This window comes from Bubalus kerabau, chromosome 1, assembly GCF_029407905.1.
Source record: "Bubalus kerabau isolate K-KA32 ecotype Philippines breed swamp buffalo chromosome 1, PCC_UOA_SB_1v2, whole genome shotgun sequence".
Classification (NCBI taxonomy): domain Eukaryota; kingdom Metazoa; phylum Chordata; class Mammalia; order Artiodactyla; family Bovidae; genus Bubalus; species Bubalus kerabau.
Window position 1 is genome coordinate 136,683,353 of NC_073624.1, and position 287,240 is coordinate 136,970,592.

At 48.6% G+C, this 287,240-nt stretch overlaps 3 protein-coding genes and 1 long non-coding RNA gene across 12 annotated transcripts; 2 read left to right on the forward strand and 2 right to left on the reverse strand.

Moving 5' to 3' along the window:
• The first annotated feature begins 12,049 nt into the window (after nucleotides 1-12,049).
• On the forward strand, nucleotides 12,050-67,729 carry RET (ret proto-oncogene). The gene is made up of 20 exons (XM_055589409.1): nucleotides 12,050-12,300; nucleotides 35,927-36,190; nucleotides 37,953-38,240; nucleotides 40,575-40,816; nucleotides 42,100-42,295; nucleotides 43,629-43,828; nucleotides 46,236-46,494; nucleotides 47,206-47,331; nucleotides 48,829-48,939; nucleotides 49,735-49,857; nucleotides 50,801-51,057; nucleotides 53,510-53,657; nucleotides 55,064-55,171; nucleotides 56,355-56,569; nucleotides 56,652-56,774; nucleotides 60,104-60,174; nucleotides 61,446-61,583; nucleotides 62,619-62,718; nucleotides 64,185-64,332; nucleotides 65,638-67,729. The coding sequence occupies exons 1-20, from the start codon at nucleotides 12,231-12,233 to the stop codon at nucleotides 65,793-65,795; spliced, it is 3,345 nt and encodes a 1,114-aa protein (XP_055445384.1). The 5' UTR covers nucleotides 12,050-12,230; the 3' UTR covers nucleotides 65,796-67,729.
• A 2,058-nt stretch (nucleotides 67,730-69,787) lies between these two features.
• CSGALNACT2 (chondroitin sulfate N-acetylgalactosaminyltransferase 2) lies at nucleotides 69,788-129,564 on the forward strand. 7 transcript variants are annotated; one of them, XM_055589438.1, is made up of 10 exons: nucleotides 78,140-78,308; nucleotides 99,482-100,411; nucleotides 102,527-102,743; nucleotides 104,129-104,230; nucleotides 105,840-105,935; nucleotides 107,427-107,605; nucleotides 109,214-109,308; nucleotides 116,933-116,988; nucleotides 119,361-119,442; nucleotides 126,365-126,503. In XM_055589438.1, exons 2-9 carry the CDS (start codon nucleotides 99,652-99,654, stop codon nucleotides 119,407-119,409), a joined length of 1,554 nt encoding a protein of 517 aa, XP_055445413.1. In that variant the 5' UTR covers nucleotides 78,140-78,308; nucleotides 99,482-99,651; the 3' UTR covers nucleotides 119,410-119,442; nucleotides 126,365-126,503. The 7 variants fall into 7 exon arrangements, with proteins under 7 accessions (XP_055445399.1, XP_055445413.1, XP_055445419.1 ...); XM_055589424.1 differs by lacking the exons at nucleotides 78,140-78,308; nucleotides 116,933-116,988 and adding an exon at nucleotides 69,788-69,936 and having other exon boundaries at nucleotides 126,365-129,564; XM_055589419.1 differs by lacking the exon at nucleotides 116,933-116,988 and having other exon boundaries at nucleotides 78,142-78,308; nucleotides 126,365-129,564.
• On the reverse strand, nucleotides 71,839-78,474 carry LOC129658547 (uncharacterized). The gene is made up of 2 exons (XR_008717400.1): nucleotides 78,335-78,474; nucleotides 71,839-72,000 (listed from the first exon to the last, which is right to left on the reverse strand). It is a non-coding gene; the product is annotated as an uncharacterized LOC129658547 (long non-coding RNA).
• An 8,751-nt stretch (nucleotides 129,565-138,315) lies between the features above and the next one.
• On the reverse strand, nucleotides 138,316-228,890 carry RASGEF1A (RasGEF domain family member 1A). 3 transcript variants are annotated; one of them, XM_055589462.1, is made up of 13 exons: nucleotides 228,873-228,890; nucleotides 147,220-147,420; nucleotides 144,802-144,924; nucleotides 142,697-142,834; nucleotides 142,142-142,363; nucleotides 141,585-141,659; nucleotides 141,191-141,283; nucleotides 140,663-140,765; nucleotides 140,499-140,578; nucleotides 139,675-139,866; nucleotides 139,222-139,345; nucleotides 138,751-138,823; nucleotides 138,316-138,518 (listed from the first exon to the last, which is right to left on the reverse strand). In XM_055589462.1, the coding sequence occupies exons 2-13, from the start codon at nucleotides 147,412-147,414 to the stop codon at nucleotides 138,494-138,496; spliced, it is 1,443 nt and encodes a 480-aa protein (XP_055445437.1). In that variant the 5' UTR covers nucleotides 147,415-147,420; nucleotides 228,873-228,890; the 3' UTR covers nucleotides 138,316-138,493. The 3 variants fall into 3 exon arrangements, with proteins under 3 accessions (XP_055445437.1, XP_055445427.1, XP_055445433.1); XM_055589452.1 differs by lacking the exon at nucleotides 228,873-228,890 and adding an exon at nucleotides 175,140-175,279; XM_055589458.1 differs by lacking the exon at nucleotides 228,873-228,890 and adding an exon at nucleotides 174,774-174,793.
• Nucleotides 228,891-287,240: the final 58,350 nt, after the last annotated feature.

Genomic DNA, 287,240 nt, shown 5'->3' on the forward strand with positions numbered 1-287,240 from the left:
TGACCTCATTTTAACCTGATTATATCTGTAAAAACCCTGTTTCTGAATCAGGTCACATTCTGAGTTACAGAGAGGCCTCCAATATATGGATCTGGGGGGGCACCATTCAACTCCTGATACAATGAAAATAATATTTGAGTTCATGTTTCTCCCTTTAGTAGGATTGAGGATGACTGCACGGTAGCCTAGACCAGCATCATGGGTGATTTGGCAGGCAGAGGGCAGAGGGCACTGCCCTGGGGCCAGGAGGCTGGCTTTACCGTGTGGCCTTGGCCAGTTTCGGTGGAACCTCAATCTTTCCGTGATGAGACTTAGACCGAGTGGTCCCTTTGGGCCTTTCTGTCCCTGAGATTGCTCAGGGTCACTTGTCCCTGGCTTTAGGTCACATGAGGCATGGAGGCCTGTGCTGGGCCCACTCAGTATGGGTGTGAACAGAAGTGTGGTGGCCACCAGGGCACTTGGCCACGTTGCTCAGGATGGGCATGCAAAGGAGACACCAGTAGGCCTCCCCAGGAAAGGCCAGGTTCTTGTGGCATCAAGAACAAGGAACCCGAGTTTCCCTTTCCCCCAGACATTCCTCACTGCCAGCCGTACAGGAATTTCCCTCGGGGGCTGTATGGTCAGAGCAGCAGATGACACTCCTGAAGGGCAATGACTAGGGCTTAACACTAGAGTAGAGGGCTGGGCAAGGCAAAATGAGAGGCTGGTGCCCCTTCCCCCGGCAGCTGCTGCAACTCCAGAGTAGAGAGTGTGGCTGAGGGACCATGGGAGGCTTGGCAGGGAGGGGCTGAGGAGTAAACACTTTGTCTTCCTTGCTTTGGCCTCTTCCCGGGCCTCCACATTGAGAGCCAGATGACAGGGTATTCCTCTGCCCACCCCTCCACCCACAGGAGCAGCCTGGCTGGCCTTGACACCAGCTGGTCCAACCCACTGCCCAGCCCCTGCCAAGTGTGGCTGGTGCACACTGGGCAAAAACTGAGCAGGCACAGCCCTCACCGTGGAGGAGTGGGGATAACTCATGGCTCACCTAGCACAGCAGGGAAGCCAGCCCTGCAGCAGCGGTGAGGCCCGTCTGCTTCCAGGCACGAGCCCCAGCCTGAAGCTCCCTGCAGAGAAGCACCCCAGGAATGCCCAACAAGAGCTTAGATCCAACAGCCGATCCTAAGTCTGGGACAGTGGGAATAAATAGTTGCTTAGGCCAAGTTTCACCCTAAACCAAGACTTGGGGACAGTAATTCTTGCAGAGCAAAGATGGCTGTGTGATTGATTACTGTCAGGAGGTTCACCCAGGCTTCCAGGGTTGGGGTGCGGGTCCCACTGCTCTCATCTTGGGAAGCACCTGGCTTAGCCTACCCTGCCCTCCTCTCCCTAGGCCGCCTCCTGTACACCTGGAGGAGTTGGGCACAGGGGTAAGGACCAGTGGGACCATGCCATGGGCCAAGCTTCCAGAAACACGTGGGCCACAGACCTGGAGCTCACCAGGGAGGCAGAGGAAGGGGAAGAAGGGGTGGGCGGCTCAGATGGGCTGTTGCTCCCAGCAGCCTGCAGGGCTGCCCTGTGCCCCCTCGGTTACCCTCCCCAGCCCTGCGGGCAGGCACGGCCGGGTGGCCCCATTTCTCATCCCTATCGATTATGCCGGCAGAGCCCTGCAGCACAGAATGTAAATCATCATCCCTGGGGTATTTAACCCAGGGAGGGTTAGCTGGAGGTGGCATCCCTTATAAGTCCTGCATCTGATGTTTTTATATTAATTCCTATAGTAGCCAGATTAATTTTTATTCCACTGACTATTATCTCTTCTTCATTGACTAGGAGACATTTCTGAGCAGTGCATATCTTGTGGAGTATCAGTCATTTAGTGGGGTGCTTCCTCTGGCTGCAAGTTTTTCATTAATGTAAAAGGAATGAAAATTCCTTTGCTTCAAAGACTCCGTCTTTGGAAATAACAATGCGCAGGCCAGCCAGAGTCACTGCTGCTGGCACTATCACTGCCATATATGTGCGCTGTCCGGAGGGGCCTGCGAGCCCCCGACTAAGGGTGCAGAGTCCCCTGCCCTCCTCTCTTTCCTCAGCTTCCCCAGTCCCCCTTGGCCACGCACAGGACCTGAATCAGCCTCTGTCAAGTGACCATGGCTTGGCAAAGACCGGGTCCCTGAGAGCCAAGCACATGGTCATCAGGATGATGGCAATAACAGTCTTGCTCTGAGGACCCAGTTGAAGACATGGGTGTTAGGGGAAGAAAGCTGTCTGGAAATGCAGGTGGGTCCCTGCAGAGGAGTGGAGCAGGCATATTCTGGGTGATGGCGACAGCCCACTTGCTCGGCAAACGAGAGAATCGTGTTTGCTGGAGACTCTCTGAAGCTCCACCTCGTGCAAGAGTTGGATGGCAGTAGAATCCAGCCCAATCAAAGAGATGACCACCGTTTACCTGCACGGTGAGTGTGCTGGATTGCCCAGTGGACTCCACTGGGTCTGAGTCTCCCATGAGAGACCCAGCTGAAAAAACGAGTGTTAAGAGGAGACAGCTGTCTGCAAACACAGGTGGGTCCCTGCAGAGGAGCGGAGAAGGTGTGTTCTGGGCAGGCTCCCAGCAAAGGGGGGCCATGGCCATAAACCGGGGACAGATGGAGGCTGTGGACAGGGAGGAGACACAGAGAAGGGGAGGCTCGCTGGGAACAGGGCATGCAGGCAGCAGAGTGAAGCGAGCACCTTCCATTTTGAGATCCTCACCTATGTCTCTCCCGTTGCACCATGCTCTGGGGCAGTTGATCCCCACCGAGTGGGCTGGGTACCAGCAGCATCAGCAGCCCCTGGGATCTAGTCCCAAGGACAGCCTGTCGCCCTACCCCTACACCCAGAGTCAGAACCTGGGGGGCGGGCTCCCAGTGTGTTTGACCAGCCTTGCACTAGAATTTGGAAACGGGGAGCACAGTGAAGTGAGGGCAAGAAGCCCAGAGAAGGAACAGCTGGGTTTGCACCTCAGCGATCTGCCTGGAAAATGGGGCACTGCTCCTACCCAGGAGGGTGCTGTGACCCTGAATGAGTTAGACGCTCCAGTCCAGGGCTGCCCCCACATAGGTTCTCCACAGCCATGAGCCATTCCCACTCGTGCCCACTCAAGGCCTGCCTCCTCTTCTAGGAGAGAAGATTCGGCCTCAAAGCTTTGCCTCCCAGGGAAACCTCACTCAGCTTTTCTTCTAGGGGTCAGACATGCATAATTCAACCTTTAGGATTTTGAGATTGCTGATAAATTACAGATACAAATGGGTAACCAGGCAAAGCCCCTCTGCAGCCTGGGTATCCACCTGGGAAATAAAACAGAGGTCATCCCCTCCTGCCCCCCGCCACAGGCAAGGTCACAGGAGCCCCCAAAGACGACACATAGTTTACGGGCTGCTTTCATCTGCGGGCAGCTGCTTCCAAGACAACCACGAAGGAAACAAAAAAAGGTTGTGAATGGTGTTAGAGAATCAGCCGAATCCAAGCGTCTGGATCCTGTAAGGAAACAGTTCTGAGGCAGGAGTGAAGCTTTCGAAGATCTGAGGTGCTTCATCCAAACTCTTCTCTTCCATCCCTGAGGTGGACTCCTGATGAGGGTCTGGGCAAGTCCCAGGGGGCCTGGGGCAAGGGGTGAGGGGGGAGAGCAGGCACCCAGCTCCCTGCTCAGTCCCGGCCTCTCTGCATCAGTCTCCCTGTTCATTCATTGCCTGACACAGCCCTGGATGAAAGGACTAGGACAGGGAGTGATTAGTCATTTAGATAAATACATCTTTGTGGACCAGCCATCAGATTCCTGTGGATGGGAGCAGGGATTGGGGAGGGGAAGGAGAGTTGCTGTGAGTGAGGAGGATGCTTCTAAGCTTCTGAATCAGCTTTCCATGAGACCCTGGGGGTCTGGGGCAAGGAGAAGGTCTGAGACAGGCCTCTGAGGGCCAGGGCTAGTGGGTGGGAACTGGAGGAGCAGAGTAGGAGGGCAGAATTATCCACAGACATGGAAAAACCAAGGTTGAGTTTCTCAGTTATAGCAGTTTCACAGTTACAGGAGTGGTTGAAAATGTGGTTCCAGGTGTCCTCAGAAGTCATCTATGGGAAACGAAGGGCCCTCCCTGATATCAGTGTGGAGTCTTGGTGTATTGATTGATTAGAACCTTACTCCTGCCCCCGGGAGATGTCCTGTGTGGAGAACCGCACAGACACAGCGGTCCCTTCTCTCCCATCCCGCACCATCCCAGTGCTCATCTCACAGCCGTACTAGGAGGTGGCCTGCTGTGCCCACCAAGTTCACATGGGCTTCCCTTCAGTTCCATTCATGTGTTTTCTGCGAGCCAGGTCGTGGGCCTCCCTGTGTGCCCCCAGCCCATCCTCATCCACGCGTGGTGGGAAGACAAGCCCGAGTTCTGCCTGGCTCAGCCAGGGGGCCTCCCCGTGTGGCCCAGAGTCACAGCACAGACGATCTGCCGTGAGTTCTTCCATGCTGGCCTTGTTCGAGGACGGGTTGCAATTCGTGGAGGTTGCAACTGCGTCCACCCCCTCACAATGCAGCCCCTATCTTGGGGGGCAGGGCAAGGACTGAGCAGCACACACGGGGTAGTAGAAGCAGCCCCACCAGTGGCTGCTTGGTGTCCGGGCTGGAGCTGGGCAGAGGGCAGCCGCGAGGCTCCCTGGAGGTCCTGGGGCAGAGCCCAGGATGGGCAGGTGGGGGCCTGTCTCTAAGCCGGAAGAGAGAAGCTTCCAGACATGATTGCATCTGACCTTCTCCTCATGTCTCCTCTCTCTGGCATAGGGCCTGCAGTGAGCTCAGCTCCTTCGTGCTCCTGGGCTTCAGTGTGGGGGAACTTTGTAAAGTCTCCAACCCACAGAAAATTGTCAACCTCTGGAGGCTTGAGGGGGACCCACGACCTCCACACAGAGCCCTTCTCATCCCTGTGGACCTCTGTGGGAGGGAGGAATTGGGGGTGGGGGTGGGAGAGCTGCTCTGAGTGAGGAGGGTGCTTCTAAGCTTGTAAATCAGCTTCCCGAGAGACCCTCCACCCCCCACCCTGCTGGCCTGGAGCACCGAGGTCTTCAGAACCTTCCAGAACATTCCTCAGTTGAGCAATCCCGGCCCAGGGCCAATCCCCAGGGAACCTGGAGAAAGAGAAGCTCCCCTTGCTGAGGATCCCTATATCCTTCTGTTTAAAGGGCCAGAGGGAGGAGAAGGATTCTGAGCTTTTAAGAGAAGGTCTTTCAACAAAACACTTCCTGATGCTCGTCTGACACTAAAAACCTATTAAAGTCATAAACTTCTCCTGCAGAACACGTCTCAAAAATGTATTTATCTAAAGGGCATCTGTGTTTGGTCTCAAACTCAAACGCTCCAAATGTCAGGCCCCGAATGATTTATTTGGGGCGTCTTGTTCCCTCCCTGTGAATTGTCTTCCGGCTCCAGCCCTGCTCCTGTCGCCCCTTCTGCTGATGTTTACAGACTCAACAGGCTTCTGTTCACGCCGAGGAGGCAGCCCAGAGGAGGAAGGGGCACAGAGGGTGTGAGTGTGCACCGGTGAGGACTCATGCTGTCACAGCAGATGGCCCTGCCCCACCTCCTGCCTCCTGAATGCACCTTGTGCCTCTGCCCAGGCTGTCTTCTTAGCTTCCAGGGCCAATCCTCACAGCAGGTCATCCAACTAGCCCCCTGAGTCCTCACCATGTCCCCACGGAGAGGGCCGGGAGATAAATCCAGCACAGTTAAACCAGGAAGCAGGACTTCCCTGGCTGTGTAGTGGTTAAGACGCCATGCTCCTGATGCAGGGGAGCTCCTGATGCAGGGGACACAGGTTTGATCCCTGGTTGGAGAACTAAGATTGCACATGCTGCAGGGCGTGGCCAAAACAACAACAACAAAAACCCAGGAAGCACACCTCATGCATGTGTGTGTGCTCAGTTGCTTCAATCGCGTCCAGATTCTTTGCGACCCCATGGACTGTAGCCCGCCAGTCTGCTCTGTTGGTGAAATTCTCCAGGCAAGAATACTGGGGTGGTTGCCATATCCTCCTCCAAAGATATTCCCAACCCAGGGATCAAACCCACATCTCCTGTGACTGTTGCAATGGAGGCAGATTCTTTACCACTGAGCCACCAGGGAAACCCAGGGAGCATACTTGGTTCCCTTCAAATTGTTTAGATGGAGCCTCTGAGTATCGGCTGGGGAGAGGGGTATCTTGGAGCCCAGACTTCTGAGTGACGATTAAGAGTTGAACAACAGAGGGGACCAGGAGCAGGCAGAAAGAGCTTTCTAGACAGAAGGAACAGCCGGTGGAGGTCAGTGGCCAGAGAACACGTGGGGAGTCTGAAGTCACTGGGGACGGGGTGGCTTGGGAGCAGAGGGATGTGGGCCCTGGAGAGGGGCTAGATGCTGAGTTCCCAGCCCCAGTGATCAGGCCCTTGGGTCTCAGGCTGCTGCACAGAGTCCCCTGACAGCCCTTCATCACCACATATTAATATGCACGAGCTCATCAGCCCTTTTCCAAAGAGGCCCCTGAGAACAGGGCCCTCCAGCGCCCACTCTGCCTACAGGAGGCAGGGATTTCAGGAGACATGGTCAGGCTTGGTGCTGGGTCTGGAGGGGAACAGAAGATTCCCCAGGATGAGAGAGAGTGTGCCCAGGGGGAACCCCAGCAAGACTGCTGCTGTTGGGAGTGGGGGTGGGGGCTCTGGCACTTTCAGTCTACCAGGAAACAGAGTGGAAGCTGCTGGATCAGAGCGCCCACTGGGATTCAGCAGGCTCTGGCTTCTCTGCTCTCGCCACAGTGGGGGCGGTTTGGGCTAAGAGCCTGCCCAGCCCCCCAGGAGCCCCGGGGAGAGGCTGGGAAGGTGTTTCTTAGAGCATCAGTGCCCAATAAGTGCACTAACCATGTATGACTACTTAATTTTACATTATTATAAATTCAGTTCCTGAGTCGCACCATCCACAGCCACACTTGGCTAGTGGCCATCGCATTGGATGGGACAGAAGAGGAAGCTGCCGCCATCACAGAACCTTCTGTGGACAGCACTGGGGATGAAGGCCAGGCTGTCCAGCTTCCCAGTAATCAGGGGTGCTGAGGGGTGCCCACAGGGACTGGGTAAAGGGTCAACAGCAGGGCTGGGAGCTACCCCCCCTCCCCCCGCAATTACCTAGGTTCAGACAGCCACCTTTAGGGAGGTGTTGGAGAGGAAGCAATGGGGGCACCCTAGCTGTACCCGAGACAGCACCCACCCCGCACCTGGGGCTGCTACCATCGCTGAACAAGGTCTTTAGGAGCACTTCCTGGATCGGGGTAGGAGCCCGGGGGTCAGTCAGTGCCCTGCTGCTCGTGGGCCTGTCTGTAAGCACAGGGGGCTGGGGGAGCCACCCAGGTTGTGCCCTCCCACAGGCAGGTGGCCGGCCCCCGTCCCCATCCCTTCCAGGGACAGCGGCAGCCCCCCACACACTGTCTCAGCACCCGCAGGCCTGAGATGGATGTAGAAGCAGCACAGCGTGCTGGAGCTGCACCCACCCCATCCTGGGCAAGGAGGCCTCGGAAGCCATTTACAGGACATTAAGTCAATGGACTTCCTATTTGTCAGCACACCAACAACACAGCAGGCTTTTTCCGCTCCGAAAGATTGCCTGGGTCAGAGCACTCACTGTGCCAATCCTACAGGCTGTAACCCTCTCAGAGACCAGAACTGCACCTTCTAGAGGGATGGGGTGAGGCTACCGAGGAAGTGCTTCAAGGGGAGACAAAGACCCCTTATCCCTCCTGGGGCGACAAAGGAAACCCAAGGGCCACCCTGTCACCTCCCCACTCCCTGTGGGCAGCACCCAGAGCTCTGTCTTCTTTGCCCAAAGTCAACTCCTCGGGACATCCGCCCTGACACCCTGCCCCGTGTCCCTCCCCATCTGGGGTCACTTGTGAATGCTCTGTGTGTCTCTGCCTTACCTGTTGGCGATTGTCCTTGAGAAGTACCCCAAAGGGAGGGTCTTGGCTTAGTTCACTATAGTTTGAAAAGAGTGCCGGGAAAACAGTCAGTGCCTGGCAAATATTTATTAAATAGATGAACTTTTCAAGAAGAAGAGCAAATGATAAATGTGCAGATCGGGTGAAATACAGACTCAGATATGAATTTTTGAGCAAAAATAAGGCTCAACTTCATGCTTGTTGATCATTTTAGGTTACATGACCAGGGATGGACATCCAAGGCTCCTCCCTGTGGATCCTGGCTAAGTAAGCAACCCTGCCACAAGGCAGACCTCCCTGGCTTTGTGATTCTGCCCTCCCAAAGCACATGCTACCCGTCACCAGTTTCGTTTTGTTTTTCCACTGTGGGCCACAGACCAAATCGAGATGCATCATCCATCTTACCTGAAGGTTTTGCCATTTCAGTTTGGAAACCGGAGAAGTCATAAATATGTTTTGCGATGGTAAAGGTAAGCTTAATTTTTCATTCGCCTCTAGCTAGTAACTGATGGGGAGGTTTGCCTTCGCTTCTAGAAGCAAAAGGGAAAAGAAAAGGCTTCCCAGTGACAGGATAATTTGTCAGAAAGTTATGAGTGAGCACAAGCAGGGCTGTATAGGAAGTGTGTATTGAATGATATGACATACTGGCTTCTAATTGCTGCTGCCTTTCTGATCAATAATACATGTTTTCAAAAAGCCTTCTGTTTGCATTTACACAATGGACTGTAACTACTGCAAAGGATCCATTAAGACCTATTTTAAAAAGTGCATTCGTAAAAACTTGTCTAAATCTGCATTACGAGGCAGATTATGAAACTGCCCTGGGAGATGTTTTTTTCTAAAGAGCATTCAGGCCATATCTGTCGGACTGGCCAATTCGAGCTCCCTGTTACTGCTATGGCTTGCTTGTAAGCCAGGACAGGCCTTCTCCTTGGTGTCCTTGAGGCAAGAGGCAGGCACTGCCAGGCCTGAGGCCCCATTAGGTTCCAGCAGTCTTTGGCCAGTGGTATCCTTGGGCTGGGGACTTGATGTGAGCAAAGCCCCCAAAGCCCGGGTGAGATATGAGCATAAATCAACCCACCACTCCCGAATGTGTAATTACACGCTCAGATAAGTGCTGTGGTGGTAAAGAGGACTCTGGGGTTCTAGGGCTCTCTCTCCTTCCACTGAGAAAGCTGTAGGTCCTGTGGGGAGGGCTGGAGACAGGCATTGGCTCCTGCAGGCTGGTATCTTTGGCTGCCATTCCCATACAGGTAACATACTTGTTAACTGTGCAGGTGGGAAGCCAGAGCTAAGGGCAGCAGACAGCTCGTTTTAGGGGCCACCTGTGTTCTGTGCTACCTGAGCAAGGTCCACTGACCACTCTGGCCTCGGCCTCAGCTTCCACAGCTGACGGGAATCAGTGATGACCAGGACAGCTCCTGCCCATTGCCGCGGATTCACCTGTCCTCAGGCACCTAAGGGGAGGGAGCTCTGCTTTCCTGAGGCCCAGAGATGTTGCAAACATGCTGAGGTCACACAGACTAGAGACAGACAGCTGGGATACAATTCAGAGCCCACCTACAACCTTCACACCAGGTCGCTGCCCTCAGCCTAGCACCTAGACAGCACCTTGGACTTTAGAGGACCCCTGGAAGAAGAGCCAAAAAAAAAAAAAGAAAAAAAAGCTTATTTTCTAGAAAGCCAGAAACTGTGCTGATTCTGTCAAAGCTTCATTTGGGTTCAGCCTCACAGCACTTCCAGGTAGTTAGTTACTGTATTATTACTTCCATGTTCTAATACATGATGAAGACCCTGAGGCCCCAGTGATGCAGCTAGCCTGGTTCTTGTGCTGCAGGGAGGAATGGAGAAGGGATTCTTCCAGAGAAGGGGGAGGGAAGCAGGCGAGGGAGGAAAACGAAGAACAGAGGAAGGAAGGGAAAAGAGCAAGGTGGGGCCAGAAATTCAGAGGAGAAAAACAACTCCATTGAGGTGGCTCATGGAAGGGTGATTGGGCCAAAGAGTTGACATCAGGCTTTCTGGTGGAGGTGGGCCTTGTTTGGGTCTCGTGGGTGTCTCATGGATATGCAGGACCCGAGGCCAGAAAGCCCAGCGCTTCACCTCTGCCCTCTCCTGGATGACTGTCTGGTCGGGTCTCTGGGCATATACATGGGGGAGAGTGTGCATCCGCGTCCCTGTACATGCTCATGCATACACGTGTACATACACAGGTGGGGACAGAACTGCACATAGGCGGCTCCCTGGACTTTTTTCTAAGAAGAAGGCAATACCCCCACCATAGTGTCAGATGTCCTCTCAAGACCCCCAAGGGTGGTGGTGGAGAGGGAGTGGAAGGGCCTGAGGGGATCAGGCAGGAGCACAGTGTCCAACAGGCCCTTGAGATGGTCACCCAGAGCACGACTGGACATTCGGCCTGACCAGTGTCAGCCAAGGCTTGGCCGGGGCGGTTCCACAAGGGTGGGGCCAGTTGGAAGAATGCGCCAGGCTACCCCTCTTCCTTCTGCATCCTCCTGCCACAGAAGCCTGTAACAAAGAAGTCTCTCTTGGGATCTCCCTTCCTAACTCAGGTCCCTTCACTGTGCACAGGCCTGAGCACTCAGCCTTGGTGGATATTATTAGCACCAGAGGTAGGGCCGGTCCACACCCAGGGGAGTCCCCCACAGCCAACTCCAGCCCCAGAGGTCCAAGGGCCTGAGGCCCTGGGAGGGTGAGGCAGGCAACACCAGGTCTGGTGGCCGCAGGGTGGCTCTCCTGAGCTGGCAGCACTGTGCCCTGGCCTTCTGCCAACAGGCCGGCTTGGACATCTCGGCTGGCAGAGCCCCCAGCCAGCCTGTCTTGGCAGCTCCTCCTCCTGACGGCGAGTGACTTCACTTTGACTTCATATCTGCAGTGATGTGCACAGCTCTTACTCAGCCCTGAGCTCAGCCAGGCAGGAGGGCGTGGCTCTGTGCACAGCAGGAAGAAAAGACCCTGAAATACGGGCACCTCAGGCCTAGGGACCTGGGATCCTCCCACCCCAAGGTCCAATGTGCTTCCCATTCCTCTGCGCCTTGTTGGGGGCCAGACCTCAAAAGGCAGCTGGGAGGCGGGAGGAGAACAGTGGACTTTTCCCACAGGAGCCTAGCACTCACCTACCACCTCTCCCCAGGACCTCCTGCGTTAGGGATCCAGAATCTTCCCTCTTTAGTATCAGATGTGTTTATGGGCATCATTTCTTGGGGCAAAAATTTAATTCCTTTGGGCTCCAGTTCCTCCTTGCTACTTGCTCTGCTACCCTGTCAGCCCCACATCCTAAGAATTCTAATGTGTGGTGGGGGAGAAAGGGTACTACCCTCCAAGCATCCCGTTAAAGCCAGCTCCCGTCTCTTTGAAAGGTGTGCCCAGTCTGATTCTTGTTTTCATTGGCTGGACCAGTCCTAAAGAGGGGTTCACAAACTAACGCTTGGGCACCCCCGAAGGGACTACGGAAGCCACGCGCCAGGCGCACCCCTGGAGTGCGCAGAAGGCGCGCCGGCTCGCGGTCGCTCGTGGGGGCTCTTCCCCTCCTCCCTCCTCCTGCCCCAAGAGAGGCCGCGCTCCCACCGCACCTCCCCCTCCGAGAAATGGCGGAGGATGCGCGCCGCGCCCGGAGCCTGGAGGCGGGGCGCTTGCCTAGTCTGCATGTCCGCTCCCGGCGCACCCCCAGCCGGTCCGCCCGGACCCCTCATCCCCGCCTGGTTCCCCTGCCCTCTCTGGGCGGCAGGGAAGGTCGAAGCGCAGAGACAGCGAGAGGACGCACAGGCTGAGGAAGAGTGACTGTGCGTGCGGAGGTGCGCGGCTTGGGCTGCGGCTGCCAGGCCGGTACCCGGGTCCCACACCTCGCCCCTACTCGCGGAGCTGCACCCCGAGTCCGGCTCTGGTCTCCTAACCCTCGCCCCGGGGGAACCGCACCAGGCATCGCCTGGGGTGGTACCCCGCGCCCCGCCCTTACTCCCGCACCCTGGCCCCTCCCGCCCCGCCCCCAGCCCGCCCCCCTCACCGCCCCGCCCCGCCCCTGCCCTCGCCTCGAGTGCAGCCCGCGCCCTCCCCACCTCAGTCCCGCGCCCGGAGCCCCGCGCACAGCTGCGGAGAGTGCCTGGGAGCCGGCGCCCCGACGCTAGGCGCCCGCAGTGTTCGCCGCGTCCTCCGCTCCGGGACGGGCATGGGGCGGCCCGGCTGAGAACCGCACCCCGCCGCTGAGCCCCCCAGCCCAAGGAAGCGTCCCTCTCGCCGCGGCCGCAGCGTGCATCGGCGATGGCGAAGGCGACGGCCAGCACCGTGGGGCTGCGGTTGCTGCTTCTGCTGCTGCCCCTGCTCGGCGAAGGTGAGTTCTGTCGGGGACTGGTGCCCGCGGCGGCCGGGGCGAAGTTGGCGCCGCGCGGTGGAGTGGACGCGTTCGAAAACGCCCTTCTGTTTGCGGCGGGCAGCGGGCCACGCAGTTACTGGCCTCCTGGGCTCCACTGGGAGTGGGGTTGTGTGGCGGGCAGCGCGCCTCGGGCCCCAGGCTGGGCGGGTCTCGGGCCGGAGCGGGACACGGGCCGGGCGGCCAGGGTCGGTGCCCAGGGCCCAGGTCGCAGCCGCTTTTGCCTGCCTGGTTGCGCCTCGCGCCACAGCGGCGTCTCGGGGCGAACCGAGCGGGTCTTGGCGGCGTTTCGGTGCAGGTGGGGGAGGACGGTAAGGTAGCCCTAGAAAGCCTGCCACTGGGGCAGGAGGACTTGTGTTTCTGTAAACGATTGCTCCGTCTTGGTTTCCTTTTCGCACTCCACGTCGGTGCGTTTCTCCTCCAGCACTGATGTCTTCTCTCAGGTGAGAGCGGAGATCTGCTCTTTTTAAAACGGTTGCTTATCCCTTGTGCGTTCTTGCCACCCTACTCCTTAAAAATCCCCCAAGCCTGTGGCCTCCAGGGAGGCTGCTCTCGAGGGCCCGCTCGGGCTGGCCCAGCGCCTCCGGCCCTGGGTCCAGTCCCACCTGCGTCTTTAGAGTCTCCTGCTGCTGCCCCGCAGGGGCACCTGAAGGTGTGGCCTTTGGTACCAATTGACGGTTCGGGGCCAACCTGCACCAAGCGCTCTGACCATCCTGGAGTGGAGGAGGGTTGTCTGCCATCAGCATCAGTCCTGGGAGGATTCGAAGTGGCTTTGCAAACGCTGGTCACTGCCCCCACCTCCAAAACTCTTGACAAGATGAATGAACCCCAAGGCTGTGGAATCTTTCCTCCTTACCCCCGTGGCCACGAATTTTAGTCTCTCTCAAATTGTCCCCGATTTCTCTTTCTTAAATACTTAAATGTATGCACCAAATTTCCTTCTGAGAGTACCCCCGCCACCCTCCCCCACCTTTCCCTGCGGCTTTTGGGAATACAAAAGGTTTCCTGCTTCTGGCCCTGGGTCCTGCATAGACCGTGGGTTCACAGGCCTGCCCAAGGTTTCATTTGTGTGACTGGATCCTAAGCTCAAGAGGCAGATACTTAGACTAGGATGGGCCCCCAGCCCATCACAGGAAAGGCAGGGGAAAAATCCTTTCCATGCCCAGGGGAAGAATGGGGGAAACATTGGGAGTCTGGGGTCAAGATGCTGTGAGGGGGAAACAGGCAGGAGAAGGCTGAAGACAGGGCAGAAGTAAACACAGACAAGGTGTTCAGATTTCTTGTTAACTCTGCTTTGCAACTTTGTAGTGATGGGCGGGTGATCAGGTGAGAGCCGGAAGCCAGGATGGGCTGGGCGGCCTCAGAACCTAGCAGAGGACTTCCCATGCCTTTCCTATGTTTAGCCAGGGTGTCCAGCTGAGGCTAGGAGGACTGGACTGGGAGCGGGGCCACTAGCATGGACCTGTGACGCTTGGTAGGAATGCAAGTGGCTTTTTCACAGCCTGGACTCACGGAGTTGGGTGGTGGGAGAAAGGCCCTCCAATCCAGGGAAAGCAGCTTTCCTGCCCCACCCACCCTTCCAACGGGATGAGTAAGAAACATGATTGGTGACACTGAGAGTGGAGAGGTGGCCCCGCGGTACCCAGGAGGAGACAGCAGGGCGTTTGGAGAGGCCTGCAGGCACACTTTACTCAGAGTGGCAGTCCTGGAGCTCTCTTGGTGTGCTCCAGCCTGCCGCTAGTGAGCCGGGGCCACTGCTCCGGGACGCGCCCAGGCTGGGAGTAGCCCGGCCTCGGGGCGCCCCCTTGTGGATGCAGCCCTTCAGTGGCCTTCCTTCATGGTACCCTCCTTCCTCAAACGAGTTACCTGGGGGATGGGCTGGGTCTCTAGGGGATGAAAGCCTTCCCTGCTGGCCTAGACCTACCTCCCCCGAGACCGGAAGCTCTCTTCTGTGCTGGACGGCTGATGAGAGGCCGGGTAGGGAGGCAACCAGATGGAGCGGCGATAGCCTGGACTCAAGTGTTGGGGAAGCAAAGCACTGCCTCAGGGCTGGCAGGGATGGGCTAGAGGGCTCAGGGGTGCCCAGAGCAAGGTCATAGGACATCACCAGACCCCTAGGGTGTGACCCCCTCCACGTGTGCGCACTCTCATTGTGTAAGAATGCGCACGCCTTCAGAAAAAGGTGCCATCCCAGACACAGACTTCCAGAGTAGGGCAGGACTGCTCACCCACACTCTGGAATCAGTGTGAGGGCACACATGGGCACACACACGCTCCTGAATCCATGCTCACACACTCTCACACTCACTCTTGGCAATTACTGAGACACCACTGCCCTTTCTCAAGGATACGTGATCATGAGACCTGTAGACACACTCACGCCCATGCTTGGCTCCTCACACTACACCCTCATCTGGGAAACCCAGCCCCCCTCCCTGCCACTCCCACACACTGGGACCCCCGTGTGTATACACAGGGACACCTGCCCCTCCCTGCTCACACTCAGGGGGCACAGCCCGTCCACCTGGGGCATCCTGGATCCAGGGCTAAAGAACTCCCATCTAGAAGTTGTTCTCAGAAGAGTGTGTGGCCTTTGGCTGCTCCAGTGCAGGTACGGCGTCCCTGTGGCGTGGATGAAGAAACTGAGTCCCAGCTTCCAGGGCTCGCCCTGAATGTCTCAGGCTGACCACTCACCCAGCACCTTCTCCCTGACCCCCTGCTCTTCCTCACTAGGCCTCATACCTCCCATTTTCCTGGCCTGGCTTCTGGGGTCCCATTTTGCTCAGCACCTCAGCCCACTAGGAGGGACCTGCCCTCCGTGCCTGCACGCCCCTGGGGCCTCTCACTCCCAGTACTGGCCATGACTTACAGCCTGCTCTCCAGGCTGCGGGCCCTGCCCCTCTGCAGTTGGACCTGGGTGTGCCACTTCTGCCCGGACCAGCGGGTGCCAGCACAGCCCCTCAGCCAGGAAGGCTGCTCTGCGGACCTCTTTGTTTCTCTTTCCGCCCCTTCCCTCTCTGGCCAGGGACGAATGATGGTGTGCTTCACCAGGCTCACCCGGGTCCAGCTCCTTTCTCCACCTCCTAAGCCCTTCTGGCCTCTGGGAGCTGCCTGCGCCCCACACTGACTGTCCTGGGCCCTAGCAGAGTCCAGCCTTCTGAGGGAGCAAGGGGTTGGGTCATCTGGTAGGCTTCTAAGGGTGGGGTCTGCGAGCAGAGAGCAAGTGGGGAAGTTTATGGAGACCATTGCAAAATTGCCTTTATTCTGCAGAATTGCATTAGGGATGGCTAAGTAAATCACTGTTTCCTTGGTGGTGTGAAGAAAATGGGATTCTTTCACCTAATGGGGTGCTAATGGCCTTTTAGCCAGGGGAGGAGAAAACAAATTAAAAATTATGGTATCTGTTAAACTGGAGTATGGGGTGCCAAGGGGAAGCGGGGTGGGGGGCAGGAAACTGCTGCCTCGCCTGAGGGCTTCTCCCCCTGTGACTCGAGAGAGGTGTCCTCTGCCCATTGGTCTTAACTAGATAAGGTGATGCCAGCAACGGCCAGCCCAGGGGGCCCACGGCCTGCTGATCCTGTGCTCAGCACCGCCTGTCTGCTACTCACTGTATCCTCCAGAAACCCTGAGGGATGTGGCCTTGTTTTCCCATTTCATAGGTAAGGAAACTGAGGCTCCCACAGCCTGTGTACCTGAGCCCATGAAGAGGACGTCATGACTCTGCACCCCTGGTCCTCTGGTTTTCAGCAAGCCCCCTCCTCTGGGCCAGCGGCGGTGGGGACCTGCGACAGGGCTCAGGAGGCGTCCTGGCAGGAGAGGTGGCCCTGAGCCTGCTCACCCGCTGGTCACCCTCTGGTGGGGTGCTCCAGGGGCCCGAGGGACAGCCTGGCCTGGGTCTGGGAGGGAAGTGTGCTGCCATGCTCCCCAACAGCTGAGTCGGGAGCCCCCAGGACTCTGGCTGATTCTCAGGTGGGACTGCTGCTGCAGCTGATGTCTGGGAGTCCTCCGGGTCTAGGAGCTGCCTCCAGGTGGGGTCCTGTCGTAACTGGCCCCAGGGGAGGGGGCGCGCTAGTGGTGTAGGCTGAGAAAGGGACCCTTGCACCTGCCTCTGCCTGGGGACCTAGAACCTGACAGAAGCCACTGTGCTGAGGAGTGGGAGTAGGGGGCAGGGGCTGGGCTGCAGGGCGCATGGGTACGACTGTGTCTCCTTACTTGGACTCCAGGACATGCTGGGAGAAGAAAGTGCCCACTGGGCACCCCAGGAAAGAGGCAGAGCTGGAGAAGTGCCCCCTGCAACAGTATTGCTTCCTTCTATTCTGAAGAAGTGGCTAGTTTCCATTGTGGAGACCCACCCCCTTCCTGTGGATGTGGGGGAGGACACTTCCTCTTGTGGGGGCTGTGTTCGGGCTCCAGTCCCTCATCTCCTCCTCTTCATTTCTTTCTCTTCTTCCTCCTGGTTTCTGCAGCTGATTTTCTGAGAGAGTGACTTAATAGTAACAATACCACTACTGGTGAGCAGCCCACAAACACCCTCCGAGGGTCCACCTGCTGCCCAGGGAGCTTCTCCAGGACTAGGGTGCACCCGGGGAGAACGCAGAAGGTGACTTTGACCTCAGAGGTGTCTCCCTCTAGGAGAAAGGGGCAGTAAAGGAAGCGCCAAGCGGTCACTTATCTCAGATGTGTGTGTGTGATTTCAAATGGAAGTGCATGGCAGAAGGCAAGCGGCGGGGTGTGGGGTGGGTGGGAGGGGCGATGGTGGGCTGCCAGGCAGGAAAGGGGCCCTCCTGGGCTTGGGCCACAGGGTGTGATGGCGGTGGAGGTCATCCCCCTCCCTCCCTCCCTCCCTCTCACTTGCTTCCCCTGGGTCTTCACCTGCCGAGTGCTATGCTTTATGGGTGGGCGCGCTTCAGCCCCTGGAAGGCTGGGGGGTCGGTATGACTCAGAGAGATCAGCCCAGGATGTCCCTCTGCCATGACCTGGGTGGTCTCAGGGGGACTGTAAGGGCTGTGAAGACTCAGGCCTCCAGAGCCCACACGGCTTTCCCTCCCTGCTCCAGAGCAGAAGAGTGGCAGCCCAGGCACCCCCTCCCCGACCCCTGTGTTCCCATTCTCAAAGGAGGCTGTGGCTCCTAAGACAGGCTCTGCCACACCTCAGAGGACCTGAGAGTATTGTCCTCTTCGGGCCGAAACCCTGGGAGCCCCTGTGGACAGAGCCTACCTCCTGCCTGGCTTCGCCTCCCAACCCTCCTCCCATCCACCTTGCCTGAGCTCTGGGCCAGATGAGACCTGGGCTTCCGTCAAACTTTGGCCTCACAGCTGGGTAATGTGGGAGCCCCTGGCACCTGTCCCTGAGGCTGGCGGCTGTAAGCCAGTGGTCCTGTGAGCTGTTCACTCCGAGACCCTGGGCAAGGTAGGGCGGGGCGAGAGAGGGCAGGGAGGCAGAACTGACTCCCCTAGAAAGCATGGTTGTGGGGGTGATGACGCCAGCGGGACCTTGGGGAAGGCAGTTCAGGCACCACCTGGGCCCTCAAGGAGAGCAGGTGGCCAGCCCTGAGCAAACACCTCTGTTTGCATTTGCCTGGTGAGTGGCTCCACAGAGTATAGCAGCCAAGGCACCGCTGTAGAAAGGTCACCTGTGCACCTGGATAGGTGTGTGCCCACCTGTTGGTCTGACCAATGCAGGCTTTCCATGACATCAGCGATACCTAGTGGGGCTGGGGGGCTCTGTGGCAGGCAGGGCCCAGTCCTGGGACCAGCTCAGGGAAGATGCCCCTGCCCCTACAGACCCAGGTCCTGGGGGCCTCAGCCCACCGCCCCCAGATTCAGGTATTGTGACTTACTTTATCCCCATCTTAAGCCTTCACTCTTGTGACCTGGGAGCTACTGTCTGGGTTCCACAGAGCTGTGGGCTCCAGAGAAGTGCCCAAGGGGCAGGGTGGCCGGGAGAGCGAGGCAGAGCTCCAAGCTGTGCCCTGAGTACCAGCTCTGACTGCCCTGTGATTGGAGAAAGGATTCTGCTTCTGAAACAATCAGAACCTCCCTCATTCCTGCCTATGGGATTGCCAGAAATTTCCAGTGGTTCTTAGTCTTAGCAAACGGGGAAAAGACACCATCTAAGTTCTTAAACTTTAATTAACAAAAAGAGGAAAAGAGAAAGTATACGTTCCTAAGCTTTAATGAACAGCCTGGAAAATGCTTGGGAAGATATACATTCTGTGTGCCAGAACCTGAGAGTGAGACAGGTGTGGGGGTGGGGGCGATCTGGGGTGCACAGCGTGGTGGTGGGAGTCCGAGTGGAGGGAAAGAGGTTATGGAGTTTCTTCCTCAAGTTTTTCTGCCCCTGAAACAGTCAAAGACACAGATGCAGTGAAACAGGAAAAGACCCAGAAGCTGAGGCGCTGGTCCTGAGTGGGCTTTCTCCTTGCCTTCTCCCCCATTCTGCCCTTCCAGCATTGCCCGTGGCACATCCACTGCTGTCTCTTTTTCTTCTTTCTGGGAAGGAGAAAGGATGGAATCAGGGCTCCATTCCGCCACCTCTTAGCCATGACATGGGCGCAAGGTTACCATGCACTCTGTGCTTTGAGCACATGCTTTGCCACTGGGTTGAGCCTCCTCATCAGATTGGCACCTGCAGGGGATCTTTACAGGAGACCACGTGTGTGACTCCACGGAGCCTTGAGAAGTCTCACCTGGGACCCTCTTGAATCTGCTTCTGCAGCCTCCTATCCCCCGTACCTATATGAGCAAGAAAAACTATGAACTTGGGGGTGACAGAAAGCCCCAGTCTCAACGTCTCAACACTGTTCGTCTCCTGCTCCTGGCCACCACCCACCCTTGGTAGCCACTCCCCACCTGACTGTGTGCACAGGAGGGCCCCAGAGCTCTGAGGAGTCAGGCCTGTAGGGCCCTGGGCTCTTTGCCCATGTCCACAGGCTGGAATCCCATCACAGGGTCCTTCTCTCTGCAAGAGAAGCTGGTGTGCAGAGGAGAGCATGGTGGTTAGGTGGGATGCACACTGGGGCACCTGTGCAGGCTCCTGGGGTCCCCTCTGGACTTGTGCCCCTGCCTCTTCCAGGGTGGTCTTTCCTACAGAGATGGGGGAAAGAATGGGGTGGTAAACAATTAAAATTCACTTCTTTTGAGGTAATTCACATAACTAAAGTGAACAACTCAGTGGGATTTAGTACATTCACAGCATTGCGTAGTCATCACCCCTGTGTAGTTCCAGAACGTTGTTGTCAACCCCCCAAAGGAAACCCCATACCCTAGTCCCCCCACACTAGCCCCTGGTGATTGCCACTCTGCACCTATCTGCATGGACTTGTCTGTTTTGGATATTTAATATAAATTGGCCTTTGGTTTGTATCAGGTTCCTTTTACTTGGTTGGAGGTTTATCCACATTGTCGCATATATTGGTATTTCATTCCTTTTTAAGGGTAATATTCCATTGCATGTATTGGGTTGGCCAGGAAGTTTGTTTGGGTCTATGAACTTTTGGGCCAATGCAACATGTTATCACATTTATTTATTCATTCATCTCTTGGTGGACATTTGGGTTGTTTACATCTTTTGACTTCTGTGAATAACGCTGCTGTGAACATTTATGTGTGAGTATCTGTTTGAATCCCTGTTTTCAGTTCTCTTAGGTGTTTACTTTGGAGTAGAATTGCTGGGTCATGTGATAATTTTAACTTTTCTTTTTTGAGGAACTGCCAAGCTATTTTCTGGTAACAACTGAAACATTTTACAATTTTATCAGCTGTGTGTGAGGGTTCTAGTTTTACCACATCCTCACCAACACTTGTTACTTTCTGTTTATATTTTTAAATTGTATCCATCTTCTTGGATACAGAGCAGTGTCCTTACCTATGGTTTTGATTTGCTTTTTCTTAATTATCAGTGATGCTGAGAGTCTTTTCACTTGCTTCTTGGCCATTTGTATCTTTTTTTGGAGAAGTAACTATTGTGCCCCTGTTTTAATTGGGTGAACCTTCTTTAGTTGTTGAGTTTACTTTGCTTTATCAGATTTCCACCAGGTGTTGCCAAGAAGCAGTTTTTGGCCAGAGACATTTCAGTGTCTGAACCCCAGGTCCCTTTTGAAGAGGACGTGGGTTCATCCAGTGTCCTTCTGTGGGGTTGAGTCACTGGGACCCTAAGGGATAGTCTCAGAAGACACAGACCCTAAAGCCACTTTGAGCTCAAGTGTCCCAGAAGCAATGGTGTCCCTTCTTATATGTGAGATGCCGGTGGCCAAGGACCCTCATGGCAGAAAGTGAAGAGGAACTAAAAAAAAAAAAAAAAGCCTCTTGATGAAAGTGAAAGAGGAAAGTGAAAAAGTTGGCTTAAAGCTCAACATTCAGAAAACGAAGATCATGGCATCTGGTCCCATCACTGCATGGGAAATAGATGGGGCAACAGTGGAAACAATGGCAGACTTTATTTTTGGGGGCTCCAAAATCCCTGCAGATGGTGACTGCAGCCATGAAATTAAAAGACGCTTACTCCTTGGAAAGTTATGACTAACCTAGATAGCGTATTAAAAAGCAGAGACATTACTTTGCCAACAAAGGTCCGTCTAGTCAAGGCTATGGTTTTTCCAGTGGTCATGTATGGATGTGAGAGTTGGACTGTGAATAAAGCTGAGCCCCAAAGAATTGATGCTTTTGAACTGTGGTGTTGGAGAAGACTCTTGAGAGTTCCTTGGACTGCAAGGAGATCCAACCAGGCCATTCTAAAGGAGATCAGTCCTGGGTGTTCTTTGGAAGGACTGATGCTAAAGCTGAAACTCCAATACTTCGGCCATCTCATGCGAAGAGTTGACTCATTGGAAAAGACTGATGGTGGGAGGGATTGGGGACAGGAGGAGAAGGGGATGACAGAGGATGAGATGGCTGGATGGCATCACCGACTCGATGCACATGAGTTTGGGTGAACTCCAGGAGTTGGTGATGGACAGGGAGGCCTGGCGTGCTGCAATTCATGGGGTTGCAGAGAGTTGGACACGACTGAGCGACTGAACTGAACTGAAGGACCATCCTGAAGAAGATCTGGGGCTGGGGAGGAAGGTGGGGGGTTCTGGGGACCAGTGACCTACCCAGCCCACTTGACAAGGCAGGACTGAGCAATAGAAGAACCCAGGGCTGTCTTGTCTTACTAAACCTCAATCCAGACTCTAAAAATAACCAGGCAGATCTGGGGTAAGTTGATTACCGTAATTGCAGCTGTGTGATGTCGTGCCGCCAGTCCCTTGAAGCTGTTTCCTGGGACAGCAGAATGTACCAAAGCAGTGCGCCCCACCCCTCGCACCCAGAAGCTGCATGAGCGCTGGGACCCTGCTCAGGGTGGGATGGCCTTGACCGGGGTTAGCAGGAAGGCTTTGTGGGCCCAGGGAGGTCTCATTCAGCAGTCAGGGAGGAGGCGGCTCCTTGCCAGGCTGTCCCGTGGATGCTTCTGGGACTTTGTATGCTTCCTTTTTTCTTTCTCTTCCCACACAGTATCTGGGAGATTTTTGCTCTTTATTCAGACTGCTGGCTATTTATTGCAGGTTGGCAAGTGCTTGATTTGGAAATGAAGGGTAAGGCTGGAAAGGAGGAAGCCGGTTGGAGACATGGTCTTCCTGACCTTCCAGAGTCTCAGCATCCTCTCTCCCTACCTCTGGGACCTTCGTGGTTTTCCAGGAGGTCCTGGCTGGGGGAGCACTGAGCTCTGTAACAGGACTGGGTGTAAGGGAGAAATAGGGTGTAAAGACCCCAGTAAGGGGCAGAAACACACCTCCTCCCAGCAGTCGGGCTCGCCCTCGTCCCAGAACTTATCTGCTGGTGGTCAGCCCCTGCGTGATCCCTTCACAGCCCGAGGCTGGGGCCCCAGCCTGTGACCCAGCAGACACTGACCAGGACCCCAGTGCATTCCCTCTTGCCTGTCCCTCTGCCCTCCTCTTTCCTGGGACCGTCCTCCTTGAATCACTGCTTCTCATTTGCCTCAGTGGCAGACCTGGGTCCAGAGCCCTCTCCTTGACCTTGTGATGAAGGTCAAAAGAGCACAGGGGCCATACCCAGGTTAGACTGAGTTCCCCCAATGAGAGGATCTTCCTTTGGCAGTTCCTCTTCCCAAGACTCTCAAGGGAGGTGCCAAGAGACCCCGAGACTCCAAGGCTTTCTCCTGGGAAGCTGCCCCTAGGACTCTGGACACTGGGCTGAATGAATCCTGTTGGTCTCACTCCAAGGGTCAGAATGTTAGTCTGCTTTTATTTTTTCATCTGTTTTGTTCTTTGAATAAATGCTGCTGATGACAAGTTGTCTTTAATAAACCATGTGTTCTTTGTTAAAAAAAAGAAAAGAAAAGAAAGGCGGAGAAGTGGCTCTGGCTCCCAGCAGTAGGCGTTTGGTCCCAGCAGCCCTTCCAGGGAGGGTCCCTGTCCTGTTCACAGCTGGGAACAGACGCAGAGAGGCTGAGCACTGAGCCGGCATGCGGCAAGGCAGAGAAGGAGCGTGGCCTGGGCCTGGCTCTGCACTTGTCTCTCTGCTTTCATGAGTCATGCTGAAATCTCTCCTTTGTATCTAGACTCACTTCTCAAGGTGAAATGTGTGTGTGTGTGCGCGTGTGCATGTGTGTGTTTGTGTGTACGCGTGCATGTGCACGCACACATGCTTAGTTGTATCCTACTCTTTGCGACCACATGGACTCTAGCCTGCCAGGCTCCTCTGTTCATGGGATTCTCCAGGCAAGAATACTGGAGTGTGTGGCTATTTCCTCCTCCAGGGGATCTTCCTGACCTGGGGATTGAACTGGCAATAGTAGCATCTAAGAGTGGCAGAGAGAAGGACCCCTCAAGGCTCACTCCTGTGTCCAGGGGCCATGGGCACATCAGGCGCCCAGCATCCCCAGGTGCCTGCACATTCAGCAACCTTGACCATGTTCATCTCTGTTGGACAGAGCTGGCTGAGCAAACTCCCACCTGGTCGCGCTTTCCTGGGCCTTTGCTCTGTTTCACTGAGATATGAAAGAGCAAATTTCCATGAGGAGACTTTTAGGGGCACCTGCTTTTTCGAGGAGGCTGAAGAAGGCTATGGAGGATTATTTAGGTTGCATTTTTCACCTGGTCAGCAAGCAGGTGGATGGGTGGCCTGGAGCCCCAGGTCATGGTTCCCTGGCTTTTCTGCATGTGTGTGCACAGCCTCCACTGAGCAGAGGAGCCTGGTGGCCATGCACACTTAAGTCCTGGCTCACTCACTCTGTATGGCCTTGGGCAAGGTAGCCTCTCTCTGCCTTGGTTTCCCTGCTCTAAGACAGGAACCGGAAATTGTCCTTACCTCTGGCAGTTGCCGTGTCCATTAGTAGGGTGAAGCACTTGAAGCATTTGGAATAGAGCCTATCAGGAAGATGCGTTGGCTTGCCAAAATGTTCGTTTGGGTTTTTCTGTAATATCGTGTATAAAAACTCGAACGAACTTTTTGGCCAACCCAATAGAAGTTTCACCTGTGCTTAGTCAAATCTAACTCTTTGCAACCCCATAGACTGTAGCCCACCAGGCTCCTCTGTCCATGGGATTCTCCAGGCAAGAATACTGGAGTGGGTTGCCATTTCCTCCTCCAGGGGATCTTCCCAACCCAGGGATCGAACCCGTGTCTCATGTGTCTCCTGCATTGCAGGCAGATTCTTTACCTGATGAGCCTTTGTGGAAGCCCTTGCTGGTTAATGTTAAACCTGGGCTGGGCGAGAACGATGCTGGGGGGAGGGGCAGAAACAGGCAGGACCATGGCTATTCAAGGAGATCCAGCAAGGTGACAGATTTGTTGAGATCTGAGTCATAGTGCCCTTCTGGGTGTGAGGGGGACAGAGTCAAAGCGGGGATGTCATGACCTGTCGCCCCCACCCCAGGCCAGGGCTGACACACCTGCCGTTGGCTGGGGCCACAGAGCACAGGAACCCCAGAGCCAAGGGAGCCTGGTGACCTGCACACAGTCATCAGCAGGCCACTTGGGTGGCCAGTCTTTTTCCAGCCAGGCCTTGCCCTGGGTAAAGAAATTAATTGTAACCTAATTGGCTGTTTCCTTTGCATAGAAGCCGGAAGGAACTGCCAGTGAGGCTGGTGATTAACTCAGCGGCAGCTGGGAAATCACATTTGGGCAGGAGTGTCCATCATCTGAGCGAGGCTGTTGCAGCTGGTCCGGGCGGGTGGGGACGTGGGTGGTGGCCGCGGGCGCTTGCTGGGTGCAGCCTGGCCCCCAGGCCTCTGGGAGCAGAAAGTTGGGGCCTGGGCTCAAGGGAGGAGTTTGGGCTGCTGGCTCCATGCAGCTGGGCTGCAGACTGTGTGTGCACACCTCACTACCCCAAACTTCAGCCACAGCCTGACCCCTTCCCTCCCATCAGCAGAGGACTATGTGGATGGCATGGCAGAGGAGGGGGTTGTCAGGAGACCTAGGCCAGGTCGCAGTTCCATTCTGAGAGCAAGAGGTGAATTCTCTTTCCCAGAACTGGGAAACAGACGGGGAGAGTGAGGTCTGCAGTGAGAGCTCGGGCAAGGCGGGCAAGTCAGAGCTTTTCACGTGTGGAGGAAGGTGCCTGTGTGTACAGGTCTGTGGTGCCTCTGAGGCAAGGCCTGCTCCTCGGGTCTCTCCCCCTCTCTCCACCTGCTCTTCCAGGCCCCCAGCCACCCTGTCCAGGCAGGGCCCAGGCAGACAGGTGTGTGGGGAGACACAGTACCCCTGCATGGGGTCGCCTGTCCTGCCCACCGTGGACCACACAGAGGCTCAGTCTGAAGGGATGATGGAGGGAAGGCCTGCAGAGCTGGGCTGTGTGTGAAGCCCCTGACCAGACAGGCAGGCAGGAGCCTGGGCTCTGCGCTAGACAGAATCCTCAGGAGCGTGGAGAGCCCCAGGCACCCAGGGTGTGCCAGGGTGGCTGCTCACTCCTCCTTGTGTGCCAGGCCATCCAGCTGGCCCTTGTTGGTTGCTCAGGCCAGACCCGGAAGGCCACTCCGCCTTGTGGCCACAGTGGCACACAGGCTCCCCACTGAGGGCTGCTGGCAGCATTTGGGAAGAGGGAATTTAGGACTGGAATTGAGGCTGCCCTCGTGGTGACTAGTGTTCTCACAGGGCACCAGGTAAAGTAGCCAGCCCTGGCTTTTATTCACCACCCACGTATGCACTTAGCTGTCCAGCTTTGGGAACACCTGCACAGGCCAGAGTTTTCTCGATGATTTTGTAGACAGAAGCTTCAGTTCCCAGCATCAGGACTGGGACAAGCTGTCATATTCCCTGCAGGGAGGCACTGGCTTGTGAGCACTAAGCTGAGCCCAGGACCCGTGAACAGAGGTGGCTGGCTGTCCAAGTGAGGTGTCCGTGAACCATCAAATTACTGAAGCCAACCCAGGCCTTCCCTTCTCGCCTGCTCTGTGTCGGGCATCAGGCAAGGTTCTGGGAACGCAGCAGTGAGCAGGACAGGCCCAGGGCTGGCCTGGTGGGTCTTTCCAGTCCAGCTTTCTTCCCACATCTTATGTGGGTCAAACCTCAGAAAGCTGCTTCATTTGGTCAAACCTCAGAAAGCTGCTTCCTTTGGAAGCCTCTGGATGCCTGGCAGAGGGAAGATGCTGATGATGGTTGGACGGTGGGCTGATGGTGGCTGGTGAAGCTGTAGGCGTGGTCAGCAGTGGTGCTGAAGGTGGGGGTGAAGGTGATGGTGGTCGTGGGGAGAACAGTGGTCACGGTGTAGCTGGGGTGGTGATTGGGGTTGGGTAATGGAGGTGATGGTGGTGATGGTTTTATGGCCACACACAGGAGGAACGGAGCATCCCATCAGTCCCACTTACGGCCACAGTGGGGCTAGCCTGCGGGGCCCGCTCTGCGCTCATAGGCACAGGCTCTCCTGATCTGTGCTTTTTTCCTAAAAAGCAGAAATTACATTACAATCCCTTGCAAAACTAGCCTCCACCTGGGACAAAACATGGAGATTGTAGGGTGTGTGGAGCGTCCTACAGGGTGACCCTGCCTGTGAGTGCACACACACGTGTGTGTGTGTGTGTGCACATGTGTGCCGTTCTGCCTAACGTCTCCCTGTTGGCAGTGTTCCTCAGTTACCGGGTCGTCATTTCCTGAGCTGTGGTCAGTGATTTCGTTCTTCGCTTGTTTGCTCAGGGCTTGTTTGCTCAGTGCCAGCTCTGGCCTCACCCAGGCAGGTCGTGCACTAGAGGCCGCTGTGTGCCCCACGCGAGCCTCATGAGCATTTTGCCCGGGGTGGGGGCATCTGCAAGGCTGCATTGGGCTCATCCTGCCACTGGCCACCCAGCTGTGGCTCCCAGTGCCTGTCAGACCAAGCCAGGGGTCTGGGCCAAGGTGATCTCACCCACCTCTCTGATCCCCTACCTCCTCTCCTATCCCAAATTCTCACTGTTTTCCAAATTTGCCCAGCCGTTACCCTCCCCTCCACCCCCTGCCACTCTGTCCATGAAACCATTTACGTATTAGTTTGTTCCTTCCTAGATCATTTGTTGTTTCACTCACTAGTTTGTTCCTTCAGACAGTTCTTTCAGGCAGATTGTGACATGATCTGACTGACCCTGGCTGCTCTGGGGCAAGGGGCCTCTGGGGTCAAGAGTGGTCTCAAGGAGGGACTTCCCTGGTGGTCCAGTGACTAAGACTCTGTGCTCCCAAAGCAGGAGGCCTGGCTTCAGTCCTGGTCGGGGAACTTAAATCTTGCATGCCACAGCTAAGATCCAGTACAGCCAAAAAAAAAAAAAAGAGTGGGCTCAGGGAGGCTAAGTGGTCCTCTAAGCTGAACTGAGATGAGGGAGAGGGTGGAGCGAGTTGGTAGGGATGTCTCTGGTCCTCGGGAGGAGGTCAGGGCTGGTGAGCGTGGCAGTCCTTGGCCCAGAGGCAGCCGTTCGAGCTGTGGGACTGGCTGCCGTGTGCTTAAGGAGACTCTGGAGAGAACACCTAGAAGATAAGCTGAGACGGAGGAAACCCACATGGGGGCGAGCAGGCTGGCTCATCAGAGTGAAATAGGAGAGCTCCAAACACAGGAGGTCCTGAAGCAACCAGAGGGAAGAGAGAACCAAGAAGGGACCATTAGAGCGAGTACAGAGCTCTCAGAAGCAGGGCAGCGGAATTGTGCTTTTGAAGGACAGAATAACTGACCTGTAGAAGTCTCAGGGCTTCCAAAGTGGGCTTCCCAGTTGGCGCAGTTGCTAAAGGATCTGCCTGCCAATGCAGGAGATGCAGGTTCAGTCCCTGGGTCGGGAAGATCCCCCTGGAGGAGAAAATGGCAACTCACTCCAGATATTCTTGCCTGGAAAATTCCATGGACAGAGGAGCCTGGCAGGCTACAGTCCATGGGGTCACAAAAGAGTTGGACATGACTGAGCACTCATGCACACACAGAATTCTCTGCCCAGAAGTGCCTTTCAAGAATGAGGTAAAAGTGATTTAAAAAGAAGGGCAAGGAAAACACAGACCCAGATTCATGTTTGCTGTGAGTGGATGAGGTGGAAGGGGGGGTGTGAGAGGGGCAGCACCGTTGCTAAATGTCCAGTTAAGTTGTCCGCGGGATCATGAGTGTCTGTTGCAGAATACTATTTTGACATAAATGTTCTGCAAAATATACTGTTTGTACATATCAAATATTCAACTAGAATAAAGAGAAAACGTGAACAGGATATGAGAAGAGGGGCGTGGGGTGGACGAGGAGGGGGTAATGGTGCCAAAAGTTGTTGTCTGGGCGGTGGGGCTGGGGGGACCCCCCACAGGGACAGCTGGCCCTCAGGGAGAGGGGCCGTCCCTGGGGAGGAGTCCATGAGGTCTGCTTCCTGTTCCCAGCGAAGATGATGGCATTAGGAAACCGTCTGTTAAGGAGATTGTGCTGGGCCATAATAAAGCTGTCATCTGCAGGATCTGGTGCTCGTCACAGGCAGGAGCAGGGCTGCCCGGTGAGTGGATTTTGCAGGAAGGTACTGCCTTGCACACAGATGTGGGTACTATTGTCGCCCCACTCCGTTCTTAGATCAGACCATCTTGCCATGTGTTTTTTTCTTGAGAGCCCCAAATTCTGGCTTTTACATTGCAGTCCTAGGATATTCGTTGTCCGGGGCCTTGTGTAGGATGACCATGGTGACTGCCACTCACTCTGATTAGTCAAGGGTGCCCAGTTAGGAAGCGCCTGCCTGGATCTGGGCTGGTATGGTCAGACTAGCAGCACATTCTCTGTCGAGGGTAGCAAGGAGGTCGAAGGAACCTCAGGGAAGCTGTGCATGGCCTCTCATGGCCAGGGCTGACCAGGGGGCACTGGTGAGGTGAGCCTGCAGTCAGGGCTGATAGGCTCAGTATGTCTCACTAAATGAGCAAGAGGATGGGGGAGGTGGGGCTGGGTCTACAACAGTGTGAGAGAGAGAACGTGCATGTAAGATGCTAAGTGTAAGAGAGATGTGTGTATCAGTCTGAGTCCAATCCAGAGACACCCACACAGCGACTGGACCAGAGGAGGTTAACATAAGAGTTGATCGGCAGTGATGAGTGTAAGAGAGCTCTGTGGGCCACCCCGAGGCAGAGGGCGGGAGCTCGGGCAAGGGGCTCCCTTCCCAGAGTAGGGTCACAGCTCACTGCATGTTGAGAAGTTCGCTGGGTTGCAGGGGCCAGGACTGGTCTGCAGCCTCGGGGCCAGCGGGAGGTGACCCTCCAGTACACGGGAGAGCTGAGGCTGGTGCGCAGAGGCTGTCAGTGAGTGCATCTGGGGGCTGTGGGAGGTGGTCACGGGGCAAGGGCGTGGGCTGCACTAGCACCAAGGGGCTGCGTGCATTTGGCGTGGACTGAGGAGGAGCGTGCAGGATGTCCCCACACCCTGAGCTGCAGAAGTGAGGGATGACAACCAGAAACCCTAGTCCACCGGCATGGCCCTCTACCGCACAGGAGGGGGCTTACAGCGTCTGTGTAGGTCTGAGAATGTGTGCGAGTGTGACCGGTGTGGGTAGGAGTGCACGTGTGAGTGTTCACATGGGGCTGAGCTTGTGGACGGTTGAATGAGTAAAAGTGAAGTAGAGACTTGGGCCTGCTTCTCTCTGCATACAAATGTGAGTAAATGACACATCCAGCCAGGTGTGGAACATTGAAGACTGCCTTTCCGGGATACCAAAAGGCTGGCGACTGCGTGCGCTGAATGAGACCATCCGTGCCTGATGGCTCTGCTTGTAAAGATGCTGGAGGAGGCCCTGCTTGGAGCGGGACAGCCCGTCGTCCCCACTGACCATTAGCTGCACATCTTCTCCGGCAGGGGTGGGGCGGGGTGGGGCAGGGTGGGAGCGATGGGATCTTGGGCCACGTGCCTGTCTCTCTTTCCTGCTGCACACTTGTCCGTACACACTCACGCACATACACACTCACACACATACACACACAGGCCATGAAGGGGGCCTGGGGTCTCTGCAAATGCGAGCAGCAACCTGGGCCTTTGGCAGGTATGTCATGAGCAGTGTGGGTCCCCTCCCCGCTCCTGTGAGAGCAAAGCCCAGCTCCTCACTCCCTGGTGTGATGCCAGAGCAACTTGAGGAGCCAGAACCCCAGGTGGTGCTGGCCACACCTGTCGAGGCAGAAACGTGAGACTAAGTGTGGGGGGAGGACTCTGTCACCCAGCAGCATTCGTGGGTAGAAGGCGTGGGTGGGACAGGTTTTGCAAGTCCTGCTGTGTCGACCTGCCCCAAGTTCCAGGGGAGGCTCTCATCAGAGGTTGGTCAAGAAGCCCTTCCTGGCAAAACGATGCTGGCAGGGAGAGGTGGTCAGCTGGCGGGGCCTGGGGCTTCCCAAAGGGGACGGCGTCTGCTCTGGTCCTGAGCCCCATCGCCGCTTTGTTAGTCATCGTGTCAAACCCCAAGATGCCCAACCCTCCAAGATGTCAAACCCCAAGATGCCAAACCCCAAGATGCCAAACCCCAAGATGGACCTGGGAAGGCGTCTCACCTTCCAGCCTCTGTGTTCTTACCTGTTTACTGGGGCAGTGAAGGGGTTTGCCCAGTGATTATAAATCGGAAGTGAAAACTTCATACCGTGTGTACCTGTGCAAAGGTGAGGCCTGTCTGCACCTGCCCCAGCTCCTTCTCTCCCCAGCCTGCCCTTCTCTTGTTCACAGTCAGAGAAAGCGAGGCCCAGAGGAGGCCAGAACTCTACAAAGGCTGCACAGCCCAGGAAACTGGACACCTCTGATGGCCCATTCCGGGCTCTTCTCCTTCACCCCCTGGGGTTGGCCCCATCATCTGTGGGGCCCAGCATGGCATGCAGATTGTTCTAGAATTATGAATTATTTTAGGACAATCACAGGAGAGCATTAAACCAAGCATGGGGACCTGTGGTCTCCCCAGGCTACACCCACCTGAGGCCAGCCCTGCCTGCACCCACACCCTCATTCCCTGACTTGGACCATGTGTTTTTCCATCTAAAAGTGTCTGTGACAAGGAGGAGCATTAAGGCGGCCATGCCCTGAGCAGGGACCACCTGGGAAGCGTTTTAAGTGCATTTAAGACTGTTTCTGTTCACAATCAACGCCCAACCCACAAATCCCTTTTGGCAGCAAGAGACCAGGCCCCACATGGATTCCGCAGGACCTGCTCAGAGATGAGAGCAGGCAGTGTTGCCATCCTGCGCGTGAGGCCTGTGTGGTGGGGACTGGACCGGCTCGGAGGTGGGGGCTCCCTGGAGCTCAGGCACCTCCCAGCCCCCCGACCATTGAAAGTGCATGTGCTCAAGGGGGCCCAAAGGGAGGAGCCCCATTTGGATCTGCTCCTTGCTACCTGGCAGGTGGAGTGAGCATCTCACCCCCCTTAGAAGACCCATCTGCAAGGTCCCCCCGCCACGTGTGGCTCCCAGGGCTGCCGGCGCTTGCACAGCTGACCAAGGCCACAGGTGTTATATCCTGAGAGAAGAAGGAGGCAGAAGTCATGATACTCCTCTGATGTGGGTGCAGGCGTCCCACAGTATCCTTCCCAGTACTCCGGGGACCAGAATGCAGACCTCACTTCTCCACAGAGAGCTCTGGCACACCAAGGAGAGCTGGTGGCCAGGCAGGCTGGGAGACACAGGCTGCCCTCTGCTGCGTGCCATCTGGGGGACCCACCCTGGGCTCACCCCCCTCCCCACCAGCCGAGTCTCCTGCAGCTCTGGGGTTGGGGCCCTGCAGGCAGCATCTCAGGTTGCTAGTGGTTGGTGCTCACCTTTCTGCCAGGATGAGGAAGAGGCTGGCAGCACCAGCCGCAGCCGAGCCCCCTTCCCACCCAGCATGGTGTCACGAGCCTGGACTGCCACCAGGCCACCACCCTGTCAAGCCACTGGGAAATCTCTCATTCTCTTTGTGGCCAGAAAGTCAAGCTTCCCGAGAGACGGTGTGCCCTCAGGGACTGCTTTCTACTGCAGGCCAGCATCCCTGACTTGCGGTCACCACTCAGGGCTTGGGGTGGGGATGGAGGGTGGGCACAGTAACCGTGGGTTCCGACCGTGTGACATGGGGTTGAGCAGGCCGGTGAGGTCTGTGCCACTGGAAAGACAGCCTTCGGAATCCCAATCCCCTGGCTGGCTATGCGTGTGCCCTCGAGCATACAAACAGCTTTCTTCCTGTCCTGCCCCGGTGCCTGCTTGCAAAGCAGTGATCCCATCAGCAGCTCCATCTGGGGCTGTAAGAAAATGGAGGGTCACATGTGCACGGGGCCTGGCCTCGCACTGTGTGGGTCCACCTGGCCACGCTCACCCCACTCTGTACCTTTGAGAGGCGGGGTGGGCAGATGCGGTGGGCCAGGTCCTCTGGAGAAGGTGGCAGTGGAGGGAAAAGCAAGCCACTCCTCTTCCTGTCCACTGGGCCGTGAGCATCATCTTCCCCGCCCCTTCCCCAGCCCCCCACAGCCCACCCCAGAGCTCCCCCAAGACCCTCTGACTTGGAAACTTCATGGAGCGTTGGAGGGAAAGGAAGACAGGCTGCTGCTTATGAATCAGGCACTTGTCTTGGGGCAGCAGGGCTGGGTCTGGTGTTGACCCCCACTTTGAATCTGCCTTCCCAGATCTGGCCTTACTGGGGCGGGACAAGGGGCCGCTGTGGGCTGGGAGCCCTTCTGATTTCTGTGAGGAGGGAAGACCCAGGGTTATTATTCTACCAGGCAGTGCAGTGGGTTCCAGTGCACTACAGGCGGGGAGCCCCTCTGCGGCTGCCCCTTCCTCCCGTTGGCTGAGGAAACACCACAGGGGCACTCCTGCCTTTGTCACAAGAGCAGTGATGAGCAATGCTGTAGGGTCCTCTGTAGAAGTGTATGTACTTCTCAGGAAGCGTGAGCCAGTGGAGTGAATCCTAGCTGTGCAGGAGGATCGATCTGTCAGCTGCGGCCCATCACTCTGCCCAGCTTGCAAAAGGCCTGCTCCGAGCTGGTGCCATTGGCCGCCCTTTCACAGAAGCAGGGACAAGGCCAGTCTTGAGGCCATTTAGGGCTGACACAGTTCTCTGAGCTGCCAGCCGTCCCTGCTAGAGTTGGCTGCTGCTGCTAAGTCACTCAGTTGTGTTGGACTCTGTGCGATCCCAGAGATGGCAGCCCACCAGGCTCCGCCGTCCCTGGGATTCTCCAGGCAAGAACACTGGAGTGGGTTGCCATTTCCTTCTCCAATGCATGAAAGTGAAAAGTGAAAGGGAAGTCACTCAGTCGTGTCCGACTCTTAGTGACCCCATGGACTGCAGCCCACTAGACTAGACTTCTCCATCCATGGGATTTTCCAGGCAAGAGTACTGGAGTGGGGTGCCATTGCCTTCTCCGAGAGTTGGCTACTAAATCCCAAAGAAATGAGCATCCTGAGTGCATCTGAGAGGAAGCCCATGTCTTCGTGGCCAGTTGGGAGGCTGTGGGACAGGAGGGAGGCATCCAGCCATGTGTGGGCGGCTCCTGTCGTGGTCTCTACCAGTGAGACCCCCGGCAGGGGAAGTCAGGTCTCAGCGCTCCCTCCCCAGAGTTCCTCAGGGTGACTTCTTCTGGGGCTCCTGGAACTGCCACCCCCTTGGATGGCAGGCAGCATGATGCTCTGGGTGGATCCCCTCCCCCAAGAGGTGGCGGGGCAGGAAGGCCACAGTGCCGAGCCCAACTTGGGCACAGGGCCAGCTCCTTGAAGTCCAGCTGCCCTTCCCAGCGCCTCACCTGCAGAGGCCCAGTGATTCTGGGTCCCACTCAAGGGACAGTACTCCTAGGGAGCAGTTTTCCAAAGGTCTAATAGGTCAGCGCCTTGCCTGCAGCCCCTTCCTTCCATCTCTGTCTTTAGTCGCGGGTGTGCAGGGCCAGACCTTTGACTACTGGCCAGAGCATCTCTTGCCTCCATCCTCTCCCCCTTACTCCTTACCCCTTACCCTCCTTTGTCTTTTCCCTCCTTCCGTCTCTCTCCCTCTGTTTCTGTTCCTGTTCCCTCCTTCTCCTGCTGGCTCCGTGGTCCAGGCCTGTCCGGCAGGGCAGCACCCACTCTGGGTGGGCGGGACCCAATCAATGCGCACTTCCCTCCAAGTTGGCATTCCCAGCCGGGCTGCCTTTGAAGTCATCCTTGGGAAACCTGGCACAGTGCTGGCAACCTTCCAGTTTTCTTACTCTTTCACCACTTTGGGATCCAAAAGGTCTTAACCCGTTCTCCTCACCTGACTCCACTCGGCACTTGTTTCCCACACACAAGTGTGTCTTCGAGGACCCAGGCAGCCCCAGGGTGTCTTCCACTGTGCCGAGCGGACCAACCACTCACCCTGGTGGCTGCAAAAGAAGCAGAATGTAGGTGGAAACAAATTGATTGAAAAGAGAACTTGTACTTACACACAAGTACAATGTTTCTCATGTTTGCTTTGTGGAGTAGTATTTTTTGTGCTTTGTAGAGAATATTGGCAGGTTTTCAATGGTTTTTTTAAGCATCGCCTGCCCATTTATCCATCTTTTTAAAACTTCTTACTATTTAAAAATAACTTTTTATGATGCAAAATGTTGAACCTACACCAAGTCAAGAGAGTAGTAGGCTGAGCGGTCCATGGGTTCACCCAGCGTGGCCATGGTCAGCACCCCTCTTCCTCATGGCATTTTGCAGCTCTCCCACAGCCCCTCAGTGATCAATTTAGGCCACATTTACATAGGCTGAAACGCAGAAATCTTCGCTGTATGTTGTTGACAAATGGATGTGCCTGTGTGACCCCATCAGGATATGAAACCTGTATGTTTCCCAAAATCTGCCCCCTGCTTTTCTAGTCTGTTGCCTCCCCCACCCCCAGCTGGTTCAGTTCAGTTCAGTTTAGTTCAGTCGCTCAGTCATGGCCGACTCTTTGTGACCCCATGAATTGCAGCACGCCAGGCCTCCCTGTCCATCACCAACTCCCGGAGTTCACTTAAACTCATGTCCATCGAGTCGGTGATGCCATCCAGCCATCTCATCCTCTGTCATCCCCTTCTCCTCCTGCCCCCAATCCCTCCCAGCCACCAGGGTCTTTTCCAATGAGTCACCTCTTCACATGAGGTGGTTGAAGTACTGGAGTTTCAGCTTTAGCATCAATCCTTCCAGTGAACACCCAGGGCTGATTTTCTGTCACCTAAAATCAATCTGGAACGGTGCCATGTGATTCTTTTGTGCTGCTCCTTCCACTTGGCAGGATGTCTATGAGATGTGTCCAGGCTGTCGTGTGTATCAATAGTTTGTGCCCCGTCCTGACTGCATAGGGTTCCATGGTATGATGGACCGAGGTTTGTTATCTGATCACCTGCTGGAGCACATCTGGGTTCTTTCCAGTTCTTGGCTCTGTGAATAACCCCAGCATTTGTGAACAAGTCACTTGACGGACATATATTTTCATTTTTCTCAGATAAATGGAGTGGAATTTTTCGGTACTATGGTAGAAGCGTGTTTGACTTTAGATGAAGATTTTGTTCCTTATAAGGGCTTCCCAGGTGGCACAAGTGGTAAAGAACCCACCTGCCAATAAAGCGATGCAGGTTCGATCCCTGGGTCAGTAAGATCTCTTAGAGGAGGGCGTGGCAACCCACTCCAGTATTCTTGTCTGGAGAACTCCAAGGACAGAAGAGCCTGGAGGGCTACAGTGCATAGGGTTACAAAGAGTCGGACACAACTGAAGCAACTTAGCACGCACACACGTTGTTACTTATAAAGTACTCTAGTTCATCTCTGGGGACCCTTGCCTGCTCTGCTTGTCTGGCAGCATCTTGTACACTTGAAAACTCTGGCTCCAGGTGATGTGAGCAGAAGCCTGGGTGAAAGCCCAGTGGTTTACGTGCTTATCTATCTTGGGTAATTGAGGATGATTTTGTAGCTGTTAATGCTTCCTCACTTCCTCCTCTTTCTGTTTTAAAGCAGTGTATTTGCAGCTAGTGTTTAGCTATACAGATAACTGTGTGTTGATGTTCTTAGGACTACAGATGAGAAAGACCTACTTAGATCAGAATTTTAAATTAGTGAGGTTTTCTTTTTCGGCCCACAAGGAAGCTATAGCTAAAATGTGAAGTCAAGCCGCTGGGAAAGCTGATCTGCCTGGGAGGGCTGCTGGGCTCTGCCATCATGGTCACCGTGGTCATCCCTCCCTCCCTCACGTGTTTCCCTGCCTCCCACAGCCCCGCTGGGACTCTACTTCTCCAGGGACGCTTACTGGGAGAAGCTATATGTGGACCAGCCGGCCGGCACGCCCCTGCTCTATGTCCACGCCCTGCGGGACGTGCCGGAGGAGGTGCCCAGCTTCCGCCTGGGCCAGCACCTCTACGGGGCCTACCGCACGCGGCTGCACGAGAACGACTGGGTCCGCATCCAGGAGGACACGGGGCTTCTCTACCTTAACCAGAGCCTGGACCACAGCTCCTGGGAGAAGCTCAACATCCGCAGTAAGGGGGCGGCCCTGACCCCACCCCCACACGCCTCACTGCCCACGCCCCACCCTGCCCTCTCCTTGTCCCTCCTTAGCGCCCATCACACAGCTCCTAGGGAGTGAGATGGTGCTGGCCTGTCTTCTTTGTCCAGCCTGTGAGGGAGCCAGGATGAGCTTGAGGACCACTGACGACCCTCAGGTCTTCTGAGGCTGTTGGGATTTTGGAGAACTTAATGTATAGAACTTAAGGGGCTCTCTCCATGCTGGCTCCAAATGTCTTTTCCAGTTGGATTAACAGAGATGTGGGGTTGTGAGAGAAGAGTTAAGAAAGGCTAGAAAAATCCCAAGATCTTGATTTAGCGGATGATCTGGAACTTGGTGGAGAAGCAGCTGTTTGCACAGAGAACCCACCTTGCCATCAGCAGCAGGCTGCCCTTGGCACCTGGTGAGGACTGGGGCCTGGTGCCAGGGAGGAAAGTGGAGCAGGAGGAAGGCCTGGCCGGCTCCTCAGAGCAGGGGTCCAAGCTGGAGTGAAGCCCACGTGTGCCCTGGCACTGGGAGGAGGGTGTTTGTGGAGCAGAGTGCTGCCTTGTGGCACCAAGTAGTGGTCACAACCCCACCTCCTGCTCCATAGACAGGGCCTCCCTGGACCCTCACGCCAGCCCTGAACTCCTGTGAGTGCTGTGAACAGTACTGCCAGAGTGGAATTTGCCGAGGGTCTGAGTTTCATAGGACGCGTATTCTGTTCATAATTGGAGAGTGGCCCCATGCACCTGCCAGCTCTAGTCAGGAGAGAAATCATGGTAATTAGAACAGAGAAAGTTTATATGGAGAATTATTAATCACAGCAGGGGACTGGAGCAACAGAGGACAGGCTAGGAAGAAGCAGAGGACTGATGAATATGGGAGGAGCAGATGTGAGGCAGGGACACTTCCCTAGGGCTGAGATAGAAGGCCCAGGAAGAGCCCCCGCCCCAGATGAGATCCAGACGGGTTGGAGGGGGGTTGCTATAGTGCCTCCATGATGGAACTTGCCAGAAATCCCCTCTCTAGGTGCTGGGGAAGTCTGTGTCTCTGCAGAGATGGCATGGTATTCCCTGGGGGTCCAGTGGTTAGGACTCTGCACTTTCATTGTTGAGGTCCTGTGTTCAGTCCCTGGTCAGGGAACTAAGATCCCACAAGCAGCAACACGGGCAAAAATAGAGTAGAATAAGTATTTTATTTTTATTTGTTTTTAATTGAGGGATAATTACAATATTGTGTTGGCTTCTGTCATACATCACAATGAATCAGCCACAGGTACACATATGTCCCCTCCCTCTTGAACCTCTCTCCCACCTCCCACCCAATCCCACACCTGTAGTGTTTTTAAAAGTGAGAAAAGAAAGAAAGTGCTTGGGGAAGTGGGTAAGAGAGGGAAGGGAGGTCGCCTGAGGTGCCAAGAGCCCACCTTGGGGAAGCACTCCATCTTAGACCCAGGGCTCAGGGCACCTCTCCAAGGAAGGGTATTTGAACTGAGTCTTGGAATAACCAGAGAGGTGGCCCTGTGAGGACAAGGGAGCAGAGCCACAGGGCCCTGAGGCTGTAAGATCCCAAGTCCAGGGCCGTAGGGGGCAAGCAGGAGGTGGGGGCCAGGGCGGGGTGCCCAGCAGAGCCCTGCGGGCCTTGGTGAGGGCTAGGCTTTGCACCAGCCCCGAGCTCCTGCCCTCTCCCCATTCAGGTCCCAGCTGGGCAGGTGTGGCTGATGCCCCAGTGGGGCCTGACTTGTCTCTCTGCAGACGGCGGCTTCCCACTGCTTACCGTCTATCTCCGGGTCTTCCTGTCACCCGCGTCCCTTCGTGAGGGCGAGTGCCAGTGGCCGGGCTGTGCCCGTGTGTACTTCTCCGTCATCAATGCCTCCTTCCCGGCTTGTGGTGCCCTCAAACCCCGGGAGCTCTGCTTCCCCGAGTCAGGCCTGTCCTTCCGCATCCGGGAGAACAGGCCCCCCGGCACCTTCCACCAGTTCCGCCTGCTGCCCGTGCAGTTCCTCTGCCCCAACGTCAGCGTGGCCTACAGGCTCCTGGGAGGTGAGTGCCAGCCGCATGGAGCCTTCCTCGATGCCTGTCGAGTGCCAGGCACAGCACTGCGGTTCCTCTACATGAGCTGTCCAAGTTGACTCTGCACCACCCCATCATCCATTCATTCAGAGGTCCGTGTGTATCTCATGTATGCAGGCCACAGGCCAGGCATGGTTCTAGGGACCAAGGATGAAACAGTGAACAATTCAGGCCCAAATCCCGCCTGTCTGGACCTTCCACGCCCATAGCAGGTGGAGCCCACAAGGGTGCTAAGGACATTGGGTGGCCTCTGAAGGGACTAGGTGGGAGGTAAAGCTGAGAGGGCATAGAGTGGTGGAGACCACTGTCCCAAGTCAGGTGGCTGGAGCAAGGTAAAGGAGGGTGCCCAGCAAGCAGGGCGAGCTCCTTTGAAAGTGCCAAGGGGGAATTGTAGCTGGAAGGGAGGGCAGAGGCTGCTGAGGGCAGAAAAATTCAAGGGAAGGGGCAGGACTTCCTGGTAAGGGGACTAGGAACCCATAGAAGGTATTTGCAGGGGTCGGGGGGAGGGTGTCATTGACAGGATATAACCTCCCTTTAAAAGGTTTGTCTGGCTGATGTGTGAGAAATGATTTGGGGTGAGTGGTTTGGAGGAAGCAGGAAAACAATTAAAAGGCAGGAGAAATCCTTGAGTGAGAGGATGAGGACTGGGGTTGAGGGTGGAAGCCTTTAGGCCACAAGAAGCAGGCAGGCTCTGGGCATGTTTTTGCAGGAAGATCCAGCAAGATTTCCTGGGGAGTTGAATGTGGGGTGTTGAGAGATTCACGAGGGGACAAACCATGGTTCCATGATTCCACCTGAGCCACTGTAAGGACAGTGGACCTTGTCACAAGATGGTCCTAACGTACGATGGCCCTGGGGAGGCCATATGAATATGGGGTAGGGGAAGGGCACTGGATTCGAGTGGAGATGAGAGAAGGCAACTGAGCCGCCATGTGTGAGGTGCCATTTAAGTTTAAAGGGGACACTTACTATGCTGGTCGGCTAGGAAAGGAAGCCTGGATTCCCACCAGGTTGATGGCACCCACACATGGTCATAATGTTAGAGGAAACCTCAGTAGTGTAAGGAAAGTAGTCATTCACATTCCCAGCATCCTTTCATTTATCCTGCAACAGGGATGGATGTCTTTGTACAAAATTGTCCCCAAAGCTTATGCTTTAGTGTGCTGCCTTTTTCACTTAAAAGAAAAATAAAAGCTGTTTTTGTAACCATAAGCAATAGAGGGAAACGTGTAATTCACATGTAATATGTGGCTTTGATGTGATTTTTCCACCAAGTGGAGTTGACAGTCCTCCTGAGGTTGGCTATGGGGTGGTCACTGTTCACCTTCAAGCCTTCAGCTTTTCCCCCTTTCTGGGTCGTTTCTGGAGGACGAATTCCGGGACAGGCTTGGGTTGAAGAGTATATTGTTATTACGGGTCCTCCCCTCACCACGTCGCAGTGAGTCATTGAACTTACGGCAGTGTCTGGTGACAAACACACACAGCATCTCATCTTCTGGGGCTTCCCTGGTGGCTCAGCTGATAGAGAATCCGCCTGCAGTGCAGGAGACCTGGGTTCGATCCCTGGGTTGGAAAGACCCCCCCCCCCCGGGAGAGGGGAATGGCTACGCACTCCAATATTCTGGCCTCCATGGGGTCACAAAGAGTCAGACACGACTGAGCAACTTTCACTTCACTTGGTCTTCTGGCGAGGAAACTGAAGCACAAAGAGACAGAACCATCACCCTCAGGCCACACAGCCTGCAGGTGTATAGGGCAGGGATCCAAACCAGGCAGTCAGAAATATTTGTGTGTTAATGTGAAATCACACCAAATGTCCCCCATGTTGGTTTTCAAGTGGTGGAATTGTGGCTTTTTTCTCACATTCTCTAAAATGAGCATGTCTTGCTTCCATAGTTAAGGAAATTCCTAACAGTTTTTCGAAAACCAGCAAACGCTAGGAGCTGGATCTCTGGGCTGCAGCCTGACTGGTGCCAGCCCTCGCCACAGAGGAGGCAGGCAGGGTGTGTGAAGGGGTGTGCCCCTCCTAGGTGATCAGGTTGAGGACCTGAGGCAGACCTCCTGGTTCCCTCTCTTCCCTATCAGCACCAGTGCAGGCTGCAGGCACAGTGATGCTCAGAGCAATGTCTTCACTGCAAACTGTGCTTGGAGGCTGTGCTCCACTGTGGAGCTGAACAGGGGCCGCGGCCCAGGGCCAGCATGCACCCCAGCTCTGTCTCCTCTCCTGTGGGCCCCTGAGGAAGGCAGCTCGCCCTCCCCGCAGCTCGGGGTCATCCCGGGGTTGCTGGTCTGCTTGGTGCTCAGGTGAGAGTCTGCCTTTCCGCTGCGATCCGGACAGCCTGGAGGTGAGCACGCGCTGGGCCCTGGACCGCGAGCAGCGGGAGAAGTATGAGCTGGTGGCCGCGTGCACGGTTCGCGTGGGCGCGCGCGAGGAGGAGGTGATGGTGCCCTTCCCCGTGACCGTGTACGACGAGGACGACTCTGCGCCCACCTTCCTCGGGGGCGTCGACAGCGCCAGCGCCGTGGTGGAGTTCAAGCGGAAGGAGGTGCCTATGCGTTTGTCTGGTGCTCGTTTAGTGTTTCGTCTCTCTGTTGGGCATCTGGGTCCCTCCATTCGTCATTTGTTCCTTGGTCTATTCAGCTGTCCATCTAGCCATCCAGTCATGTGGCTGACCACTCTAGTTATTCGTCTTTCATTTGTCCATCAGTCTGTCTGTTGGGGTTTTGTTGGTTTCCAGGACAGCTGAGGAGGAGAGAGGACCAGTCCCACTGGCACCGAGCTGACCCCTGCCCCGGGAGGAGGGCGAGGGGAGGGGCTGGGGTGCCGGTGGTTGGGGGTAGGGGTGCCCAGCCTCTGACTCAACCGGCAGGACTCCCATCAGAGGGGCGCGACTGTGCTGCTGCACAGGCGGGGCGCGCTGCCCCAAGGAGACGGAGAGAACATCTGCCAGGAGGGCCTTCCCTTCTTCGGGCTGTCAGCCGCTCAAGGGAGGGCCAGTGAGTTCAGGGAAGGTACCCCGGAGTGGAGGAAGACAGGCCAGTGGATCTGACAGGGATGTCCCTGCGCCGCTCCGCCCATCGGGCCCGTCTTCCTCTGGCCCGCGCAGGCGGAGCGTGACTGCCACCTGCTGGGCCCTGGGCTCTCCTGCAGCCGGCAGGCTGGCGGGAGCAAGGGGAGGGTCGGAGTCGGATATGCGGTGGTTGCCTGCTTCCCTGGGCACCCCGGGAGCAGGTTTGGTGGATGGATGGGCAGGAGGAAAGCACATGGCGTAGGGAAATGTCTCATGAGCCTTGCAGGGCAACTCCATGGTGACACTGTGGAGCCTGGTCAGTAGTGAGAGCAGAGATGACCTGTGACTTTACTCAGAAACCCCCCTCATGACCCCCTCCAGCCTGGGGTACAGAAGAAGCTTTAGGAGAGACACTGGTGGACACTGTCCTTAGGTCCCAGCTCTGTCGTCTGTCACTCCATGACACTGAGCTAACTCCTCCACTGTGCAGGGTCCAGCTTCCTCGAAGGAGAGCGGGGGTGCGCGCTCTGCACTGTGGGGACCTGAATGAGGTCTTCCACAGAGCACCAGGGCGTCTGTTCTAACCCATAATCATGGGAAGTCTGGAGATGCCATTGCACCTGTTGCAGAGGTGAGGTGCAGTGGCCCAGGAAGGGTGACGAGCATGCTGGCTGGGGGCCCCTTGCAGCTCGAATCCTGGTCAGTCTGACCCTGGAGCCAGCTCTGACCGCACACACCTGATCCACCTGTGGGGCACGGGGAGCCCTCCTATGGGCTCTGGCTTTCGGGGCCCTGACTGGCCCCCGTATTCTTTGCAGGGCACAGTGGTAGCCACGTTACGTGTCTTCGATGCAGACGTGGTGCCAGCCTCCGGGGAGCTCCTGAGACGGTACACGAACACGCTGCTCTCTGGGGACCCCAAGGCCCTCCGGACCTTCCGAGTGGAGCACGCGCCCAATGAGACCTTGGCCCAGGCCAACGGCAGCTTTGTGAGGGCAACCGTGCATGACTACAGTAAGAGGGGACCAGTGTGGCCTGACGGGGCCCCCTGGGGAACTGGCAGCCCACTCTCTGTGGGCAGGGCAGCACCCTGCACACGTAAACACCTATCCTGGCTCTCTCAGCCCAGGTGGCCACCCCTTCCAACCCTCTTCCCAGCCTTTGTCTCTACTGGGCTCACCTTGGCCACCTTGGTGGGTGTTTACAGGCTGTCCTTTCTCCCTGAACTGCCCCAAGCCCGAGGCCGACCCTGGCAGGACCCAACCACACTACCCTGTGCTGACCACACCAGGGCTCACTGCAACACCTATCTCCCTCTGGCCCCTGGCACCAGCTGTGCCACCTCCTAGGTGCCCAAGTGCTCAGGGATCCTTGACCCCCCACCAGCAACTCTCTGCTAACAGGAACTGATGTCCAGTAGCAGCTCTGTGCTCTCAAATTGGAGGGTTCTGGGATGACTGTCCCGTCTGGCTTCTGAAACGTGCCCACCCTCAGGGCTAAGCACCATGTGCCCCTGGGGCTCACCTGCAGGATGGGGTGTCCTCATCAGTTGCCAAACCCCTCCTCCCTCGCCTGCCTTCCTGCCTGTGTTTTGTAGGATCACTTTTCAAATATGCCCCTTGTGCTTGGATCCTTATTTGGGGGCCTGCTTCTGGGGAACCCAGGATCACTGGTGCCTTTACCCCTTTCTGCTTGGCCTGATCCTGTTTCCCGTCTTCTCCTTCCTCACCAAGCCTCTGATGACCTCTGTTCTGTGCAAGGGAAAATGTCATCCTTGCCCCTGCACACTCACTCTGTATGCCATGTGCTCCCAGAGATCCTCGCCTCCTTTGTGCTCCACTAAATGGGGATCTTAGCCTTGGCACACGGTGACTGCTCAGGAGTGGAGAAGCTCCCGGGTGCTTGAGGCCTGTGGAATCTGAGGGTCCACAGGAGGCTGGTGCTGTTGCAAGAAGTGCTCAGGGGCCAGGACAGTCTTCCTGGGACCTTGAAGGTGGTGATGGTGATGGTGGTGGTGGTGGTGGGTCTTTACCTGTGTGTGCTTGCCCCCGACACACATCTTCCTTATACACAGGCGCGCGCACACACACACACCTCGCTGAAGTTACCTCCCAGCTGAGGAGGGTCTTCTGGGCTCAGCTCAGCACAGTGACTCATGTTTAAAATAGTTCAACCTTAGTGCCTCCTGCCAGGTCTGTTGTCTGTGTACCACGTGGGTAGAAGTACCTGTTGACACACATATGCCCATGTTTTGGAATGCTTTGCAGGGGAGATGTGCAGCAGCGTGGGGCAGTGGTCTCCACCCTCGGCAGGGCCCCTGCCCATCATCACATGTCTCCACCCGCAGGGCTGGTTCTCAACCGGAGCCTCCCCATCTCGGAGAGCTGGGCTGTGCAGCTGGCCGTGCTGGTCAACGACTCAGACTTCCAGGGCCCAGGGGAGGGTGTCGTCCTCCTCCACTTCAACGTGTCCGTGCTGCCCGTCAGCCTGCGCCTGCCCAGCGCCTACTCCTTCTCGGTGAGCAGGCGGGCCCACCGCTTCGCCCAGGTGAGCCCCTGGCCTCTTGCCAACCTGGGGAGGGGAATGGAGGAGCAGGGACCCTCAGGATGGGGGTCATATGGGGGACATGTGTGGACACCCCCTCCCTGAGCACACAGAGTGGCCCTGGGGAGCAACAGGCACAGAGCCAGGGAGGCTAAGGCCGTGGGAGAATGGAGCAGTCATGAGAGGGGCTGGTGGGCTTTGTGGGCCCCTCTTTGCCCTCTCCCTTCTCAGCATTTTTACATTTTTACTAATGAAAGAGCAGTGCCAGGTAAATCTATGCCAACTTGAAAAGACGTTCCTGATGAATGAAGTGGGAAAAAGTACTTTGCAGAAGTATTGGTCTCAGGTGGCTCCATGTGTTCAAAACCAAGTCTTCATTGCAGGAAATTTCCAAGTGTGCAAACACAGGCATTAGTGGAGACCTCTGCAGGGAAAGCAGAAAAGGCAATGGCACCCCACTCCAGTACTTTTGCCTAGAAAATCCCATGGACAGAGGAGCCTGGTAGGCTGCAGTCCGTGGGGTCGCTAGAGTTGGACACAACTGAGCGACTTCACTTGCACTTTTCACTTTCATGCATTGGAGAAGGAAATGGCAACCCACTCCAGTGTTCTTGCCTGGAGAATCCCAGGGACGGGGGAGCCTGGTGGGCTGCCGTCTATGGGGTTGCACAGAGTCGGACACGACTGAAGCGACGCAGCAGGAGCTGCAGGGAAAGACAGGGAGTGCTTCTACTCTCTTCTTTCCTGCAAGTCTGTTTGCTAGAGCTTATTTTGCATTTGTCATCAGAAAATAGTGATTAGTAGTAGGGAAAAAAAAGGAAAAGTAGTAAGAATTCGTCAGAAGGATATAAGGGATAGACAGGAGCGATCTTGTTTCCTGATATCAGCCAGTGTTTAATGTTTTGGTGCAGTTCTGTCTAGAATGTTTCTCGGAAGCACTTTTTAAAGTTTACTTGTAGTTACGGGACGCGTATGACTTTAACATACTGCATTCTCCTAATGGCATTGCTGTGGCCATGTCCCCTTTAGAATGTCCCATTTAGGGTCATCTCCTACATAGGACAGCAGCTTTGCCAGTTTCTGTGGTTGGTTCTGGTGCCCTCTCCGCTCCTGGCAGCCACTCAGGACCCAGCACAAGAAGAGTCCCACCCTTGGGCACAGCCAGACTCTCCACTTGCCACCCTTGCCAGGCCTTTCCTGGAGGTAGAGGGCAAGGGTGGTGAGAGGTGATGAAGCAGAGGAGCCCGAGGGGTGTCCAGGGGGGCTGAGGTGGGCACAGGCATTGCCAGGCAGAGCCAGGCAGTGGGGAGGGTGATGAGGGCTGAGTGGGAGTGGCATCTGGGAGGGCGGGCCCTGCCAACCTCTGCGATGGCCCCCAGCCCTGCCCACTAAGTCTTTCCCTGAGCCTGGACTCAGGAGGGTGCAGGGATCTGAGTCCCATCCTGGCCTTACACACATTGCAGTCTCTCACCAGCACCCCCTTAGTATTCATGATTATAAATTGAAGGTGGTGACCTCAGGCAATCTTGAGGATCACAGGAGAAAGTGGAAGTGAACCTATCGTGTACAAGGAAGTGCTTAGAGCCCAGGAGGCGGTTTTGTTGTGGTATCAGGAGTGGGCTTGGTGGAGCCTGGCTCTGCCCTGGGCCTGAGCAAGGCTGAGCAAAGGCCTGTGGCTGCAGGCAGGGGGCCCTGTGCCTGCCTCCAGTCCCCCAGCCCTCAGCCCTGACTAGTCAGAGCTTCTGATTTCAAGCCCTAGCAACCCTAACTCCAACTTGGGTGGTGAGGGAGGGAAAAGGAGAGTTCCAGGCCCCAATGACCACTGCGGCCATGAGGCATCCCTAGAGAAGTATCCCTTCTCTCCCAGGGGTTCCGGCCCAAGTCTTAGGAGGCTCCGGGTCCTGGGTGGGACAGTAACCCTGCTGTGTGAACTGTGGCCCAAGTGCCATGCTCTGACTGACCAGGCAGGTGACCCAGACAGGACACTAAGGATGGACCCTAGTGGTCTCCAGAGCACAACGGGCCTGCCCAGAGGAGAGGGAGGTGTGTGGGAGGCATCCAGGCTGCCTTTGCGCTTGAATGAGGAAGCAAGTGAGGGGTGAGCCAGGCAAGCCGGCAAGCGCCTCCTTGGAGGGCCAGTCCCTAAACCAAAGCCCGGAACCCTGTGTTCTTGCCACCTCCGCCTCCCAGGAACAGGAGTGAAGGGTGGTGTCATGGCCTGGGCTGGGCCAGGCCAGGCAAGCAGATGGGTCTACAGACTCCAGGGGCCTGGAGGATGGGGAGATTGGGGGCCGCCATCTCTGGGCTGAGTGGGAAACTGTCCTGGGACACAAGCTGGCACGGAGCCCCTCCAGCCACTGTCCCAAGTGGTCCAGCCACCTGGCTAAGGGTTCCCTGATCCCATGCCTAGATAGGGAAAGTCTGCGTGGAAAACTGCCAGGAGTTCAGCGGCATCCAAGTGCAGTACAGGCTACAGCCCTCCAGCGCCAACTGCAGCGCCCTGGGGATGGTCACCTCGGCCGAGGACACCTCGGGGACCCTGTTCGTGAATGACGTGGAGGCCCTGCAGCGGCCCGAGTGTGCCCAGCTCCAGTACACGGTGGTGGCCGCCGAGAAACCAACCCGCCAGCAAGCCCAGGCCCCGCTGTTCGTTAGCGTGGAAGGGATATGTGAGTGCCCGGGCTGCGGGAAGGGTTGGGGTGGACGGGGTGTGGCAGAGCCTCGGGCTGTCCCTGTAGAAGGGTGCGGTCCTGTATCCTGTCACTGACCGGTGGGCTTCCTTGAGCCTCCTCCTCTGTAAGATGAGAAAACAGCGCCCAGCTGCGCTGGAAGGATGACGCGGGGAGGTGTGACACAATTTAGTTCAGAGTGACAGCGTTGTGGGTGGCCCCTGCTGCCCGTCGTCTCTGTCAGCAGGTCCTACCTGTGCACTCGTTTTAGGGCTGCCAGGTACAATGTAGGATTCGGGTTGAGAGTGAATTTCAGGAAACAACAAGCAATTTTTGTGGTGTAAGTACGTCTCATGTAGCCTTTGCAGTGTGTTAGAAGACAAACTCCCCCATGTCCCTGTGATGTTAGGGCCGTGTTTACGCAAAGCAGGTATTCACTGTTCTCTGACGTTCAAGTTTAACTGGGTGTCCTGTGTGTGGCTGAGTCTGGCCACCTCCCATCCCCACTCCATACTCAGCCCCCTAGCTGCCCCGCTGTGTGAGTGTGATGCCACCCTCCCCCAGCAGCCCCCTCACTACCCCGCGGCCCCAGAGTTTAGTGACTGCCTCCCCTCTGGGCTCAACTCGTGGGGACAGCTCAGCCAGTGCTGCCTGCACCCGTGGGTGCCCGTGGCAGGCTGGCCCCCCGTGACTGCTTTCTGCCACCCCTAGACGTGCCTGAGGAGCCTGGCTGCCCCCTGTCCTGCGCGGTCAGCAAGAGGCGGCCCGAATGTGAGGAATGCGGCGGCCTGGGCTCCCTGACGGGCAGGTGCGAGTGGAGGCAGGGAGACGGCAAAGGTAGGCCCTGGGCAGAGCCAGGGGTGGGGAACGTGATGAGGGCTGAGTGGGAGTGGGGTCTGTGCGTGCGGGCCCTGCCAGCCTCTGCGACACCTCCCACCCCTGCCCATCGAGTCTTCCCCTGTGCTCAGTCCCTGCCGTGGCTCCTGATGCCGGGAGACGATGGTCACGAGCGCAGGGAGCAGGGAACTTTCCAACTGTTTATCCTCGATGGGATCACAGGCGCCTGAGCCTGAACTCGCTCTAGACTTGAGAAGGTTGGGGCCAAAGTTGAGATGTGTGTGTTTTCTTTTTACTTTAATCTAAAATTCTGAATTTCTGTATTGGTGCCCAAACCAGATGGTAATTAACATGTGTATATCCATTTCTCTACCCATATACACATAAATACACATGCAGTTGTGAATGTGAAAGTTAAAGTGTTAGTCGCTCACTCGTGTCTGACTCTTTGCGACTCAGTGGACTACAGCCCGCCAGGCTCCTCTGTCCATGGAATTTTCTGACAAGAATGCTGGAGTGGTAGCCAGTTCCCTTCTCTAGGGATCGTCCCAAGCCAGAGATCGAACCCAGGTCTCCAGCATTGCAGGCAGACTTTTTACTATCTGAGCCACTGTGTTCACCCAAGGCCTTCTTTTTTTGAACTTTTTATGTTCTATTGGAGCATAGTTGATGGACAATGTTGTGTTAGTTTCCAGTCTACAGCACAGTGATTCAGTTATACATATACATGTATATATTCTTCTTCAAATTTTTTTTCCATTGAGGCTTTTTTTAGAATATTGAGCAGAGTTCCATGTGCCATACAGTAGGTTCTTTTTGGTTATTTTAAATATAGCGTGTGTACATGTATATCCCAAACTCCCTGACTATCCCTTCTCCCCAGTCTTCCCCCCATTCACCCAATGCTTTTAGACACATAGTTCACAGCCCCTTTTCGAAGATCTCTTGGTAATATTACTGTGCATCCAAGAAGTGGAGGAATTAAGGTAGGCTACACTGTTGACATGTCATTTGTAGTTGGCTTTACTTCATGAAAACACAAACCTTAAAATAATTCAAAATATCCAAAATGGTCTTCAGAGAGGCTCTACCCGGGAGGTCCCAGCCCACGGGACGTGGACCCAAATAGGAGGGACCTGAGCAGGCTTGGGTGTGGACAGTGGCTGGCTGCCAGCTGGGTCCGCCAATCAGAGGGTTCCACCCACAGTGCAGCCTGGAGAGGGTCCCAGCCTCGTCTGGTCTCCCTGGCACAGCTCTGGGACTGCCTGGCTCCTCCGGCCCTCACCATCCTGGCTGCCCTGCACCTCAGGGATGCCCCGTTGGTGGGGCTCTGTGTGTGGTTCTTCTTTGCTCAGATCTCAGTTTGCTCTTCCTTGTAGGGGATGGGGTGGGGTACAGGGTTGACCTGGAAGGCCCTGGGGTGCGACCCTCCTGGCTCTGCAGTCCGAACAGGGCAGCTGCTCCCTTGTGGTCATACCTGCCCGCTCTGTGTTGTAGGGATCACCAGGAACTTCTCCACCTGCTCCCCCAGCATCAGGACCTGCCCCGATGGCCACTGTGACGCCGTGGAGAGCAGAGACCCCAACATCTGCCCCCAGGACTGCCTCCGTAAGCAACCTGATGAGTCTGCACCGTGAACCTGAGCGAGCAGGAGCCTGGATGGGTGGGGAGTAAGGACTCTCACCTGCACTTCGGCCAGACCAGCCGAGTTCCTGGGTTTTGAGTGCAGAGCCCTTTCCTAACATTTTATTTGAATAAAGGCACTCCTCCCCCAAAACTAGAGCTTGCCGGCTTGACCCACATTCTCCAGTGTTTCCCTGGCCAACTCCTGTCCATGACTCCCTGTCCCTTGTTTTGCTGACTCCCAGCTGCCCCCACTACCCCTTTTCTGTTTCTGAAAAGTAACCAAGTGTGGACCTTGGCCAGGGCCCAGGGCAGCCTGCAGGTTCCTCCTCTCACCCAATGCGGCCAGGGAGCTGGTTTGGAGGCCCATCATTCTGCGACTGGGGCTTCCCAGATGGCACTAGTGGTAAAGAAACCCACCTGCCAATGCAGGAGATGCGCGGGTTTGATCCCTGGATCGGTAAGGTCCCCTGAAGAAGGGCCTGGTGACCCACCCCAGTATTTCTGCCTGGAGAATCTCATGGACAGAGGAGCTTGGTGGGCTACAGTCCATAGTGTTGCAAAGAGTTGACATGACTGAAGCAACTTAGCACACACACATGCGTGCTGAGGCTCCTGCCCAGGGTGACCCAGACTTCTGAGCTCACTGTGCTCCCTGGGCCTGAGAGTGCTGACATCAGGTGGGGAGGGGCCTCTCAGGACCCTGTCTGGTGGTCCTGGCTGGCCAGGTCCCCCTGGAGGCTGAGAGTGGGCTGCTGAGTGGGTGATGTCTGTCCTCAGGGGGCGGCAGCATCATTGGTGGGCACGAGCCTGGGGAGCGCCGGGGGATTAAAGCTGGCTTCGGTATCTGCAACTGCTTCCCTGAGGAGAAGAAGTGCTTCTGCGAGCCGGAGGACAGCCAGGGTGCGTTGGGGGCGGGGTGGGGCACAGCTGGCTGGGATCCCCATGCCTCCCTGAGCCTCCAGGGAGCGAGGGAGAAGATTGCAGGAAGAGATACCTAGGAGAACTTCCTCCTTCCCTGGGGTCTTGGTTCCCCTATGTGTGCAGACAAGGAGCTGGCTCAGGGCTACTAAGTGGACCTTGTGGCTTGAAGTTCCTTTTTTTTTTTTTTTGGCCAAGGCTTGTGGGATCTTAGTTCCCCAACCAAGGATTGAATCTTGGCCATGGCAGTGAAAGCTCCCTGTACTAACCGCTGGACCACCAAAGAATTCCCTGGCCTCAAGTTCTATAATAAAGATTGGACTGAAAAATTAGTTCTTCCACCAAATAACTCAGCATCTCCTCAGACTGTCCCTGTGTAGAGCCTTTCCTGGGCCTGTGGCATTGGCCAGCTGGATCCCCCCTCCCAGCACCCTCCAGGTGCTTCTTCTAGAACAGGGGGGCCCCACTGAACACATGGGGAGTTTTTCTGTCATTTGAGTGGTCATTGCACAGCCCAGATCCTGGGCTACTTGTCTTTCCTCTCCACTATGTATCGAACATAAAGAAAATACAGACGATATTAGGAGCGCAGGAGAAGAGCTTCTCCTCCCACCCCCAGAGCCCCTGGGCCTCTGGCTTCAGTGCAGCATTCCAGGGTCAGGGGTGGTGGGGTGCAGGGGTGCACAACCTCTGGTGTGTGACCTCAGGCAGGCTGCTTATAAGTGCCCATTCCTTCCAGAAAAGGGCAATAACAGTCTCCTGTAGCAAAAACATACGAACAGTACCTGCCACGGGTCCGGAGGGCTGGCAGGCAGCTCACAGTCAGTCACGGCAGCCACTTGTGGCTGTCACAGGTGTGGCTCTGTTGGGAGTTGGGGGTCCCCCTCCTGGGGTGTCTTCTCTCACGGCCCCCGCCTGCCCGCAGACTCCCTGTGTGATGAGCTCTGCCGCACAGTGATCACGGCGGCCGTGCTCTTCTCCTTCATCGTGTCTGTGCTGCTGTCCACCTTCTGCATCCACCGCTACCACAAGAACGCCCACAAGCCGCCCATTGCCTCGGCCGAGATGACCTTCCGCCGGCCCGCCCAAGCCTTCCCGGTCAGCTACTCCTCGTCTGGCGCCCGCCGGCCCTCTCTGGACTCCATGGAGAACCAGGTCTCGGTGGACACCTTCAAGATCCCGGTGAGGTTCTCCAGGTGGCAGCAGGGTCAGGGAGGCAGGCCTTCCAGGGAGCCCTGTGGGTATCTTATCCTCTGGTCTAGGGCAGCTGGGGAAGGGATGGCGGCGGGGACAGAGGGTGCAGGGCCCCCCCGGGCTATTGCACCCTTGCCCGCTGGGAGGACCCTGTGAGCTTCCAGCCGTCCTCTACCTCCACCGAGCTGCCTTTCAGGGAGGGCAGAAGGCAGGGGTGGGGCAGAGAGTGTGAAGCAGGGTGGAGAAGGATGGGTGCTGATTTAAATGAGGGAGATCTGGGCCGTTAGGCTCCAAGAAGAGGGCAGGCCACGCTGTATCTGCCTGAGATCGCTCCTGCGGAGGCCCCAAGTGCTAGAGGACGAAGTCTGGGGGGAGGCCCTGAGATGGAGTGTGAGTTTTATTATCAGGGTAGGACCACCCTAGGGCTGGAGGCCACCGTTCTGCCTTCATTTCCACAGGTCGCTCTGTTGGGGAGCCTGTTGGGTAGGAGCCCCGTGATGAAACACTGTCCCCACCCAGGCGAGAGAGACTGGCAGGTGGGGGGCTTGGCCATGGTGGCAGCAGCCGGGAGGGGAGTCTGTCTGTGGCTTGGAGAGTGGGGGCGCTGAGAGGCCTCTCAGGCATCTGCAGGGGAGCCTGGCCTCAGGACTCAGTGACTGGCCTGCCAAGCGGGGAGAGTCAGCCCAAGCCGCCTCCTCCAGGGCATGGTCTGGGCCTGCGGTCAGTGCAGGAGCCTCAGACACCACCTCCTGCCCGACCAGGCCGCTCCTCTGCGTGTCTGCCCTCCACTACGCTTGCTGAGGAGACTGAAATGCTACGGGGACTGGGGGCTGCTGAGTGATTGGAACCAGCCAAGTCAGGAGGGAGGCCCCTGTGGCCACCACATCTGGGGATGGCCCTCGTGGCCCAGGGATGAGCCATTTGATTCCCTTATATGCCCTGGCGGTTTGTGCTGAGATGCACAATGAGAGCGGTTCTTCTGTCGGAGGGCCACGGACCATTTTCGGCCTCCAGCCCAGAGTGCAGAGAAGCCAGAGCTGGGCCTGAGGCCCAGGGGCCACACTGATCAGCTCTGAGGTCTTAGACACATTATTTGACCCTTTGGCCTTAGTTGTGTTTTACATAAAGTGGGGAGGACACTTTGGGTTTTTAGCACTTTTAAAGAGAAACAAATCCGTGATATCCCCTCTTAGCCCAGTCTCTGCGTGCAGGCAGCCGTTATCCAGTGTGGTGTGGACACCAGGGCGGTGGTGACTGTTTCACCTTTGAGCCTGGCTGTGGGTTCTTGGTGGAGGAGGAAATGGGAACCCACTCCAGTATTCTTGCCTAGAGAATCTCATGGACAGAGGAGCCTCGTGGGCTACAGTCCATGGGAGTCAGACACGACTGACTCTTGCAACTTAAAGAACAAACAAAATGGGTTCCTGGGGAAGCTGAGACACCAGGACGCCTGGGGAGCTGGCTGGAAGGCGCCCCTGGCCATGGTGCTGAGAGGAGGCTGCCTCTGCTCCCAGACATAAGAATACAGGGCTCTGGTCCCTGGGGGGCAGTGGGTCCCCAGTGGTGGTGTGTCTGTGGGTTAGGCGAGCCTGGCAGACACATCATAAGCAGCCCCTGGAGCCACGCCCACACCCAGCTGCAGCGAGACTTGGGGACCTGGGCACCCAGGGCTGACGGGAGGGCAGGTTCTAGACAGGCTTCAGCATCCCCAGAGTTCAGGTCTTCGAACCAAGCCTCGGGGTCTGGGAAGGCCCCACCCCAGAGGAGTCTTCAGTGGGCGTGGCATGTTGGGAAGGCTGGTGTGTGCAAGTTCTGGGCAGTGGCTGGGCTGCGGGGGGAGCAGACTCTTCCACATGTTGGCAGGAAGGGGTGGGGGGGTTTCTGAGGGGCACAGTGGTAACTTTCTAGAGGCTGCCACACCAGGAAGGTGTCCTTGACACTCCCACCTGTAGCTGGGAGTCCAGGGCTGGTAGGCACCTGGGGCCACAGGTGCCGCCTGAGTTCTCTTTGAAGTCCTGGAGCCTGGGCCGCTATCAATGCCTGATGTCCAAAGCAGAGGAGGCGCCATGAGGCTTGGGCCTGACTCCTGGGGAAGAGGCTGTGCTCCCCTGTGAGCACTGGGTCTCTCACTGGAGATACCAGGCCCTGGGCCTGGGGTGACCCAGGGCATCTGCAGTAGATGGAGGCCAGTGAGGGTATGAGCATACGGAGTCCAGCCGGTCTGTGGCAACGCCTTCCTGTGGGGGGGGACGCATCTTGTCATGACACCTCAGGGCTTGACTGTGGGGTCTTGCCCTTGGACATGGTGACTGTCACCTGTCACTTCAGGTGACAGTCGGTCATCTGCACACTGGAGCTTGTCTGCTGGCTCTTGCCTTCTTCCTTTCCTCTTACCTTCACCATCTCTCTTCTCTCTCTTCTTCCTTTACACCCAATGTAGGAGGATCCCAAGTGGGAATTCCCACGGAAGAACTTGGTGCTTGGAAAAACTCTGGGAGAAGGCGAATTTGGAAAAGTGGTTAAGGCCACAGCCTTCCGGCTGAAAGGCAAAGCGGGGTACACGACTGTGGCTGTGAAGATGCTGAAAGGTACCTGACTGGGCAGTACACAGAGGGGGCTCTGCCAGTCATCACACCTGCGGTGGCCCCAGTGGGTGGATGAAGCCCTAGTGACAGCCAGGACTCTGGCAGTCAGCCTGCTGCCTCCTGAAGAACCAATCCCCCACCCCTGCTCTTCTTGAGCAGCTGCAGTCTAGGGACCCCCCCACCACGGATGATGTGGGCTGGTGTGGTCCCTGGAGAAGCGGGGTAAGGCATTCCTCCCTTGAAAGATTCCAGAGCCATGCTGCTTCTGTTGGGTAAAGATCGGAGTTTAAAAACCCTTTAGTTCAAAACTGACAGCTCTCCCCACCCCAGTATGCCACATTTATTCCTTTCGCCAAGCGTCCACTGAAGTCCTGGTAAAGAGACCACCTGTAAGGACTGGCCCCTGCCCCCCGGGGCCCTGCCTTGCCCAGTCCCCCACCGGCCCTTAGCGGGCCAGCACTGCTCCAGTCTTGGCACAAGCTAGGTGTCTTCACTGCTGCTTCTCAGCAGGGACTGTGTAGACGGTCCTCTGCTATGGCCCAGCTCTGGCTCAGCTGGACCAACTGAGGGCCCAGTGGCCATGTGGTGGGCACATTTTGGGCTAATGCACACTGATCTTCAGCAGTTGGGGAGCCATGCATTGCCAGGTACTTCTGTGTACTTACCCAGGCCCTCAGACTGGGGTCACCCCTTGCCTATGAGACCCCAGGCCCTAAGAGGGCACAGTGAGACTGACCCTGGGTCACCTACGTGTGGTCCAAATGCCCCATCTCCCAGCTGTCTTCTCATTTCCAGACAAGTCTTCAGCCAGAAGCAATGGCACAACTGGGTGGTGGGATATGGGGCCATGACCCAGGAGGACGGTTTGGCCAGGAGACCTCCACACCCAAGCTCCTGAGCACAACTCTCTTTGCCCTTGGGACTCACATGCTCAGTGTGGTGAGAGGACTTCCATGAAGTCTCATGGCCTTCACCTTTCTCCAGGGCCTCACACTGCCATTGCCAAGTGCTTGAACAGCAGGTGTTTGGGGACACCAGGGAGTCCCTTTAGCTCCCCAGAAGGGTTAATGGAGGGGTATCTTTCTGCACCACTGTCTTTGAGAGATGGTGATTACAGGGAAATAATGCCATTTGCGTGCATAGCCCAGCCCAGAAGGCTTTCCATGGAAAGATCTGCTCACATGAAAGTGCGCTCCTCCAGTTCTTACTCCCTGGAGGTACTTGAGGCCCCTGTTGACCCTCCATGGGCTGAGAGTAGCCCCAAGCAGTGAAGTCCGGCAGGCCTCAGTTTGAACCTGGGTAGGATATCTGGGAAGGAGTCAAGTCTGTGTAGACCCCTCGTGTACATCTGTGACCCAGCAAGGTGGTAGCAGGGGCTTTGCAACCCGCTTTGTTTCTGTGCGTTTCAGAGAATGCCTCCCCAAGCGAGCTGCGGGACCTGCTATCAGAGTTCAACCTCCTGAAGCAGGTCAACCACCCGCAAGTCATCAAGCTGTATGGGGCCTGCAGCCAGGACGGTAAGAGCGGCCAGGGACTAGCAGCTGCCGGGCACAGGCCAGGGACTCCGGGCCGCTCCATTCTGCATTCTCCCTCTTCCCCATCCTTTTCTTCTCTGGCCCCTGTCCTCTCTCTTCCCGGAAGCACGGTCTCTGACTCTGGCCCTTGCCTGGAACTTGTGTGTCAGTGGACCATGAGGGGTGCCACAGGAGTGTTCCCTGGGCCTTCCAGGGCTGCAATGAGGTCTCTGGCAACATCCGGGTTGTCAGCACCCTGTCCCAGGCCAAGCCCCTAAGACAGGGAAGTCCAGAGATGAGCAGTGTCTCCTGGGCACCTACTGGGGACTAGATATGCCATAACCTCCAGGTGATTTCAACCCCACCCCAGCCTGGGGTGGCAAAGGTGCGTCACCACTTTTCACATAAGAGCATCTTGCCCTATTGGTCTTCCAAAACTGCTTTGCCACCCTGGGGGCCTCCCACTTTGTGTGTGGAGGGGGGGTGTGAAGGAGATGAGAGGCCGACAGGGAGAGAGCAGCAGGGACACCGGTCAGCACCAGTAGCACTCAGGGCCGGGCCTCGGGCAGGACTGCGGCCCAAGAGCAGACAGGGCAGGGAGAGGGTGGCCACGGGCAGTCCAGAACCTCTGCCTCCATCGGCCTTCCCCAGGCAATACTGTGGCAAGACCAGGGGAACAGAAAGGCCTGACATTTGAGCAGCAGCGGTTATCTCCCGGGGCAGCTCCAAATGCAGTGACTGCTTGCCCTGGACACCCAGGAAAGAGGTTGTGGTCAACCGTCGAGGCAGCTGGCTTTGGAATCCAAAGCCCCTGCAAGATGGAGGAGCTTCCCAAGTGGCACTAGTAATAAAGAACCTGCCTGCCAATGCAGGAGATATTAAAGACTTGGGTTCAATCCCTGGGTCAGGAAGATCCCTTGGAGGGGGACATGGCAACCCACTTCACTATTCTTGCCTGGAAAATCCCACGGACGAGGAACCTGGAAGGCTATAGTCTATAGGGTCACAAAGAGTCAGACACAACTGAAGCAACATAGCGCTGCAAGGTGGAGAGCAGAGTGATGTGAGAGTGAGCTGGGGCTTGAGTCCTCAGGCTGCTGGAAGCGATTGCCCCATGCTGGCCCAACTTCTGCCTGCCCAGGGCCACCTAGGCAGCCAGCCCACGTACCTACCACTCTACCCCCAGGGCCACTGCTCCTCATCGTGGAGTATGCCAAGTACGGCTCTCTGCGGGGCTTCCTCCGAGAGAGCCGCAAGGCGGGGCCTGGCTACGTGGGCAGCGGGGGCAGCCGCAACTCCAGTTACCTGGACAACCCGGAGGAGCGGGCCCTGACCATGGGCGACCTCATCTCCTTTGCCTGGCAGATTTCACGAGGGATGCAATACCTGGCTGAGATGAAGGTGCGTGCCACCCCAGCCCCGCGCCCGCTCTGCCGGCGATGGGCCCGGGTTTCAGGGGTCCCTGCTGTTGTCTTCCCCACAGCTTGTCCATCGGGACTTGGCAGCCAGAAACGTCCTGGTAGCTGAGGGCCGCAGGATGAAGATCTCAGATTTTGGTCTGTCCCGAGATGTTTATGAAGAGGATTCCTATGTGAAGAGGAGCAAGGTACCAGGTCCTGGGGTGTGTTCACCTGAGGGCAGAGGGCAGTGGTCAGGGTGCCCACGGGGTGGGGACAGATTTTGATCTGAAGAAGATAAAGCAGGTTTTTATTTTTTTTTAATTTAATTTTATTTTATTTAACTTTACAATATTGTATTGGTTTTGCCATATATCAAAATGAATCTGCCTCAAGGATACATGTGTTCCCCATCCTGAACCCTCCTCCCTCCTCCCTCCCCGTACCATCCCTCTGGGTCGTCCCAGTGCACCAGCCCCAAGCATCCTGTATCGTGCATCGAACCTGGACTGGCGACTCGTTTCCTATATGATATTATACATATTTCAATGCCATTCTCCCAAATCATCCCACCCTCTCCCTCTCCCACAGAGTCCAAAAGACTGTTCTATACATCAGTGTCTCTTTTGCTGTCTGGTATACAGGGTTATTGTTATCATCTTTCTAAATTCCATATATATGCGTTAGTATACTGTATTGGTGTTTTTCTTTCTGGCTTACTTCACTCTGTATAATAGACTCCAGTTTCATCCACATCATTAGAACTGATTCAAATGTATTCTTTTTAATGGCTGAGTAATACTCCATTGTGTATATGTACCACAGCTTTCTTATCCATTCATCTGCTGATGGACATCTAGGTTGCTTCCATGTCCTGGCTATTACAAACAGTGCTGCGATGAACATTGGGGTACACGTGTCTCTTTCCCTTCTGGTTTCCTCAGTGTGTATGCCCAGCAGTGGGATTGCTGGATCATAAGGCAGTTCTGTTTCCAGTTTTTTAAGGAATCTCCACACTGTTCTCCATAGTGGCTGTACTAGTTTGCATTCCCACCAACAGTGTAAGAGGGTTCCATTTTCTCCACACCCTCTCCAGCATTTATTGCTTGTAGACTTTTGAATCGCAGCCATTCTGACTGGCGTGAAATGGTACCTCATTGTGGTTTTGATGTGCATTTCTCTGATAATGAGTGATGTTGAGCATCTTTTCATGTGTTTGTTAGCCATCTGTATGTCTTCTTTGGAGAAATGTCTATTTAGTTCTTTGGCCCATTTTTTGATTGGGTCATTTATTTTTCTGGAATTGAGTTGTAGGAGTTGCTTGTATATTTTTGAGATTAGTTGTTTGTCAGTTGCTTCATTTGCTATTATTTTCTCCCATTCTGAAGGCTGTCTTTTCACCTTGCTTATAGTTTCCTTTGTTGTGCAGAAGCTTTTAAGTTTAATTAGGTCCCATTTGTTTATTTTTGCTTTTATTTCCAATATTCTGGGAGGTGGGTCATAGAGGATCCTGGTAAAGCAGATTTTTAGAGTGTAAACTTCCAGTCCACATCCCCTAACTCTTCGCTAGTCCTGGGTCTCCAGAGACCCAGAGCAGAACTCAGTCCTGAGCCTGTTCCTTCTCTTCCTCACAGCCACATGTGCTGTTTCCGAGCTGCCTGCTGCGGAGCGGGGTTCCTGCAGCTTCTCTTGCTTTTCATCACTATCACTTCTAAAGGTCACCTACCACTGCAGAAATAACAGTCTTCTTGTCTGCAGTTGTTCCTCTCACTGCTGCAGAGTGAAGGTCACTGTTTTACTCCTCTGTGTAACTTTAGTCCTTCGCTTGGGAAAAAAAATGAATTAAAACCAAGCTTGTTAGTCATTCTTCACAGAAGGGGATGAACCACTTTACAGCAGGGTATGCTCCTGGTCCAAGGGCCTAGGAAGCGCTGACTAAGCGAGTTTGGAAGGCGATCAGGAGGGTCCTGGAGACAAAGTCTGGAGTCGCAGGGTAGAGATTTGGGAAGCTTTTTCCAAGTCACTGAAACAGGTGGTTCGGGGCCCTTCTTGGGAAACCTGGTTCCCTGGTGCGGTCCCCTTCCCTGTGACATTGGTCTTGACTCTCTTGGTGCTGTTATTCTCTCAACCCCTCTCCAGTAGCTTCCCTGTGACAGACTAGACAGGGCAGATCACAGGCCCCCTCAAAACACACAGCTAAGCTGGCATTCAGAACAGATGCTGCTCAAAAAGAAAAACACAGAAAGCCACGACATACACTTCAGCTCTGTTCTGAGGGACGAGAGAAGCCCAGGTGGTCCCGGGGCTGTGAGGATGACGTTTGATTTCTTGTTGGGTTTCTGCTGTGACAGCATGTCTTAGAAGTGCTGAAGGGGAAGTGGAGAGGGGTGCTCTGTACCCCGTGGAGGGGGTGGATGGGACTTCCTGTTGATGCACTGGTCCTCGGGAAGGCCCTGTGTCACCCAGCGAGGAAGCACGAGGTGCCCAAACTCGGCCCCTGAGAGCACAGCCTGCGGGTGGCATTGTTAGAAACACACACCCTCGAAGCAGTCACACTTCATGTAGGGTGTGAATCCTAAATAGTACTTTTTTAAAAAAGGAATTATAATAAGTGCATTAAAATCCAAAGCAAATGCCTTTTTTTAAATTGATTTGTGCCTTGAGGCTGACCTATTTGTTGTTGTTTAATCGATCAGTCATGTCCAGCTCTTTGCAACCCATGGACTGTAGCCCAGCAGGATCCTCTGTCCATGAAATTCTCCAGGCAAGAATACTGGAGTGGGATGCCATTTCCTCCTCCAGGGGATTTTCCTGACCCACAGATCAAACCCGCATCTCCTGCACTGCAGGTGGATTCTTTACCACTGAGCCACCAGGAAAGCCACCTGATCTATTTGTACCAAAAAGCTCTTTCTTAAGTTGCATTAGAGAGGATTTGTTAGGTTGAACCCCAGCCTCTCCATGGTGGAGGGCAGTCTTTCAGAGGATGCTAAAAGGGCCCTGGGATAAAATAAGTGGGAAAAACCAGACTCAAGACACTCACACTGATTTCTTCCCTCAGAGCTTCTCAGAAGGGCCTTTAGTGTGTTCATTTGTGTCAGAAATTGCCAAGATGGAAACACTGGATGTTGGTTTCCCAAACTCCTTCACCCTCAGATATCAGGGGAGATCTTGATGGAAGTGCTTCCAGCCTACACACTGGGCAACACTCAGGGTGCCCCTGATCTCCCCAGAAGTAGCCACAGTGGGGCCTGGCTTGCACTCAGCATCAATCCCTTGGGAAGTGGTGCGTGACCAGCACACCTTGTACAGCTGTGGGCAGGCCGACTGGCTCTGTCTGGTGTCTCAGCCAAGCCTTGGAAGGTGGGGCTGGATCGCCAGCCCCTGTGAGGCTGTGCTGCTGGTCTGCACCTAGGAACACACTGCAGTCATTACTCAGTGTCCCCTCAGAGCTGAAAGAGCCTGAGACATGCCCCCCCCACACCAGGTCCCAGGATCTCAGAGCAACATTAATGCCTTTCTTTCACTCCCTCCTTAGGGTCGGATCCCAGTCAAGTGGATGGCCATTGAGTCCCTCTTCGATCATATCTATACCACCCAGAGTGATGTGTGAGTCTGGATGTTGCCTTCCTGGGGTGGAGGTTACACGTATGCACCTGTCTGGGCAGCTCCGCTGGGGAACAGAGCTGCCCTGAGTTCCTGTCAACTCATTCCAACCATCCAGAATGACCTCCCCAAACTCGGGGGCTGCGGGTGGGGGAGCTTTGTGTACTCACACAGCAGATGGTAAGGGCCCAGGCAGTAGTCCTGAGGGCCACCGTGGAATGCATGAGGGCGTGAGCCATGGCTGCAGACCGCCTCGCCTCCCCGCCTCCCCTGCCCTCTCTTTGGACATCTCAGTGACACACAGTCCCAGCCAAACAGTTCCCTCTCTGTGGGCCTGAGTATGAGCTGGCTTCAAGCAGGTCCCCGGGGACTGGTCCCCACCCAGAGACAGGTTTAGGGTGGGGTGACCTTGAGTGGGTTTCCGGTACCCCAAACTGCTCCAAGACCAAAACTCAGTCTTCCAAGTCCAACTACATTCTCGATTGTTTTCAAAACCACAACAGACTTGTTTCCAAATGCTCTGCTCTAAACAGCCTTGCATATTTTGAATAAGATAGGCTGTGAAAAGGCAATTCTTTACACAGTTTTAACAACTCTGTTCTGATTACCAAGTTGACTGTAAAACAACTGGAAATGCAGGGGAAAGCATAACGAAGAGACTAAAAGTCACTGGGACCCCTCCATCCCTAAATAACTAGGGCCAGCCCTCACAGGCCTTGCCTAGATTTGTCCGTGGCATGCAGGTATATATTCTTAATTACTGTAAGCGGGCTTGTGTGATAATGCTGTTTTTGTCCCCACTTCACAGTAAATTTTTCCCTCACAGTTAGGTATTTTCCTGTTGCAGTGTTTTTTCCTTTTAACATCTTACGAAAACTTCCAAGCACACAGAAAAAGTGAAGGGGTTTTGCAGAGTGCCCCCGGTGCCCCATGGCCTTGGTTCCACCTGCTTTTCACTGTGCTCGTTTGCATTCCCTGTGCCATCTCTGATGCTACAGAGCTTCACCTCAGGGGTCAGCCACCTGGCCCTTCTGGGTGTGGGGGCTGAGCTTGGGCAGCAGCTTGTTGGGGGGTCAGGGCGGGGCAGGCAGACACCTGGTCCCACCTCCATTCCACTTCCATCTGTCTGGTCAGCCCACGCTGAAACCGTGGGCACTTGGACCGATCTCTATACGGGGAACTCGTTTCCTGTTGCTGCTCAGGGGAAGGATATCTGGGGTGCTGAGGGTGCCAGAGACCCAGTGCAGCCACTCATTGGCCCTCTGGTTCCTCAGGTGGTCCTTTGGCGTCCTGCTGTGGGAGATTGTGACCCTAGGCGGCAACCCTTACCCTGGGATTCCTCCAGAGCGGCTCTTCAACCTTCTGAAGACAGGCTACCGGATGGAGAGGCCGGACAACTGCAGCGAGGAGATGTGAGCATGCTTTCTCTGGTCCAGCCTCCCCAGATACTGACGCTCCGGGCTTTGGCGGGGGGGTCACATGCACTCATCCTTTCCCGCTGCTGGGCAGCCCTGGGTGCCAGCCCCAGACGAACTGGGCAGCTGGAGACAAAGGCACAGATGACAGAGAACCGCCCTTGGGCATGATGGCAGGTGCTGGGGACCCAGATTCCACTGGGGGCTGGGTGGGCCTCCTGGGGGGACTTACAAGGCTGAGGGGGAGCAGGACCCCAGGAGAGGAGGTGGAAGGATGAGGGGGTGCTTCAGACTGAGGGAGCAGCCTCAGTCCAAGGCTGAATACCTGTCCCAGGGTGCTTGGGGAGGGGCAGGTAATTCAGAATGGCCCCAGGGGTGCATACAGGGGAGCACCCAAGTGGAGACACCAAGGCAGGCAAAGAGCAGGCAGGTGGCACCTGGACTTCAGCTCGAGGGCACCAGAAGCCTCTCATCAAATGGTGGTTCCATCAGATGATCCTTGGAGGACAGGTTGAAAACACATGAGAGGGGGTCGTCCATGGGCGAAAACACAGTGGTCCATTCATTCTACAAGGTCTGTCATGCACCTGCCATGTGCCTGTGGGAGTGCAAGGGTGAGTAGGTGCTGCTTCCCTGGGCACCCTGGACTGGCAGGCAGAGGCCCAGCACTCACCCACAGGGTGGCCCCTGCAGCCCTGCCAGAGCCCCAGGGCAGGGAGGGAGGTGCAAGACAGAGTGTGCTTGGCAGGTGTTTGTGTTCATACCCAGTTCATCCTTCATAAGAGTTTTAAAAGGACTGGCATTTCTGCATAAGCTCCCATAGGGAGCATGGCTGGACCACAGCGCCAGATACTGAGCCCATGCTGACCCATCATACCCTGGCCCAACTCAGAGGAGGGTGTCAGTGACACAGGAACGGCCTTGGGGTTTGGGAACAGAGCCTCTGGGGCCCAGGGTGCACTGTACTGGGTGTGTGGTTGTGACTGGACAGTCCTTGCTGGATTGTCACCACCCACCTGTTGGTCCCACCAGGTACAATCTGATGCTGCAGTGCTGGAAGCAGGAACCAGACAAGAGGCCAGTGTTTGCCGACATCAGCAAAGACCTGGATAAGATGATGGTTAAGAGCAGAGTGAGTACCCGGAGCCAACCCCTGGTGCCACCTCCCTCACCCTGGTGCGTGGAATTCCCAGTGCAAAGACAGAGCGTGGCTGTGCAGAGTGAGATGGTCGTGTCGTCTCCAGGTGGGGAGGGCGGGGGGCGGGCACGAGCCTTTATCCTTAATCCAGGCCTCTTGGACTTCTAGGATTTTTACCTTGACACTTAGGAAGAGCCCTTCCACAGACAGGGGTGGGAAGAAGATATTCCAAAGCCGAACAAAATTATTTTCAATAATGGAACTTGAGAAAGTAGAGTTGGAATGAATGTGTCCTAAATTCAGATTCTATGAAGGATCCGGCTAGAGGTGGGAAGTGAAAGCAGCAGTGGAAACTGTGACAAATAGCAGCCCACCAGCTGCCTCTGAAGGACCTCTGACCATAGACACATGTAACCTGTAGGAATATGAGTGCCAGCATGCCAGGGCTTTTGAATTTTCAGGGATGTTTGTTTCCCAGTTTTTATAGCAATTTCCAAAAGCTCAGTGTGGGCCAAACAACATATCTGTGTGCCTCCAGTTTACAACTCTAGGTGACGGAGGAAGTCAACAGTTTCCACTAATATTGATTGGGCAATGGGCTGCCTCCCTTATTCTGCCTTAGATGCTGGGAATGCAAGTAAAGAAAATAGACACAGACCTTGCTTGCCCTCTGGTGGTTTCATCCTTATATTAACACAGTTACTGAAAGTTGTCATTTCTCCAAGTATGGAAAGCAAGATGCATGGACTGGGCCCCTTGGAATAAAACCCAACCTCAGTGTATCGTTTGGGCAAATCCTATGATTCACCCTAAACAGAGGTAATAGCTGATGCCTACAGACAGCTTTCCTAGAACAATGCTGAGAACCAGCCAGAAACACACTGAAAGCATTCTTGACACCTTTAACCAGGGCAGTGGAAGTAGCTGGTCCTCACAAATCATCCTGCTTGGGAGCTGAAGCCTCTAGCAGCGTCTTATCCAAAACCCACACCGATGACTCAGATTTCTCCGTCCTGACTTGATGTTGGAGATGGCAGGAGTGCCTGGAAAGAAGCCGGAAAGTGTGGAGCAGACAGGGAATGTGTCTTGGCCTTCCCACATGAGTCACGGGGCTGCAATCCCAGAGCCTCAGGTTTTATAAACAGGCCCGTTCTCCAGTGCCAGGGCTGGTGCCCCCAGCGCTATAGAGAGAGGACCAGGACAATGAATGAACACCTTTCTGCCTCCAAGGAGGTGATTCTCTGCGATGAGGACCACAGAGCAGGGCTGGATGAGGCAGAGGCTGGGGGAACTCAGTTCTGGCAACTCTGGCCAGGGGCTCAGATCTCGCGAGAGGTTGATAGGTGCAGGGTGGGACTCAGCTGGGACTTCTGCTCTCAGGCAGGGTGTGGGTGGGGGCTGGGGTGGGCGTGTCCAGCAGTGGCCAGCTCCAGGGGTGACCAGCTGTCTCTCTCTTCCAGGACTACCTGGACCTGGCCGCGTCCACCCCATCTGATTCCCTGCTGTATGACGACGGCCTGTCAGAGGAGGAGACGCCCCTGGTGGACTGTAATAACGCTCCCCTCCCTCGCACCCTCCCCTCCACGTGGATTGAAAACAAACTCTATGGTAGAATTTCACATGCATTTACTAGATTCTAGCCACGTTGTTCCTGCTCTCTGCACTGTCCTTACTCTCTGTAATGCTTTTTAAGAGTTTCTGGTTTGAATGAAACCAAAGTCTGCTCTGAACCTTTTTGTTTGTAAATGTCTGACTTTGCATCCGTTTACATTCAGGCATTTTTTTTTTTTACAACTATGTTTTTTTTAAAGGATGTGAAAATATGTGTGATGACCACATCGCCCAGCAGCTTAAGATGTTAGAGGAGAGGGCGGGGCGGAACTCTCAGGGGCTATTGAGAAATGATGACTCAAATCATTTCCAGGGTGGGGATTTAGTCATGGTACTTCTAATTTAACTACTGGGGTACATTTTCCTGACCTGGGGAGGCATTTAATCTAGAAAGGCAGAACCAGCACTACCCTGCCTGCACAGAGAACACAGCCGGCATCCCCCAGGCTCTGTCTGGGTGAGTGGGGGTGGGGGGGCTTGGGGACCACCACTGGCGGGAGGATACACACAGACTACTGTTTTCACATCCTTTGTATCACACACTGTCATGACAGTTTTCACTTATGAAGTCAGTGCTAAAAGCTGGAGCAAAATGCTTTTTGAAAGAACGTAGTCTGTGGTGCTGTGGTCTTGCAATGGACAGTAAATGCGGTTCTTGCCAAAACTCCTTCTTCTGTCTTCAATACTTGAAATTTTTTTCCTGTTTCCTAACTTCATCATGGAATGTTTTGAAATCTTGGAGTCTGAAGCCTTTTTCGGCCGAGGTTGTTCCTTTTGCATGCCTCCTGGGTCATTGATTCCTTGCTGGCTAGTGTTTCTTGCCATTTGTCCCGTCGACGCTGTGGGACTGGGCTGTGTGCGCCCTTGATTTGGAAGATCCTCTCCTCTGTAGTAGGCTGGGATGGAAGACAAGTAGGCTCCTTTACGTTAGAGCACTTTTTATAGAAGCTTCCTGCTGCAGTAAGCCAGGCAGTACAGCAAGGTGCTGATGCTTTATGCTGCCTTACAGAAAGAGTTAAACAGGTCACCAGAGATTGATCAGATTTGAGAGTCCGAAGCTTATAAAAGTCAAAATTGGTAGTTTCTGGTAAGCTACAGTTACCAAGAGAACATGTGATGTTCCCCCCTTCCCCCAAACATTACCCATGTTTTGGAAACCTGGAGCACGAAACCCTGCAGGCAGTTGGCCCAGAAACCAGAAGTTTGGTTTGAACCTCAAAGGGAGTTTTGCCAAGGCCTTACTGTCTGCACATGAAGTTTGGGTTCTTCAGCGCAGAACAAATGATCTGTTTTCATTTTTAGGCATGTCAGACCCGAACTGGCCTGAAGAGAGTCCTGTACCACTCACGAGAGCCGCTGGCACCAACATTGGGTGTCCGAGATATGCAAATGATAGTGTTTATGCTAACTGGATGGTTTCACCCTCAGCGGCACAATTAATGGACGCGTTTGATAGTTAACATTTGTTTGTGAAAAGTAATGGACTCGCGAGGGGAAGAAACATGCTGAGAACAGAAGGTCTGCCGGCCCCTACTTGCACATTTCACACTGGCTGGCGGGCTTGCCACCCAGCAGATGTAGCGCGCTGGACGGTGCAGGTGTTCCTTCTTCTTCAGCCCTCGGCAGCGCCCAGCCGGTGCGTCCGTGGGCATCACGCACTCCGCGCTCACACGTATGGGTCCCTCACTCACTACCTGAACTGTTTGATTTTTTTCTGGTTGCCTCCAAACAAGGCCACATGATTTAAACATGAAGCACACACACCAAAAAAGGCAGCAGGGGAAAAAAAACCTGGCCCAGACGACCTGTTCTTGTTCAGAACAAGAGCCCGGCCAGGCCGCATAGGGATGTCAGAGCCCAACCAGGGCTAGAGGGGAAGAGGGGACTTCTGGACAGGCCTCACTGCAGCCTTCAATATCCTGTTGTTTTTTTTTAATCATGTAACCTTTTCTTAGGAAGACATTTGATTCTTATTATGATTAAAATGATCCTTAGGTTTAGCACAATGGAGAGACGTGATGCCACATTTAGTATGTAGGTAGGTGGTGTGAGGGGAGGGGGCTTTTAGGACACATTTGTCCACCTGGCTGAGAGATCACACCCCTGTGATGAGAAGCGTATGGAGGAGGGGGCCTTGGAGTGGAATGGACTCATATCCAAGGATTGCTGACCACAGAGACTTGGCTGCCGCGAACTCCCCAGCCTCCCCCACCACAGCCTTCAGTACCCACCCATCCAGTGCCCCAAAGTGGCAGGGGCTCATCTCACACGTTCGTAGTTGGGACTTGTGCTCAGTCTCAGCTAGTTAGGTTAGAAGTAGGGTCGACAAATGACCAAGGACTGTGACACCTCTGATGACAATTCTGATGGGGAAACAACAGTGTTTTGGCTCTTATAGAGCTTGTGTGGAAAGGTACATGTGTCCATTCTTCCTGTGTTTGTAACGCAATGCTGCCATGGCAAGACATTTTTGTTCTTAGGTTCTGACCATGACTCATAAGCTTCTTGTCATTCTTCACTGCTTGTTTGTGGTCACAGACACTCGGCACTCCTCCCATCCTGCGGGGGTAGCTTTCGGGAAGTCCCGGGGGCTCTTCTTTCTGTCCCATCGCTGTCACTTGGCAGGAGAGGGTTGGTTGCCAAAACACTGCCTGGTCTTCAAACTTAAAGCACTGTGAAAGAACTTAACAATGTCTCATGAAAATGCTGGATTTTATAGCCATTTCACCAAAGTGGTAAAGTGGTAAGATTATGGCATTTTTGAGGCCAAGAAGGCTTGGATGAGTTATGTGGAGGAGCTGTATGTGTGTGTGTGTGTGTGTGTGTGTGTGCACGCGCATGTGTGTGTGCACACACCTAGGGAGAGCACTGGAAAAACACTTAACTGCAGATGCAATATGGCTTTAGTTTGGGCCATTGTTCAGACACACTGTGATAAGTTCTTTTACAGGTATCTAGTCATGGTAGTAAACTTGTAGGTTTCAGATGTGCTTAATGATCATCTTGTTAAATGCAGAAGGAGGGAGAAACTTTCTCAAGTTATTAAAAATGCCTCCTCAGTGTGAGAGGCTGTAGCAGTTCGTCCTCAGCACAGGGAGAACTCCAAGTCTAACTGGCTGACCCAGTGGTGGGGAGTTAACCCTTGACTCATAACCTAATTGTCTGTTCCTGAGTTATCCAGGTATTCATACTTGTTAGTCTATCAGACACTTTTCATATGCATATACACAGAAGTTACTAAGTATTTAAGTATTACTGAGTATTAAGTAACAATCTGTTTTAAAATTTGTTAAATCTATTTATGAAAGGTTATTAAATCAACCCGTGTCAATTTGCTTTTGTAGTCAAGGTGACTAAGAAAATCATTTCAGTTATGTAAATAAAATCATGTATTGTACAATGTGTAAACTTCTTTTCTCTTGTTAACTTTCTGGTTGGAAACATTAGGTTTCTGATTTTAAAGTTTCCATATAAGGAGTAAGATGTCACAAGGGCATCTATTGTGGTGACCACTGGGGAAGTAAGACTGATCAAAGGACTGTGGGGTCACTTGGTGATGTTGTTGACTTGCCTTGTATAATATGTACACAAACAGCCGCATTTATAGTAATTGTGAAAACTAAGCCTGTTCTGCCACTCAAAGGATTCCTTCCGTAAAACAGAGCAGCAGCCAATGTTGAGTTCAGGTATTTGCTCTTCTCTAGCAATTTGCTGTTTGTTTCTTGAAGCTGGAGTTGGACCCTTGTGAGAGAGACTGTAAAATGCATTGTCATGACTGAAGGTCTGCTGGAGGAAAAACTTTGCCCTGAACCTCTATGAAATCTAAAATACTAAATGCTTCTGTTTATGACTTCCCGTTGGGTTATGCAGGAATGCTATGAGCTCCTCAGAAACCTGGCAAGGAGCAGGTGGTGGGTCAGTAGGGAAACACAAGTTATTAGCAACATAAGTGTGATTTGCGGTTACATTGTGCACTGGACACTGAGGGCCTTGGGTGCACACGTGTACACACAGGTGCGTGAGACACCCAGGGGCTGCCCCAGGCCCACGGTGCTCCAGCTCCTGGCCCTCAGCGCCTCCTTCCATCTAGACCTCAGGGATGGGAAGCGAATATAATTTCTAGACTCAGTTGTTTGCCTCTGAATGTTTAGAAACCCGTGTTGAAAAAAGCTAATACTAAAATACGAAAAACTCCTTTTTCAAGCAGAGAAACATTCCATAAGTAATGTGTGTGTCTACATGTGGTTTATTTTTCTGAAAAGGCACATTCTCCACCAGGCTCCACACAGGATAGCTTAGCCACAAGGTCAGCTTATTTGGCTAGAAATGTAGTTGAATATTGGAGGAGGGAATGGTTACCTGTTCCAGTATTCTTGCCTGGAAAATTCCATGGACAGAGGAGCCTGGTGGGCTACAGGCCATGGGGTCACAAAAGAGTCAGACACAACTAAGCAACTGAGCAGGTATACATATATATAGTCAGTAGGGAAACACAAGAATATAATGTCTGAGAACGTCTTGGACAAACACTTAGCATAAAAGGGAAAGCAGAGTTTCCCCCACTAGAAACAGAGCATTTTTCCAGGCAGAGGAGTGGCGATTTCCCTCTTCTCCTTTGAGCATGTTTATATATGGGGTATTTGGATGGTGGTATATAGGGTGATTCTAGAAAGTGTGGAAGAAATCCTTACCTCTCTGTCCCTGGAAAGATGCAGTAAGAGTGGGTCTGAAGGGCATGTGCCACAGTGGGGGCACACCCTCCCTTCCACGTGATTTTGCACGTGGTGCTTACCCTCTGGGTGGGCCTCTACGTCCAGAAAGCACCATCCACTCAGGTTGCCTGCCCCACTCCGTCCGTTCTCCACGGCCACAACCATGGCAGGCTCACTAGAACTTTATAGGAACTTCCCTGGCAGTCCAGTGGTTAAGACTCTGTGCTTCCACGGCAGGGGTTATGAGTTCAATCCCTGGTCAGGGAACTAAGATCCCCACATGTCACCCAGCACAGCCAAGGGTTTTTTTTTTTTTTTTTTTTTAATAATTAAAAGAACTTTGTAGAGTTTCCCACTTCTTTAGGGAGCTGGGATTCACATGAATAATTCTTGGGTAAGATCAGGAGAAACCAGAACCTGTATGTAGAGAGTTTTTCAGTGTGAAGTATGGTGCTGTGCCTCCAGAGGAGGCTGGATGGGTGGCTGTGTTAACTAACAGCTGGGAGGATAAGCTTCACTCCCGGAATTAAAGAGGCACGTATGTGAATGCTTGAAAGAAATCCCGGTTAATCTGTGCACCTCAGGTTTCAATTGCTGTGCCAAGTGACGAGATATTTTTGCAGATGTTTCTGGAATGTGCTAAGTCACAGGACCTGGCAAATGGCGATCTCTCAGAGGACCTGTGACAGGGAGGCCGTCTCGCTGTGTCAGCTTCAGGGACATTACTGTCACAGGAACTGGGCCAGGCACATGGAGGGAGCCGCGACCAGAGACCACGCCAATCACTGTGACCACAGGACTTCTGTACCACCCCAGGAGAGACCATGATCTTGCATCCTTTCAGATGACACCGTGCAGTTCAAGTTCAAAACTGGTGTGGGCAGGTGAGGTAAGTGCATTCTAAAACTAAGGGGGAAAAAATCATTTTTGAAGAAAAATAAATTTTGATCCTTCAGACAGAGACTGTATTTATCATGCATACCATCAGTTTTTTTTTTAATAAAAATGCAAAGTTCATTTTTTACATTCCTATTTTTATTGATGTCAGTTTTGTCAATGGTGTTCTTTCAGGCTGCACTTGGTTTTCACCTGTGATCCAGTCCTTTTCTGCACTTTTCATTTTCCCTTAGAGGAAAGTCATTCCTGTGGGTTACGAAGGGTCTAGCCCTAGGTGGCACAGTGGTGAAGAATCTGCTTGCCAATGCAGAAGGTACAAGAGACTGGGGTTCAATCCCTGGGTTGGGAAGATCCCTTGGAGTAGGAAATTGCAGCCCCCTCCAGTATTCTTGCCTGGGAAATCCCATGAACAGAGGAGCCTGGCAGGCTGCAGTCCATGGGGGCGCAGAGAGTTGGACACGACTGAGCAACTGACCACACAGCCCGGAAGAAAAGAACATAAGGCTGCCTCTTGTTACCGGAGGCAAGGGACTTTGAAGTACTTCAGGGAGCCCATATGTGCCTTGTCATAGCCTCTGCCCTTAGGAGCTCCTCTCAACACGAGCAAGTGACTTGCTCCATGCTTTGTACCTTTTTTTTTCTGGGAGTTTTAAAAAGCTTGAAAATTTTCCTTGAGACTCTCTGGCCACAGGACATGAGAAGCCAAAGTTCTTGGATTTTTTCAGAACTCCAGGGCAAAGGGGTTGGAGGACTTCATGAACATATTGAAAGATAAGATTACAGGAAACAAATAAATATATATGTATGTGTTTATTTAGTATGGACTCTTAGCCACTGGACCAACAGGGAAGTGCCCATAGGAAACAATTTTTAATGTCAGGAATGACCCAGAAGAGGGAAAGATTGCGGTTTCTCAAAGGATAGTCATTGAAAGAAATGAAAAGAAGTGTTGTGGTAAAAAGTAGAATTGTTTTTTGTCTGCACTGTTGTGGCTTGCAGGGTCTTAGTTCCCCAACCAGGGACTGAACCCATGCCCCCTGCAATAGAGGCATGGAGTCATAACCACTGGGCCACCATGGAATTCCCAGGAAATTGTACTTTTTAAGAGAGTTGAATCATCTATATAGCTTTGTAGAAATAAATAAGACCACCCAAAAGAGAATAAGCAGGGTTTATTTATTCTGCACTTGCTCTTGCAAAGGAAGAGGCCACCATCTTCTTGCTTTTGGCAGAGACTCAAAGGCAGGCAGAGGAGGAAGAAAGTTTTACAGGAAAAGAGAGGAATAGTGGGGGAGGCTTCAGGTATACTGTGATTGGAGGCTATTGGCATGAGGAGGCTGAAGGCACTAAAGTAACTAGAAACTGAGCATCTTAGGTGATTGACTTGGAGGATATATTTGGCTTTCTTTGGGCGGTTTCAAGTTGGAAATTGGGGCAAAATAAAATAGGGAGTCTGGCAGTCATTGACCAGATCCTGACCATTTGGGGCTGGTTACTGCAGAGGTTACGGGTTGGAGTTCTTTGGTTCTACGTGGGCTGGCCATTGTCTGTTTGCATATTCAGTCTCTCAGTTCCTCTCTTTTGGTCCTTTTTTTGCTTGAAAGTAGATGAATACAAGGAAGTTTATAAATCCAGGCCTTCACCACTTAGAGGCTGATTTTTCAGTCATCTCCATGGTTAACTGTATTGTGAGGTAGTTTTTTTAAAGGATGGATTATATTTATTTATTTACTTTCAATGTGTATTTATTTGGCCATGCTGAGGGGAGTATGTGGAATCTTAATTCCCAGACCAGCAACCAATCCCATATCCCCTGCATTCTGGAAGCACGGAGTCTTAACCACTGGACCACCAGGGAAGTCCCTGTTGATTGTTGTTTTTTTTTTTTTTTCCCGTAAGAGTCATTCTAACAAATGTGAGGTAATACACCATGGTTGTTTGGACTTGATTTTCCCTTATCTTCCTGTTGTATCATCATGTTGATCACCTGTCAAGAAAGCGGCTGTTCAGAAGCATTTGGGTCCCAGATAGACGCAAAGAACCAGCATCATGAGCACTAGGACAAAAACAAGAAGAGTTAATAAACCCTGTAAGGTTTATTGAACCAAGAATCCCAACCCAAGCCAAGCACAAATCCCATATAGACCATGAGGATCAAATTTATTAGAGAGTGAAGTAGCTTTGCCTGAAGGCATTGTATTGTCTGTCCCAGCTTCCCCATTTCAATGACACAAGGAGGGTATTAGGAATGGCACAGATCATGACTAACCAACAAGAAATCTAGAGCAATGCAACTGTCCATCACTACTTGTGTCAACAAGATGGGACTGATCGGTGTTCCATCTGGGGAAGAGGCGGTACTGCTAATGTCTTTTGCCAGAGTTAGTGATAAGTTTCTTACAAACCTATATTCATGATTTCTACTGATGGAACACTGCTCTGATTATTCACATAAACAATGAGACAGAAATTCCCCCAGGTTGAGTGCTGCATAATCAAGGCTGGCTTTGTTTTGGAACTCAGAATTTTCAGCCTTGGTCATTTAGAGACTTAGAGTCTGTGTACAGACAAGTCTTGGAATATTATTACTAATTTGCATGAGATGTTTCATGCATGCATGCTATGTCACTTCAGTCGTGTCTGACTCTGCAACTCTATGGACTGTAGCCTACTAGGCTCCCCTGTCTGTGGGATTCTCCAAGCAAGAAAACTGGAGTGGGTTGCCATACTCTTCTCCAGGGGATCTTCCCGATCCAGGGATTGAACCCGCATCTCTGGCATCTCATGCATTGCAGGTGGCTTCTTTACTGCTGAGCCACTAGGGAAGCCCAAAGGAAACAGGACCAGGCATCCTGATTACAAAAGATGTACTATCTGGTAGGGACAATGGAGATCTAGGAAAGAAGTTACTCATAACAGAAGGCTGGAACCAGGGCTTACATAAGTTGCGCTACATGTTTGGATCGCTGTTGGTCTTTTACAGGTGGCAAATATTTGACTTATCACCCTGTGAAAGTCATTGAATTCAAATTTAGAATTACCTAAGGTCTGGCAATTACCTAGATTGTAATAACTGTTTTTTTTTTCTTCTGATAAAGCAGGACACAAGGAAAGTCACAGGTGAACTTGTTTAAGGTTGTTTTCCATGTTGCTGCAAATGGAGCTGCCATCAACTGTAATTCTTATTGTCTCCTTTGATGAGATGATAGCTTCCTTGTGGTTTGCATCACGGGGGGTCTCGAGATGGAGGGTAGACTCAGGAGTCAGTTTAAGATCTAGGGCAGTGGCTACTTCTTGGGATAATCTATCAATGGTGTTAGAATGAGTGTATTGTGACATAACCATTGTAATAAAGAGAAAAGACAGGAGAGGAAAAGGGTCATTATTGGTAAATGACAACCAGAGATCTACAGAAAATGAGAATAAGAATAAGCAAGCCAATAAAAAAAAAAACACACAAGAATTAGACAGGGTTTTGATCTAACATTTTGGGGAGAACTATCCTATACCTTGTGCACTATCCTAGGTCGTCTCCTTGTCCTAAAGGTCTTGAGTCAGCTCCGTGCTTCTGAAGATCAGCCACTTTTGGGGGTCTCAGAATCCTCAGTTTGAGGTCCTCTATTGGAATAGTCTTCCAATTATGTGGAATTCCAGATTACTTCTTAGTTGTGAAATGTGAACCCGAGGATTGATGCCCTCAAGTTTTGCTGCTGTAACATATTTCCCTCCCAGATGAAGGCAGAAAAGGTATTGACGGTTATTATTCAGCCTTAAAAAGGCATGAAATTCTGACATGTGCTGCAACATGGATGAAGCTTGAAAACGTCATGCTAAATGAAATAAGAGACCACAAAAAAACAAACACTAGATTTTTCCACTTACATGAAGTACTTACAGCAGTCAAATTCTTAGATACAGAAAGTCAAATGGTGGTTGCCAGTGGCGGGGGGAGGGAAAACGGCAAGTTAGTGTTTAATTGGTAGAGTTTCAGTTTTGGGGTGATGAAAAAGTTCTAGACATGGTGGTGATGGTTGCATCAGGATGTGAATGTACTTAATGTCACTGATCTATGCACTCTAAAATGGATAAAATTGTGAATTTTATGTTATGTATATTTTACCATGCACACACAGAGAAAGCAATTGATTGTCTTGATCTAGAAGCACACTGAAAAAGCTAAGCAAAGATTCACTACAGAAAGTATGAGTTAAGTGAGGAGTAACAGGATGGTGTTTGAGTTAAGAAGTGAGGAGTAACAATTTTATTGATGGTCCTGCAGTCTTAAACCTGTCCTTGTAATGTGGGCATATTACAATGGCAGGGTATGAGCATACCTTTGGATCTAAGGCTTTCAACTCTCAGTTGGATCCCTTACTATGCTTACAGTTTCAAGGGTTATTGGGTAAGTTTAAGCAATGGTTTGGTAGGATCTATATGAACTTTAATAGGTTCTCTTCTGATTATTTTCCCATAACAGTGGAACTGTGAGCCCATGGAGAGTCAGGTTTAGTTTCAGTATTTATCTGGGGCATGCACCAAAAATAATGCAATATTAAATATACACCAGAGTATTGGGAACTATTTGTGAGATTCCTGAGGACTCCTCTACTCATAAGCAGGTTGATTCTGTTCCCTGTTATTTTTTGGTGCATAATTTCAAAGGCATTTCTCAAATGAACAAACTTGTTCAAAGTCAATGTTCCTCAGAGTAGAAGGCCCAGAGCATCCTTGGTGAAGTTATGCCATTTAGAGAGAGAGAGACCCAAGAGTTGGTTGGTGTTGCAAAGAAACAATATAAGAAATAGGAGGTTTCCTGGAGGAGGAGAGGAATTAGACTTAGGGAACACGATGAGAGTGGGCAACATCAGGTAGCAATGTCATGCTTGTGCACCTCATATCTCGCAGGACACATAATTGAGATGGAAGAACCCCATCCAGTTTTACTGACAACTGCAATAAAGTTTGTCCTCGTGGATGAACCCTAGACTCACAGGTCAAGGAGGCTCTGCCTGTGTTCTGCACCATAACTCTCCTCCTGACAGACAACACTTTTAGACAGTACAACACAAAATAGAAACACAAAAGACAGCAAAAAAGATGCAAAAGAATGATCTGATTCTATCAAAGATGCCAGTCAAATGGGAATCAACAACAAAACCTGAGTACCAAATAGCCCAGGCCTGCAACTAAATAGCCCAGGAATCTAACATAAAGACAGCAGAGGTTTTAAAAAAAAAAGAGAGCAGAGGTAAGACCCCAAATGAAGAACTGCAAGGTACAAGGAGGCCACATGTATTGCATCTGCTTGAAGTCTTCAGTCTGAGACAACAAGCAGACTATGATGCAGACCATATCTTGGTGGGGCCACCAGGAAAATGATACAAATGAAGACTGCCCCAATGAAACAGGCAAAGGCCATGTATTCAGAGCTTGCCATAGAAAGGGGGTCAGACCCATCACTTACTTTTGACAGAGACTCAAAGGCAGGCTGGGTTTCCCAGATGGCTCAGTGGTAAAGCATCCACCTGCCAATGCTGGAGATGCAGGTTCTGCCCCTGGGTCTGGAAGATCCCTTGGAGGAGAAAACAGCAACCCACTGTAGTATTTCTTGCTGAGATAATCCCATGGTTAGAGGAACTGGCAGGCTATAGTGCGTGAAATGGCAGAGTTGGACACGACTGAGTACGCACACAGACATGCAGAAGCAGGCTGAGGAAAGCTTTATAGTTTAAAAGAAAATCCTCAGAGATTGGTGGGAGATTTAGGGTTCTTTAAACTACATCCTTCTGATACTAATCATACCACAGTTGTGCTTTAGCATTTTTGCCAAGGGAACTACTTTATTTTATAAGCCCCAGTATATTACCCATTATCTGCCATAGAATTTGCATTATGCATTATCTTCTCTCTAAATTCAAATTACATATATTTACTGTATGATTTCGGAGAAGGCAATGACACCCCACTCCAGTACTCTTGCCTGGAAAATCCCATGGATGGAGGAGCCTGGTAGTCTGCAGTCCATGGGGTTGCTAAGAGTTGGACATGGCTGAGCCACTTCACTTTCACTTTTCACTTTCATGCATTGGAGAAGGAAATGGCAACCCACTCCAGTGTTCTTTTCTGGAGAATCCCAGGGATGGGGGAGCCTGGTTGGCTGCCGTCTATGGGGTCTCACAGAGTCGAACACAACTGAAGTGACTTAGCAGTGTATGATTTGGCAGTCAATAAGCTTACAATTTAAATTCATCGATGGCAGAACCTAAATTGTATTTTTAAAACAATTCTAATGGAGGATTCAAAGAACAGTTTTAAAGAAATGACACACTGCTATGATTTCATGCCAGATCCTGCACTGAGAGAGCCTCTACAGTTTCTTCTCTTGAGTTTCCGTTTTCCCTGTTGTAAACTGAAGACCATAACCTATTCCATAGAGGTATCAAAAGACTCTCCCTAGAGCATGACCAGGCAACCTGACCAAAGTGTAGTTGTGGCAGGCAGAAAATGTAATCAGGCTTGTCATCTGCTCTAGAAGCTGGTCAAATGGTAGAGATTCTGGAAAAGAGAGGGATCATTACGTGTTACTTTAACCAATTCAATATATATTTATTGACCACTATGTGCAAAGTCCTGGGAGACAAAAGACATGACCCTTATTTTCAGAAGCTTAGAGACCATGGAGTCTATAACTAGATGAATTCTTTATCCTTGAGTCAGGTTGAGGGGGAAAGGGTGTCAGAACTGTAAATGTTTTCATTTGTTCAGAAATGATATGAGAGCAGAATGAGACCTTGAAGTTGGGTAGAGACTGGATATTCTACAAGCCTGGCTTAGAAGTAGACTTCCAGACTCTCTTACCCATGGGATTTTCCACAGGACATATCCAAGGAGAACATCTGGCTTAAAAACATCCCAACAACCATCATCCAGTAAAGACAGCGGTCATTAGGAAACCCCTCAGAACACCACCTAGTGTGACCTTCCCTAGTGGCAAAGAGTCTGCCTGCAATATGGGAGACCTGGGTTCGATCCCTGGGTTGGGAAGATCCCCTGGAGAAGGGAATGGCAACCCACTCCAGTATTCTTAACTGGAAAACCCCAGGAACAGAGGAACCTGGTGGGCCCCAGTTCATGGAGTCGCAAAAAGTTGGACACGACTGAGCGACTAACACACAGAACACCACCACTCCCATAGGAGGCACCCCCTAGTCACCCCAGACTTCTGCTCTAACTGATGCACTTCATGAGAGCCATGAGCTCTGCCTACCACATACCTGCTAGGCATAGTGCCAAACACTTCAAATACAAAATTGTTTAATCCTCACAACAATCTTAGAAGTACGTGCTGTGTTATTGTCCCCATAACAGTTGAGAAAACAGGCTTGAAGAGGCTAAGTCCACGAAGCCTGCCAAGGTAACCAAATGGGGAAAGCAGAGTCCAGATAAGAGACCGAAGCCCTCTTAGCACAGTCATGTCCTGCCCAGACAAAGGCAGATGCCCAGTATCTCCTCTACTGCTCGGCTTGGGGCCTGACAAAGTGCCTTGGGGATGTCTCTGGAACAGCAATTGAACGGTGGGAATGTCAGGGAGGGCTTTTCTGCCCCCGCACCCACTGAAGTCAAGCAATGTCAGATCTCGAAGTCATTTTCCATAATGACTTCCAAAATCTACCCCAATCCCCTCCTTTCACATACAAGGAAATTAAAGGCCAAAGAAATGGAATGACTGGCAGCCAGGGCTTCCTCGCTGGGGCTAAACACGCAGCCCAGCACTTCTGAGGATGCTCAGACATCTCTGGCGACCTGTCACTCCTCAGCTCACTTCCCCCGCAGGCACTTCACGCCCCCGGTCTCCCAAGTCAGGGTTCCCGGGCAGGATCAGCACTGCCATCCTCTGCTGAGTCCCTCCCTTTTGCAAAGCCAGCCGTCCGGCCCAAGCTGGTACTCCCGTCCTTGTAGACGCCTGCTCGGGCAAAAGGGGTTTCCTGCCTCCCGCACTCTCCCAGCCTCCACAAATCGTTTTTTGAGCTACACACACGCGGTCACGCACACAGGGATATGTGTAACAGATCATGGATTATAATCAGTACTGGATGCTAATTATTGCGCTTTCTTCGCCAAGCACTGGGCGCGGATGGGGCGTGGGCGGGGCCGGGGAGGGCGTGGGCGTGGCGAGATCGTTCCGCTGCGGCGGCCCCATTTCCTCACGCGCGCCGGAAGTGGAGGTTAGCGGCGCGGCGGCGCGCCCCGAGGGTGGGAGGTGGGGAGGTGGCGGCCTCAGAGAGCCGGGCGCCGCCCAGTAGTGCTTGCGGCTGGGGAGCTGGCGGCAGGGCAGCGGCCGCCGTGAGCAGATGGGTGAACGCGGTGAGTACCCAGCCCTCCTGGCTCACCGGCCTGCAGCTTCCAGAGCGCGGGTCCCGGACTGTGGGTCTCGGTCTCGGTCCTGGTCGGGTCACCTCACGGACGAGCTCTCCGGGGGGTCCTGTCCGCGTGGGGTCGCCGCACGGACAAGCCCTCCGGAGCCGGCTCCCGTGTCAGGAAAAGCTGCGGTTTCTCGGAGCGGTTTGAGTTGTCTTTTTATGAACAGTGCTGCCAGAGACCGTTGGTTTGCGTGTTTTATTTTTATCACTTTTTTAAAAAACCAATACACCACTGTCTCTGCTCCCCTCAGTGGATAAACTTTGTAGTCAGCTGTTACCTCTTTATTGCGTTAAATTAGTATTCTCTGGCGGCAGCCTCGCTTTCTGCCAGACGCTAGGCGCCTTTGAAAGACGCACATTTGTGGAGCAATTAGTGGGGCCGAGGAGACCAAGGGACGGGAAACCTCTTGCATTTTCAGACTTCATCTTGAAAATTATACTATTCCAGAGCAACTTGCAGAGGAATAATTTGTAAACGCCATAGTGAGGCTTTTGTTGATGATGATATTATTGGCAGAATGAAATTTGATTGTAAAAATCTTAAGCTTTTATCCTTTAGCCTGCTTTTCAGATTTATATGCGATGTCTGGATATTTAACTGCCCTTGATGGTTCTCAGGAGCTGGGCCTTCACTTTTGCTGGAATTAATGTTGTATTAAAATGTGTACTTCAAATGTGGAAGTAGGACTCCCAAGTATCTTATGACTGAGAATGTTAACGTTGGTTTTGTATTATTATTCTGACACCGTTTGTTTTAAATTGTCTTATGACTTAAAGAATGTAAAAAGGATTTTGGATATCCAGTATTTGTGGCTCAGAGAATTTTGACATAAACATAGTTTTAGTCCATCAGTTTGCAAATTACATTTTTTCTTAACTTTTTGATTGAGGTATAAAATATATATGAAGTCATAAAGTGCATGAATCTTAGTTGTACAGCTCAGTGAACTTTTATGTATTTAAGTTTTGCAACCACCAGCCACATCATATTATATACCTATGGAACATTTCCATCATTCCAGGAGTTTCCCCCTGCTGCTTCCAAGTCAGTTATACCCCTGTGCCCGCCCCCCCCATCAGTATTCAGATTTCTGTCATCTATTCGTTTTGTTTAGTTGGGGGGTTATATTAATGGAATCATACAGTATACTCCACATACTGCTTATGAGTTTCACCCATAATGTTTCATGTATCAGTAGTTTGTTCTTTTTTATTGTGTGTAGAATCCATTGCATGATTATATGACTACGCTGTTGGTTGATCTTTTTGTTTCCAGTTTTTGTATTTTGTGTATTTTGAAGACTGCTATGAACATTCTTAACAAATGTCTTGGTGAAGATCTGTGTTAGCTGTGAAATGGCTAAATCATAAAGTAGATGGAAAATTACTTCTTAACCATCCTGGAATCCTCCTTTTTAAAAAAATACAATTTGTTATCTTAACTTTTGTAACATTAAAGATTGGTAAAAAGCATAACCATTAATATTTTCAAGACTTAAGTGATTTATTACCAAATTATTTACTCCTTGGATTGCACATCTATGACTGTCATTATTTAACTGTCTCTTAGTTAAGTCTGTTGGATAGAGCTGGTGCCGTTTTGTCCCTGAAACTTGTTGTATAAGACTTAAGTAAGAACTGTTATTACTCAAGTTAGTGGTTGTTAGGGGAAATGAAACACCGAAAGAAGGTGACTAAAAATGGATTGAAGAGTCATAGGATTGCAAGTCAAAACACTTAACATTGTTGTTGTCATACTGCACAAAGTTCTGGGTATAAATGTAAAATTGAATTATAAGGTTAGTTACAATTGTGAGTTTACTACAGGAGTACAGTGATTTCCACCTGTGCTGAGATAGTGATACATTTATAATGGAAACAGACCACAGAGATCATTAAACATTTGTGGGAAATGGTAACACATAAAAGATACCCCTGACTGAACAAAACACAAAGGACTGGACCTGAAACAATGGAGTTCATGTAAGAAAAAGAAGAAAGCTTTAATATAAATATTAATATGCCCAGATTTGGGAAGGTACGGCTCCCCCAGTGGCTCAGTGGTAAAGAATGAGCCTGCAGTGCAGGATATGCAGGAGATGTGTGTACGATCCCTGTGTGGGGAAGATCCCCGGAGGAGGAAATGGCAACCCACTCCAGTAATCTTGTAGGGACAATCCCATGGGTAGAAGAGCCTGGTGGGCTACAGTCCATGGGGTTGCAAAGAGTCGGACATGACTGAGCAGCTGAGCACAGTCAGCAGTCACATACCTACTGAATATATACCAGCTGGCCTGAAAATACAGTCAGTTCTTGAATATTAAAACATAGAGTGTTGGAAAAAGAACTTCCCTGGTGGTCCATTGGTTAAGACTCCAGGCTTCCACTGCAGGCGGCAAGGGTTCCATCCCTGGATGGGGAGCTAAGATTGCACATGCCATGCATTGTGGGTCCTCCCCCAGAAAAGCTCTCATTAAGCATTCCCCCACCCCCACCGCCTCATTGGACATGTTTTGAATTCAGAATCTTATTTCTCACCAAACTCTCATTCAAAGTAGTGGCGAAATAAAATCATTTTTACCCAGACCCACTCGGAATGTCTCAGGATGTTCTATATCAAATGAAAAATTAATCCAAGAAAAATACATGTGGAATTCAAGAAACAGTAATGAAAGAAAATAGTAAAATGTATTTCTTTACTCCAAGGCATTGCTAACTAGCTAAGAAGTTTAATGCAATGCAAAAGAAGAATTCATAAGCCAGAGTATATAGTTTTTAAGTCTGTAATCTGGAACAGATATTTGACATGATTTTAAAGTTAATTGGGAAGGTGGATAATAGATAAAGCATGTTGGAAGGTTTGTCCCGAGTAAGGGAGAAACTATAAATAACTGACCAATTATTGTTGAAACGAATGCTTTATGGAAATTTGTCCCAGCTGGAAAGTTCCATTTCCAGGGATTTATCCTGAAGATGAATTCACATGTGGAAAGTTATGTATACACATATAAGACTATTTCTGCTGAGATGTTAATAATGTTGGTGGATTTAGAAGAATACACAAAAACTAGAGAGGGGAACCCGGCCTCTGGGTTAGAAGGATAGGTGTCACTGTATGCCTTTGTATTGTGTTTAACCGTTTTATTACATGTATTTGTGGAATTTTATAAAACATTTTTAAGAATATAAAAATTTGTAAGGGTTTAGAGCATGGGTTTGATCCTACTTTCGTACTATGTGTGACCTAAGAGTGGCTTTTATATTTTTAAGTGCTTGGGGAAAAAAGAATAGTTTGTAACATGAAAATTATATGAAGTTAAAATTTCAGCATCCTTTAGAACGCACCTCTGCCATTCATTTACTCATTTTCTATGGCTGCCTTTGTGCTGTGAGGCAGAGTTGACTGGTTGTTGATATTTACTGCTTGACCCTCTACCTAAAATGTTTGCTAACCCCTTATTTAGAGGCCAGAAATAGACTTTCATATATGTAGGAATTTTGCTTTGATTAAAGTGGCATTTCAAATTAGTGTCAAGAGCATGGATTATTTAATAAATTGTAAGAATTGACTATTTGAGGAAATAAATTTTATACTAGAATTATTTCTGATAGGAAAGCCAAAATTGAGAAGTCCTGCAGGAAAAGATTGATAGGTTTAACCGTTAACAGCAACAACAAAGCAAAACTTTGTGTAATGGGAAATAATACCTAACACTTACTGAACACTTAATGATTGTCACGTTTTGCTTAATTTGTACAATAACACTCTTAAGGTAGATTCTATAACTGTCCCCACCTAACAGATGAGAAAACTGAAGTTTATAGAGATTAAGGAATTTGTTTGTATTGATGAGTTAGAAAGTGATAGAGCAGATGTGTGAACTCAGACCACCTAAGACTGTTATACAGACAAAACCTGAAAGAAGTGTTTGTAGTTTGTTAACCAATGGCACCCACTCCAGTACTCTCACCTGGAAAATCCCATGGATGAAGGAGCCTGGTAGGCTGCAGTCCATGGGGTCGCGACAAGTCGGACATGACTGAGCGACTTCACTTTCCCTTTTCACTTTCATGCGTTGGAGAAGGAAATGGCAACCCACTCCAGTGTTCTTGCCTGGAGAATCCCAGGGACCGGGGAGCCTGGTGGGCTGCCGTCTATGGGGTCGCACAGAGTCGGACATGACTGAAGCGACTTAGCAGCAACACCATTGTATAGATATTATCTGTGTCAGCCGCATCTGGATCTGCTTCATCCCTTTTAGATAGACATTCTGTTATTTTCTGGTAAACATTCTGCAGTTTACTAAACCTTTCCCCTATTGAAAGACTTTAATTTGCTTTTATTTAGCTGTTATATCCCTGGAGTTCAGACGGTAAAGAATCTGCCTGCAGTGTAGGAGACCTGGGTTTGATCCCTGAGTTAGGAACATTCCCTGGAGAAGGGAATGACTACCCACTCCAGTTTTCTTGTCTGAAGAATTCTATGGACAGAGAAGCCTGGTGGGCTACAGTCCATGGGATCACAAAGAGTCGGACACGACTGAGTGACTAACACTCACTCACACTCATAACACTAGCAAACACCTTATGCATTGACTTTACATATTAGTATGAATATTTCTGTAGTTTAGAATCTTAAACATGGAATTGCAAATTGTTGAATTAAAGGGCATGTGCATTTAAATCAAATTTGTCCTCCAAAAAATAAGAATGTGTGTGCATGTATGTCCATATATGTGTGTATTTTTAGTTTATCTTTGTCTGTATGTGTATATTTTTAGTTTATCTTTCATCATCCAGACAAACCATTTGTTTTTACAGACCAAGCCCAGAAAGGTTAAGTGTTATGCTCAAGATTGCATAGCTATTAAGTAGCTATGATTTGACTCTTTTTTATTGTGCTGCAGGCTGCCTTTGGCACAATTTTCTGCTTTATCTATAATGATATTGATGTTACTGCATTTATCTTGCTGAAATCCACATACCATAAGTTTAGTTTTGGTAAACTTATGAAATCCATAAGTTTAGTTTTCCCCAGAAACACTCGTCAGAATTAATTCATCTGACCTTACTTGTTCTTGACACCCAGCACTATGCCTCTTTCAGTGAGTTTGGGCAATTATAATAAAGTACTTGTAGACTGAGGGCTTCCCCTGTGGCTCAGAGACAGAGAATCTGCCTGCAGTGGAGGAGATGCAGATTCGATCCTTGGGTCTGGATGATCCCCTGGAGGAGGAAATGGCAGCTTGCTGGGAAAATCCCATGGACAGAGGAGCCTGGTGGGCTACAGTTTGTGGGGTCACAAAGAGTCAAACGCAACTGAGCAGGTGACCATAGACTGAGTGACTTACAACAAGTATATTTCTCAAGTCTGCAATCGGGATGTCAGCATGATTGGGTTATGGTGAGGACCCTCTTCCAGACTGTATCTTATTGTATCTTCACAAAGCAGAAGAGGGCTACTTTGTTCCCTCATAGGGCTTCCCTGGCTGGCTCAGACAGTAAGGAGTCTGCTTGCAGTGCAGGAGACCTGAGTTCAATCCCTGAGTCGGGAAGATCCTCCAGAGAAGGAAATGGCAACCCACTCCAGGATTCTTGCCTGGAAAATCCCATGGACAGAGGAGCGTGGCAGGCTACAGTCCATGGTGTCGCCAAGAGTCGGATACGACTGAGCGACTTCACTTTTGTTCTCTCATAAGGGCATAAGTCCCATTCAAGAGGGCTCCACCTTCACGAACTGACTAGCTTCCAAAGGCCCTGACTCCTAATACTGCCATATTGGGGTTTAGGATTTTAACGTATGAATTTGCTGGGAGGTGGTGGGTGCGGCTCATTCATTGCAGGGCCTGGACTCAGAGTAGGTACTCAAAATATTTGTTGAATGCACACTGCCTTTTGGTAATCAGTATTTCTAAATATCTACAAAACATTTATTCAGTAACATGTTAAAGAATCCATGTATCATTGGAATATTCATCAGTTGCTCAAGAAAGAAAAAGTTCTAATTCCCTCCCTCACATATGTTTGTACTTCATGTTTAGTCTACTGACAGGCTTTGTTTTCCTAATAATTTTTGTGACTTTGTTTAAATGAACTCAAAATTATGTATTAAGTTTTTGAAAACTGAATAAATTATTCTGCACAGAAAATTTAGGCAGATTATACAGACTAGAACTTTGAAAATAAATATTCAGATTCAAATGAATTGCTTGTATTTTGCAGAAGACAGTAGGCTACTCTTATTGCAGAAGTTAGTTTGGCATCCTGCAGTGTAAGCATTCAGGAAGTGATGTTTGAAAAGTTTATTAGTAATTCCATAAAATTATAGAATCAAATGTTTGAGTAGGAACTGGAAAGGTCATACTATGTAGGGATCGGTACTGTAGAATGAACTATCTTTAATACTCTCTTCTTGTCTCAAAATCACAAGGCAAATGAGACTTTCAGAGTAATCCAAGTTCTACTTTTGTAGGGATGGAGCCTGGGGTATTCTTAGGGTTTTTTTAATTATTTTTTTTTATTTTTTAATATAAATTTATTTTAATTGGAGGCTAATTACTTTACAATATTGTATTGGTTTTGCTATACATCAACATGAATCTGCCACGGGTGTACACGTGTTCCCAATCCTGAAACCCCTCCCTCCTCCCCCATACCATCCCTCTGGGTCATCCCAGTGCACCAGCCCCGAGCATCCTGTATCATGCATCGAACCTGGACTGGTGATTTGTTTCACATATGATATTATGTAAATCTTTGTACTTGTCCAAATGACCAAAATGGAGTTTACTTGCAAATGCCTCTTTGGCACTACTACTCGAACTAAATCGGATTTGGTTTTATTTTTTAAACAGCTTCATTGAGGTATAATTGACTTTTAATACCCTACACATTTAAAGTATAAAATTTGATAATTTGAACATGTCTACCTGAAATCATCACCACACTCAAAATGATAGACATATCCATCACTACCAAAAGTTTCTTTGTGCCCTTTAATAATTTCTTCCTCGTATCACCTTCCCCGACTCTCACCCCATTCCAGGCAACCACTAACTGCTGTGCTTTCTGTCACTACAAATTACCTTACATTGTCTTGAATTTATATAAATGGAATCATAGTCTTTCATTGTACTCTTTTTATTGTTGGACTTCTATTATTGAGATTCATCCATATTAAAGCTCAGTCACTCCCATCTCTTTGTGACCCTTTGAACTGTAGCCTGTCAGGCTCTGTCCATGAGATTTTTCAGGCAAGAATACTGGAGTGGGTTGCCACTTCCTCCTCCAGGGGACCTTCCTGACCCAGGGATCGCTCTGTCTCTCCTGTTACAGGTGGATTCTTGACTCACTGAGCCATTGGGGAAACCCGTTGACGTCTGTGTCAGTAGTTTACTCCTTTTGGTTGCTAGCGGTGTCCCACTGTGTGGCTGTACTAGTTTGTTTATCCATTCCCTTGTTAATGGACATTTGAGTTGTTTCTAGTTTTTGGCTGTTTCATGTACAGCTGTTTTGAACATTTGTGCACAAGTCTTTGTATGGACATATACTTTCATTTCTCTTGGTTAAATATCTAGGAATGGAATGGCTCAATCAAATGATAGGCTTATATTTAACTTGTTAAGAAACTGAAACCATCTTGCATTATCACCAGCAGTGTATGGAAGTTCTAACTCCTCCACTTGTCACTAACATCAGGCTTTTCAATTTTAGCCCATCTAAGATTAACCATTGTGGTGTCTCATTATGTTTTGAATTTATATTTCCCTAATGGCTAACAGTGTTGAGTATTTTTTTCATGTTCTTATTTGAAATGTTTCTTCACATCTTTAGCCAATTTTTTAAATTGTGTTTGTTTTGTTATTATTGCATTTAATACTTTTTAAAATATATTCTGAATATAAGTCTTTTATCATATATTTGCTTCACCCATATTTTTTCCCGGTCTGTGACTTGTTTTTCCATTCCCTTAATAGTGTTCTTCAAAGAGCACAAATTTTGATGAAGTTCAATTTATTAATTATGCTGTTAGTTACATATCAAAGAAATCTTTGCCTAATTCAAGGGCACAAAGATTTCCCCCTGTGCTTCTAGTTTTATAGTTTGCATATAGAACTATGATTCATTTTGTGATTTTTTTTTAAGTTGAGGTGTAGTTAACTTAAAGTATCATTTGAGTTTTCAGGTGTACGACATAGTGATTCACTATTTTTATAGGTTATTCTCCATTTAAAGGTATTATAAAATATCAGCTGTGTTCCCTGTGCTATACATACATCCTTGTATCTTATTTACACCTAGGAGTTCATACCTCTTACTCCCCTCCCCTGTCATGCCCCTTCCCCCGTGATTCACTCTGAACTGGACGCTAGTGCATGTGAAGCAGTGTCTCGTTGTGGTTTTCATTTTCTTATTGGATTATGATGTTGAGCATCTTTTTATATTGCTTGTAGACTTAATCTTTAAAGAAATGTCTACTCATACCTTTTGGATTACATATCTTTTTTTTTTTTTTTTTTTTTTTTTTTGGCTGCATCAGGCAGCATGCAGAATCTTAGTTTCCTGACCAGAAATGGAATGCATGCCCTCTGCATTGGAAGCACAGAGTCTTAACCACTGGACTGCCAGGGAATTCCCTGTTATTTATCTTTTTAATGTTGAGTAGTAAGAGTTCTTTATATATTCTAGATGCAGACCTCTATCAGATATATGATTTACAAATATTTTCTCCCATCCTTTTCACTTTCTTGATGATACCCTTTGCAGCACAAAAGTTTTTAATTTTAATGAAGTCTGCTTTATTTGATCTTTGGTATTTTGATGTCATATCTAAGAAACCATTGCCCAATCTACGGTCCCAAAGATTTACACTTACGTTTTTTTGTAAGTGTTTAGCTTTATAGTTTTAACTCTAAAACACTTAGATCTTTGATCCATTTTGGGTTAATTTTTGACCATAGGGTGAGGTAGAGATTCAGTTTTGTTCTTTTGCTTGTGAGCATCTAGGTATTCTAGCACCACTTATTAAAAAGACTGTTCTTTTTCCGTTGAGTTACCTTGCCACCTTTGTTGAAAATCAGTTGACTTAATGTGAAGGTTTATTTCTGGACCCTCAATTCTGCCCCATTGATCCGTATGTCTAGTCTTATGCTAGTTCCATGCTCTCTGGATTACTATAGCTTTGAAGTAAGTTTTAAAATGGAAAAGTTGAATTCTACAATTTTGTTCTTCTTTCTTAGTACTGTTTTGGCTATTCTGGGTTCCTTGAATTTCCATATGAGCTTTAGGATAAGCTTGTCAATTTCTGTAAAGCTGGGAATCTGAAGGAGATTGTGTTGAATCTGTAAATCAATTTGGAGAGTATTGCCATCTTAATAATATTAAGTCTTCCAGTCAGTGAGCATTGCTATCTTTCCATTTATTTAAATCTTTAGTTTCTTTTAACAGTGTTTTGTAGTTTTCAGAGTACAGGACTTGAAACTTTTTTTTTTAATTAAGGTATAGTTGATTTACAGTGCTGTGCTAATTTCTGCTGTACAGCAAAATGATTCAGTTATACATACATAGACATTCTTTTTTAATATTCTTTTCCCTTATAGTTTATCCCAGGAGATTGGATACAGTTTCTTTGCCATACAGTAGGACCTTGTTGTTTATCTATTCTAAATGTAATAGTTTTGCATCTACTAACCCAAAACTCAGTCTTTCCTTCTCCCTCCCCCCAACCCCATGGCAACCACAAGTCTGTTTTCTATGTCTGTGAGTCTGTTTCTTTTTTGCTGATAGGTTCATTGGTGCCATATTTTAGATTCCACATATAAGTGATATGGTGTTTGTTTCTGACTTACTTCACTTAGCATGATAATCTCGAATTGCATCCTTGTTGCTGCAGATGACTATTTCATTCTTTTTTATGACTGAGTAGTATTCCACTGTATATATGTACCACATATTCTTTATACATTCATCTGTTGATGCACATTTAGGTTATTTCCATGTATTGACTATTGTGAACAGTACTGCTATGAACATAGGATCTTTTGATATTATAGTTTTACCAAGTATATGCTCAGGAGTGGGATTTCTGGATCATGTGGTAATTCTGTTGTTAGTTTTTTAAGAAACTTCACACTGTTTTCCATAGTGGCTGTGCCAACTTATATACCCATCAACAGTATAGAAGGGTTCCCTTCTCTCCACACCCTCTGCAGCATTTGCTGTTTGTACCCTTCTTAATTTTGGTTATTCTGACTGGTGTGAGGTGGTACCTCGTAGCTTTGATTTGCATTTCTCTAATAATTAGTGATATTGAGCATATTTTCATGTGCTTACTGGCCATCTGTATATTTTCTTTGGAGAACTATCTATTAAGGTCTTCTGCCCGTTTTTTAATTGGCTTTTTTTGTTGTTGAATTGTATGGCCTCTTTGTATATTTTGGAGGTCAAGCCCTTGTCGGTGACATCATTTGCACATATTTTCTCTCTCTGTAGTTTGTCTTTTCATTGTTTTTAAATGGTTGCCTTTACTGTGTAAAAGCTTGTAAGTTTGATTAGGTCCCATTTGTTTATTTTTGTTTTTATTTCTATTGCCTTGGGAAACACGTAAGAAAACATTGGTGTAATTTATGTAAGAGAATGTTTTGCCCATGCTCTGTTCTAGGAGTTTCATGGTGTCCTGTCTTATTTCTAAAGAACTCTTTGAGCCATTTTGAGCTTGTTTTTGTGCATGGTGTGAGGGTATGTTCTAACTTCATTGATTTGCATGCAGCTGTTCACCTTTCCATGCATCACTTGCTGAAGAGGTTATCCTTTTCCCATTTTATGTTTGTTGAAGATTAATTGACTTCAGGTGTGTGGGTTTATTTCTGGACTCTATTACTTTCCACTGATCCAAATGTCTTGTTTTTGTACCAATACCACACTTTTCTTTACTGTAGCTTTGGTGTTGTCTGAAGTCTGAGAGAGAGAGTTACGCCTCTTGCTTTGTTTTTTCCCCCTCAGAATTGCTTTGTCAATTCTGTGTCTTTTATGATTCCATATAAATTTTTGGAGTGTGGGATTTCTAACATTTCTTTGAATCATGCTTTAATTTTCCTTTATTAATGTTTTATAGTTCTCATCGTATAGGTCTTTCACTTCCCTGGTCAGGTTTATTCCTAGGTTTGGATTTTTTGGTTGTTGTTTTGGTGTGATTTTAAAAGATGTTACATTCTCTTTACATTCTCTTTCTGATTTTTTATTGTTAGTGTAAATAAATGCAACCAATTTTTGAATGTTAATCTTGTATCCTGCCAGTGTGCTGAATTCATTTACTAGATCTAGTAGTGTTTGTGTGGCGTCATTAGGATTTTCTCTATATAATATCATGTCATCTGCATATAGTGGCAGTTTTACCTCTTCTCCTTCCAATTTGGATATCTTTTATTTCTTTTTTTTGTTTGATTGCTGTGGCTGGGACTTTTAACACTGTATTGAATAGAAGTGGTTAGCGTGGGCATCCTTGTCTTGTGCCAGATTTTAGCAGACAAGTTTTCAGCTTTTCACCATTGAGTATTATTTTGGCAGTGGATTTGTCATAAATGGCTTTTATTATTTAGAGATATATTCCCTTTGTACCCTCTGGTAAGAGTTTTTATCATGGATGAATGCTGAATTTAGTCAGATGTGTTTTCTGCATCTGTTAAGATGATCATGTGGTTTTTTACTTTTCTTTTTTAATGTGGTATATTACATTGATTTACATATATTGAATCATCCTTGTGAACTTGGATTGAATCCCACATGGTCATGGTGTATGATCTTTTTATATGTTGTTAGATTGGTTTGCTAATATTTTGTTGAGAATTTTTGCATCTATAGTCATCAAAGATATTGACCTGTGATTTTCTTTTTTGGTGGTTATCTTTGGTTTGGTATCAAGGTTGATGGTGGCTTCATAAAATGTCTTCGGGATATTCCCTCCTCTTCAGTCTTTTGGAAGCTTTTGAGAAGGATCGGTATAAATTCTTTGTATATTTGGTAGAATTTGCCTGTGATGCCATCTGGTCCTGGACTTTTGTTTGTAGGGAGTTTTTTGTTTGTTTTGATTTTTGATTTTTAAAGATTATATTTCACTCTTAGTGATTGGTCTGTGCAAATTAGCTCTTTCTTCTTGCCTGTGATGCCATCTGGTCCTGGACTTTTGTTTGTAGGCAGTTTTTTGTTTGTTTTGATTTTTAAAGATTGTATTTCTCTTTTAGTAATTGGTTTGTTCAAATTAGCTCCTCTGTCTTGTTTTGATGGGCTGTTTCTAGAAAGTTGTCCATTTCTTGTAGGCTGTCATTGTTGACATATAATTGTTCATAGTATTCTCTTATATATTTTTTTCATGTATTTCTGTGATATTGGTTGAGGTTTCTCCTTTTTCATTTTTTATTTTATTTAGATTCTCTCTCTCTTTCTTGGTAAGCCTGGCCAGAGGTTTGTCAGTTTTGTTTCAAACCAACTCTTGGTTTTAGTGATTTTTTTTTCTATTTTTTTTAATCTCTATTTTGTTTGTTTCCTGCCTGATGTTTATTATTTCCTTCCTTCTGCTGACTTTAGTTTTTGTTTGTCCTTCTTTTTCTAAATCTTTTCAGTCAGTTCAGTCGCTCAGTCGTGTCCAACTCTTTGCAACCCCATGGACTGCAGAACACCAGGCCTCCCTGTCCATCACCAACTCCCGGAGTTTACTCAAACTCATGTCCATTGAGTCGGTGATGCCATCCAGTCATCTCATCCTCTGTCGTCCCCTTTTCCTCCTGCCTTCAATCTTTCCCAGCATCAGGGTCTTTTCCAATGAGTCAGTTCTTCACATTGGGTGGCCAAAGTATTGGAGTTTCAGCATAAGTCCTTCCAAAGAATATTCAGGACTGATGAGGTGGTAGGTTAGGTTGTTTAATTTTACTTGAGATTTTTCTTGCCTTTTTTTTTTTTTTTTTTTTTTTTGAGGAAGGTCTGTATCACTATGAACTTCCCTCTGAGAACTGCTTTTCCTGCATCCCATGCTTTATATTATTCCATAAAAGTGAAAGTTGCTCAGTCATATCCGACTCTTTGCGACCCCATGGACTAAACAGTCCATGGAATTCTCCAGGCCAGAATACTGGCATGGGTAGTCTTTCCCTTCTTTAGGGGATCTTCCCAACCCAGGGATCGAACACAGGTCTCCCACATTCTGGGCTGATTCTTTACCAGCTGAGCCACAAGGGGAGCCCAAGAATACTGGAGTGGGTATCCTATCCCTTCCTCAGTGGATCTTCACGACCCAGGAATTGAACCAGGGTCTCCTGCATTTCAGGTGGATTCTTTACCAACTGAGCTATCAGGGAAGCCTATATTATTCCATATATCTCTTATAATTGCTTTCTTTTTATTTTTTTTTTACTTTCTGCTTGCTGTTTTGATTGGGTAATTTCCATTATTCTATCTTCCAAATTACTTATTCTTTCTTCTACATTATTCATTCTGCTATTCATTGCGTTTAGCTCAGGTTTTATCTTGGCAAATCAATTTTCTAATTTTTCTTGACTCCTCCATATAGTTTCTAGTTCCTTTTTACAGTAATCTGCATTTCTGTTGGTACACTTTCTTGATTCTTTACTTCAGTATCTTCATTACCTCCTCCTTTTGAACTTGGTGTCAGACCAAAGAGATCTGTTTTATTGCTTGTTCCATCAGGGGAATTCTCTTGGACTATTGATTTCTCTGCTTCTTCATTTTGCTTATATTTCTGTTACTCTATGAGTTTAGGAGAGACAATTATCTACTATAATCTTGGAGAGCTGTTTATAGTCAGGAGCATCCCTGTGTGGCCTGTGTGGGTTGAATATATGTTTGGTGTGAGGGCTGGTGTTTTTTTTTTGTTTTTGTTTTTTTTTTTTTGCATGCTAATAGGAAAACATTTTATAGCCTATATGTTTTATCAATTATACCAAATTGTGACACAAACACTGTACATGTGCTTTTAGCAGTAGACTTAAAAGTAAGCAGTGATATATGTTATGAGTAGTTATACTCTGTAAAAACTTCACTAGATAATTTTCTTTCCATCCTGAACACTGGGGTAAAAAATACGTTTAGAAGAAATACAATAACTTTCCTAGTTTGTTGAGTGATTTTATCAGGAAATGGTGCAGGATTTTGTGAAATGTTTTTCTATCTATTGATGCAATATTACGGGGTTTGTCCTTTATTCTGTTGATGTGGTGTATTGCATTAATTGAGTTTCAGATGGTAAATCCAGCTTGCATTTTTTGGATAAATTTCAGTTGGTCATGGTGTTGTATGTTGATAGATTTAGTGTGCTTATATTTTGTTGAGGATTTTTGTGTCTGTATTTATAAGGAATGTTATTTTCCATTGATATCTTTGTCTGGTTTTGATATCAAGAGTAATACTGGCCTTATGGAGTGAGTTAAGAAGTATTCTGTTTTTTGAAGGATTTTGTGAAGAACTGATATTAATTCTTATTAATGCTTGAATTCACTGGTAAAACTATCTGGTTCTGAATTTTTCTTGGTGGGTGGTTTTTTTCATTTCTAATTCAGTCTTATTTTACATCTATTCATATTTGCTGTTTCTCCTGAGTCAGTTACAGTAGTTTGTCTAGGAATTTACCCATTTCATTCAGTTATAATTTAAAGCAATTTAAATAATAAATGAAATCTTGAGGCGTTCCTGGCAGTTCAGTGGTTAGGATGCTGTGCTTTCACTTCTGTGGCCCAGGTTCAGTCCTGGTCATGGAACTAGTAATCCCACAAGGTGTGTGATGCAACCAAAAGGGAAAAAAAAGGAAGAAAGGAAGAAATCTTGTAATTATCCCTGAAGTTAACACTTCTTGTTTTTTCATGGCTTTGTGTTGATCCATATATTCAACTGCTAACATTTTCTTTCTGCTTAAAGGACTTTAGAGCAGGTCTGATGATGATGAATTATTTTTAACTTTCTAATGTCTAAAAAAAAGTTTTTTGCCTTTATTCTTGAAAGACACTTTTTTATTTTTCCTTTCAGTTTCATAAAGACATTGCTGCATTGTCTTTGTTTCTTGTATGTGTATGATGTGTCTTTCTCCTCGGGTTCACTTTAGGGTTTTCTGTTTATCAGTAGGATTTAAGCAGTTCAATTATCATGAGCCTTACTTTAGTTTTCTTGGTGGCTTTTGTATTTGGTATTCATTGAGCTTCTTGTATCTATATGTTGATAGTTTTCATCAAATTTGGAAAATTTTCAGCCTTATTGCTTTAAATATTTCCCCTAGCCCCCTCCCCCGTCTTTGGAGACTCTGTTGTTCAGTCACTAAGTCGTGTCCAACTCTTTGCAACCCCGTGAACTGCAGCACACTAGGTTTCCCTCTCTCACTATCTCCCAGAGTTTTCTCAAACTCATGTCCATTGAGTCAGTGATGCCATCCAACCACCTCATTCTCTGTTGCCCCCTTCTCCTCTTGCCCTCAGTCTTTCCCAGGACCAGGTCTTTTGCTCTTCACATCAGGTGGCCGGATTGTTGGAGCTTCAGCTTCAGCATCAGTCCTTCCAGTGAATATTCAGGGTTGATTTCCTTTAGGATTGACTGGTTTGATCTTCTTGCTGTCCAAGGGACTCTAAAGAGTTTTCTGCACCACCATAGTTAAAAGCATCAATTCTTCAACACTCAGCCTTCTTTACGATTCAGCTAATTATATATATATATATATATATATATATATACACACATACATATATATTAGGCTGCTTGAAGTGGTCACACCGGCTCCTTGAAGCTTCAGTTCAGTTCAGTCGCTCAGTCGTGTCCGACTGTCTGCGACCACATGAACCGCAGCACACCAGGCCTCCCTGTCCATCACCAACTCCCGGAGTCTACCCAAACCCATGTCCATTGAGTCGGTGATGCCATCCAACCATCTCATCCTCTGTCGTCCCCTTCTCCTCCTGCCCTCAATCTTTCCCAGCATCAGGGTCTTTTCAAATAAGTCAGCTCTTCACAACAGGTGGCCAAAGTATTGGAGTTTCAGCTTCAGCATCAGTCTTTCCAATGAATATTCAGGACTGATTTCCTTTAGGATGGACTGGTTGGATCTCCTTGCAGTCCAAGGAACTCTCAAGAGTCTTCTCCAACACCACAGTTCAAAAGCATCAATTCTTCGGGGCTCAGCTTTCTTTATAGTCCAACTCTCACATCCATACATGACCACTGGAAAAACCATAACCTTGACTAGACAGACCGTTGTTGGCAAAGTAATGTCTCTGCTTCTTAATATGCTGTCTAGGTTGGTCATAACTTTCCTTCCAAGGAGTAAGCCTCTTTTAATTTCATGGCTACAGTCACCATCTGCAGTGATTTTGGAGCCCCCAAAAATAAAGTCTGCCACTGTTTCCACTGTTTCCCCATCTGTTTCCCATGAAGTGATGGGACCAGATGCCATGATCTTTGTTTTCTGAATGTTGAGCTTTAAGCCAACTTTTTCACTCTCCTCTTTCACTTTTCATCAAGAGGCTCTTTAGTTCTTCTTCACTTTCTGCCATCAGGGTGGTGTCATCTGCATATCTGAGGTTATTGATATTTCTCTGGCAATCTTGATTCCAGCTTGTGCTTCCTCCAGCCCAGCATTTCTCATGATGTACTCTGCATATAAGTTAAATAAGCAGGGTGACAATATACAGCCTTGATGTACTCCTTTTCCTATTTGGAACCAGTCTGTTGTTCCATGTCCACTTCTAGTTGCTTCCTGACCTGCATATAGGTTTCTCAAGAGGCAGGTCAGGTGATCTGGTATTCCCATATCTGTCAGAATTTTCCACAGTTTATTGTGATCCACACAGTCAAAGGCTTTGGCATAGTCAATAAAGCAGAAATAGATGTTTATCAGGTGCTTTATTCGTGTTTTTCATTTTTTTCCTTCTACGTTTTGAACAATTTTTTATGTCTTCAATTCACTAATAGTTTGTTGTGAAATATTTAGCCTACTGTTAATCCCGTTCAGTGTATTTTAAATCTCATACATTGATGTTTTCATCTCCTTAGTTCAATTTGGGTCTTTTTTTTAATGTCATTTGTCTCTCCCTATGTTTTTTGAACATGAGTGTCTTTTAAATACAGTTGTAATAGCTTTTTTAATGTATTTCTGTGAATTCCAGCGTCTGTGTCTTTCTAGGTCAATTTCAATCATTAATTTTTAAAATTATGGATTGTGTTTTTCTTTGTATGTCTGATCATTTTTGTTTGGATGTCAAAAAATTGAATTTTATTTTACTGAATGCTAGATATTTTTATATTTCTATAAATATTTGTGAGGCTTCTGCAATTACATGGAAACAATTTGATCCTTTCAGGTCTTGCTTTTAAGATTTGTTGGCAGGATCAGGTCCATGTTTAGTCTGGAGCTAATTATTTCCCACTACTGAGGCAAGACCTTTTTGAGTCCTCTACCCAGTCAGTGCCCCATGAATTTGAATTTTTCCAGTCTGTCTGGTGGGAACATGCACTGTTCCTGGTCCTGTTGGAGTGCTGAGCTCTGTGTCTTCTCATTTTTATGCACTTCTTTCCTTAGCTTCAGTTAGTTTCTTTGTGTGCCTGCCCTCTCAGTGCTCTGCTGCATACCCAACGGCTGTCCTCTGAAGATCTCGGGCCTTCTCTCCCTGTGCAGCTCTCTCCCCTGGTACTGTATCCTTTGAACCCGGTTGCCTTGGTCTCCTCAGAGTGTCAGCTTCCCCTCCTCAACTCAGGGAGTTAGCTGGGCTCTGCTTAGGAGAGGACTTCCTGTGCTATGGTGTAGAAACTAAGGCAGTTAGCTGTGCAGGCACTTGTTTCTTGTTCTTCCAGAGATCAGTGTACTTTATTACCTAATGTTCAGAATTTTGAAAATCATTGTTTCATATATTGGGTTTATTTTTTAATCGATTTTGTTTGTGTTGTTTCAAGTGTGAGAGTAAATCTGGTCCATATTACTTCATCTTGGCTATAAGAGGAAATCTCTTTAGTCTGTTTTAAAGAGTAAGAATTGATGGCTCCTAAACTTTCTGTCTGGGGCTTTCCTGGTGGCTCAGTGGTAAAGAATGCACCTGCCAACACAGAAGACTCAGGAGATGTGGGTTCGATTCTTAGGTGGGGAAGATCCCTGGAGTAGGAAATAGCAACCAAGTCCAGTATTCTGCCTGGAAAACCCCATGGATACGGGAGCCTGGCAGGCTTAGTGACTTAACAACAACAATAAGGATTTCTTTCTACTCTGAGCTCTTTGATTTTGTTTTACATCTGTGACAGTTCCATTTTTCATTTCCACAATATCCCACCCTCAGAATACTTAACTGTCTGCTGTTGGTGCTTGGTTGCCTGGGATTGCCTTTGGGTTATGAATGAATCTTGTTTATCATACAAACACACTACTACAGTGAGGCAGTCAGGGTTAACAGCATGAAAATGGGTGTGTTCTCTAATACTGTTCTTAACATATTTAGAGCTGTCATAATCCAGTTTTTTAGGATGTTGTTAAAGAATTTCTTATAGGAACTAGGTAAATAAGACTTTAATTGGAATGCTTAAAATAGAATGCGTCTTTTATGGTTAACAACTATGGAGCTCTGCAACTAACATTTGTATTCTAAAGTAAATACAACAACTTCTCTTTCATTTCAGTGGGTAATATTCAGCGTAAGATATTTAACTGTAAGATAGGCATGTAAGATCTCTCAGACCTGTATTTTGCTTAAAGGAAAGAGGAAGATGATCTTGGCTTTAATGCGATCACTTAATAGTTATATTACCATATTTAAATTAAATCTTTTCATGTCTGGACCTGTTTTTCCTAGACAAAATGGAGATTAAAACAGCACTGTTGTGAAAGGATGGCATGAGAAATGTATAAAAATACTTTATAAATCAGTATTTTTTCAAGATTTTTGGATCACAACTCATAAACATTTTGTGTGGCTAGCTCATGCATATGTGTGTATGTGTATGGATTTACAATACAAAATTTGCTACTGTACCTAATGTATGCCAATATTTCCTGTTCTGTTTCATTGAAAAGTAAACCTTAGGTGCATGTGGGTGCATTCACTTGGATTCAAGTCTGTGTAACCCCATGAATTGTAGTCCCCCCCCAGGCTCCTCTGTCCATCGAATTTTCCAGATAAGAATATTGGAGTGGGTTGCCATTTCCTACTCCAGGGGATCTTCCCAACCCAGAGGTCAAACCTGTGTCTCTTGCAGTCTCGTGCATTGGCAGGCCACTAGGAAGCCATTAATGGATGATATCTCAGTTTCAAATACAGTCTATATGAAGAAAGAAATTATGAGGTATCATATTAATGAAAGGTTGAAGTACTTAGATTATGTCATTCAAAATATTATCGAGTTTGAATATAGTACAGTTAAATATGTGTTACTTTATTAATAGTTTATTCAAGATTATATCTCCACATTTTTAGTTTTAGTCTTTCTTTCCCTTGATAAACAGGCTAGTAATAACTTATAAATAATTTAGAGCGATGTCTTTTAAGTTTTAAACAATGAAATTTAAGTGGTTTCTTATGCAGAGAATTAGTTTTGAGACATGTTAAAAGTCTTGGAACTATTATTAGCTTTGCATCCTTATTTTTTACTTAGTTTTCTTAATACTGATTTTTTTCCTTATTTTTCTATATCACTTAAAATAAGATTTAAAATCAGTAAAAAAAGATGCCATCATAGTAAAATTTACTTGTGAATTAAATTTTTAAGGATACATGGTTATCTTTTGGTTAACTAAAGTAATAAATGGCTAAGGATTGTAAAGTCCATTGTTTGTGATCCAGTAGCCCAAAGAAGTTGGAATCTATCCCACATTTTGTACAGAGATGTGCCACAGTGTGGGAGGGGGAAATCACAGCATTTTACACAGAAGGCATGCAGACTTTCTGGATCAGTAAGAAACTGATGAGGATCAATGTTCCCCAGTGACTCTCTTCCACAGGTTCTGCTGCAGTGGCAGAAACCAATTCTGTTAAAAGCTAGCTGTAGTATCACATATTCTTCTTGACAGACACTTCTTTAGTAGTTCTCTCTGCAGTAGAGGCCTTCCCTGCTTCCTGTCTCCTAGGTTTAATCTTCTCTATTTCTAGAATTAAGTATCCTTAAAGTTTAGAAAGAAACATGGAAGAGCTCATATAACTGGTTGTAGTATGAATGATAGCATGTAATTTTGTAAATTTATAATGGATTCTTTGGAGAAGGGAATGGCAACCCACTCCAGTATTCTTGCCTGGAGAATTCCATGGACAGAAGAACCTGGTGGGCTACAGTCCATGGGATCGCAGAGTCAGACACAACTGAGCGACTAACCCACCCACCCACATAATGGATTCTTTAATTTTTTTCCTGCAGATAAACATGTTCGTGTTTTTTTTTATATAGACTCCAAACTTTTCCAGACTTGTAGGAAATCTGTTGCTGTGTAATACAGTGGAAAGAATTATGTGATCTAATGCTCAAATAATCTACTGGAAGAACGACTTTGGATATAAAAATGTTTCTTAATGTGTTTTCCAGATGTCTGTGGCCTTCTGAAATTGCTTCTCCCCCCGCCCTTAATTTTAAGTCTCTTAGATTCACTAAGTTGAGCTATAGAAATTAATAAAGTAGAATGCTTGAATTGAATAAACAGTAAGAAAATATCTCTCTCTAGAAAGCCATTATCAGTGTAACAAAAACAGTTTATAGAAGCTCAGCTCCCAAATGGTGATATGTTATAGTTGGGAAATGGTGAGTTAATTGAAATATTATGTTAGTATAGAGTTATACATGAGGTAATTTACAAATAGTTAGGGACCGATATAATCTATGTAACACAAACTATGCTAAACATAATTTTAATGTTTCCTTGATTCATTCAAGTTATGGACATGTAGATATTCTGGTTGAAAGTATTACATATATTTTAGTGTTTCAGAAGGTGTTTTTCTTAATACTTACCCCCAGCATTAACTGAATATTATATAGTATATTAGTGGCTCTCATGGTGGTCTGCCTATGATATCACATAGCTAAGCTTACTAAAGCTGTCAACAGTTTGATATGCTTAAGGAAACAAAATTCTGATTGATTCTGATGTGTTTCTTTCAGAAAAATCAACACCCATGGATTGTATCTGACTGTGTAGATCAGGTTTTTTTATTCTGGATATCATGGTAACAGTATAGGAAAAATGCATTATTTCTCATGTCTGCAAGTAGTCTTCACTGCTGAAGGAAGCAATTTTTTAAGCTACAGCCAAATTCATTTTGGTACTTTTTATGGAAATCTTGATTTTGTTTTTACTTTTTTATAACCTTTTGCAAAAGGTATTAACAAGCAAAGAGCTCATCTCATTAGGCAAGTCCAGATTAATAAGAATGCCTAGAAGAGGGTTGATTCTTCAGACCCGGACCCACTGGCTACTGTTGGGTCTTGCTTTACTCTGCAGTTTGATATTATTTTTATACCTTCTGGAATGTGCCCCCCAGACTGATGGAAATGCATCTCTTCCTGGTATCATTGGGGAAAATTATGGTAAAGAGTATTATCAAGCCCTCCTACAGGAGCAAGAAGAACATTATCAAACCAGAGCAACCAGTCTGAAACGCCAAATTGCCCAACTGAAACAAGAACTACAAGAAATGAGTGAGAAGATGAGATCTTTACAAGAGAGAAAGAATGTAGGGGCTAATGGCATAAGCTATCAAAGCAACAAAGAACAAGCACCTAGTGACCTTTTAGAGTTTCTTCATTCACAAATTGACAAAGCTGAAGTTAGCATAGGAGCCAAACTACCTAGTGAGTATGGAGTCATTCCCTTCGAAAGTTTTACCTTAATGAAGGTATTCCAGTTGGAAATGGGTCTCACTCGCCATCCTGAGGAAAAGCCAGTTAGAAAAGATAAGCGAGATGAATTGGTGGAAGTTATTGAAGCTGGCTTGGAGGTCATTAATAATCCTGATGAAGATGATGAACAGGAAGATGAGGATGGTCCCCTTGGAGAGAAACTGATATTTAATGAAAATGACTTCATAGAAGGTAATGTGAAAAATGTGTTGATCTGTTAACATTAGTGTGACAAAATTCTGTATTGTATGCTGATAATATGTCAGAAAAAGTTATAATGTGATCAAAATAAAATAGAAAATAAGAACCAGGGAAATAGAAGAAATCTAAGCTTGTATAGCAGAATACTCCCCAAGTTGAACGGCTCTTAGGGTTGTATGTGTATTTGCATGTATATGTATTTGCATTCATCTCTGAACTGGTTTTGATGTTCCTTTTTTATATTTTTCAAAATGTATGAACTAAAGCTCAAAATTTGAAAACCATTTGCTAAAGGAAAGAAGAACCTAATTAAGATTAGTGGTTATTCTGTATTTTGAGTGGAGGAGAAACACATGTCAGAACATCAAGGAGGCATACATAATTTTGAAAAACATATTTGGCATTTGGAAAAGTAAAGAAATAAACCCATTTTCTCAATACAGACTGCAAAAAGGGCATAGCATTTTTAAATGTCAAGATGGGACATGGCTCAAAAGTTGAGGAGCACTTGTATACATTTAAGAAATTTGTTGATTGATATAATTATAGATTATATCAGGAATAATTATAGGCCCCAACCCATCTCCATCTTATACCCCATGCTAGATATTTAATTGTAGGCTTAAAGCCATTTTGAATACAAATATTTCTTAAAAGTTCTCTTTGCTTGATTCTGTATGCCACATGTAGTTTTTTGGTTTGTTTTTTTTTACCCCAGTCTTCATGGGTATCACTTGCTATAATGTAATACCTTCAGCCTTTGGAGGCCCGTCAGCAAGGGCCTTGTGCTTTTCTGTGGCATTTCAGCTATCTTCTCCTTATAGCCATCTCTTTTTACCCCGTCACTTCCTGCAGTTTTTGATGGGTTGTTTCTTTCAAAACTCCTGTAGTTTTTCTGCTGGCTCAGCTTTTTATCTTTTCACTCAATATGTTTATAGCTTATGGCAGAATTGAAAGCTGCAGAGGAAGTAGCTAAGATATGTAAAATGTCTTTATGTCTTCTTAAAAAGAAAGGAACCTATGCCAGTTTTATATTCTGTAGCTCCTGCCTTTTTTTTTTTTTTTTTTTTAAATATAATTCTCCTGGGATTCTGTCACTTACAGGATTTTTCTGTTATGGAACATATTTTGTCCCTTGCTTTTCCGCCATTGTGCCACTTCCCTCATCAGAAAAATAATTACGGACAATGATTTAGTAGCTCCTGTGCCTGTTCCAGACTTCAGCTTAGATGTCACTTCTTCTGGGGAGGTCATCACCAACCTACAAGTTTAAGATAGCAGTGTTCCTATATGTTCTCGTAATCTCTACCCTGTGCCCCCTCTCAGAGCACTGTCCTCATATACCGCATTGCCCATTTCCTGATTTGTAGTCCTGTTAGACTATAAGCCTCAGGAGAAGTGGGACCAATCTCTTGTTCACCATTTTATTTCCAGATATTGGCTGACTGACACATCTGTAGGTCTAATCTCTCTACTGAGTGTCACACTTACAAATCAGATTGCCTAATAGACTTCCAGGCTTTTCTCCCAAAGGCATCTCAGATCACCATGTTTAAATTTACACTAATTTTTCTTTGTCTGACTTCATTCTATCTAGAGTCTGTGTGTTTGCATGTGTATATCACTATATTATTATTTCCTTTTTCTTTCTCTATTGCTAGATGGAACTGGGACCGTGAAGCCCTCTTTATACCATTAGTACCTGACACAGATACACTCAATTCATTTTTTGTTAAGCTGAACCAAGCAACAGAAGTTTTGACTTTCAGGTCTAGAACTTAATATTGCTAGAAGTAATTTCTTTATTTTCATCATTTGGTTTCTGTGCTGATAGATTCTGCTATTTTTAAAAAAAAGTCATGTAAAAAGGAATCATCATCATTTGGAATAAATTTTATGGATTGAATAATAGAGCAGAATATTTTTTTAACCTTCTTTTAAAGTAGTAGTTTTTACTGACTGTATCATGGGGATAAAATTTTCACAAATGTATAAAAGCTGTACAAGTCTGATTTCACACTTTTGATCGTTGAGTAAGGTCAGTAGTCGTACTGAATTTGTGAACTTTGATATGGAGACATCTTTGTTCCTAATTCTTTCCTTTAGGTTATTATCGCACTGAGAAAGATAAGGGCACACAGTATGAACTCTTTTTTAAGAAAGCAGACCTTATGGAATACAGACACGTGACTCTCTTCCGCCCTTTTGGACCTCTCATGAAAGTGAAGAGTGAGATGATTGACATTACTAGATCAGTTATTAATATCATCGTGCCACTTGCTGGAAGAACTGAAGCATTTGCACAGTTTATGCAGAACTTCAGGTAATTCCCAGAGCTTAGTGATTTGGCTAAGTGCTCCTAAAAAAAAAAATTTCATGCCATTTTATTTAGTTTACCTTCACTGAGTAGTGTTACTTAGAATTGCAGAATAATTTTATAGGCTTTGGGGAATTTTATGTTTTTAATATTTCCTTTATTCTTAAGGCATGTATTGTGTTACTGACACATGTATTGTGTTATTGACACATGTATTATGCTATTGACAGTTTGAACTGTGAAGTAAATTGAGGGTGACAACTATTAGGAACTAAATTTGATTACCTTTATAATTGTGTTTGAATTCATTTTAGGACAAGTTGAATTTTTAAAAATAACTTGATTGAGGCGTAACTTATATACAATAAAATTGACCTATTCCAAGCATACAGGTTTCATGACTTCTGACAAATTTATACATTCTTGTAACTGCCTTTCCAATTAAGATATGGAACATTACTATCTCCCCAGAAAACTCCCCTGAGAACAATTTGAATTTCAAAATTGGGAGAAAAGACATATTCAAGTAAAAATGGGAGAATGTTATTCTATCTTGGGAAGCAAAGATTGTAACGGTTTTAAAAGCATTTTTTAAATTATTAAATTTGGATATTTTTATATGCTGAAGTGTTAAAAATTAACAACTACATATTAGACTTTTGAGAAAAGTTTTGTTTTTTTAATTTAATAATTGTCATGTGTTTAATACTTTAATATGGTAGTCTTAATTCTTTGTAATCCCAGTTTTTGTTCTCATTGGAGTTGTTGGATATAAAAACTAGTTAACACAATTCTGTTACAGAACATCTAGAAATCATGCTTCCAAATGAGTTTTGCCTTTTTGAAATTGCCTGCTTGAGATCTGATTTCCTAAAGCATTTTTAATTGCCTTTGGGAATTACCTTCAGATGCTACATTTTTCTTTACAGTTAATCATCTCAATCATGACAAATATTTCTTCCTTGATGATAGGTATAATTTCTCTAATTAGGTAGTCTGAGGACAAAATAAGTTTTGAACTAAAACTTGAGTTATTTATTTGATTTTGAACTGATTGAACTTTATTCTTTGAATATCTTATAGTTTGCTTCTGAAGGCAATACCAAAGCAAAAGTTCCAAAAATGTTTCAAAATATGGCAGCTTCTTGGGCTGCTTACATTGGCTCTCCAAGTGTTGCATTCATTTTGACATATATGCTGTTACACATTTGCTGTGATGCCTTTAATAAGTCAGCAATATTGCCAGTTTTATATTTCCTTAGTTTCATGTGATTTCATTCTAAATGAGTAATGCTTTATTTGTTTTCTTGTAAAGCTTCGTATGATTGCCTTCTGAATGAGTAGTGCCTTCTATATTTTCCTGAATGAACTTTATTTTTCAACCCTGTCAGGGATGTATGTATTCATCAGGACAAGAGAATTCATCTCACAGTGGTGTATTTTGGTAAAGAAGGACTTTCTAAAGTCAAGTCTATCCTAGAATCTGTCGCAAGGTTGGTGAGCCGTGTCCACATTGAAGTCTTGTATGTATAATAGCAGAAGAATGAGAATTTCAGATACTTAATGAATTAATAATTTTGAATAATTGCTGTTGAAAGTTGGCTGAGATGTGAGTGGTGGTGGTAGTAAGTTCCTCGTTTCACCCCTGAGTTTATTCATGCAACTCTAATGACTCGTCTTCCTTAACCTCAGCGTGGCATGATTAGGGTGCTGTTACTCTGTGGCCCACTCACTTTCTTTGTATTTGCCTCCATTCACTCTTCATTTCCTTCTTTTGAACTCTTAACTTTTTTCTAAGTCTAATCCTTTCACTTTTATATCATCCTCTAAGCTTGTCTCTTACTTGCCACCTTTCTTTCCTTCCATTTTCCTAAGTTCTTTCTCTCCCTGCAAATGATGCTTAGGTCTCCCCCATCCTTCAGAGACCCCCACCCGACTGTGCAGTACCCAGAAACTACCATTAGGTTTCTGTCCTTTCACAACTAAACCTCACAGAACAGTAGTTCTCTAACCAAGCAACTCATGTAGTACCTGGCACATAGTAGGTGCTCAGAGGTTTGAACGAATGAATTAGTCATTCCTTAATACTCCATTATTAATTCTGTAGCTTCTCTTCCTTTTCATCTCTAAGTTATGGGCCCAGAGTTAGGACCTAACTGCCAATTTCAGCCTTTTCTCTGTCATCCTCTTTGACTGCTTTCTTACACTTGATACCTAACAAGTATTTCCTTCTTGAAACTCTCCTCTGATGTTTGTAAAATGTATATATTTTGTAAATGTAGATATGTTATAATGTAAGATACTAGGTTGATTATCTTTTCTGACCACATCAACTCTGTATCCTTTACTTGCTTCTTTACCTTTCTGCTAGTTGTGGCCACTCCCTAAGAGTCCAGCTTTGGCCGGCCTTTCTTCTCGAGTCGTTCAACTAACATTCATTGAGTCCCACCGACTATGTTCCAGGTACACTGCTTGGGAGTCTGACTGGGGTGGTTGGGATAGGACTGGGCACAGAGGAGGGAGTGCGCTCCCGCCCAAAGGGACTCACAACATTGGGGTACGAAAAACACTGTCTTCTCCTTCCCCTTCGCTAGCTCCTCCTCCTGACGGCCCTCTTTCAGTTCACACTAAGCTCATTCTCATAATCCCCGGGCTTGATGTCTGAGGGCAGCATCTTTCACTCATTCTTTCCCTGTAATTAGTCAGTTTCTGCGCACTGCCCAGGACCTCTGCTCTGCCCTTTCCTTGCTGCTGCCACCACCTTAACCCAGGTTCCTTTCCTTCCTTACCATTTGCAGATCACCTACTAAGTGCCAGTGACTGATGTTAGTATCACAGAAGTTGCATTAATCAAGACTCCTCTGTGGCAAATGATGGAAACTTATTAACTTATTTTGAATTTACTTGAGGAAAATGGGAGCGTTATTGAAGAATCTTGGATAATTCCCCAGATTAAAGGGATTATTAAAACCAAATTTAATGAAGAATACCAAAACAGCTTTGGTGTCTCAGTGACTGGGGTCAGAGATTTGAATACCATCAGAATTCTCTTGTCTTCTTGTCTGTTTTTCTCTGCATGTTGACTTCATTCTCCTGTTGCAGATTGGCTCCTTCCACATGTGAGGTATATGGCTGTTGGCGGCTCTGGGCTCACATCTTCTCAGCTTTGCTGTCAGAGAGGAAAGAGCTTTCTCCCAGGTCCAGTTGAGAAAATCCCAGGGAAGGACTTTTGCCCAGTCTTGAGCCAGTTACTATGGCCAGGTGGGGTGGGGATATTTTGATTAGCCCAGCTTGAGTCTGGCTCCCTGCCCCTAGGAAGTCACTGTGGTTGGTATATCCTATGATTAGTTCCTCCACTTGATCTGGGAGTGAGAGATGGTGACTGACAGTTTCCTCAAAAGAAGAGAGAGATTTGCAGCATGTCGGGTGGAGGGGCAGGGGCACTCAGAGTCCACTCCATGCCTTGTTTGAGCCTTGGCATCCATCTCTCCAGTCCCCATTCTATCGTGTTGTAAGAGTAATCTTTTTAAAATGTTCCTTTTTTGATCCAGCTATCCCCTAGTGCAGTAGTTCTCCAACATAAGTCACTTGTCTCGAGTGACTTGTCGAGAGAGAGTTGCAGGTGCTTGGCTCCTCCCCTGATATCCGATTCAGGGGTCTGGGGTGGGGCCTGAGAATTTGTGTTTCTACCACGTTCTCAGGCAGATCTGTTGCAGTGGGTGCAGTCCCTTGGCTGTGGAAACCACTGCCCTTGTGGAAAAACCCTGACTCCTCCTTGACTTCAGAACACTAACCAAGTTCTTTAACCTTTCCTCCTCAATCTGACCCTTTTCTGGTCTTCTCTCATTGTTGCCATTTTTATCCCTGTGTTCCAGTCTGATTTGTCTGATTACTGTTCTTTAAAAAGCTTTCTACTTTCTTACCTCCTTGCCTTTGAGAATAATTAATTGGAATGACCTTTACATTCCCCACTAAATTCAGTATTTTAACCAAGGCATAACTTAAATTTTGCTTCTGACATCTTTTCTAACTACTACAGACACAAGCAGTCTTTTTTTCTTGAACTGCACTTCATTCATTCAATCAGAAAATACTTATTGAACTCATACCCTGTGAGGAGCACTGTGTCCATAGTAATGAACAAAACAAAATCCCTGCTCTCACGGAGCTTACATTCTAGTGGGAGACACTGGAACAGACATGTCCGGTGATACTGAGGGACACAACACTGGACAGAGGGATGAAGCTTGAAGCAAAGGGAGGTCAGGGCTACTTCACGTGTGGTGTGAAGGGGATCCCTCTCATGAGGGTACATTAGAATAAAGGTCTAAGAAACTCGAGAAAAGAATATTCTTTGTATGTATCATTCATGTGGATTGCATTATTTATTACCAGACACTATGACTGTTTTCCCATGTGTATATTTCTTAACCACCCAATAGGTTTTTAAGATCATGAAAGGTAGTGGCCTCTCAACACATACTAACTTCACGTCACTAGCATGTTGCCTCAGATGTGGGCATTTAGTTGTATCCCTGATGATAGAGACATTTAAAGCTGATGATTTCCCTATATCAATATAGACCCAACATAATAAATACCTGAAGTGTAAAGTATTTTTTGTAACTTGTGTTAACAGAGGCAGCTTCAAGTGGGACTTACCGTTTGTTGTATGTGTTTTCCTCATAGTGAGTCTAATTTTCACAATTACACCTTGGTCTCACTGAATGAAGAATTTAATCGTGGACGAGGACTAAACGTGGGTGCCCGAGCCTGGGACAAGGGAGAAGTCTTGATGTTTTTCTGTGATGTCGATATATATTTCTCAGCCGAATTCCTTAACAGCTGCCGATTAAATGCTGAGCCAGGTGTGTAAAATGTTGGCAGGTGAATTGAGTGTAAAATTTTAGAACATTCAAGTGTCAGCGCATTCCATATTTTGAATCAAGTTTTTTAAAGTTATATTTGGCATGATTTAATTGGAATATTAAGTAGGAAAGTAAAAATTTGCCCCTCTGAAGTTCATACCCCTTATTATTTTATGGCCAGATTCCAGTGTATACATCTGAATCCAAATAAACAAATGCAAAGAAATAAAAAGTCTTGAAATTGATTAAGGAGGAAGTAGAACTCAGAAAAAGCCAAGCAGTGTAATGTGTGTGAGTCAGAAACACTCTTCTTCAGTCAGGTGGTGCCAACATGCATGTAGGCGTGCACTCACAGAGAAGTCTAGGTACTAGATGGTGCTTGGGCAACTACTGTGCATTTTGGGATGACTACTATACTTTGTTTTATTTGTACATATTTCAAAAATGATAAGAGCAAATGACTCTTATATATCAGATATTATTGTAATGTGATGAGGTTTTTCTATATTAAAATTTTTCATAGTGTATGTTTTTTATAGAACTACTCAGATCATGCAGGTTATCTTCTTGTGAATCATTTTGGTTAGGGATGGTTGTCAGGAACTCTTTGAGACTCAGGGGGATAAATGAGGGTTAGATTTACTTTTTTTGTAGCAGATAGCATGAAGGCCAGAATGTGGTAGTTGAAGATGTATTTGCTTAATGTAAAATAAATATTTTATCTGAAGTATTTTATATTCATTTTAAATTGTTTCTTTAATGTAAAAGAACAATTTGTCTTGGGGAAATTGAGCTCCCCTTCCCTACGTGGGTTTTAATCAAGATGAATGAAGTCTGCTAGGGATCTTGTATTAAAAAGACTACCACATTATTTACAGGGTCCTTTGCAGTTTCTGAGCACTTTATATGACCATGTCTGATTGAAGCCAGTCTCAGCAAGGTGTTCTCTGTTGAGGGGAGGGCGATGGGCTAGCTAGTTAGCCTTAGTGGTCTCTTCAGTGCTAACTATTTGAAAGCTAATAACAAGGCCTTTTGAGGGGCCATCGGGTACTTAAAACTAGTCTTCCCAGGTTTTCCAAATCTTGTTCAGATCTGTCTGCAGTTCTATATTTTACTTATTCTCTGTATATCCATTGTACAGTATCCTCTGGATTCACTGTTTCACAATTCATTTTGAAGGATGGATTTAGTAGATGTTTTGGAGTTTCTTGGTGATTGGTTAACCTATATCTGTTACTGCTAATTCAATGAAATAATGATTAATAAATGGCTCACCTCATGAACAGCTAAGAGAATACTTTTGAGCATCTCCTCAGAGTTAAGGGAATAAACATGTCAAAAGGGAATAAAGCATCTTTTAGTCTTTTTTTCTCTGTTCTTTTGCAGGGTTATAGTTTCATAGCCTGAACTACTGATACATTGTAAAATCATTATCGTGATCATCAACATGAGGTTTTTAGTAACCTGAATGTTGATAGAATGCAATATTAATAAAATAAAATCATCATATGTAATAAAAACTTTAACAAAACTGTAGTAGATATTACAGTAAAGATCAGTGCTTTATTTTATTCTTTTTGTGGTGTAAATGTATATTTTCATTTATAGGTAAGAAGGTGTTTTACCCTGTGGTGTTCAGTCTTTACAACCCTGCCATCGTTTATGCCAACCTGGATGTGCCCCCACCTGTGGAACAGCAGCTGGTAAGACTCTTACTGTCAGTTATGAAAAAGCCTCAAAGACCTTTGCTAGGTTCCTTAATGTTTGTTTCACTAGTAGAAAAAGTTTCAGTTAAAAACTATAGTTACTATAAATACATTTTCATAGTGTACCCTCCTCCATAACATGCTTTCATATTTATTATTTCAGAGTTGTGTCATTCTGGCAGAGATGTTGGGGAGGGAGAGAAAAGTTTAGGCTACAGAGAAAAATTCATGTTCTAGATTGTGAAGATTTTCTGGTCATTTCTACCAAATTACTTTTAGTGATGCTAAAAATTTAATTTTAAAACCTTACTGGAAATTAAAACTACTAAATAAGAAGGAATAGTATACTATGAGAAATTACTTAGAAAGTTTTAGAATAGGAATGCCATATATCAGAATTTAACAGTTACTGACAAAGTTACACAAGTTTTGAAAAAAAAAAAAAGTTAAACTTCTATGGAATAATTCACATTTACAGAAAAGTTGGAAAAATAGTATAGAGAGTTCCTGTACTTCACCCAGTTTCCCCTAATGTTAGCATTTTACATAACCATGGTTCATTTGTCAAAATTAAGAAATTAACATTGGTAAGTTACTTCTAACTCACTGTAGATTTTGTTAGGATTTCACCAGTTTTTGTACTACTGTCCTCTTTCTGTTCCAGGATCCGGTCCATAGTACATTGCGTTTAGCCTAATCTTTTATTGTTATTAATAACATTAAGAACAAAAAGGAAACAAATAAACTAAGAAGATAATTTAACATGTTTAAAAAATGAAAAATAACTCCAGAAAAGAAGTAAAGATAAAAGCAGAAATTAATGAACGAAAAATAATAGGTTGCCACACATAGGAGCTTATTCTTTTTGTGCAGGAAAAAGAATAATCATAAAGTTAGGTACATTCAGGGTATAAAAGAAAACACAACATAGGAAATTAGAAAACATTACAAGAAATCAACCTCATATAGTAAGTTTTTAAAAATTCTAAATAGGAATTCCCTGGTGGTAGGGTGGATAAGACTCTGCCTGCGGAGTCAGAGAACACGGTTCGATCCCTGGTCCGGGAAGATTCTTCATGCCTCAGAGCAGCTAAGGCGCACACCACAGCTACTGAGCCTGTGTACTGCAGCTGCTGGACTCTGTGCTCGTCAGCAAGAGAAACCAGTGCAGTGCGACAGACAGTAGCCCTCACTGACCACAGTAGAGAAAGGCCACACACAGCAATGAAGATGCAGCACAACCAAAAAAAAAAAAAAAAACAACAACTAACTAAAAGGAAAAATTTGAAAGTTTATAAAATATTAACATGAACTAAATTCATGTTCGTATTTTATAAAAGCTCATCTTAGTATTCTATTAATAAAAGAGGTGGAAGCTCTTAAGAGATTAAGAGCAACTAAAAATATAAGAACAGTTATCAAATAGTTAACCTCCAGATATATATATATTTCACTGTTGAGTTTTTCCAAACTTTGAAAGAACAGATAGTGTTAGTACCATATCATCTGCCTGCCAGGTTCCTCTGTCCATGGGGATTCTCCAGGCAAAATTACTGGAGCAGGTTGCCATTTCCTCCTCCAGGGGATCTTCCTGACCCGGGGATCAAACCCAGGTCTCCTGCATTGCAGGCAGATTCTTTACTGTCTGAGCCACCAGGGAAGCCCATCTTCATACCAATCCCTGGTAAAACATGTGTACGTAGCATAATATACACAGATGTCTACTTTATCTGTAGGCCAGTATTAGGAATATGGATACAAATGGGGTCAAAATGACAGCTGGGCACCACATCTGCCTTATCTGACACTCTAAATCCTTTGTACAAGTAAATTATTAAAAATGAAAAGCCATATTAGTATTGGAGAATGAGAGAAGTGCCATTGGGAGATCTAAATTTTGAGAACTTTCTGTAAGATGACAGAAGTTGTCATAGGATTGGTTGCTGGAGGAGAGAGCAGTCTGGAACATATTTAGGAGAACAGTGACAGTGAGGCTGCCTTGCATCCTCTGAGCTCATAGAAGACAGGAGTGGTGGAGTCTGCGTGCTTCTCTGGGAGGTGTGCTGAGCAGCAGGCATCTCAGGCTGAGGCAGTATGTTTGGTCCCTGGAGGTAGGGAGGCAGGATAGAGCCCTAGGATTACTGATTATAGGGTGGATGGGGAGCCGCAGACTCCAAAGGTAAACTGCTACTGGCACATTCTGTCCAAGACCATGTTTAGCCCCTTCTTCACTGTTATTGGAGATAGACCTTTGTAATGATAGCTAACAGCCATGGTTTTTGAACAGTGATTTTTGAAACAAAAATGAGAAGCAGCTAACCACAACTAGCCAAACAGTTGAGGGAACACACTGTGAAAGAAGACCACATTTTAATAAATAGAAAAATTGACACATGAGAATAGAAATAGAAAACAACTTTAACTTAAATATATCTTTAAGGAAATTAAAGAAAATGTTAATTTCATAAAATTATTAGCATTTGTTACTAAAAATAGAACTTGGAAATTGAAAAACTATAGAACTCAATAAATGGGCTGAATAGCAGAATGATCACAGTTGAAATAGATTTGTAAACTAGCAGACAGGCCAACTGGACATATAAAGACCAAGAGACAATGTGAGAGAAAAATCAAGATACGGGAAATCAATTCAGAAGCTCTAAGACTGTTAAATAATTGGAGTTCCGAAAGGGAGAGAAAAGAGAACAGAGCGAGGAGGAAATAGAAGAAAACATCAAAGAACTAGGGGAAGAGAAATCTTCTGGCATTTGAGAACAGAAGGCACAATCCTAACAGTTTCCAGAGATGCTCAAAGTAGCAGAATCTAGCTTATCTACAAAGGAATAATAATCAGGTTGGCACTTGCAGCCTTTGTGATAATATTGATACTAGAAAATACTAAAGCAGTCCCTTGAACATTCTAAAGAAAAATAACTTCAATTATAGAATCCGTATTTGACCTATTTGAAAGCAAAATAGACATTTTTGAACACTGAAGAACTCAGTTTAACTATTTTTCAGAGGCCTTTTCTAATTCAGCAGAATGAAAAATGAGCATATTGAAAGAAGAAGACCTAAGAATAAGAGTGGTCAACAACAATAAGAACCCAGTAAAACTTCTTTCATTAGTTTCTTTAAATAGTTGATGAAACACATAATAAAAAAGTTAAATAGCAATTTAGGATAAAAAAGTCAAAAGGTGTATACATGGTATAATATGTGTATTACCCAACTCTGTCCCAAGATACCCAGAAGCAGTGACATCCTTAGAGTAATAAGCATGCCCAGCTCCCAGATCTCAGTGCTGAGATGGGTAATAGAGGAGCCCAGAACATCTTGTAGCTCTAGGAAAAAAAAGATGAAAGAGCTCCCAGTGGCGAAGCTGGAACAATTTGAGCAGCCAACTAGTCCTGGATTATAACACCAGCATAAAATAAATATCATGAGTCCATACTGATATGAGTAACTTTGTGAGTGAATCAGGAGATAAATAATAATAATAAATGACAGATTGATAGGTTGATTAGATTAGATGGGGTGGGGGTGGAAAGGGACAGATCTTCCCACAGAATTTTAAAGAACTCTTGTAGGTACTCCCTTTTCCACAAGGTGGAGCTAGGTGACTCACTTCCAAAGAAACAAGTAAGGAAAAAGAAAATTTTTTCTTCTTAACTTTTCAACAGAGAAACCTGGCAGGCACCACTTTAAACTAAGTAATGAAGGTTAACATCACTAGTGTTGTACCCACCACATAAGATGTAACAAGAAGGGCATGTCACCCTTGTGGTCTTTCTTCCAAAAACCTATAACCCCAGCCTAATCATGAGAAAAACTTCAGATAAACCCAAATGGAGGGACATCCTATTAAATACCTGAACATGACTACTTAAAACTGCCAAGATCATAAAAAAGAAGACTGAGAGGCACTCACAGTTTCTCAGGAGACTAAGGAGACAACATCGAATGTACTGTAGTGTCCTGGACAGATCCTAGAACAGAAAAAAGAACATTAAAGGAAAAACTGGTAGAATTCAAATAAAGGAAAAAACTGATGGAATCCAAATAAAGTCTGGAGTGAGTTAGTAGTAATGTATCAATGTTGGTTTCTTAGTTTTGACAAATGTACCACAGCAGTGTGAGATCATAACATTTAAAGGAAGCTAAAGCTACATGAGAAATATATGGAAACTCTTTATTATGTTGTAACTTTTCTGTAAACCTGAAATTGTTTCAAAATTTAAAAATCTAAAAATTTTACTTGAAAAACAAACCAAAAGAAATGCAAAATGGACTCAACATATAAGAATGAAGAGCTAATATTCTTGTCTGGTTTGAGAGAATGTGGACAAAGAATGTTTTGAAGTAGATTCATTCTAGATGTTGTATAGATAAATAAGTTTAAGTGCTTCCACTTCAAATTCTAGTTTCACCACTTTGTAACCATTGCAAGTTATTTAACCTATTTAAGCTTCATTCTCCTTAAAAAGCATAAGACAAAAGTTTCCTCTCTGTAATGTTTAAAGATACATTAGAAAGTAAGTAGGAAATACACCAAACAGAAAAAAAGAGGTAAAAGACATCTGATAATAATTCATAGTAAACAGTTTGAAATAGTCATTCTTCACAAGAATGAGTTAAAACAACAGGTGATAATTTTTTTCTGCTGTTAAAGCACTTTTTTAAAAAACACATGAGTGAGGCTGGCAGGGTAGAGCCTCTTCCATCCCTGCAGTGGTGTGGGAATGCAGGTACACTTCCTGGTTTGAGAGTTGTCAGGTAGGATCATCCCTCTGATCCAGTAATTTCCACAGCAGGAGTCTCTCCTGAGGAAATAATCAGAGGTGTAGAGTAGCAGTATGCAGAACATTGACAACATTCAAAGCAAGTAGAACTCTAATAATGATAAGTTGAATTATAGAATATACTGTGGTGAATGTTATGTGTCAAGAGATTGTTCATGAAATGGAAATAAATACAACTGCATAAATGTAGAAGTAAATGTAAGGTTAAAAAATGGAGGATGGTATATATATATATGTTAGATATTTTAATACTATAATATCTAGTATTTTTATGTACGTTTTTCTTTGTGCAAGGTACTGTTCTGTTTTTTATACATGTTAATTCATTTAATCCTGTAACAACCTCTCAGGTAGGCACTGTTATTACCTGCATTTTATAAATGAAGAGAGAGCTAGGCATGAATGGGTGCCCCTCCCCCAGTGCACAGCTCACCAAGGTGGGGCCAGGAGCCCGGGCAATGTTGGCTCCATAGTCTCCACTGTGTTCTATTAATTCATTAAATAGTGAGTGTCCATTCTGTGCCAGCCATTATTCACCACTGGAACCCTAAGATCCATACAAATGTGGTTATTATTCATAAGAATCTTTAGTCTTGCAGGAAGAGACAGAAAATAAAATCAGTTCGCAAATAACCAGCAGATAATTAAAAGGGGCTGAGTTGTGAAGAAGGATGAGATCATTTCTGTGCTGTTTGGTCAGAAAGGCCTCTCCGAGATGAGGCTGTTGGAGGGCCATCTGAATGACAGGAAGGAACCTGCCCCACAGTGACTGGGGAAGGCGGTTTCAGACAGAAAGATAGCTAGTGGATTTCCTAAGGTGACTGGAGCACAGTGGGTGAGGGAGCACAAAGGCCAGGTCATGGAGAGCCTGTTTATACCCCTGTGAGTGGTTTGAATTTATGCTAAGGGTGATAGACAGCCTTGGGAGCTTTGATTCTGTGGAGAATGAATTGTGTGTGGCTCCAGCTGCAAGTAGCCAGTTAGGCTTTTGCAGTAGATCGAGGAGGTGCTGTGGCTTGGGCAAGGGTGGTAATTGTATAGAGAGGTTTAGGTATGATTTAGAAACAGCACTTGCTGTTGGATTAGAATGTGGGGAGTGAGGGAGAGACAGGAGTGGCAAGAGGAGAGAACAGGACTTCAGTTTGAGCTTGGTAGGTGCATATTTCTTATTAGTGGCCTGAGGGGATGTGTCAGGGTTGGCAGGGGATTCATGAACCTGTTGTTTGTGAGGGGCTGAGAGCTGGAGATGTAGCTTATGTGTGGATAGCTGCATCCCCCACTTGCTTAGGAGAAAAATAAGAGTAAAAACAATCAGGGATTATGGATAATATGAGTTTCCTTCTACTTTCCTTCATGAAAATGTGCCAATTTAAAAATCAAAGCCAATGACTCTTTCCCCCAAGGCTGATATTTGAAGAATTTTCATAATATTTATTAAATCAGAATTGGCATAGGGTAGAAATGTCAGAGTAGATGTTTTAATACTTTGCACCAGGATTATATGTATTTTATATTTTTGAAGAGATAAGAATATTAGAGCCTAATCTTGGTTTTGCCACAGAAGTTATACCTCTATAAGTTTGTTTATTCGTTTAAATATTTATTGAAAGCCTGTGCTGTGCCTTGCATTGTTCCAGGTGCTAGAGATATAGAAGTGATTAAAATTAGCAAAAGGTCCTGCCCTCAGGAAGTTTTACATTCTACTAGAGGCAGGAGCCGGAGAAGGCAATGGCACCCCACTCCAGTACTCTTGCCTGGAAAATCCCATGGACGGAGGAGCCTAGTGGGCTGTGGTCCATGGGGTCGCTAGGAGTCGGACATGACTGAGCGACTTCACTTTCACTTTTCACTTTCATGCATTGGAGAAGGCAACGGCAACCCTCTCCAGTGTTCTTGCCTGGAGAATCCCAGGGATGGGGGAGCCTGGTGGGCTGCCGTCTATGGGGTCGCACAGAGTTGGACACGACTGAAGCAACTTAGCAGCAGAAGCAGGAGAGAAGAAGCCTTCCCCACCCCCAAACCTCCCAAATGGAATAGGAAAGTTTGTGTTTCATTTATTAGCTTCTACTTCAGCCAGATCCTCAGTACTGCCTGGGTCATTCTGTTTTCCAGTTGGTTCTCATTCTGCACAGCAACTTTTTCAGACTGTCCCCTGAAACTTTCAACTCCCCTAACTCTTCTCAAAAGTTACTGCCTCTACAGACCTATATATTCTTATATTCCTGCTTTCTGTAAGAATTTCCACATGGTTGCCCTATAGATTACTCAAATTCATTATGTCCAGAACGTTGCTCCACGTCATTCCTCCTGGGATGACCCTTTCCTGGGGTTCCCACTCTTGGGGAGATAACCATCACGTACCCTTTGTCAGGATGGCAGTCTGTGGTCCAACCTCCTGCCTAGTTTTGTAGGGCCCAGGAGTTAAGAATGGTTGAAAAATATTTTCAAAAGGATAATATTTCATGACATAGGAAAATTTCATAAAATTCACATTTCAGTGGCCTTAAATAGAGTGTTTTGGAATACAGCATATTTATTTAACTATTGTGAATGACTGCTTTCACTCTACACTGGCAAAGTTGAGACAGGTTCTGTGTTCTTCAGAGCCTAAAATATATACTATCTAGTTTTTATCAACGTTTCCTGAGACCTGCTCTACATTCATGGGCACCGATACCTCTGACTCCAGTATTTAAATGCATCATTTTTCACCCACAGTGCTCTCTCCCACCTCAGGCCTTTGCACAAACTGTTGTCTTGCCTGAAACTGTCTCCCAGCATATCTTCTTTTACTTGATTAACTCTTGCTTCTCTCTCAGATCCCAGCTCTCACTTCATTTCTTGGAGGAAGCTGTCTCAGAATGCTGCAATTTGGGTGAGGGATCAGTCTCTCTGCTTTCTGTCACCCTCCTCACAGCCATATCCTCACTTCCCTCCATATCTGACTAGACTCCATGGTCAGTCATGAGCTGCAGCCTCCTCTCTGCTATACACTCACCTCCTTCATCCCTCACTCCTTCCAGTGTTTTCTCTTAGAACCCCAGCCTAGTTAAGGGCACCGCTGTCAACCAGGCCGCTGAGCCGCAGAAGGTAGAGAGTGAGAAACACACTCCCGCTGCACAGCACAACTTTAAATACTTGACCACAGGCTTCTGGATCTCAGGCTGCCTCTGCGCTTTGTCCTCCAGTCCAGTCGCACTGTCCTTACGCCTCCCAGCAACCCTCACCACTTCTCACTCCACGTACCCTGCTTCCTGTTTCACTTAGGAAGGAGCAGCAGTCAAGTGTTCACTTCCTTATTCTCCTGTCATGAGACCCATGGGCCTCACTGGCCCTGTCACATCCTCAGCCTCTCTCTCTCCAGTCCCAGTGGAGGAACTACCCACGTCCCTTGCTAAGGCCAGCTCGTCCTTCTGTAGTGAACTAGATAGAGCTCATTCCTGATGTCTACACAAGGACATCCCTCCAGCTTTCTTCACTCTCTCATGTCCTAACATTTTGCCTCTTTTGGATCATCGCCATTAGCCTACAAAAATACTGTAATACCACTTAGGTCTGAAAAATGTTTCTTGACCTGGGGCCACGTTCTTTTTGCCCTTGTTTTCTGAGCTCTTGCCACAGTCATTTCTTTACTGTTGACCACTCCAGATGTGCTCCTACCTCAGAGCCGTGGTACGTGCTCCTGGCATGATCTCCAGATATTTGCATAGTTCATTCCCTGATTTCACTAGGGTCTCTGCCCAAACTTACCTCCTCAGGCCTTTTGTGGCTGTTATATCTAAAATAGGCCTTCTGTTTTGCTCTGTCTTTGGCCTACGGCATCTTTCTTCCTAACATGTGTCACCATCTGAGACCTATATTTATTTATTTGCTATTTTTCCATCAAATGGAGGCTCTGTGGTAGCAGAGACTCGGTCACCTCTGTTCATGGCTGGGTCCCCACTGAATTGTGAATTTTAAAAGGCAGTCTGTCAAGCTTCAACCTTTACTTGATTCTACATGCCCAATATCATCAAAGCCCTGATTTTTTTGTTTCTGTGCTTGGACTTCAGTGGTGACTATTCCATTTTAAAGCTGGCTTCCCTCATGGTGGGAAAAAACTGCAGCAGTTCCAGACTTCATATTTACACGCTATGCCAGAGGCTGACAAACTTACTCTGTTAAGAGCCACATAGGGAATATTTTAGGTTTTGCAGGCCGTAAATCCCTGTTGCAACTATTCAGCTCTGTCATTGTACCATGAAAACACCCACAGACAATTCATAAACAAATGAGTGTGCCTGTGTTACAGTAAAATGATGTACAAAGCCAGTAGCTGGCCGGATGTAGCCTGGAAGCTATAGTTGGCTTACTCCTGCCCTGCAGTATCCAAGGGGAGCAAGCGTCTTTTCTAGTATCTCTCTCAGAAGAATGAGGGGGCTCTCTGTTTTCCACAGTTCCCAACAAGCGTCCTATTTTAGCGTGTTGGCCTGAACATTATCTAGGAATTCCCTGTAGCTCAAACAGTAAAGAATCTGCCTGTGATGCAGGAGACCAGGGTTCGATCCCTGGGTCGGGAAGATCCTCTGGAGAAGGGAATGGCAATCCACTCCAGTATTCTTGCCTGGAGAATTCCATGGACAGAGAAGCCTGACAGGCTACATTCATGGGGTTGATTATCTAATGCCTGTTAGTGAAGTAGTTCGTGAGTGACTGGGATGAGACTGTCTCCTTGGTGGAGAGTGCTCGCAGTCCAGTCTGATGCTGCTAGTGGAAGGAGCGTCCCTGAAGCTCATGGGCTGCATGGGGCCAGGTAATTACCTGAGCAAAACTGTACACAGTTAGGAATAGGGGTAGGGGAATGGATGCTGGCCATGCATCAAATAAGGTCTGCTGTGTAGAAGTGATTGGTGTATTACAGTATGTGCTTCCAGCACTGGTGTCCTCCTAAAATAGAATGTAAGCCCCCTGAGATCAGGCATCACATTCTTTGATTATTAGTAACCTCAGCTCAAACCTCATACAAGACTTGAATCAGATTAAGTTGAAGGCGGTTAAGAATCCTATGCTCATGGGGATTACTATACTTTTGTTGGTTTTTATAAGGATTTAATAATATAAAGCCATGTGATCCCATTATCAATCACATAAATGATTCCTTTTTTACAGAAAAAATTATTTGGAAAATGTTTTAATTTGTTTCATCATTGATTGAAACTACTTCTGGTTTTTGAGGGATTAAATTGAGTTTTGTTTTTTAAATTTAAGGTTCACAAAAAGGATTCTGGCTTTTGGCGAGATTTTGGATTTGGAATGACTTGTCAGTACCAATCAGATTTCCTGACCATTGGTAAGTATACCTTACATTTAAGATAGGACTTTAGGTGTTTACTATAATATCTTAAGATGTTTTTCTAAAAGGTCTGAGATTTGAATGTTTTCCTAATAAATTTTGAATATCTGAGATTAGCTGAAGAGTCAGGAAATACGAAAGACAAAATAAGTTTATTATTAGAGTCTTTGACTAGAAAAATGAGGTCATAAAGATAAAATACCCGTCTTTGCAGTTGTTTCTAGTACTGTAACAAAAGGTCTGTACCTAACTTTGGTGTTGTAATCACAGATTGTTACAGCTAGAAGTAATGTTGGATTATCTAGCTCAAGGGCTTTCATATTTTTTTATTTAGAGAGGAAACCACCTTTATTTGTCTTTTGAACATAATGCAGAATTTCAGTATCTAAAACAAATGGGGGGAAAAAAATCTCTGTCTCTAGCTGTGGTTGTAGTTGGAGTAAGGGACTTAGAATCACTGCCTTCGTCATCCACTCCCCTAAACCAAGTTGACCATGAAGAATCTGGTCTAAGCTACCTGCCGAATCCCACCATGTCTTACCCAGCAAAAATAAAGCATCAGAGCATAGTTTAAGGAAGCAAGCTGAAACCTGATTTATTCGTTCCATGTTTCCTGATTCACTCAGGGGCTCCCTTTCCACTGCATATTGTTGTTCAGTTGCCAAGTCACGTCCAACCCTGCATCCCTGTGGACTACAGCATGCCAGGCTTCCCTCTCCCTCACCATCTCCCAGAGTTTGCCCACGTTCATGTCCATTGCATTGGTGATGCCATCCAGCCAGCTCATCCTCTGGCACCCTCTTCTCCTCCTGCCTTCGATCTTTCCCAGCATCAGGGTCTTTTCCAGTGAGTTGGCTGTTTGCATCAGGTGGCCAAAGTATTAGAGCTTCAGCTTCAGCATCAGTACTTCCAGTGAGTGAGTATTCAGGGTTGATTTCCTTTAAGATTAACTAGTTTGATCTCCTTGCTGTCCAAGGAACTCTTAAGAGTCTTTTCCAGCACCACAGTTCGAGAGCATCAGTTCTTTGGTGCTCTGCCTTCTTTATGCTTCAGCTCTCACAACCATATGTGACTACTGGAAAGGCTATATGGACCTTTGTCGGCAAAGTGATGTCTTTTCTTTTTAACATATGTCTAGGTTTGTCATAGCTTTCCTGCCAAGAAGCGATTGTCTTCTAATTTCATGGCTGCAGTAACCATCCACATTGATTTTAGAGCCCAAGAAGAAGAAATCTGTCACTGCTTCCACATTTTCCCCTTCTATTTGCCATGAAGTGATGGGGTTGGATGCTGTGATCTTAGATTTTTAATATTTAGTTTTAAACTGGCTTTTTCACTGTCCTACTTAACCCTCATCAAGAGGTACTTTAGTTCTGCTTCGGTTTCTGCCATTAGAGTGGTATCATCTGTATATCTGAGGCTGTTGATACTTCTTCCGGCAATCTTGGTTCCAGCTTGTAACTCAGCCAGCCCAGCATTTCTCATGATGTGTTCTGTGTATAAGTTAAGTAAACAGGGTGACAATAAACAGCCTTGTCATACTCTTGCAGTCTTGCACCAATCAGTTGTTCCATACAGAATTCTACTTGTTGCTTCTTGACTGGCATACAGGTTTCTCAGGAGACAGGTAAGATGATCTGGTATTCCTATCTCTTTAAAAAGTTTTCCGCAGTTTGTTATAATCCACACAGTCAAAGGCTTTAGCGTCGTCAACGAAACAGAGGTATATGTTTTTCTGGAATTCCCTTGCTTTCTCTATGATCCAGCAAATGTTGGCAAGTTGATCTCTGTTTCCTCTGCCTTTTCTAAACCCAGCTTGGATGTCTGGAAGTTCTTGTTCACATAATGCTGAAGCCTAGCCTGAAGGATTTTGAGCATGACTTTACTAGCATAGGAGATGAGTGCAATTGTCCAGTGGTCTGAACAATATTTAGTACTGCCCTTCTTGGGAATTAGGATGAGGATTGACCTTTTACAGTCCTGTGGCCACTGCTGGGTTTTCCAAATTTGCTGACATATTGAGTACAGCACTTTGGTAGCATCATTTAGGATTTTAAATAGCTCTGTTGGAATTCCATCACCTCCACTAGCTTTATTGACAGCAGGGCTTCCTAAGGCCCACTTGACTTCACACTCCAGAATGTCTGGCTCTGGGTGTATGGCCACACCATCGTGGTTATTGTTGTCATCAAGATCTTTTTTATACAATTATTCTGTGTATTCTTTCTATCTCTTTTTGATCTCTTCTACTTCTATTAGGTCTTTACTGTTTCTGTCCTTTATTGTACCCATCTTTGGATGAATGTTCCTTTGATATTTTCAGTTTTCTTGACAAGATCTCTAGTCTTTCCCCTTCTGTTGTTTTCCTCTATTTCTTTGCATTGTTCATTGAAGAAAGCCTTCTTGTCTCCTTGCTTTTCTCTGGAACTCTACGTTTAGTTGGGTGTACCTTTCCCTTTCTTCCTTGTTTTTCACTTCTCTTCTTTCTTCAGCTAGTTGTAAAACCTCCTCAGACAACCACTTGGCCTTCTTGCTGTTCTTTTTCTTTGGGATGGTTTTGTTCACTGCCTCCTGTGCAATATTACGGAGGCAATGTGCAATATCCGTACTTCTTCAGGCACTCTGTTTACTAGATCTAATCCTTTGAATCTGTTCGTCACCTCCACTATATATGCATAGGGGATTTGATTTAAGTTTTACCTGGTTGGCCTGGTGGTTTTCCCTGCTTTCTTAAGTTTAAGCCTGAATTTTGCACTGAGAAGCTGATGTATTTTTAATAGAATACATAAATATATGTCCATTTTACCTTCATTTTTATAGTCAGCCATTTGCTCTGGAAATTCCTCCACTTTGTCTTTTTATCTCTGTAACGAATGATGGAAAATCAGCAAATAGTAATAAAAAGACTATTAAGTGAAACTAATAAGTTTTCCCCCTGATTTCTTGCTTAATAAAATAGTAAGGATCCATCATCGCCTCTGATCTGTGTTATTTCTCACCGCTCCTTTCTCTTTCCCTTCATATTCCTATCAGATGCATATTGGTGCAGTTAATGGTGTTCCACATTTCTCTGAGACATGTTCATTTTTCTTCATCCATTTCCTCTTGTCTTCGTGTAACATAATCTCAATTGATCTGTCTTCAGGTTCTCTGATTCTTTTTGTTCAGATCTACTTGTTGAGCTGCTCTAGTGACTTTGTCGTTTGAGTTATGGTGCTTTTTAACTCCAGAATTTCTCTTATTAAAAATATGTAATTTCTGTCTCTTTATAATGTTCTCTACTTGATGAGACATTGTCATCTTTCTGTTAGTTCTTTAAGCATGATTTCTCTTAATTCTTTGAACATATTTATAATGGTTGTTTCGAAATCTTTGCTAAAACTGACATCTGGTCCCTCTCATAGGCAGTTTCTGTTGTCTGCTTCTCTTTTGATATATAGGTCACAGTTTTGTTTCTTTCAATACCTTTCTTTTTGAAAATGAGACTTTTTAAGTTATATATTGTGTGGATTCTAGATATTAATTTCCCCTGCCTCCAGGGTTGTTTTACCTTTACTTGTTTATTAACTGACTCTGCTTTACTATTTTAGTGAACTGTGGCTCCCCATCCTCCATCTCATGTCACTTCTCATGTCACTCATCAGGGCATGTGTACAGTCATCCTGGGATGACCTTGGATTGAGTGAATATCTTTTTCACTGTCTCCTCCCATGCCTCTGTTGGTGTCACACCCGGCTATTAGGCTGCATTAATTTGCTCACAGGACAGTGCTCTGGGACATAGATTGCTCCAGTCTGAACAGATGAAACTAAACCCTTTTGAAAGTGTTAGTCGCTCAGCTCAGTGTCTGACTGTCTGTGACCCCATGGACTGTAGCTCACCAGTCTCCTCTGTCCATGGAATTCTCCAGGCAAGAATACTGGAGGGGTTTGCCATTCCATCCTCCAGGGGATCTTCCTGACCCAGGGATTGAACCCAGGTCTTCTTCATTGCAGGCACATTCTTTACCATTTGAGCCACAGAGAAGCTCTTAAACCCTTTTGTAGGGTAGTTTTGGAGGCAAGTTTTTGAGGTTTGTTTGGACCCCAGGATGGCTCTTAGCTGTTTCTCTTCCTTCCTCTCTGGTAAACTGGGTGGCCTACATTTTAGCTTGTTCTAATGGGCTACCAGCCACCTCTTAATTGTTCATCACCAAATCTCCAATATTTACAGGAGCCCCTTTAGGCCTTAATTTCTGTACACTTTCTTTCAGATAAAGTCAATTCCTTTGGGAAGAGCTCTGGAGTATTTGTCCTTATGGACTCCCTCTTCCCCTAAAAAGCTCTGAGTCTCTGCTTGAGACCTGGGGGTGGAGATGGTGGCACAGTTCTCTGAGAGGAACACCCCTGCCTTCTGATCAGAATATTAGGTGGGAGCCGAAGGGCCCGTCTCCCTCTTCAGTTCAGTTTAGTCGCTCTGTCATGTCCAACTCTTTGCGACCCTATGGACTGCAGCATGCCAGGCCTCCCTGTCCATCACCAAGTCCCTCTCCCTCGTGGAGAGCCTCTGTCCTGTGAATGTGGGCTGAGGGAGACAGGGAGCCCCCGCCCCTCAGCAGCACTTGTTTGCAATTTCGCCTCTTTCATTTGGAGCTTGTATTCCTTTCCCTCTTTCCTTCTGGCTGTCCCATTATACACACGTTATACCTTGGGTAGTTGTCCCATAGTTCTTGGGTATTTCTGTTCTGTTCTTTTCTTTTTTCCCCCACCTCCAGTCTTCTTTCTCTTTGCTTTTCAGTCTTAGAAGTTTCTATTCATGTGTCCTCAAGTTTAGAGATCTTTCCTCAGTCAAGTGCAGTCTCCTAGTGAGCCCTGCAAAGGCATTCTTCATTTCGTTACTGTTTTTTATCTTTAACATTTCTTTTGATTCATTCTTAGACTCTATCTCTGCTTCATTGCCCATCAGTTCTTGCATATTGTCTTTTTCCATTACAGCCCTTAGTGTATTAATCATAGTTGTTTTAAATTCACAGTCCTTTAGTTCCAACATCCCTGCCATATCTGAGTTTGGTTCTGATGCTCTTTCTCTTCAATATTTTTTGACCTTCAGTTTGCCTAATTTTTTTTTTCATAGCTGAACATGATGTACTGGGTAAAGAAGACTGAGGTAAATAGGCCTTCAGTGATGTGATGGTAAGGCGTGGGAGAAGAGAAAGTGTTCTATAGTCCTATGATAAGGTCTCAGTCCTTTCTTTAGCGATCCTGTGAGTCTGGACCATGAATTTTGCAGTCATTTTTCAGACACTGCCCCCAATCTTAGGTAGGACAGGATGGCTAGAGTGGACTAGTTGACTATATCCTTTCCCCCAGATAGGTTAGGCTCTGGCAGGATAGTTTTTCCTGAGGGTAGACCTTGTTAAGAACAAAAAACACCCTGGCATATTTCAGAATGGTTACTTTCCCCTTCCTGAAAGCACTGCAGGATTTTTCTGCAGTCTTCACCATGAGAACCTGGTAAACCTAGAGATAAAACTCACAAAAGTGTATGGGCCCCTCTGGCGTTTTCAACTCTTAGATTTTTCCACTGAGCCTCTGGCAGTTCATCAGTTCAAACTTTCCTACCCCTGTACTGGTTCCCCTGGAGATTTCTTCTAGTCTGTTTCTTCTCTAACAGTAATAGTTGTGATTCTGTCTTACACACCTATCTATCTCTTCAGATTAGGGAAGAGCAGTTTGCCCTGTGACTTTATTTCTCTGAGGGATCTGAGAAGAGTTGAGTTTTCAGTTTGTTCAACTTTTTATTTGTTGGAAGGATGGAGTGAAGGTCTGTCTACATGCTGGACAGAAATGGGAAGTCCTCTATTTATTTTCACTGTCTACACCATCTCTAATATTTGAGGAACTTATTCATATCTACAAGTAAGAAAAGCCAAGATATACCAAACATAGCATTTATTAAAGCTGTGATTATTTAAAATAATACTTTTCAGAGATCTCAGGATTCTTGTCATCCTGTAAGTATGAAATTAAGTGACATAGAATTATTTGATAAAAAGACATCATTTGGAAACCTAGATTTTAATTGAAGAATTAATTTTTTCTCCATCTTTCAGAATCTTTTCTAGCTCTTCAAAAAAAAACTCAAAATAGTTTGTATTCTCCATGCTTCTTTAAAGTTAGTTCAGCCTAAACCAACTTAAAAATAGTGTGAACTTGATCTCCTGTGCTCTAGGTAAGGCTGTAAGTGACATTTAACGTTGCCAAGTCTACTTGATTCTCTTTAATTGAGCAGCACATGACCATTTCTTCAGGATGCTTTCCTCACTTGACTGACACTTTCTCCAGAATTCTCTCCTTCCTCTGAGGCTGCCTCAGTCTCTTTTGCTGACTTTCTCTGCCTGTTTGCCCTCTAGATATTTGGCATTTCTTAGCAGTTAGACCTGGGCCCTGTTTTCCTTGTAAACTTGATTAGTAATTTCACCCACTAATGTGGCTTTAAATCATCTGTGTGTCCATTCTCAATTTTATGTGTCCCACTCGGCCCATTTCTTCTGTTTTCCACTCTGGAAAATTTTCTGTGACCCAGAAAAACTTGGATCTCAAAGGATAGTAGGAAAACACCATAAAACATTAATGGTGGTGATATTATGGGTGATTTAGGTTTCCTTCTCCTTTATTTGACTTTCTAGACATTTTCTATAAAACTGAAGTTGGCAAAGTATTCTCAAATATTTAATCTTATTTTGATACTCAACAACATACCCTTGACCTTCCAGCTATCAGCTGATAACTGTATTTCTAAGCCAAGATGTCAGTCCTCTACTTCAGGTGTCTTTAGATTGTACATGTCATCTCATCTGAAGTAGAATGTTTAAATCTTTATCAGGTTTGACTGTGCTCTGCCAGGCAGCTATTTAATAGTATGAGTTTTGATCCTGCAGGTGGATTTGACATGGAAGTAAAAGGTTGGGGTGGAGAAGATGTTCATCTGTATCGAAAATACTTACACAGTGACCTGATTGTGATTCGGACTCCGGTTCCTGGTCTTTTCCACCTCTGGCATGAGAAGCGCTGTGCTGATGAGTTGACCCCTGAGCAGTACCGCATGTGCATCCAGTCCAAAGCCATGAATGAGGCCTCACACTCGCACCTGGGAATGCTGGTCTTCAGGGAGGAGATAGAGACGCATCTTCACAAACAGGCATACAGGACAAATAGCGAAGCTGTGGGTTAATGTGATCGTTGACACATTCATCTGAACCACAAACCAGCACTATTTGTTTAGCCTTAATTCCAATTCCAGATGCAGTGCCTCTTTCAGGAAGACATGCTTTTGTGTTCTTGCTGATGTTACTTCAGCAGTTTAACTTGGTGTGAGAAGAAAAAGCAGCGTTGCAATGCACAGTCTCTTTTTCTGAGCATACCTCACTATGGATCATTGACAAATCAAAATCTGGTATTTGTTCTAAGAGTAGTCTTGAGTTAATTTCTGCCTGGCTTCATGTGCTGATGTGTATCCTGGTTGCATCTGGGCTGAGGGGTGGAATGTGTTGTGCTCAAGGTAGGTTGGAGCATCCTGTTCCTTTAGAGAAGATGGAGTGTTATGGATGGAGTGTGTCAGCAAGGGTTCTTCACCTGCTGACCACTGAGTCAACCTGCTTGGTTTTAAGTGAAGATCTTTGGTCATTTGCTTAAAAAATCCTTTTTCACTGAAGCGAAGGATAACTAAATGACATATCTAAAATTCCCAACTAATGAAGAGGAGGCAGAGATAAAAATTCCTCAGCTTTGCCTAGCCCCCTGAATGTCTATTTTTAAACAAATGTGTAATAATAGAAAATACTACGGATAGAATCTATGACTTGATTAAAACTATAATGTGTTACTAATTTATCATCGTGTTCAGGATTAGGATTCAGAGTTGCTATAGGCTGTTCTGAACAAACAAATAAATAAGGAAACACCTTAAACGTAACAGTTAATTATGCTGGAGTCCAGGACACTAGGGGTGTCTGGGAACATCAGTTTACATGAGCCAGGGCTCTAGCAGGGCCCTGTGGTTCAGAATAGATGAACATAGCATAGTGTTGTGTGTTTTTTGCTTTGTGTTGTCTCATTTAGCATGGATCCATATGTTTGTATTACCCTTCTTGTCTTACATGTTAATTATGCTACATCTGTATTTACATTATTATAATACTTTGAGTTGAGGGGAAGTTTCACTGAGAGGAGAAAACCAAACAATTTAGTGAGGTATGCCATAAGATCATACTGATTCAAGGAAAGGGGCAGAGCAGAACATTGTCTAAATGGAAATCTGAATTATAGAGTATTTTAGGGAAATATATAACTTGCAGATAGAATGATATTTTAATTGAGGTATAAATTATATTAATGAGACAAGATGAGTAAGCAGTTATATTCAGATAGGACTGTACTGTGCTGTTTATCACACATGGATCTTTTGCCATAGGGTCAATCGCTATATCCACAAACTGGAGATGTGGTGAAAGGCATGCATAGATTTTTGAACTTTTGGCTTTTAAAAGGGACCTATATGGAATTCTTTCTATTGTATATAAAACCCTGAAAATTCATGGAAGACAAATCATTATTCTTTTTGCTGCATATATCATATCATCTGAAATATTATAAGTCCCAAACTTCTTGGTGCTACATGAATTCAATTTTACAATAACTCTTACTGAATATTCTCTTAAGTATTAAGTTGGGATAGCATTTAGGCTTGGTTTTTTAAGATGTGTAAAATGTTCTCTGCAAAATTGTTCAGGTCATTGTCTCCTTTTATATACAGTTATTTATTGTAAAGACCAGTGAATTAAGATATTTAAAGTGAGAGAACCTAATTATTTACAGAAGTGAGTTGTAGCTTGTTTTTTGACAGAACCAAATGAATTTTTTCTTTTTTTATAAAACAAGCTTTTAATTTAAAGATGGAAGCTAAGCGATGGAAACATTACTATGTTTTTGATAGTAAGAGGTACCAATAAAGTATTTTATTACCAAAAGTTAAATGAAAATGTGATAAGCTAATTTCTTTCTGTTGAAAAGTATCAAATACAGAAAATTGCATGACATGTAATTGTGTGCTGTAAAGAACAGTGACGCCAACACCAGTGTAGCAGCTATTCAGAGTAGAAGCTTGAACTTCGTTGGTGAAAGGTCTCTGTGTGCACTTTCTTAATCACATACCTTCACTCTGTCCATATTAGTCACTATCCTGATGATTTTTGTGACAATTTTTCACTTATTTTTCCTCACTGTTTTCCCAACCATGTATGTATATCTACACAATAGACTATTTTGTCTGTTTTGAATTAATATGTGTATTATTTCATCATATATTCTCTAACCGTGGTTTTTTTTTGTTGTTCACTCACGTTAATCTCAAAATTAATTCATTTTAATTACTGATTAGTATTCCACTAAATGAATATACTGCAATATTCTTTCTGCTCTTTACAGATATTTGGATCACTCAGTTTTTTTGTTGTTTGTTTCCTTATTTGCTTTTGCTGTCACAAGCAATGTTGCCATGAATATTGCTGTGCGTGTCTCTTACAAGCATTTGAGAACTTCTGTAGGAGTAATGATGCTAAGTCACCAGTGTGTGTATATTCAACTTACTTCCCAAAGTGGACCACTTCCAGCCCTGTAAGAGATTCACTTTGCATCCCTGGCAATACTTAATTATGTCAGACTTTTTAATTCTTGCTAATCTAGTGGGCTTTAGGCATGAATCGTAGTTATAATTTTCATTTCCAGTCTTTTTGCCATTATTTTAAATTCATAGGAATTTTTCAAATATTCTGAGTACCAATTCTTACTGGTTAAATGTTTGCAAATATCTTCCCTGGGATGTGGCTTGTCCTTTCCCATTCTTGATGGTACTTTTTGATGAATAAAAATTAATGTGTTTAGTTAATCTTTTTTCCTTTATGTATTATTTTTATTATTAATTTTTGACATCATAATGGAGAAAAGTATCTTAAAGCTGTTGTTCTGTATTATCTTCTGAATACCTCATACATGGCTTTGTTCTTAAGGATTGTCATGGTTATTTGTAACCTTTATACTTTTCATAAAAGTTTTAGAATAAGCTTGTTAAGTTTCATGAAAACTTTTGTGAATTTTTATTAGAATCTCATTGAATCTATAAGATCACTTTGGGGAAAAAGTACATTTTATCATACAGAGCCCTCCAGTCCTTGAACATGATATTATCTATTTTGGTCTTTATTATCTTCAGTTAAGTTTTGTACTTTTTCACACAGTGGATTTTTTTAAAGCTTTTTTTCCTAGATAGTTTGCATTTTTTATGCTACTGTAAATATCTTTTGTTTTTCTTTTTCTTTTAAATTTTTTGCTGAGATTTAGAAATCAAACTGATTTGTGTTAATTTTTGTGTTCAGTAACCTTGCCAAACACAATTTTTTTTTTCCCCCACACCAGCACGTGGGATCTTAGTTTCCTGACCAGGGCTCAAAGCCATGCCTCCTGGAATGAAGGAGTGCAGTTGTAACCACTAGACCACCAGTCAAGTCCCAAACAATTCTAATATTGTATTTCTAGTTGGCATTTTTTCTGTTACACAATTATATATCTATGAGTAATAGAGAAGTTTTGTTTCTTTTCAATTTCTGTATATTTTTCTTCTTTTTAACTGTGCTTGTTAGGATTTGTTTTGCAGTGTTGATTGGAAGTGGTAATAGTGGACTTCCTGCCCATATTTCTGATTTCAAGGGAGACATTTGCAGTTTCATCAGTAAGTATGGCATTTTTTTTTTAATAAATACCCTTGATTAAGTTAATAAAGTTACCTTCTGTTACCACTTGGCAAATTTTTATCATGCTTGAAAGCATTTGTTAAATATTTTTACTATATCTTTTGAGATGATTATATGATTTTTCCCATCTTAAATATGTTCAATTGATATAATTTTCTGAAGTACCCTTGCATTCCTGGGGTAAACACCAATCTGTCCTGATACATGATCCTTACACAATGCTGGATTCGGTTTACATGCATATACAAACATTTGTTTGCATATCTGTATATATTTGTGTACGGGTGTTGTATATATAAGTGCTTTTTTCGGGTGTTTTTCATCTGTGTTCATGAATAAGATTGCCTATATATTGTACATCCTTTCTCATTCTTGGGCTTTTCTATAAAGGTTTTGCTCACTTATAAACTAAGTTACAGGTGTTCCTTTGTACTCTGTTTCTAGAAAAGTTTTGTATGACCATAATTATTTCTTCCTTAGAATATTTGACAAAACTTCTGAAAGCTACCTGAGCCTGAACCTTTTTTCTACACAGGAAAATCTCTGATCATGAGCTCAATTTATTTAATGACTATAGAACTGTTCAGATTTTCTGTTTCTTCTAGAGTCAGTTTTGATTGAGTTATTTTAGGTAAGGTGCTATTTGTTAGGAATTTATACGTATAAACTTGAAATTTTAGATGAAACATACAAAGCTGTTTGCCATTTCCTCTTGTTATCTGTGTAATATGTATGGGATCAATCATGATAACCCTTTTATTCTTGATATTATTTGTGCTTTTCGTTTTTCTTAAATAGTCTTACCAGGTGTTGTCAAATTTTTCTCAGTCCTTCCAAATAACTGAACCCCTACCAGCCACATATGAGAGATCTTGTTGCCTCATATCGTCCCCACAAATATTTTCAACATTTTAAATTCAGACTCTTTAATTTCTGTTGAATGTGTACAGTTATTTAATTTTTATTTTAGCTTATCATTAGGAAAATGATGTTGAGTATCTTTTCAGATGCATATTGGCCATTTGAATATCTTATTTGTGAAATGCCTATTCCATTTTTCTGCCCTTTTTTCTTTTATGGGCTTTTTTTTTTTTTAATTGATGTATAGGAGTTACTTCTGTACTGTGGATATGAGTATTTTGTCAGATTTATATATTGCAAATATCTTCTGTCAGGCAGGGGACTGGTCTTCATTCTCTTAATATTACCTGTTAATAAGCAGAAGTTGTTAGTAATAAAGTCCAGTTTATCCAGTTTCTTTTATGGCTAGTGATTTTGGTGTCCAATTTTAAAAACCTTTGCCTACTCCAAAGATTAAATGTTCATGTTTTCTTTTAAGTGCTTTATTGATTGTGTTTCGTATTTAGATCTGTGATTCATATGGAAATAATTTTCATGTAGTAGAGTCAAGATTCATCCTTTAGAATTTCTTTTGGTGAAGGCATTATGCCAGACTCTATTTTAGTTTATAAATATCTTTATCTCATTTAAGAAATATTTTTGAAGGGTTTAGAATTCTAGGTTGAGAAATTTTTTAGCATGGTCAACTCTAATAATATATTCATCTATTTGACCAGGAAAAGTGAGTTTACTCAGGAATAGCCAGAGGAATTGCAGTTCAGAATAAGTGAACTACAGTGGGCCATAGGCAAATCAGAGAACAAGAAAAGGAAACTTGCTTCTATATGGTAAAATGGGGAATTGGGAGGAACTGTATTAACTGAAGGCGATGGCACCCCACTCCAGTACTCTTGCCTGGAAAATCCCATGGACTGAGGAGCCTGGTGGGCTGCAGTCCATGGGCTCGCTAAGAGTCAGACACGACTGAGCGACTTCACTTTGACTTTTCACTTTCTTGCATTGGAGAAGGAAATGGCAACCCACTCCAGTGTTCTTGCCTGGAGAATCCCAGGGACGGGGGAGCCTGGTGGGCTGCCGTCTATGGGGTCGCACAGAGTCGGACACGACTGAAGTGACTTAGCAGTAGCAGTATTAACCGAAACATTCATTGGAGGAAGCTGGGAGTTCATTCTAGTTGGTGGGCTTCTGTACTCTCTGAAGAAAAAGAAGTTTTCTCTCTTCCTGGTTGGTGATAAAGCAGGCAACACCTTTCTGTGATGGAGATGTTTGCTGCCTTTCTTGCTGTTTGGAGCAATTGATGATGCGTAGCTGGGTATGAGAACTCCCCCTCCTGGCCTGTTCCAACTCTAGCTGAGGATTCTTTAATTCCACAACACACTGATGTTATGATTCCACTGTCTTCTGCCTTCAGTTATTTCTGTTGTGAAATAAGCTATCAGCTTAACAGTTGACACGCCATTAAAGGTAATCAACCTTTTTTTCCTCTGGCTGTCTTTAAAATCTCTTCTCTATCTCTATTCTGGATCACTATGATACGTCTGTATGCAGATTTTTTTTTTCCCTTCTGATCCTGCTTGAGAATCTTTGGGCTAATTGGATTGTCTTTTGTCAATTCTGAAAGATTCTCAGCTATTACATTTGCATTGTCTCTGCCTCATTCTTTTTCCTTCTGTAACTCTAATAACATATGTTAAGTCTGTTTCATATTTTCCAACCTTTGCCTTTCTGTGTTACATTCCAGTTATTTATCCAGGATTTTGTCCAAGTAGATTTGGACAAAAACAGAGCATCTGCATAAGTAGGTAATTTATACAGAATTTATCCAAATAGAGCATCTAGAAATGAAAATTTTTTAAGTCTAGTAGGTGGATTTAATGGTATATTAGACACAGCTAAGGAGAGACGTTTCCAACTAGAATATAGATCAGAACTTTTGCTTCCACTGGGTAACTTAGGGACAATACCAGTTCAGGGCCATGTTAAACTAAATTCTGAGCTTGAAGTTTTTTTGACCAGTGTGATTTGTGCTGTTAAACTTTGTGAAACTCACTTATTTGTGGTTGTCAATTATCAGGGGTAAATTCTCCCCATTCCCATGGAGTGCTGAGGTTCAAAACAGGCAGTCTTCCTTAGCATCTTGGTGGGATTGGAGTAGGAGTGTTTTATTTCAAGTTCACTGTTATGCTGAGGGATGGCTCTTTGATATGTCAGCTTTATGGCCTAAGATCTCCTATTGACCCTTCTTGAGCAGGCTCTGGACTTTCTTCTCTGACCCCCTTGTGGACTGAAAATTAAAGCTATGAGTTTCTGCCTTTACTTGGATGTTAAAGTTTTGCATAGGTTTATCAGTCAATTTCAGTAGGTGAGCATTTAAGCACTCATCTCACACACTAGCAAAGTAATGCTCAAAATTCTCCAAGCCAGGCTTCAGCAGTATGTGAACCATGAACTCTAGATGTTCAAGCTGAAGTTAGAAAAGGCAGAGGAACCAGAGATCAAATTGCTATCATCAAAAAAGCAAGAGAGTTCCAGAAAAACATCTGCTTTATTGACTCTGCCAAAGCCTTTGACTATGTGGATCACAACAAACTGTGGGAAATTCTGAAAGAGATGGGAATACCAGACCACCTAACCTGCCTCCTGAGAAATCTGTATGCAGGTCAAGAAGCAGCAGTTAGAACTGGACATGGAACAACAGACTGTTTCCCGATTGGGAAAGGAGTACGTCAAGGCTGTATATTGTCACCCTGCTTCTTTAACATATATGCAGAGTACATCATGACAAATGCTGGGCTGGATGAAGCACAAGCTGGAATCAAGATTGCTGGGAGAAATATCAATAACCTCAGATATGCAGATGATACCACCCTTATAGCAGAAAGCAAAGAAAAACTAAAGAGCCTCTTGAGGAGGATGTAAGAGGAGAGTGAAAAAGCTGGCTTAAAGCTCAACATTCAGAAAACGAAGATCATAGCATCCAGTCCCATCACTTCATGGCAAATAGATGGGGAAACGGTGGAAACAGTGACAGATTTTTTCTTGGACTCCAAAATCACTGCAGATGGTGACTACAGCCATGAAATTAAAAGACACTTGCTCCTTGGAAGAAAAGTTATGACCAACCTAGACAGCATATTAAAAAGCAGAGAGACGTTACTTTGCCAACAAAGGTCTGTCTAGTCAAAGCTATTGTTTTTCCAGTAGTCATGTATGGATACGAGAGTTAGACTATAAAGAAAGCTGAGCGCAGAAGAATTGATGCTTTTGAACTGTGGTGTTGGAGAAGACTCTTGAGAGTCCCTTGGACAGCCAGGATATCCAACCAGTCCATCCTAAAGGAAATCAGTCCTGAATAGTCTGTGGAAGGACTGATGCTGAAGCTGAAACTCCCAATACTTTGGCCACCTGATGCGAAGAACTGACTCATTTGAAAAGACCCTAATGCTCGGAAAGATTGAAGGTTGGAGGAGAAGGGTACGACGGAAGAAGATGAGATGGTTGGATGGCATCACAACTCAATGGACATGAGTTTGAGTGAACCCTGGGAGTTGGTGATGGACAAGGAGGCCTGACGTGCTGCAGTCTATGTGGTTGCAAAGAGTCAGACACAACTGAGCGACTGAACTGAACTGAAGCATTTAGGTCTTTCATGCTGTCAGAAAAGGGCAGGTGCTTAACTCTCTTATATTCTTTTTTCTCCCATTTTTAAAATTTTTTAAATGGAGGATTTGTTGTTGTCAGTTGCTAAGTCATGTCCGACTCTGCGACTTTTAAAAGCAAGCTTCTCTGTCCATGGGATTTCCTAGGCAAGGATACTGGAGTGGGTTGTCTATTCCTTCTCCAGGGGATTTTCCTAGACCAGGGATTGAACCTGCGTCTCCTGCATTGGCAGGCAGATTCTTTACCACTGAGTCACCAGGGAAGCCCTAATTGGATAATTGCTTTATAATGCTGTGTCATTGTTTTTGCTGTACAACAGAATGAATCAGCTATATGTATACGTGTATCCCCTCCTTTCGCCTCCCTCCTGCCCACCCCCACACCAGCCCTCCAGGTCATCACAGAGCACTGAGCTCTCTCCCTGTGCTACACAGTCGCTTCCTGCGAGCTGTCTGTTAGACACAAGGCAGTGTATACATATCAGTGCTGCTCTCTCAAGTCGTCCCACCCTCTGCTTTCCCTGCTGTGTCCACAGCTCTGTTCTCTTATGTCAGACTTGCAAATTTGCCCATCAGTATCATTTTTCTAGATTCCATATATATGTGTTAATATACAATATTTCTTTTTCTGACTGACTTCACTCTGTATGACAAACTCTAGGTTCATCCACATAACTACAAATGACCCAATATTGTTCCTTTTTATGGCTAAGTAATATTCCATTGTATATATGTACCACAACTTCTTTATGCATCTGTTGATGGATATTTTCTTTTATTCTTGACAGCATTATTCCCTTAACATTGTTGCTGTAGATCCATACCTGAGTCTCCCATTGTTGCTCCTGCTGGGTGGGGACCAACACCTTGAGAAACACTGCCTGGAGGGCACCACCCCATGTGTGAAGGACAGTGCCGTGGCTCGCCGAGCCAGCTCGCCTCCCACTGCCAGCTCAAGCTCCAAGATGCAGACCAGGTGAGGTGCAGCTCCTTCTTCAGGTGAGGTATGTAGTAACTTCCAAGACTGAGTATACCAAGAAAGTAAGGATGCCATTGAGTGGAAAGACCTAAAAAGTGTTTTCATTGATCCAAAACTCACTTAGGAATCCTCACAGGGGTCCTCATTTGCTCCACAAACATGCAAGCCCCTATCGCATGCTGTCCATTCCACAAGGCACTTGGAGGGGCAACAGGTGATGAGGTCCCCCAGGCCTTGCCTCTCTCCAGTACAGTGGCCACTAGCTATTTAAATGTAAATAAGTCAGAGTTCTGTTCCTCTTGCACTGGCCACATTTCAGTGCCAGTCCCTCGGCACACCTGGTGACCCACTATACTGGTGGATGATGACGCAGCACAGCAGCCCCCTCAGCACAGAAAGGTTCTGCGGGCAGCGCTCTTTAATGGGCTGAGCTGACTCTATCCCCCCTCAGCACAGCAGCCCCCTAGCACAGAAAGGTTTCTGCGGGCAGCACTCTTTAATGGGCTGGCTCTGAGGAGCAGTGTCAGGTCTGCGGAGCTGACCTCGTCCAGCCTGGGCACCTGACAGGTTGGCCGTGAGACATCCAGACAAAGGCAGCATCTCACTTCTTTTCCTTCAGTTCCACAAGCTCTTGTGTGCCCCTCAACAACTCTCTCTCCTTTAGCACTCCTGAACATGACCAACTGAAACAGAAGAACCGCGATGGAGAAGCACATCAGCCAGCGCACCCCAACACCCCAGCCCCCCAGAGAGACCCGCAGGGCCCATGGACACCAAAGGTGCCTATCCGCCCTGCAGTAAAGGAACCTTGGCAGTCTTGAAGGTAGGCCCTGAACTTACACGACCACGTAATTCAAGGCTGCTAGTGATATCCTTCTGGATCTGTCTTTGAGGAAAGCAGGATAGAACCTGCCTCTTGTACAATTTTTTCTTGTTTTGCATTATTTGAAAAGCTCTTTGTCAGAATGTGGAGGTGAGAGTTCCTGTTCCATCTCTGAAAGGCCGTGGTGGCCCTGGCATCTCATCCTCCCTTCTGGCCAGGCATCCCCGTGTCTCCTGCCAGCATCAGCACCGCCATCCTCACAGCCGCGCACAGAGAACAGGCACACAAGGGGAGCAACATGTTCTTTTATTGATGCAAGTACGTCCAGTCACACCAGTAGCTGACATCCTGCATTATGGTACAGCTTTATACTCAGAGTTCATCTCGAAATACCAAAACATCAGAGTTAGGGTATGTATCAAATTGGAAAAACAAAATAGCAAATGTAGACACTGTGGCAGGTCGGTACTAGAACTGATAACCCAGTGAAGTGCACGTTGATGTGGAAGCTCCTTAACACATGGACAAAAAAGGTTCTAACATTGTATTCCAAATATAGATTCTCAAGTTTTAAACCTTTATTTCAAATACATAAAGCAATATGTACTACCAGTATACAGTATGTACTATCTAGAACATCTGAAAAGTGCAAAAACACTGTGACAACACAGTGTGAAGATCCTTGCTCCACCCGGGGCTGAGGGCGACAGCAGCAGCAGATCACATCTCCAGGCTCTCCCAGGAGTTCTGGGAATTGGCAACTAACAGATCCGTCCTCACCCAGGCCTCCCAGCTGGAGGCTCTGGCGAACGCCAGCCATGTGGGGAGAGAGGGTTCCAGGTATGCTTGGGTGGAATGAAAGCCCGCCAAGAGGGAGACAGTCAGCATGGACTGCCCACTTCTGGCCTTGGAGGGAGCAGGGCTGTCATGGTCCCACGGCCAGGAAGCCAGACAGAAAATGGAGTGCACGCCTCGAGTCTTGGTGTGGAAAACAACTCCAAATGTTGGGCAGTTGTATGTGCATGGGCTCCGGCAGATACGGGCCTGGCTAACTTTGGGTTTCAGTTCCACTAGGGGAGCCCCCTGCCCAGAGGGAAGGAGGGTACTGATTTGTAAGTTGCTTCTTTTCACTTTGTACTTGGACTTCAAGGTGGCTTTCGGTGAGTGTCCCCATCCTCCACTGCACTGTGTTTTTACTTCATTACGTGTCAAAGTGATAGCCTGGAAAACTGACAATTCCATGATTCCCCTCCTTACGTTATTTGAGATTTTCTCTTTTCCTAAAATGTAGTTGAGTAATTTGCCAGACTTATTCCAACAGAAAATACACTGCCAGGTATCCCCCTTCCCTCCCCACTGACCCCCATAATCCCTGATAAAGGAAAATGAAAATGTAAACTTTGGAAAGCCCATGTTCAAGGTGCACTTCTAGAAATAAGCAAATGAGACCCCCCGGCCACCCGAGCCCTTCCTGCCAGACCCTCACAGGCCCGGGCACTGAGGGCAGCACTTCCCCGGCGCCTCCAGCACCCTCTAAGGCACTAACCCCGACATCAGAGACACTGGCTGGAAAGGAGGCAGGGCTCACGTTGGTTTTGGTTGGGTTTTTTTAAATATTTTTTTTTTGTAAGATGTTAATCAAAAGTAGAAAATAAAAATCTACATTTCATTAGAATAAGATGTTATCATGGACACCATCTCCCATGATACTCTTTCCCCACCCCTCCCCAAAGCAGGGCCCTGCCCTGTTAAAGTAAACAAAAGAACTTTGTTAAGTGCCAAAGGTTGATGCATGAAATAATTATTTTTTTCTTCATAAAAGTTATGTACAAAATGGACCCCAACCAGTGAGGCCTCCTCATCTCAACCCATATCAATCAAGATTAAAACTCAGTACATAAGTGTGCTTCATCCAGCGTCTGCAGGCCGCATCCGTGCCTTCAGGCTCTGTTAAGGAGAGTGGTCCTAAAGGTGGGCAGGGAATGGGGAAATGGTCAGGCGGCCGCGAGCCCTTCCCCCAGGCGGGCCTGTGCAACTAGGGGAGGTCTGGCTGCCAGGAACCGGCCATGGAGGAAGGATCAGGGGAGTTCAAACCCCAGGTCCTCAGGGATGCTCCCCCACCTCATCCTTTCCCTTCCTTGTAGACTCGGGCATGGGGGTTGGTCAGGTCACGAGACTGCTCCTGGAGTTCTCCTACCTGAGGGTCTTCCAGCTGTCCTTTTCCATATGGTTTTCTGGACCTTCACTTTCAAAGGAGGCGATGAAGAGAGCTGAGAGACAAGAAGACCCTCAGAAGCCATGTCCACACATGGTCAGTCTGCCCCCGACACACATACCCTTCTCAAACCCTCCCTTCCAGGGTGGAGTGAGGCCCAGGAAGGAACTCCCAGACCAAGCAGGCAGTGACATCTGGCCCAGAATGGTCCCCAGGGGTCTGCTGTGTGGGGCTCCAGCTGCCTGGGGACTCTAAGACTCCTCTGGTTCCACAGCACTGACCCAGCCCCATCCTGGCTCTCAAGAGCCCGATCTCTTCTTGTCCTTCATCTCCCATCTGCTCGCATCCCATCCTTATGCACTCACCCCTGAGAGCTGAGCTTCCCCAGCGTAGCATGGGAATAACCACCCCAAGTCAGTGACTTTTACAGTGTGTGCCTGGGCGGGGGCTTACCTTCTTCGCTGTAGATTGGAGCTGTCAGCAGATAACTCTGAATCTTCTTGTCCTTCTCAAAGGGACACTCCACCTGTGTCCATGTCATGAACTCATGGATCTGCCTGGAGATCTCCCAAAATTTCTGAAGGGTCAGAAGATTTGGCACCTTAAGCTTGAAAACTTTGGTTAGGGAGGGGGACGTAGGCTCTGCTTTCAGTCTGCTGCTCACCCTCTTGGTCCCAGCGAGACAGGACGGTAGCCCTACAGAGCCAACTTGGACCCCAGAAGGGCCCCCCCGCACAGCACAGCACCACCAACCAGAACACACCCTGACCTCACTCTCCAGGAGCCTTGTGTTTCCTAGCTCTGTAACCAGATCACCCACCCAGAGCTAGGGCCACCGCACACCTGGAGGTCACTTGGCAGCCATGACCCTCCCTGGGTAGGGACAGGGCACGGGGCTGAGCTAACCTTGAAGTTAATGTGTCCGTTGGGCAGGTGGTTGGTGTGGATTTTGTGCAGGAAGTAGATGTCCTTGACGAAAAGGTTGAACACGGGGATGACGATCTTCTCCCGGCTGCTGTTGGCCGTCTGGGACCTCTGCGTGGCCCCCTGCAGGGCTGTCCGGTAGTTGCAGAAATTGCTGGACGGGTCCATGTGGTGCTGTGGGCAGACGGGAGGACGTGGTGGGCACTGTACCTCCACAGCCCTCAGACCTTTTCAGGACACCCTCTGCAGGAACCAGCTCTGGGCAGCCCGTTGTTTCCAGGAGTGAGCACAGCGGGGGAAGCGCAGAGGGTCCGGGCTGTGCACCAGGCTAGGCCTTTGGGTTAGGGTCCGAGCATCACAGGAAGAGCTGAGAGGTCTCAGCAGCTCGCTCACACCTCTTCTTTCCCTCCTGAGTATGTGTCTTAACCTTCAAAACCTTCCTCTGCCCTTTCACAGAGGCCCACAGCCCCAAACCTGACAAGCTGCACACTCACTGGCCAGCCCCTGGGCCACCCAGACGACCCAGGACTTCAGGGAACAGGCCAGTCACTGCTTGGTCAGCCTTGCCCAGCCTGAGGCTATCGGCCTGCCTTTGGCAAACCCCTACCAATCTCTCCCCAGAATTCTGCTTTAGGCAGTGCCGGTTCTGACTGAAGTCCCGAAGCCAAGGATGCGTAGGCTGCCTGCCTCCCGGGGGCAGTGCGGCCAGGCCTGCTGACATGCCCAACACCAGACGGCACTCAAGTCAGCACGTCCTCACGGGGGCCAAAGCACGATGGGAGCCCCCTCCTGAGGCTGACGCCTACCTCTAAGACGTCGAACTTTGCTGTCTTGACCTTGGACCACGTTTTCTTCAGCCTCGCCACAGGACTGAGGTTCATGCCAGCTGCGGGGGGTGACAGGCAGGGTGAGGGCGGGGGGAGGTGGGCCCCGCAGCACCGGAGGGGGACCCCAGGGGCCGCACACTCACAGATGATGGCCATCATGGAGTTGAAGTTGCCGATGTTGAAGCACTCTCGGGCCACGTCAATGAAGAACTCCAGCATGCGGGTCCGGTGCTTCTTCTTCACTACCTGGAGGGCGCCCAGACCACTCAGCTTGGGCCCCACTAGGGGTTGTCCCCTCCAGCCCCAGTCCCCGAAGGGCAGCCTGATGGGGAGCTGCCTGTCCCACAGAGCTGTGGGACCAGGTGAGGGGACATGCCCAGGCTGCAAAGGCAGGAGATGAGGCCGTGGTGGTTTGATGCTGGGCCAGGGGCGGGAGGGCAGCAGAGGGGACCGTGCCGGGCACGACAGGGGCTTCCACAGTGGGTCACTGTTGTACTTCAAGTCATCACTTTGGGGCGGGGGCGGGGCACTTCCAAGGCCCTGGCAATAAAAGTTTCTTGTCTGCACTTACAAAGTTTCATCCTCTGCGGAAAAGGGGAGGCAGAGCTTCAGGGGACACGGTGGAGTCAGGAGGAGACTGCGCCCCACTGGGGCTGCCATGCAGCACTCACCCGGCACACCTCGGTGGCCACCAGCATGCTGAGGCAGTTGAACCAGTTGTCATAGGCCTCCAGGCTGTACGTCTTGGTCATATCCCCTCGGCACTGTGAGGACGAGGCAGGTCAGAGGGAACCCAAGGACCCTGCCAGTGGGTGCTGCTCCACCCCCACCCCCAGAACCAAGGACCCGGGAGAGAAGACTGTGAAAGCAGGGAGGGGAGGGGAGTGGGGCTGCTGGACAGGCCCCAGGGGATCCCCCCAAGCCCTGCAGGGATAAGCTTGGAGGCCTCTGGGAACACCACCCCCCGCCCAGCATACATCACCCTGCATGGCCGTCGTCCACCCCTGGAGCAGGTGCTAGGAGACCAGACCCAGGCGCATCAGTTGTGAGCCCCCCTGCCCTCACCCTGTGCTTGTCCCGGGAGTCCATGTGGCTGACAATCTGCATCAGGTCTTCGGGGTGGATGCTGCTGACTCTCTCCTGGGGGGAACAGGGAGACAGCACAGGAGGGGTGACCATCTGCCTGGGCGGGCACCACAGCCACGGCCCTTCCTCGATCAGAGCGCCCAGTGGACAGGCCCCCTAGAAGTACCCCAGGGGTCTGGAAGGCGCCCCTGGGAGCAGGGGGACAGGACTGTGTGCAGAAGCCGCAGGGCCACGGCTGCTACATGCAGGGTACCTGCCCAGCCAGGGCGCAGGCAGGACTAGGGGACCAGAGCTGGTGAGAGGAGTTCTGCCCCTGGAAGCCCCTGCCATGAACACGGGGCTGCCGTGATCCGGGGAACCAGCTGCTCAAATAGATACGCCTGGCCAGAGGCAGTGGTCAAAGCTGCCATGCGGGCTTCCCCGACACCCCAGTCTGACCAGCAGGGGATACCCTGCCGCACCCTGTGGGGGTGGTGAGAGGATGAGCATCTGAATGCCCCCCAGCCGTGCACTGGAAGGGTGTTCACCACACTAACCAGCTCGATATGTGTCAGCTGCTGGGCCAGCACCAGGGGGTCACAGCACACGCCCAGGATATCCTTCTGAGCAGCTGGAGGCTTGGCCTTGAGGACAGGCCCTTTGTCCATGGCCGGTGAGCGGAGCTTCTCCCGCAGCTCCTGAAGCTGGCTCCGGGCAGCCAGGGACAGCAGCAGGCTCTGTGTCATCTGGGAGATGGCCTTCTTCACAGTGCCGTTCTCCTGAGGGGCGGGGGTGGAGAAGGCACTGTTGTGGGCTGGAGGGACCCCCTGGAGGTACCCAGCTTATCTCCGGGGACCTACCTCTCACTAGGCACCCACCCACAGGGCAGGAGGAGGGGGCCTGGGGCCATTCCCACTCTAGCCACAGGGTGTTCCATGTGCAGAGGATGCCGAGGGCAGGCCTGTGTGTTGCTGGCCAGCTGAGTGCCCCCATCGGGGTGAGAGGCAAATGGGGCTGCCCAGCAGCCCTCTTCAGGAGAGTGACTGCCGAGGGAACCATGTAGAAAGCTCCCCCAGACAAGGCACCCTGCCAGGGTCTGAGAGAGACCTCACCTCATCACACTGGGTAACCCGATGGGTGATGGCCTTCAACTCAGCCATGGCCTTCTCGTCCTGGAAGTCAAAGGGGAAGGCCTCCGTCCACTCCTTAAGCAGCTGCACGATCTTGGCTGAGAAGGACTTCAGCTTGGCCTGGGTCAGGGCGGGTAAAGTGAGGTCTGTGGCTCCCCCCACCCATCCCCACAGGACCTGCATCCCCTGCCCCAACACTGGGCTACCAGGTAGGGACAGACTCCCGCTGCCTTCGTCCACCTGCGGTTCTGTCTTTCCCCGCTTCACTTTCCATTCCCCTGACACCAGCTCTCTCCACTTGAATTCATTTTCAAAGGACCACCATGACATAGAAAACTAGTTTCATTTGCTGTAATTAGAAGTTACCCATAAAACAAACACAATGAAGGGCCTCCCTGATGGCTCAGTGGTAAAGAACTGACCTACCAGTGGAGAAGACATAGGTTCGATCCCTGATCCAGGAAGATCCCACATGCCACAGAGCAGCTAAGCCCGTGCACCACAGCTCCTGGGCCTATTCTCCAGAGCCTGGGAGCCACAGCTATTGAGCCCACGCACCCTGGAGCCGTGCTCCACAACAGGAGGAGCCACCACAACGAGAAGCCCGCACACAACTAGAGAGGAGCCCTCACGCGCCGTAACTAGAAAGAATGAATCTCACAGCAATGAAGATCCAGCACAGCCAAAAATAAAAAATAAAATTTTAAAAAATGATGAAAACCAAGCAAACTCATGAATGTTAAGCAAGAAACTGCCTTCTCTCAGTGAAAAGCAGGTTGGCAAGTGCCAGGAAGGACTGCAGACACCCCAGGCGTCCTCTCCCCAGGTCCACACGCATACACAGCTCAAGAAGTGGGTACGGGATGCATGGTGCCCAGCCCCGCTCAGGTTCACCAAACCCTTCCTGGGCCCACCTTGGCTCCTGCCTGCCCCTGACCAGCTCCCTGTGCCTACCTGGACCATCCTGGCCTCGCCTGCCCTCGGGGCCCGGCCCCCTCATGACCCCACTGCCCACCCCTACACCTGCCTGTCCCTGTCCACCCATGCCTCCCTTATTTAGCCCACTGATTACACCCTCACCCCCTGCCCATGCCCTGGTGGCCCATGCCCTTCAGAGCCTCCTCCCCCAGCCACACACAGCAGAGTCATGGCACCTCAGGAGACCCTGCTTACAACCCCCAGGTGCCCGCTGCACCCACACTCAGCAGGAACAGGAGGCCTGCATTCCCTCCTCAGAGGCCCCGCCCTGCACGTCACCCCAGACAAGGCTGGTGGACTCACCCCAGGCTCCTCTCAGGCCTCTACTGACCCCTCGCTGACCCTCAACCTCAGATTCCATCTCCCGCTCACCCTGTTCTGGCTGTTTTCCACCCATGCCTTCAGGAGCCCTTCCTGGTCCCCAGACTGCAGTAGGTGCCCGTCCCCCTCCCAGCTCAGCAACCCTGAGGGGAGACTCGGAAGAGCCTTCGCTGCAAACCTCTGGTGGCAGGAGGCCCAGTCAGGTGGAGGGACAGGTCACTGGGAACAGGCCCTGCCAGCTTTTTGCCCGTCTGCCTGCCACCTCTGCTTCTGTACCAGACCCTGGGCTTCTGAAATCCACACCCCAGCCTCTGCCCCAGGACCTCAGGGATAAGCTGTGATTTCTTAACCATCCTGACCACCCAAAGCCTGACTCAGTCAGAAGACATGACAGTGACAGACAACCCTATCTGAGTCACTGCAAACTCCAGCCTGAGGGTGCCGCGCCCTACCCTCCTTAGCGGGGGCGGTGATCCAGAAGGTGACCCAGCCTTCTCCACCAGCTGTAGCCGGACTCTCCCTCTGGAGCAGGAGAGCTGTCCACTGTGGTCCTCCACTGGGAGGGGTGTGGGCACCCGCCAGCGGCAGTCCCTCCAGTGCCCTGGGAGTGTGCTCCACGTGCGCCCCTGCAGACCCCCAGGGAGCCCAGCTCCAGCGATGCCAGGAGGCCAGACAAGCAGACTTGCCCCCAACAGGAAGTGGCCCTGGCCAGCTCAGCCAGGCCCCATCCTGATCCAGCTTCTTGCCCAAGCACGAGCAAGATGGGCACAGTCAGGAGCTTGCTTTACCTTCTCGGACCCAGCCTCCAACTGCTGCCTCTGCTCCACGCAGAGCTGCCCCACGCGGGCCAGCAGGTCATGAGGGGGGATGAAGACCCGGGAGCTCAGGAGAAACGTGAAGATGTACGTCCTCTGAAGACAGAGATGGAGAGAGTGACGAGGGAGTCAGGCCCGGTGTGGTCTCCAGGGGTGGCGCGGCCGACCCTGCCCCCTGGCCCAGCCGCCCCCCAGACCCAGCATCAGCTGTGAGCTCAGCTCACCTTGAATGCCCTTCCTCCTCCTCACTGCTCCCCAGTCCTGCCCAGCAGGCACGGCACAGACGAAACCCCACTTGGCAGCGGCTCTCCGCCACCTCCCCCGACGAGCTCAGCTCCCAGTGCTCTTACTCTGCTGGGAGGCTCCCCTACCCACTGCCCAACCCCACGCTGGGAACTAAATCCGAACGTGCATGTTGGGGGGACCCTCCGGGCCTGGGTGGGCCTGCTGCCCAGGCCACAGTGCTCCCTGGGCCAGGCGCCAAGCTTGCTCTGTGCCAGATGCTCAGTGGCCAGTGAGGCAGGGCCTGGGTGTTGGGGGGTACATGGGGGTCTTATCTGTGGGGCAGGGCAGGCTCTCCTTGGCCCCAGGATCCCACATCAGAAACTGCTGCAAGCCCCGGTCACTAGTCAGCTGCGGGCGTTGCCCCTACCTGCCACACCAGGACCCCCCAGTCCCACGTCCATGTCCTTGTCACCCGGCTGTGGTGCAGGCTGAGGGGTGCTCATGGTCTGAGAGGCAGCAGGACCCAGGGCTCTCAGAAGCTTTTGTCTGATGTGGACTCTGCCAGGCCCCTGACTGCAGACAGGGAGGACTGGGGGGTGGGGAGGCTGCTTGGGGCTCTCCCAGGGACTCTAGTCAGACAGTAATCCACCCCAACCTGGTTGCTGCAGGGGTGGGGCCCACTCGCCTCCGCCCCAGCTCTAGGCCCAAAGAAGCAGGTCTCCCTTGCTCCAGCCTAATGCCAGCCGGGCCATGTGTGCTGGGTGTGCAGCTCCTGGAACCAGGCTCCACCCTCAGGCCCTCATGGTCCCCACACAGCCTTCAGAGGCCACCGGGAGAGGCGGGTTTCCCTGGAGTAGCAGGGGATCCTCTACCAGCACCCTCCCCCTGCCCCCACCACCTCCACTCCCGACAACTCCAAACTGCCCACTTCCTGTCCCCAGGTTGTGCAGCACAGACACTGGGGTCCCAGCTGGTCAGCGTGAGACCCTCAAGGACCCCTTGGAAGCAGAAGGCTTTGAATGTGAAAAAAGGCGCCTGGCGGCCACATCTGAGAACTCTTAGCCAAGGGCAGAGGAGAGCCCAGAGCAGGAGCTGGCGTCTCCGAGGGGTCTGCAGGGCAGGGATGTGAGAAGGCAGGGAGCCCAGGTGCTCACCAGAGGGACCCCATTCTGCCACCACCCACCCTTTGCTCTCCCCTGGGGCTCAGGCTGGGACCCTGGAGCACAGTGTTTTGGGGACAACACAGGAGGAGCTGGCTGAAGAGGTTCCTCTGGGACAGGCTGAGAGGGGAGCCTCCCCCAGCGTGGACACAAGGCCACCGTGGCCCAGACCAGCACGGGGCTTGGAGGTCCCTGCCCCTGGGGGTTGTAGCCCCGCTCCGGGCTTCTTCAGGGCCTAGGGTCCCCTCTTCCCAGCTCTGCCGCCAGGAACCTCGGCTGCCATGCCTGCACCCCCAACAGCAGCCCTGGCCGGGCCCCTAGAGGATGGGGGGTGGATGGATGGACAGACAGAGGTGTGGATAGAACCCCGGGAAGGAGGGAGGCGGCCTGAGGGTGGGCCAGGAAGCAGGGAAGCCCAGCTGGAGGGCGGAGGGGGCGGCTGCTCCCCACCCTCCCTTGCAGCCCCGTGTGTGAGGCGGCCCCCAGGACGAGGGGCGCCTGGAGAAGGAGCCAGGAGCAAGCCCACTCCACCATGAGTGGTCACTACCGGCAGCAGAAGGGAAGCCACACACGACAGGGGACACTCTAACGCTTCCAAGAACGTGCCAACGTCATCTGGAGTGACGGGGAGGCCTGGGGCCGCCCTGCCCGCATGGGCAGGTGCCCCGGGGTCTGTAGGCCGCGGGAGTGGAAGTCATTCTGAAGCATGGCAGCTCGGGAACAAAGTCCGCTTCCCAGCTCAGAGACAGGCCCCATGCTGGGTGGACCCTCCCCGGAACTCCGCGGCACTGGCCTGCCCCTGAGCCTCTTCTTCTCCCCCAGGGCCACCTCTTACTCGCCTGGGAGCAGCAGGGGCAGAGATGGGCGGGGCGGGGGAGCAGGGGAGGGGAGGGCAGGGCTCCCGGCCGCCCTGCGCCGCCCCCGCGGCTCCGTCCACTCTGACCCGGCCTCCCTCCCCAGCCCGGCCTCCCTCTGTGGCCGTCCCCGCCGGGCAACAGGCACTCACGTCAGGGTAATAGTCCACTGTGGGGACCAGGTGCTCCATCAGGGCCTCCAGGGACCCCGAGATGAGACGTCCATCTTGGAAGATGAGGTCCCCAGAGCCGCCGGCCCCACCGCCTCGCTCCCCCATGCCGGGCTGCCCCTGTCCACTACAGCTGGGCCCGAGGATACTGGAGAAGACCACGGACGTCTGGGGCATAGTTTCCTGGGAGGAAAGAATGGGGCGGTCAGACATCAAAGGCTCCTCCGCCCGGCCCTCCTTCCGGGCCAGCCGCCGGGAGGGCCTGAGCCCCAGCAGGGCCGGGAGGGGGGTCATCAGATGTCAGCGCAGGCAGAGAACAGGCTCCTCAGCGGCCCTGAAGCCACCGATCAAGGTGTCTGATAAACATTTCCTCAGCATCTGCTCTGTGCATACCAGGCCTCATTCCAGCGACCTGGACACAGAGCGCTCTGCCTCCTGGGGTTCCATCCCAGCAGAAAAGACAAACCATGGGGAAGAAGTAAAAACAGCATCAGGGGAACACCAAGTGTGTAGGGGTGGCCACGGCAGCCGCAGGGAGGTGGCCCTGAGGCAGACCGAGCATGAGCTATGCGGCTTCCGGCATAAAAGAGGGACGTTCCAGGTACAAGGCACAGCCAGTGCCGAGGTCCTGAGGCCAGGGCGCGGGAGGGGATCAGCAGGAGAGTAGTCTGGGGAGTGACCAGCCTGACCGTACACACTGGCGGCCCAGGGTACAGCCAGTGAGTGACCCAGGAGGCGTGGGCTCTCCGGGCACAGGAGTGACCTGACTCAGGGGGAGGGTCACTGTGGCCGCCGTGTGGAGACCAGCAAGGGAGAGATCTGAAAACCAACTGGTCTGGGCTTTGCCATAACAAAACCCTGGAAGAGATGGCTCAGGTCAGGTGACAGAGGAATGGGGCAGGGTCGGCTCTGGACACTGGGATGGCTGGTCTTTGACCTGAGCCACTGACCGGCATGGGGGAGGGCTCTGAGGGTGGGGTCTGGGGAAAGACCTGGAACTTGCTTTGGACTCGTTGGATCTGAAATGCCTGTTAGACGCGGGTGTTGGGCAGCAGTCTGGGGTTCAGTGTGACGGGTTGAGGGTCCCCCCCTCACACGGCAGCCAGGCTCTGCTGGAGGCTCTCCTGAGGCCTGGGACACTCTGCAGCCCTCTGGGCCTCAGTTTCCTCTCTGCCCAGGCAGCCGATTCCGCGGTGTCAGCGGGTACACACCTGCCAGCCCGAGGCTCGGGAGCCAGTGCCCGAGGGTACACTTTCCTTCCTACTTCCTGGACAGGTGGAGGGGGCCTACCCCACCCGCTGGGCTAGTCCCCCCAGGCAGGACAGAGAGACTGAAGCAGGGGTGGAGGAGCTGGCCCTTCCTGCCTCTGCGGGGACGGTAGCCAGGTCTCACCCTCTCGGGTCACCAGCAGGCAGGGGCTACCACCCCACGCCCAGCTCCCCAGGCAGCCACACTGACCTCTCCAAGCCCTGGGAAGCAGAAAGAGCCCCCAGGGCCAACCTGCCAGGGATGACGCCTTCAACCGGACCTGGTCTGCTCTCTCATTGGGACCAGGGCCAGCCCTGGAGCCCTTCCAGCCTCAGCTTCCCCACCGTGCAGAGCAAACAGCAGCCACAATTACTTTACTGCCACAAAGGACCCCTCCAAAGGCTTTACCAGCAGCACCCGCTCCCACCCCACAGCACATAAGCCGAGCCTCACACCAGGGTGAAAGGGACCCTGGGTCAAACGACACTGGCTTCCCTGCCAAACGCCTGGAGGTCACCTTAGAATTCTCAGAACATCCTTTGAGATGAGGGCAAGTGCTCAAGGGAAGTCCCTGGGGCCAAGGCCAGGACTGCAATGTCTGTCCCCACAGGCTCCGTGCCGCCCTTGCTCCATGGGTTCAGACTCACAGCACACTCCCCGCAACCCATGTTAAAATGAACATTCCCAGGCCACACTGGGTCAAAAATTGGGGTTGGGTCTTCTTTACCACTCAAGTCAAATAATCAACTGACTCGGACAAACTCTTCATCTTTCAGATAATGAATGAGAGGCTCCACAAGAAGGAATCAACTGAGGAAACCCTAGGATTTCCAAGTCCAGCCTAGGTGCCACCACCTCTAGGAAGCTCCCCTGGGTTAATCCCTGGACTGCCGACCCACAAGGCGAGAAGTGCCTGATCACCCACCTCAACGTCTTCCTGTCTGGCTGGAGCCCGGCCCGTAGCCACGCTCAGGAATCACGGGGGAGGAAACAGTGGGCGCCCCGTGGCTGCTCTGCTGCTGTCACTAGCCGCGGAGGGGCCTGGACCCCAGAGCTTCAGCTGAGGGGCCATCGCTGTGGGGTGACTTTCCCACGACCACACAGTTCTGGGTTCAAAAGGTGACCTGAGACTGGTAACTGTGGTCGGCTGGACATCCTGACCCCAAGCTTCTCGGTCATCAGAGATGGTGTTTTCGGAGCCCCTGGCCCATCACCTGTGGAGGGAGTAGGCTGCTCTGGTCAGGAGGTGCTATGGAGGGAGCACGCTGATACCCTCTGCTAACTTGCACAGTCCCCACCCGATCCCCCACAGGGCAAGGCCACCTGCGGGACACCTGCCCCGGGGCTAGGAGGTCAGGAGCCAGTAGGAAGCCAGCCTAGGGACTCAGCACCCCCAGCCTTGCCACCCATAAGGGGATGGAAGAGTCCAGCAGGAGGCCGCAGGGCGACTTCTACTCTGGGCACCAGCCCACCACTCCCTGGAAGCCTCAGCACTCACTGTCTCCCTGGACAGGTGAGGGGCAGACGCTCAGGGTGGAGTCACCTACCCAGGGGTGGGGCCCCCGTCCACGTGTCCTGGACTCATCATGCTGCTCCTGCCCCAAGGCTCCCCACCTGTGTGAGGGTCTCTGTTCCCCCAGAGACTGTGTCCCAACACCTGCCTACGCACAGCCCAGGAGGTCATGGAATGAGCAGCCGGGTGAGGCCCATCCCTCCAGCTTGGGGTGGTGACCCCTCTCACAGTGGTGACCCCACCACTGGACTCACCAGGTGCACAAGACCCCATATCAGTCATTAAATGACATCAGCAGATGTGACCGTGACACGTACATAAATGCACAGAGGACATCCAGCCACCCCTGGCCATGCTCATCACAGAGATTACTGCAAGGGAGCAGAGGAGGGAGGGGACTTGCCTTCCATTCTACACATTTGTCAACTATCTGATAACATTTCTAAATGGCACATCTATCTTGTCATCTTTTAAATAACTTTTCTTTTTTAGTGCAAAGAAGCTGAGTTTTGAAATCAGCACTTTTTATAAAGGCAAAATAGGCTTCCCAGGTGGGGCTAGTGGTAAAGAATCCGCCTGCCAATGTGGGAGGTGTAAGAGACTTGGGTTCCATCTCTGGATGGGGAAGATCCCCTGAAGAAGGACATGGTGACCCACTCCAGTATTCTTGCCTGGAGAATCCCATGGACAGAGGAGCCTGGCAGACTACAGTCCATGGGGTCGTAAAGAGCTGGACACGACTGAAGAGACTTAGCATGCATGCATAAAGGCACGATAAACAGGTGCTGGGTCTGCAGACAGAAGTATGGCCAGATCCAGCAAGTCACCTGTGAGGTGGGCTTCAAGGTAGAGGCCCAAAACCTCTCGGGGAATTGGGAGAGCCCACAGGGGACTCCTCCAGCCTGTCCCCTACCCTAGGACCCAGCCTGGGGCCAGATCTCCCTGACCACAAGCCTCCTCCCCCTCCTCTGTACACTGAGCCCTGTGGATCCTGACGACCGCACCCCAGAGCCCCTTCCTTACTAGCCCCTGCCCGGTCCCTAGTAGAACCCATCCCTGCCTGGTCATAAGCACCTTGGGGAGAGTCTCCAGGCTCAGTGCCAAGTGGGAGGAGACAGTTTCCCTGACTGGGTCTTCCAGGACAGGAGTTTAGATCCTGGGTTTGAATCCCAGCTCTGCAACAGGCCAGGTCCTTGCTCCTAGATGAATCTAACCAGCCTTGATTTCCTCAGCTGTCAAATGGAGATGATGGCAGGACCACCCCTGTTGAGACCTCTGCCTGGCATCTCTGCTGCCATCCCAGCCCACTCTGTGGTCCCTCCTGCTCCTACACGTGAGGCCCTCCTCTCAGCTCCAGCAAGAGCCACACACCTGTGTGTCCATCGCCCCTGACTGGACCTCTTCTCAGGCAGGAGCCACTCAGAGCAGAGCACCAGGAAATCTGGGCTCCTGTCTCAGGAGGGAACTCACAGCACGAGCAATTGCAATCAGGAGCACAGTAGCTATTAGGAGGGGCTCCTGCTCCTGCTGGACTGAGCACGTGCCCCCATATTGGTCACTCTCTCCGTCCCCTCCTACCTGGATGGGTGAGGGTGCTCGGGGCAGCCTTGGGAGCAGATGCCTGCAAGGGGTCCACATGCAGAGGTGGGGCTGAAACCACTGAGCCCCAAGGGCTGTGCAAGAGAGGAAGAGCTGAAATCTCTCCTTATGTGAACTACAGATTTACATCCCCACAACCTGCTTTGTAAACTCAGTGCCTCCGGAACATCTGAACAGACAAGCAGTGCTCCCACGTTGGAGATGAGTCTACCTTTAGTACCTGTGGACTCGTGGGCTGCACACCTGGGGGCTGGGCCAGGCCAGAGTCTGAGCTGTCCCCACAAGCAGGTCTAAGTGCATGACACCGCAGCCTTGGGCCCTGGGGGGATCTGATGAAAACAACGCCTGAGAGACACCAGGGCCAACTGCCGGCGCACCCAGGGTTAAGGTGGGGCCGAGAGGAGTAGGGGCTTCCCTGGTGGCTCAGTGGTAAAGAACCCGCCTGCCGATGCAGGCAGACATGAGAGACTCAAGTTAGACTCCTGGGTCAGGAAGATCCCATGGAGGAGGGCATGGCAACCCACTCCAGTATTCTTGCCTGGAGAATCCCGTGGACAGAGGAGCCTGGCAGGCTACAGACTATGAGGTCGCAACGAGTTGGACACGACTGAAGCGACTAAGCACGCACACATGCAAGAGAGGAGTACCAACTACAGTGTAATGCGAGAGCTCACATCACGGGTGAGAGGGGGCACAACAGAGCATGCTCATGGGTGAACTGCTCCAGGGAACCGATACTCAGTGACTTCTCTCCCGGTGGGCGTGTTCCAACCCTCCCTACTTCACACAAAAGATCAGAAACACAGCTAAGAAACAGATCAACAACAGATCCGGGGGCTTCTACAGCAACAGTTGGGGAGGAGACCCCACCCCTCACAGGGCAGTGATAGCCACAGCAAGGGGAGGCCCTGCTCAGCACCCAGGGCAGGGTCTGGTCACGACCACATCAGTCACATGGCTCATCAAGCGGGTCACGGCCAGCATACACGAGGAAAGAGGTGGCAGCCGTCCAAACTAAAAAGAGCCCTCGCACCAAAAATATTAAACCCACATAGGGATGATCCTTCCTAAACACATCCCACCAAGACAGTCTGAGGGTCTGGCACTGGGAAGACCCCCCCAGAGCATTAAGCCCTGAAGGCCAGCAGGGCTTGAGTAACAAGAGCTCCATGGGGCTGGGGGAAACAGACTCCACTCTTGGAGGCCACATACAAGGTCTTATGTACACCAAGACCAAAGCAGTACCTCCACAAGAACCTGGGCAAGACATACTTAGGGATCTTGGACACTCTTCTGGGGAGGCAGAGGTCAGGGACCTGACCTTGCCAACAGCCTGCAGGCTCCAGCGCTGGAACGCCTCAGGCCAAACAACCAGCAAGACAGGAGCACAGCGCCACCTGCTGCCTGAGGTCATACTGAGCTCACAGCCACCTCAAAACACCACTTGACACAGCCCTGCCCATCAGAGGGACAAGACCCAGCTCCAAGAGGGAAGGCACCAGGCTCCCATCAGGAAACCGGCACAAGCCCCAGTACCAACCTCATCCACCAGGGGGCAGACACTAGAAGCAAGAGGAACTACTATCTTGCAGCCTGCAGAAATGGGACCACAAACAGAAAGTAAGACAAAATGAGATGACAAAGAAATACGGTGCAGATGAAGGAGCAAGACAGAAAACCCCACAAGGACAACTAAATGAAGAGGAAATAGGCAAAATACCTGGAAAAGAATTCAGAGAAATGACAGTAAAATGATGCAAAATCTCAACAGCAACGAAAAAAGAATGCAAGCACAGACTGAGAAAATACAAGAAATGTTTGACCAAGAGAAGATTTAAAGAACAACAAAAAAACCAGATAAACAACACAATAACTGAAATGAAAAATACATAACAAGGAATCAATAGCAGAATAACTGAAGCAGAAGAATGAGTAAGTTACCTGGAAGTCAAGAGTGGCAGAAATAACTTCCATGGAACATAATAAAAGTAAAAGGAATGAAAAGAACTGAGGACAGTCTCAGAGACCTCTGGGACAACATTAAACACACCAACATTTACATTAGATGGATCCCAGAAGAAGACAAAGATAAAGGGCCTGAGAAAATATTTGAAGAGATTAAAAAAACTTCCCTAACATGGGAAAGGAAACAGTCACCCAAGTCCAGGAAGTGTAGAGAGTCCCATACAGGATAAAACCAAGGAGGAACGTGCTGAAACACACAGTAATCAAACTGACAAAAATTAAATACAAAGAAAAAAATATTAAAAGCAAAAAAGGAAAAGCAACAGATAACATACAAGGGAATCCCCATAAGGTTATCAGCTGGTTTCTCAGCAGAAACTCTGCAGGCCAAAAGGGAGTAACACGACATATTTAAAGTGATGAAAGGGGAAAACCTACAACCAAGAATACTCTACCCAGCAAGGCTCTCACTCAGATTCAACAGAAAAATCAAAAGCTTTACAGACAAGCAAAATCTAAGAGAATTCAGTGCCATCAAACAGCTTTACAATAAATGCTAAAGGAACTTCTCTCGGTGGGAAATGCAAACCAAAAAAACTATAATAGATATACACACAAAAAAGAAAAAGCAACCCAAACACCACACTAAAAATGGTCACGGAATCACAAAAGAGGAGAACAAAAGAGGAGGGGAAGAAAAAAAAACTTAAAGAAAAAAAAAAACAAATCCAAAACAACTAAGAAATCATACATATCAATAATTACCTTACATATAAATGGAATAATACAGATCAAGAATCATACATATCAATAATTACCTTAAATATAAATGGATTAAATGCTCCAACCAAAAGACACAGATTGGCTGAATGGATACAAACACAAGACCACTATATATGCTGTCTACAAGAGACCCACTTCAGATCTAGGGACACATACAGACAGAAAATGAGAGAATGGAAAAAGATATTCCATGCAAAGTGAAATCAAAAGAATACTGGAGTAGCAATACTCATATCAGACAAAGTAGACTTTAATTAAACAACTATTAGAGGTTTCCCTGATGATTCAGTGGTAAAGAATCCACCTGCCAATGCAGGAGGTGTGGGTTTGATACCTGGGCCAGAAAGATTCCCAAATGCTGCAGAGCAACTAAGCCCGTGTGCCACAACCACTCAGTCTGTGCTCTGGAGCCCAGGAACCGCAACTACTGAGCCCATGAGACCCCTCTATCAAAGCCTGCATGCCCTAGAGGCCGTGCTCCACAAAAAGAGAAGCCACTGCCATGAGAGGCCCTTGCACTGTATCTAGAGAGGAGCCCCCACTCGCCACAACTAGAGAAAAGCCTGCAGAGCAATGAAGACAGCAATGCCAAAGATAAACAAATAAATAACTATTACAAGAGACCAAGAAGGACACTACAGAATGATCAAGAAATCAATCAAAGAAAAAGATATAACAATTGTAAATATATAATACCCAATATAGGAGCACTTCAATATATAATTTAAATGCTAACAGCCATAAAAGAGGAAATCAACAGTAACACACCAATAATGGGGGGCTTTAACATCCCACTTAAACCAATGGACAGACCATCAAGACATAAAATCAATAAGGAAAGAAGTCTTAAATGACACATTAGACAAGACGGACTTCATTGAAATTTATAGGGCATTCCATCTGAAAGAAGCAGAATACACTTTCTCCTCAAGTGCACATGGAACATTCTCCAGGATAGATCACTTCTTGGGCCACAAATCAAGCCCAGGTAAATTTAAGAAAACGGAAATAATATCATGCATCTTTTCCGACTACAAAATTTTGAGATTAGAAATAAATTGCAGGAAAGAAATAGTAAAAACACACAAACATGTTGACGCTAAACAACATGTTACTAAACAACCAATGGATCATTGAAAAAATCAAAGAGGAAATCAAAAACACCAAGAAACATATGACAACAAAAACATGATGATCCAAATATTATGCAGTTCTAAGAGGGAAGTTTACAGTGATACAATCTTACCTCACAAAACAAGAAAAATCTCAAATAAACCACCCAACCTTACATCTAAAGCAACAAGATAAAGAACAAACAAAACCCAAAGTTAGTAGAAGGAAAGACATCATAAAGATCAGAGCAGAAATAAATGAAATAGAGATGAAGAAAGCAATTGAAAAGATCAATGAAGTTAAAAAAAAAAAACTGTTTCTGTGAAAACATAAACAAAACTAATAAACCTTTAGCCAGATTCATCAAGAAAGAAAGGGAAAGGGCTGAAATCAATACAATAAGATATGAAAAAAGAGAAGTTAAAGTGGACACCACAGAAATACAAAGAGATCATAAGAGACAACTACAAACAACTATATGCCAATAAAAAGAAAAATCTAGAAGAAATGGACAAATTCTCGGAAAGGTACAACCATCGAAGACTGAATCAGGAATAAATGGAAATTATGTACAGACCAATCACAAGTACTAAAACTGAAAGTGATTAAAAAACTTTCAAACAAAAGTCCAGGACAAGATGGCTTCACAGGTGAATTCTATCAAATATTTAGAGAAGAGTTAAAACCTATCTTTCTGAAACTGTTCCCCAAAATCAAAGAGGATAAAACATTCCCAAGCTTACTCTATAAGGCCAACATCACCTTGATACCAAAAAAAAAAAAAATACCACAAAAAAAGAAAATTACAGGCCAATATTACTGACGAACATAGACACAAAAATCCTCAACAAAATACTAGCAAACCAAATCCAACAACACATTAAAAGGACCATACACCATGATCAAGTGGGATTTATCCCAGGGATGCAAGGATTCTTCAATATATGCAAATCAATCAATGTGATAACACAATTAATAAACTGAGGAATAAAAGCCATACGATCATCTCTGTAGATGCAGAAAAAGCTTTTGACAAAATTCAACACCAATTTATGACAAAAACTTCAGAAACTAGGCACAGAAGGAAACTTCCTCAACATAAAAAAGATATACAGCAAGCCACAGCTAACAACATTCCCAACTGTGAAAAACTGAAAGCATTTCCTCTAAGATCAGGAACAAGACAAGGATGTTCACTCTCAGCATTTTTATTCAACACAGGTTTTGAAGTTCTAGTCATGGCAATCAGAAAAAAAAAAAAAAGGAAACCAATTGGAAAAGAAGTGAAACTGTCAGTGTTTGCAGATGACATGATACTATACATAGAAGATCCTAAAGACATTACCAGAAAACTGCTAGAGTTCATCAGTGAATTTGGTAAAGTTGCAGGATACAAAATTAACACACAGAAATATCTTGCATTCCTATATAGCAACAATGAAAGATCAGAAAGAGAAATTAAGCAAACAATCCCATTGACCACTGCATCCAAAAGAATAAAATGTCTAGGAATAAACCTACCTAAGGGGGCAAAAGACCCATACTCAGAAAACTATAAGATGCTGATGAAAGAAGTCAAAGATGATACAAACAGATGGAGAGATATCCGTGTTCTTGGATTGGAAGAATCAATATTGTGAAAATGAGACTACTACCCAAAGCAATCCACAGATTCAATGCAATCCCTATCAAATTACCAATGGAATTTATCACAGAATTAGAACAAAAACATTACAATTTGTAAGGAAACACAGTTCAGTTCAGTTGAAACACAAACGACCCCAAATAGCCAAAGAAATCTTGAAAAAGAAAAACAGAGCTGAGGAATTAGGCTCCCTGACTTCAGACTATATTACAAAGCTACATTAATCAAAACAGTATGGTACTGGTACAGAAACAGAAATATAAATCAATGGAACAGGATAGACAGTCCAGAGATAAACCCACATACCTATGGTCAACTAATGTATGACAAAGGAGGCAAGAGAATACAAAGAAGACAAGACAGTCTCTTCAGTAAGTAGTGCTGGGAAAACTAGATAACTGCATGTAAAAGAATGAAATTAGAACACTCTCTAACATGAAACACAAAAATAAACTCAAAATAGATTACAGACCTAAATATAAGACCAGATACTATAAAACTCTTTGAGAAAAACATAGGCAGGACACTCTTTCACATAAATAGCAACAAAATCTTTTTGGATCCACCTCCTAGAGTAATGAAAATAAAAACAAAAATAAATAAATGGGACCTAATAAAACTTAAAAGCTTTTGCACAGCAAAGGAAACCATAAACAAAACGAAAAAACTATCCACAGAATAGGAGACAATATCTGTGTACAAAGCTACCAACAAGGGATCAATCTCCAAAACACACAAACAGCTCATGCAGCTCAATAACAAAAAATAACTCAATCGGAAAGTGGCCAGAAGATCTAAATAGACATTTCTCCAAAGAAGGCATATAGATGGCCAAAAAGCACATGAAAAGATGCTCAACATCATTAATTATTAGAGAAATGAAAATCAAAACTACAGTGAGGTATCACTTCACACCAATCAGAATGGCCATCATCAAAAGTGCTGGAGAGGGGAACTGCTGGTGTGGGATATGGAGGAACAGAGAGCTCCCCTGGCTGCCAATTTCAATGACCCCTGCTGGTAGAACCTGATAGGAAACCAGCTGTCCAGAATGGTAATTGGCAAAGCCTGGTCGCCAAACTCAGTGGAAAGTTGGGTTTGGAGCTGGAAAACCAACAGACACAGGAGGAAAAAAAGAAGAAGAAAGAAAAAAAAAAGTGCTGGAGAGGATGTAGAGAAAAGGGAGCCCTCCCACACTGTTGATGGAAATGTAAATTGGTGCAACCATTATGTAGAACAGTACGGAGGTTCCCTAAAAAAAAACAGATGCAGATCGACTATATGATCCAGCAATCCCTCTCCTGGGCATACATTCAGAGAAAACTGTAATTCAAAAAGACACATGTATCCCAGTGTTCACTGCAGCACTATTTACAATAGCCAAGACATGAAAGCAAACTAAATGCCCATTGGCAGAGAAACAGATAAAGAAGATGTGGTGTGTGTACACACAATGGAATATAATTCAGCCATAAGAACAAATGAATTAATGCTATTTGCAACCACATAGAGATTGTCATACTGAGTGAAGTCAGAGACAGACAAATATTATGTATTGCTTGTATTAGTGTAATCTTTAAAAATGGTATAAGTGGTAAAGAAGAAAATAACAGATGTAGAAAACAAACTTATGGCTATAAGCAGGGCAAGGAAAGGGAGGGATAAATCGGGAGGCTGGGACTGACATGTACATACTTGGAGTGGGTTGCCATGCCCTCCTCTATGGGATCTTCCTGACACAGGGATTGAACCAGCCTCTCTTACATCTCCTGTATTGGCAAGCAGGTTTTTATCACTAGTGCTTCCTGGGAAGCCCTATATACACACTGCTATATGTAAAATAGATAACTAATAAGGATGTACTATATAGCACAGAAGGCAACAGCAACCCACTCCAGTACTCTTGCCTGGAAAATCCCATGGATGGAGGAGCCTGGTAGGCTGCAGTCCATGGGGTTGCTAAGTCGGGCACAACTGAGCGATTTCACTTTCACTTTTCACTTTCACGCATTGGAGAGGGAAATGGCAACCCACTCCAGTATTCTTGCCTGGAGAATCCCAGGGACAGAGGAGCCTGGTGGGCTGCCGTCTATGGGGTTGCACAGAGTCAGACACGACTGAAGTGACTTAGCAGCAGCAGCAGCATATAGCACAGAGAACTCAACTCAATACTACGTGATGATCTATATGGGAAAAGAATCTTAAAAAAAGAGTGGATATAGGAATACGTATAACTGATTCACTTTGCTGTACAGCAGAAACTAATACAACCTTGTAAATCAACTATACTCCAATAAATTTTTTTTTAATGAAATAACAGTAGCTAAAACTCTGAGTACTTTGTATGGGCCACCAGTGACACTATTGCTAGAGTTGAATCATCTCATTCATCCTCACAATAACCCCAAGTGAGCAAACGCTACTCTCTGCATGCTGCCAGTGAGGACAAGGCACAGAGAGGCCAAGTAACTGGGTCACAGGGTCCAAGTAACTGTCCAGGGTCACACAGCAGATAATCCGAGGAAGCAGATACACTGGGGGCTTCAGAGCTGCCACTGACAAGTCTGATAAACCTTCAGTAGGTGATGATGATGAAGGCATGGAGATGTTGGAAGACACAGAAAAGAGTTCAAGATGGGGGCAATTGCAGCAGGGCCAGGATGGCAGCAAAGGTGGTCAGGCAGGCCTGCGTCTGTGCCCGGATCAGCTTGTGGCTTTGGATCAGCTTGTGGATCACTTGTGGCTTTATCAGGACCCTCAACCTCTCGGAGCCTTAATGACCTCATCTGTAAATGGGCACGGGGAACACTGTTTCAGAGGTATGCTTGGAGGATGGAGTGTGCTCACTTGGGTAAAGCACTGCACACTAGAACACGGTACCACCTCCCACCTGAGGAGCGAACTCCCACACATGTGCCTACTCCATGCCCCACAGAGGCCATTCTAGACACACAGGCCCCCGGGGAGTCAGACCCTGCAAGGATGCTCTAAAACAAATGCAAAGCTGGAGCCGCAGGGTCAGCACCACCAAGAACTTGTCCGCGGCAGCAGTGCACCTTCCCCTGAGTCGGAACTCACTGTTCTCTGAAGCGTCAGATCCTCTCCTTTAGAAAGCTTTGCTGCTCCTAGTGTGGGCTTTCCTGGTAACTCAGTGGTAAAGAATCCACCTGCCCATCAGAAGACTCAGGTTCAATCCCTGGGTCGGGAAGATCCCTTGGATAAGGAAATGGCAACCCACTCCAGTATTCTTGCCTGGAGAATTCCATGGACAGAGCAGTCTGGTAGGCTATAGTCCATGGGGTCGCAAGAGGCCAACACAAGTTGGCAACTAAGCAGCAGCAGCTGCTGCACCTGGTGTGGCCCAACCCACAGCGCCACCACCTGGCTGATCACTGAAATGTAGGGCACTGAGTCCCAGTCCAGGCCTGCCAGGTCATGCCTGCACTTTCCCTGGATGTCCTTGTCCGTTTGAAAGTTTTAGCCTCCAGGTGATGAGACCAGCTTCACCTAAGTCAGTGCCTCTGGTGGCTGCATAACAATCACCTAGAGAATTTAGAAAACCACTTTGCCCAGCTTCCACCGCAACAATTCTAACTGGCGGGGGGTACAGCCTGGGCACTGGTGTTTTTCAAGGCTTTCCAGGTGAAAAGGGCAAAGTGACAAGTACACAGAGCCTCTCTCCTGCCTCTGCTGCTCCTGCCTACAGCCAGACCTGCTTCAAAGCTGCAGACTCAGACACTGGTGGAGCTCTCTGGAAGCCTCCAGAGGCCAGAACGAGGGAGGGGGAAGACGGGGCTAGGGTTGGTGGACAATGATGGAGCTCCCAGGGGACCTGCACCTCTGGCCCAAGTCAGCTGGTACTGGTCTGGACAAGGCAGCAGGCCTTTTAAGGGGAGTGGGAGACGGACTTGCACTGCCTCCTCTGACTCCTTACAGCTCTTCCTCTGTTCTGGCAGGAAGGCCAGCACCTTCTAATTATAGATGCAATGGACTCACAGTCAGGCCGGTGAAAGTGATTCACTGGTTCTTGGAAGCCTGGCCCTCAAGTTTCCCACCTCCTGCATAGGCGCAGGTGGGCATGAGGGCAGGCCCAGGAGCAGGGGGGAGCGGGTGTTCCTGCCAGCTTGGGAGCGAACTGGCACTGAGTGCAGCGCCAGCTGTCGTGTGTCAGCACTTGTCTGTCTCACACATGGGTTTACCCGGCTCTCCAGGGCCACTATGGAGGAAGAGGGTCCTCCCTGGAACCGGGCCCAGAGTCCCCGTGGCCAAGCCTTAGAGGGTGCCAGGTGCCCTTGCACGGGCAGAGCAGCGCCGTGGGTGCCGAGGGTGGGCCGGGAGCAGGCAGGGAGGTCCGGTCAGGCAAAGGCTGAGCCTGAGGGGCCCTCTGCTACTGCCTGGATACGCTGCCACCAGCAGTGTCTAGCGGGCTGGCTGTAGGTCAGGAGGGCCGGGTGGGCCAAGCAAGGAGGCACAAGGGCTTCCTGTGGCTGTACTGTTGCCTTGCCCTCTTTCCACCCCTCCTGGGCTGCCCCACTGCCTGACCGCAGGCTGTCCTGGCCCCCCAGAGCCAGACACCAGCTACCCCTACACCATGGTCCAGCCCAGCCCCCGGCCTCCTAGAAACTACATTCCTTTAACACTCCCTGCCTGCACCCTCACCTGTGACCTCCGCACACACACCTGCTGAGTCCTCTCCTGCGGTTTCAATACTGGGAGCCAGTGAGCGAGTCCAGGCTGGAGTCAGGAGACACGGTCTCCACACCACAGGGAAACCTCTGAGCTGCTCTGAACCTCAGTTTCCTCGGCTGTAAAATGGGCCGTAGAGTCTCTCGCGCCTCCTCCCTCGCTGGGTAGGGATGAAGGCTAGATGAGAAAACATGTCCCTGGGAGCGGGACCGGGCCATTGTGTGCCACTTGCATCTGTGCCTTGCCTCGGTGGCACCCAGCACCGCCCGCCACCACTCCCGACCTGCAGCCTCACAGCCATCAGCAGGACAGAGCAGCAGCGGAGGGATGGGCAGCACCGAGAGCAGAGATGCTCTTGTCACCTGGAGGCTTCAACTTTCAAAGGGACAAGCACGTCCAGGGAAAGTGCAGGCATGACCCGGCAGGCCTGGGCTGGGACTCAACGCCCTGCATTTCAGTGACCAGCCAGGTGGTGGCACTGCGGGCACCAGTGGGTGCCGAGGGTGGGCTGGGAGCTGGCAGGGAGACCCTGTGGCTCCCCACCCCCCGGGGTGTGGGTGTGTGCATGCCGAACGCACGGAGCCAGGTGAAAACCCCGGGCAGACTCAGATCACAGGCTTCACAGGGCCTCCAAAGACTGCGGTAAGGCGGACCATCAGAACTCAGCGCCGTTATCTGGCTGCTCTCCCTCCTCCCTCCTGTGTCCCAGGGCCAGCTCCCCAGTAAAGTGCTCGCACCTTAGCCTTGCCTCCATCTTTAGGGAGGCCGAGTTCAGAGAAGGGCAGCCATTCTTCTGGTTTCCACACACACCCTTGCCCCCACCCCCCACATCTGAATGAGACCCAGCGGCTCCTAAGTGCCCTGAGGGTCAGACCTGGGTCCAGGCCTCCCTCCATATGTTGGTTTGGGGCAAGTTACTCCATCTGTGTGAGCCCTGGCCGTGTTTGTCAGACAAGATACTGGTCCCCAAACTTCCGGTGTGGATGTACTGGAGGGGAAAACCACAAGGAGCCTGTCTTCAGCCTAGAACAAGAGCTCACACACCAGGGGTGTCATTGTTCAGTAAGTAAACGCTGTCCCCTGGGTACTGCTCAGCCAGGCCAAGGACTCTGTGAACACGGGATCCTTCCCACAGGGTATAAGCGGGAGCTCATCCCTGGATCAGAAAGATCCCCTGGAGTAGGAAATGGCAACCCGTTCCAGAATTCTTGCCTGAAGAAATCCCAGGGACAGAGGACCGTGGCGGGCTACAGTCCAGGGGGTCACAAAGAATCGGATGCAAGTGCGCACACAGCACACGTGTCCATGTAACTCAGGTCGAAGGCCCGTTTTAGGGACTCAGCCAAAAAGCTTAGCTTCTGAGTATGTGCAGCTGCCCTGCACACACACACACGTGCACACCTTCTAAGAAACACAGTGCACCAAAGTATCAAGGACATAGAAACTGCTGGACTGAGGGCCAGGAGGTGAGGGAGGCACAATCGGGGAGTAAGAGGAGACCTCGGGCAGCCCCTGTGCTGTGAGAGATACCGGCAAAGGTGGGAAGAGAGGGGTTTTAGGACTCTTCCGCCGAAGATTAGGAACGAAATTTTCTTTTGCAACGTCCTCAAGAGACTTTAGCTAGAGATCTGGGGGCCACTCACTGCTATATGCCTTCTAATGTGGCCCTAGTACAGGGAGGGTCCATGCCTCCCCATTAGGCAGCGAAATCAGGAGGAGGGTATCTGCTGCTGGCCACACACATGCAAAAGCCAGACACCCACATGTGCACATGTGTACAGCTTTTGTGACCTGAGGCACAGTCCTTCCACTCACAAACTCCAGCTGTGCCCAAGAGGGCCTTCAGAGACCCTGCACCTCTGGGAGCCGCAGCTGTGACAGAGGCCCAGGGCTGCTGGCCTTACTAAGACGGCCAGAGCCCGCTCCGTGTACCCGGATGAGCCCATGGCTACTCCTTCGCACATCCTCACATCCTCCACTCGCAACCTCGTCCAGGCCTGGCTAAAGGCCTTTCCCAAGTGCTTTTCCTGCTTCTGGTATGAGAGACCCAACAAGGCCCTGGGGGGAGGCCTAACCCTGCCCAGTGGTCTCGTAAAAGACTTCCACAGCTGAAGCTATCACAAACGATTTACTTAAACATACTTGGGTAAAGAAAGTAAGTGACACTGACTCTAGACAAAAGTCCAATTACTGCAGCACCCATGTGCAGGGCTGTGCGTGCTCCTGACTGTCTGGGGCAACCTTGCACACCCTCCCGGAGGTGTTCCCACACCTGAGGTCTGCTCCTGCCTCACTTCTTGCCTCCCAGCCCTGGGAGGCGATGGTCCCTGCCCAGGAGCAGGGCCTGTGGGGCACTAGTCAGCCCCCTGGCTCGATCCCCCAAGCTCTGGGCAGGAAGGTAGGGTGGAAGGGCAGGGCAGGAAGGCGGGGTGGGAGGGAAGGGACTTGGGGCAGGAGGTGGGGCAGAGACCTCAACCTTCAGGAGCCACTGGGGAGGGACCCCACCTGTGGGTTCTCAGGGGTCCTCCAGCCTCCTGGCCTCTGATGCCCAGTTACCTGTTCCTAACAGCAACTCTGCTCTCCGGATGCATCCCAGGAAAGGGAAGGCACTGCCCAATGGGCATGCATGGCCCCCACCCCAGGGGGATCTGCATGACACACGTTTCTCAGCCCCAGAGGGAGGAGTCAGAGGGTGGCTCCAGGAATAACTGTCCACCGGCTCTGCCCAGCTAAGAGGGAGGTCAACAGCCCAGGGAGGGGGCAGACTCCTGTGCAGCTGGACAAAACAATGACAGGCCTCCATTCAGCTCTGAAGGGGAGGAGCTGTCTAGGCCAGGTTCCCAGGGTACAGTCAGAATATAGGGCTCCTTTCAATCCTGGAGTCTGCAGTTCTGGAAGTTTCTAAGTGGAGAAGCAGGGATAAGCTTCGATTATATATATTCTATATATTCTTCTATATATTCTTTTTAATTTACTTTTGTGTGTGTGTGGCCGTGCCACACATGGGATCTTAGTTCCCCGACCAGGGATTGAACCCATGTCCCCTGCAGTAGAAGCGTAGCATTTTAACCACTGGACCACCAGGGAAGTCCTAACCTTTTGTACTTGAGATGTTTATCACTGGGAGTTGGGAGCCCAGACAGGTGCTGGGTGTTACATCTCATCCAGTGTAATTCCCCCAACCCACAGGGGGCAGTGTGGAGATGCTCATTTCTTAGATGAGGGTGCCAAGCGCACAGGACTTGTACAAGGCTGCCCAGGCAGGTGGCGGTGAGTAGGTGTGCCCAGGCCTGCCTGCCCCACTTCCCTGCTCCATCTGGAGACTGTCATTCCAGCTTGTCATTGTGCCTGGCCAGGGTTTGACCCTCTGAGCATCAGATGAACACTGAGGCCCTCGCCCTGAGCACACGGATAAGTGCACCTTCCCACGACCTTCTGCATAAAATTTCAGGGACTGACAGGCTCCCGGAAGCTCATCCATGGATGCCAAGTTAAGCATCCCAGCTTCCTGGAAAACGGGGACAAAAATGGCCCTGAGGGCCCATCTTGCATGAGCCCCCAGGGAGCTGCTGGGAGGTGGAGGAAGGGCGCCACAGCCCCCTGCCTCTGCCAGGCTTTGCAAGGGGTGCTTTTTTGGAGGCAGCACATGGGCTTCTATTTTTTAACCTACTCAACAAAATGGAGACTATTTTTAGCTCAGCAAGCTGCAGGGCATCACAATTAGCAACTGAAAATTACACATCTTGCCAGTCTCCCCTCTGTTGACTGGAGGAGAGCGAGAACAAGTGCTCCTGGGGGTAAACTGGGTGCCAGCCCTGGGCCCCCACCCTGGAGGACCACTCAACCAAGAGGATAACCTTTGGCAGAGATTTCAGAATGAGTACATACGTGAGGCTGTCTCTGGTTTCATCCCAGTTCCAGAAAAACCCAGGCTTGGTGGGAGCAGGGCAGTAGCCCCATCAGCACTCAGAAGCCACAGTTAGGGAAAGATCCATGCTGGCTGCTTGGCCCAGGGACCTCTGCTGGGATCCTTGGGGCAGCTGAGGCTGGGCCTCCTACATCTGCAAAATGGAGCCCTTCATCCTTCTAGGGCTCACTGTCTGGTTCTCTGATGTCATTCGCGCTGGAGGTGGGTAAGAGATGGGTGTTCCACAGAGCCCTCACTCCTTGACCAACTGACCATTCACTCGTTCATTCATTCATTCATTCATTCACAAGTGTTACCAAGGACCCGCCCACACCTTGGAGACCTACCAATGAAGGGAACTGGGTCTCTGTCCCCACTGAGCCCCTTGGGGGCAGGCTGTGGCTGGGATGCACAGTGACTACACAGATAAGGATGTGGTATTATGGGTTAAAAGGAGATCAGTCCTCCAGAAGAGGAAGAGGAGAAGGTCAGGAGAGCAGCTGCCAGCCTGAATTCAGATACCAGTAGGCAGACAGCTCTCTCCTGGGGGCGGTTCTTCCCCTCCCCAATTCCTGGCTTTCAGATCTTCCTACCTTTGAGCTCAAATGTGTCTCTTAAGCTCCTGCAAGCCTAGTTTTGTCTGCCAGGACCACATACTAAAGAAACTCAGGGTCTGGCTGCAAAAATGGGCTGGGGGTCCAGCAGGCTGGGAGTGACACCTGGCCACCCCTGAGCTGAGAGCTAGCAACCTCCCCTATATGCTGGCACCTCCAGCAGGGACTTCACAGGTGGTACTGAGTGTGACCTGAGGCCACCACGCTCGGGACAGGCTTAGTACCTGTTGGTTTCGGTGGAGTCAGAACTGCAGGACACTGGTAGGCCCCAGGGACACTTGTTCTCCAGGGTCCCCACCACCTTTCTAGACACAGTTATGGGGGCTGGCACTGCCCCTCTCCTGACCCTTCCCTGGGGCCCTCTCCCCCCTGGACATACACTCCGGATAGCCACTGGGCCCGATGCGGACAGGGAGAAAGTAGGGGGAAGCCACCTCTCCTTCTGGGCAAGTAGACCCACTTGCCTGGCCACGCTGCCCTGTCCTGGCATGTGGGGCTCAGAACTGACTCTGGGGACTTCCCTGGTGTCCAGTGGTTAGGATTCAGTGCTTTCACTGCTGAGGGCACAGGTTCAATCCCTGGTCAGGGAACTAAGATCCCACAAGCCTTGCAGCATGGCTAAATTTTTTGAAAAAAATTTTAAATAAAAGAACTGGCTCTACCTGGGGTGCAGAGTGGCAGGGGTGACATGCCTCTGTGGAGAGGCTTCATTAGTCCTCACCCCTGTACCCCCGTGGCCCTCCCAGCAGGGAAGCCCTCAGGAGAGCATGGCTGGCCCCATCCTTGCAGGCAGGGTGCTGTACAGCTCTGTGCAGCTCCCATCCTCCCAGCCTGATGGATCTTGCAGGGAATGAGGGCGAAGGGTGGCATTTTCCACAGAAACCAAGCTTCAAGAAATCATATTCACAAATGCCAGGAAGAAGAGCCGTATTTACCTCCGTGCACCCTCTGGGCCAGCCAGGGCAGTCCCGGAGGCTGGCAGAGGGCTGTGGGCCGGACTCCAGCCAGGAGGTGGCTGCCATGGGAACGGAGCCACGCAGCACCTCGGCGCCTTCTCCACAAAGGCCCGGCCTCGGAGAGATGCCAACAATTAAAGCTTTGTTACAGATGCATGATTCATTTTTTTTTCTCCTTCTGAATTCTTTCCTATTACCAAATCCTATTTGAATTGACTAAAGGAATCTTGCCATCTCCTCTTCACCCTCTTAAACACTGATTCTGCCGAGTCCGGGTTTCCTCCTCCTCCTACTTCGTTCCCTTTCTGCCCAGTCAGCTTCTTCTGGTGGCTGCTCAAGGGACAAAATGTCATTGTCCACCAATAACCATCCCATTATTGAGCCTTGAGAGGCCCAGGGAGGAGCAGGTAGGATTTCAGAGAATCCTTGCCCTTTTCCTGGAGGGCAGGCTGCTGGCATGCCAACCTCCCACTCAGGGCCCCCAGGGCAGGAGGATGGTGCCCAGGGCCTCCCCATTCCCTGAAATCTATGGCCTCAGATTCCACAAGGATCACGGTGCACTCCTGCACGTGGGCAGGTGACTCTTAGACTCCTGGAGGCTGAGCTGGGCACAGCCTCAGCCAGAAGGGGGAGGAAGATGAGATAGACTTGGGAGGCACTCCTGTCCTCAAAGCGCCACCGAGGAGGGCATTGTGCAGCCCCTCACCTCCACTGAAATCCCATCTCTGGGATCTCCTTCCTCTACAGGGCGTCCACTTAAGATTGGTGCTTAGTATGTGAAGCAAAATCTGGGGCAAAAAAAAAGTCTGCAAAAATCTGCCTCCTGTCAGGACCCCAGGTTCCAGAAGGGGACGTCTGACCCAGGCTCTCCCGGTACCCCACACAGGAAGGACCCCAAGGAGCAGCAGGGGCATGGCTGTGAGCCAGCAGGACAACAGGGAACTGGGTCAGAGCCGAGGGTCCTTGAGAGACAGGGAGGCTGGGCCCCTAGGGCTGGAGGGGCTGGAGAGACAAGCCACACTCAGGCCTGAGTAGACAGTGGCCTCTATTCCACCCTGCAGGCTGTCTGGGGGTGCAGGGGTTGGTGGGGGAAGAACGTACAGTTCTTTCATGTTTAAATGACATCTAATTAGGCTGAGCAACGATTTTCCTTTGTGTTTAAAAACAAATAAAAATCCATTTCCTTCGCCTGAATTGTCATCCTCCTGGCAGACACCCAGAGTGGCACCCCTGGGATCCTGCCGCTCTGCAGGGGCTGGAGGTTTGTGTGTGCCAGCCTCAGGGTGGAGAGCAGCAGGCACCCAGCTCCCTACAGCACAGCCTGTCCAGTGGCCACAGCCTCTCAGAAACAGGACCTGGACACGTGTCCTGACCCTCAAACAGAAACATCTCCCGCTCCCTATGCACACGCTGTGTACACAAGCAGCTTTCCTGCCCCGCGCCTGACCTGCGCCCCCTAGTGTCTAGAACTGGCTGGCCCCTAGGAGCACCAGCAGCACAGCTGCCTGCATTCCTCCCCAGGGCACTGCGCTTTCCCACTCGCCGCTCTGCATACACGGCTGGCCCAGCAGCTGTCATCCCATTTTCCAGACAGGGAGCAAACCCCAAGGGTTTAAGTCATCAGCCCCAGGCCTTACAGCTCCAAAGTGGTGAACCCCGGTGAGTGTGACCACCATGATCTGCTATGAAACCCAGGATTCAGCGCAGGCTCCAGAGAAGGGAGGACAGGCGCAAGGCAAAAGCAGGTGGAGGGAGACTTCCAGGGTCCCTGAGAGATGGACAAGGCCTGGCCCAGAGCCACCTGCTTGCAGAGTGCATGGAGGGGCCCGTGAGCACAGCACTGTGGGGTGCCAGGGCAGGATCCGAGGGCCAGGTGTGCACGTGCACCCGAGGGGCCCCGTGCTGGGCGGCCAGATCCAGGCCTGACCTGAAACAGCTGGCAGTATCACTGCCAATAAGGACACTCACAGAAGGTTTCCACCTATGGGCCATCCTACACATCCCCACAGCGCCCCTCAAGGCACTACTGGCCGCTGCTGGGATGAGCTGCAGCCCATGAGGCCAAGGACAGCCTGAGGTCACACGGTCTGGCCAAGCAGAGCCAGGAACAGCCCGCTGCTTCAGCCTGCAGGCGGGTTCTTTCTGCCAAGGGTTGAAAGTGAAAGGCACGCTGCCGAGAACATGCTTGCCCCGCTGTGCCCAGGAAACGGGCCCGGCGCCCAAGCACAGTGCATAGGGCTCTTCGTGGACCAGAAACAGGCAGGACAACAACTAGAACTTTCTACAATTCCTGACATGCGATTCAGACCCAAAGAGATGCGTGGTAGAAAGGAATGAAAATACTGCAGGGCATTCTCTGAGGACGTGGGGATGGAAGCATAAAGAGAAAAATATGTGAAATATCATGCCCTAAAAACAGCAAGGCATGTTCTTCTGTCCAAGAGTACTCACCCACATTGCTCACACATCAAATGACCAATGAAACCCTGATGGAGTTCCCAAATGGAAATGTACAGGCGACAGAATGATATGTCTGGATATTAATAAACAAACGATGAACCAAAAAAAAAAAAATTCACCCATTTAATAAAAAGCTTCCCTAAGTCATGTTTGTGTTCAAGTAGCAATCAAAACTCCAATTATAGACACATCAGAATAATAACCCTTAGAAGAAATCCCATGAAATTCAATATGTCCAAAGCTGTACTCAGAGAAAAATTCATAGATTTCAATATATTTTAATTAAAGGGGGGGTGAGATGAAAACAAACTAAGCACTTGATTCAAAAAGCTAAAAAAACAGCTTCTAAACAAAACAGACATTCAGCAAAGCACACTGGAGGAAGGAATTACGAAATGAGAAATTAGTGGATTTAAGGAAAGGAAGACAGTAGGACTTGCTGTGCACTCAAGAGTTGGTTTTCTTTTGAAAGTGAAAATTTTAAAAGATAAACCTTTGGCAATTCTCATCAACAAAAGGAAGAAAGGAAGGAAGCTAGCAGAAAGGGGGAGAGGGACGACAGGAGGGAAGCAAAGAATGAAGAGACGAAGATGGATGAAAAAGAGAAGCTAATGTGGAGAAGAAACCTCAAAAGGATAGATGATATAAATCTGTGCTAAAAGCCCTGAAAGCATTTCGAACTGGGATATTACCTAGGAAATATAAATAACCAAAATAGGCTAAAAATATTTAGAACCCAAAAGGACCATAACCATAGTACAAATTAAGTAACTTCACAGTCAACTAAAACCTCAGGGAAAAATAAAAGCAAGCCCCGGGTGAGCCAGTTTCCAAAATGAATTATTTCAAGCCTTGGAGAGTCAGATAATTTTATATGATATTTAAACTATTTCAACTACACAATTCATATTGAAAACCTTTCCTATTCATTTTATGAAGCTAACAAAACCATGATTTATAAATGTGACAAATATCTACCCTAATAGAAAAGTATGAATAAATTCTCACCTATGAATATAGATGAAAAATACCCCAAGCAACATATCAGCTGAATGAACTCAGCAGCATTTCAGAGTAGAATTGAGCCTGACCCTGTGGGATTTATTCCAGTAACAGGATGATTTAGCTCAGAAAAGCTAATAAGTCAACACATTAATAGGTCCAAGGAGGAAAGGAATTTGATGATTTTGCCAGATATAGGAAAGCCTCGGATGAATATCCATTCTTGGTGTACACTCTTGGCACTTAACATGGGAATTAAGTGTACCTCATGATGAAGAATATCTGTTTGAAATTTAGGGTCAATTTCAGACTTCACAGCAAAACGTCAGAGGCCTCTTCATTAAAATGAAGATCAAGCCAAGGACAACTGCTATTATTGAAAGCTGCTGTGTACCTTTTAGAAAACAGTAAGATTAGAAAGTTTTTAAAAGATACATTAGAAATGAATTAAATCATTCTTGGTTTTCCAGGGAGCCCAATTGAAAATCTGTTCAAACTAATAAGAGAGTTTAATTATCAATTACCTAACACACATTTTTTTTTTAAAGATCAATATCTTACCTATCAACCTCCTCGGGGAACATCCCGACTCAGTCCATGTGGAATGTGTTTGCACTCCAGTGGCGAAAGAGAAAGGGGTATGAGCCAGGAATCTGCGTGTGTGGGCGTGTGTGCATGCCCTGGGGCGTCCCAGCTCTTCACTGGCCAGGGACACATTCCCAATGGGCCCGCTCTGCCACCCATGTCAGCCACCCGATTCACAGCCCCCTTTCCTAGTCACACACCCCTGACAGCCCCCCATGTTGCCCTCTGGGCTGGGCACCCCTGGGAACTCGCTTCCCTCTTCTAAGGATGCTGCACAGGCCCCTGGTGTGTGCAGGGGGTCCAGGCTCTGGGGTCAGCCAGCCCCAGGATGAACGCCTGGTCTGCTCATGGTGCTGCCTTACATCGTGGAGCCTCAGCCTCCTCTTGTGTCACTGGCACAGCGACCTTGTGAGGGTTAGAGGAGACCGGAGAGCTGGCTCCCAGGGCCTCTGACTCACACTTGCCATGGACAGGGGGCGGCTCGTGCGGCAGCCACACTGACCTTTGGGAAATGCCGTGGGCTTGGCCCCAGCCAGGCAGGCGGGGGTGAGCAGGACAGTGAGGCTGGGGTGGTTCCACTGGAGGCCGAGACACAGGGCAGTGGGTTTGCCAGAGAAACCCCACGGCCCACCAACTGCCCTGAGGCCACGGGGCCAGAGCCCTTGGGGGCAGCAGGGCTCCAAGGGGGAAGAAGTGGAGAACCCCAGTAGAGGCCACCATCCACATGCTCCCACCAGACCTAGGACTCTCCCTTCTGTCTGCCTCCAGGTTCCCCTTGTCCTGGAACCCACAGGGCTCCAGCCAGCCCAGAACCTGGGACAGTGGACATCGTGGTCAAGGGGCCAGCTCTGACCCCTGGCTGAACTCAGGCCAGCCGCAGCCCCCGTGGGCCTCAGCCTCCCCATGTGTAAAACAAAGAAGCAGAACTGGGCAGGACCGCTCCAGCCCTTGTGTCTGCTTCTTTCTTCCCTCACTTATTTAGCTGACAAACATCCCTGAGGTCCTGTGACCTGTGCCACACACTTGGGACTGGAGGAGCCCACAGAGCACCGTGTCAGCTACCAGAGGCAGCAGTAACACCACCGTGCAGTGTGAGAGACGCGGGATCAGATGTCTGTCCTGGGTGCTGAGGGGGCACAGGGGTGGGGGGTATAACTCTGTAGGGAGACATCAGGGAGAACTTGAGGTGGGCTTCCAAGGAAACTCCAAACCAGGGAGTTTCCAGTGGGTCAGGAGAAGGAATAACAGGGAGACATAACAGGTCTCACTGATACCAGAGCCCTGAGAGACCAGTCCTCTTCTGGTCACTTACTTGCAACTCCCCAGAGGGAGACTCCCAAGGAGCCCAGAGGTGTGGAGGGTGCAGGTGGCTTCCACAGGTACCTCAGCTCCATCTCTCTGGTCAAACCCTACCCATGCCAAAGCCAATGCCCCACGCGGCCGTCCTAGATGGCCCAACCTGTGCAGACCCTGCACCACTGTGGTCCCTGTCTTGGTTATGCGACTGTTCCCAGTGCTCCAGCACCTCAGAAGGCAGCCAGGTGGACACAGGATGCTGTGGCTCCCTCCACGCCCCTTGCCTCCCCTGGTGGAGCTCACACGAGGCTCCCCCAACCCCAGCGGCAGGCAGGCCCAGCAAGATGGGGGCGTGGCGCCTGGGCGGGCTGTCCTGAACGGCAGGTACAAGTGTAGGCAGCATGGCCAAGAGGCGGCAAGAGCCCGCAGGATGGAGCAAGCTGGGGCTCCGCATCAGCACCCGGGCCAGACCCTCCCTGGACTCCATACTCCCTGTGAGTGCCAGGTGACACTGCCCCAGGGGGTGTCAAACTGCTCCCCCTCCTCCCCACCCCCACCTGCTCCACCTGCATCCTTCCCCACCGCTCCTTCCTGGAGTTGCTGCCTCTTCTCCATCTGTACCCATTTCCACCATCAGCAGGGCCTCTTGCTTTACCTTCAGAGTGTGATCAAATCGAGCCATCTCTCCTCCTCACTCCCTCAGCTGAGCCCCTGAGCTGGCCAAACTATCCTCTCACCCTCACCAGCCCTGCCCCTGACACCTGCTTCCAGTCTGGTGCCTGAACACACGGGCAGCTTCCTCTTCCAAGCTTGGCCTGACATCCTGCCAGGCACTCCTGCTCCCCCTGCCACTATCTCCCTGCCTCTCGTCCAGCAGGTCCTCAGGTGAAAGGCTCCCCGGACTGCCCTACCCAAGGCAGCCCCACACTGGTGGTCAACGTGCTGGGCACCAAACACGCTGGACATGTCGCCAGGCTGAGAACTGTCACTGCTGGTCCCAGTGAGATTGAGTGGGGCCATGTGACTCATCTGGCTCAAGAACAGTGAGTGGAAGTGACGTGTGGCACTGTGAAGTGGGGCACTGAAATGTCAGTGCAAGGGCCTCACTCCCCCTCTGCCATGGGACCTGTCAGCCCAGGTCCTTGAGAGAGGAAGGCTCAGGGTGGGGCCCTGTCAACCCCTGACGGACAAGCCAATAAGTGGACATTACACTGTGTTATTATCAGCCCCTGGCTTTGGGGGTTGTTCAGCTACTGCTGATAATCTAAATTATCCTGCCTGATGCACCCTTGATATTTTCTATTCGTTTACTTTTTCTCTTTTAGCACTTATCACCATGTAACATTCCATATCTCATTTATTGATTGTGCTTTTTTTTCTCCCCCTGTCTCTCTTGCTAGAAGGTGAGCCATGAGGACAGGAGCTGTGGTTTGTATCTGGTTCCCTGCTGAATCCACAGTGCCTGCACACAGCAGGGGCTCAATAAATGAGTAATGACTCCGTGAAAGAACAAATGAGTCCTGCTTCTTGGGCACAGCCAGGCCTGATTTAGCCCAGCTGCAGCCCCCTTCTCAGCCCCTGAGGTCCTGGGTCTACACTGATCAGCTCCAGGCTGAGAGGGCTTAAAGAGCAACACCTGAATCTCATCACCCGATCATCTCAAAGGAAGAACTGTAATAAACAGCCATGGAAATGCAACACTGCCTCATGCTCAGGATTAATTCCATGGCAGGTTCTCAGCTTCCTTCCTATAGAAAAGAAGCTGCCCCTCATCGTGGGGCCCACATCCCTCAAAGCCCTAGCCTGAGGCTCACTGCCCTTAAACATACAGGTGTCTGTGTCCTGCCCCACTCCGTGCTTCTCCCTCTCTCACACACATCCCATATTTAAACATCCCACGGTTTTCACATAATCTCACTCTCACCCACACATCACACATACACACATACACACCACCCACGTGCCCACCTCGTTACAGTCCCCCTGTCTCCTCCAGGGCAAACAGGTGGTTCTGTGCCCCTCAAGTCGGGAAAAGGATGCACTGTGGTCTTGTCTCTTACACGCCTGACTGTGCCAGTCCCAGGGCAGCCACCCTCCCGCCGGCCCTGCTGCTAGGCTGCTGTCACCTGCCTCCCAGCGCTATCCGCCCCACAGGGGTCCGTACCAGCTGTGCAGGTGCCGCTCAGCCGTAGACTAACACTGGCCTCCGCAAGCAGGGCCAGGCAAGGCAGTGGCAGCCTGGGCTGCCCATCCGTTCTGAGCCCTGGGCGCAGCCCACCTGGCAGCAGGTGCCCGGGGGGACCCATAGAGGGAGTGGTTCCCAAGGGCAAGCTTCTTCCAGGCCTGGCCGAAGATGTTCTCCGCCTGGCCGCACTCCTTGCCGGGAGGTGAGCCCTGCTTCCGCAGCTCGGCGGCGCAGGAATCCCTAGCCCCGCGGTCCTACTGCAATCAAGGGGTTGCCCTGCGAGCGCGTCCCCGTCACCGCCTCCGCCACCCGCCGCCCCGCACCTGCCACGCGCCGCAGCCCTACCTGGGGCTCCAGAAACATCCTGGCTACCTGCTCCCAGCGTTGTCCCCCGGCGCCCCGGGCGTCTCGGGTGCGGCTGCCTTTCTGCCCGCGCGCCCAGGCGGCTCCAAACCCCAGCCCCGGCCGCGGACTTCCCCACGCCCGCCTCCTCCCGCGGGGCGGGGCCGGACCAGGGGTGGGGCCAAGGGGCGGCTGGCGCCCGGGGAGGGGCAGGGCCGGGAACGTTAGGAGTCTGTGTGGGGCCGAGGTAGGGGGCCCAGGGGTAGCAGGGGACTTGGGTGGGGCCGAGCTGGCCAAGTGGCAGGGGCAGGCGCCCGGCCGGGGTTCGAAAGGGGCGTGGCGTAGGGGGCGTGGCAAGGGCGGGGCGGGGCGCTGCTGGAGGGCCGTGGGGAAGGTGCAGGGGTTGGGGCGCGGGGACCGGCGCAGCGTGGGCCAGGCTCAGAGGCCCGGCGCGGGGTTTGGGGGCGCCGAGAGTGCAGGGGGAGCAGGCAGTGGCGTCAGTACAGAGGCCACAGCAGGGTGTCGGAGCTGGGTGCTCCGGACGGGGTCTGCCACTAGGCGAAGGGGCGGCGTGCTGGTAGGCGCTTCGCGCGGGGTGGGAACGGTCGTGTTGGTGAGATCCAGCTCATGGAGAGCCCCCTGCGCCCCCCGTATCCTCCCTCGAGCCTCTCTTCGCCCTCCCCAGCCTCACCTCATCTTAGATGTCCACCACAGAGCTACGGCAGGTGCTTGGCCAGCACCTGGCTTGAATGCCTCCGCTCACGGCTTTCTCACTCCACACAGCTCTGGCCTCGAGCGTCCCACGGAACTCTGTCCTGTTTCCTTGAGTGAACACTGGGGACACAGCAGCTGCTTTTGTGGGAGGACTAATCTAAGACACGGCGTGGGGCGGGCCTGGCACATGGCACAGCCAGTCGTCATTCCGCCCTCAGGAGCCCCAGCGCTGAGAAAGAATCCTGTCAGGTGACCATCTTCCCCTCCACCGGGTTCCTGCGTTGCCCTCAACTCAGGCTCTGAGAATCTGAAAGGGAAAGGTGGACTGAGGGAAGACTGTCCTCTCTGGGAGGTCTAGAACCAGAGGGCCTAGAGGCTGAGTTGGGAATGGGAACAGGGCAGAATCTGGGAGAGCTCATGAGCAAGCCTGGGGCTGGGATGGGAAGAGGTGACCCTGTCAGTATTCAGGTAGGTCCCCTGGAAGCCTGCCTTCGACAGCCCCACACCTCACCCTCAGCAGCCTTGTGAAACAGCCATCTCTCCCCTCAGCTACTCCCTCTCCTTTGCCTGTTCTGTCACCAGTAGCAAGACTGGCGGAGAAGGCGATGGCACCCCACTCTGGTACTCCTGCCTGGAAAATCCCATGGATGGAGGAGCCTGGTAGGCTGCAGTCCATGGGGTCGCTAAGAGTCGGACACGACTGAGCGACTTCACTTTCACTTTTCACTTTCATGCATTGGAGAAGGAAATGGCAACCCACTCCGGTGTTCTTGCCTGGAGAATCCCAGGGACGGGGGAGCCTGATGGGCTGCCATCTATGGGGTCACACAAAGTGGGACACGACTGAAGTGACTTAGCAGCAGCAGCAGCAAGACTGGCCCTCAGGCTGAGTCCTGGAGAACAGCTATTTCTGTCCTGAAGAATGAGGGGCTGTGCTGAGTCCCTTCACCAGTCTCCTCCAAGAGGATACAGCAGTTTGGAAACCACCCCACTTTCTCTTCTAACACTGGAACTCAGATCTCACTGCTCCAGCACCTGCACTTTAGCTACAGCCTTGTTCAGCTCCTGGGGTGGGTAGTTAGGTAGAAGGGGGCAACATCAGCAGAAATGGCCATGGCTGCAGATACATCAGCCCCCCCCCCCACACACACACACAAGCTTTCACAATATCCTCCCCCTGCTGCTTCTGCATCTCCTTTCAGGCCAGTCAGAGGATGCAGAGCTCACAGTGGCCTCCACAGGGTACTCATGGCACCAGGACCAGCCTGGGTCCTTGGTCCTGAGCCTGCCTGGCCACCCTGCCCCTTCAGAAAACTCCATAGTGCCAAGAGGGGTGAGGGGTTTTGCCCTGAGGGAGTCTGCCAGGCACCCACCCCTGCAGTCCTCGGCTCTATCCCACAGCCCTGCAGGACAATTAGGCCCTCAGGTGGCCACAGTATAGTTCCAGAAAGTCCACGTGGGCAGTTAACACGCCTACTGCCACCTGCATTCATAGCAAGCCTTCCCCTCTGCCTCTCTAGGTGTTGTGGTCCAGAGGAGGTGGCTGAGCCCATGTACAGCCCCACTGCGCCTTTCTATACATGCTCACTCACAGGTTTCACCAGCATCCCTTGATAAGGTAGATGCTTTCCCAGGAGTAAGGAGCACCCGCTGCCCGTTGTCCCTGCGATGGGAATGTCCTCACATACATGGATGGTGCTCTCTCTGTTCACAGGTGTGACCTCAGCATTCATGTGTGTACATGGACCACAGCCACATCCTTCCTGGTTCCCATGGAGGCAGGGAGATGGGCCTGCCAGGGCTGACCCCTGCCAGGGTGTTGCCCTGCTTAAAGCTGTGGGTGGGGCTGGGCTCAGGGAGCAAGATGCTACAGGGAGAGCTTGAGGGGACCAATACGGGAACCCAGTAACCTTTCCAGAGCTGGCTTTAGAAAGTGGAAAAGGAACCAGGTGTGGTGCGGCCAGCAGACATGTACTGAGGGCTTCTGGGAAGATGAGGCAGCCCGGATGATGTGGGCTGGCCATGAGGCCAGGAATTAGGGCATCTATCCCATGACCATGAGAGGACACTCTGAGCAAAGAGCAAAAAGCCTGATTCCGGGATGACAGTGACCCTGGACATCCTCACAAGTACAGACACCTGGGACCAACGAGAAACTGGGACAGGAGGCTGGACTCAGGGCTACAGGCTCCTAATTAATGTCCCTGCTTCCACCCATCCTGCCTTGACACAGAAGCTCGATTGGCCTTGTTAAAACCTATGTCAGGTCCTGCCCATCCACTGCCCAAGACCCTCAGTGAAATGAAAGCCAGGGTCTAGCGGCCATGTGGGTGCTCCGACTGGAAACCTCCCACCTTCCACTCACCCCCGCCCCTGCTCGCCCTCGTCTGCGTGCAGCGTTCTTCCTCTTGAGTCTTTACTGATATGTCACCTTCTTGGTGACATATTTACAGTGTTAACCTCCACTCCCACACTTCCTCTCCCCCTGAACTTTCCTTCTCATGGCCACTTAAGTCTGACATATTCTTTCTACTTCCTTATTTGTCAGTGTCTCCTCTAGGGAGAACTGAGCTCTGTGAGTGCAAGGCCTTGGTCTATTCACCGCTGTGTCCCAGGGACTGGGACATGTTTGCAGATGGGGGCACTTGACACCTCTCTGTTGAGTGAACACGTGTGTGTATGTCTGCCTGTGAATACGTGTGCAGAGCTAGACATAGGTGTATACATCCAGTTCAGGCCTCATGTCCAGAATATATAAAGAACTCACATAAATCAAAAAGTCTGAAGACCCAACTTTTTAAAAATAGGCAAAAGGCTTGAAGAAGGATGTCCAAAAAGATGATAAACATAAGAAAAAGCACTCAATTTCATTAGTCATCAGGGGAAGGAAAATTCACACCACCGGGTGCTGCTGCGGTACGCCCACCAGGGTGGCTAAAATGGAAAGGCAGAAAGTTCCAGGTGCTGACAAGGATGTGGCACAAGAGAAACTCCCATCGTTGGTGGTGAGAGCTGAGCTGGTAAAGCCACGTGGGAAGACGGACCAATAGTGCCTAAGAAAGCCAAGTATACACAGGCTGAAGAACTCCTCGCTGGGTGTAGACCCACCAGAAATGCTTACATACTCACACCCAAAGACCCATCCACCCGTGTTTAGAGCAGCACTGTCCACAATGGTTCTATACTGGGAACCATCCGGCTGCCCTCCACAGCGAAGAGGTAGAATCACTCTGGGAGCGCCACCATCAACAAGAGTGGACACACCAGTCTTACCAGCATCACGTGGAGCAGAAGAAACCAGACACAAAAGAACATCTAATCAGGATCCAAGGGGTCTGCTGGGGCTGGGTACTGATCACCCATGGATTCGCCCCATGAAAAGTCTGAGCTGCAGCATTTATGACTCATGCACTTTGCTATATGTACATTACACTTCAGAACAATTTATGTTTAGAAAAAAGTTGAGAGAGAGGAAAAAAAAAAGAAGAAGAAATAACATGCCAGTCAGGGCTCAGCTGTCTGAGCCCCAAGACCCTTCCAAGAGTGTTGTGAGCTGCAACTCAAGAGAAGCAGAACTGGGGAAAGAAGCATTTTAAGGTGGTCTCTGCCTCCCTCTCTTCATTCTCTCCAAAACCAAAGGCCTCTCTGGGTAAAAACTCCCTTCCTTTAAAAAGGTACAGCCTGCAAGGTTTTAGTTTCGGAAGATGGAAGGGGGCCTCGCCTTGGGTGACTGCTGTTTCAGAAGAGAGGAAGCAGGGACCCAGGTGCCCACACGGGCGTGTGGACCAGCATCACGACAGAGACCCTGTGGAGGTTAAGTCCTCAGAAGCTAGGGCTCCAGGGAGGGTGGGGGTGGTGGGGGGAGGGGCAGGTGCCAGCAGGCTCAGGTGAGAGTCTGATGGGACCTGAGGGACCAATAGAGGTGACCGCCACTGGTGAGGGAGCAGGTGAAAGTCAGATTCTGCTTCCTGCACACACTCCCCTCCCCACACTGTCCAGCTGAGGCCCCCCCACCCCACCAGCCACTTATCACCCGGGGCGGCCGTGCAGGCAGAGCTTCGGCTCCAACTCTGAGTGTCATGGATGAGGCAGGCGCCTCTCTGAGTTATCATTTCCTGGATATAAAGTAGGGTTCATGACCCCCAGGTCACAGGGCAGCCAGCAAAACATGAAGCCAGAGAATCAAGCATGTGGTAAGCCTTGGAAACGTCTCAGTTTCTAGTTCCGAGGACTTGAGCTGTCCAGGGGCTCTCCACCTGCCCTGGGAAGCAGCCCCGGCCATCTGAATTCATAACCACCTCCGGAGAGGCCCTCTCCAGTTTCCTCCACGCCCTCGCTAACAGTGTTTAACAGGAACCTGTGGAACGTGATGTGCCCTGAGGGCCAGTCAGCAGTCTGAGCGGTCATGGGTCGCACAAGCTCACACCCACGCTATCCCATGAGCTTCATGGCACGTGTGTTTGACACCCTGGGGCAGGACCCTGACTGCTGACCCTGTCCTCAGGGGACCCAGATGAGGTAGGCAGGCCGATGTCCACTGAGAACACACACGGGTCTCTGCACTTCCCTAGCCCTGTCCCATGGATACTCCCTTTTGGAGAATAATGTTGGAAGCAAACAAACTGATATGGTTTTAGGTACCACTGGAGCACAAGGGGCAGGGGAGGGCAAATGAGAGGAGAATAGACCATTCTGATGCCCCCTCACAGCTCACAGGTTACTGCTCTACCAACAGAGCAGCCCCCTGCAGGATCCCCCAAGAAGCCTTCCCGTTGCCTCTGCTTGCCTTGATTGTGGCACTCCCCTTCGTCTTATGTGAAAATAGATTAAGGAAGAGCCACCCATCCGCCAGGTTGTGTAACTTGCGGCAAGTGTGCAACTGGGCGTGTAACTAACCATGACTAACAGCACAGACCACCCGGGATGGCGGCCGCTCCCTGCACCCGGGCCCGTCATCACTCTCCTGTCAACAAGCTGGCAAAGGAGTAGGTGGAGAAGGGACTTCAGGTGGCCACAGGGTCGTGTGTTAACTGCAGCCTGGCTCCCTCCCCGGGCCCAGGCGCAGGGGGACCAGGGAGCCAAGCGGGCTAGGTGGGGACAGTTCCCCCAGGGGCCTAGCCAGACCCAGAGGGTCCTAGGGGTTGGGGAGGGGCCTGGATGCCCCAGTGGGCAGGGCTGGGAGGAGGCAGAGATCCTGGTGCATGGGGTTGGGCAGGGGGGCCTGCTTTCACCAAGGGTGCCAGGAGGAGCCAGACGTTAGAGAAGCAGCCCTTTGGAAGGGGAACTGGGTGCATCAGGAGAGCCGTCCCTCCATGCTTGGTGCCAGAAGCCTGGCTCCCGCTTCCAGAGAAGGAGGGACGGCAGGTGGGAGGAGGTCCATGAGGTCCCTCAGTGGAGGGAGGAAAGGAAGAGGGGGGCCTGGGCATAAGCATATCTGGTCCTGTCCTCCAGTGAATGGGGACCAGGTCCTAGCAGCCTCTCCCTGGCCGTGATCCCCTGAATCCTGCCACCCCTTCACACTAAGTGCCCACCAATCCTGGCTGGCAGTACTGGGCAGAGATCACCAGGCAGAGGTGGAGCAACCAGCCCAGGGGGGCCTGCAGAGCCTCTGGGCCAGTGTCCTGGTGCCCACAGTGGGTGGACCAGGAAGGGGTGAGGGGCAAGCAAGTACCAGGAGGGCCACCAGAGGCCACACTCTGGCCCTTTCCACAGCCCCACCCCCAGGCCTCAGAGAGGCCACACTCAGGTTCCTGCTCTCCAAGAAATAAGTTAGTTCCTCACAACCCAGGCCTCCCTTCTAGCGACACTCCCTAGCAGGTTCAACTTCTGGACAGAGGCGGTTTTCTGGTCTATGTGTGGAACCACCCACCAGCATTTATCTCCCAAGAGCAGAGGAGGAGAAAGAAACCCCTTTCCCTGAGGAACCCAGACCCGAGTCCCTGGCCCGTGACAGCGGTGGGAGCTGCAGAGGAACCTGGCTACTGGCCTGGGGAGACAGACTCCTCCTGGACCAGAGTGGCAAGGCCCGACCTGCCATGGCACCCCAAAAGTTTCCATTCCTCTGAGTCAAATATTTGGCAACCTGATGGGCAACCCTGATGTTAAACGGCCATTCCAGTATTGGTTATCATCAGAGAACAGTCCTCTGGCCAAGAGAACACGACCTTCCCATTTGGAGGCCTTGCCATGGGGAAGCTGACCCTGGCGGGGTCATGTGGAGGTCAGGGCCAAGGTCAGACTTCTGGGTCCTGCAGGGCCCAACGCTGAGAGGATGAAGATCCCGAGATTAGGTCCTCCAGAAGGCCCATGATGTGAGGCTGGGCAGCCCCGTGGCCTTGGAGCCCCGCAGGCCACTCTGTCCAAGAGGGTGGTTGTTCTCTGGGCAGTGGTGGATGAGGAAGCACACGGGCCCCTTAGCGAGCTGCCCCTGGACTCTGCAGTCATTAGCAGATGGCCCTGGGCCAGGCCACACTTCTGTGAGCCTCAGTCCCCACCCCAAACAGGGACTCACTGCCTGGGATGACATAGGTCATGATGTCAAACAGGCACCCAAAAAGAGCCTGACGAGAGGATACACAGGGGTGGCAAAGGCAGGAGGTGTAAAGAAAAAGACCCTGCCCCACGGAAATCTCCCACCCTAGAGGAGTGAGGACTGCCTGGGGAACAGGCCAGCCAGTGGGGCCAGGACAAGGTGGGAATGTCCTCACTGCGCCCTGCAGGGCCTCCACCTCAGAGCTGGCGAGAGACAGAGGGCCTGCAAATGAAGACGCAGGAGAGGCCCATCTACCAGGAGCAAGCTGCTTCCTGGCAACCAGAAGCCCGAGTCTCAATTCTCACTTGTGCCATCTGCAAAAATAGCCTTTAATGTAGCACAGGGTGTTAGCGCAAGTCTCAGAGTCATTGGTGGGAAAGGCGAGAAGCGGACGACAGAGGTGGGTTTCCACAAGGCACCTCACGGGACAACAGCCCCTCCTTGGCAGCCTGATGGAAAGTATAGCAGGTCCACAAACAGCATAGCAGGTCCACGCACACACACGTGATCTTGCACTTGTGCACAGGCTTGTGTGTGCCTGTGTGCACGTATCAATATTTGCATGTGTGTTCTTTGTGCATGAGTGTGCATGGGTATCATTACTACACATATGTGCACACGTGTTTGCATGCATGTACCTGTGGCCTCCCTGTGCATGAGTATGTGCCTATAACACAGACTGGCATATCCACCCTGAAAGGGTCATCAGGGCACCTGCCCTACACTGGCCTCCTCTTCTATGTCTTCATCGAACGCTTCCCAAATTTTCTCCACTGCACATGAATGTCTCTGTCATCAGCATATTGAAACAATATATGTTCTTTTGATTAAACCAGGATGGGAGACTATGGTGCTCCTCCTGAGGATGCCTGGTAGGAAGCAGGGCTGACTTGGCAGTAGCCCACCAGGGGGTGCCGGCCCTTGAGCATCCTCACTGCTCCTAGAGAAGGGAGACCTGTTCCTGCCAGCCAAGGTGTAACCAAGGGAGAGAGGGTGCCCAGGGCAGGCAGGCAGCATGAAGGGTCAGAAGAGCCTATGGACCCTGCTGGGTGGGCATCAGGAAAGGCTGCATCAGGCAGCACAGCTGAATGGGAGCAGCACCCTCCAGCCTCAGGACAGGGCCCTGTGCTGCCTCACTCACCGAGAGTGTGATCTGCTGTATGTTCTCAGCAGCGCTCGTCACTTCTCTCCTTATATCCCACTAGCTTCTCCCTCCAGCTGGCAGACCAGAAGGCTCTGCTTGGTCCCAGGCAGGGACAGTCTGTGGGAGCCAGCCTAACAGGTGCCCTCCTCCCTGTACAGGCTGGTTTTTACTGTCTTGGGGACACATCCACTTGATTCTCACCTCCACGACTTATGTGATCACCCATCCTCCAAACTGGTTCTTCTTCTCTCTTTGTTCCAGTGCCTTTGGGGCCCACCCTGTCACCTCCTCCCCAAAGCCTTCCGGACACTCAGAGCATGCTTGAGGGCCTTGCCCTTGGATGGTACCTTATACTCTAGTCTTCCTACCACCACCTCTTAAGGAGAGCTAGTGGCTCCCTGGAGGGCCTCCCTGAGATCTGAGTTCCTATCTGGTTTCCATTAGTCACGTGTTCTGTGTGGTACTAGTGATGTCTGCCTTGGGTGAGAGCGTGGAGAAAGAGGCACCAAGGCCCTGGATCTGCACCACTCCTCCAGCTCCTCATTGGTGGGCTCCTCAACCACTGAGTGGCATTTTGCATTCCTAACTATTCACTTATTCATTTTTTTTAAAGTTAATGAACATTTACTATGTGCCAAGTTCTCAGAGACATACTCCCTGCACTCAGGGTTTACCCTCAGGGTTATGGGAAGGGAGAATGGTAAACAAATGAATAAAATCCAGCTGGTGATGAGAAAGGGATGGCATAGAGCCTGGGGGTCCAAGGCCACCTCCCTGGGCAGGGGGGTTGAGCCTGGAGCAGAGGCTGCTATGTCGGGTGGGAATGTCCTGGTAAAGGTACCAGGAAGGGTGTGCCAGGCAGAAGGCACAGCAAGTGCAAAGGCCCCCAAGAACAGAAGGAGCTTAGTGCACTCAAGGCAAAGAAAGACTGACGTAGGGGCCTGCAGTGAGAGATGTGCATGCGTACATGCATAAGTGCTCAGTCGTGTCTGACTCTTGCAACCCCATTGACTGTAGCCTGCCAGGCTCCTCTGTCCATGGAATTTTCCAGGCAAGAATACTGGAGCAGGTTGCTGTTCCCTTCTTTAGAGGATCTCCCCGACCCAGGGATCAAACCTGCATATCCCATGTGTCTGCATTGGCAGGTAGATTCTTTACCCACTGTTCCACCATGCACACTATGGCTGTCCTGGGAATTCTTCTGAAGCTCAGCTGAGTTGAGAGGGGGCAGGGAGACCCAAGCTACCTGTGAGGCTTCCCCCAACAGAAAGTAAGAAACAGAAGGTTCAAGGTTCAATGCTCCCCTTCAAGACCCTGAGCAGTCCCGGTGCAGCTAGGTACTAGCTTTAAACCCCTGGGAGCTGACTCAGCAGCGATCTCTTAGGGATGCTCAGAGAAATATCAATAACCTCAGATATGCAGATGACACCACCCTAATGGCAGAAAGTGAAGAGGAACTGAAGAGCCTCTTGATGAAGGTGAAAGAGGAGAGTGAAAAAGTTGGCTTAAAACTCAATATTCAAAAAACTAAGATCATGGCATTTGGTCCCATCACTTCATGAAAATAGATGGGGACACAGTGGAAACAGTGACAGACTTTATTTTCTTGGGCTCCAAAACCACTGTAGATGGTGACTGCAGCCATGAAATTAAAAGACACTTGCTTCATGAAATTAAAAGATGCTTGCTCCATGGAAGAAAAGCTATGACAAACCTAGAAAGTGTATTAAAAAGCAAAGACATCACTTTGCTGACAAAGGTCCATATAGTCAAAGCTATGGTTTTTCTAGTAGTCATATATGAATGTAAGAGTTCAACCATAAAGAAGGCTGAGTGCCAAAGAACTGATTCTTTTGAATTGCGGTGCTGGAGAAGACTCTTGAGAGTCCCTTGGACTGCAAGGAGATCAAACCAGTCAATCCTGAAGGAAATCAACTCTGAATACTCATTGGGAGGACTGATGCTGAAGCTGAAGCTCCAATACTTTGGCCACCTGATGAGAAGAGCCGACTCACTGGGAAAGATCCTGATGCTGGGAAAGACTGAAGGCAAAAGGAAGGGGGTGACAGAGGGTGAGATGGTTGGGTGGTATCATCGACTCAATGGACATGAGTCTGAGCAAACTCTGGGAGATAGTGAAAGCCAAGGAAGCCTGGTGTGTTGCAGTCCATGGGGTCACAAAGAGTCGGAACAACTGAGCGACTGACCAACAGAGAAGGTGTGGTGGGACTGAGTCAGTAACTGTTACCCACAAGGTTATCTAGCTCCAGTTCTCAGAGAAGACTGCCAGAGAACTCATACCTGAGATCCCCTGAGCACGTGTGTGTGTGTGTGTGTGTTGGGGTGGGTGGATGCTTTGGACCTGCTTGGGGTGGGGTGGGGATGGGGACAGGGAGTCAGTACCAGCCCAGCTTGGTGGGGTGGGGTGGGGATGGGGACAGGGAGTCAGTACCAGCCCAGCTTGGTGGGGTGGGGTGGGGATGGGGACAGGGAGTCAGTACCAGCCCAGCTTGGTGGGGTGGGGTGGGATGGGGACAGGGCGTCAGTACCAGCCCAGCTTGGTGGGGTGGGGTGGGGGTGGGGACAGGGAGTCAGTACCAGCCCAGCTTGGTGGGGTGGGGTGGAGGTGGGGACAGGGCGTCAGTACCAGCCCAGCTTGGTGGGGTGGGGTGGGGGGGCCAGGATTTGGAGCTGCCAGCATGTGGGGGAAGGACTTCTCCCATCTCACCTCTCCCTTATCCTTGGCCAGCTCCCAAACTCCTTCCCAACCCACTTGTGCTTCTGGAGCTCCTCCTGCCCCTCCCCAGGCCCTGGGGCTCCCGGTCCATCCTCTCCTTTGGGAGACTCCAGTGGGAGTCTGCCCTCCCACTTCATCCTCTCCTTTGGATGGAGCCCTAGCCATCAGGTGGGCTGGTCCTTGGAGCCCCCTGGGGAGCTCTCCTCCTTCCCACCCCCTCTCCCCTTCAGCCTCTGTCTCCACTTCCTCTCAGCTCTGCACTTCTCTGGACCCACAAACACAGCCTCCCTGACCCCTGACCCCTGTTAGCTGCCTTCCAATCTCTTATCATCCACATTTCTAAAAAATAAAAGCAGACTGCATCTGCCACTTCTTTTTCTCCTGGTTTGGCGCACACTCTCCAGCCCAGGCCTCCCCCCAACCCTCAGCCTCTGGAACAGTCTTCCTACCTCTTCCCTCACTGTGGCCACCTGACCCATCCTGGGGCACCCAGCTGACCCAGGCCCAGGATTTCAACAGGATGTAACTGCTCACAGCCAAGCTTCAGGCTGGTGCCAATCCAAGGGAAGTCCTCAGGGGCTCCATGCCGGATGCTGGACTGGCCTGGGCTCCCCTCATCCTGAGCTGCTCCTCTGTGGGGGCCCTCCCTACCAGCCAGCCCTGAAGGAGCCCCTGAAAACCCGCTCACCTGCACGTCCCAGCCCAAAGCCATCAAGACACACATCCCAGGACTACCACAAGCCTTTCTCCTCGTGGAGGAGAGTGGAGACTTGTCCTGTGATTCTTGGGCACAGGCACCAAGGGACCCACTCCTTGCACACCCTGGGCAGCAACCTAGGCCGGGTGAGGACCTGACCCAGTGGGGGAGTAGGGAGCTGAGCAGGTGGAAGTATGCGGGGTGTGATGCAGGTACGTTTGAATTCCACCTTCGGGAAAAGTTTTACCCAGAGCAGAACATATGGTCTCCTACGCTTGAGCTTCTCTATTTGCTTGGCTGACTTCAATATTTTGGAGAGTTACATTATGCTTTGTGACAGTTTACTTATATAGTGAAGGAAGTTTGGGTTCCTCCTTTGATTTCCTTGCTCACTGTCCCATCCTCATGACCACATATGGTCCTGCAGAGACCCTGCTGCTGCTGCTGCTGCTGCTAAGTCGCTTCAGTTGTGTCCAACTCTGTGTGACCCCATAGACGGCAGCCCACCAGGCTCCCCCGTCCCTGGGATTCTCCAGGCAAGAACACTGGAATGGGTTGCCATTTCCTTCTCCAATGCATGAAAGTGAAAAAATAAAGTGAAGTTGCTCAGTTGTGTCCAACTCCTAGGGGCCCCATGGACTGTAGCCCGCCAGGCCCCTCCGTCCATGGAATTTTCCAGGCAAGAGTACTGGAGTGGGTTGCCATTGCCTTCTCCGGCAGAGACCCTACGACCCTGAAAACACACCCGGGCCATCGTGAGGGTCGCAGGCTCTCTCCCAGCCCTCTCTCCTATGGCAGGAAGAGGCCGTCTGTGATGGATAGGGAGGCCTCTGAGCAGGGGAGGCTCACTGAGGGACCCCGAGGAGAGTCCAGAGGAAAGGCTGGTTGAGCTGATGGTAGAGAGCAGGAGGGGGGCCTCTGGGCATCCTGAGTGCCTCCCTAGGGAGGGGCCGCAGCTGCCTGCACGGGAACATCCTTGCAGCCACATCCTGTCTGGAGCCAGAGAGACCTATGTTCCGGGCTGGTGGGAAGGGACCTGTGTATACTTCTGGTACACAGGCTGGTTGGAAGTACTCTACATGTACTTCTGTGCACGTGCCCATCCCTAGGCAGACACAAATGTTCCCAGGAGGGGTTTCTCACAGTTACTTCCAGAATCATGGCATCTTGGAGGATCCCACCAACCTACCCTTTCCTCTAACCCCAGACAACTGCAGCCCCCGGGCCAGCACTCCCATCCTGGCCCTCACTGCCTGAGGCCTGTCCTGAGAAGACCCAGCAAGGGCACAGAGCTGAGAGCAGACCATGTGCCCTCTCCCCTCCAGGTCCCACCCCTGTCCTGGGGGCACGGTAGGAGTTGTGGGCACTGCCTACAGAGAAGTGTTCATTCTCCCATCCAGCACCAGGGCCCCAGAGGAGAGGAAGAGACCAAAGCCTAGCTGGGCAGGGTCTTCGCTTGCATTCACATGTTTGTTTGCCTACTTTGCTTGTTTGTTTTACCTGTTTTAAAATTGAAAATGCAATATATGCTCATGAAGAAACACTCAAATACAAAAAATTATATAAGGAAGAGTAAATGCCCTCCCACCCCAGGTCCCAGCCCCTCCCCAGAGACATCCACAATTAATTAATCTTGTGTGCAACCGCTCAGAATTTTCTGTGTTCATGAGATGATTGACATGTACATGTGGGGTTCTTTTTCTGAACTAAAAGGCACACACTTCACACGCTAGTTTCAACTCACTCTTTTCTCTGGGCAACTCTTCACGTTCTGGACCAGCTTCAGGACATTCTGCTGGGTGGCTGGGCTGTCCCCTAGCACAAGGCACTCAAGTGTGGTGTGATGCAGTGACCACAAACGTACCTCAGTGACCATCCTGACAAAGCAGTCAAAAGGTAAAAACTCACAGTAAGATAAATAAGTTCTGAGGATATAATGACAACACGATGACTACAGTTAATAGTACTGTAGAATATATTTAAAAGTAGCCAAGAGAGTAAATCTTAAAAGTTATCATCATAAAGAAACAACCTGTGGAACTCCCCTCGTGGTCCAGTGGCTAAGATTTCATGCTTCCAGTGCAGGGGCCCAGGTTGGATCCCTGGTCAGGAAGCTAGATCCCACATGCCATGACTAAGAGTTCACATGCCACAGCTAAGAGTCAGCATGCAGCAATGAAGACTGAAGGTCCCGCAGGCCACAGCTAAGACCTGGCGCAAAGAAAATAAAAAATTTTTTTAAAGAAACTAAATTTGTAACTGTGGCATGATGGATATCAACTAAACTTTTGTGCTAATCATTTTGAAAAATATGCATATATGAAATCATCATGGTTTATACCTTCAACTTTTACAATATTATATCAATTATATCTCAATAAAATAGGTAAAAAGGAATGAAAGAAATTAAGGAAACTATGTCAGAATAATTAAAGTATGGAAACAATGCTTCACCAAATAAAGAATATCAACAAAGGAGTATAAATTATTAAAAAAAGTAGAAATTCCAGTACTGAAAACTACAGTAACCGAAAAGAAAATTTAACTAGGGGACTCAACAGCAGATTTGTACAGGCAGAAAAAAGAACCAATAAACCTGGAGAGGTCAACTAATGTCACACAGTCTGAGGAACAGAAACTAAAAAGAGTGAAGGAAAATAAATAGACCCTCAGATACCATCACACATGCCAACAGGTGTATAACAGCAGTCTCAGAAAGAAAAGAGAGAAAGGAGCAACAAGAATACTGGACTACACACCGCAACCACTGAGCCTATGTGCAGCAGCTACTGAAGCCCATGTGCCTAGAGCCTGTGCTCCGCAGCAAGAGAAGGCACAGCAATGAGAAGACCGTGCACCACGTTGAAGAGTAGCCCTCACTTGTCAAAACCACAGAAAGTCAGTGCAGCAACAAAGACCCAGTGCAACCATAAATGAATAAATAAAAATATTAGAAGCATTGATAGCTAAAATGTCCCAAACTTGATGAAAAACATCAATCTACACAACCAAAAAGCTCAACAAACTCCAAGTAGATTCCTTATCAGAAACCAGAGAAGGGCAGGGCAGAAAGCAGTGGGATAGCATATACAAAGTACCGAAAGAAAAAAGATGTCAACCAACAATTCTTTATGCAGCAAAACTGTCCTTCAAACATGAAGAAGGAATTGCCCAGCAAATATAAACAGAACCTGCCATTAGGAGGCTTACCCTATAATAACTACTAAAGAAAGTCCTTCAGGCTGAAATTAAAGGAACTCAAATACAGATGAAAAAATGAAAAGGATCAATAAAAGTAACTATATAGGTAAGCATAAAAGACAGCACAAATGTCTTTTATGTTTGTAACTCTTTTTTCCTCCTATCTGAATTAAAAAACAACTGTATAAGCAATAATTATAAGTATTGCTGAGGAGTACACAATGTATAAAAATGTAAATTTTATGACAATAAGAGCATAAACAGAGGGGAGATAACAGAACTGCAGAGGAGCAAAGTTTTTGTACACTACTGAAATTAAGATGATATTAATCAGAATTATATTGTTATTAGTAAAGATGTTAATGTTAATCTGCCAAGCAACAAAGGAAATAACTCAAAAATATACAGTAAAACAAATGACAAGGAAATTAAAATGGTACTACAGAAGATCTATTCAACACAAAAGAAAGCAATAATGAAGGAATAGAAGAACAAACATAACATATGAAAAACAAATAGCAAACCCTATCTTACCAGTAATTGCATGAAATATATATGGATTAAAATAAACACTGCAATTAAAACCCAGAGATTGGCAAAATGAATTTAAAAATATTATCTAACCATGTTTCCTACAAGAGACACAATTTAGATTCCAAGACAAATAGGTTGAAAGAAAGGATGGAAAAGATGTCACATGTAAATAGTAACCAAAAAAGGGCTGGAATGGCTAGATCAGTCAAAATAGACTTTAATATCAGACAACACAGACTTTATTAGACACAATAGACTTTAAGAAAAAATGTTACTAGAGACAAAGGACATTTTATAATGATGAGAGTCAATCCATCAAGAGGATATAACAATTATTAATGTATGACCCTAAGAATGGAACCCCCGAATTTAAGAGCAAAAACTGATAGAATTAAGGAGTAAAATGGACAATTCAACAAAAAAAGCTTGAGACTTCAATATCCCACTTTCAATAATGGATAAAACAACTAGACAGCAGGTGATTTTGTAAACAGAAGACTTGAATGACACAATAAACCAAGTAGAACCAACAGACGTGCATAGAACATTTAACAATAACAGAGTACATACTCTCCTCTAGTGGCCATGGAACATCCCCCAAGATACATATGTTAGGCCATAAAACACATTCTAGTAAATTTAAAAGAACCAGAATCATACAAAGTATGTTCTGTGGCCATAAAGGAATAGCAGAAGTCAATAACAGAAAGTAATCTGGGAAATTCACAAGTATGAGTGGAAATTACACAAACCACTGCTATATAACCACTGGAGAAAGAAATAACAGGGGAAATCGTACATGACTTGAGACAAATGGAAATGAAAACACAATATACCAAAACTTATGGAATGCAGATAACAGTGATTAGAATGATAGTAATAACTGTAAATATATGCCTATAAAGAAGAGAGGGCTCAATTTTTATTCAGTATTATACTAGAGGTTTTTAACTAGGACTATTAGGAAACAGTGAAAGACTTTATTTGGGGGGTGCTCCAAAATCACTGCAGATGGTGACTGCAGCCATGAAATTAAAAGACCCTTGCTCCTTGGAAGAAAAGTTATGACCAACCCAGACAGCATATTAAAAAGGTCCGTCTAGTCAAAGCTATGGTTTTTCCAGTAGTCATGTATGGAATGTGAGAGTTGGATTATAAAGAAATCTGAGCACCAAAGAATTGATGCTTTTGAACTGTGCTGCTGGAGAAGACTCTTGAGAGTCCCTTGGACGGCAAGGAGATCAAACCAGTCACTCCTAAAGGAAATAAGTCCTGCATATGCTTTGGAAGGACTGATGCTGAAGCTGAAACTCTAATACTTTGGCCACCTCATGAGAAGAACTGACTCATTTGAAAAAGACCCTGATGCTGGGAAAGATTGAAGGCAGGAGGAGAAGGGGATGACAGAGGATAAGATGGTTGGATGGCATCACCAACTTGATGGACATGAGTTTGAGAAAACTCTGGGAGCTGGTGATGGACAGGGAAGCCTGGCGTGCTGCAGTCCATGGGGTTGCAAAGAGTCGGACATGACTGAGCGACTGAACTGAACTGAATGGAACTAATTAGGAAAGATACAAGACATAAAAGACATCCACACTGGAAGAAAGAAGTAAGATAATCTTTTTTGTAGATGACATGGTCTTTTGTATGAAAATTCCTTAAAAAATACACATACACACAAATGCACACAATTAGAACTAATAAATAAGTTCAGCAAGGCTGCAGGATATAAGATCAATATACAAAAATCAATTGTAATACTATATACTTGTAATGAACAACCTGAAAATAAAATTAAGAAAACAATTTCATTTACAACAGCATCAAAAAGAACAAAATACTTGGCAATAAATTTAACAGAAGTGCAAGAATTGTATACTGGAAACTACAAAACATAGTTGGAAGAGATTTAGTCTTAAATAAATGGAAGGACAGCCATGTTCCTGGGTTAGACGGCAATATTATTAAGATGGCAATACTCCCCAAATTGTTCTTCATATTTAATGTGATTATCCCAAAACTCTAGCTACTTTTCTTATTTTTTTGCAGAAACTGACAAGTTGTTCCTAAAATTCACAAGAAAATGCAAGAGACCTGGAACAAAGGATTGCAAAAGCAATTTTAAAAAGATGAATGAAGCCAGAAGATTCACATTTCCCCATTTTAAAACTTACTACAAAGCCTACAGTAATCAAGTCTGTATAATACTGGCATAAGGTTAGTTATATATAGACCAAGGGAATAGGATTGAGAGTTCAAAAATACACTTGTGCATTGATAATCAATTGATTTTTAACCAAGGTAGCAAGGCATTTCACTGGGGAAAAAATAGTCTTTTCAACAAATGGTACTGAGATAATTACACAGCCACACTTGAAAGAACCACGTTGAACCCTATCTCACTACTATGTGCAAAAATTAACTCAATCTAAAGATAAGAGTGAAAACCATAAAACCCAAAGAAAAAGCATCTTTGTGACCCTGGATAAGGCAATGGTTTTTTTAGTTATGACAGTAAAAACACAAGCAACCAAATGAAAAAGAGATGAATTGGATTTCATGACAATTTAAAATTTTGTGCTTCAAAGAACACTATAAAGGTATTGAAAATACAACCTCCAGAATGGAAAAAAGAAAAAAAAAATTTGTATATCATATGCAGTAGTCTCGCCTTAGCCATAATTTCACTTTAGAAACAGGCAGAGGGGACTTCCCTCGTAGACCAATGGTTTCCAAGACTCCGTGCTCCCAACGCAGGGGGCCTTGGTTTGACCCCTGGTCAGGGAACTAGATCCCGCACCCAAGTAAGAGTGCGTGCTGCAACTAAAACCCCCACAGGCTGCAACTGAGACCTGGCATAACCAACTACGTAATTATATATTTTTAATAAAAAATTAAAAAATAAAAGTGGCAAAGAAATATTATTTCTCTAAAGACAGTATGCAAACTATAAGTAAACACATAAAACTCAACATCATCAGAGGAATACAAATCAAAACCAAAACGAGACACCACTTCACACCCACTAGGATATAAAGAGACTCCTATAAGAAGTCTTAATGAAGCTGTTAAGCAATTGGAACTCTAGTACAATACTGTGACAACGTAAAGTTGTGCAGTCGTATCTAGAGAAAACCATAAGTCTAAGATACACGCACTCCAATGTTCACAGCAGCGTTATTTACATAGTCAAGATATGGAAGCCACCAAAATGTCTATCGACAGATGAATGCATAAAGAAGATCTGGCGCGTACATGATACAGAAAATTACTCAGCCATAAAAAAGAATGAAATAATGCTATCTGCAACAACATGGATAGGCCTAGAGATTATCACACAAATGAAATAAGTCAGAAAGAGAAAGACAAATATCCTATGTGGAATCTAATACTTATATGTAGAACCTAAAATGTCCAAAAAATGAACTTAGTCACAAAACAGAAACAGACTGACAAACACAGGAAACAAACTTATGGTTACAAACCACAAAAAAGGAAAGGGGGAGATAAATTAGGAGCTTGGAATAAACAGATACACACTACTATATACTGGACCATAAAGAAGGCTGAGTGCTGAAGAAGAGATGCTTCTGAATTGTCGTGTGGGGAAGACTCTTCAGAGTCCCTTGGACTGCAAGGAGATCAAACCAGTCAATCCTAAAGGAAATCAACCCTGACTATTCATTGGAAGGACTGATGCTGAAGCTGAAGCTCCAATACTTTGGCCACCTGATGTGAAAAGCTGACTCATTAGAAAAGACCCTGATGCTGGGGAAGATTGAAGGCAGGAGGAGAAGGGGGTGACAGAGGATGAGATGGTTGGATGGCATCACCGACTCAATGAACATGAGTTCGAGCAAACCCAGGGAGATAGTGATGGATAGGGAATCCTGGCGTGCTGCAGTCCATGGGTTCTCAAAGAGTTGGACACAACTTAGCGTCTAAACAAGAACAATTACTATACATAAAATAAACAACAAGGTCTGACTATATAGCACAGAAAACTATATTCAATATCCTGCAATAAATCATAATGGAGAAGAATATGAAAAAGAATACATATATAACTGAATCACCTTGTTGTACACTAGAAACTAACATCACACTGTAAATCAACTATACTTCAATTAAAAAATAAAAGTCATTGCCAAAAAATTTTTTTGACTTTGGAAAAGAGTCTGTCAGTTCCTTAAGATTTTAAACATAGAGTTACCAAAGTTTACAGTCTTAGGTACATAGTCAAGAAATTTGGGAGTTTATACTCACGTAAAAATTGCACACAAGTGTTCATAGCAGCGTTGTCCATTTTAGCCACAAAGTGGAAATACCTCAACATCCATCAACTTATGAAGGGACAAACAAAATGTGGGAAATCCATACAATGGGGTATTGCTGTACTCAGACGCTTCAATCATGTCTGATTCTGCGGTCCATGGACCGTAGTCCACCAGGTTCCTCTGTCCATGGAATTTTCTAGGCAAGGATACTGGAGTGGGTTGCCATGCCCTCCTCCAAGGGATTTTCCCAACCCAGGGATCGAGCCCACATCTCCTGCATCTCCCGCACTGCAGGTGGATTCTTTTACTACTGAGCCACTGGAGAAGCCCACAATGGAGTATTGCATGCCAATAAGATGGAATGAAGTACATGCTATGACATGGGTGAACCTTGAGAACATTATGCCAAGTTAAAGACACTGAACATAAAAGGTTGCATACTGCATGATTCCTTTACACGAAACGTTCAGAATAGACAAATCCATAGAGTTATAAACATGGGCTTCCTTGGTGGCTCAGACAGTAAAGAATCCTCTTGCCTGCAATGCAAGAGACCCAGCTTCGATCATTAGGTTGGGAAGATCCCCTGGAGAAGGGAATGGCTACCCACTCTAGTATTCTAGCCTGGAGAATTCCATGGACAGAGGAGCCTGGCAGGCTACAGTCCATGGGGTCTCAAAGAGTCAGACACGACTGAGCAAGTAACGCTTTCACTTTCACTGTAGGGTTCTAAAATAGATAGTGGTTGCCAGGGCTGGCGGGTGGGAGAAGAGGATGTAGATATTAACGGGTATGCGGTTTCTTTCTGGGGTAATGAAAAGGTACTGGAATTAGTGATGATGCTTCTATTAACCCCATGAATATACTAAGAACCACTGAATTATTCACTTTGAAAGAAAGGGTGGATTTTATGTTATATGAATTCAATGCATGCATACTCAATCGTGTCCAACACTTTGCAACCCCATGGACTGTAGCCTGCCAGGCTCCTCTGTCCATGGAATTTTCCAGGCAGGAATACTGGAGTGGACTGCCATGCCCTCCTCCAGGGGATCCTCCTAACTCAGGGATCAAGTCCGCCTCCCTTGCATTTCCTGCATTGACAGGCAAATTCTTTACCACTATGCCACCTGGGAAGCCCCTTATATGAATTCTATATGCCAAGTTTTTTGTAAAGAAAAAAAGAGATGGTCCAAGTTATAGGCTCAGGACAGCATCCAATTCCCCAACAATACATTCTAATAGTTGAGAACGGTCTCATTACAGACTTAATTTGTATTTCTTTAATTATGAGTGAGACTGAGATTAAAAAAGGCTTTTTTTCCCGCCTGAAATTGCCTACTTTGGGGTTTTCCCCTTTATTCAACTGGCTTGTCGATTTTTCTTATCCATTCATTCAGTGACCACATACTGAGCATGTGACTTGCACTGTTCAATGGCACCCCACTCCAGTACTCTTGCCTGGAAAATCCCATGGATGGAGGAGCCTGGTAGGCTGCAGTCCATGGGGTCACTGAGTGGGACACGACTGAGCGACTTCACTTTCACTTTCCACTTTCATGCATTGGAGAAGGAAATGGCAACCCACTCCAGTGTTCTTGCCTGGAGAATCCCAGGGATGGAGAAGCCTGGTAGGCTGCAGTCCATGGGGTCACACAGAGTCAGACACGACTGAAGTGACTTAGCAGCAGAAGCAGCAGGCGCTATCAAAACGATCAATAGAGTCCAGGTCCCCTGGCAGAGGGAAGACATAAATACCAAACAAGTGAATAGACCCCAGCTGTCTGGAAGAGCCTTCAGAGAACCAGACCAGGCAGGGCGGACCAGGAACGGATAGGGGAGGTGGGGGCTTTGCTGTTTAACCAGGCATTCAGGGAAGTTCCTTCTGATGAGGTGACTTAGCAAGCCCTGACTAAAGTAATCCCTATGGGTCCGAGGGAACAGCCAGTGCAAAGGCCCTGGGGCAAGAGCATACATGGCCTGTTCAAAGAACAGGCCTCCTCAAGGACAGTGTTGCTGAGGCAAAGCAAGGGTGGGAAGAGATGAGAACAGGCCCTGCTAGGCTTTGTAGGCCTGGATAAAGGCTGTTTCCTAGGGTTGCTGTACAAACTACCAAAAAATGGGCAGCCTGAAACAATGAAAATGTATTCTCCCACTGTTTGGGGTGCTGGAAGTCTAGAATCAAGGTGTTAGCAGGACCATGCTCCTTCAGGTCCTATGGAAAAGTCCACGGTACATCCCTTTGCCTCTTTCTAGCTTCCGCTGGTTGCCAGTGATTCTCAGCACCCCTTGACTTGTAGATGTTTTGCTTCAATGTCTGTCTTCATGGTCATGTGCCTCTACACTCACTCTCCTTGTAAGGACACCAGTCATTGGATTTAAGAACCAGGCTTCCCTGGTGGCTCAGATGGCAGAAAATCTGCCTGCAATGCAAGAGACCCAGGTTCGATCCCTGGTCAGGAAGATCCCCTGGAGAAGGGAATGGCTACCCCCTCCAGTGTTCTCGCCTGGGAAATCCCACGGACAGAGGAGCCTGGTGGGCTACAGTTCATGGGGTCACAAAAAGTTGGACACAACTGAGTGACTAACATTATTATCCAATATGGCCTCATTTTCACTTGATTACATAGACCTTATTTTCACATATTGGAGAAGGGAATGGCAACCCACTCCAGTTTTCTTGCCTGGAGAATTCCAGGGACAGAGAAGCCTAGCAGGCTGCGGTTTGTGGGGTCACAAAGAGTAGGACACGAGTGAGCAACAAAGCTCATTTTCACATAAGGTCACATCACTGTTTCCAAGTGGACGTAAATCTGGGGGGACACCATTCACCCCAGTACAGGGCTCCTCTTCAGATCCTTGGAGCCTATGCCCATGTGTTGGTGTTCTCTGCCTCTTTAATCCATCCACACAATCTCTTTACTTCCCACTGGAGGGTTGAAGTGGGGGTTGACACAATCGAATTTAAACCACTCTGGTTGATTTACAGAGCCAAAACCACAGGAGGCAGAGGTGAAGCAGAAGCCCAGTTAGAAGCTCCTGCAAAAACCTATGTGCTCTGGAGGATGTGCGGGGAGTGAGAAGTGGCAGGTTCTGGACTTTATTGCAGAGACAGGATCTGTTCATTGATCAGACGTAGGTTTTGAGAGAAAGAGAAATCAAGGCTGCCACAGCAGAGTCAGGCCCGAGGAAAGGCAACAGAATTTGTGGATTTGTAAGAGTACTCCATGTAGCACTTCTGCTGAGCGCGCGCACTTGCTTTATACCCCTCCAGCCTCCATGAGATAAGAGAGAACACAGGAACCGTTGTGAAAGAGGGTGGGTGGCTGGTGGACAAGACTGACTCATGCTTCTGGAAAACGGAAGGCACGAGGGGCAGGTGGATGGCAGAAACCACAGAGGAGCCTGAGCAGGAAACCCCACCTCTCAGGTGGGCACACAGACAAAGGCAGAGGGCTGCCTGGGGGCAGGGGAGTGTCAGCCCCACCCTCCAGACACAGGACACGGACAGGTCATTACTGGGCCCGGAGGCAGCGCAGACCCCACACGGAGAACTGTCCTCTAAGGGGGCTTCCAGCGTGGAGCCGGGAGGCCAGTGCGAAGCCCTCCAAGTGCTGGCACACCCCCACCTCACTGCACATGTCTGCTCGCAAATGCCACAGGGGGAAGATGCTGTGGGGCAGTCAGACCCAAATACAACAGAGGGCGCACTCAGTGGACCCCCAGACCTCCTCCTTAAAATGGACAGACAGCCCCAAGTTCAGGAGGCGTGTTAACAATTGCACATTAGCATGTTCACAAGGTGGGTTAACAATTCACTCTCGGGAATCAGGGCTCAGTGAGCACCCCTGCCCCAAGGGTCAGAGGCCGAGACTCTTGGGGTCGAGGGTTGTCAGGGCAGGAGACCAGGTCCTGAGATGGTGGAGGCCCTGTCTGAGAGGACAGACAGCATAAAAGCAAAAGGACAAACAGTCAAGGGAAGAACCCAGCCCAGAGCAACAAAAGAAATCTTAAAAGAAGAAACAGTTGTGAAAGAGAGAGACTTAAGAAGCTGGATCCCTCTAGTGAGTAGGATGCCACATCGAGGACCAAGAAGAGCTGCCAAGACCCCTCCCCGGCCCCTGCCCCACAGCCAACCCATCACCTGATGCCAGCAGTGTGCCTGCTCTGCATTTCTCACGTCTGACCACGTCTGTCTGTCCATCCCAACTGGCACACCCTAGCCCAAGCAGCTGTCCTCTCTCCGCACTGACCTCCCAGTGGCTGTTTCACAACCGCACCCCACATCCCATCCCCTCTCCATCTGCTAATCACTCTACAGATGGGATCACACTTGTGGCTTCTGCACACCTCAACTTAAGAGTCGAGTGTTCAATCCCTGGGTCAGGAAGATCCCCTGCGGAAAGAAATGGCAACCCACTCCAGTTCATGCCTGGAGAATCCCAAGGACAGAGAATTACCTTGGCGGGCTATGGTCCATGGGGCGGCAAAGAGTCGGACATGACTAAAACGACTTAGCACGCACTCAACTCTTCAACTTACAACACGTCATAGAAGTCAAAATCTGGTGACGTGGCTGGCAAGGCCTAGCCTCACCCTGACCCCATACCCACTGCTGTCCCATGGCTCTGCTCCTGCACCCCGATAGGGCCCCACACTGCTGTTCCCTCTGCTTAGGGTGCTCTTCCGGCATGGCTTCCCCCAGCCCCCCTCCCTGCCAGGGAGCCGCAGCCTTCTCTTCGCAGCACTTCCCAGATCTCAGGTGTGCTATTCCGGGGACCATCCTGTGACTGTCTCTCCTACCAGACTCTCAGCCGCCTTCTCCACCTCCTTTCAAGCCGAGCTGATTCCCTTTGATCTATTTTGCATCACCCTGGGTTTCTTTCACTTCACTGCTGCAGAAAGTTTGAGAATGCCTGGCATACACCATATTTGCCTCCAGTTTGGAAGAGGCACTCTGAGTAACGGGGTTGGTGTGCTAAGCCCTCTGCAGTCTGGCCTGAGTCCTATCTTACTTGATGAGTGGAGGGTAGGGGTGGGGGATGGAAACCCGGGATCCAAGAATGCGTTAGAGACGTGGATGAAGCTCTGCCTTCTCTGCTATCAGGCTCTCAGCATGGACTCAATCTTCCTTCAGACGTTCACAGGACTCTGGGAAGGAACCTTCTTTAGAATGAGATATATGGCACGTTTTCACTCTCAGGATCAGGGCTCAGTGAGCACCACTACCCCAAGGGTCTGAGGCCAAGGGTCCTGGGGTGCGGGGTTGTCGAGGCAGGAGACCAGGTCCTGAGATGGAGGGGAACTTGTCTGAGTCAGGGGGTGCTAACTGAAGCATTTGGCTCCAGGCTCTGATAGTTCCTTCATCAGAGAAAATGCTCCTGCAGAGATTCAATTCAGGTGTTTAAAGTTTCTTTTTAAAGCAGGATTATTCAATGTTCTCTTCAGGTAGAGCCCCACACTGCCCAAGGGAGGGCACACAGGGCATGCAGCGGTGCCCAGTAGCCTGGTGAGGTCTCTAGCTCTGCGTTCCCCCTGAGGGAGTTGGCACAAGCCTTCCACCTCTCTGAGCCTCAGTTTCCTCTTCTAGAAAACACAGCATGTGATGGACACCCAGGAGGGTGGGTACAGCTCCCCTCCCAGCACAATATACCCACAGATGCGGCTAAGGTCTCAGGCCTATGAAGGGTGACCCTGGAGGTGGGAGACCCTGGAGGAGGGGTTCTCTCCAGGGGACACACCAAGAAGCTTCGACAATTCCCAGCTGGGGTGATGCAGAGACCAGCCCCCCGTTCGGCAAGCATCTGTCACCAACCACAAGTTGTCCCAGCGGACAGAGGAGGGTCCAGTTTCTGCCTGTTGTCTGGCATAATTCACTCTCAAAAACTACACCACCCACCCCTCCACCCAGGTCACCCCACAAGACTGATAAAAATAGATTTCTGGGCTCCACCCCTGGACCAATTAAACCAGAGTCTCTGGAGACGTGGCTCAGGAATTTATACTTCTCATCAACTTGAGGGACTTCTGTGCAGTCAGGTCCGAGAACCCCTGGGTGTGGGAAGTGCATGCCGCAGGGGAAGGTGGGCCGGGTACCCCAGGTGAGGCCCTTAACCCCATCACCTTGTTTCCATCAGCCCCTCAACCAGCCCCAAGGTCAGGCTAAAAAGCATCAAAGGCAGGGACTTCCCTGGTGGTCTAGTGGCTAAGACTGTGTGCTCCCAGTATAGGGGGTCTGGGTTTGTTCCCTGGTTGGGGAATTAGATCCTGCATGCCACAACAAAGATCAAAGATCCCATGTGCCACGCCCAAGACCCGGCGCAGCCAAAATAAACGAACATGTTTTTTTAAAAAGTCAAAAGCACACGAGAGGCACCATGGCTCAGCTATTTCCCACCTGCCACCTGGTCAAGGGCAGTTTCCCATAGGGAGGAGAAAAGGGGCCAAATGGGGCTGGGCAGTCCTCAAGGGACAAGGTCTGTCTGCCCTGGGGTGGGGTGGGGGGGACTTGGGGGCAGAACCTGTCCCGGGCCAGGCAGTGGCTCCTACAGCTCCCTGAGTATCTAGAAGGATGGGTGTGAGCAGGGCCTCCGCCCTGAGGAGCAGACAGAGGCCTGTGCGTCACACAGGGCAGTGCATGCTACATTACAAACCCAGGCATGCCAGGGGCGGGGGGGGGGGGGGGGGCGGAGGGGGGCAGGGGCGGGTGGTGCTCCACAGCTGCAGGTCACAGAAGGCATGCCTCACTCCTCTGATGGGCACCAGCCCATGAGGGAAACCTGAAATGCACCAGAAATCCAACAGGAAGGGGAGAGGTGGCTCTGAGATTGGAGCCTGGTTCCACTTGCACTGTGACCCCATTTCCTGCCCCAGTCCTGGGCGGATCCCCGGAGAGAAGTGTCCCCGTTGGCTCAGCAGCAGGTCCCCTCATCTGCCTGGCGTAGGCTGCAGGCACATGCTGCCTCCCAGGCCACCCCCTTGCCATCCTGCGATTCGGGGCTTTATCAGGCGCGCCTCAGGAGGCGCGAATGCTGGAGCAGGAACACACCTACACGCGTATTGAAAAGAAAAGAAAAAACCACACAGATTGATTTTCTGTTCCTCATTCGCAGCGGAGCAGGAGGCGCCGGGGTGTGTGATGGACGCAGGCAGCTGTGAAAATTGAGATGTCAGCCCCAAGCCCCCAGCCATGCCATCTCACCTCCAGACGTGGCCAGGGACAGACAGCACAGTCCTGTTCGTCGTGCGAACCCTGAGCAGACTGTGAAATGAGCTCATTACAGTAGTGGCAGAGCCTCGGGCCTTTCGGGTTCGTCAGAAATCTGGGTCGTGGCCTCTGCCCTCACAGCTCAGCTGAGGGGCGCCTGCCCTTCTGCTCCCGATCACGGCCCACTCCTCCAGGCCTGCACCCCCAGGTGGACAGGGTGCTGCCCGACAAGGACAAGCCATGCTCTGGCCCAGTTCTGCCTCTGGTGGATAACCTGAACTGGCCCCCAGCCTCTATGAATATCAGTTTCCTCTTGTTCTCCTTGGGTTCAGAGGAAGATAGGTGACGATGCCATGCCCCTCGAGTCCCCAGGACAGACTGATGGCTGATAACACGGGAACAGGTGGCAAGGGAGAGGTCCCTGGGTGGGTGGTGGCATCATCCCTGAGGACACACAGGAGTGGCCTGCCATTCCTTGGCCAACTCCTGCCTGGCCAGGCCAGGACGTGTGGTGTCAGAGTTTTGGATGAGGATGTGGGGGGACACCTGTCCCCAACGATCCTAGAAGGCGCCAGGACAAAGACTTGCCCATGTCAGGCCCCCAGGAGAAAACGGAGGTTGGAGCCCCTGGTGGATCAATCAGGACATCCCTCCCATCCGTGTCTGGTGTCCTGCCAAACAGACACGCTCTGCGCATCAGGAGACCGGCCTCCAGGTCAGATGCGGTCAGCAGGTGGAGCAGACTTGACCCTCCCCAGGCCCAGCCTGGCCAAGGCAGAGGAATTTGACCCATGGTGGGAGTTCAACATCCAGTAGCCTCTTCTAGGAGGGAGGAAGAGAGAAGTACGTAAGCTCTGGCTAGAGGGCCGCTAGGCAGAGATACTGGGCTAGACGGGACATCCATCATGGATGGGGGTTGGGTGGGGTGGGACAGCCCATGCACAGGGATGGAAGGACAGATGGACGGGTGGCTGGAGAGAGGGAGGGAGGCTTTGGTCAGACCCCTGGCAGGGTTTCAGATCCCAGGTCAGACACAGTGGCTTAACCCAGGTACACGCTGAACCCAGATCCCACGTGGCACAGGGTGAGCACCCACAGTGCTCTGCACTCCCCTCTCCTGCCCCAAACTTGGGGATTCTTAGCAGCACCACAGGAGGGGCACTCTGGACTCAGGCTACAGGACTGCCTGCCAGGAATGGAGGGCTGGGCGAGCGTTATGCAGTGCGCTTGCCGGCTGCGTCTAGCTGCACCGGCAGAGAGCCGCCGCAGGAAGGGCTGGGCAGGATGGCGCACATGGGAACTCTGCCCTTCCTGCCCTGTGGCAGGCCGGGCGGGACTGGGGCTCTCCGGCTGCCAGCATCCTGAGAGCAGCCCTGGGGACCCTCCCCGCCCCCATCCCAGGCTCCCTGCTCTGAACAGAGGCTCCGCCTGTGCCCCAACCCCACCAGAACTCCACAACGTGTAGCAGATGCGGCTCCCCCAAACTCCCCTCACAGAGCATCTGCTGCTCCCTTCCCACGGGACCACCCACCCACCACGCCTCTCTGGTGTCCATTCCACAAACAGGGGGCGCTGCACACCCAGCCCTGGGAAAGCCCACTGTGGGGAGTGGCCGCCCCACACACTGCCATAGTGTGCAGTGTGGCACAGTGGGGGTGATGGGGCGTGACACCCCCACACACCAGAGAGGCTGGGCAGCAGGGAAGCCCCCCGGGCTTGCCCTGGGCTGTGATGGCCCAAGGCCCTCTGACTCCCTAGAGGAGGGACCAGGCTCCTAACAGTGGCCATGGGCCCCAACTATGCCTAAATCCTGGGACTGTGCATGTGACAAAATGGACCTTTGGCAAAAAGACTCCATTGCAAAAGGGACTTTATCTGTGTGTGTTAGTCACTCGGCTGTGCCCAACTCTGCGACCCCATGGACTGTAGCCCGCCAGGCTCCTCTGTCCATGGGATTCTCCAGGCAAGAATACTGGAGAAGGTAGCCATTTACTTCTCCAGGGGATCTTCCAGCCCAGGGATTGAACTTGGATCTCCCGCATTGCAGGCAGATTCTTTGCTGTCTAAGCCACCAGGGAAGTTTTTACATGTGATTAAATTAAGGCTTTTGAGATTATTATCCTGTGTCACCCATGTGGGCTTGATCTAATCACAAGCCTGAAAACTTCCAGGCTGTGGTCAGAGCAAGAGATGCGACGATAGCGTAGAGTCAGAGAGATGAGCAGACCTTCCCTCCCTTGACCACTGCAGGCTCTGAGGTTGCTGCTGCTAAGTTGCTAAGTCACTTCAGTCGTGTCCGACTCTGTGTGACCCCATAGATGGCAGCCCACCAGGCTCCCCCGTCCCTGGGATTCTCCAGGCAAGAACACTGGAGTGGGTTGCCATTTCCTTCTCCAATGCATGCAAGTGAAAAGTGAAAGTGAAGTCGCTCAGTCGTGTCTGACCCTCAGCGACCCCATGGACTGCAGCCTTCCAGGCTCCTCTGTCCATGGGATTTTCCAGGCAGGAGTACTGGAGTGGGCTGCCATTGCCTTCTCCAAGGCTCTGAGGTACAGGGAGCCATATGACAGGCCTGGGAGTGAGGGGCCCCAGCTGATAGCCAGCAGAGAATGGGGACCACAGTCCCACAGCACGTGGAATGAACACCTGGATGAGCAAGAAAAGACCCTCCCCCAGAGCCTGCAGAGAGGAAGGCTGGCCACCCTACTGAGACTGCTGGCCTCTGAACCACAAAACGGTATGATAAAAAAACAGTGAAAGTCCCGTCGGACTTTCTGCAACCCCGTGGACTATATAGTCCATGGAATTCTCCAGGCCAGAATACCGGAGTGGGTAGTCTTTCCCTTCTCCAGGGAATCTTCCCAACCCAGGAACCGAACCCAGGTCTCCTGCATTGCAGGCAGATTCTTTACCAGCTGAGCTATCAGGGAAGCCCATAAGATGATAAGTGTGTGTTATTGATCATCTTGTGACAGCCACCTCATGCACATCCCTGGGGCCATGGCAACCAGTCTTGCTTCAAAGCACCAGGGGGTGGCCGCGGTGGCACCATGAAAGGGGCCTCACACACCACCTGGGCTCCACGCACAAGCCCATCTGGATGTGGGCTCTGGAGCCGCCCACGACCAGCAGCTGCCACATAGCTGCATGCACAGAGCTGATGGTCTGCCTGCCTCTCCCTAATAGCTCAGGAGCGGGGCCCAGGGCCAGAACCATTGTCCCCACCCTGCAAGGCTGAGTGAGGGCTGAGTGGGACCTGCATGCCAGGCCCTAGCACATGTCAGCATCGGAACCCAGAGAAAGCACATCCCTTCAGAAGTGCTTCCTTTGATCCTGGAGGCTGTCATGATCCCAACTGTCCAAGGAGGAAGCAATCTGGACCAAAATACCCAAGGAGGAAGCCCAGGAATTGGGATGCAAAGAGGGCAGGGGGTGCACAGGGGCAGGGGGCTGCTCTCAGGACCCTCTCAGGCCCCCACACTGCAAAGATAGCACCAGGATAATCATGAGGGGCCCCCTCAGGCTGACAGCCCCCAGCACAGCCTCTCTGCATCCGCCCTGGTGCCCACTGAGGCCGCACTTCCCCAGGCTGCTCCCACCGCAGGGCACTGGGGCTGTCCCCACTCCAAACCACTCCTGCTGAGGGCAGGCCTCCACTAACGGGCACCTTTCCTGCAGGCTCCATGCGGTCTGTGGTCTGTGGCTCTTCCTGCCTGGCCCTCCCTGTCCTAATCTCTCCATCCGGGGCCCTCCCCCTTTAGCCCCCACCCTCGGCTTCTCAGACGACCTGGAACTGACACCTTCACACCCAGTTACCACCCTGAGACACCAGGTTTCCTGGGCCCTGTGCTGCAGGAGGGGCAGGGGGATGGTGGGCACCCCGCTCAGCAGTCACTCTGGGTGGTGCCCTGTTTAAGGTGGTGTTTCCTGAGCACAGTGTCTATTGCTAAACCAAGGTTGGAGCCACAGCGGCAGCTCGAGGTCACTGCGGGATGAACGTCAAGCAGGGGTTTTCTCTGCAGGCCCCGACACTGTGGTTAAAGGGAGGGACCGTGAGGTAGCCTCAGCATGCACACGGGTGACATGAGTGACACGTGCATGTGTGTCCCCCTGGGGGTCTGACCACACGGGCGCCCCCGGCCTGGCTGGTGGTGGTACCCACGCCAGGCCCCTGGCCCAAGCAGCCCTGGCCACAGCACACAGCAGGAAAGCTGGGGACTTTCCTCCTGGGCAGAGGCCACGGCATTCCCAGGCCTTTGGAGCGGAAACCGGGCAGCGCTGGGGTTTCCAGCACCCTCCCGGGAAGTCCCCTCGGCCACTGCCTGATCACTGCCCGGCAGAGTCCAGCCCCACTCAGCCCAGGCCAAGCCCTCTGGTTGACCTAGGTGGAAATGCCACATGGAGACGCAGGAAAACCCTCCCAATGTCTCCGAACAGCCACAGCCCCTCCCTGGAGCCAACACCCAGGCACTCTCCCCACCCCTGGCTAAGCTCACGCCCTCGCCAGCCACCTGCTCAGCGTCACTCCTTCCTGCCCCACCCTCTGCCACCACCCTGGCCTCATTCTGCGTCTGGACCCCTCCGGGGATGTCCTGGACAGTCACGCAGGCTGGGGGTATGGAGAGCTGACCTCGGTACCTTCAACCAGTTCTTCCAAAGGCCCTGCAAAGTCTGTCACCATCTTCTTAGGTTGTCACCCCCTGGGGGCAGGGACCACTCCTCATGGAGCCTCCCGTGTCCTGCAGCCCAACACAGCTTTGTCATTTATTCCTCACAGTAACTCCTATGAGGAGTGCTACTGGCCCATTTTATAGGAGTGCAGACTGAGGTCAGAGACGTGAAGCAGTCCGTCCAAGGATACCAGGCACTGGTCAGGGTCAAAGTCTAGATCAAAGCCGAGACTTCACATCAGGGGTGCCCTAGAGGCTGGTGCTGGAGGGAAGGGGAGACCAGCCTCAGGACCACCAGGTGGCAGGTGTGTGGCCATTCCTGGGAGCCCCATCACCCTAGGCTCCTTAGAAAAGACAGGCCTGAAGGGAGAGCCTGGTGCCTCCAGGAGCCTGATTCCTAGCCCTCTGACAGCCCCCTTCAGAGGAAGGCTACCCAGCGTGGGGCTGGGCATCAGTGCAGTCTGGGCTCCTCTCTGACACCCTCCTTGCTCCTCTGGTTGCCAGGCAACACTAAAAGCTTCAGCATGCAGGAGAATTCGGGAGGCCCCTCCAGCCTTCCCTCCCTCTCCCTTCCCTCACGCCCTGCTGCCTCTGTCAGACTGTTTACAGTAAAGGTGCGCTGTGTCCCCTGCCTGTGGGAAGCATGTACGGGAGGAGGCCCCCGAGGTGACCCAAAGTAGACCTGATGGTAGGGAACTGGTGCTCGCTGACATGCGGGCCACGCTGAGCTGGGCCTGCCACGCAGCCTCGCCTACACTTGGCCGGGTGAGCTGGGCTCACTCATTCTCCAAGCTGGACCTGAGAGACTGAGCTGGGTGGAGCCCACGTGGGCCCGGGGCGGGGAGTGCTGGGGAACCCTACCAGGTGGGAGAGCTGGGGAGGGAGCAGGGCGGATACGGCCCAGCCCCCAGCGATGTGCATCCCTCCAGCCCTGGGGCACAGTTTACAGGTCACCTCCCTCTACAGAGGAGGTGTCTGAAACCCGGGGAGGGGCGGGGGAGGCAGCTACTTGTGCCAGGCTGGATGTGGCAGAACTACTTTCCAATATAGGGCTGTATCCTCGCTGCTGTGTGCCTGTTAGGCTCTCCTGGAGGGGATCATGTGAGACAGCAGCCCCCCTGGCTCTAGACATGAGGAGGCGGCCCAGGCCTGAGCAGGCACTCCGTGCTGGGGAGTCAAAGTCTGGGGGTGCAGACATCTGGGGGAGACATGAAGCAAGGACCAGAGCTCCAGCCTGGCAGCCCCCAGGTGAGACACTTTGGGGCACCTCTGACCAGCGCCTCTGGTCATCTGGCATCCCTGGTACCTCCCACCATTCCTGCCCTGAGGAGAACCCCAAACCACCAGACCACCACAGGGTCCCCCTTGTCAACAAGAGGTGACACCACCTGGCCTCACATGAGAAGCACAGTAAGGAGAATTGGGCCATCAACCCACCTGGGGGCTCAGGGAAATGGCTTCTGGGGGACTTGGGCATGGGTCCAGCCAGCCCGTGTGCACTGACCCTGGGAAGTGCTGGGGAGTCCCAGCCTGTCTATCTGACACACAGATGGGGAAACTGAGGCTTGGGCACCACACTGCTTATCCTGGGCCCAGCCAGGCGGCAGGACTTGGTTCTGGGCTAACTCTGGTGGCCCAGATCATGGCTCCCACTGCATTTGGGGAGCAGGAAGAGGGAAGGTGGGTTTGGTCACCTCACCCTGCCCAAGCAAGCAGCCAGAGAAATTGCTTGCAATACCACTTCATGGGCCAGCTCTAGCAGGGTGCTGCAGGCAAAGTCAGAAGCCAGACCTGCCCAGGGCGGGGTTGTGGGGCCTCTGAGCCCAGCAGGGTGCCCACAGAGCCCAGTGGTACCTCTGCAGCATCCCTTTCTCCTCTGCAGTCAACAGCAGAGCCTGGAGCCAGCCTGCACCTCCTGGCCAGTCCTTAACCTCTTGGTTTCCTTACCTGTAAGATGGGGGTGGGAACAGCCCTGTGTCTCAGGACTAGACGAGTTACCATGCATGAGATGCTCACGAAGCCCGTACAGAGCATCCCCTGAGAGCAGCCATTGTAACCGTCACATCCGCTGCCCACACTACCACACAAGGGCCCCATGAGCATATCTGGTCCTGCCTCACTGAACCCCAGCCCCGCCCCTGTGCCCACAGCCCAGCTCTGCAACCTCTGGAGCAGGAGGGCAGGCTTGTCTCTGAGGTCCCCGGGGCCATAGGCTTCCTCTCCACGGGGAAGGCTGCAAAACTCCCAGGTCTGGGCTCAAACTGTGGCATTCTGCTCCCGGACAGGAAGGGTGGAAAGGGGGCAGGTGGCTTATCCACAGGGAGGAAGGTGGAAGTCGGGAGGGGTGCAGTCCACAGTGGGGTCACCAGTGGGAGGTGGCCTGCTGGGGCAGAGCTGCAGGGTGTGGGGCAGACAGTGAGGGACAGATGCTGGTCTTAGGAAGGACATGGCCTGAGCCAGAGAAGACCCAGGTCAGGCCTCTGCCCAGGGCCTCCGGGCCTGACCAGGACTTCGGTTCCAGACCTGAGACCTGAGGTGGTCCACAGGCTGCTGGGATCAAGCCTGGGGAGTGGAACAGAGGGCTGGGCAAGGCTGAGGGCGCAGAGCAAGGGTGAGGCAGGGAGGCTGGGACAGCATCCATGGCGAAATGGAAACCACTGGAGGGAGCATGGTGAGTGACAGGGAGAGGGGTGAAGAGGAAAGTCTTAGTGGGCTGGAGCTCCACAGGGCTCAGTGAACGAAGTAAGTGCAGTCTCCCAGCATCAGACAAACCCTCCTCCACTGGGGACTCCACCTGGGCTATGAAGAGTCCTGTCCCCCACCCTCCCTGGGCCGAGTCTCTGCTCGCATCCGCCCAGGATGCTGGGGAGGATGAGAGCTTAGAGGCTCAGCCAGGCAGGTGAACCCACCTCTGAGCTCTCAGGGAACACCTGTCCTGGGGACATTTCTTCCGCTCACCAGCCCCTGCACTTAACAGCAGACGGCCCCCACTCTCCCCAGGCCTGGAGTGGGAAGGGGAGGGGCTGCGGCCTGGGCCCCGTGGGCGCAGAGGCTCCGGCTGTGCGGTCTCCCCAGTGACCTTTCTGGACCTTGTGGAGGGCTGTTTACTCCTGACAAAGACCTCCTACCCACCAGGTCTGAGGCAGCCTTGGCCCACCGCCCAGGGGAAGGCAGGCAGCCAGGCTATGGTCCCCATGGCCACCATGGAACCTGCCTTTCCCGCCTCTGCCACCCTGAGGCAAATCCAGCACCACGTGGCCCGGGCTGCCAGGCCGCTGGTCAGACTGGAGGAGCTGCTGGGGGCCGGTTCCCGGGGCCTTGGCCCACAGCTGCCTGTGCAGCCTCCCAGTCCAGGGGCCCCTCCTCCCCGGAGGCTATGGAGATTCTATACACTCTGTTTCCCTCCCAAAGCTTCAGAAACCAAGTGAATACACTAAGGTCCCAGCAAAGCCCATGACAAACACATCAGCTTAACTTGTTATGTAATGACTAAATATCCTTCCCTGTATTTTGGGGAGAGGGGGCCCCCAGGTTGCACATTTGCTCCTAAAGGCTGAGGCTTGCATTTTACCTGATGAGAGGGCCTGGGGCTCTGGGCACAGCCAGACAGGAAATGAGTGTCCACTCCGACCCATACTGCTGTGTGACTTTTACAGGGCTTCTCAGCCTCTCTGAGTCTACTTTGTGTTTCTATAGAACTGGAGAAGGCTGCTATCCTAGGGCACCTGTGAGAATGAAGAGATCTCACCTGAAGACATCCCCTTCCTTCTCAACCCACCCCCTCTCTTACCCAAAGTAAGGGATCCTTGTCAAATGGTCAATTTAGAGAAGGTCTTTGCCAGGTAGGGACACCACATGCATGACCAGTCATGTCTGACTCTTTGAGACCCCATGGATGGTAGCCTGCCAGGCTCCTCTGTCCTGGAATTTCCTAGGCAAGAATACTGGAGTGGGTTGCCGTTTCCTCCTCCAGGGGATCTTCCCGATCCAGGGATCGAACCCATGTCTCCTGCACTGGCAGGTGGGTTCTTTACCGCTGAGCCACCTGGGAACGCTCCTGCCAGATACAATTCCCGCTAACGCAGCGACTCCCTGACCCAGACGCTGTCTTGCCCCAGGCAGGGAGAGAGACGCCAAGGAGAGACATCAGGCCCCCGCATGTCCTAGAAGCCCTTTCAAGCTCCTGAATGCCGATTACGGGAAGTCGGATTCATCTGTGCTCTGAGTAACTGGATCCAAGTGACACCCGAGTGATTGTCTGAGCTGAGCGTGTGGGGGTAACAGGCAGGGGTGGCCTGGGAAGGTGCTCTCCCACGTCCTGGCCCTGGGCCAGCCACTAACCTCTCCCAGAGGCTCTGAGGTAAGGGCACGGACCACAGCCCCTGAGGGATCTCCAAGGGTGCGGTCGACCTGATCTGCCCCACGATTCTGCCCTGTGACTCTGTGACTGATGCCGAGAGTTGGCCAAAGGCCACCGGGCAGCTCTCCAGAGACCAAAGCAAATCAAATGAAAGGTCCCTGCGCTGAGACCTTCGGGCTCCCCAGTGCCAGGGGTAGTGTCCAGCTCCCAACTCAACTTGACCTCTGGCGCTGGCCCTGGTCAGTCCACATCTGGGACAGACGTGGCAGTCAGTGGGGCCCAGTTGGCTCATGATGGCAGGCTGTGGTCTGGGAAGACGCCGGAACCAAGAGGAAGGGCCTTATTTTCACTCAGGCCTGAACCCCTGGGTTGGTCTGTTTGCTCTTGAGAACGTATCAGAATCCCCTGGTGGGCAGCCCCTCCCCTAGAGTATCTGATCAGGAGGTCGGGGCTGGGGCCTGAGAACCTGCATTTCTAACACGGTCCAGGGGATACTGAGGCTGCTGGTCCTGGGATCCCACTCTGAGAACCGCTGATCTAAAATCACAGTTGAAGGACTTCCCTGGTGGTCCAGTGGTTAAGAAACTGCCTGCCAATGCAGGGGACCCAGGTTTGATCCCTGGTCTGGGAAGATCCCACATGCCGCAGAGCAACTAAGCCTGTGCTCCACAACTGCTGAGACTGTGAGCTGCGGTACTAAAGCCTGTGCGCCTAGAGCCCATGCTCTGCAACCAGAGAAGCCACCGCAATGAGAAGCCCACACTCAGCAACAAAGACCCCACACAGCCAAATATAAATAAATTAGTATTTTAAGCAAAATAAAATCATAGTTGGGAGAGGGTCTGGAAAGCAGAAGGAAGGAGGCCCCGTGCTCAGAGCCCGGTGCCCCTCCCCATCAGAGACAGCTTCAGGGTCGGCAGGAGTCCAGGCTGGGCTGGGCAGGGCTAGGATGCAGGTAGCTCAAGACGCAGGCCACACCTCATGGCAAGAACACCCCAGCCTGCCAGGAAAGGAGCCCTGGGCTTTAGCACTCTTGCCTAGCACTGTCCCTCACACCAGACAGGTGGCCCTGGGAGCTTCTAGAAACCCGCTTTCCCCCATGGTGCGTGTTTCTGCCTCTGGGCCCTTGTCCATTGCCCACCAATCCTTCAGCTTCACCTCCGGGGAGGCTCCCGACCCCCAGCTGAGCAAAGCCCTGTGACTGGTCACATACCTCTACCAATGGTGGCATTGTAGAATCAGACGCAGAGCAGCCAGGGGGCCACAGGCGTGGCTGCCTCTGTGGCTCCAGCAATGCATTGGCGAGGAGACAGCTTCTGCCTATTCATTCATTCAGCAAACACGGGGGGCTGGGTGCTGGGGGGAAGGAAGGGGGAAGGGAAGAGGGAAGGAGGCTGCCTAACACTCGAGACCCTTTGTACATGCACCACACATCCCTGTTGTCTGGACAAGGAGATGGCAACCCATTCCCGTATTCTTGCCTAAGAAATCCCATGGACAGAGGAGCCTGGTGGGCTATAGTCCATGGGGTCACAAAGAGTTGGACACGACTCAGCAACTAAACAACAACAGCAAATCCCTGCTGTCAGTGTCCACACTCCCAGCCAGGCAGGCCCTGGAGCAAGACCAGGCTGTGAAAGGCCTCCTGGCAAGGAAGCGGCAAGAGGACTCCTAGGTGTGGATTCTGCTACTGGTGGATTCTTCTGGCCAGTGAAGTCCGAGACCCCCTGCTCACTGCCCATGATCCACACCAGCATCAGCCCATCCATACAGGGCCTCACCAGACCCCAGGCACTGCAGGACACGGTCAGAGCTCAGATCCCTACAAGCCAGCATGAATGGAGCAGGTCACTGAGCTGGGATCTAGACCACAGGGACTCCCTGTGTGGGCCCCTCCCACAGCCCCGCCCCCACAGACCCTGCCTTCCCAGAAGACCCAGGTCTCTGCCTCCAGGGGCCCTTCTTCGTCACCTTCTTAAGCCCTTCACTGGGAAAACCCAGCTTCTGTATGTACGGAGTGGGTGCCCCACCTCTCCTAGAGCTCCAGGGTCTCCTCCCAGCTGGGAACTCTGCCATGTCATGAGGCTGCCACTGTCTGATGCTCTCTAATGCTCTCAACCATGCGAAGAAGCTGCTTTGGTTTCGATAGACGCTGGGCCTGTCAGGGCCTTCAGCTTCCCTCCCACCCTCTCTCCTAATGCAGAGACAGCTCACATCCATGGACTGAGAGCAGAGACGTCTCAGGCCAGTCTCCCTCCACAAATCCTCTTTACCAGCTTCTCAAATGTGCACGCATTTCTGCTCCAACAAGATCTAGCATTCAGGGAGAAAAAAGCCTCACCTGCTGTAAGACTGCCCCTCAACATATCAGGACTGATGAGAAAACCAGGTTGGGTCAACCACCCCCATGGGTGTGATGTCACACTAGGAAACAGTCGCAGTGACCACAGTAAATAGCACAGTTAACAAGGCTAAGTCCTACCAGATAAAGGAATCCTACAGTAAATACAGGGCTGTATTTTCAAGACACAACTTGGAAAAAAAAAAATGGTAAAGGCAACTTGAGAAGGAATGTGGTCAGGTGAGGCTGCTGAGTTTTAGAACAAGCACAAATTGCAAAAATCAGAGGAACCATGTGTTGGTTAAAGAAAGAATTTAACACTTATCTTCCTTTTTTTAATGAATTATTTCAGGGCACCCAAATAGTCCTGGTTGATGAAGTAACATTTTTTTACAGAATTCCACTAATGCATTCAGACAGAACAATTAGATAGGTGCCATGTTGCAACCCTGCGTGCCATGCTTGACTCAGATGGTGGTCATCAGTGGCTCAAACAATCAGGATGGACAAAGAGATGCCAGAGCATGAGGGTATCTCCTTCTATCTCCCCCACGTTCATGACCACTGCAACCAGACCTGACGTGATAGACTCCTGCCACAATGCCATGAAAAGGGCAACACCATTCTTGCCCAGATAACATGAACCCCCCAAAAATGAAGCTGTTTGAGCTACATCCTAGTTTAGAGGAAATGCGAGGACTGGAGGAACTAGTTAAATGACACCAAGAGGAAGCAAACAGACAAGTCTTGAAAACAGGATACTATAGAGAACTCAAGAAGATTATGCAACAAGCCAACAGCTTTTAAAAGGAGTGGTGGGGAAATAAGCTGCTTTAGATTAAAGAGGCTTTAAGGACAATACAAACCAAATGCCACATATGGATTTAATTTGGTTACCAATTTCACAAACCAACTGCAAAAAGGCATTTTCAAGACAATTAAGGAAAATGGCATGTGTTCTTGGTGTTAGATGATAGCAAGGAATTGCTGTTAATTTTGTTAAGTGTGTTAATAACCATGTGGTTTTGTCTGAAAATGGCCTTGTTTGTTTTAGAGATCCATACCAGAGTATAGAGGGGCAAATTACCGAGGTTGGGGATTTGATTTAAATACTTCAATCAAAAGGAAAAAGAAAAACAGGAGACAAAAAAGAGACAGGAAGAAAGAAAAATGAATTTAAGTGAAGCAAGTAGGTAAAATCTTAACTACTGAATCTGGGTGATAAGAATATGAGGGTTCATGACTATTCTTTTTACCTTCTATGGCATTTGAAAATTTGCATAATAACAGTTAAATTTAAAACACGATATCAGCCCATGAATATACAGTCAGAGCAATGAAGCCAATGAGAAAGTCTAGAAATAACCCCAAACACATGGCAGCTCAATATATGATAAAGGTGATATTTCAAATCAGTGGGGAAAAAAGTAATTATAAGTGGCGTTGGACAAATGGATGACCATCTGGAAAAAAATTAAGTTGGAGTCCAGCAGATGGATCAAACATTCACACTTGAAAAAAAAATGAAACCATAAGTTTATGAGAACATACGAGAATTTCTTTATACTCTCAGAGAAGAGTATAAATTCTGTTCATTTGAATACCACGAAAGTACTGGTAGGTAACCATTTTTGCCTACAGAAATAGTAATTTCACATAAGTTCATGTATGTTACAAAACCCCAAAACCATTTTTAAAAATGATGGTTCTGCTGCTGCTGCTGCTAAGTCGCTTCAGTCGTGTCCGACTCTGTGCGACCCCATAGACGGCAGCCCACCAGGCTCCCCCGTCCCTGGGATTCTCCAGGCAAGAACACTGGAGTGGGTTGCCATTTCCTTCTCCAGTGCGTGAAAGTGAAAGTGAAGTCGCTCAGTCGTGTCTGACTCAGCGACCCCATGGACTGCAGCCCACCAGGCTCCTCCATCCATGGGATTTTCCAGGCAAGAGTACTGGAGTAGGGTGCCATCGCCCTCTCCGATTGCATGGCAAAAATCATAACAAAATGAAAATACAGATAAATTGGGGAAAAGATTTGCAACTCATACTCCAAAGTATCAGTTGCCTCAATATATAGAGATTTCTGTGAATCAATAAGAAAAATGCCATCAACCCAACATAATATGTTAATAAGTCAAACACCAATTCATCAAAAAGAAAATATAGGTGGATCTTCAGTTCAGTTCAGTCGCTCACTTGTGTCCGACTCTTTCTCATTCATAGTAAGAGAAATTCTATATAAAATTGCAACAAGATACCATTTCTCACATAACAGATTGGCCAAGAGGATGGAAAAACAGAGGCTCACATAAACTGCCAGCAGAGGTATAACCAAGCATGGCCATGGAGGACAGTTGGGCAAAATCTATCAAGATTATAAATGCACCTCCATTTCCCCCTGCTATCTTATTTCTAGGGATTTATCCTACAAATATGCTCACACTTGAGCAAAAGCATACACATGTAAGGGTCCTCATTGCAGCACTGCTTAGAAAAGGAGAGTGGATACAGTCTGGATGTCCACTTTTCAGTCCCTGGATGAACGAGTTACCATGCATGCGTGCTCAGTCACTTCAGTCGTGTCCGACTCTTTGCAACCCTATGGACCATAGCCCGCCAGGCTCCTCTGTCCACGAGATTCTCAAGGCAAGAATACTGGAGTGGACTGCCATGCCCTCCTCCAGGGGATCTTCTCAACCCAGGGATAGAATCTGCATCTGCCTGTATTGTAGGTGGATTCTTTACCCTCTGAGCCACCTGGAAAGTCCTGAGTTATCATACATACATCCACTGTGGGAAGACCACATGTGTGCTAAAAGCAGCAAGGCCACTCTACACACACTGAGACAGGAGCTCCAAGACGCTCCGGGGAGAGAAGCCAAGCCAGGCACAGGTCCATCACCACCACGTGCCTGACGGGGACTGATGCACTGCCGCTGTGTGGGGACCAGAAATACAAGGCAGATACTCAGGAAACAGATCAAAACAGGGCTTCAGCTGGGAGGAGCCAACAGTTGGCCGGGGATGGAAGAAGACATGCTCCACCTGGACACTTTTTCTTACCTTTTTTTTTGTTTTTGACCACGTGGCATGCAGAATCTTAGTTCCCTAACCAGGGATAGAACTAGTCCCGGCAGTGGTGGAAGCGCTGAGCCCTCCCCACTGCACCACCAGGGAATTCCTCCCTTTTTACTTTTTGAATGCTATTAAAATAAATACAATACTGCAATTTGCACATGGAGGAGGGGGAAGGGAATCCTAAGGAAAGAAGAGCTGGGGAGGGTGAAGAGCTGGAGAGGGCCCCACCCACACAACCACATGCCCACATGCTAGCCATGCCTCTCTCAGCTTCCCAGAGCACCTCAAACTCAACATGACTCCATTGATCTCAGCCTCTTCCCCCAGGCAGGCCCCCTGAGCAAGCCCCACCACCAGGCTCTCTCCTGGAGGAGGTGCAGCGCTGTCCACGTGGGGCTGGAACACGTGGTGTGGCGGGTCAGCTGCCGCTCTGCCAGAGCCATCCACACGTGGACACAGCTGAGCCACAGAGGTGGTATGAGACCCCAGTCAAAGCCACAACTCCCCTGGCTCACCCCAGGGTGACCTGTCATTAGTGGCAACAGTCACTGTCTGCCCCAGACTGTATCCCCCCACTGACTTGGCATTTCCAGATGTGCCAGAGTGTGTCTATCTCGGGGCTGGGGGCTAGCGGCGCCCTCTGCAGGGGCACTCTCATCCCCCTTCGGATGTCTATGTCAGAAGCTTTCTCTGTCTCTTTTCTTAACTTTAATAAAACTCTGCTACACAAATGCTCTTGAATGATCAAGCCTGGTCCCTGGTCCTGAAGCTAAATCTTCTTCAGAGATCACAAATCCGACGCTGTTCACCGTAAGCTATCATCTTGGGGGCTCGTCCGGGATCTTCAGGACAAGGTAAGAAGACTCAGAGCTCTAGCCTCTCTGCTTTCTCAGTAAGCACGTTTTCTGCTTTACTTTACTAACTTCTACAGTGTGCTTGTGTGAATGAATGACCCGCCCTGCGCAAGCAAGTGATGAGCCCTGCTCTGCAGTTTTGCGATGCCTCGTAATGACTGAAGGCAGCTCCCAAAAGGGGAACCTTATCGGGGTTTTAACTGACCTGCCAATGCCAAGAGACACTCAACATCCTTGCGAGAGGAGCAGCCAGAGATAAGCAAAGTGTGTGAACCAAACTTTCCTTTCTCGGTCACCTTTTCCTGGTCTATTTGACCATTTCGTAATTGCGTGGGGAATTAGAACTACTAACGAAATCTGTCAGATCATAGACTTTCAAGGGACTTGTGATCCATGCTGTTACTATGTACTTTTACTTAGACCCCCCCCCCACAAGCATGAGGGGCTTCCCTCATAGTTCAGTCAGTAAAGAATCTGCCTGTAATGCAGGAGACCTGGGTTCTATTCCTGGGTTGGGAAGATCCCTGGGAGAAGAAAATGGCAACCCACTCTAGTATTCTTGCCTAGAGAATCTCCATGGACAAAGGAGCTTGGAAGGCTACAGTCCATGGGGTCGCAAGAGTCGGACATGACTTAGCAACTAAACCACCACCACCATCCCACCTGCAGGGAGCCCCTCTCTCTCCATGTCCATACAGCTTCCTCCTCTCTTTCCAGTGAGACTGTCCTAGTCCCTCTGTTCTGATCGGAAGCCTCTGGGTGCTTCCTCTCCCTCCTCCTCCCCCTCATTGATTTCTGACTCCCTGTTCTGCCTTTCTCTAGCTGTTTTCAGACTGGGATAGTGTCTGCGCTCCCCGATCCTGGGCTGGGCCTGGTGCACAGGTCCTCCACACACATCCTCAGGGATGGGAGGATGACGGGGCATCCACCCAGGTACTTTGAGTTCTTCAATGGCTCTGCCAAAGCCCATCTCAGAAAGAGGTGGGGACGGGCAGCACCTCAGACTATGGGTCTCTTTTGGCCTGCAGTGTGGTGAGGAGTGCAGGCCTGGGTCCACACCCTGGACTGGCCACTTCTCGGCTGTCCGGCCTTGGGCAAGGTTCTCAACCCCCTGGAGACTTGTTGCTACAAGGGTGACCATTTTCATGGCCACCTGGGGCCCACTTGTGTCTGACCACCCCTCCACATCCACCTCCCACCATGGGCACCTGGGCCCCATACTCCTCTGTGCCCAGTCCCCACCTCTGCCGACCTGGCCTGCCGATCCACCCAGCACCAGTGTCCTGTGACGCACACTCTTCCTGCCTCGCTCATCCCCGCCATGAGAGCACCGAGCACGGGGCAGTGCCGGCTTCCAGAGTCCAGGGCCCCCTCCCACCCTGGAGCAGGCCTGGGGCAGACACGTTATCATTCTCCAGCGCCAGCCCTAGGGATATCTCATTAGGCTGTGCTTATAGTTTTTAATCCCTGCAGTAAAACATCTGATGGAAACTGGGTTCATCCTCACTGGGTTCCCACAGAGGGCAGGTGGGCCCTGCTCCAGTTTTCCCTTGGGGCTGACAGACTCACAAGCCCACAACCACCCTCCTCCTACCGCCCAGGGCCTGGCCAACTGCTCAGTCGGCTCTTCCAGCCAAGGAACATGGTGCAGCCTGGGGCCAGGACACGCGGGCCTCCGACATCAGAGCTTCAGAGGCTCAGGTTTGCAGCGGTCATCTATGGGAGGACATTTACAGCCCCTGGCGAAAGCCACACAGCACAGGTGAGCTCAGGGCTGCGGTGGGGGTGTGCACAGGAGCACTGACAGAGGCCAGTCCTCGCCTGAGCCCCTCAGGGACCAGAGCTCTGAAAACTGCTTGAGTCAACCTGTTAACAAACAATGGGAAAACAGTTGAGCGACTGAGTTCAGTTCAACTCAGGGTCACCTGAGTAGGTGGGTGTTGGAGTGTGTAACCCTAAGGTGGGGGACTCCTGCATGGGTGAAGGCACTTCCAAACAAGTCTGCCTTATCAGGAGGCCTGAGGTGAAAAGCAAGGGCAAGTAAAAACATGCTCCTAAAAAGAATGAAGTAATGCATTTGTAGCAACACGGATGGACCTATAATCATACTGCATGAAGTCAGACAGAGAAAGACAAATATCACATGTTATTGCTTATATGTGGAATCTAAAAAAATGGTACAAATGAACCTACTTACAAATCAGAAATCAAGTCACAGATGTAGAGAACAAACTCATGGTTACCAAAGGGGGAAAGAGGGATAAATTGGAAGATTGGGATTGACGGAAACAGTGACAGACTTTATTTTCTTGGGCTCCAAAATCATTGCAGATGGTGACTGCAGCCATGCAATTAAAAGACGCTTCCTCCTTGGAAGTAAAGCTATGACCAACCTAGACAGCATATTAAAAAGCAAAGACATTACTGTGCCAACAAAGGTCTGTCTAGTCAAAACTATGGTTTTTCCAGTAGTCATGAATGGATATGAGAGTTAGACCATAAAGAAAGCTGAGTGCTGAAGAGTTGATGCTTTTGAACTGTGGTGTTGCAGAAGACTCTTGAGAGTCCCTTGGAATTCGAGGAGATCAAACCAATCAATCCTAAAGGAAATAAGTCTTGAATATTCATTGGAAGGACTGATGCTGAAGCTGAAACTCCAATACTCTGGCCACCTGATGCGAAGAATCAACTCACTGGAAAAGACCCTGATGCTGGGAAAGATTGAAGGTGGGAGGACAAGGGGATGACAGAGGATGAGATGGTTGGATGGCATCACCGACTCTATGGACATTAGTTTGAGCAAGCTCCAGGAGTTGGTGATGGACAGGGAAGCCTGGCGTGCTGCAGTCCATGGGGTCGCAAAGAGTCGGACACTACTGAGCGACTGAACTGAACTGAATAAGGACCTACTGTATAGCACAGGGAACTCTACTCAATACTCTGTAATGAACTATGTAGGAAACAAATTTAAAAAGAATGGACATATGTATATGTACAACTGAATCACTTTGCTGTATGCCTGAAACTAACCCAACATTGTAAATCAAGTATGTTCCAATAAAAGTGAAAATTTCAGGGCAGGAATAGAGTTGCTGATATAGAGAACAGTCGTATGGATACAATGGGGAAAGGGGAGGATGGGATGAACTGAGAGAGTAGGATTGACATATACACACTACCACATGTGAAACAGCTAGTGAGAAGCTGCCGTATAGCACAGGGAGCTCAGCTCGGGGCTCTGATGACCCAGAGGGTTGGGATTGTGGGGCAGGAGAGAGGGAGGTCCAAGAGAGAACAGGTGTATGTATACATACAGTTGGTTTACTTCGTTGTAGAGCAGAAACTAATACAACATTGTAAATTATATCCAATAAAATAGTATACTCCAAAATATACTCCAAAACAAAATGTAAATAGTATAAATAATTTATTATACTATTTATAATAGTATAAATAGAAAAGGAACTGCATGTTTGTGAAACTGCATGCTTGCCTCCGCATTTCTCTACCTGCTTGCACACCCCCATATGCCCCCAAGAGCACACCCTGTACACCCCATGCGTCAGAAATCCCCATCTCAGGCTCTGCGTCTGGGGAACCTGATCTTTCAACAGTGTGAGATGAGTGGATACAGGCAAAGTACTCAGAAGAGCAGCCAGCACCTGGGGAGCCTGTTACGCCCACTACACATCCCTGGGGCTCTACAGCCCAGAGGAAAGGAACCTCAGCAGCCCCAGGGGGTGGAGAGCCTCCTGCCAGGAGCCCTGTCCAAGCTGAGACCTGAGGTGTGAGTGTGAGTTCAGGGAAGCACCGGGGAAAAAAGCCAGGGAAAGCCAGGGAAGGGAACAAGAGCCTGCTCAGGGGCTGCACCCAGGGAGAGGGGCAGCACGAAGAGCACAGGAGATGAGGGGAGGCCCCAAAGAAGCACGTCACCTACTCTCCAAAGTGTCCTTGGCCCAGAGGAAAGACCTGCATTCAAACCCTGCCTTGGCCTCTCTCTCCAGACGCAAGAGGCTCATGAGCAAAGTTGGCATAATGATGCCAGCATCAAAAAAGAAGTCTGAAGTCTGCAGCATTAAATTACATCAGGTATTAGTGAAATGCCCAGCAGAGTCCTTGGGATAGAGGGCTGGTCAGGGCTGGTGCTTGTGTGTGAATGTGCACACACACACGTTTACACACACACATACAGCCCAGGTACACATGCAGTATGCCAAGATCCTAAGCACAGATGGGGCAGTCCAGGGCTCTGCTGCCACACTGCCCACGGTTCCGTCCTCTCTCGTCTGCAGCCTTAGGCCCTTCCCTGCACTGGTCCTTCCTTTTCTTCCCCTAACAAGCCCCAGTCACCTCACAGAACCACAGCTTTTCAAAGTCTCAGTCCAACCTGAGACACACATGGTGTCCTCCCCTGCAGGGGTGGGAGTGGCTATGATGTGTGAATGGTGGCCATGGCCAGAGTATGCGCTTTAGAAGCCTTGGTCTCAGGACTTCCCTGGTGGTCCAGTGGCTAAGACTCCTCACTCCCAACGCATGGGGCCCAGGTTTGATCCCTGGTCAGGAAACTTAATCCCACATGCAGCAACTGAGAGTTCACACACCATAACTAAGGATCCACATGCCGCAAGGAAGATGGAAGATTCCACATGCTGCGCAGCCAAATAAATATTCTTCAAAAGCTGTGTCTGTGTACTGGGGGCAGGGCAGCTCCCCCAGACCCAGCCTGGCCTGATCACATGGAGAAGCCAAAGGATACTGAATTCTCCCCTAGGCAGCCCTGCAGTCTGGGAGGCCTGCCCACTGCTCTGACCCCTTTCCCAGCAGCCAGGGTTGAGGAGGAGGCACCTGGACACGGATACGGGCTCTCCAGACAAGGTCAGCTGGTAACATCTGCAGTGCCACGAAGGCTGCGTCCCACAGTGTCCCTCATAATACTTCTATCATTTAATTTCATTGTCATCTCATTTCCATTATGATTGCTTCTTGGATTCACTAAGTCTTTATGCTGCTAAGTCACTTCAGTCGTGTCCGACTCTGTGCAACCCCATAGACGGCAGCCCACCAGGCTCCCCTGTCCTTGGAATTCTCCAGACAAGAACACTGGAGTGAGTTGCCATACATGTATTTTAAATTTTCCAAATACCTAGACTCTGTTTTGTTATTAATTTCTATTAGAACTGCATTGTAGGCAGAAAACACGGTCTGAATCACAGGGTGTCTTTGATACTCCTTGCGGTGTTCTGACAGCCGGTTTGCAGGCAATACTCATGAACGTTTCCATCATTGACTGCCTGGTTCCACAAGCAGCCTGAAATGGAGCTCCTGAGCCCTGTACCCTGGGGGCCGTCCAGGCTGTGGAGGCTCCAGGCTCCGCCCTACGTGACACGCCCACTCCGGAAGTGATTCTGTCTGCCCTTGTCTTTCTCACAGGAACAGCTCGGACCAGTGGCCCACCCTGCTCACTGTCAACCCTCGCGCCGTCGTCTCGGAGAGCCCCCTGACCCAGCAGAGAGGGGCCAGGGCCCAGGCGCTCAGGGAACACTGACAGAGACACTCAGACTTGCCTTGGTCGGGCGGGCTCCCAGGCTCGAGGAGGGCTGGGTGCCGGGCATGGGGGGCTCTTCCTGCGGTGGGGCTGAGCAGGGAGTGGACCCCTGGGCGGTGTGCACAGGACGTGGGCTCTTCCCGGAGCAGCCCTGATGTCCTCCTGCTCCTGGCCTCATCTGCCCAGTGGGGGCCACCCACTGCTAATAACCACAGTGAAACGAATAATTGACGGAGCCTTCTGCCTGCTCAGAGTGATTAACTCAGGAAAGCTGAGGAAGCTGGCCTCAGAACTCCACGAGCTCCTCCCCTATGAGCCTTTAATCCCATCCAACCCTAATCCACCCAGCCCTGTCCCTGAGCTGGTCCACGTGGCCAGCTCTTGCCTTCCTTCACTCTCACCCCACTCTAGGGGCCAAGACCTGGACCCCAGAGCCCACCGTCCCCCGTCAGCTTGGCCAGGGCTGTCCCTCATTTAACCAAAGCCCTAATCTCAGAGCAGTAACGGAGTCCGGACAGGGCTTGTTCAGAGGCCACAACTGAAACGGGCTTGGGCACCAGAACCAGCCTTCGGGAAAGTCCTGGGAAAGAGAAATCTGGGCCTCTGAGCCTGGGTTTCCACAAAGGCTCCTCACCCTGGGAGGTGCCTGGTGCCAGGGCACAGCCTGCACCCCGCCAACTCAGAGGCCTCCCTGGGCCTGCCCCGAGAGCCAGCTGTGGCTGAAATACAAGCCACACCCAGATGGGATGGAGGCTTCATGACAGTCACATGGGGAGGGTCTGGGTACCAGGCCCAGCCAGAGGGGTCCACGCGACTTGGGCAGCCTTGCTGGGGGTTGGGGAAACAGGCTCAGCTAATGAACCCATCAGAACGCACACCCTCGCCCAGCCCCCTCAGTTTCTGGGTGAGCCAGCCTCCTCCACGGAAGCTACTCTTTGTTAACAGCGTTGCCATGACAACCAGATCCAGGGAGAACTCTCTCTTCAAGGTAGAGTCTGAGGGTAACACTTGGAGAAATGGAAGTGGTGGTGACAACAGGCGAGGGCCTGGCCTCCCAGCCGCCCCCACTACTCCTTCTTGAACAGGGGTCTGGATCCCCAGACACCCTCCTCTTGCCATTCCCAGAACCTGTGGATCTGCTCCCCTCTCCCCTCCCTGAAAGGGGAAGCAAGATGGCCGAGGAGGGGGGGCACGCCCCCACCCCCAACACACAGGTTCCCAGACACAGATCCAGCCTGCCACGCACAGCAGCTCACAGATTTTCACACACATCCCACGAATGTCCGCTGAGTCCTCCAGCACAGCCACTCTCTCAGAGCTGGTGGTCCAACTGGGGCCAATGGGCCAAGTATAGACTTGACCCCGAGGGATCACACAAGGCCGGGAGCCGACTAGGTGGGGAGAGCCAGGGCTGCATGGAGCATAAGGCTCATCATTTGTACAAAGAGAAGGTTAAAAAGGTCACCAGGCTGCGCCATAGGGCAGGCACTGCAGGGGCAGGGGGCTGCTGGGGTGTCCAGGCCAGGGGAGGGCAGCCCGGCCCCAGGCGGTGGCAGTGGGAGGAGAAGGCACGGAAGAGAGGTCACGGTGGGGGCAAACTAGCTGAACACTCAATCAATGCCAGGGCTGACCTGGCAGAGTCCAAGAGAGACCCTGGTTGTCCCACCTGCTCAGAGAGGGGATGGGGCAGGGGAGGATTAGGGGCGCAACGAGAGTGGTCACCTAGGAGGCAGCAGGCGGGTCTGGGCTTGAATGCTGCCCAGAAGAGCTGGGTTGGGATCAGCACCAAGGAAGAAACAGAAGCCAGGGTTGAGAAGAGAAAGTGGAGGCCCAGGTCCCCAGGAAGGGGGACACCGAGTGCCCCAGGAGAGGAAGGGGGGACCTGCAGAGCCCTGGGGACCACAGCCTGGGAGCAGGGCTGGAGACGTCCCCGGGCCTCTGGAGCCTGTTTCCCAGGAGTGGGGGGCGCACAGATGGGAGTGGGCCAGGCTGTGTGGGAGGTGATGCTGTGTGGTGAGCAAGCAGAGAACACCCTTCACAGTCGGCCCCGTGCAAGGGAGGAGAGCAGGGTGCAAAGGAGCCAGAGGGGGAGACAGCTGAGGAAGGTTCGTTGTTGTGTTGAAACTGGGAGAAGCAGTAGGCAAGTGGCTTCACCTCTGAGGCAAGTCATCTAGGGCAGCAGCACTGCACCTGGGAGGAGCCCGGGGTGGGAGGAGCTGGACAAGCCGATTTAAGCGCCCCCTGGGTTCTCAAGGCTACACCTACCGGGCCAGCTCCCTGGCTGGGGGTCTCAGCACGTGTGTCCCCCAGAGAAACAGGGGCCTCTCCTCTGAAGAGCTAGGACACTTACCAAGGCCCAGGCCCCTCCTCCCTGAGCTGGCACTCGCCCACCGCTCCCCAAAGTCACCCTGCACTGTGGAGAACCCAGAGCCACTCCAAAGGGACACCGGGGACCCCGAGCTCCTGCCACCACCCCAGGCGGCACAGGCCGCAGCCTGCCCCTCCCCTCCCCGGCCAGTGCACCAGCCCTGAGGAGCTGCCCTGTCAAGTGAGCTGGGGAGAAGCGTCCAGGGCAGGATCCCTGGGTGTTGCCCTGAATCCTGCCCCAAGCCCCTGTGGGGCTCTGAGGAAATGCTTCGCACACAGACACGGGAAGCCATGTCTGTCCACCCTGAGGCAGGGTCAGCGCCAGGCAGCGCTCACACCCCTGCCCCTCCCTGGCCCTGCAGGCATCCGTGTGACCCTAACACCGCCATACCAGACACCTGTCACCTTTCTGCAGGCCTGAGCCCCGTCCCTTCCCTGCCCCAGGGTGATCCCCGCTCCTCCACTCCTGGCCCCCCGCCCTCCCATACTCTGTGTGGGCCAGAACATGAGGTTCTCGACTCTCCCTTCCACGGTTCTCGCCATGCTGACATCTGCTGACCTTCCCAAAGCTTGCTTTGAGGTTGTGAGACTGGGACTTCCTGGTGTCCCCACTGCAGGGACATTCTGAATGCATCCACAGCGGCCAGTTCACTCTGCCCAGGGCATCTTGTGTTCATTCTCTGACACGCACATACACACACACAGAGCCCCAGGCTCTGTGCCCAGAAAGAGGTGAGAAACACACTTAGTCTTAACAGAGGGCAGAGTGTCCTCCCAGACCCCAGCAGATCGGGGGCCCTGACATGCGGCCAGTGGGTGTCAGAGGCCACCCTTCCCTCCTGTGGCCAAGGGCCCTGCAGCCTCCCACCGAAGCCTCCCTGTGACTCCAGGCCTCCCTTCATCCCCGCCGCCTCCCTCTGAGCTCCCTGCCTCTCTTCTTGGATTCAGCTGGAAGCCGCGTTGCTAAGTAAACACACATCTCAGGAGGGAGGTGGGCAGGCGAGGGCAAAGGGATGAGCGGCAGCCTGCAGTGGGTGGGAGCTCCACGAGGCAGATTTCTGCTCAGCATTTGGAGGCTCTGAGAGAAAAAACAGCCAGCGCGGACCAGGGCTGAAGCAAGCAGATGGCCTCGGGAGGGGAGAGAGAGGGAGGAGGCGGCCCAGCAGGGGGCAGTAGGAGGGCCGGCCGGACCGGGAGCCACACTGAGCCAAGACCACCTGGACAGGCGTCTACTGCTTCTCTGCCCCTCTCCCACACTGTGGCCTGGCACCTACCCCCAGGAGGTTCTGTGGGGCTGCCCGGGGCCCCTCTTCTGGGGTAGGGTCATGCGGAGAGGTGCAGCCGACACTCGCCCACCCCGGGCCCAGCTTCAGCTCCTAGCCCTGCACCTTCACTTGGTCTATTTGACCAACTTGGCTTTGAAACATACGGCTTCAGAACAGGGTTCTGTGGTCAAAAAAACAAATATCAACCAAAGCTATTCCAGTCCCACCCATTCGGCCTATTATCACAGATAAGGAGACAGGTGGGCACAGCCTCCAATGGACCTTCTCTGGAGGACCCAGGAGACAGACTGGTGGGTCTGTTCCTGGCCTGGCCGGCTGCAGGGGATGCCCTGCCCCATCAGCCTGGGCACACCAGCCTCACTCAGGCCGACCCAGCACAGATGCTGGTGGTGCTGGTATTTCTCCCTCCTCCCCCTCCTCTTCCTACTGCTCCTCCCCGCATCCTCCTCCTCCTCTCCATCCTCTTCTTCCCCCTCCCCCTCCTCCCCCTCCTCCTCCTCCGCCTGCAGTTGCTAAGTTACACCAAAAAACCCCTCCGCTCTGTGTGAACTGTTCCATTTCCACGATTTGCCAGGTGGAAGGGAGCCATCAGGCTGGCAGTTCGAGGATGCCTCGCAGAGAAAAACAAACTTGTTGGCTGGCTCTCTGGTCCCCAGGGCATACCTGGGGACACCTGTTTATGCTCCCCAACCCCGGAGCCATGTGCTGAAGCACACAGCTGCCCTCGGGAGGGTGTTAGCCTGTGGGTCCACACTGCCTACTCTTCTCAGGGGCAGGGCTTGCAGATTCTGCTGCCACCCCCACCCAGGCCCATGTGGTCACTATGATACATGTCCCTACGAACGAAGAAAGGCAGAAGGGGAGAAAACCTACCCTTGTGCCCCCAGCCAAGGCCCTCCACATCCCCCTACTCTGAATCCCCTCCTCTTATTCTGGGCTGGGGTCCTGAGGTGCCAGTGCAAAGTGTCCCCAGATGTAGGGGACATACCCTCAGAAGTCGCTGAAACCACGGTGTCATTCTACAGACAAGGAAGCTGAGTCTCGAAGGAGCCTGCAGCCTGCCCACAGCTCCAAAGTCAATACCCGTGGCCTCCCAACTGCACACAAGAGCTACTGCTTTGCTCTCTAAGCCTCCTACCTGGGTAGGGAAGGGCCTGGACCCATGCTAGGCTGGGAAAGACTATGTCCAGAGGGAGGTGGGAGACCCCTGAGGGGCAGAACAGACCACTGCCTCTTCGAGGTCCCCCAGCAGGCCAAGCTCATTCTGGACGGCGTGGGCTCCCAGGGCAGGTGGCCATCAGAACCCTTCCATTGGTCTGGAGGATGGGGGAAGTATGAGAGCAGTGGGGAGGCTGAACCTGATGGGGCTCCCAGTTCTAAGCAGGGAAGGAGGGTGTCCCGGCCCCACCACATCTCAGCCCCAGGTGGCTCCCAAGAAGTAGGCGGCCTCTGTAACTGTCCATCAGCTCCAGCGCTCCCAAGCAGCTAGAGATGAGGGCCCAAGGGGCCGGCTGCGTGTCTCTCCCTAGACCCAGTGCCCCCTCCCCCCGCCCCACAGGCGCAGATCAGAACTAGCTGCACCTGGCCCTGACTGTTTCCAGCAGGGGGGGCCTGGGGCAAAGAGAGCGCGGTCCTTCAAATGACCCTTGCCCACGGTGCAGAGAGGGGCATCTCGCCCTAGCCGGCTCTCCTCAAAGGCTGCGCTCACGCCCCAATTCCTCGCCACACAGCAAGGGCGTGAGATGCCACCGCGGGGCCCAGAATGCAGACAAGCAAATGGAAACTTCCAACTGCGCAGCCCCAGCTCCTCAGATTTCCCAGCCCCCTCCTCCACGCCAGGCCCGGGGCAGGCGACCCGCGCGTGGGAGCCCACGCCAGCCTGCCAAGTGCGCTCCCGCCACGCCCAGGCTGAGACCGCCCGGTACCCCACAGGGGCTGGGGACTGGGGGGTTCTGGCGCTGTCCAGCCCCGGGCGGAGTTCCGGGGAACTCCGCACTGGGCTCCCGCACGCCCTTCTCAACGCGCGTCTCCCGACCCGCGCCGGGAGCCCGCTCCCCGGCCCCACGACGGCCGCGCCGGGCGGGACCCTGGACCCGCGTACGCCCCGCCCTGCCCGCGCGGGCGACCGGAGGGACGGCCCGCAGGAAGGAGTGAGGGACGGAGGGACTGAGGATCGGGCGGCCGCTGCCTACCTCGGTCCGGGCCAGCGTAGCTCCCGCGCAGCCCTCGCGCCGCAGTCGGGCCCCAAGCAGCGCGCGGCCGGCGCCGGCGGCGGCTCATGCTCGGCACTCGGGCCCGCGGCACCCGCCCACCCGCGGCCGCCCCCGCGCTGCGCCAGCTGCGGGCAGAGCGGCTCCCTCCGCAGCCGGCGCCGGGGAGCGCGAGCGAGCGAGCGCGGAGCGAGCACGGAACGGGCACGAAGCGGGCACGAAGCGGGCACGGAGCGGGCGGGCGCGAGAGCGCGGGGAGCGGGAGGGCGCAGGGCGAGGATGCGGGGCGGGCGCCGAGAGAGGGAGGGCGCGGAGTAAGGAATGGTGTGGGATGGGCCCGTGGAGAGCGAAAAGTGTGGGACGAAGGTGCAAGGAGAGGTAGGGCGCGTGTCCAGGGCGCAGGGCAGCGGGCCCGGAGCAGGGGGTTGGGGGCTAAGAGGGAGGGCGCAGGGAGAGACAAGGGCCAGCCTTTCATTTAAAAAAAAGACAAGGCAACAAATACCCCGAAAGGTGATGTGGCCGCCTCAGGTAAAAGACCCTTTGGAAATTCTCGCAGAGCTGCCAAAATTCTTATCATCGGCATCTGGCAGTGAAAGCGCTTCCGTGGGCAAATCTGGTCCCTTTGGTTATTCCAACCATCACAACCATCCTGTGGGGTTGGTTTTGGTTTTGTTGCCATTGGGCAGATGAGGAAACAAATATATGGTCAGGGAAGTGCAGTGACCCAGCAGCATCTCAGAGCTGATAAGTGGCAGAACCAGAGTCCAAAATCATCTTACAAGATTCCATAGTCCCCATTTTCCCAAAACCACTAAGAGGACGATCCAGGTCCTCCTATCTCTCCCTCTGAAGGGATATCACTGTTCTCCAACAACAAGGTGGGGGCGGGGACAGGGGTCAGGAGTGACTCAGGCTCAGGTGACTATGGACCAGGTCTGGTGCCCTACCACACCCCTTGGAGAAGCTGAGGACGTTTTTTTACTCATTCATTGAGTACATGTTTATTGAGCACCTACTGTGCCATTCTAGGCTCTGGGGTACAGGTTTGAATGTCCCTGTCTGGTTGAAGTCCGCATTTTTGAGGGAAGTAGGCAATAAATAAAAACACAAGTAAATATTCCATATGTCATGATGCAGATGCTCTGGAGAAAAGCATGATGAGGAGAGGGCAATTTATGGGGTTATTTTACTTTGACTTTGGTCAGGGAAGTCTTCACTGAAAGGGTGATGTTAGAGCAAAGATTTGACTTAGGCAAAACATGCTGAATCTGAAAAATGAAGATGTGACACAAAGGGAACAGGACGGGCAAAGACCCTGAAATGAGAGTATGCCTTGGATGTGTGCAAGCAGTAAGAAGGAGGTCAGAGTGATATGAAAGTGAGTGAATGGTGGTGGTGATGAGATTCCAGAGGGTGCCAGGGTGACCAGATCCGGAAGAGCCTGGTTAGTTGGCCATCCGCCAGCCCACTGTGCCTTTGACTCAGAGGGAGCTACATAGCTGGTGGAGGGTTTTGCACAGTGATGCTATGGTCTGACTTTTTTTTTTTTTAAAAAAACAAAAACATTTGATTATGGAAAATTGCATTTTCAAAAATAGGCCCTAAGAAGGTATAATAAGCCCAATGTTGGGCTTCAGTAATCATCAGTATGTAGCCAACTTTGCTCCATCTGTACCCTCACCCACCATTCCCTATATTATTTAAGTGAACACCAACAGCTTTCTATGTAACATATTTTATACATAGACAATAGTACATAAATCATAAATTTCTGCTTGACAGATTTGCAGTGAGGATACTAATAACCATCTGTACCTTGATTTTTATTGTGGAAAGGTTTTAAATTACAGAATCATTTCCTTTGCTAGAGAACCATGCAGATTATCCACTTCTTCCTGTATCACTTTGGTAAACTGTGTTTTTGAAATATTTTTCCATTTCATCCAAATTTTCAGATTTACTGACATGTTATTCATAACTTCCTCATATTATCCCTCAGATGTCTGTAGAATCTGTAGTGATGCCCCACTTTTCATTCTGATATTGGGGCTCTTGGTGTTTTTCTTGATCAGTCTTGCTGGAATTTTGTCAATTTTATCATTTGTTTTTCCAGAGAAGCAACTTTCTGCTTCACTGAGTTTTTTTCTATTGTGTCTTCTGTTTCATTGATCTCTGTCCTTAGTTTATTATGTCTGTATTTCTACTGTAGAGGGATGTTTATTGTCCTTTTGTTTCTTAAGTTGGAAGCTAGACTCATTTTCAAACTTCTTTTTGACTAGGTACATTTAAAGCTATAATTTTCCTTTTAGACAGTGCTTTACTGTCTCTCACAAGTTTTAAGTGTTTTTTAAAATTATCATTTAGCTCAAAATATTTAAATTTCCATTTTGATTTTTCTCTTGGCCTATGAGTTATGTATTAATAGAAGGGTGTTACTTTGTTTCCAAGTATTAGGGGATTTTCTAGTTATCTTCCTGTTATTGAGTTTCAATTTAATTATACAAAAGTCAGAGACTCTGAATCACTTCAATTATATGAAATCTGCTTATAGATTCTTTATGACCCAGAATATGTTCTATTTTGGTAAATGTGCCATATGCCTTTGAAAAGAATGAAAATGCTGTATGTATCAGTTAGGTCAGGTTGATTAGTCAAGTCCAAATCTATATTGCCACTGAATGGCATCTTGTATTCTGTCAGTTCCTGGGACCAACTGGAAACAACCCCAAAGTCCTTCACTGAGTATACATCCACAGCGTGGAAAACTACTCAGCAACAGCATGAATGATTCTCAAAAGCATTGTGCTGAGTGAAAGGAGCCAGACTCAAAGGAATCCAAACAGAATGATTCCATGTATATGACATTTATATGGCATTCTAGAAAAGGCAAAACTCCAAGAGATGGAGAACAGATGGGTGGTCCCCAGGAGTTGGTAGGGTGGGGGCAGAAGAGGGTTGACTACAGCCTGGGTAAAATTTTAGGAACCATGGAGCGTATCTGTATCTTGATTTGTGGTAATCATCACCTGACTTTCTGCACTGTCAAGACTTAAACTGTACACCAAAAAGAGTGAATTTTACTATATGTAAATTAAATTGTTTTTAATCTCCAGTATAATTATGGGCCTCTGTGACTACTTTGTCATCTCTTTTTCTTGAGATGTTGTCCATAAGTTTGTGACTCTCCCTTCCTTTTTGCTGTATCCATTATTATGGGGGGGAATCAGGATGACCCATTACTGCCAGTGAACATGGCCACTGTTGCCACAAAGATGAAGTCGGCAGGATGCACAGGGGAAGTGGAGGGAGAGCTTAAGAGGCTGTTGCAATAGGTAGATGACAGATGATGGTGACAGACCAGGATACCTGGTGGAGCTAAGAGGGCTAATGGTGCTAAAGCTTTGCAACTGGATACATACTGCAGCTGGAGCCAGAAGTGCCTAGGTCAGAGAAAAGGGAGGAGCCCCAAATCCTTTGGCTCCAGTGACTCATGCTGGGGAGCACGTCCCGTCCCAAGGTACCTCTGCATAGTGGGATGCTGGTAGTGCTTTGAATGTTGCTTTATTTAGGCTGGTTTGGGGTAGAGGGATTTCTGCAGGTTGTGGGAACTAAGATATATACGTCTGGGACTTCCCTGGTCCCAGACGTATATATCTAGTGGCTAAGACGCCATGCTCCCAAAGCAGAAAGCCCAGGTTCGATCCCTGGTCAGGGAACTAGATCTCACATGCCACAACTAAAGATCCTGCGTGCCACATCTAAGACCCAGCACAGACAAATAAATAAATAGAAATATTTTTTAGATAAATATGTTTATGACAATTCAGCCCCTGCTGCACCCAGACATCATCTTGTGCCCCCTTTGAACACCTCCCAACCCCATGACTGCATCGTCTTGCAGCTTTTTACTGTCATGGAGTCCAGCTCATTGACCTCCGTGGGTCCTCAAGATCTCTGATTCCTGGCCCAAACCAGGTCTTCCCAGGATTTCAGCTTTCTCCCTCCTGGTTTCACCTGCCTCCCCTTTTAGCCTTGTTTCCACAGAACAAGTTTTCAGTTGTTCTCTTGCCAATACACTAAATTTCCTTGCTCGTTTTACCTTCATGTCTCCCACCTGCTAAACTCCAGTGACAGTCGAATCCAACTCTGCGTTCTCCAGATGTACCCTCAGGTATCTAAGTGCTGCCAGAGGCAGCACAGCCTTGCTATCACTCTAAATTCACAGTAAATTCATCAATGGAACTGAGAACTCAACAGTATTCAGTCATCCTTTTATGGTTTTTTCTCTCCTCTTCTTAAACCGTAAAATATGTCAGACATACAGAAGAGTGTGTGAAATGTGTATGTGCAGTTTCAAGAACAATCCCAATGAGAATACCCCTGGAAGCAGGACTTAGGGCATTGTCAGTACCGGAGAGGTTGCGCTAATGGTCAAGAACCCGCCTGCCAATGGAGGAGATGCACGAGATGCGGATTCAATCCCTGGGTGGCGAAGACCCCTGGAGAAGGAAATGGCAACCCACTCCAGTATTCTAGCTGGGAAAATCCCATGAAGAGAGGCACCTAGCAGGCTACATACAGTCCGTGGGATTACAAAGAGTCGGACACTACTGAGCACACATGTATGTACATTTGTACAGCACACGTGAGGCCGCATATGTGTCCTCCCCAATTGTCTCCTCTCCCAACCACCTCCCTCTCAGAGGTAATCATTAGCCTGATATTAATTCTCATGCCTCTGTTTAGACTTTTACCCCTAGATATGTATGCCTGTTTTTGAATTTTTGTGGATGGAATCATATTGTATATTTTCCACTGTCATTTGTTTGTATCATCAACATTAGGCTTGTGAGATTCACCCATGTTGTATGTGTAATTTGTTCACGTGTTGTTTGGTATTCTGTTATATTTCTTTGGTCTACTATTAGTAGACATTTGGGGAGCTGACATTTTTGCTATTACTCATTCATTCCCTGAGCATCTCCGTGAGCATTTCTTGAGCATCTACTATAGTAGATGCCAGGCACTACTTTAGGCATTGGGATAGAATGGTGATCAAAACTGATAAAATCCCTTCCCACATGGGTATTCCAGGTGTGGAGGACTACAATCAATATTTTAAAAATAGATAGTCTATATTGTATGTTAAATGATGAGATGTCCTAATTAGGAACAAAAGCATGGAAAGAGATGGAAAGTACCAGGACGGGAGGTTTTGTGGTATTTCCCACTGTTGCTATTGTTGTTAGCAACAATATTGTTGCTATTGTCAGTCACTAGCTGTCCTACTCTTTGCAACACCATGGACTGCAGCATGCCAGGCTCCTCTGTCCTCTGCTGTCTCCCAGAGTTTGCTCAAATTCATGTCCCTTAAGTTGGTGATGCTATCTAACCATCTCATCCTCTGTCGTCCCCTTCTCCTCCTGCCTTCAATCTTTCCCAGCATCAGATGGTCTTTTCCAGTGAGTTGGCTCTTTGCATCAGATGGCCAAAGTATTGCAGCTTAAGTTTCAGCATTAGTCCTTCCAATGAATATTCAGGATTTCCTTTAGGGTTGACTGATTTGATCTCCTTGCAGTCCAAGGGGCTGTCAAGAGTCTTCTCCAGAACCACAGTTCAAAAACATCAATTCTTTAGCGCTCAGCCTTCTTTATGGTCCAATTCTCACATCCGTACATGACCACTGGATAAACCATAGCTTTGACTATACAGACCTTTGTCAGCAAAGTGATGTCTCTGCTTTTTAATACATTCTAGGTTTGTCATAGCTTTCCTTCCAAGGAGCAAGCATCTGTTAATTTCATGGCTGCAGTCACTGTTCACAGTGATTTTGGAGCCCAGGAAAAGAAAATCTGTCACTGCTTCTACTTTTCCCCTTTTATTTGCCGTGAAGGGGTAGGACTGGATGCCATGATTATAGTTTTTTGACTATTGAGTTTCAATCCAGCTTTTTCACTCTCCTCTTTCACCTTCATTAAGAGGCTTTTTAGTTTCTCTTCGCTTTCTGTCATTAGAGTGGTATTATCTGCCCATCTGAGGTTGTTGATATTTCTCCTGGCAATCTTGATTTCAGTTTGTGATTCATCTAGCCTGGTATTTTGCATGATGTACTCTGCATAGAAGTTAAATAAGCAGGTTTCCCACTGAGTTGACATCTAAGACAAGACATGCAGCCATCTAAGGCAAGAAGATGCAGCAGCAGCAGAAGCTCCAGCAGAATAAGGAGCAGCCTGGCAGTTTCAAGGTGTGATCCCACACAGAAGGGTCTGCACAGTGCAGTTCTATCACTAACTGCTCAGAGTTAGGCCAAACTTCACAAGTTAAAGACACATTCCCCATAAGACTACCCCCACTTCAGACACCAGCTCCAAGCTCAGGGGTCCCCAGGCCACCCACAACTGGTTACACATGTGGAGATTCCCCCTACTCCTCAAGTTTAGGAATTCACTAAAAGAACTCATAGAACTCAGGTACACACTTTACTTATGATTACAATCTTACAGTAATAAAAAGGATTCAAACCAGGAAGAAGAGTCTCACAGGGCAAGATCTGGGAGGATTCCAAACACAAAGTTTCCATGTCTCCTCCCCACCATCAGGATGCATCACCCTCCTGGAACAGAGTATTATTATCCAGGGATTCTCCCCTGAGCTTTTGTGTCCCAAGTTTTATTTCTGTGTCCAGGGTTTCATTAAGTAGGTATGATTAAATCATCTGTTGCCCATGTAGTTCGATCTGTGGCCCTTTCCCCCATAAGATGGGCTCATGTCACATGACTCAAAGCTCCAACCCTCTTATCATGTGGTCTTTCTAGCATGACCAGCCCCCATCCTGAGTCACTTCATTTGCATGAATTTAGGTGTGGTCTGAGGGCCCACCATGAATAACAGAGGCACTTCTAGGACTTTCCTCATGGTCCGGTAGTTAAAAATCCACCTTCTGATGTAGAGGGTCCCTGGTCATGGAACCAAGATCCCACATGCCACAGGGCAACCAAGCCTGAGTGCTGCAACAAAGACCTAGCACAGCCAAAAACTAACAAAACAAAGACACTTCTATCGCTGAGGAAATTCCAAGGATTCAGGAGCTCTGTCCCAGGAACCAAGGGACAAAGGTCAGTGAAATTATTCATCTTATAACACCCTTTGTGTCTGAAGAAGAGTCAGCAAGTCCAAAAATAAAAGGAGATGAGATTAGAGAGATACTCGGACTAGATCTCTTTGATTATTCTGGTACCTGGGTGCAAGGGTTCTCTCAGATGGAGGCTGGAAGTGCAACTTCTGGGTCATAGGAAATGCACGAGTTCAATTCTGTTGGGAAATAGCCAATTGTTTTCTAAAGCAGTTTTGAAACAGGAAGGAAGGGAGCAGGGCACAAAGTTTTAAAAGAATTATATAGCCTGAGGATAAACATAAACTGAATAGAATCAAGTAAGTCCAAGATGGCAAATGAGTAGACTTCCACTAGACCTTGGGCTTCATATACATATACTCATTGTAACACATCAGAGCAAGCTAAATGACACACCCACCCGCACCATGACAGTTCTGAGGCCAACCATCAAAGGCAAAAAAGTGAGCCGTGGCCCAATTCCTGGAAATCCCTAGCCCTTACCCCAAAATAGTTGGAATAGTCCTCCTACTCATTAGCCTATGAAATTACCCAGCCCATAAAAATTAATCATGCCATATTTCAAGGCCACTCTCTCCTTCTGAGATGGCCAGTGCTCTATTCGTGGAGTCTGTTTCTCTCTAAATAAATTCACTTCTTGTCTACTACTTTGTCTCTCACTGAATTCTTTCTGTGATGAGACATCAAGAACCCAAGCTTCATTAAGTCCTGAAACCAGGTGTGTGATCTCAATTAAAAGACCATGGGTTTAAGTCTCAATCTGAGTTTTGGCTGTATTCAAGTTCCAGCCCATGTGTTCAAGTCTCAATCTGAGTTACACAATTTCAGCTATACCAAGTATACACATTTACCGCAGTACAACAAGTTCCCATTTTTCCGGTCTGTGGTAGGCAGAATAATGGCCACCAAAAGTCCATGTCCTAATTCCCAGAATCTGTTAGTATGTTTCCTTTTCTTAGATTATAAAAAACTCTGTAGATATGATTAGTTAAGGCTCTTGACTTGGGGAGACTGGAGGGAATGGGGGTGGCCAATGTAATGATAATGACACTTACAAGAGGGTGGCATGAGGTTCAGAGTCACAGGAGATGTGACAAGAAAAGCAGAGGTCAGAAGGGGTGAGAGAGGCTTGCTGCTGCTGCTGCTAAGTCGCTTCAGTCGTGGCCAGCTCTGTGCAACCCCATAGAAGGCAACTCACCAGGCTCCCCGGTCCCTGGGATTCTCCAGGTAAGAACACTGGAGTGGGTTGCCATTTCCTTCTCCAATGCATTAAAGTGAAAAGTGAAAGTGAAGTTGCTCAGTCGTGTCCGACTCTTAGCAACCCCATGGACTGCAGCCTACCAGGCTCCTCCGTCCAAGGGATTTTCCAGGCAAGAGTACTGGAGTGGGGTGCCATTGCTTTCTTCAAGAGAGGCTTGAAGATGCTACATTGCTGACTTTGAAATTGAAAGGAGGGACTGATAAGAATAGAATAAGATAGTTACCCAGGTAGTTTTAGAAATCCCACTAGGGGATTATAGATAGGGAAACTTAGGAAACTTTGGGAGACCACTATAAGTTAATGATCACTCAAGAAAGCTATTGGAATGTAGCAGACTTGCTTAACTACAAAGCCATCAATAAAGGCACAGGATATGCCCCTGGCCATTAAGTGAAAAAAAATGAGGCCTGCATCCTGCTGCTCAAGTCCAGCATGATGATGATCCTTAGAACCAAGGACAGGAATATCAAGGAGAGGACACTTTCCCAAGTGAGAGAACCTGAGATGATTTTAACCAAGTTTAGTATCTGTCACCACCCTTCTGCTGATTTGAATAAACACCATGACAGTCCTAGTTTGACCTCATAGGATCAAACGCTCTCCTGCCTGAAGCGAAGGAGGAGTGAGTGATGTAAGCCTGTCCTCTACTCAGAGAATGAGGAGGAAGGTGGTCTTCTCTCCCTCTCCACTTTCCTTTGATTATAAAAATGTAGCCTGCTTAATTCTTGTGCTGAGCCTCAGTAAGTCCAGACACCACGTGAGTAATTCTAATTAAAAGACCATGAGTTCAAGCCCTAGTCTGGGTTTTGGCTGAGTTCAAGTACCAGCCTGTGGGTTCAAGTCCCAGCTTGAGGTATACTGTTTCAGGACTACAAACCAAGGAAAGTAGATAGCCTCTAGAAGCTGTAGAAGTCTGGAAAACAGATTCTCTCCTATAGGCTCCATAAAGAACTAGCCCTGCCAACATCTTGAATTTATCCCAGGAGACTGACCTCCAGAAATAGGTGTTGTTTTAAGCCACTAGGAATGTGGTAATTTATTCCAGCAGCAATTGGAAAATACTATGTAATCCTTGCCAATACTTTATAAGTGTGATTTCTCATTTTTTGATAATCTGTTTGTTGTATAATATTATCTCACTGTAGATTTAATTTTTATTTTCCTGATTATGAATAATATCAAACATCTTTTCATATATCAATTAGTCATTTGAGTTTACTCTTTTCTTTCTTTTTTAACTGAAGGATAATAAGGATAATTACAGAATTTTATTATTTTCTGTCAAACATCAACATGATGAGTTTACCCTTTGGTAAAATGTCTGTTCAAAGTCTTTGCTCAGTTTTCTATTGATTATTCTTTTTTCTTATTGATTTAGAAGCTTTCTATATACACTAGATACTGGTATGATGAGAGTTAAATGTGTTATAAATTGGTAAACATTCAATTGTTTGGACAACTGTCTCCCGTTTCATAACTTGTTTTATCACCCTTTCTGTGTTATCTTTTGATGGAGACAATAGTCATAATTTATATGAAAGAGTCCCATTTGTGGCTTTTGTTCATGGTTTGAGTTTCCCACTCTGTGGTGTTGCATGCATGCATGCTCAATCATGTCCAGCTCTCTGAGATGCCACGGACTGTAGCCCACCAGGCTCCTCTGTCTATGGAATTTTCCAGGCAAGAATACTGCAGTGGGTTGTCATTTCCTACTCCAGGGGATCTTCCTGACCCAGGGATTGAACCTGCTTCTATTTCATCTCCAGGCAGATTGCCAGGCAGATTCTTTACCACTATGCCACCTGGGAGTTTTTCACCCTACTCCTCTCTAAATTCTCCAAACATTCCCAAGAATTTCAAGTCCTCCAGGCCTTTACCAACCCCGGACTGCTCTCTATTTCTCTCCCTGTCCGACGGTGACTCTCCCACTCTTACCTCATTGTTGTCGTGTTTCAGTTGCTCAGTCGTGCCTCTTTGTGACCCCGTGGACTGCAGCACACTGGGCTTCCCTGTCCTTCACCATCTCCCGGAGTTTGCTCAAACTCATGTCCATTGAATTGGTGATGCCATCCAACCATCTCACCCTCTGTCATCCCCTTTGCCTCCTGTCTTTAGTCTTTCCCGGCATCAGAATCTTTTCCAGTGAGTTGGCTCTTTGCATCAGGTGGCCAAAATATTGGATCTCACAGGGAAATTCTAAACTGTCATCAGGAACTGCCTCAGCTCTTACCCCAAATTTATACATTTGTCTGCATCCTTCCCTCCTTCCTCCCTGTCACAATGGAGGGCACAGTCCCTTCTCTCTCAGAGGTCATTCTTTCCTCCTCGGCCCTGGCTGCCAGTCCGCATGCATCCTCTTTATTATGGTGCATTTAAATATACCCTCTCTCTTCTCTCTCTTTAATGTCCTCCATTTAAACACCTAAGCTTTCTCATTTTCAAAAACTACCTGGAATATCCATGCCTCATAGAGTCCATCCTACCTTTTTTTCCCCCCATCCAGAGTCAGGCTTCTTTTATATATATACACATATTTTTTTTTAATTGGAAGGATAATCGCTTTACAGAATTTTGTTATTTTCTGTCAAGCCTAAACATGAGTCAGCCATAGATATACATATATATCCCCTCCCTTTTGAACCTCCCTCCCATCTCCCTCCCTACCCCACCCATCTAGGTTGATACAGAGCCCCTGTTTGAGTTTCCTGAGACATACAGCAAATTCCCAGGCTTCTTTAAAGAACTAGCAGTCTCCCTCCAATCTGCCTGAACCTCTGTGACATAAGAAATATATACTCGGTCTTTGTCCCCTTTCCCTGGCATGGAACTCCTAAATGCCTTGGGATTTCCTGAGTGAGAGAAGTGTGTTTTCTTCTAATAAGATGACTCTTGGCAAATGCCTTAGTTCAGGATGGGGGCTGGTCACCAGAAAGACCAAACCTTGATAAGAATGTTGGAAGTTTCACCCCCATTCCCCAACCTCCAGGAGGTAGAGAGGCTGAAGATTGATTTAATAATTGATGATGCATGCCTACATGATTAAACCTCCATAAAATGGAGGTAAACAGTGTAATTCAGAGAGTTTTCCTGGTTGGTGAACACACTGAAGAGCTGGGAGGGTGGTGAGCCTGGAGACATCGTGCCCTCCTTCCATGACCTACGCGTCTCCTCCATGTGGGTGTTCCTGAGTTCCTCTATGATAAACCATTGTAAGTAAACTGTTTAGCTCAGTTCTGTGAACTGTTCTAGCAAATTATCAAAACTTGGGACAGGGGGTGGTCATGGGAATCCTAGTGAGACAGTAATGTGACTGAAGTCTGAAGTAAAGGCAGTCTTATGGGACTGAGAGGGTTTTTTTTGTTTGTTTTTTGTTTTTGGCCAGCCACATGGCTCATGGGATCTTAGTTCCCTGACCAGGGATTGAACTTGAGCCCCCTGGAGTGAAAGCACAGAATCCTAACCACTGGACCACCAGGAAATTCCCTGGGAATAAGTCTTTAAACCTGTGGAGTCTAATTCTAACTCAGGATGTCAAAATCTAATTGAATTAAGAATACCCTGTTGGTGTCTGGAGAGTCAGGGAACTGGTTGGTACAAAGAGGGAAAGAAAACCCAAAAACCTATACATTTGGTATCCAAAGTGAGTAACAAAGAGCTCCACCCCAAATACTAGATTAAAACCATTCTTGCTGAGGTTGCCTGAGACCTATTTTGTCTGATGCAGCCACAGTGATCTTTCAAACACTCAAATCTGACATGTCTCTCCCTTCCCTGAGAGGTAATGTTCATTTTCCATCACATTTAGGATCAAGCAAAAGTTCCATTAACGTCAACACTTTAGAACACTTATCCTTTTGTCTAAGAAAAGTGTGTAACACCATGAATTTCAATAACTCCTTTTAGTGATTTGCATGTAGTAACCACCGCAGCTGTCAATGATACAGAGGGCTTCCATGGCTGTCCTCTACCTCCTCACAGAGAACATTAGGATTCAGCTCTTTGGTATTCTAGTCCAATATGTAAGGAGTTTAGAAGTTGTCACTCTGTCCTAACAAGCCAAAGGCTGAACAAGCTGAAAAACCAACACCATTTCTTAGATTCTTCAGAGAAGTGAAATCACAGGACAAACCATTCCCCACATTGGAGAGACAGGCAGATAGGGAGAATTACACGTTAATGGACCAGAAACCTCCAGAGGAAGTGGTGTCAGAACAACCTAAACTGTAATGGATGGATTTCTGAAAGCCCTATATGGACAAGTCTGAGAGTTAAAAATTCCAGGGGTTCTTAGTCATTGGACACTTTTGTGAGTTTTATCTCCAAGAGCCCTACCGAGTCCCAACAGTGAATATCACAGAAAAATCCCCCCAAGCTTCTGGCAGAGAAGAGGGAAAGGAAATCATTTTGAAATACACCAGAGCATTCTGTTCTTCTTGACAATGCCTGGACTCTTGAAAATCTGTTTTACCAAAGCCTAACTGGAGCTTTTTCAGAGCCTTGTCTACCCAGGGAAAGGGAAATACCCAATTCCAGCCCCTTCTAGCCATCCTGCCCCACCTAAGATGGAAAGACAACTGAGAAGTACTAGTGAAGTTCACAGACCAAGGTACAGGTCCATCAAAAGCCTGAGATCTAATCACAGGACTGTATAGTTTCCCCCTCGCCCACACCTTACCACCACATTACTAAAGGTCTATTTACCAGAGTTCCTTTCACTCAGTACATCATCTGCAGAGTTCAACAAAAAAAAATTACAACATATTCTAAAGAGGAAAAAACACAGTTTGAAGAAACTGGATGAGCATCAGAATAAGAGCCAGATATAGCAGGGATATGCAGAGTACATCATGAGAAATGCTGGGCTGGAAGAAGCACAAGCTGGAATCAAGATTCCTGGGAGAAATATCAATAACCTCAGATATGCATATGACACCACCCTTATGGCAGAAAGTGAAGAGGAACTAAAAAGCCTCTTGATGGAAGTGAAAGAGGAGAGTGAAAAAGTTGGCTAAAAGCTCAACATTCAGAAAACGAAGATCATGGCATCCGGTCCCATCACTTCATGGCAAATAGATGGGGAAACAGTGGAAACAGTGTCAGACTTTATCTTTCTGGGCTCCAAAATCACTGCAGATGGTGACTGCAGCCATGAAATTAAAAGACACTTACTCCTTGGAAGAAAAGTTATGACCAACCTAGATAGCATATTCAAAAGCAGAGACATTACTTTGCCAACTAAGGTCTGTCTAGTCAAGGCTATGGTTTTTCCTGTGGTCATGTATGGATGTGAGAGTTGGACTGTGAAGAAAGCTGAGCGCCAAAGAATTGATGCTTTTGAACTGTGGTGTTGGAGAAGACTCCTGAGAGTCCCTTGGACTGCAAGGAAATCCAACCAGTCCATTCTGAAGGAGATCAGCCCTGGGTGTTCTTTGGAAGGAATGATAATAAAGCTGAAGCTCTAGAACTTTGGCCACCTCGTGTGAAGAGTTGACTCATTGGAAAAGACTCTGATGCTGGGAGGGATTGGGGGCAGGAGGAGAAGGGGACGACAGAGGATGAGATGGCTGGATGGCATCACCGACTCGATGGACGTGAGTTTGAGTGAACTCCGGGAGTTGGTGATGGACAGGGAGGCCTGGCATGCTGAGATTCATGGGGTCACAAAGAGTCGGACACTACTGAGCAACTGAACTGAACCGATAGCAGGGACATTGGAATTATCAGACTGGAAATTCAAAACAAGTATAATTAATATGCTAAGGGCTCTAATGGAAAAAATAGACAACATGCAAAAACAGATGGGTAATGTAAGCAGATAGAAATTCTAAGAAAGAATCAATAAGAAATGCTAGAGATCACAAAGACTAGAACAGAAATGAAGAATGCCTTTGATGGGCTTATTAGTAGACTGAACATGGCTGAGGAAAGAATCTCTGAACTTGAGGACATGACAATAGAAACTTCCAAAACTGAAAATCAAAGAGAAAAAAACCAACACCACAGAACATCCAAAGCCTGTGCTGCTGCTAAGTCGCTTCAGTCGTGTCCAACTCTGTGCAATCCCATAGACGGAAGCCCACAGACAGAAGCCCAGCAGGCTACCATCCCCGGGATTCTCCAGGCAAGAACACTGGAGTGGGTTGCCATTTCCCTCTCCAATGCATGAAAGAGAAAAGTGAAAGTGAAATTGCTCAGTCGTGTCTGACTCATAGCGACCCCATGGACTGCAGCCTACCAGGTTCCTCTGTCCATGGGATTTTCCAGGCAAGAGCACTGGAGTGGGGTGCCATTGTGTAACACATATATGATATGACTATCAAAAGAAGAAAAAGGGGTGGGGGGTAAGAAACAATATATAAAGGAATAATGGCTGACAATTTCCCTCAAATTAATGTCAGACACTAAACCACAGATCTGGGAAGCTCAGAGAACACCAAGGAGGACAAATGCCGAATAATAATAATAATAATAACCTATAATTCAGCATATTGGGTTCCAACTTCAGAAAATTAAAGGTGAAGAGAAAATTTTGAGAGAAGCCCAGGGCAGGGGGCAGGGGGAACATACCTATAGAGAAGCAAACATAAGACTGATGTTTGACTTCCCCTCAGAAACTATCAGAGAAGGCAATGGCACCCCACTCCAGTACTCTTGCCTGGACAATCCCATGGATGGGGGAGCCTGGTAGGCTGCAGTCCATGGGGTCACTAAGAGTCGGACACGACTGAGCAACTTCACTTTCACTTTCTACTTTCATGCATTGGAGAAGGAAATGGCAACCGCTCAAGTGTTCTTGCCTGGAGAATCCCAGGGACGGGGGAGCCTGGTAGGCTGCCCTCTATGGGGTCGCACAGAGTTGGACACAACTGAAGTCACTTAGCAGCAGCAGAAACTATGCAAGCAAGATGAGAATGGAGTGAAATATTTTAAGTGACTAGAGAAAGAAAGAAAAAAACTGACCTAGAACTCTGTATCCTGGTGAAATTTCCTTTAAAAGAGAAAGGAGAAAAAAAGATTTTTTCAGACAAACAAAAAAGCTGAGAGAATTTGTTTCTAGCAGACCAGCCTTGCAAGAAATGTTAAAAGAAATTCTTCAGAGAGAAGGAAAATTATATAGGTCATAAAGTCTTATTTATAAAGAAAGGAAGAACACTCGAAAATGAATATGTAAAGGTAAAATAAAAATGTTTAGTTTCTTAAACTGATCTAACAAATAACAGTTTGTTCAAAATATTTATATGTATAAGCATATTTATACTTACATATAAGCCTGGAGAATCCCAGGGACAGAGGAGCCTAGTGGGCTGCCACCTGTGTGGTCGCACAGAGTCAGACACAACTGAAGCGACTTAGCAGCAGCAGCAGCAACATAAGTGAAATTATTGTCAGTGATGATACAGGGATGGGAGGGAAAAATTAGAGATATTTTGTTATATAAGATACTTTCACTGAGTAGGTTTCATGAGTATGAAACCACAGTCACTTGAAAGTGGTTTTGGATTAGTTGTAAACATATAGTAAAAACTCTAGTGCAACCACTAAAAACAGTAAAAAAAAAAAAAAGTACAACAAATATGCTAATCAAGGAGAGAAAATGGAATCATAAAACGCTAAATTAAAACTACAAAAGGCACAGACTACCCTAGTACTCTAGTGGTTAAGAATCCACCTGCCAATTCGGGGGACACAGATTCAATCCCTGGTCCAGGATCCATGTGGATGCTGTGGAGCAGCTAAGCAGGTATGTGACAACTACTGAGCCTGTGCTCTGGAGGCTGTGCTCTGCAAGAGGAGCCGCAGCAGAGAGAAGCCCAAGCACTGCAAAGAAGAGTAGCCCCCACTCACAACTGGAGAAAGCTCACACACAGCAATAAAGACCCAGCACAGCCAAAAATAAATAAATAAAAAATTTAAAACTACAAAAGGCATAAAAATGTGTTAAAAGACAAAAATAGAAACAGAAACAAGGGCAACAAATAGAAAAGAATAGCAAATATGGCTGATATTAATCCAACTCTGTCAATAATCACTTTAAGGGTCAATCATCTAAATTGTTGTTGCCCAGCTACTCAGTCATGTCTGACTCTTTGCAACCAACTGCAGCATGCAAGGCTTCCCTGTCCTTCGCCATCTCTCGGAGCTTTCTCAAACTCATGTCTCATCCTCTGTCATACCCTTATCCTCCTATCCTCCTGCCCTCAGTCTTTCCCAGCATCAGGGTCTTTCCCAGTGAGTCGGCTCTTCGCATCAGGTGGCCAAAGTGTTGAAGCTTCAACTTCAGCATCAGTCCTTTCAATGAATATTCAGGGTTGATTTCCTTTAGGATTGACTGGTTTGATCTCTTTGCAGTCCAAGGGACTCTCAAGAGTCTTCTCCAACACCACAGTTCAAAAGCATCAATTCTTCGGCACTCAGCCTTCTTTATGGTACAACTCTCACATCCATACATGACTACTGGAAAAACCAAAGCTGTGATTAGACGGACCTTAGTTGGCAAAGTAATGTCTACTTGAGTGGGTAGCCTTTCCCTTCTCCCAGGGATCATCCCAACCCAGGGATCGAATCCAAGTCTCCCACATTGCAGGTGGATTCTTTACCAGTTGAGCCACAAAGAAAGCCCAAGAATACTGGAGTGGGTAGCCTATCCCTTCTCCAGCAAATCTTCCTGACTCATGAATTGAACTGGGGTCTCCTTCATTGCAGGCAGATTTCATTACTGACTGAGCTACAAGGGAAGCCCGTTGTCTGCATAAAGCCACTTAAATAGAGATGTATATAGATTAAAAGTAATCAGTTCAGTAGCTCAGTTGTGTCTGACTCTTTGTGACCCCATGGACTGCAGCATGCCAGGCTTCCCTGTCAATCACCAACTCCTGGAGCTTATTCAAACTCATGCCCATTGAGTCAGTGATGCCATCCAACCAGCTCATCCTCTGTCGCCTCCTTCTCGTCCTGCCTTCAATCTTTCCCAGCATCAGGGTCTTTTCCAATGAGTCAGTTCTTCACATCAGGTACCCAAAGTATTGGAGTTTCAGCTTCAACATCAGGCCTTCCAATGAATATTCAGGACTGATTTCCTCTAGGATTGGCTGGTTTGATCTTCTTGCAGTCCAAAGGACTCTCTAGAGTCTTCTCCAACACCACAGTACAAAAGTATCAATTCTTCAGCACTATTAAAAAAAAGGGGGGGGAACAAAATAATGCCTTTTGCAGCAATATGGATAGAACTACAGATTATCATACTAAGTGAAGTAAGTCAGACAAAGACAAATATCATATGGTATCACTTATATATGGAATGTAAAATATGGCACAAATGAACCTAAATACAAAACAGAATCACTTTAACTCTGAATCACTTTGCTGTATACCAGAAACTAACACAACATTGTAAACCAACTCTATATATATATAAGGGTGTTTTTTTTTTTTAAAGGAAAATCCATGAAACCAAAAGCTAGTTCTTTGAAAGAATCAATAAAATCAATAAGTCTCTTGCCAGGCTAAGAAAGAATACAAATAACTTATCAGAAATGAAAAAGGGACATTTCTACAAAGCCTGTGAATATTAAAAAAGATAACAAAGGAAGATTATGAACCACTCTATGCTCACAAATTTGATAACCTAGATGAAACAAACCATTTCCTTGAAAGACACAATCTGCCAAAAGCCACTTGAGAAAAAACAATCTGAATAGGCACACATCTATTAAAGAAATTGAATCAATAATTTATAATGTACCAAAAACACCAGCCCCATATGCTTTCACTGATGTATTCTATCAAACATGTAAGAAAGTATTCCAATTTTCTACAAACTTCTGGAAGACTGAAGTAGAGGGATGACTTTGTAAATCATTTGGTGAGGCTAACATTACCCTCAGAGCTGAACCAGAGATCATACCAGCAAAGATTCAGCTACTTAGGAAAATAGAGTCTACATGCATTTGTGTGTAGCTGGGCCCTTGGAAACCATAGTAGGTACAAAATGCTGACAGCAGCGAAGCGCATGAGAGCAGCGCTGTCCACCTTCTGCAGGGAGCTCCTGCTCTGCCCTTTAAAAAGCATGTGGCCTTTGCCAGGCGTGACCAAGGCCCGCCTGACACTCGATCAAGGCGGGCACCTGAGTCGGTCTGCATATTAGCTATTGGTAAAGCTGAACTTATCTATTTTAAATAATCAGCTATAAATGAATCATCTTGCTCACCTAACACTGGAATGAGCCCAGGAAGTAATATTTACCTACTAAGTACCATCCCTGTGCTCAGTTTATGTAAATTTTTATTATATTTAATTCTCACAACTCTATGGAGTTGACTCTAAGATAATTCTCACTGATGGAAGAAATTGATGTTCAGAGATAATGAAGTAGCTTTCCTAAGGTCACTCCAGCTATTGAGGGTTAGATGAAAATTCAGAGATCTCTGGCACTGCTCTCTGACCCCGATCAGAGACATTGCTTTAACAATATTTGTAATGGCAACCACAGCTGGGACAGAATTCCCATTCTTTGTTTAGTGCAGTTACCCTTTTCATTGGACACAAATCAAGTGTAACCTAATGCAACACTTTTGCTATGACCCAAGGCCCTAGTCCTTTCTCGGGGGGAAGGCTGAAATCTATTTGTATCCTGAGCTGTCCTTGCCTCTAACCCCTGGATGTCCACAGGCGATGCTCCTGGTGTTCTACCAGGGGTTGAGTTGATCCTCGTTTCTATTTGGCTGTATCCCATTTTTTTTCTGGAAGAATATCTCGGACATCTGAATTTATGATTTGGCAATGCCACATTGCTCCACTTTCTAGCGTTTATGCATGCTTTTCCTATTTCTATATTTTATTGATGGAAATTTGGAAACAGGTTAGCATTGTGTACAAATGTAGCCATCTTATCCAGAAGTGTATTGCATCAAGTACAGCTAAACATTTTTCTTGCCTCTAGAACATGATTATGGGCTTGTTCTCTGAACTGAGACATTCTTTCTTTCATCCAGGCTAAAAGCTCATACCTTAAAGTAGTCCAAAGTATGTGCATCTGCCAAATTATCAGGCCCAGGAGAAGCTAGAAGGTAGAGGAGGTTGGGTCCTTCAAAATGCCCCGAGGCTGAACTTTTCTGTTCACCCCACATGGACCCATTCAAAGACCACTGTTTGCAAAGCTCTTTTTAGGGTCATGGTTTTCATGGCAAACTCTGTGGGTCCCTGGGGAGTAAGAAGGAGGTTGAGTGTGAGACTCCAGAGCCCTGTATTCTCACTTCATCCAAGCAGCTCTGTGTGTATCTATGCTAGGAACACGGCTTGAGTCCTGATCAGACACATATGGATGATATAAGTATGATTGATTCAGATGTATCCTGGTGAGAGAGGCATGGGGGCTTCTGAGTGAGGCTCAGTCCTCATCCTGAGCCAGGAAGTCCTGTGGCAGAGACAGAAGGACCCTGCCCCAGATGGTGGTGGTGAGTTCATTTCCATCAGTACCTAAGGCTTGGGTTCAATCTGTCTCCTTAAAGATGTCAAATTTTTCTCATTTCACAAAAGAATGGGGATTTGTTTTTAGCTACATGGAAAGGGAAATATCAAACAAACACCTATTTAAAACAATGGCCAAGACTGATACCTCTCTGCCCTGGATGGGGGAGAGCTTCTACCTCTGATGGGGGAGTGTGTTCACTGCAGCTGCTTCTCCTCTAGACACTGTGATCTGTCGGTTGTTTCCAGCTCTACCAGCAGCAGACTTCATGCTGTGCTTCTCCCATGGCCAAACGGGGTCTCAGCACCTCTTGAGTCTGAGAAGTCAGGAGGCATCAGGCTTCAGGTAGCATGAACACTTAGAAGCTTGCAATTCTGAAACCAAATGCAGCTTTACACAAAAATTTTAAAGCTCACCCCCTATCATAGGGGTCCTTGGCAGCTTGTCATAAGGAGGTGTAATGTTGATCAGCACCAAGGATAGCTCCTGGACCAGCGCTTATTAGAATTATTGGATGTCAAGTTGGGAAAGAAGCGCCTCCCCACGGATATCAGGAAGGGTGAGACTGAGGCTAAGGGTGTGCCCAGGTGTCCTGCAAATGCCACAAGCAGCTGACATCCCCCTTCTTGTCATCACAACATGAGTTACCTAGTGGCACCTTCTAAGGTACGGACACTGACTTAGGGGCTAGGAGGCAAACATTTGGCGCAAATGGATGTCATGAGAAGACTGGAGTCTGGACAATTTCACTGGAGAAAGATACGTGATACGCCTCCCCAAATGGCAAGCTCTACCTGACCAACACAGGCTGGCCTCGTGGCTCTGCCTCCTGGCTCAGAAAACACTTTCTAGTTTCTGTGTTCATGCTGTTCACCTGGGATGCTGGGCTTTCCAAGGCCCCTTGACATAGGACAGGAAGTGCCTTTATAGATACACCTTTATGTGGAGAAATCCTGAGAGCAGTAGGAACCACTGCAAGAGGGAGAAGAGGGAGAGTCATGATGGGAAGAGGCTGCCCCAGCTTCCTGCCCAGGGTTCCAACACTACTTCTGGGTTGGGGCAGAGTTCCATTCTCAGATCACTGAGTGGTGCAACATGGTTCCTTCTTGGCCTTCTGAGGAGCTGTCTTCTACTGACCACTTCCTATGTCCCACAAGCACTGATCTCTTTACCTGTGTCCTCTCTTTGACCATCACAACAACCCGGGTCGGTGGCGGGGCAGGGTGGATCTGGCTGCTGCTCCCATTCTGCAGACAAGAAAGGGAGATGAAGAGAGGGTAAATTACAGCCAGGAACTGTAGCCAGGACTGTCACTCAGGTCTGCCTCCCATCCATGTGCCTCTTCCATACTGTATGACTCCAAGGCACAGGATTCCTGGGGTGAGGATCCTGGAGTAAAGGACACACTACAGCCAAGCACTTCTCTAGGTAGTCAGAGGCCATTTAGATTTGAGGGTCAGCAAACAAATGGCATTGCTCAGTGCTGGTCTTACAATGTCTCTGCTCCTGAAATTAAGACTTCAACAGGAAGACCAGCCTTGATGCACAAATAGCCATATGGTGTTAACTTCCCAGCCTCCACGACGTGTCTTTTCATGTCTCTCTCATGCACTGCCCAGGAAGAAATTCCACTAAAAGGTGTCTAGCCCAGGGTACATGCTCAATAGACATGACCTCCTGCTAAGCTGCACATTGTGGGCCTGTGAACTGAGCCTTTCCCTTCCGGACACTGAGGCACAAGCAGCAGATCCCCTCCAGGGGTCACGAAGGCTGAGCAGCTGCTGCATCGTGGTGTATCTGCTGTCCCGGGGGTGGGAGGTGGAAACTTCCCCAGGACCATTTCCTGGTCACTTCCCTTTCCTTCACCCTTACACTGCTGAAGGCCAGTATGGTGGCCTCCCGGGCCACATGATTTACTTCCTTGGAAGCCCAGGGTGCCTCTCAGTAAGGAGATTGCTTGAAACCCACAGAGCATGGGGATCTGGAGGGAGAGGGGTTGTGTCCCAAACTGAGAGGTGAGGAAAGCCGCTAGGTACAACTGCACTGGAGGCAGACAGAGCCGCTGTCCCAGAGGGCTTGGGCGTGGTCACAGCTGATTTCTGTCCCAGTTCCGCCACTCACTGGCTGTTTGAACCTGGGCAATCCCTCATACCCTGCAAGCAGCCGTTTCCACTTCAGTCAAGTGAGTCAGTCAGAGCTCCTTCTTTAGATAAAGGAGGAGGTAACATGTGGAAGACACCAGGAAAGTCCTCACAGTGGCAGTGATCAACAGAGGTTGACAGTACACACACACGCACACACACACACACACACACACCCCTCAAAGCCTGCTTAACTCATCCATCAGGGCACGCTCTCTGAGACTGAGTTTTGAATAATGAAAACACTTTGCGAGTGATAAATGCCTAAGGCTGACAGCGTTTCTCAGAAAGTGCAGTTGATGTCGCTTCCCACACGATGTGCTGGCCACTCCCCAAGCCCACAGGAGAGGGGGTGGCTGGTCCTTGAAGAGAAAGGACATGGAGCCCTGGGTCCACACCCATGCCTCCCTCACCACCCAGGCTCCTGACCCGCACCCATCAGAACACTGGTGGTCTGTGGACATATCCATTCCTCTTTACCCCTCCCCCTTCCTCACTCTTTTCTCTACTAGAAAACAGAACCACATATGGGGTTGCAGGGGGTAAGGGGGTGTCCTGCTAATGGAGGCTGAGAGAGTTGAGTACTCTTGTCCTTCTCAAGGTTGATGTGTTTGTCAAATCCAACTTCTGCCCCTCCTCACAGCTCATTAAACGACTCATTTCTCATTTGGATTAAAAAGCTCTGAGGTAGATAAAAAGCTCCTACGTGTGTGCTTCTGTTAACAATATTTATTTCTGATCTAAGCAGATCATAACTGGGTAAAAAATTTCCTCCATTCTTCTGACTTATCTGCTTTTAAATGTCAATTTCAAGGAAGCAGACAGTGGGGTCCAGGTTGGGGGGGGGTCCATAAGTTAAAAGCTCCCAGAGAAGCAAGGAAGGTGGGATGCGTGAAAGAGGAGACAATTTTCAAAGGGCCAGGGCTGGAGCGCATTGCTGCAGCCCCAAAGCACAGGGCCATGTCCAGCACACGGCAGGCTGAACGGATGAATGAGTGAATGAATGAATGAAGAAGACAGGCAGAGAAGTGGGAGACGCAGGGGAGAACTGGTGTTCGCTTAGCTTGGTAAGATGGCCACTCAGGTCCCCTAATGCTCACATCTCACATGGAAAACAGGCAGCCGTCTGACAGAGGAGACTGAGTCAAGGGGCTGGGGGACTTGCTCCAAGCCAATGGCAAGGGTTAGGCAGAGTCCAGATCCCAGAGCAACAGGCCCACCCCACCCATCATGCAGCCTGAGTGGCTCCCAACCAGTCCCCTGGCCATTCTTCCAGGTTGGACCAGGTCTCCTCTGGGGACCCCAGGACTACAATCACAGCTGTCCCTGCAGGGGTGGCCCGTGAACCCCTGTGCAGGAAATGAGGGAAGAGGGATGAGGTGCTCTGGGAGCACTCTGAGCCTCATCCCGGGGCAGCAGGGTCTGTGCTCCGTGAGCGCAATGCAGTGGGTCTCTGGTCCTGATTCTCACAGACCACACCAGCCCTTCCTGGTCAGGGCCAAGGGGCAGCTTCAGTCTTGCCTCCTTGCTCAAGGGCCATCGTGACTATTGTTGAACCAACCACCCCTCCTCTGCCTGCAGCACAGCTGATGGCTGGTGAGAACAAAACAGAACAAGGACCTCCCTGGTGGTCCAGTGACCAAGACTCTACACTCCCAATGCGGGGGACCCAGGTTTGATCCCTGGTTGGGGAACTAGTTCCCATGTGCCACAACAAAAATCAAAGATCCCACACACCACGACTAAAACCCAGCACGGACAAACAAATAAATATTTAAAAAACCACACACACAGAAAACCAAAACTGAGGCAGATAGAACAGAAAGGGAGACAGAGAGATGAAGAGAAGATTTCTTGAGAAAGAGTGGGAAAGGGACAGGAAAAGATGAAGAAACAGATAAGGATGGGGAAAGAAAGACTAAAACTGACTCCTGAAGGGGACAGTGTGTGCACACGTGCGTGCACACACACATGAGCCAGGTGTGGGAGGCATGTGTGGGAATAGTGCATATTTCCTTGAGCCTTGCCAAGCTGCAGATGAGCACCAGTCAACTGGCCACCATCATGGTTTGGGCATCTGTCACGTGGGCTCTGCCAGGAAGCTGGCAAAGCATGTTGAAGCCTCTAGAAAGCTCGAGGAGGTGGAGCCAGGATAAAATGTGACCTTTCCTGCGCCCATGAGTTCCCAGAGACTCTGGCCACCCACTGGCCAGGGACTGGGGGCTACAGACAAGCCGGCATGGTGCAGGCACTTCCCAAACTTGCTTGCAGTGAGGACAGTCTTGGATAACTGAATGCACTTCAGTGCACAGGTGCTGTCTGAAATTTTCCCTGTGTTCCTTTCCATGTTGACACTTTGAGAAAGGACTAGTATACCCATTTTACAGATGAGAGGATGGAACCTATGAGGTCAGTCTTTTAGTCCCTTGTGGCTACAACTTTGAGTTCCCTGGTGGCTCAGGGAAGAATCTGCCTGCAATGCAGGAGATGCAGGAGACGCAGGTTCAATCCCTGGGTGGGGAAGATCCCCTGGAGGAGGGCATGGCAACCCACTCCAGTGTTCTTGCCTGGAGAATCCCAAGGACAGAGGAGCCTGGTGGGCTACAGTCCATAGGGTCGCACAGAGAAGGACACAACTGAAGCGACATAGCACATAGAGACACAACTTAATGGAATAAAAATATACCTTCGTGAAAAAAAAAAAAAAAGCATATCAAGAAAGGACCTCTGTGAAAGGTTGGTTGTATTGGAGGCTCTGAGGAAAGAGACACAGAGCAGAGGGGACCTGAGCTCCCGAGGGCTGAAGACTTGGGACACTGGGGGCAGGAAGTGGAGGCTGAGGTGCTCTGTCCTTCACTTGCTCCGGGAGCAGTAGGTGTGAGCACTTGGGCTTCAGAAGACAAAGCTGGGGCAACTCCTAGGAGGTCAAGTAGTCCCCAGTCTAGAAACCTCTGTCACTGGGGCTCATGACTGACCACAGGCTTGCCCCTGTCCCTCATGTTCCTTGGGTAGGAGGCTGTAGGAAGAAATAGAACATTCCTACAGAGTAAACAGGAAATGGCAAAGACGAGGATGAGTGACAGTCACATGTTCCTGTGATTTAACACGCGCCAAAGGAAAACAAATCCCACAAAAGAGGAAACCAACGCATCGACATTCAAGGACCTAGAGTTAAGTGAGCAAACAGAAAAGACTTTAGCACGAGTATAATTAATATCCACAGGGAGATGCGACTAAATAGGAAGCCAGAGAAATATTCAGTTACAAATCTTGAAGGCATCCAGATTGGAAAGGAAGAAGTAAGACCATCTCTATTTGCAGATAATGTACTCTGCTGTTGCTGCTGCTAAGTCGCTTCAGTCGTGTCCAACTCTGTGTGACCCCATAGATGGCAGCCCACCAGGCTCCCCCGTCCCTGGGATTCTCCAGGCAAGAACACTGGAGTGAGTTGCCATTTCCTTCTCCAATGCATGAAAGTGAAAAGTGAAAGTGAAGCCGCTCAGTCCTGTCTGACTCTTAGCGACCCCATGGACTGCAGCCCACCAGTCTCCTCCGTCCATGGGATTTTCTAGGCAAGAGTACTGGAGTGGGGTGCCATTGCCTTCTAGTATGTAGAAACATTTAAAGAATACACGCTCACTCACACACACACACACACAAACACACATAAAGGACTTCCCTGGTGGTCCAGCGGTTAGGAATCTGCCTGTCGATGCAGGGACAGAGGTTCAATCCCTGACCCGGGAAGGCTCCATATGCCATGGGGCAGCTGAGCCTGAGCACCACAGCTACTGAGCCCACACCCCTAGAGCCCATGTTCCACAACAGGAGACGCCGCACAACGAGAAGCCCACGCGCCACGCCAGACAAAGTCCACACACATCAACAAAGAGCCAGCATAGCCAAAGAATCAATAAATTTTTACAACACATACACACAACTATCAGAACTAATAAACGAGTGCAGTGGGATTGCAGGGTGTACAAGATCAGTGTACAATCTGTTTTATCTTTCTATATCAGCAGTGAGCAATCGAAAAATAAAGTTAAGAAAACAATTCTCTGTTAGAGTGCCAGAGCCGCCATAACAACGTGCCACTAAACAGGCGGCTTAAACTGAAATGTTTTTAATTTTCCTTTTTTTAAAAACACTTTTTGCTTTATATTGGAGTATAGCCAATTAACAATGCTGTGATAGTTTCAGGTGGACAGAGTATCCCCTCGTCCCCAAACTCCCCTCCCATCCAGGCTTCCACGTAACGCTGAGCAGAGTTCACTGTGCTACACAATAGGTCCTTGTTGGTTATCCATCTTAAACATAGCAGTGTGTACACATTAATACCAGACTCCTTATCCATTCCCCCAGCACCATAAGTTCATTCCCTAAGTCTGGGTCTGTTTCTTAAACAAGAATCTTTTTTTGTCTCATGCTTCTGGAGGCCAGAAGTCTAAGATAAAGGTGTTGGCTTGTTTGGTTTCTTCTGAGGGTTATGAGGGTAGGCTCTTTTCCAGGCCTCTCTCCTAGCTGGTGTGCTAAGAAGCTTCAGTTATGTTTGACTCTTTGTGACCCTATTGACTGTATCCTGCTAGGCTCCTCTGTCCATGGGATTCTCCAGGCAAGAACACTGGAGTGGGTTGTCCTGCCCTCCTCCAGGGGACCTTCCCAACCCAGGATCAAACCCTCGTCTCTTACGTCTCCTGCATTGGCACCCAGGTTCTTTATCACTATTGCCACATGGGAAGCTCCTTTGTGTGCATGTCTATGTCCAAATTTCCCCTTCTTATAAGGATATAGCCATATTGGATTAGGGGTTTCCAATTTTAGGGGTTGCAAAATGTACCACCAAATTACAATAACAAGACTGTGTTATTAGCATAAGGATATACACAGAGAGATCAAAGAAATAGAATTGAGAATCCAAAAATAAACCCTCAAACTTATGAGTAATTGATTTTGAAAACGTTGCCAAGACAATTTAATGGAGGAAAGAATCATCTTTTCAAAAAATGGTATGGGGACAACTGAACGTTTACATGCAAGAGAATGGAGACAGACCCTAGCTCACACAATATATCAAAATTAACTGAAAATAAATGTGAAATGTCAATGTAAGAGCTAAATATATATAGCTTTTAGAAGTAAACAGGTGTAAATCATCATGACTTTGGACTAAACAATGATTTCTTAGATATGACACCTAAAACACAAGCAATCAAAGATAAACAGGTTAATTAGACTTTGTTAACATTAAAACCTTTCATATTTCAAAAGACATGATTAAGAAAACTAAAAATCAAGCCAGAAACTGGGAGAAAATATTTGTAAGTCATATATCTGCTTTAAAAAATTGTATTCAGAATATATAAAGACCTCTTAAAAATCAGGAAAAAAAATTTTTTAAACCTAATTTTTAAATAGGTAAAGGATTTGAAGAGATATTCACCAAAGAATATGTAGAGATCATTAATAAGAAAATGAAAAGATGTTCAACATCATTCATCATTTAGGGATATGCAAATCGAAACCACAGTGACATATCACTTGCCAATCACTAGCATAACCATGCATTGGAGAAGGAAACGGCACCCCACTCCAGTGTTCCTGCCTGGAGAATCCCAGGGACGGGGGAGCCTGTTGGGCTGCCGTCTATGGGTTCGCACAGAGTCGGACATGACTGACGCGACTTAGCAGCAGCAGCAGCATAACTGTGCATAAGACCTTCTGAAGGAGGTCATCATTAAAAAGCAGAGACATTACTTAGCCAACAAAGGTCCATCTAGTCAAAGCTATGGTTTTTCCAGTAGTCATGTATGGATGTGAGAGTTGGACCATAAAGAAGGCTGAGCACAGAAGAATTGATGCTTTTGAACTGTGGTGTTGGAGAAGACTCTTGAGAGTCCATTGGACAGCAAAGAGATCAAACCAGTCAATCCTAAAGGAAATCCACCCCGAATATTCATTGGAAGGACTGATGCTGAAGCTGAGGCTCCAATACTTTGGCCACCTAATGCAAAGAGCTGATTCATTAGAAAAGACCCTGATGCTGAGAAAGACTGAAGGCAGGAGGAGAAGGGGATGACAGAGGACAAGATGGGTGGATGGCATCACCATCTCAATGGACATGATTTTGAGCAATTCTGGGAGATGGTGAAGGACAGGGAAGCCTGGCGTGCTGTAGTCCATGGAGTCGCAAAGAGTCAGACATGACTGAGCATAACTGTAATAAAAAGACTATCCATACCAGCTTTTGGTGAGAATGCAGGAAACTGGAATGCATACTTTGTTGATGAAAAAGGATGCATTTGGAAAATGCATCTACTTTGGAAAAATACGCCAGTACTTTCTTTAAAAGGTAAACATAAATTTACTGTATGATCCAAGTGACTCTACTCTTAGATATCTACCCAAGGTAGATGAAAACGTACCTCCACATAAAGATGTGTACACAAATGTTTGTAGCAGCATTATTCATAGTAGCCAAAAAGTCCACCAACTGGTGAACTGGTGTATCCACACAAAGGAATATTATTTGGCAATAAAAAGGAAGAAAGTACAGATACAAGCCACAACAAAGATGAAACTTGAAAGCCAAGTGAAAGAAACCAGAAGCAAAAGACCACACATTCTATGATTCAGTTTGTATTAAATGCCAAGAAAAGGCAAATCTATGGACAGAGTAGATTAGTGATTGTCTAGGGCTGGGAGTAGAAATAGGAATTTACTACAGATGGACATAAAGGGTCCTTTTGGGGTAATTGAAATGCTCAGAATTGGATTGGGATAATGGCAGCTCAGCTGGTAAAGAATCTGCCTGCAATGCAGGAGACCCTGGTTTGATTCCTGAGTTGGGAAGATCCCCTGGAGAAGGAATAGGCTACCCACTCCAGTATTCATGGGCTTCCCTGATGGCTCAGACAGTAAAGAATCAGCCTGCAATGAAGGAGACCTGGTTTTGATCCCTGGGTTGCGAAGATCCCCTGAAGGAGGGCATGGCGACTCATTCCAGTATTCTTGCCTGGAGAATCCCCATGGACAGAGGAGCTTGGTGGGCTACAGTCCATAGTGTCACAAAGAGTCAGGCATGACTGAAGTGACTTAGCACACACAATGGCTATTCAACTCTGTAAATTTACTAAAAACTCATTGAATTATACACACAAAATGAGTGAATTTTATGGTACATAAATTACAACTCAATAAAGCTCTTAACCACACACACACACAAACTGTTAGAGCAAATACATGATGCAGCAAAGTTACAGGATATAAAATAAGTAAACAAAAATCAGTTGTATTTCTATATGTTCACAATAAACACATCAAAAGATAAAATTTAATTGATTTGTGATAGCATCAAAAAGAGTAAAATTCTTACTAATAATCTTTATTATTTTATTTTATTGAAGTGTAGTTGGTTTACAATGTTGTATTAGTTTCAGGTATACAGCACAGTGATTCAGCTATTTTTTTCAGATTCTCTTTTATTATAGATTTTTATAAAATATTGAGTATCGTTCCCTATGCTCTGCAGTAGGTCCTTATTGGAAAAATTTTAATCAAGAACTTAAAGATTTATATACTGAAGATTGAAAAATGTTGGTGAAATAAATTAAAGAAGACATAAATAAATGAAAAACCAACCCATGTTCACTGGTTGGAAGGCTTAATATTGTAACATAAAAATAATATCCAAAACAATCTACAGAATGATTACAATCCATCAAAATCCCAATGGCATTTTTTATAGAAAAAAATCCTAAAATTTATATGGAATATCATGTGTGCTCAGTCACTCAGTCATGTCCAACTCTTGGCAACCCTATGGACCAAGCTTCTCTGTACCATGAAATTCTCCAGGCAAGAATACTAGAGTGGATTGCCATTTTCTACTCCAAGGGATCTTCCTGACCCAGGAATCGAACCCAAGTCTCCTGCATCTTCTTCATTGACAGGCAGATTCTTTACCACTGCGCCACCCGGGAAGCCTATATGGAATATCAAGGGACCCCAAACAGCCAAAACAATTTTGAAAAAGAACAAAGCTGGAGGCCTCACAGTTAATGATTTTGTGCTATATTACAAAGTTACAGTGGTCAAAACATACAGTATTGGCCTAAAGTACAGTACTGTTCAGTACTGGCCTGTATTCCATTTAAACCAATGGAATAGAATAGAGACCCCAGAAGTAAACCTTCCCACATATGATCAAATGATTTTTGACAAGGGTTCCAAGATCATTCAGTAAGGAGAGGATAATCTTTTCAACAAAAGATGCTAGGAAAACTGGATATTCATGTAAACAAAGTTAGACTGAAGCCATATTTAAAAAAATTAACTCAAAATGGATGAAAGACTAAAAAATAAGAGCTGAAACTATAAAATGCTTAGAAGAAAATGTAAGTGAAATCTGCATTGCATTGCAGTTAGCAATTATTTTTCTGGATTAGACACCAAAAGCACAGATATTGGAACTCTCAGAGATTGCTAGTGGGAATGTTAAAATGATGCAGCTGCTGTGGAAAACAGTTTGGCAGTCCCTCAAAAAGCTTAACATGGAATTACTGTGACTCAACAGTTCTACTCCTAGTTATATACCCCAAAAGAATTGAAAAGCAAAGACTGGAACAGATATTTGCATCCCACTGTTCATGGCATTATTCACAGTAGCCAAAAGGTGAAAACAACCCAAGTGTTCAGTAAAAAATGAATGGATAAACAAAAAGCATTATATACATGAAATATTGTCCATACAAAGAAATGAAGTTCTGATACATGCTACAACATGGATGAACCTTGAAAATAAGGTGAAAAAACAGATAGAAAAGTGCAAATACTGTATGATTTCATGATACGAGGCATCCAGAATATATGAAGTAAATTCATAGAGACTGAAAGTAGATTAAAGATTACCAGGGTCTTGGGAGAAGATGAGGAGTTTTTGTTGAATGGATAGAGTTTCTGTTTGGGATGATGAAAAACATTGGGAATAGACACTGGTGAAGATTGTGTGGCCTTGTGAATGTCATTAACGCCACTGAATTGTATCCTTTAAAATGGTTAAAATGGCAAATTTTATGTTATATTTTTTACCACAATTTTAAAAAATTAATAATGTAATAAGATCAAAAGCCATTGAATTGTACTCATTAAATGTGTGAACTCTATAGAATGTGAATTATATGTCAGTAAAGCTATTTTTTTTAAACTGATGGAAACATTAGAAGATATTAAAATAGCTCACACACACACATGGTAGGTTTTATATATATATATAATTATTTATAGATTTATGTATCTTACTAAGAAATCACCATATAAAGTAGAAAACAATAAATAAATTTGAAAAATGCCATTAAAATCTTTCTATCAACAGTAGAATTAATCTTGGACTTCCCTGATGGCTCAGATGGCAAAGAATCTGCCTGTAATGCAGGATACCTGGGTTTGATATTAAAATCTATCAACAATAGAATTAATCTTTAAAAGGTACAAAATCTCCTGAGATATAAGAAAAGCTATGACCAACCTAGACAGCATGCTAAAAAGCAAAGACATTACTTTTCCAACAAAGGTCTGTCTAGTCAAAGCTATGGTTTTTCCAATGGTCACATATCGATGTGAGAGTTTGACTATAAAAAAAAAGCTGAGCAATGAAGAATTGATGCTTTTGAACTGTGGTGTTGGAGAAGACTCTTGAGAGTCCCTTGGACTGCAAGAAGATCCAACCAGTCCATCCTAAAGGAGATTAGTACTGAATGTTCATTGGAAGGACTGAAGCTGAAGCTGAAACTCCAATACTTTGTCCACCTGATGTGAAGAACGGATTCATTGGAAAAGACCCTGATGCTGGGAAAGATTGAAGGCAGAAGGAGAAGGGGATGACAGAGGATGAGATGGTTGGAGGGCATCACCAACTCAATGCACATGAGTTTGAGTAGGCTCTGGGAGTTGGTGATGGACAGGGAAGCCTGGCATGCTGCAGTCCATGGGGTCACAAAGAGTCAGACACGACTGAGCGACTGAACAGACTGAAACTCTCAAATACTTCTAAATTAAGCTTAAAAAGTGTAATTCGTATAGCCATATTCATTGACCTCAAAGTAATTAAGTTAGAAATTAGTGATCCCCCAAATTACATAACAGCTTCCTAAGTGGCTCAATGGTAAAGAATCTACCTGCCAAGCAGGAGGTGTGGGTTCAATCCCTGGGTCAGGAAGATCCCCTGGAGAAGAAAGTGGCAATCCACTCCAGTATTCTTGCCTGGGAAATCCCATGGACAGAGGAGCCTGGGAGGCTACAGTCCATGAGGTTGCAAAAGAGTTGGACACGACTTAGCAACTAAACCACCACCACCAACAAATTACAAAATACACTTAATAATAACTCTTGTATTTAAAAGAACTCCACGACAGAAATTACCAACATAACAGAAATTGATGACAACTGAGAAATAGATAACAGAGTACTCCACTTTTTAAACGTGTGAAAAGTTTTCAAAGCAGTAGCCCAAGAAAATTTAGGACCTTAAATGCATTACTTAAAGAAAGGAAAAATTGAAAATAAGTGAACTAGTATCTTAGTTCAAAAGCAGGAATGCCAACATTAAAACAAACCCAAGAAAGTTGAAGAGTGATTGATAAAGAAGATGAATGTAATAAAATAGAAATCAAACATACAATAGGAAAAGCCTTGCACTGTTAATCCATAAAACCCGAAGCGTTCTCTCGGAATTGGCAACGCTGAGTTTGCATAAATGCTGAGCAGAGCAGTGCCGTCACACGCGTGTTAGTAACGTGGGCACTGCGACTTGGTCAGACCCACGAGGAGAAAACACAGACAAGGTGAGGAAAAACGAAGCAAGATCAAGGAGATTAACTCATAGTAGGCTGGTATGTGGGCCTTCCTGGTGGCTCAGCAGTAAAGCATCTGCCTTCAATGCTAGAGATGCAGGTCTAACCCCTGGAAGATTCCCTGGAAAGAAATAGCAACCCACTCCAGTATTCTCGCCTGGAAAATTCCATGAGCAGAGGAACCTGGAGGACTGCAGTCCACGGGGTCACAAAAGAGGCAGACGCAACTTAGCAACTAAACAACAACAACCCAACATGTACGGTAAAAGGTTTGAGATCATAGACATCATGGAGAAATTCACAGAAAAATGTGAATTATCAAAGTGAGTGAGAAAACTCAAACTAATAACTGCAAGGGAGGAAATGGACAAGAGAGTACAAAGTTTGTCCTCAAATGCAAGGGTCATTTGTTTCAGACAGGGTGATTCCCTACCTAGAAAATTGAGCTAACAAACTGGAAGAATAATTTGGATAAATTCCATTAGGTCGAGAGAACTGCCTGTCTATGTCAAGCCCTCCTATCTACCAGCAATGAATTATAACATATAAAGAAAAACGTCATTCATAATAGCAGCACTCTTACAGCACAGCAAGGGAAAAACCAACAACCACAGAAAAAAATCTCATGCAGTACCTATATGAGAAAATGATAAAGTGTATAATTTTCTAATTAAAATGTACATGAATAGAGACACTGTGAAAAAAATTTTAATTAAAAAAAAGAGATACACTGTGTTCTTGGATGGAAAGATTAAATATGACATAAATGTCCACTTCCCCCCAAATTAGTATAGAATTTAAATTCAACAGTAATTACAATATCACAGGTTTTTCCCCATGAAATTGACAAACACATTTTTTTAGTCAAAGGAGAAAATGTGCAAGACTAGTCAAGACTGTTTTGGAAAAGGAAAACAATGAAATGTGAATTATCTGTGATATATAAAAATATATAATAAACTATTGTAATTGAAGCAATATGTAAGAATAAACATGTAGAATATCAGATATTCATTCTGAAAGAACAAAATTTCCTGAAACTGGCCTATCCATATAGGAATTTACTATATAAACTGAAAGAGTGTAAAACATATACATTATTTTTAAAATGGTCCTGGGTTGACTGACTATATATTTCTAATATAATAAAGGTAGATAGTTAAAACAAACAGATGATTTATTCCAAAAAATTATAAAAATCATTTGAAGAAATTATTTTAAAATGTATAAGTGAAGAAAATATGAAAGAATATATATTGAGGTTGGAAAGTCATTCTTAAGACACAAAGTACAGAATCTATAAAATAAATTTACACTAATATTACTTTGTAAAACCTCAAGATATGAGATACATTTTTCACTAATTTGTTTGAAAAAAATGAATAATATTTAGAATTGATAAGACTACATTGCAGGCAGACTCTTTACCGTTTGAGCCACCAGGGAAGCCCCAAGAGGGTAAATAGGTACAGCATTTTTCAGGACAATTTGGCCATATCTACTAAAAGTGTAAAACAATTTCAGTTCCTACACATATACATAAGCTGGCTAAACAAGGATGCTTATTTAGCCTTGGTTATAGTAGCAACATTTGGGGCATTGCCCTTCTTCAGGATTGGAATGAAAACTGACCTTTTCTAGTCCTGTGACCACTGCTGAGCTTTCCAAATTTCCTGGCATATTGAGTGCAACACTTTCACAGCATCATGTTTTAGGATTTGAAATAGCTCAGCTGGAATTCCATCACCTCCACTAGCTATGTTGGTAGTGATGCTTCCTAGGGCCCACTTGGCTTCGCACTCCAGGATGTCTGGCTCTAGGTGAGTGATCACACCATTGTGGTTATCTGGGTCATGAAGATCTTTTTTGTATAGTTCTTCTGTGTATTCTTTCCCCCTCTTCTTAATATCTTCTGCTTCTGTTAGGTCCATACCGCTTCTGTCCTTTATTGTGCCCATCTTGGCATGAGATGCTCCCTTGGTATCTCTGATTTTCTTGAAGAGATCTCTAGTCTTCCCCATTCTATTGTTTTCCTCTATTTCTTTGCATTGGTCATTTAGGAAGACTTTCTTATCTCTCCTTGCTATTCTTTGGAACTCTACATTCAGATGAGTCTTTCCTTTTCTCCTTTGCCTTTCACTTCTCTTCTTTTCACAGCTATTTGTAAGGCCTTCTCAAATAAGCATTGTGCCTTTTTGCATTTCTTTTTCTTGGATTTGGTCTTGATCGCTGCCTTCTGTACAATGTCATGAAATTTCATCTGTAGTTCTTCAGGCACTCTATCAAATCTAGTCCCTTGAATCTATTTCTCACTTCCACTGTATAATCATAAGGAATTTGATTTAGGTCATACCTGAATGGTCTAGTGGTTTTCCCTACTTTCTTCAATTTAAGTCTGAATTTAACAATAAGAGGTTCATGATCTGAGACACAGTCAGCTTCCAGTCTTGTTTTTGCTGACTGTATAGCGCTTCTCCATCATCGGCTGCAAAGAATATAATCAATCTGATTTCAGTGTTGACCATCTGGTGATGCCATGTGTAGAGTCGTCTCTTGTGTGGCTGGAAGAGGATGTTTGCTGACCAGTGTGCTCTCTTGGCAAAACTCTGTTAGCCTTTGCCCTGCCTCATTTTGTACTCCAAGCCCAAATTTGCCTGTTACTCCAGGTATCTCTTGATTTCCTACTTTTGCATTCCAGTCCCCTATGATGAAAAGGACATCTTTTTTTTTTTTTTGGTGTTAGTTCTAGAAGGTCTTGTAGGTCTTCATAGAACCATTCAACTTCAGTTTCTTCAGCAACAGTGGTTGGGGCATAGACTTGGATTACTGTGATATTGAATGATTTGCCTTGGAAATGAACAGATATCATTCTATCATTTTTGAGATTGCACCCAAGTACTGCATTTCAGACTCTTTTGTTGACTATGATGCCTACTCCATTTCTTCTAAGGGATTCTTGCCCACAGTAGTAGATAAAATGGTCATCTGGATTAAATTCACCCATTCCAGTCCATTTTAGTTCACTTATTCCTAAAATGTCGATGTTCACACTTGCCATCTTCTGCTTGAGCACTTCCAATTTACCTCGATTCATGGACCTAACATTCCAGGTTCCTATGCCATATTGTTCTTTACAGCATCAGACTTTACTTCCATCACCAGTCACACCTACAATTGGATGTTGTTTTCACTTTGATTCCATCTCTTCATTCCTTCTGGAGTTATTTTTCCACTCTTCTCTAGCAGTATATTGGCCACCTACTGACCTGGGGAGTCCATCTTTCAGTGTCATATCTTTTTGCCTTTTCATACTGGTTATTTCATCATTAACCTCAGATACGCAGATGACACCACCCTTATGGCAGAAAGCAAAGAACTAAAGAGCCTCTTGATAAAAGTGAAAGAGGAGAGTGAAAAAGCTGGCTTCAAACTCAACATTAAATAAACAAAGATCATGGCATCCAGTCCCATCACTTCATGGCAAAGAGATGGGGAAACGATGGAAACTGTGACAGACTTTATTTTTTGGGGCTCCAAAATCACTCCAGATGGTGACTGCAGCCATGAAATTAAAAGACGCTCACTCCTTGGAAGAAAAGCTATGACAAACCTAGACAGCATGCTAAAAAGCAAAGACATTACTTTGCCGAGAAAGGTCCATCTAGTCAAAGCTATGGTTTTTCCAGTGGTCATGTATGGATGTGAGAGTTGGACCATAAAGAAAGCTGAGCACTGAAGAATTGATGCTTTTGACCTGTGGTGTTGGAGAAGACTCTTGAGAGTCCCTTGGACAATAAGGCGATCAATCCTAAATTAAATAAGCCCTGAATATTCATTGGAAGGGCTCATGTTGAAGCTAAAACTCCAATAGTTTGGTCACCTGATGCGAAAAGCTGACTCATTAGAAAACACCCTGATGCTGGGAAAGATTGAAGGCAGGAGGAGAAAGGGACAACAGAGGATGAGATGGTTGGATGTCATCACTGACTTGATGGGCATGAGTTTGAGCAAGCTCCGGGAGTTGGTGATGGACAGGGAAGCCTGGCATGCTGCAGTCCATGGGGTCACAAAGAGTTGGACACGACTGAGTGACTGAATTGAACTCAACTGATAGTAGCAACTGGTTCCAAATAGGGAAAAGAGTACGTCAAGGCTATATATTGCCACCCTGCTTATTTAACTTATATGCAGAGTACATCATTGAAATGCTGGTCTGGATGAATCACAAGCTGGAATCAAGATTGCCACCAAAAATATCAACAATCTCAGATATGCAGATGATATGACTCTAAAGGAAGAAATCAAAGAGGAACTAAAGAGCCTCTTGGTAAGTATGAAAGAGGAAAGTGAAAAAGCTTGTTTATAACTCAACATTCAAAAAACGAAGATCATGGCATCTGGTCCCATAACTCCATGGCAGATAGATAGCAGAAAAGTGGAAACAAGTTTTTCTTGGGCTCCAAAATAACCACGGATGGTGACTACAGCCACAAAAATAAAAGATGCCTGCTCCTTGGAAGAAAAGCTATGACAAACCTAGACAGTGTATTTAAAAAGCAGAGACATCATTTTGCCAACAAACATCCATATAGTCAAAGTTATGGTTTTTCCAGTAGTCATGTACAGATGTGAGAGTTGGACCATAAAGAAGGCTGAGCCCCTAGAATTGATGCTTTTGAACTGTGGTGTTGGAGAAGACTCTTGAGAGTCCCTTGGACTGCAAGGAGACCCAACCAGTCCATCCTAAAGAAATCAGTCCTGAATATTCATTGGAAGGACTGAAGCTGAAGCTGAAACTCCAATACTTTGGCCACCTGATGCGAAGAGCCAACTCATTGAAAAAGACCCTAATGCTAGGAATGATTGAGGGCAGGAGGAGAAGGGGGTGACAGAGAATGAGATGGTTGGATGGCATCACTGACTCAATGGACTTGAGTCTGAGCAAATTCCAGGAAATGGTGAAGGACAAGGAGGCCTGGCATGTTACAGTTCACAGGGTTGCAAAGAGTTGGACATGACTTAGTGACTCAACAAAAACAACAACAATAGTAGCAACACAAATATATAAAACAAATAACCAAAATGTCTATCAATATGAAAAAGGGTAAATAAATTTTATCAATATTCAGTTTATAAATGAGATCTTCCTATATGCACTTAATACGGGAGGTTCTCCAAGATTTCTTGTGTAAAGAGACAGCATACTGCAAAAGCCCGACTACCCGGAATACTATTTATGTTAACTATTTGTGTTAGTTCAGTTCAGTCACTCAGTCATGTCTGACCCTTTGCGACCCCATGGACTGCAGCACATCAGGCTTCCCTGTCCATCACCAACTCCCAGAGCTGACTCAAACTCATGTCCATTGAGTCAGTGATGCCATCCAACTATCTCATCCTCTGTCGTCTCCTTCTCCTCCTGCCTTCAATCTTTCCCAGTATCAGGGTCTTTTCCAATGGCCACCCAGGACAGATGGGTCATGGTGAAGGGTTCTGACAAAACGTGGTCCACTGGAGAAGGGAATGGCAAACCACTTCAGTATTCTTGCCTTGAGAACTCATGAACAGTATGAAAAGGCAAAAAGATAGGACACTGAAAGATGAACTCCCCAGGTCGGTAGGCGCCCAATATGCTACTGGAGATCAGTGGAGAAATAACTCCAGAAAGAATGAGGAGACGGAGCCAAAGCAAAAACAACACCCAGTTGTGTGTAACCAGGTATGGAAGTAAAGTCTGATGCTGTAAACAGCGATACTGCAGAGGAACCTGGAATGTTAGGTCCATGAATCAAGGTAAATTGGAAGTGGTCAAACGGGAGATGGCAAGAGTGAACGTCGATATTTTAGGATCCAGCGAACTAAAATGGACTGGAATGGGTGAATTTAACTCAGATGACCATTATATCTACTACTGTGGGCAAGAATCCCTTAGAAGAAATGCAGCAGCCATCATAGTCAACAAAAGAGTCTGAAATTCAGTACTTGGATGCAGTCTCAAAAACGACAGAATGATCTCTGTTCGTTTCCAATTTGTGTTAGCTCACCATGAAACCCAAATTATGCAAAAGCAAATCAAGCAAAAAACTGTGAGGAAGGATACATACCCCAGACAGTTACGATGTCATCTTTGGGGAGGGCCTTGGGCTTGGTGGCAGGGAGCAGGTGGCCATGAAGGAAGATTTCTGAGGCATCTCTAAGCTTCGTTTTTCTAAATCACAGAACATGTATATGTACTATTTGTGCAATGAATATAATCAACTGTAAACATAATAGATTTGTTTTGACTGGGGGCAAATAATGGGCATATATGTGAAAGCACCTGCCATGCCAGGCCTTGGTTATGCTTAATGAGGTTTCCTGGGCTGCCTTCCCAGTCACAAAGGCTTCCTGGGGCAGAAAAAAGAGGAAAGAACTCGAGTCTCTGCCCAATCACGGGAGACACCTGGTCCAAAGGTAGGGGATGAGTGTGTGGGGGTGGAGACAGAGAGGTGCTGATGGCCACTTTCTAACTCTGTGACATCAGCATCCAGGTTTTCCACACGAAGCTCTCCTCCATGCCAGCAGGAGCATGAGTGATGTGGCATTTCTAAACACAACACCCCATTCGTTTTTTCAGGATACACCAGTGGTCCCCATTCTACATGGTTTGGTGCTGGCTCTTTCTTGATCTTCCCAGAAGGCATCAGTAGATCACTTCAGACACTGTTTAAGACTCTGGTTCATTCCTCCAGTGGTCCTTCAATAGTTTGTTGACAGAAACATTGAGGGGGTGAGGTCATCCAGTAAGCTACCAGGAGTAATGTGTGCAGGAAGCAATATTAACCCCAGGGCTGCCACCCAGCCAACAGAAAATTAAAACTGTTGATGGAGAGATATGACATGATTTCTGAAATGTTGGGGTGTACAAGTGTACATTTCAGAACTGATTAAATGTATGATTTCTCTCCCATCAACTCCATACACCCAGCAAAGTCATTTGTCTGTAGGAAATCCAGGGCAGGCGGGAAAGGGCAGTGCAGTCTTCTTATCATCTGAAACCCAGCAAATACGGTTGATCCAGTTAAAATTTACAGATGCTCAGAGAGGTTAAGTCAATTCCTCAGGGTCACACAGGCAATAAATGGCAGTCAGGACTTGAACTGATGGCCGGTGGCTCTGAATCCAGTGCTCACTCTATTCTGCTACACGTCCAAGGGAGCCTTCTGGAGGACAGGGCTGGTCCTCAACCATGCAGCATGTTCTGGCTCCTAGGAACACCTGGAGGGGGTGGCCCAGCAGGCTCTCACTGTTCATAGGACCAGAGACTGTTGGGCCAGGAGGGGGTAGGCCATAACATGCTTGGCTTCTGTTTCAGCCCTGAACAGCTGGTGATCTTGCTCTTGATCTTCTTCCTCTTGGATGTGAGTTCTGGAAAGAGCATGTTGGACTGTAGGGTGTCCAAAAGGCCTCCTAATTCTGAAGCTCTGCAACTGGGTGGTTTCCAGAAAGAAAATTGTGTGGGACTGTGTAGCCTCCTTTCTTTGCAGATGGGTTTGAGGAGTCTAGTGGGAGTGTCTGAACTGAGGACTCTTGTGTTCTGTCCTGCCCAAGGACTTGGACTTGGTGGGTGGCAAAAGACTGTGTGACTGAAGTTCAATGAACGGGGCTCCACCTATCAGGGAAGGTGGTTCCACAGTCCACTGGGTCCAGGGAATACCTGTGAGCGAATGCCTCAGCCATGGATTGCTAAGCCCAGCTTTTGAGAGCCCAGGATCATGGTGCTAGAAACTAAGAATGGGGAAAACAGGGTCCTTGTCAACCAGGACCAAGAGGTCCTCCCTTGATTCTGGAAAAAGTCCCAGAAGGGAAATTCAGATGGTATTCTGCAGAGCAGGGGGGCTGCTCTCAGCAGGAAAGGCTGATCTACCTGTGGATCACCCCAGTCCCCCCATCAACCACTCCATTCCCACCCGTGGGCTGTCTTGGACCCTCCCGACCAATCTGCCTAGAACTCCATCTGCCTCTGCACGTCTCCCTAAACATCCTGTCCCTCTGCCCACCTGGGTTGGAGCTGGAATTCCCTATGGAATTTCCCAGGTCACTCTGACTCCAAACCGGTGCTGGAACGCAGCACTCCAGGGCTCTCCAGAGAGAATTCCAGACCTTCCCTGAGTTGCTGCTCACATGGCCCCAGAGCCCCTGTTTACCTCTAAAAGGTGAGTCACTTCTATCTTCTCCGCAGGGTTCCATGCAGGAGCCTCAAGGCATTACCATCAGAGAAGCACCAGCCCAGCGAGTGGTTCCGTAGCGTTGGTGTGATTTGCTCTGAAAGCCTGATGTCCCTCCTACAGCCCCTCCCTGTTAGGACCATGCTTCCCACCCACCGACAGCGGGTTTGGCAACTGACTTGTTTTGGCCAAAGAAATCTGAGTGGAAGTACCATGTGCCTCTTCCAAGTGGAACATAAGGAGCCATCATGTGGTTCTCTCATTGCTCTTTTCTCTTGCCTGGGAGACTGGCAGGTCCCACAGACTGACTGCTTCTGAATCCTGAGACCCCTAAGTGCACAGAGTTGAGGCCAGCTTGCAGTGGACTTTAGACACAGGTGAGAAATAATCCTTTGCTGTCATACAGCACTGAGAGTTGGGATCGTTTGTTTCAGCAACATCTCTTAGGCCACGCTGACTGATACAAGCACAGCAGACCGGGGGTGTTTGTTGGTTTCTCATCATCTCCCCGGAAGGAAGAAGCATCCATCAGGCTTGGTATATATAGTGAATTAGGAAGAGAAATTCTCCAAATTTCAGAAGCACAGGAGGGGACCAAGGACAGTGGCTGGGAGTGGCACTGCCAGGAGTGATGGAGCAGAGGGAAGGGTGGGCAGGTAGAAAACCCTGGATGTCCTGGGTTGAAGACCTAGAGGGACCTGGTGATGCTGCGTTCTTGGCTGTGTTTCAGTGTAAAAACAGGAACACTACTTATCTTCCAAGTCCTTCTTTTCTCATTTTAAAAAATACTTATTTATTTGTTTGACTGTGCCGGGTCTTAGTTGCAGCTTGAGGGATATTTTCTTTTTTAGTTGCCACATGCAAACTCTTAGTGGCAGCATGTGGGATCTATTTCCCTAACCAGGGATCAAACCGAGGTCCCCTGCATTGGGATCATAGAGTCTTAGCCACTGGATCAGCAGGGAAGTCCCCCAAGTCTTTCAGTGATAATGAAATGTTGTGAGTGCACGCCTGCATGCTTAGTCGCTAAGTCATGTCCAACTCTTTGCAACCCCATGGACTGAAACCTGCCAGGCTCCTCTGTCCATGGGATTCCCCAGGCAAGAATACTGGAGCAGGTTGCTATTTCCTTCTCCAGGGGATCTTTCCCACCCAAGGATAGAACCTGCATCTCCTGCATTGGCAAGCAGCTTCTTTACCACCGAATCACCAGGGAAGCCTTTACTGGGGATGAGGTGTCACATATCCCATTTTAGACATTCAGGCAGAAGACAAGCCAGGTATCCCAGGTGTTAGCACACCTGGCCGAAGGCTTACGGCTGGTCCCCAGGTCGTGTAGTGTAGGTGGGACGGCACAGACCCCGAAGACCAGAGGCTGGAAGCAGACCACAGGTGCACCGGTTGATGTGCATGGGGTGGGCTGGATATGGGGCAGAGCCATATGTAGACGACCTCTGTCCTTGTCCCCAGCCCAGGGTTCTCCACAGGAGGGAGACTGTCACATGGTCAGAGATTGCCAGGGCTGGGACTGCTACCAAAGCCTGCCTCCTGTTTGACTAGCGTTAATAAGAATATTATCTCTGAGAAGGGACGCTCTCCTCGGAGGCACAGGATGACGGCTGGAGACGTTTATCTTGGTTAATGTGAAGCCCAGCCACAGAGATCTGAGTGGAAGGAGCACAGATTTCTGCTCCTTGTTAATTTCATGGTTGACTTAACTGTTCTTAAGTGATTATAACACTGGTCATGATGATGTGCTTGAAATGCTTTTAACTTTTTTTTCCCCCCAGCCAGTTCTTCTCTTTCTTTGTCCCAAAAGATTCAGACTCTTGATTTGAAACGCAAATTCACTGTCTTAAGGTTTCCTGGGCATCACTGTTTGTGGGAACATATTTTGCCTGTCGTAGGAGGAAGAGCACTGAAGAGAGCAGGATGCTGGAGACGATGACCTGCGTTCCGGCAGTCCTATGGCCAGGCTGGGCTGCACGCTGCGTCCTGTGCATTGTTTCTCTGAATTTTCTCAACAGCTCACATGCCAGCACAGCCACTGGAGTGTGATCTCCACCAGGCTTGTTTGACCACCGCATCCAACAATCCAAAGTAAGAGGTCAGGCACATCGTAAGAGCTCCATAAATATTTGTTTTCTGAAAAGAGAGATTATCATCCACATTTTAAAAATAACAAAACTAAGGCTGGGGAGATTCAGAGACTTGACCGAAGCCACAGGGTTCGTAGGTGCACAACCGGAACTCACATCTCTGGAACCCAGAAGGTTGTAATCTGCCTTTGGTGGGTGGGGATCATTCAGTCCCCCTCAATGGTCAAGACAGACATGGAAGTGGTGTTAGAGAAAGAGTCATTTTAGAAAAATGCAGGTGGAACTTATCAACAGGATGGGCTACATATTTTTAACAGATTGTGATTTAGGTTGCACATTAATGTAGAAACTCTTGCAGCAGTATTTTCCACAGGTGACCACACATGCTCTTTCTACAGTGTTACAGGGACTTGCCTCCACCAAGAGGTGGGGCTTGAGTCCCCTACCCCTGAACCTGGGCAGACCTCAATAACTGCCTCAACCAAAAGCATGTGACTCCAAAGGTTAGTCATAAGAGTCAACACAGCCTCCTCCTGGACCTCTCTTGGGACCTGAGCCTTGGTATCTCAGTTGACAGGTGAGAAGTCTGTCCCCCGCCCCCTCTATGCTGGGGCGGCCATATGGAGACGACATCTCCAAACCCAGTCCAAGCCTGGAGGTTCAGCTGGGGAGCCTCACGTGAGTTGCCCTGGTGCTCTGGCGCCCTCTAGTGGCCATCTGCTCTAACATCAACTCTCTGCCCTTCCTCCTGCCTCCCTCCCCTTTCTCGGCTGCGCAGGCTTTGGACACCTGCCACCCTGATATCCCTTCTTCTCTCCCTCCAAGCACAATAAAGTCCCCTACAGAGGAAGGTATTTCTTCCTCAGAGTCTCCCAGGGCACTCACCCTTCCCTACCCCAGACCACTACTTTAAATCAATCAGCCCCCCAAAGTCAGATGAAGTTACCTGACTTTAACTCAATTAGTTCCTCATTAATTCATGTGAACTGGCTTTGGTCAGGTTCCCCTAGCAGGGCTGTGGGCACAGGAAGAAGTGGATCATGTGGAAAGGGAAGAAAAGCATTTGGGGAGAACTTTTGAGAAAAAGGGCACAGGGATGAACTCAGCCCACCCAGCAAGTGCCAGGGCTTTTACAGGCTTCAGGTTCAGGACCACCAGCCCCACTTTCCAGATGCCAACACCCTCGCAGACCTGCAGCTTAAAAGCTGCTAGCCCAAGAGCCGGGCCAGGTATTTCTGGGTTCAGAGTGTCCCTCCTCTGGAGGAATAAGGGATGTTCAGTCTGCAGACAGCCTTTCTGACTAAGCACTGGGCACCCAACCAGGCCATCATCAATCGAAGCCAAAGGCAGACCTCTGCCTGCTCTGTGAGGTGAAGCGATCTGAGCCAGGGAGTCAGAGGGCTCAGTAACCAACCCCTTCTCTCTGGGCACCTCCTTGCGGTTCTGCCAACCCCAAATCCAACCCCATCTCGGAGCCTGGTGGCCAGGGATCCACAAAGGGGCTCCGTTGGTGCTCTGGCGCCCTCTCGTGGCAGTCATCTCTAAAGCCAATTCTCGGCTCTTCCTTCTCTCCCTCCCTAGCCTGCGGGGCTGCACTTGCCTTGGGAACTACCAGCCTGATTTCGTGCCTCCTCTCCCTCTAAGTACAAAGAAGAGCCCTATAGATGGGGATATTTCTCTCTCCTAGTCTACCAGGGCACTCACCTTTCCCTACCCCACCCTACTACTTTAAATTACATAGCCTCCCCACCAAACTCACATGATGCTGCCTACCTTTAACTCAGTTTGCTCCCCATTAATCCAGCTAAGCTGGCTTTGGTCAGATCAGGAGGGGACAGGAAGAGGAGGCTCAGATGGGAAAGGAAGAAGGAAGTTTGGGGGGAACTCTAGAGAGGAAGAAAGGATACAGGAAAGAGCTCAGCCCGCCCAGCAAATACCAGGTCTTTAACAGGCTCCACATTCAGGACCAGGAGCCCTGTATTCCAGATGCCAATACCATTGTAGACCTGCAGCTTAAAAGCTGAGTGCCCAAGAGTCAAACCGACCATCGCTGGGTCCAGGATCCTGCCTCTGGAGAAACAGGGCGGTCAGTCTACAGACAGCCGGTACACTAGCCAATTAGCCACCCGACCAAGCTAGAAGAGCCCCCATCAAATCTGAGCCAGTGAGTCAGAGTGGACCAGTTATTAACCTTTTTTCTCTGAGCTCCTTCCTGTTGCTGCTGCTGCTAAGTCGCTTCAGTCGTGTCCGACTCTGTGCGACCCCATAGACGGCAGCCTACCAGGCTCCTCCGTCCATGGGATTCTCCAGGCAAGAACACTGGAGTGAGGTGCCATTTCCTCCTCCAATGCATGAAATTTTGTGAAAGTGAAGTGGCTCAGTCGTGCCCGACTCTTAGCGACCCCATGGACTGCAGCCTATTTGGCTCCTCCGTCCATGGGATTTTCCAGGCAAGAGTACTGGAGTGGGGTGCCATTGCCTTCTCCGGAGCTCCTTCTTGAGGTGCTGCCAATTTCAAATCCAACTCTATCTGGAGGTATGGGCAGGGGTCCACAGGTGGGCTCCACCGGTGCTCTGGCGCCCTCTTGTGGCCATCAGCTCTAACTCCAATTCTCAGCCCTTCCTCCTCTCCTTCCCCATGCCAGGGGCTGCACTGGTCTTAAGCACTGCCAGCCTGATTCCTTCCTCCTCTCCCTCTAAGCGCAATGAAGTGCCCTACACATGAGGATAGTTCTCTATCCTTATCTCCCAGGACACTCACCTCTCCCTACCCCACCACTTTAAATTAAATAGCCCCTGAACTCACTGGAGCTGACTGTGGCTCAGATTATGATCTCCTTATTGCAAAATTCAGAGTTAAGTTGGAGAAAGTAGGGGAAACCACTAGGCCATTCAGGTATGGCCCAGATCGAATCCCTTATGCTTATACAGTGGAAGTGACAAATAGATTCAAGGGATTAGATCTGGTAGACAGAGTGCCTGCAAAACCATGAATGGAGGTTTGTAACATTGTACAGAAGGTGGTGACCAAAACCATCCCAAAGAAAAAGAAATGCAAAAAGGGAAGATAGTCATCTGAGGAGGCCTTACAAAAAGCTGAGAAAATAAGAGAAGTGAAAGGCAAAGGAGAAAGGGAAAGATATACCCAAATGAATGCAGAGTTCCCAAAAATAGCAAGGAGAGATAAGAAAGTCTTCTTAAGTGAACAATGCAAAGAAATAGAGGAAAACAGTAGAATGGGAAAAAACTAGAGATCTCTTCAAGAAAATTAGAGATACCAAGGGAATATTTCATGCAAAGATGGGCACAATAAAGGACAAAAATGGTAGGGACCTAACAGAAGTAGAAGAGATTAAGAACAGGCAGCAAGAATAAACAGAAGAACTGTACAATAAAGCTCTTAATGACCCAGATAACCATGATGGTGTGGTCACTTACCTAGAGCCAGACATCCTAGACTGTGAAGTGAAGTGGACCTTAGGAAGTATTCAGTTCAGTTCTGTTCAGTTCAGTTCAGTTATTCAGTCGTGTCAGACTCTGCGACCCCATGGACTGCAGTACACCAGGCCTCCCTGTCCATCACCAACTCCCAGAGTTTACTCAAACTAACGTCCATTGAGTTGGTGATGCCATCCAACCATCTCATCCTCTGTCGTCCCCTTCTCCTCCTGCCTTCAACCTTTCCCAGCATCACAGTCTTTTCTAATGAGTCAGTTCTTCTCATCAGGTAGCCAAAGTATTGGAGTTTCAGCTTCAGCATCAGATGAAAAAAAAAAATGGAAACAGTGACAGATCTTATTTTCTTGGTTCCAAAATCACTGCAGACAATGACTGCAATGATGAAATTAAAAGACGCTTCCTTACTCCATGGAATAAAAGCTATGAAAAACTTGGACAGCATATTAAAAAAGCAGAGACGTTACTTTGCTGACAAAGGTCCATATGGTCAAAGTTATGGTTTTTCCAGTAGTCATGTATGGATGAGAGAGTTGGACCATAAAGAAGGGTGAGTGCCAAAGAACTGATGCTTTCGAACTGTGGTGCTAGAGAAGAGTCTTGAGATTTCCTTGGACAGCAAGATCAAACCAGTCAATCTTAAAGGAAATCAACCCTGAATATTCATTCTAAGGACTGATGCTGAAGTTGAAGCTCCAATAATCTGGCAACTTGATGTGAAGAGCCGACTCACTGGAAAAGACCCTGATGCTGGGAAAGGTTTAGGGCAGGAGGAGAAGGGACAACAGAGGGATGAGGTGATTGGATAGCATCACCGACTCAATGAACAGGAGTTTGAGCAAGCTCTGGGAGATGGTGAAGAACAGAGAAGCCTGGCATGTTGCAGTCCATGGGGTCTCGAAGAGTCAGACACAGCTTAGACTCACATGATGCCACCAGGCTTTAAATCAATCATTTCCTCCTCAATTCAGGTAACCTGGCTTTAGGTCAGGTCCCCCTGGAAGGGGGTTGGAAACAGTAAAGAATCAAATAGAAAGCAAAGGAATTCTCTGGAGAGAACTCTAGAGAAAAAGAAAGGGCACAGGAATGAGCACAGCCCACCCAGCCAATACAGACTTCGGGTTCAGCACCAGCAGCTTCGTTTTCCAGATGCCGATACCGTCACAGAGCTGCTGCTTAAAACCTTTCCTAGCACCCCACCAGGCTGGAAAGCAGATACTTCTGGGTCCAGAACCCTGCCTCTGGAGAAACAAAAGTCAGTCCAGTCCGCCTGTCAGGCTGTATAACCACAGGGTCAGCCCACCAGGCAGGAAGTGCCACCAGCAAAGCTGACGGCCGACTTCTGCCCCGTATTTGAGGTGAGGCAATTTGAGCTGTAAATTCAGAGGTACCCGATAACCAGCTCCTCCTCTCTGGGCACCTTCTTGGGGTCCTGCCAACACCACATCCACCCTAATCTCAGAGCCGGGAGGTTTGGGCAGGGAGCTGCGGGCGGGCCCTGATGGTGCTCTGGCGCCCTCTTGTGGCGGTCGGCTCTAAGGGCAACTCGCAGCCCTTCCTCCTGCCTCCCTCCCCGTCCCCAGCCCGGGGACAGCGCGGGACTACGCTCAATAAACCTGACCTTAAGATTTTTTCTTTTAATTTGTATTTATTTTCTATTTATTTATTTTGAAATATTGGACTTGACCAAAGACAAAGAGTATTTCTAACCAAAGACAGAAAGAGTAAATGACAGGAGGGAATATGTTCTTTCATGATGCTTGAATCATCGGGGTGGGTGAGGCTCCTGCTCGGGTCTGTTCTATCCTCACTGTGCGAGCTGGGCGCCGACCTCTCTACGTGTTCACACTTTCTCAGTGCGTCAGAGAGTAAGGGTTATAATAGGATAGATCCCAGGCTTTGAATCCCAGCTTTTCTTCTTCCAACTTTTCCTCTTCAGTGTGTTTATTCACCTCTTGACACTGTTTTTTGTAACATGCAGATAATAAAACCCATTTTGTGTAACTTTTAGAATTAAATGAGATAAAATGTCAAGGACGGTATTGGTCAATAGAATTTGAAGAAAATCTCTGCCTTTTCCCTTAGGTCCTTTCTCAAAGCAGGTGTTAATTGTTTGTCCAGAAACTCTGTTTTCTCTTCGGGGACTTAAATGTTCCTTTTCTCATGTCTTTATCCTCATCAATTTCACCAACTCCTACATTTATAAACTTACTCATAATTTCCTCACCCTTAAAAATATTTTAAAAAAAAATCTCAGTTCCTTCCTTTGACTCCTGATTAAGCAGCAATTCTGTATTTAGCCATCCCTTTTTACATGGAACTTTTTGAAAAACTTCACTTGCTGTTTCCTTTTCCCATTCCTTCTTCTGTTTATTTATTTGGCTGCACTGGGTCTTGGTTATGACACGCGGGATCTAGTTCCCTGACCAGGGATGGAACCCAGGCCCCCTGCTTTGGGAGCATGGATCCTTAGCTGCTGGACCACCAGGGAAGTCCCTCCCATTCAATCTTCATGGCTCCACGCACTAGACAGGAATGGCCTCCAAACAGCCAAAGCCAGGATCTGGCTTCCTTCTTTGATGTCTGAAGACTTGACGGACAGCTCAGTTTTCCTAATTATGTTTATTTGTTATTTGTGGATTGTTCAAGACTCATTTTCCTTAGCTTCCCCTTTGTAAGGCTTTTCTAATTTGATTCTCCTCCTTCTGCTCTGATGGTTATTTTTGAGTCCCTTTAATTAGTAGCATCCTCTCCTGCAATCATTTTTTTCAAACTAGTATTTCTTCCTTTTCTTTTCCTGCTCCTCCCATGACCTCTTTGAGTCACCTTATGAAGGCTTTACAACTATTCATAGTCATTCATTTTATCCTTACCTCTAGGTACATGGGAGGATTGCATTTTCACCTTCCCTAAAGTCAACAGTGTGTTGAAAAGTAGAGACATAATTCTGCCGACAAGAGTCTGTATGGTTAAGGCTATGGTCTTCCCAGTGGTCACATACGGTTGTGAGAGATGGACTGTAAAGAAGTCAGAATGCCAAAGAATTGATGCCTTTGAACTGTGGTGCTGGAGAAGATGCCTCAAAGTCCCTTGGACGGCAAGGAGATCAAACCTGTCAATCTTAAGGGAAATCAACCCTGAATACTCGCTGGAAAGACATGCTGAAGCTGAAGCTCCAGCATTTTGGTCCTCTTATGAGAACAGCCAACTCATTGGAAGAGTCCCTGATGCTGGGAAAGATTGAGGGCAGAAGGAGAAGAGGGCATCAGAGGATGAGATGGCTGGATGGCATCACCAATGCAATGGACATGAACTTGGGCAAACTTTGGGAGATGAGGAGGGACGGGGAGGCCTGGCATGCTACAGTCCATGGGATCACCAAGAGTCAGACATGACTGGGTGACTGAACAACAACAAAGTTGCAAAGAGATCAAACCAATCAATCCTAAAAGAAATCAACCATGAACATTCATTGGAAAGACTGACCCTGAAGCTGAAGCTCCAATGCTTTGGCAACCTGATGCAAAGAGCTGACTCACTGGAAAAGACCCTGATGCTGGGAAAGACTGAGGGCAGGAGGAGAAGGGGATGACAGAGGATGAAATGGCTGGATAGCACCATCGACTCAATCGACATGAGTTTGAGCAAACTCCAGGAGATAGTGAAGGACGGGGAAGCCTGGCGTGCTGTAGTCCATGAGATCACAAAGAGTCTGACGTGACTTAGTAACTAAATAACAAGAGTCATTCCACATAGAAGCAATCACAGATCCTGTTTATTCTATCTAAACTTAAAAAAAAAATCTTTCCTATTAATTCCAATTGAACCTCCCAATCTCACCCAATCTCATTGTGCCAGATGGTCTCTTCATAAACATTCTGCCCTTCCTGGATTCTGTTCTCCACATCACAGCCAGAATCCCCCTACTTAGAACCATCCCTTTCCCCTTCAAGTGAAATCCTTAACATCACAAAGACACTCTGGACTGATCTGTCTGCTCTCCTCTCTCTCATACTTGAGTTCTCTGCTGCAGCCTCTCTGACCTCTCCCATTTCCCTCAAACTCCTGTGTTTCTTGACCTGCATCTCAGAATACTGCCCATTCGGACATCTCAAACCTAGAAGTTCTCCTGCCGTTTTCCTCTTACTTGACTCACATGAATCCTTTACATCTCAGCCTATACATCATACATCACAATTCCTGATACACAAGAAACAAGAAATGTTTGTGGCTCAATTCCCTCTATTATTCCAGCTGAGACTTCCACCAACTCCGATCCACACTGCTGAAATAGCCTCCAATCTCTTCTGCGTCATTCTGTCCCTTCTAACTACAGCAAGTCCCCTATATACTGGCCTTCAAGTTTCAAACATCAAAGATGCAAACATGCATTCCATCAACATCAGGCATGAGTGCAATTGCGGCTTGCCCTCTGTCTTCTATTGGTAATAATCCTTTAGCTCTACCATCTTCCACCTCCTCTCCTCCTCCAGTCAGTAATTCTTCTTGCCTGTTCACTCAATGTGAGCCCCTTTACACCAGCTACTGTACTGGACTACTGTACTTTTCAAGGTACTAGGCTGTAAGATTTAAAATGGTTTTAATTTTTGTGTTTTTTATGTATTATTTGTGTGAAAAACATTATACATCTATTACAGTACAGTACTATATAGCTGATCGTGTTAGTTGGGTACCAAGGCTAACTTTGTTGACTTGTAAACACACTCTGAGAACAGAACTCATTCATATGTAGGGGACTTACTGTACAGTGTCCTCTATGAAGATGCTAGTTGCCTGGGTTGAATTGCTAGGTTTAATGCTCTAATTTTACCTCTTCCTTCTTTGTTCCCATTTAATTGTATTCTCCAATTTCAGTATAAGTACTTAACACAGTAATTTATTAGATAAATGACTCCTCTTTTGATTAACATACTGACTACTCAGCATAGATCTCATTTACTGAAAATGCCCATCTTGCACTTGAGTGATGTCTTATATGATGTTTCAAGAGTCAAATATAGTTTCTTATAATGCATATCACAAACTTGGAAAATTCACTTTCTTGATAGCTTCACCAAAGTGTAGAATTTTGCTAAAAATAGGTTAAAATGCCAGCATCATGTTTTCCTATCTTTTCAGTCAGTTCAGTTCAGTCCTTCAGTCATGTCCGACTCTTTGTGACCCCATGGACTGCAGCACACCAGGCTTCCCGGTCCATCACCAACTCTCGGAACTTGTTCAGACTCATGTCCATCGAGTTGGTGATGCCATCCAACCATCTCATCCTCTGTCATCCCCCTTCTCCTCCTGTCTTCAATCTTTCCCAACATCAGGGTCTTTCCCAATGAGTCAGTTCTTCACATCAGGTGGCCAAAGTATTGGAGTTCCAGCTTTAGCATCAGTCCTTCCAAAGAATATTCAGGGTTGATTTCCTTTGGCTGGTTTGATCTCCTTGAAGTCCAAGAGACTCTTAAGAGTCTTCTCCAACACTACAGTTCAAAAGCATCAATTCTTCAGCACTCACCTTTCTTTATAGTCCAACTCTCACATCCATACATGACTACTGGAAAAACCATGGCTTTGACTAGATGGACCTTTGTTGGCAAAATAATGTCTCTGCTTTTTAGCATGCTGTCTAGGTTGGTCATAGCTTTTCTTCTAAGGATCAAACATTTTTTTAATTTCATGGCTGAAGCCACCGTCTGCAGTGATTTTGGAGCCCAAGAAAATAAAATCTGCCACTGTTTCCATCATTTCCCCATCTATTTGCCATGAAGTGATGGGACTAGATGCCATGATCTTTGTTTTTTGAAGGTTGAGTTTTAAATCAGCTTTTTCACTCTCCTCTTTCACCTTCATCAAGAGGCTCTTTAGTTCTTCGCTTTCTGCTCTGTCATCTGCATATCTGAGGTTATTGATATTTCTCCCAGCAATCTTGATTCCAGCTTGTGCTTCATACAGCCTGGCATTTCGTATAATGTATTCTGCATATAAGTTAAATAAGCAGGGTGACAATATACAGCTTTGACATACTTATTTCCCAATTTGTAACTAGTCCGTTGTTCCATGTCCAGTTCTAACTGTTGCTTCTTGACCTGCATACAGATGTCTCGGGAGGCAGGTAAGGTGGTATAATATTCTCATCTCTTTAAGAATTTTCCACAGTTTGTTGTGATCCACACTGTCAAAGGCTTTGGCATAGTTAATAAGGCAGAAGTAAATGTTTTTCTGGAACTCTCTTGCTTTTTCAATGATCCAATGGATGTTGGCAATTTGATCTCTGCTTCCTCTGCCTTTTCTAAATCCAGCGTGAACATCTGGAAGTTCACAGTTCACGTACTGTTGAAGCCAGGCTTGGAGAATTTTGAGCATTATTTTGCTAGTGTGTGAGATGAGTGCTATTGTGCGGTAGTTTGAGCATTCTTTGGCATTGCCTTTCTTTGAGATTGGAATGAAAACTGACCTTTTCCAGTCCTGTGGCCATTGCTGAGTTTTCCAAATTTGCTGGCATATTGAGTGCAGCACTTTCACAGCATCATCTTTTAGGATTTGAAATAGCTCAGCTGGAATTCCATCACCTCCACTAGTTTTGTTCATAGTGATGCTTCCTAAGGCCTGCTTGACTTCACACTCCAGGATGTCTGGCTTTAGGTGAGTGATCACACCATCGTGATTATCTGGGTCATAAAGATCTTTTTTGTACAGTTCTTCTGTGTATTCTTGCCACCTCTTCTTAATATCTTCTGCCTCTGTTAGGTCCATACCATTTCTGTCCTTTATTGAGCCCATCTTTGCATGAAATGTTCCCTTGGTATCTCTAATTTTCTGGAAGAGATCTCTAGTCTTTCCCATTCTGTTGTTTTCCTCTATTTCTTTGCAGTGATCACTGAGGAAGGCTTTCCTATCTCTCCTTGCTATTCTTTGGAACTCTGCATTCAGATGGGTCTCTCTTTCCCTTTCTTGTGACTCAGCTGGTAAAGAATCCTCCTGCAATGGGGGAGACATGGGTTTGATCCCTGGGTTGGGAAGATCCCCTGGAGAAGGGAAAGGCTGCCCACTCCATATTCTGGTCTAGACAATTCCATGGACTGTATAGTCCATGGGGTCACAAAGAGTTGGACACACCTGAGCAACTTTCTTTTCTTTTGGCTGCCACTAAATCACAGTTTAATATCATCAAGATTATACTGAATTTTACACAGCTTACTTTACAGGCAAATTTGTGAACTTAACTCCTTTACAATAGGTACAAGATCTAATAGTAAACTACCCAAAAGGATGGATAATTTATATTGCTACTTTAAACAAAAGGAACAATAAAACAATGACTTATGAGAATAAGACTACATTGAGAAATTAAAAGAAATGATACTCTGGGAACCAATGAAAATTACCCTAAATATAGTCAGAAAAGTAGAAAACATCATCTTTATACCTCTATATTTAAATAAATACTTACATAGTAGGGAATAAATAGTTCAATAGAAAATTCTTAGAGAGAGAATGTTTTGTAAAATAAATACATGATGACAATTTCTCTTAGAAACATATAAGCATTTTTAAAAAGGCTAATAAGTCTTTTCCAAATATACAGGACTATTTTTGCCATCTAAAAGCATTAGGATTGTCAACTAAGACTTGACTCAAGTGGGATCTAAGCGAAACTTTCTCCTGGTGTCTAATTCATCAAATTCAAGTTATTAAGGTATTTATTTCAGAAGTAGATTTCATTGTGTAAAGATTTCTGCCTTTCCCTAACTTCAAATATCAGTATATTTGCATTATCAAGGATATAAATATAAAATATGTCGATATCCTTGTGGTCTGGGATAACTATTAATGTTTTTTTCTGTTTGGGTAGAGTTAATTTGTTTATTTTCAAATTGGTATGAAATCAAATAACTTTGTCTTGTTTCTATGTCTTTTATAAAGTTAAGGACAATTGAAATAATAGTTAGATTGCAAGAATATATATGACCATAAAGAATGGCAAAAGCATTACTTTATTTTATTTATTTATTTTTGGCTCCTCCACATGTGATGTGGAATCCAACTAGAGATCAAACCCATGCCCCCTGCAGTGGAAAAGTGGAGTCTTAACCACTGGACCGCCAGGGAAGTCCCCAAAAGCATTAGCTTAGAATTTATTTTTTTAAGAATTCTGTAGACTTCCCTGGTGGTACAGTGGATAAGAATCCACCTGCCAGTGCAGGGAATACAAGTTCGATCCTTATCTGGACGATTCCACAGGCTGTGGAGCAAGTAAGCCCCTGCTCCACAAATACTGAGTGCGCCTCCTAGAGACCTGAAGCCACAGCTACTGAGCGCGGGTGCTGCAACTGCCGAAGCCTGAGCGCGTGCCCAGAGTCTGTCTGCAACAAGGGAAGCCACCACTATGAGGAACCCGACCACAAAGAAGAGTAGCCCTCACTCACTGCAGTTAGAGAAACTCCCCGTGCAAAAACCAAGACCTGGCATGACCATAAATAAATAAGAAGAATTTTGTAGTAATAAAAAGAAGAGCGAATGTTGCAGGTCATATATTGTAGATACCATCCTAGTAAAATTTCTGAGAAGGCATGAATGAGTAATTCTACATTACCTAATGGTATGATATAACCAAACATTTATCAAAATAAAAATGAGGTCCATATACATACAAAATCCACTCTTTATAGAGCCCCAAGTGAACTCTTGAGTGGTAGTAAGGCTCTTAAAACAATAACATTTTAAGTGCATAGCTATTACAAACCCATTTGATATTCCTTTTAATTGCCGTGATGCTAATGAATATAGTTTGTATTCAAACTGAGGTCACAAGTACTACTACAGCGGTTTCAATATACTTCAGCCTTAGTTAAGAAGGAGCAAATGGATATTTAAAATTACATGTTACCAAGAAGGAGGGAAAAAACAATGAACAGCAAAACATTAGTTTTGAATTCATGGCATGAGGTCTCTAATGCTGGATTTTCAACATTTCAAAAAAAAAAACAAGCCAGCAAACATTAGTTTTTTAAAATAGCAAATGAAAGATTTGTATTAAATTGTGTTCTTTCTTCTCTGGACACGTACAGAATACAATAATACAGGAAAACTTGCTATATCACCCACTCCTTTTCCATGCCTCAGCTGTTCTACAGATCAGTTAGCCTGGAAAATAGAAACTGGCATGCAAAAGATAATTCAGAAGGGGAGGCTGAAATTCACTTTACAATATTTAGTCTATGAAAAGAGTTTTAAAAATACCACTGAAGTGAGGTGAAAGTCACTCAGTCGTGTCCGACTCTTTGTGACCCCGTGGACTATACAGTCCATGGAATTCTCCAGGCCAGAATACTGGGGTGGGTAACCTTTCCCTTCTCCAGGGGGTCTTCCCAAACCAGGAATCGAACCCAGGTCTCTGGCCTTGCAGGCGGATTCTTTACCAGCTGAGCCACAAGGGAAGTCCTAGGCCAATATATTTTCGCTGAAGGAAGAGGTAGTTGTGTATGCTATTTTATTTTGACCGGCCAGACAAATTCTAATGTTCCCTTTAATTTTTTTACTACACTGGAGGACTGACACTTGAAAATCCAACATTAGAGACCTCATGCCATGAATTCAAGATGGTATTTTTCAATGTACAGGTCATAGAATGACCCCTGGATGTTTGTTAAAAACAAACATTCCTGTGCCTCAACCAAGTTCTACCAAGACAGAATCACGAGAATCAGCATTCTGACAAGCAACCTGAAAATTCTGACATACACATTTATTTTAAGAGCTCCCCAGGTGGCTTAGCGTTAAAGAAACTGCCTGCCAATGCAGGAGACACAGTAGATGCAGGCTTGATTCCTCGGTCGGGAAGATGCCCTGGAGAAAATAGCAACCCACTCCAGTATTCTAGGCTGGAAAATTCCATGGACAGAGGAGCCTGGAGGGTTACAGTCCATGGGGTTGCAGAGAGTATAAGTATTACCTCATCCAACCTTCAGGCAGTTTCTTTTTTGTAAGAAGTGTTATTTATTTAGAGAGAAACATACTTCACAGAATATGAACCATCTCAGAAGGTGAGAGTGGCCCAGCATGTGCGCATACTAAGTAGCTAAGTTATGATAAGTAAAGGTGGACAGAAAACTGCTCTAGGGACCTTAAGGATTTATTGCCCCCAGCTATGGTTCTCAGGACTTCCCAGGTGGCACCAGCGGTAAAGAATCTGCCTGCCAATGCAGGCTGTCCAAGAGACATGGGTTTGATCCCTGAGTGGGGAAGATCTCCTGGAGTAAGAAATGGCAACCCACCCACTCCAGTATTCTTGCCTGGAAAATTCCATGGACAGAGGAGCCTGGTGGGCTACAGTCCATGAGGTCACAGAGAGTCACACACTAAGCATGCAAACTGAGCACAGCACTGTTCCTGCTAAACCACTTTTCACCATGGCCTAAAGGACCATTCATATTCTGTCTTTCAGACTCTTGTTTAGTCTCTTTCGACAAACTCAAACTGCCTTTTGACCTCTTTAACAAGGCATCACTTTAACATCCCAGCCACGGTCTTGTCTTTCTCCAGATAACAGAAGCACTAATTTTCTGAACCAATCAAGTTCCTATTTTACAGATTTTACTTTCTTAGAGTTCATAGGTTACACTTGTCTGTAACTTTAGCACAAGGCTTTGCACAGAAAACCAAACACTGAAAGATGAACTCTCCAGGTCGCTAGATGTCTAATATGCTACTGGAGATCAGTGGAGAAATAACTCCAGAAAGAATGAAGAGACTGAGCCAAAGCAAAAACAACACTCAGTTGTGTATGTGACTGGTGATGGAAGTAAAGTCCGATGTTGTAAAGAGCAATATTGCATAGGAACCCGGAATGTTAGATCCATGAATCAAGGAAATTGGAAGTGGTCAAACGGGAGATGGCAAGAGTGAACATCGACATTTTAGGAATCAGCGAACTAAAATGGATTGGAATGGGTGAATTTAACTCAGATGACCATTGTATCTACTACTGTGGGCAGGAATCCCTCAGAAGAAATGGAGTAGCCATCATGGTCAACAAAAGAGTTGTAGTTGAAATGCAGTACTTGGATGCAATCGGAAAAACAACAGAATGATCTCTGTTCGTTTCCAAGGCAAACCATTCAATATCACAGTAATCCAAGCCTATGCCCCAACTAGTAATGCTGAAGAAGCTAAAGTTGAATGGTTCTGTGAATAACTACAAGACCTTCTATAACTAACACCCTTCTTTTTCATTATAGATGTCTTTTTCATTATAGGGGACTGGAATGTAAAAGTAGGAAGTCAAGAAATACCTGGCTGCTGCTGCTAAGTCGCTTCAGTCATGTCCAATTCTGTGTGACCCCATAGACGACAGTCCACCAGGCTCCTCTGTCCCTGGGATTCTCCAGGCAGGAATACTGGAGTGGGTTGCCATTTTCTTCTCCAGGGGATCTTCCTGACCTAAGGATTGAACCCAGGTCTCCTGCAAAAGGCAAAGAAGAAAAGGAAAGATATACCCATTTAAATTCAGGGTTCCAAAGAATAGCAAGGAGAGATAAGAAAGCCTTCCACAGTGGTCAGTGCAAAGAAATAAAGGAAAACAATAGAATAGGAAAGACTAGAGATCTCTTCAAGAAAATTAGAAATACCAAGGGAACATTTCATGCAAAGATGGGCTCAATAAAGGACAGAAATGGTATGGACCTAACAGAAGCAGAGCATATTAAGAAGAGGTGGCAAGAATACACAG

Bases quoted from the DNA above. Each gene is read 5' to 3' on its own strand.
- RET (XM_055589409.1), top strand. From the start codon at position 12,231: ATGGCGAAGGCGACGGCCAGCACCGTGGGGCTGCGGTTGCTGCTTCTG. The intron at 51,058-53,509 runs GTGAGGTTCTCC...CACCCAATGTAG, and splicing joins TGGACACCTTCAAGATCCCG to GAGGATCCCAAGTGGGAATT. The intron at 56,775-60,103 runs GTACCAGGTCCT...CTCCCTCCTTAG, and splicing joins CCTATGTGAAGAGGAGCAAG to GGTCGGATCCCAGTCAAGTG.
- CSGALNACT2 (XM_055589424.1), top strand. From the start codon at position 99,652: ATGGAAATCTTGATTTTGTTTTTACTTTTTTATAACCTTTTGCAAAAG. The intron at 100,412-102,526 runs GTAATGTGAAAA...TCTTTCCTTTAG, and splicing joins TGAAAATGACTTCATAGAAG to GTTATTATCGCACTGAGAAA. The intron at 109,309-119,360 runs GTAAGACTCTTA...TTTAAATTTAAG, and splicing joins CACCTGTGGAACAGCAGCTG to GTTCACAAAAAGGATTCTGG.
- RASGEF1A (XM_055589452.1), bottom strand. The intron at 139,867-140,498 runs GTAGGCGTCAGC...GTCTGCCCACAG, and splicing joins CAAAGTTCGACGTCTTAGAG to CACCACATGGACCCGTCCAG. The intron at 138,519-138,750 runs GTAGGAGAACTC...GCCCACCTTTAG, and splicing joins GACAGCTGGAAGACCCTCAG to GACCACTCTCCTTAACAGAG.